This window comes from Neopsephotus bourkii, unplaced genomic scaffold (genome assembly GCF_033783945.1).
Source record: "Neopsephotus bourkii isolate Nb327-2 ecotype Australia unplaced genomic scaffold, CSIRO-AGI_Nbou_v1 NB_309, whole genome shotgun sequence".
NCBI classification, from domain to species: domain Eukaryota; kingdom Metazoa; phylum Chordata; class Aves; order Psittaciformes; family Psittacidae; genus Neopsephotus; species Neopsephotus bourkii.
Genome location: NW_026900817.1, coordinates 628,181 through 897,233, shown reverse-complemented (window position 1 = coordinate 897,233; position 269,053 = coordinate 628,181). Strand labels below are relative to the sequence as shown.

The window sequence follows — 269,053 nt, the reverse complement described above, 5'->3', positions numbered from 1 at the left end:
TGGGGAAGGAAGGAAGGGATGGGGAGGGAAGGAAGGGATGGGAAAGAAAGGAAGGGATGGGGAGGGAAGGGAGGGATGGGGAAGAAAGGAAGGGATGGGGAGGGAAGGGAGGGATGGGAAAGGAAGGGAGGGATGGGGAAGGAAAGGATGGGGAGGAAAGGAAGGGATGGGGAGGGAAGGGAGGGATGGGAAAGGAAGGAAGGGATGGGGAAGGAAGGAAGAGATGGGGAGGGAAGGAAGGGATGGGGAAGGGATGGGGAGGGAAGGGAGGGATGGGGAAGGGATGGGGAGGGAAGGGAGGGATGAGGAAGGAAGGAAGGGATGGGAAAGAAAGGAAGGGATGGGGAGGGAAGGAAGGGATGGGGAGAGAAGGGAGGAATGGGGCGGTTTGCCCTCTCCCATCCCAGTTCTCACTACAAAGCATGGGAGCACCGCATGGACGCTGCCCACCGCATCCCCGCCTGTCTCAAGGGGGAACAAGCAGCTCAGCGCCTGCCCCTTCCCACTTGAGCTTCCCAAGCCCTGGAGCGCTGCGGCCGCAGGCTCCTGGCCCAGCCGCAGCCGTGGCCGGGTCCCTGCGGGCTGCCCCGGCCCCAGGTCCATGCGGAGGCCGGGATAATCCCGCCCATCGCTTCCAGACAGGGGCTGGTCCCTGGGCAGACACCGCAGGGCGCAAGGGGAAGCCGCGGCCGACAGCGAGGGCAGCGCTGAGGGCTCGGCGGCCGGGATGGGGCTGCAGAGCGGGGGGTGATGGGGAGCAGCCTCGCACCCTCCAGCACCCACATCTGGAGCAAAGTGAACTTCAACTTGCGCTAAGGCCGGGGAATGGCTTTAACCTGCGAGGGGGGAGACTGGGATGGAGCTGGGGGAGCGTCAGGGTCCGGTGCAGCAGAAGCCACTCTGCGATTCTGGGATCCAGAGCACATCCATGCCGAGCATCACCCAAAGAGAACCCCGCAGCATCCCCGTGCTGGAGATGCGCTGCTCCCAGAGCCACCCAAAGGGAACCCTCTCCCAAAGGCAGCAGAAGCTGCATTCCCAAAGGCTCCGGCTCCTGCTCCCCGGCCCCGAGCTTCACCCTGCACCGATAACAGGCAGAAACCCACAAGTATTTGCTAACGTGGCTCTGGGGTGAGCCCAGGCTTGCGGCGGGGCTGCAAACCCTGCTCCAAGCCCATGGCCATGGCCATAACCTCGCTGCCCTCCGGCTCCCACCTCCAGTGGCTCCGGGGCCCTTGCTCTGCATCAATCCACACACAGGCTCCCTTTGCCTTTTGCACCTCTCTGACAAGCACCAGCTCCCCCCTCCCAGCCCATCACCGCAACCTCTGGTCCATGGACCTTGTGCTGGGGAAGGGACCCTGGAGGTGATGTCTATGCAGGGTCTGCACCAGAGCTCACATTAACACCAGCACAAGCTCTGCCTTCATCCTCCTCCTCTTCATCCCCATCCCACACTCTCACTTCTGCTTTGGACCACACAGATCCCATCAACAGAGGGCTCAAACTGACCCAGCCTTGCCCGTGGGCTCCCCATTGCCTTCAACAGCAGCCTAGGCAAGGCACAACCCCTCCTTGAGGCTGCAAAAGCCCTGATTCGACCTAAAAATACCAGCAGGACACCTCGGCCCTCATTTACCAGCAGCAAAGTCCACAGGAGGCTATTTTTAGGCTCCTTAGGTTAGGGCTTGCTCATCCGGTGCTGGTTTGATGGAGGGGTCGCTTACACGTTAACTCCTGCAGGCGCATCCCGGAGCCGGTGCAAGCACCACGGCTCCGATGGGTTCCCGGTTTTCCAACCTTTCCAGGTCATTTACCAGAGCAGATCCATGCATTGCCCTTGTTAGCAATGGCTGCACCAAGCAGAGCTCATTGACCTCAATCACCCAAACCAGATATGGGGAGCAATGAGGACCCCCTGAGCCTTCTCATCTGAACCCCCCAGGTCCCTCAGCCCTTCCCCATCACACTTGGGCTCCAGGCTCCTCAATGTCTCTGTTGGAATGAGGGGCCCTGAGCTGGACACAGGACATGGGTGCAAGTGGTCTATTCCATGGTCTTTGTGTCCCTATCTATGGCACATGGCTGCTATTGAAAAGATACAGGGATCAGAAGAGCAGGGATCTGCTCACTCTTTGGGACAATGGGAAATCCAGGCATTTCTGCCCTGCAAACACCTGGAAATTGGGGTTTTCTGGAGGACTCGGTGCTCTGATTGCACCTTAGGACATGGGAACTGTTTGCTCAGCATGGAAGAAAGGAGTCTCCATCTCCCAGACCTCCAGGTCCATCCATCATTCCAGTGACGTGCTGTTTGCAATGGCTCCAAGGTGCTCTGTTGGTTGGAAGCCTCCATGGAGGAACTGTGCCGAACCCATTGCCTTCTAAAGGCTGCTTATCTCAAAACATACCCGAAGAAAACAAATATTTGGAGCCCATTAAAGGGTGTTTGCATTGGGTTAAACCCCACTTTACTCCCCTTGGCTATTGACTCGAGTCGCTGCTGTGCACGGGGATGGATGGACCCGCGGGGCAGGAACAGGAGCCAAACACCAAGCCCAAAGAGGGATGTGGCTGAGTAAAACAGGGGCTGGGATGCAGGCAGGAGCATCCGCAGCCAGGTTGGATAAGGACAGAGGTGGGATGCGGGGATGCTCGCTTGCTGTAACAGGGAGTTAATCAGAAACAGCCCCGGATGCTCTCCCTGAGCCGATGCCCTCCGAGGGCCAGCAAAGGCAACTTGGCTCTGCTCAGAGCAGCTCCGCACCTCACTGAGCACCACAGCAACAGCCTCAACCATTAAACAAGCTCCTCTTAATCATTACCCACCACATCCCCTGCCCTTTGCATCCCCTTTGGGTCCTTGGAGGGCTCCCAAGCGCCCTCCTTCTGCACCGCGCGTTGAATGGGGAGGATAAAGGAGACGAGGGCATGAAGGTGGGGTGTTCCCATGGGATGCGGGCCCCATACTCACACTCTTTCATCATGCCAATGTCCACGCAGCGCTTGAGCCGGCAGGCCTGGCAGTGCCGCCGGTTGTCCTTGGTGATCTTGCAGTCCCCATTGAAGGGGCAGGTGAACATGGCTTTCCTCTTCATGCTTCTCCTGCGGAGAAAGGGAACAGAAACCATCCCGGGTCAAACCAGCACCACTGGGATGGTGCAAGGGGATGCTCTGAGCCCCGGGGGGAGATGCTGAGCACAAAACCAGCTCTCTGGGGAGCAAACCGCTAAGAGGATGCTGGCAGCATCTCTGAGCTGCTCAGCTCAGCTGGGTGCTGGAGGGGCTGGACCTGGCTGGGAGCATCCATGGGTTTGCTCTTAGAGGTCCAGGCATTGCTGGAGAGCAGGGAAAGGAGAACTTCTTCTGGTGTCCTCGGCATAAAAGGGACATGGAGCTGTTGAAACAAGCCCAGAGGAGGCCATGAGGATGCTCAGAGGCTGGAGCACCTCCTGCATGGAGACAGGCTGAGAAAGTTGGGGCTGTTCAGCCTGGAGCTGCGTGGAGACCTCAGAGCAGCTTCCAGTGTCTGAAGGGGGCTATAGGGATGCTGGGGAGGGACTCTTCATTAGGGACTGTAGTGACAGGACAAGGGGTGATGGGTTCAAACTGAAACAGGGGAAGTTTAGATTGGATCTAAGGAAGAAGTTCTTTGCTGTGAGGGTGCTGAGGCACTGGAATGGGTGCCCAGGGAGGTTGTGAATGCTCCATCCCTGGCAGTGTTCAAGGCCAGGTTGGACAGAGCCTTGGGTGCCCTGGTTTAGTGTGAGGTGTCCCTGCCCATGGCAGGGGTTGGAACTGGATGAGCTTCAGCTCCTTTCCAACCCTTAACTACTCTATGATTCTATAAGGCCACAGCCGAGGGGCTCAGCCTCAGTTTAAGCAGCTTTCCAGTTGGGAGCAGTACTTTGAAGGGTTGGAGAGAACCCTGCTCCCCCTCCAGCAGCAATGGGGAAAGCAGCGCTGCCATTAAACATTCACCAGCCTTTAGAGCCGGGCTTTACTGGGAGCAGGGAGGAAATCACAGTGCAGGGCTCAAGAGGGACCATAATAACCCCCTCCGGCAGAGCCGGCCCGTGCCACGTTAACCCTGCTGCCACGGGGGCTGTCAGCGCTCCAAGGACAAAGGGTCAAAGGCAGAGCTTGAGGGAACACTCAAAGTGGCCTCTGTGCAGGGGCATCCTGCCTGGTGGCCGCTAATGACACGTTACGGGCATAGCTGAGCCCTGCAGATGCCTCTGCTCTGGAGAGTGCTCCTCAAGCATCAGCAATAGGAGCTCGCCTCTCGTTTATAGGAGGTCCTAAGGGTGCCACCGGTGGTTTGAAGGTGAACAAGGCCTGGGTGCCTCCAGGCTGTGAGGCCAAGGGGTGAATGCAGCACAGAGGAGATGCGGTTCAGGAAGGACAGAGAGGATGTGGCCACTGGGTCAGTGCTGTTCTATTGAATCCCAGCTGGATTGGGTTGGAAAGGACATTAAAGCTCATCCAGTTCCATGGGCAGGGACCCCATCCACTGGAGCAGGGTGCTCCTGTGTCCATCCTGGCCTTGAGCACTGCCAGGGATGGGGCAGCCACAGCTTCTCCATTCCAGCATCCCACCACCCTCATGGGGGAGAACTTCCCCATATCCCATTTAACCCTTCCCTGGTCCAGCTGGAACCCCAAACTCCTCATCCCACCCCTCCATCCCCTGTCCCAAGCCCCTCTCCAGGTTTCCTGCAGCCCCTTTAGGCACTGGAGCTGCTCTAAGGTCTCCCCTTCAGGCGCCCTCGCAGCATCCCCATGGCCTCGCTCCAGCAGCTCCAGGTCCCCCTGGTGCCGGATGCGGGATGCAGGATGCAGGAGGATGAGGAGCATCCTGTGGAACCAGCACTGAAACCCCTCCGTGGTGCTGAGCCGATGGTGACACCATGGATGTGGCTGCAGGCTGAGGGGGCGATGGCAGAGGGGCCCCTCCAGCACCAAGCCCGTGCTTATGGGGTATAAATAGGTGCTGGGAGGCTGCACACAGCAATTAGGAGCTATTTTAGAAAGGGAGCTGTAAACAGAGGCTTCGCTCTCCCTTTACCTGAATGAGGGCATTCAGTGGAGTCACTATGGGATGGCAGAGCCCCCTGGCACTGCCTTACACTGCAAACCCCTGTTTCTCCCCATTGCTTGCTCTGGTTTGCCTCCTCTCCGGGTTTTCTCCCTCCACCAGCACCTTTGCTCTCGCAGGAACAGGGGCAAACGCTGCTCAGCACCGGGGCACATCAGCACCCCCAAAACCCCCCTTGTTGCTGCGAGCATCGGGGGCAGGCAGGAGGCTCCGTGACCCCCCTGCAGCCCAGGGCAAGGCTGGGAAGGCACAAACAAGCGGGAGAAGGCCCGGGGCAGGGAACGAGGGGCGAGGTGAGGGCAGGGGCAAGGCAGGGCTGTGGGTTTGGTATGAAAATTGCAGCCTGGGAACAGAGCGGGGATGCGCTCCGGTGCCCCAAGGGGCCGCAGGGCCCGGCTGTGCGGGGCCCGGAGCTGCCCCGTTCCCAGCGGAGCAGCTGCCGGGGGCTGGCTCCAGGCTGTAGTTACCAGGCTCCAACCCGGCCATTTGGAGGCTCAGTGCAGGGGTAAAAATAGAGACGTCGCTGCCTGCCCATGGGGGAGAGCAGAGCCGCGGCCAGCACCGGGCTCCATGGAAACAGGGGCAGGCGCTGCTCCCTTCCAGCATCCCAATACCAGCATAAGGAACAACCTCCCCATAGCCCCAGGAAACAGGGACACAGCTCCCGTGGAGGGGCACGGTCCGCTGCGGGCAGGAGGAGCATCCCATGGGTGACAGAGCCCACCTGGGACAAGAGATGGGGACAGTGAGGATGCCAGCGCCTCAAGGCAGGAGCTTGGTCACTGCAGCACCTAAAGGGGCTGCAGGAAACCTGGAGAAGGGCTTGGACAAGGGATGGGACAAAGGGAATGGCTTGAACCTGCCCGAAGGGAGACTGAGCTGAGCTCTTAGGCAGAAGCTCTTCCCTGTGAGGGTGCTGAGGCGCTGGCACAGGGTGCCCAGAGAAGCTGGGGCTGCCCCATCCCTGGCAGTGCTCAAGGCCAGGTTGGACACAGGGGCTTGGAGCAAGCTGCTCCAGTGGAAGGCGTCCCTGAGCACATCCAGGAGCACAAACCCCTTGGGGTGGGATAATCCCATTGCTGCCCTGTGCCAGCCAAGTCAATGCCCCCTTGCCCTGAAACCTCTTTAGAGAGCCCTGGGGAAGCAGGATCTGCTCTAAGTGCTAACACCAAGGGCTGCGGGGGGATGCAGGGGTGGGATGCAGGGGAGGGAGATGCAGGGATGGGGATGGGAATGGTTCAGAACACCCGGAGCAGCTCTGCCGTTAGCCCCCAGCATCACTGCACCCCCTGAGAAACCGGAGCCGCTGTGGATGCTGCAGCCAAGGCACCCAGGTAAATCCCTATGGATTAGCTGCTTTGTCAGAGCTCCGAGCAAAGAGCAGAGCTCCAGGAGCGGCCCCGTTGCCATTGGCACCGTCAGCAAACAGCGCCCTTTGAAGCCAGGGACCAAAGGTTGCTTTGTGCCTGCGTGTGCCGCAGCACCCAGGGGTGCCGATAAACCCCGGGGCTGTTTGGAGAGGCCCTGGATGCTCCCAAGGGACTCACAGTGGGGTTCATGTCCCACAGGAGCCCCCAGGTGAAGTCAGCACCATCAGGACCTGCCCCGGAGCACAGGGTGAGGGGTGAAAGGCAGCGATGCTCTGAGCACAGCCTGGTGCTGAGCCCACGGTGCTGGCAAAGGCAGGGATGGGGAGTTTTGGGGGTCCAGGCTCTTCCGTGGCAGTGCTGCTATTTATTAGTGCAGCAAACACTTAACTACTGGGCAGCAGCAACATTAATGCATGCAGGGATGGAACATGGCATGGAAATGAGCCTGGAAAGCAGGATAGGAGGCAAGAACTAGAGCCTTACATAGGAACTAAAGGCTTTAGAGGGGGCAGGAAGGTGAGAGCTTTCCCCATCACTGAGATGTGTGCTCAGGAACGCTGTCACCCTCTATGGCTGCACAGGGACAACAGGGATGGGGAGACAGCACCGGGGCTCAGAGCATCACTGTGAGAGCCACGTTGCACACAGGAAGGGCTGCTTAAGCCATGCCAAAAGCTGGACCATTGCTCTGCAGCCACAAGGAAGGTCCTGAGGTGCTGCTCCCATTGGGCTCCAAAGCTCCCACTGCTGCCTGTGCCACCATCGCATCCCACTGCTGCCTGTGCCACCATCGCATCCCACTGCTGCCTGTGCCACCATCGCATCCCACTGCTGCCTGTGCCACCATCGCATCCCACTGCTGCCTGTGCCACCGTCCCATTGTTGCCTGTGCCACCATTGCATCCCACTGTTGCCTGTGCCACCATCGCATCCCACTGCTGCCTGTGCCACCGTCCCATTGCTGCCTGTGCCACCATTGCATCCCACTGCTGCCTGTGCCACCATTGCATCCCATTGCTGCCTGTGCCACCATCGCATCCCACTGCTGCCTGTGCCACCATCGCATCCCATTGCTGCCTGTGCCACCATTGCATCCCATTGCTGCCTGTGCCACCATCACATCCCACTGCTGCCTGTGCCACCATCGCATCCCACTGCTGCCTGTGCCACCATTGCATCCCACTGCTGCCTGTGCCACCATCGCATCCCATTGCTGCCTGTGCCACCATCCCATCCCACTGCTGCCTGTGCCACCATCGCATCCCATTGCTGCCTGTGCCACCATCGCATCCCACTGCTGCCTGTGCCACCATTGCATCCCACTGCTGCCTGTGCCACCATTGCATCCCACTGCTGCCTGTGCCACCATTGCATCCCACTGCTGCCTGTGCCACCATTGCATCCCACTGCTGCCTGTGCCACCATCGCATCCCACTGCTGCCTGTGCCACCACTGCATCCCACTGCTGCCTATGCCACCATCCCACCCAATTGCTGCCTGTGCCACCATTGTATCCCATTGTTGCCTATGCCACCATCCCACCCCATTGCTGCCTGTGCCACCATCGCATCCCACTGCTTCCTGTGCCACCATTGCATCCCATTGCTGCCTGTGCCATCATCCCACTGTTGCCTGTGCCACCATCCCATCACTGCCTGTGCCACCGTCCCATTGCTGCCTGTGTCACCATTGCATCCCATTGCTGCCTTTGCCATCATCCCATTGTTGCCTGTGCTACCATCCCACTGCTGCCTCCAAAAGGCTCCATATCCAGCCTTCGGCTACTTCCAACCCCCAGAGCTGTCCCTGGTTTGGGAAGGGCTCGGTACCCGCTCCAACAGGCAGCAGAGGACCACATCCATCTCCATTCACAAGCACCCAGAGCTTCGGAGCAGCCACCAAATGCAGTTTGCTTTAAACAGAACTTTGTGCCCATCAAACCCGTTCCCTCTCCAAGAGCTGCTGGTTTCAGGTGTGTTTTCCCAGGTGCCATCCATAGGGGCTCTTATACTCCTGCCTATGCAGCACCAGCAGGGCTGCGGGCCTCCCAGAGAGATGGGAATCTCTGATAAGGGGGAAAACAAGGCATTTCCCATAGCAGGGGGGCACAGGATGGCACAAGGAGCTTGTGACCTCTCCAGCATCAAGGCTTGGAGGTGCCAGCTCTGCAACGGGGGCACATTGCAGGGATGCAGGGATGCAGGGATGCAGGGAGCAGGGACGCAGGGATGCAGGGATGCAGCGATGCAGGGACACAGGGATGCAGGAACGCAGGGACGCAGGGATGCAGGGATGCAGGGATGCAGGGAGCAGCGATGCAGGGATGCAGGGACGCAGGGACGCAGGGATGCAGGGATGCAGGGATGCAGGGACGCAGGGACGCAGGGATGCAGGGATGCAGGGACGCAGGGATGCAGGGATGCAGGGAGCAGGGACGCAGGGATGCAGGGAGCAGGGATGCAGGGAGCAGGGATGCAGGGATGCAGAGAGCAGGGATGCAGGGATGCAGGGAGCAGGGATGCAGGGAGCAGCGATGCAGGGACGCAGGGATGCAGGGATGCAGGGATACAGGGACGCAGGGACGCAGGGATGCAGGGAGCAGACCCCGCAGGCTCAGGTGATGCTGGGGATGGGGTGAGGCCCCCGCTGCCTGCAGCCCCCCGCTCACCTGAAGAAGCCCTTGCAGCCCTCGCAGGTCATGGCGTTGAAGTGGAACCCGGTGGCTTTGTCCCCGCAGACCCCGCAGATCCGGGGCACGTTCCGGTCGCAGTCGGTGCTGGGGTCGGGCAGGGAGGTGCTGGCGGCCGCGGGCTCCGGCTCTGTGGGACAGAGGCTCCGTTACTGCAAAGGGTCCATCACAGCCCCACCGACAGCAAAGCCCTGCCAGGAAGGGAGGGACCTGTCCTCGGCCTCCACGGGGTTTGGGAAGAGAAACCCCGGTGCTCCCATTGCCTCTGTGCTCCCATTGCCTCTGTGATCCCATTGCCTCTGTGCTCCCATTGCCTCCATGTCCCTGTGTTCTATGTCTCTGTGCTCCCATTGCCTCTGTGCTCCCATTGCCTCTGTGTTCCCATTGCCTCTGTTGTTGTGCTCCCATTGCCTCTGTGATCCCATTGCCTCCTGTTCCCTTGTCTCTGTGTTCCCATTGCGTCTGTGCTCCCATTGCCTCTGTGCTCCCATTGCCTCTGTTGTGTTTTGTTTGTGATCCCATTGCCTCTGTGATCCCATCGCCTCCGTGATCCCTTTGCCTCCGTGATCCCTTTGCCTCTGTGATCCCATTGCCTCTGTGCTCCCATTGCCTCTGTGATCCCATTGCCTCTGTGCTCCCATTGCCTCTGTGATCCCATCGCCTCCGTGATCCCTTTGCCTCCGTGATCCCTTTGCCTCTGTGATCCCATTGCCTCTGTGCTCCCATTGCCTCTGTGCTCCCATTGCCTCTGTGATCCCATCGCCTCCGTGATCCCTTTGCCTCCGTGATCCCTTTGCCTCTGTGATCCCATTGCCTCTGTGCTCCCATTGCCTCTGTGCTCCCATTGCCTCTGTGCTCCCATTGCCTCTGTGCTCCATTGCCTCTGTGATCCCATCGCCTCCGTGATCCCTTTGCCTCCGTGTCCCTTTGTCGTGATCCATTGCCTCTGTGATCCCATTGCCTCTGTGCTCCCATTGCCTCTGTGATCCCATCGCCTCCGTGATCCCTTTGCCTCCGTGATCCCTTTGCCTCTGTGATCCCATTGCCTCTGTGCTCCCATTGCCTCTGTGCTCCCATTGCCTCTGTGCTCCCATTGCCTCTGTGCTCCCATTGCCTCTGTGCTCCCATTGCCTCTGTGCTCCCATTGCCTCTGTGATCCCATCGCCTCCGTGATCCCTTTGCCTCCATGTCCCTGTGTTCTATGTCTCTGTGCTCCCATTGCCTCTGTGCTCCCATTGCCTCCATGTCCCTGTGTTCTATGTCTCTGTGCTCCCTTTGCCTCCATGTCCCTGTGTTCTATGTCTCTGTGCTCCCATTGCCTCTGTGCTCCCATTGCCTCTGTGTTCCCATTGCCTCCATGTCCCTGTGTTCTATGTCTCTGTGCTCCCATTGCCTCTGTGATCCCATTGCCTCCATGTTCCTATGTTCTATGTCTCTGTGTTCCCATTGCGTCTGTGCTCCCATTGCCTCTGTGCTCCCATTGCCTCCATGTCCCTGTGTTCTATGTCTCTGTGATCCCATTGCCTCTGTGATCCCATCGCCTCCGTGATCCCTTTGCCTCCGTGATCCCTTTGCCTCTGTGATCCCATTGCCTCTGTGCTCCCATTGCCTCTGTGATCCCATTGCCTCTGTGCTCCCATTGCCTCTGTGATCCCATCGCCTCCGTGATCCCTTCGCCTCCGTGATCCCTTTGCCTCTGTGATCCCATTGCCTCTGTGATCCCATTGCCTCTGTGCTCCCATTGCCTCTGTGATCCCATCGCCTCCGTGATCCCTTTGCCTCCGTGATCCCTTTGCCTCTGTGATCCCATTGCCTCTGTGCTCCCATTGCCTCTGTGCTCCCATTGCCTCTGTGCTCCCATTGCCTCTGTGCTCCCATTGCCTCTGTGATCCCATCGCCTCCGTGATCCCTTCGCCTCCGTGATCCCTTTGCCTCTGTGATCCCATTGCCTCTGTGATCCCATTGCCTCTGTGCTCCCATTGCCTCTGTGATCCCATCGCCTCCGTGATCCCTTTCTGTCCTCTGTGTCCCATTGCCTCTGTGCTCCCATTGCCTCTGTGCTCCCATTGCCTCTGTGCTCCCATTGCCTCTGTGCTCCCATTGCCTCTGTGATCCCATCGCCTCCGTGATCCCTTTGCCTCCATGTCCCTGTGTTCTATGTCTCTGTGCTCCCATTGCCTCTGTGCTCCCATTGCCTCTGTGATCCCATCGCCTCCGTGATCCCTTTGCCTCCATGTCCCTGTGTTCTATGTCTCTGTGCTCCCATTGCCTCTGTGCTCCCATTGCCTCTGTGATCCCATTGCCTCCATGTCCCTGTGTTCTATGTCTCTGTGCTCCCATTGCCTCTGTGATCCCATTGCCTCTGTGCTCCCATCGCCTCCATGTCCCTGTTCTATGTGTCTGTGCTCCCATTGCCTCTGTGATCCCATTGCCTCCATGTCCCTGTGTTCTATGTCTCTGTGCTCCCATTGCCTCTGTGCTCCCATTGCCTCTGTGATCCCATTGCCTCCATGTCCCTGTGTTCTATGTCTCTGTGCTCCCATTGCCTCTGTGATCCCATTGCCTCTGTGCTCCCATCGCCTCCATGTCCCTGTTCTATGTGTCTGTGCTCCCATTGCCTCTGTGATCCCATTGCCTCCATGTCCCTGTGTTCTATGTCTCTGTGCTCCCATTGCCTCTGTGCTCCCATTGCCTCTGTGATCCCATTGCCTCCATGTCCCTGTGTTCTATGTCTCTGTGCTCCCATTGCCTCTGTGATCCCATTGCCTCTGTGCTCCCATCGCCTCCATGTCCCTGTTCTATGTCTCTGTGCTCCCATTGCCTCTGTGCTCCCATTGCCTCCATGTCCCTGTGTTCTATGTCTCTGTGCACCCGTTGTCTCTGTGCTCCCATTGCCTCCATGTCCCTATGTTCTATGTCTCTGTGCTCCCATTGCCTCTATGTCCCTATGTTCTACGTCTCTGTGCTCCCATTGCCTCTGTGTTCCCATTGCCTCCATGTCCCTATGTTCTATGTCTCTGTGATCCCATTGCCTCTGTGCTCCCATTGCCTCCATGTCCCTATGTTCTATGTCTCTGTGATCCCATTGCCTCTGTGCTCCCATTGCCTCCATGTCCCTGTGTTCTGTCTCTGTGTTCCCTATGTTCTATGTCTCTCTGCTCCTTCTTCACTAACAGAAGGACCCCCATGTCCTAGAGAACGGGCTAGGACCTGCTTTAGGACCCCCGTAAAGCAGATTCTATCTCCGTTTTAGGGTGCATTTGCTTCTCTATGCAGTAAATCCAGGTCTAATCCCCCCTTCCCACACCCCAGCCTTGAACCCCCCCTGAACACGCTCCCAGCCCTTTGCTGTGCTTCAATGGCAGAAGCTGCTCCCCATCAGGGTGGGTTTCAGAAGAGCTCGAAGGGACCAGAACCCCCCGGGAAGGAGCTGAGGTCCCCATGGGATGGAAACAAGGAGGGGAGGAAGCAGCCCTGGTACCACAAATCCCTGCAATGGGACCTGCGATGGAGCTTTGGGCCCTCTGCTCCCTGCCGGGGCCAGCAGCAGTGCAGGGCACACAGAGGCGCTGCAGCCAGGGAGCGATGGCCCCGGAGCACCTGGGAGCTGAGACCCCAAACCAGCTCCTGGAACCTGGAGCTTCCTCTGGGCAGCGCCTGAAACCGCTCCCAGGCAATGAATGGTGCTGGTGCCTTTAGACAGGAGTCATGGAATGGGTTGGGTTGAAGGGATCCTAAAGCTCCTCCAGCTCCAATCCAGCCCCAGGGACCCCTTCCACTGGAGCAGGGTGCTCCAAGCCCCTGTGTCCAACCTGGCCTTGAGCACTGCCAGGGATGGGGCAGCCAAACCTTCTCCATTCCAGCATCCCAGCACCCTCATGGGGCAGAACTTCCCCATATCCCATTGAACTCTTCCCTCTTCCAGCTGCAAGCCCAAACCCCTCATCCCACCCCTCCATCCCTTGTCCCAAGCCCCTCTCCAGGTTTCCTGCACCCCTTTAGGCACTGGAGCTGCTCTCAGGTCTCCCCTTCAGGAGCCTTCTCTTCTCCAGGCTGCCCCGGCCCAGCTCTCTCAGCCTGGCTCCAGAGCAGAGCTGCAGCATCCCCATGCCCAGGTCCTTTACATTGCTTGGAGAAAGCCCCCCAGGAGGAGACAGACCCAACCCCATGGAGAAGGTCCCTGTGCAGAGGGCATCGCTTACCTGGATCTGGAAGATAGGCCATGCTCTGCTGGTGCAGCTCCCACGAGCTCTGCAGCTGGGACATGGAGCCACCTGCATCAGAGACAGAGAGGACCTTATCACACTGAGGAGTCAATGCAGAGCATCCTCCGCTCGCTCCAGCCCCTATGGGATGGGAGCAGTGGGATGGGGTGAGCTCAGGACACGCTGCCCGCTCGGGTACCACTTGTGCGCTTCCCACAGAGCCCTGAGCGCTGCAGGGCTGTTGCTAAGGAGCCGAGGTGGCTGCAGCCACCCCGGGCCAGGGCACAGGAAGGGCAGGAGACAGCGAGAGGTGCGGGGCCGGTGCTTTTCCCCTGCCTCACTCTTTCCTATGGGTTAATCCCCCGTGGGGCTGCAGCAGCGGGGGCAGAGCTGAATGGGGCTGGGGCAGAGCAGCAGCGATGCTCAAAGGCATCACCGCAGCCCCAGGGAGCTTCTGGTGCCCTTTGTCAGGTTGGGTTGGTAGAGCAGGGTCAGGAGGATGCTCAGGGGCTGGAGCAGCTCCCATAGGAGCCAGGCTGGGAACACTGGGGCTGGAGAAGAGAAGCTGCGTGGAGAGCTCAGAGCAGCTTCCAGTGCCTGAAGGGGGTACAAGGATGCAGCAGAGGGACCTGCATCAGGGACTGGAGCGATGGGACAAGGGGTGATGGGTTCAGACTGGAACAGGGGAAGTTCAGGTTGGAGATAAGGAAGTTTTTCCCAGTGAGGGTGTTGGGGCACTGGGATGGGCTCAATGGAGAAGGTTTGGATGCCCCATCCCTGGCAGTGCTCAAGGCCAGGTTGGACACAGGGGCTTGGAGCACCCTCCTCCAATGGAAGGGGTCCCTGCCCATAACAGTGATCGGAGCTGGATGAGCTTTAAGCTCCCTTCATCCCCACCCATCCCATGATACAGACATCCTGATGCACCATTAACACTCCTCCAGGGCTCTGTGCTGCTCCCTGCTCCCCCAAACCTTCCCAGCACCATGCCTGGGGATGCTGATACCCCCAGCATCCCAAGACAGGATGGGGAAAGCGGGCACCGACAGCACCCAGTCAGCCCAGGAAGGGTCCCCCTGCCTCCATCCATCTCCCAACTGACACCCCATGAGGTGGGATGGTCACTGCTGCTCGGGAGCCAGTGCCGGCTGCGATTCCCACTCGGATGACGGGCACCGCTTCCACCTCTGCTTCTTGGAAAGCGTTACTCAGCCCGCAATGGAAGTGACGTTGGTGCACGTGGGAGGTTCCCTCCGCCCCCATGGGCTCGTTCATCAAACCTGACATTTCACCGTCACCCCATGGAAGAGGCAAAATAACCCCTGTTGGAGGCACCACAAAGGGCAAATGGGGCAGAGCTGCCTATAGCAAAGCTGCAGTGACCCAGTTGTCACCCCGGGGTTGGCTCTCTGCTGAACCCAAGGTTTCCATCACCTCATCCATCCCCAGGCATCAAATCCATAGGGAAATGTCAGCCTCCAGATGATGCCCGAGGGGTTTGCATGGAGCAGAGCTCAAACAGCCCCAGGATGCTGTGATTGGGATGAGCAAATGGAGCCCTGCGCTGGGATGCGGGTGGGTGATGGAGCAGCACAGGAGGCACCGGGGTCAGGGTGGCATGGGATGCATGGGATTCCCATGCATTAACACCCATGGGAAGAGCTGAGCTGGAGCAGAGGCTGAGGGGGGAACAGCACACATGAGGAGCTGGGGGCTCTGCAAAGGGCTGCGGGTGGCAGCTTGGCACCAGCCCCAAGCCAGAAGCTGTTACCCAGTCTGTGATAGATGATGGGATGGGTTGGGATGAAGGGACCTTAAAGCCCACCCAGCTCCAACCCCTGCCATGGACTGGGACCCCTTCCACTGGAGCAGCTTGCTCCAAGGCAGGGGTTGGAACTGGAGGAGCTTTAAGGTCCCTTCCAACCCAAACCACCCCATGGCTCTATGGTGCAGTGAGGACAGAGCCACTGGCCAAGAGCAGAGCAGGAAGCTCCAACCCAGCTGTGAGCAGCAGAGCATCACAAAGCGGGGAGCATCCTCTGGGGGGCTTTGCCAGTCCCCAACCATAACCCAGGCTAAAGGAATCTGGGAAGTCCCCCATGGAAACCAGAGCACGGGGAGCTCCTGGGGTGCAGGGGGATGCTCATGCTACAGGGCAAGCAATGAGAGCAGGGAGGCACCTGCATGTGCAGGGCAATGGGCGCAGCCCAAGCAGGAGCCTTTGCTTTCAGTCTCTTTAGCTCTGAGCATCCTCAGTGCCTGGGGCTCGCTCCTGCTCTCCCTTTCCTTTGCCTCTCCCCAGCACCCAGCTCAAGGGGACTTGGCTGGGTGCTTCAGAGGCTCCCATTCCTCCTGCTGAGAGCCTCAGTCCCTGCATGCAGTGCCCCATAGGAGCAGGCTCCCCCCCACCCAGCACTGCAGGGCCAGAATGCTCCTTCCTGGAGCCACGGCAAGAGCCAGAGCTGGGAATAACACAAGCCTTGAACCAGGAGCCACGGCTGGAGCCCGGCAGCCCCACACATTCCTCATGGGCAAAGCCAAACCCACCCTCAAACATGGATGCCCAGCAGAAGAAATAGCTCAGAATAAGGCCCAAGAGCAGGGATTTGCCTGGATTTGGCTCCATGGAGGCTCAGGCTTTGCTCAGAGCTGGAGGAGAAACCCAACGATGCAAGAACATCCCAACAGCCCCAACCAGGAGCCATGCGGCACTGGAGGGGTTCAGAACAGCCCCAGGGCAGGCAAGGAGCCCTCCCAGCACTGAGCAAGCGTTTGTCACATCCTCAGCATCCCCTGCTCCATCCCAGTGCATTTCTTTGGTCAACTTGGCTGCCAAGCAAAACAAAGCAAGGAAACCTTCCCCCACCCAGGCTGGGTTCTGACCCCAGAGCAAGTCCTGCCCCTGGCACTGCTGGGACCTGCAGATGAAGCTCTGCAAAGGCTTGGGGAGTCCCATTCGTTTACATGGGGCTGTTCCTGGCTGGGCTCAGCTCACAGCACTGCTGACACAGAGGAACAAAGCCGTGCCCCATGGAGCCTCCGGCATCGTGCTGGTGCCTATGGGAGCTCGCCCCAGCACAACCCAGACTGTTCCGAGCCCCCTGGAGCAGCCCCTGCCTCCAATGGAGACGCACTTAAAGCAGTTCCCACTGCAGCTCCAGGAGACTCCATAGGGAGCAGGCTGGCAGCCTCATGCTGCACGTGGATGGATGCGTGGATGGGTGTATGGATAGGTGTGCAGATGGATGGATGGATGGATGGATGGATGTGCAGATGAGTGCATGGATGAGTGGGGGGGGATGGATGGATGCACAGATGGACGTGTGGATGGGTGCATGGATGGACAGATGCATGGATCCCTGGATGGATGCGCGGAGGGATGCATGGGCACAGGGACACATGGATGGATGTGCGGATGGATGCATGGGCAGAGGGATGGATGGATGCGTGGACAGAGGGATGCACAGAATGGATGCATGGGCAGAGGAATGCATGGATGGACACGTGGATGGATGCATGTGCGGAGGGATGGATGCGCAGATGGATGCATGGGCAGAGGGATGTGTGGATGGACGGGTGTATGCGCGGAGGGACGCATGGGCAGAGGGACACGTGGATGGATGGATGCATGGGCAGAGGGATGCATGGATGGATGGATGGATGCGCAGATGGATGCATGGGCAGAGGGACACGTGGATGGATGGATGCATGGGCAGATGGATGCGCAGATGGATGTGTGGAGCAGTGCGGATCCTCCTGCACCTCCCTCTCTATTTGCACTCCCTATTTCTAGTCTCCTCGGCACCAGCCCTGTTTCCAGGCTGGAAGAACATCGGTTTTGCAAGCCCCAAGTGGCTACAACCTCCTGGCAGCTGCTCCCAACCCAGTGCAAGTCAGCCCACGCCACCCCTTCCTCCATTGCTGTGATCAGATCCAACCCCTCCTGCAGCCTCTGCCACCGCCCCCGGGCCAAGGCTGGAGGCTCATCCTGCCGGGCAACGCCTCAGCATCATCATCCCTATCCCAAAGATCCCAGACACTCCCTGTCTGCAACCCACAGGTCACCGCAATGAGGGCACCGGAGGAGGTTCCTGCTGTGCGACAGCCAAAGAGATGCAGGTATTCACATATAGAGGGTCAGAGAGACTTGATCCCTGAGGAACAGGGCTAGAAGAGGATGCTAATCGCATCCCTTGGGATGCATCAGGCCCTTATGGGCTCCCTCAATGCTTTGTGCATTGTGAGCAAGCCCAGGGACACACTGAACCCAATTACAGCCCCAGTGCTCCCAGTAATGAAGTTAGGAACAGACGTCAGAGCAGCACCTCCCTGCAGCAAAGCTGAGGAGAAGAATAAGCCTTGAGAGAGCCAGAGCAGGTTGGGGCTGCCCCACATCCCTGCACCTCCAGCATCACAGGCACCTTTGCCATCCCATCCAGAACAAGGGAACGCAGGAGGGATGCACAGCGAGCCCCCAAGCACCCAGGGCTGGGGCTCCAGGGTTATCCATGGGCTGCAGCCCATCGGCCTCCTGCATCCAACGGCACAAGGAGGGGTCCTCAAGCAAACCCTCAGGAAAACAGGCTGGGAGAGATCTGCTCTGGAGCCAGGCTGAGAGAGCTGGGCTGGGGCAGCCTGGAGAAGAGAAGGCTCCTGAAGGGGAGACCTGAGAGCAGCTCCAGTGCCTAAAGGGGCTGCAGGAAACCTGGAGAGGGGCTTGGGGCAGGGGATGTAGGGGTGGGATGAGGGGTTTGGGCTTTGAGCTGGAAGAGGGAAGAGTTCAATGGGATATGGGGCAGTTCTTCCCCATGAGGGTGTTGGGATGCTGGAATGGAGAAGCTGTGGCTGCCCCATCCCTGGCAGTGCTCAAGGGCAGGTTGGACACAGGGGCTTGGAGCACCCTGCTCCAGTGGAAGGGGTCCCTGGAGCTGGATTGGAGCTGGAGGAGCTTTAAGGTCCCTTCAACCCAAACCCCTCTGCGGTTCTGCTCCACCTCCTGTGGCTCTGTTTGCCACCAGCCCGGCTCAGGCTGTGCCCTTGTTCCCAAGCGATGGCCTCACCCCAGCACACATCCTCAGACCAACCTGATGCAAGCGCTGGCAGACGCGGAGCCAGGTCCCGACACCGTTTGCCAACAGGGATGAGCAAACCGGGCTCAACCCCACCCGGAGCTGGGGCCATCGGCCCCGATCAGATCCATACCAGAGAGAGGAGCTGAGCTCCGGCAACGCAGCAGCACCCACAGGCTCCATCCCTGCTCCAAGGGGCCAATGCAGCAGCAGAGGCAAGAGCTGGCCTGAGGTGCAGCCACTTCAGTGGTGGGGAAGGACCTGCAAGCACCACGGCAGAGGAATGGGGAAGGGTGGAGCATCCTCCAGCATTGACTCATGGGCTCCCTAAGCAGGGTTTTCAATGGAGAACCCTGCTCTGGAGCTCTTCCTCCTCATTTGAAACCCCTCCTCTGGACTAAACCAGCTCCTCATGAGCACTGATCACAAGCAAAAGGGTCTTAAATCGCTTCTGAGATCACATAAAAGGAGCATTTTGCATCTGCAGCACAGACTCATGTAGAGATTCAGAGCCCCCAGAACCATTTCTAGAGTAAAACCTCATCAAACCCAGCTCAGAGCTGAGGAGAACGGTTCCAAAGCACTGCTCTTGGATGGGGAAGAAAGCATCGAGCAATAACCCACAACCTGACATTGGGCAAAGCATCACACCTTGTGCAGGGATCATCACCTATCACTGCATCAATGGCAGGGCAGGGGGTGGGAATAAAGCACCAAAACTACTCAATCAGACCAAAAATCCCAACTCATTCCCATGCTTCCTGGGATGGGCTCCAATCACTGCAGCCTTCTCCATAGCCCCAGCATCGCTCACCCAAGGGCGCTGCAGCACCCACAGGGGTGGAGATGGGGGTCCAGCAGCGGTGCCCATCGCACTGCTCTGAGCCTTGGCACCAGCACAGGGCCGGTCCCACCTCCCTGCTGGAAGGGGATGGCTCAGCTCTGGTGTTCCCAGGAAAGCAGAGCCCCAGGAAGGCTCCAGCCCCCTCCAACTTCCCCCTGAGTCATGGGAGCAGCTGCGAGGCTCCAAAGCTCTGCTTGGATTGAAGGGAAGAGCCGGATGCAGGGAGCATCCCAGCTCCTGGTGGGCTCCCAGTGGGCTCCCATCCCTGCGCAGCCACAGCAGGACTGGAGGCTGCTGAGAGCATCATCGCCCCTGTGGATGCCCTGAGCGCCCATCAGAAGGACCAGGTAAAGGAAGAGTCTTGCTAAGGGCTGGGTTTTGCTTTGGGAAGGGGATCCCTGCTCAGCCTGGTCCCAGCTGCAGGGTCCTGAGGTGCTCCAGAGCTGCACAGCGAGGCTGGGGCAGGAGCTGGCAAAGGAAAATGAAAGAGAAACCCAAGGCTGAAGCGACCCAAGGCACCTCCCGATGAGCCCAGGCCACTGTGAGCAGCAGGGCTTTGCCTTGCAGCTGCACAAAGCACCTCCAGCCCCACACCAGGCTCCCGCACTGAGCACACGTGGGCTGCATGAGGATGCTGCAACCCCAGCCCATGCACAGGGCATCAGCACCAGATGGCTCTGCCCGCCGGGCCCCTCCACCCTGCCGTTGGAGCAGCAATCCCCCTTCTCCCGCATTCCCCTTCCTTATCTCGCAGAGCTATTTCGCCAATGGAAAAACCTCCTCCGGCTTAGTCACCGCGATTTCCACACCGACGCCGCGCCATCTGCACCAGGTAACGCAGGGCACAGCAAGGACAAAGGGGATGAACGCTCTGCTGGAAGGAGCGAGGAAGAGCCATTGTTCCCCATAGATGCTTCCCGCTGATGCTCCGAGTCACCTGAACCCTTCCGAGGTGCCAATCGCCCCCTTTGAGCGCCTGTGCCTTTGTTTCCCAATCGCTAATTCCGGGGTAAAAGCAGGCGAGGAATCCGTCCTCTCCCATTGAAAACACCAGGAAAGGCCAAGAGAAAGGAGCTGCCCCTGCATGCGGCGAATACCACGCGCTCCCTAAGAGCGTCTCCCCGATTGCGACACCCATGCAAACAGGTTCTTGCTAAGAGCACCAACGGCTCCATCGCCCTCCAAGAGGGAGGAATCACAGCAGGAACACACAGAACCCCCCCCCAGCAGCTCTAATACTGAAAGCACCATCACAGCAAGGCTGCTCCGGGGGTTTCTGCTGGTGATGGGAGAACTGGAGCTGACTGAGCTGCAAACCAGCACTGAGGTCTGAATGGGACCAGTGACCTGCTGAGGACATGCCTTAGGTAGAGGGGGACTGAACTTAGCTGAAGAGGCGAGCTTAAACCTTCACCCCCTGACCAAGTGCATTGATGGGGACTGAACCCCTCTCAATGCTAAACCCACACAACCAGGGCTGGGACCGCACTGGCCTTGCTGGGAATGGGCACGGGAATACCTGGGGTATGGGAGCAGCTCCTCCTCTGCAGGGCAAGTCCAGAATCCAAGGTCTCCAGGCTCTCCAAGTGTGGAAAACGGGGCCCTTGTGAGCCGCCGGCCGCCCCAGTGGCCTTTGAAGCAATAAAGTCATTTACTGAGATCCTAGGAGATAGAGGCCAAGCACTGCACCGTTCCCAGCAGGAAATGCCCTGTGCCAGAGGTCTCCAGCACCCAGCCCTATGCTCAAACCCACCCTGGGGCATCAAACCCCTCTCCTGGCAGGGGAAGAGCAGCTCTCAAAGCCCCTTGCACCCATCAGCTGGCTCCTAAACAGGGCATTTAACGGGGACGAGCACTGACACGGGGAGCGCTGCAGCTGAGACAAGGACAAGGAGCTGCTCTCTGCATTACTCACCCCACATCAACCCTAGAGACACAAGCCTTGACCAGCCCTCCCTGCAAGCCTCCCCAGCAAGCCCATGTGCAGGAATGTGGCACTGCAGCAGGCAGCGAGTGCCATGAGCTCTTCTTGGGAAGGAGGAAATGAGTTCAGCTCCCAGTACAGAGCACAACAGGGCTGAGTCCCATCAATGCGCTCAGGTGGGAGGTTACAACCACGGGAGCTGCCAGCTTTTGGGGCTCAAAACCCCGTGTATCCCTGGAGCATCAATGGGAGATTCCCATTGCCTGAGTGAGGTCGTCTCCAATATGTGCATGGATGCAGAGGCAAGAGCCCCAGGATGGAGCAGCGCATCGTGCCCAGGCTGTTTGCTGGAGCAAGGTCTTCCCCTTCATTGCTGACACCAAACCTTTGCTTTCTTGCCCGGGCTGAGGTCCAGCCCCTGCACCTCTCCCCAGCTCCAGCATTCCCAGCCTTGGGTTTCCTCAGAGCAGAGCTGTGATTTCTCAGCAGATCCCTATCAGCTGAACAAAGGACAAGCAGAAAACAGCAGCCAGAGGCTGAGAGAGGCCAAAGCACCAGGGGAGGGGGGAACAGAGCAAGGAGAAACCCAGGAGTGAGGTAAACCAAAGAGGACACCCCAGGTCAGCTCTGCCAGCCCAGGGCATCAGGTACCTGCATCCAAGAGCATTGGGTACCTGCAGCCAAGGGCATCGGGTACCTGCAGCCAAGGGCATCGGGTACCTGCAGCCAAGGGCATCGGGTACCTGCATCCAGGAGCATCGGGTACCCGCAGCCAAGGGCACCGGGTACCTGCAGCCAAGGGATGGGGCAGAGAAGAGCTGGCTCCTGGGTCTCTCTCTTGATAGAGGGGAACAGTTTAACCCTGCTCACCAGTTTAACCAGCTCACTGTTTAACCCTGCTCACCAGTTTAACCAGCTCACTGTTTAACCCTGCTCACCAGCTCCCTCCCCAGACCCTGCTCCAGGAAGTGCTGGTGAGCAGGGTTAAACCGTTCCCCTCTATCAAGGGATCTGCTTCCTCCTTCCCAGTGATGAGCCACAGCCATATCCCATTCCCCACTCAGCCTGCCCTGGAGCAGAGGACACTGATGCTGGGAGCAGAAAGCAATGCCACATCCTGTGCTTGACTGCAGTGCCTGCAGAGGAGCCCACCAAGCACCATCCCTGCCTTGGCAGCAGCGCAGCATCGCTCCCATGGGAGCTGAGCACATCACCCATGGATTCAGGCACCGTCCATGCATTGCTCAGATCCCACCTCATCATTTCCCCTGCCAAGTTCTGTGGCAGAGATCCCACACCCAGGGCCAGGGACGTTTTGTCACTTGAAACCCTGTCATCCGTGGCAGGTAAAGCAAACAGGAGGGACCTGTTCCCTGCAGTGCAGGAGGTTGTGTGTGTGCAGTGCTCTGTTACAGACACCGCATCTCCCACCTCCTATGGTGAGCTTGTACTTGGCAGCCCAACCTCTGCCAACAGGGGCTGTGGGAGGCCACACAGAGCATGGGGAAACGGGTTCCTCCTGCGACCAGCACTGACCACACCGCAGCATCACCCCGGGGATGAGCATGAAGCTGGGATGCTCGGGAAACAACGGCCTCGCCATGAGCACCCCAGGAGGAGGCAGCCTGAACCCCAGTGATGGGGCACAGCCGGGTACCAGGACAACAGGGAACAGGGAAGCAATGGGACAGGACTGCTGGGTGGAGAAGGGCTCCAGGATGGATCAGCCTGGATGAGGACTTGGGGTGCTGGGTGCATGAAACTCCCATGACCCAGAACCCCCCCCAGTGCGGGGCTGCCCCTCTGCTGCTGGAAGGGGGGACCTGAGAGCAGCTCCAGAGCCTGAAGGGGCTGCAGGGAACCTGGAGAGGGGCTTGGGACAGGGGATGCAGGGACAGGGCAAGGGGAATGGCTTGAACCTGCCCGAGGGGAGACTGAGCTGAGCTCTGAGGCAGAAGCTCTTCCCTGTGAGGGTGCTGAGGCGCTGGCACAGGGTGCCCAGAGAAGCTGGGGCTGCCCCATCCCTGGCAGTGCTCAAGGGCAGGTTGGACACAGGGGCTTGGAGCACCCTGCTCCAGTGGAAGGGGTCCTTGCAGCTTTCAGGTCTCTTCCACCCAAACCTGGCTGGTTTCAGGGTTAAAGCTCAGGACCAGGAAGGGATCAGCACCACCTCCAGGTTCAGCATAACCCAAGCTATGAAATAAACCCTCTTTTAGAGCAGCACCAAGCTAAAACATGGGCAATATGCAGATTGAAAAGTGCTTCTGAGCCCCATCCCCAGGGCATCTCACCCAACCTCTGCACGTGGCAGCCGGCGCTCCCCATCCCTTTGGGACACAAAGGTGAGCAACCCAGCTCTGACCAAGGCCACTGCGTGCTCTGCAGAGCTAAGCAGGTCTAAATATAAACCTCGCTTGTATCTTATCTGCTTCCTGGTCCCCTTTATGGGGCTCTGAGGGCTTATTTATAAGGAACCCTCCATGTCAGCACTATCCACGTCCCTGCTGCAGGGGGGTGAAGCTCAGGACCCATCACCTCACCCCTGGCTCCAGCCCAGGTTGGAGGCTTCTTGCCCAAGTGGAATGGGAGCACCGATGGAGCAGGAGGTGATGTGCACCACAGCCTGGCGTTGGGCAACTGGAACAGCACCCACACACAGCGGGCACCCAGCCTGCAGCCATCGGGGTGTAAGGGCAAGGAGCAAAGGAGACAGGGGGTTTCATGGGCAAATCCTTAGGGAAAGGTGGGCTCCTCCAAGAGCTGGGCATCAGGAACACCCTTTCCAACCCATCTCTCATCCAGCGCTTCCACCAGATCCCACCTGGGAACTGGGAATAGGGAATAGAAGCCAGGAGTCCTTCACCAGTGTCCCACTGAGCTACCACAGCTCCGAGGTCACACACCTCGGGCAGACGGGTTGGGTGCTCCCCGCAATGAGGAAACTGCTTCTGGATCAGCAGATCAAGGCTCCAGGTATTGGTTTTCAGCCCTCTTGCGCCCTGTTTCCATTTGTCAGCGGCAAAACTCCCCTTCCACGTGTGAGGCTCCCCCTGATACGGCTGCGAACCCGCAGATAAGGATGCTGTGATTCAGCAAACACCGAAGCAGAGGTAGCGAGAGGCATCAGTGCCACGTTGGTCTCGACTGCAGGAGGGGACCCGTTCCCCAGCCAGCTCCTGCTCAGGAGCTCCATTTAGAGCCTTTAAGAGCCTCCTTATCTCCTGGACTTTTGCTCCCCTCATCCCTTGTGCTCCTCACACCCTGCTTTAACAGCCCTTCCCTCTTGGTCCCTATGGGCTGCCAGCATGGGGCTACAGCTCCCAACCGGGTGCCTTCAACTGGAAGCCCCTACAGCCATCAGCTGGTCCAGCCCTGCTCCCCCTGCATCTTCAGCTGCCCTCCTGCCCCATGGGTACAGCTCCAGAGCCAAAGAGCCCCAACCAGAGGGATGCTTTCCCCAGCAGCCCTGCATCAACTCAACAGGAAGCTGTAGCTCTATAGACTTATTTTAAGCAGCAGTTTCATTTGCATCGCCCTCCTTTTGGGGTTATAACCGAACCCCCCCCTCCACAAAGCTGTTCCACACTGACACCACTGCCTCTCCCCCCATGCAGGGCTGTGCACCCCACATTCACCATCACAATGCCAAGGGGAAATTGGGCCTCCTGAACCACTTTCACCCGAGGGGGGGGGAGAGAACCAGCCCCAGAAACCACTTTCACCCTCGGCTGCTCCCGCAGCTCCCTGCCCGGTGACACACAATGAGTGTGAGCCCCGGTTGTGCAAGCCCCACAGCAGAGCTCCCAATCCCTCCCCTGCGCCTCTTACCCAAGAGACGTCCCCAGGAGCTCACCCAAAGGGGGGGGAGCCGCCCCCTTGTAGCTGGGGTTAGGAAAGAGCCGGCAGCGAGCTGGGATCCGGATGGATCCCACGTTCCCAGCACCTCTGGCTGCGAGGATGCGGGCGCTGCTGTACCCAGTGCTGGGGGAGGTCGTTGCTGCAGGCAGGAGAACATCACTCAGCGGCCACCTGCATTTATTCACTTGCCACCTGTGCCATAGTCAAGTACTCCCATCCCTTACATCCAATATTCACATTCAAACACAGGCAAACCCCACTGCCCGCGGGATGCTTCCCCATGAACACCCAGCCATGGACCTCCTTCCACAGGGTCAGGACTGCATCCCTCCCCATGCCATGGGCGCAGGGGGGTCCCTCAGTGCCCAGTGCCCACACAACACCCCCATGCCCGTCCGGGTGCCCTCATCCGTGGCTATAATCAGCCTGAGGAAGTTGATGCCGGAGCCACCAGACCTTACCCTGCCCCCAGATGCTCGTCCCCTTCCTCTTGCAGCTGATGGGGACCTGCACCAGAGGATGCGCTGCTCGTTGGTACCTTCCTCACCCTCCCAGACCCAGCACAGAGACACCACTGCCTCCAAGCAGGATCGACCCCGGGCATTGGATGCTCCACTGTGTGAGCTACAGCAGGTTAAAGATTACTCCCAGCCCGGGACAAGGAGGCAGCCTCCGCCGCAGTTATCCATTACACGGGAGCAGCAGGGAGACGATCCGGTTATTTTGCCATAAATACATCGGGATTTGGGAAGCGAACACCCGTGGATGTCTGACCCCAGGCACATTCCTGCCCGGTGAAGAGCCCGTTTCTGTGCTTTGTGCCTTTGGCATTCCAAGCCCATTGCGAGATCTCACACCCGATCTGCCTGCACACAGGCAGATATCAGGCAGACATCTGCCCGTACCTCCTGCACCTGAGCAACCTTCCTCCTCCTCCTCCGTGTCTATGATGCTGTTCAAGCCATGCAATGCCAGGGGCTCCCAGAGCCGCTCCACCTCAGCCTGGTGCCGGGTTTTATCCCATTGCTCCCAGTTAAACACTTCCACAGAGCCCATCGGCAGCCAGCAGCTTCCAGCCCCATCTCATGGGGTTTGGTTTCAACTGCCTGGTCTGGACACAGCAGAAGGGGTTTTCCTCAGCTCAGCAACCCCAGTCCCTCCCTGCTCCACTCGGGAGCGCTGCTCCGCGGCAGCCTCAGGAGCGAGACCCAGAGGACGGGGCCACCGAGCAGAATAGGACCCAAGCTGGGGGCTGGCACCCTTTAGGAGGGGACACGCGTGGCCCCGAGGTGCCGGGGCTCCTTTAAGCGAGCGCCGGAGGAAGGTGAGTCACTGCCCCGCATGGGAGGAGAGCGCAGAACCCAGAGCTTCTCAGGAAACCCAGCTTCGGAGGAAGCCTCCAGTGCTGAAGCCTCCAGCCCCGGCCCGAACGAGGGGGATAAAGAGGAAGGAGCCGCTCACCCCAGGGAGCGGGCACCTCGGTTCGCCCCGCATCACCCATCCGCAGCCCCCCCCCGGCTCCCTTTGGGTGCTGTGTGCGGTGCAGGGGGGAAAGCAGGACCACGGAGCCCTCCTCATGTAGGAGCTGCAGGAAGAGCCCCGGTACCTTCGTTTCCTTCGCGCTGGGACTCGCAGACACTTCCGACACCGGGATCGCTCCCAAACGGAGGAGAAGCCACTGGGAAGCACAGAGCAGGGCAGTTACTGCCGGCCCCCCCACACTTCCAAAAGTACTCGGTTGGGAGATTAATGATCAGCTTTAAAGTGCCCTTAAGCTTAACCAGGAGCTTCCCTGCACCAGAAACCAGGCTGCGGGCAAGAAACAGGCTGGAAACCCCAACAGCACCCAGGTAACCCCCAGCTTCAGAGCACCCCCCCACAAAGGGTGCGGGGAGATCAGACAGGGACACACAGGGATGGGAGATGGGGCGAAGGGACAGAGGTGATCTCCTGTGATGAGGGATGGAGCTAAAGAGGGGGGCACCCCAAGGTGGGGTATGTGACTGCACCCCCAGCTGCAGGATGAACCCCACTCTGGGCCCAGCAAGGAGGGATCGGACCTGAGACTGGGCAGCATTGGGGGGACCCTGACGTCTCAGAAGAGGGGGCCACCCCACAACTCAGAGGCTGAGGGGGGGGCAGGAATGAACCCAACCCATAGAGAACCCCAGCTTTTAGAGGAGAAACCATTAACAGCCATAAGACTTCCCCCATCTGAGGGGAGACATTGAATGTTACAGGGTCTCACATAGGAACCCCAGCCTGGGGGGACCTACAGAGCATTGGGGTGCCCTTTCTTATAGAGAACCCCCAAACCAGGATGGGGAACACAGAGAGCCCCGTGCCCAGGTGGGACCCAAACCAGGGAGCACTCAGAGCACCGGGGGGGTCCCCAACATCCCCACAGGACCCCCAAACCTCGGCGGAGCTCAGTGGACCCCCACGGAGCCAGGGAGAAGGCACCGGGCACCAGGAGTGACCCAAACCCGGGTCCCCCCGCACGGAGGCACCGAGAGGCTCCCCACGGCTCCAGCCGCCCCCCGACCACCACCGGAGCCGCTGCCTCCATCAGCGGCATCGCCCCCGCGGTTGTCCCAGCCCGGACCCGGTACCTGCGCTCCTGGCCCCGCCGCTCCCCCCGCGCCGCCCGCGGCCGCCTTTTGACGGGAACCGGCCGGCTCCGCGCCCCGCCCCTCCATGGGGCCCCGCCCCCTCCTGACCACGCCTCCTCCCCGCCCCCGCCAATGCCAGCGCGGCACCATCTCGGCTCCCCCCACCAGCACCATATAAGGCTCGCACAGGGCTAAACCCCGCCCATTGCGGGGCGTGGCGGGGGGCTGGCGGGAGAGCCGCACGTGTGTGCCCGCGCCGCGCCGCGGGGCGCTCCCCCGCTGCTCCCCGGCTTCAGGGTCCCCGCATCCCGCCCGGCTCCTGCCCCGCTCCCCCCGCTGCCTCCCGGCCTGGGGTCCGGCCCTTACGGGGCCAGGGCAAACACCACCGGCACAAGGGAGCTCCCCCCTCAGCCCTCTTGGGCCAACTTCTCCCTGCAGCACCGGCCCCCAGCACCTTTGGGTGCCCCCAGCACCTTTGGGTGTCCCCAGCGCGCTGCTCTGGTGCCTCCCCGCAGCCCGGGCACTGCGCAGCTCCATCCCCAGAGCTGTTCGGAGGCTGCTTCCCTTCCACGTTTCCAAGTGATTAAAACCGCCCTGCGGCTCGCCACATCCAGCACCTCGCAGACAAACCCCAGGCTCGTCCCCTTCCTCTCCCATTGTCAGGTGAGCTGCCTCCGCGCACGCCAAAGCCTCCTTCTGATTACAGCCTGGAGACAGCTCCTGTGTTTTCCCAATGCTTAGATCAGATTAAGGGCAGAGGGAGAGCTGATTCATCCATCCCCTGCCTCCAGACTACAGACAGCAGCACCCACCAGGGCCCCAGCGCAGCTCCAAGTGTGCATGACCACGGGTGGGCAGGATCCTGACAGAGTCGTGGCTCTTTGTAGCCAATGGGCTGCTCTGCTTGTCCCCTCAATAGGATGTGCTTCACATCCCAAGCAAGGACTGACCTTGCAGGTCCTTGAACCTGGAACCCACAGGGCTTCTCCCATGGGGTCTGGTGGAATCTAGGACACTGGAACCAGGTCACAGATACCGACCTTGACCACCCAAAGTCCCGTTACCGGTGGTGTGAGTCAACCTTGAGCACAGGGGTTTGGGCTGAGCCGGTTCAGCCGGTGCTGCAACCCCAACCCAAAGCTGCTCCATCCATTGCCTGGGCACGTTACACCCCAATGTGGAAAACTCAGTGTCTTTGGCAGATATTTCCCTTTCCACCCCCAAAACCGCATCTGGGGGGTGGCTGCCAATGGAACAGTGAGGAGTGCTCTGAGCCCCTGTGCGATGCTTTGGGGTTTATCGAGTGCTCCCTAAACCCAATGTCCCCTGAGCAAATGAGCCCCCAACGCAGCCGAGGGCAATCACCGCCCCTGAGCTGCACCCACCGGGTTCAACAGCGCTCATCTGCGTGGGGAAGGTGCTCTGCTAACGGGCTTCAAATTGCCTTAATGAGGCCAATGAGAGAAAACAACGTCTGGGAAGAAATGGGAGCTCATCAAAGGCAATTCCATGGCGCACAAAGCTTTTGGGAGGGTGGGGAGTGGGCTGTGGATGGGGCCGGGGGGGCTTTGAACGGGAGGGGCTGCACAGAACCCATCCCACCACTGCTGATCGTCGCTGCAGCATCAAACACATCCCCAGCCTCACACAGCGGCTGCCCCATTGACCTCACAGTGTCTGGACCGGTGCAATGAGCTCCTGAACCCCATCAAAACTGCTCTGATGCCAAACACACCTTGTGCCATAGCCACAGCTGGGTTTGTGCCCCAAGTATGGGGAAGCACAAGCACCGGATGGAGCAGCCTTAAGGGGAAGGACTTTGGGTGCTGGGTGCAAGAAGCTCCCCACGAGCCGGCTTCAGTGAGTGCTTGAGCCCAGAACCCCCCCCCTGTGTGGGGCTGCAGCCCCAGAGCGTGAGCAGCAGCTCCGGGAGGGGATCCTGCCCCTCTGCTGTGGGAAGGGGAGACCTGAGAGCAGCTCCAGTGCCTAAAGGGGCTGCAGGGAACCTGGAGAGGGGCTGGGACAGGGGATGGAGGGGTGGGATGAGGAGTTTGGGCTTCCAAGTGGAAGAGGGAAGAGTTCAATGGGATATGGGGAAGTTCTTCCCCATGAGGGTGTTGGGATGCTGGAATGGAGAAGCTGTGGCTGCCCCATCCCTGGCAGTGCTCAAGGCCAGGTTGGACACAGGGGCTTGGAGCACCCTGCTCCAGTGGAAGGGGTCCCTGGAGCTGGATTGGAGCTGGAGGAGCTCTAAGGTCTCTTCCAACCCAAACCATCCCACGGTTCTCTGCCAGCTGGGGTGGATGAGGCAGCTCCTGAACTTGAACTCCGTCTGGAAGCATCCCTCCGCATTCCCTGATCCATGCAGGAATGGGACAGCACAAACACAACTGGGCTGGAAGCCCCTTTGCAGCCACCGGCTTCAGCAGCGCAGCTCCCTCATCCGGCTCCCCCCGGGATCAGCCGTTCCCCATCCCGCCCCCCGGGAGCCGCCGTTCCCCATCCCGCACCCCTGGAGCAGCCATTCCCCATCCCGCACCTCGGGATCAGCCATTCCCCATCCCGCTCCCCTGGGAGCAGCCATTCCCCATCCCGCACCCCGGGATCAGCCGTTCCCCATCCCGCACCCCGGGATCAGCCATTCCCCATCCCGCACCCCGGGATCAGCCATTCCCCATCCCGCACCCCGGGAGCAGCCATTCCCCATCCCGCACCCCGGGATCAGCCATTCCCCATCCCGCACCCCGGGATCAGCCATTCCCCATCCCGTTCCCTCGGGATCAGCCGTTCCCCATCCCGCACCCCGGGATCAGCCATTCCCCATCCCGCACCCCGGGATCAGCCGTTCCCCATCCCGCACCTCGGGATCAGCCATTCCCCATCCCGCACCCTGGGATCAGCCATTCCCCATCCCGCACCCCGGTAGCAGCCATTCCCCATCCCGCACCCCTGTAGCACCCATTCCCCATCCCGCACCCCGGGATCAGCCATTCCCCATCCCGCACGCCGGGATCAGCCATTTCCCATCCCGCTCCCCGGGAGCCGCCGTTCCCCATCCCGCACCCCTGTAGCACCCGTTCCCCATCCCGCACCCCGGGAGCCGCCGTTCCCCATCCCGCACCCCCGGCTCGGATCCGGCTCTCCCGGCGCTGACTCAGGCTCTTGCTCCACATCCTCAGGAGCGCAGGGTTCTGGAGAAACGGTTGCAAAACGCGCCCGCGGCTCCGTCCCCCCCCATTCCCACCCCTCCTGCAGCCTGGGGCGGGGAGAACGGGCTTAAAACGGGAAGGAAAGGGGTAGATCCCAGGACACAGCAAAAGGACCCGTTGGGAGGCGGCTGCCGGGGTGGTCTCTGGGGGGCAGTGATTGACGCCGGGTCCTGCACATGGGACACAACAACCCCAGGGAATGCTCCCAGGCTTGGGGAAGAGCGGCTGGAAACTGCCCATGGAAAAGGATCGGGATGGATGGAGCTGAGCAGGAGCAGCTTGTGCCCAGGGAGCCCCCAGCATCCTGGCCTGGCCCAGCACCAGTGCGGTGTTAAAAGGTATCTAAAAGGCGTGTAGATGTGGCAGTTGGGTACATGGGGTGGTGGTGGCCTTGGCAGCGCTGGGAATGGTTGGAATGGATGTTAAAGCTCTTTTCCATTTGGGTTGATTCCATGGCTCCATGGTTCTATGGTTCCCCTGCTTTGGGGATTCTTTGTTGTCTAATATAGGGTTGAGCTCACCCTACAGCCCACCCCTGTGGGCTCAGTGTGGGTTTCCCCCTCCCCATCTCCCCTCAGCATCCATGCAGTGTCCATCCTCATGGCTCAGTCCTGCTCCCAGGCTCTTCAATCCCCATCCCAGGCAGAGCAGGAGGTTCCCAGCCCACAGTGAGATGGGAAAGGTGAGCAGGAAGCCTCCGTTCCTTGGCATTTTGCTGCTGGGAAGGAGGAGAACAAATGATCCACAAGGCAGAAGAAATGATCCATGAAGTTTCCATCGGCACTGCGCTGGAAAGCAGCTCCAGGGAATATCCAGTTTTGCCATAAACTTCATTTTGGTGCTTTGGGTCACTTGGAGGGGCAGGAATTCCGTTTCCCACCAGCTCTGCTTCTTATTGCAAAGGGAAAACACCCCCAGCGATTGTACAGGAGTGAGTTATGGAATTAACATTGTTCCAAGTGGATTGGTTTTGCTTCCTTCAGTCCCAGAGCCGATGGGATGGGGGTGATGGGAGAAAAGGGGTTTGGGAGGATTGGGGCTTTTCCCATCAGTTTTCCACATCTTGGCTGTTTCCAGAGGGAAATGGGAGGGATTTTGCCTTTTCCCACCGTTTTTCCCATCCCTGGCTGTTTCTGGGGTGGAAATTGGAGGGATTTGGGCTTTTCCCATCACTATTTTCCATGCTGGGATGCAGAGCCAGGGGTCGGGTGCTGGGACCCCTCAAGGGACCCCCCCAGCAGCTCCGTGTTTGGGTAGGCTGCAGCAAAGGACAGCTTCACACGTGTGTGCACGGCATCACATACATGTGCATGGCATCACATACATGTGCACGGCATCACATACGTGTGCATTGCATCACATATGTGTGCACAGCATCACATACGTGCAAGGCATCACATACATATGCATGGCATCACATACATGTGCACAGCCTCACATATGTGTGCACGGCATCACATGCATGTGCACAGCATCACATAGGTGTGCATGCCATCATGTGTGCACAGCATCACATACGTGTGCAAGACATCACATACATGTGCACAGCACCACATACGTGTGCATGGCATCACATATGAGTGCACAGCCTCACATATGTGCACACGACATCACATACATGTGCATGGCATCACATATAGCGTATGGCGCTGTCTATAACAGTACCTATACCAGCATCTATAGTGGTGCCTATAGCGGTACCTATAGGCGGTGCCTATACCGGAGCCTATAGAGCTGTCTATACCGGTGCTTAGGCCAGTGGTTATAGAGCTGTCTATACCACTGCCTATAACAGTGCCTATACTGCTGCCTATACTGGTGTCTATACCAGTGCCTATACCACTGTCCATAGCAGTGCATATAATGGTGCCTATAGCGCTGTCTATACAAATGTCTATACTGGTGCATATGGTGCTGTCTATAACGGTACCTATACTGGTGTCTATAGCAGTGCCTGTAGCGGTGCCTATACTGCTGTCTATACCAGTGTCTATACCAGTGCCTATACCACTGTCCATATCAGTGCATATAATGGTGCCTATAGCGCTGTCTATACCAATGTCTATACTGGCGCATATGGTGCTGTCTATAATGGTACCTATACTGGTGTCTATAGCAGTGCCTATAGCAGTACCTATACCGGTGTCAATACTGGTGCCTATAGCGTTACCTATACTGGTGTCTATACTGGTGCCTATAGCAGTACCTATAAGCGGTGCCTATACTGCTGTTTATACCGGTGTCTATCCTGGTGCCTATAGCGCTGTCTATACCGGTGTCTATACTGGTGCCTACAGCGGTACCTATAATCAGTGCCTATAGAGGTATCTATACCAGTGTTTATACTGGTGCCTACAGCGGTACCTATAATCAGTGCCTATAGAGGTATCTATACCGGTGTTTATACTGGTGCCTACAGTGGTACCTATAAGCGCTGCCTATACCGCTGTCTATACCGGTGCCTATAGCGGTACCTATACCGGTATCTATACTGGTGCCTATAGCGGTACCTATAAGCAGTGCCTACACCAGTGCAAATAGCAGTACCTATAGCGCTGTCTATACCGGTGCCTATAGCGGTACCTATACTGGTGTCTATGCTGGTGCCTACAGCGGTACCTATAAGCGGTTCCTATAGAGCTGCCTACACCGCCGCTTTTCTCCCACCGCGCACGCGCACATTTCCCGCGAGCAGCCCCGCGCCGACGCACGCGCGGGAAAGCGCTGCGCGCGCCCTGCAGTACGCATGCGCACGAGGACACGCCCGTCTCCTCCCTCCCACACCCGTCCCCGCCCACAGTCGAGCGGACACCGCCGCGTGGCTGCGACGCATGCGCGATACAAACCACGCCCCCAAAAGGCGTGCGGCGGCCGTTACCTCCCAGCTGTTGTTGTGCGCATGCGCAGTGGGAAACGCGGCACGGCCGTGGCTTTCCCCGCCCACTTCCCCATCCGAGGGTGGGGCAGCCCCGCGGTGACGAAAACTCTGATTGGGAGGGGCGCCAGAGGGGGCGTGGTTTATGTAGACCACGCCTTTCCTTCCGCCCTGCCCTGCGTGCTGCGGCCAATGGGCGTGGCTACGGCTTGGCTCCGCCCACCGCCGCCTGAGGCGTTGTCATAGCGACCACGCCTGCGCCGTTAGACGGAAGTGGTTGCGTTGAGTGAGGGGTCGCGGTGCGCCGGGGGATGGGGGGGGCTTCGGGGGGTCCATGGCGGGTTTCGGGGGGTCCGGGCTGTGAGGGGTGAATTTGGGGGTGTCCGTGTGGGGGTTTTGGGGGGCAGGGCCTTGTGGGGGGATTTTGGGGGCAACATTCCTTTATGGGGGGGGGTGTGTTCAGGCTTTGAGGGGTGGTTTTGGGGGTGTCCGTGTGGGGGTTTTGGGGAAAGGGCCTTGTGGGGAGGGGGTTTGGGGGCAGCATTCCTTCATGGGGGGGGGGGTGTTCCGGCGTTGGGGGTGTCCTAAAGGAGTGTCCCTCATGGGGAGTAGGGGGTCAGGTCCCTGTGGGATGTGTATACCTTCTGTATACCCCCCTTTGGGGGTAGCATTCCTCTTTGAGGGGGGTATGAGGGGGCTCTGTTAGGGGCTGTGTGTGAGGGAGGGGGGTGTTGGGGGCCATGCGTCTCGTTTTGGGGCTGGGGACGTCCAAGAGGGCACGGCTCTGCTCTGAGGGGTGCGAGTCTGTCAGGAGGGGCTTTGAGTCCCCTCAAGGCCTCCCTGTGTGGGGCGCTGTGGAGCTCAGCCCACTGCGGTGGGTGTCTCTATGGGGGTGTTGGGATGGGGGGGGTGTTCTCTATAGGGTTTACTTCTTGGCCTGAAGCAGGCTGAACGCCATTGAATAACCAGGGCTGCTCCTGCTGCCCCTGTCACAGGTTTCCTGCAGCGGCTGCCATGGGCTCTGTGCTTTCCTTCCCTGCTGCCAACACCGCCTTGGGGCAGAGGAGGAAGTCAGAGGAGGAGGAGGAGGAGGAGGACTTGCTCGATAGCTGGGACCGCGAGGAGGACATTGCCAAGTTCGCCTATGTGGAGTTCACGGGTCAGGACAGCATCACCTGCCCCACGTGCCAGGGCACTGGCTGCATCCCCACACGTGAGGGGCTGAAATACAAACAGAGAACATTCCCTATGGATGTGTGTGTGTGCACAGGGAATCGATCACATGTTCCTTTTGCCTTCCAGAGCAGGTAAATGAGCTGGTGGCTCTGATACCCTACAGTGACCAGCGGCTGCGTCCCCAGAGAACGTAAGTGTGCAGTAAAGACTCACGGCATCTTTGCAAGGAGCAGACAGGGCTCTTCTGTGGGTCAGTGCTTCACCTGCTCTGCAGCCTCTCCTTCAGCCAGTGGCTTGTTTTCATCCGAGCCAACAGATGCAGTTTAAAGGGTAACTTGAAATGCTTCCTGTGAAATCCCACTGCGAGGTGGATGTGGAAACAATGATCTTATTCACACGCTCTGTCCTGCGCCTGTTACCGCAGCTTGCAGAAAGAAGCTGCCTCCCCGGCAGCAAAAACAGGAGACTGAAAACGCTGTGGGGGCAAAACTGAATCTTTGGTTACTCATTACCAAAAACCACCCTGCTCTGAGCAATTTCAGGTAGCAAAAACCCCAGAGCAGCGCTTGTGGGGCTCCCCCATAGAAGAGCACGTCTGTGGTGGTTGCTGCTTGGGTTGAGTTTCAGATGCGAAGGCTCCTGTGGTGTTGAGGTGAAGGAGCTGACCCCTTCCCTGCCTCTTCCAGGAAGCTCTATGTCCTGCTGTCCGTGCTGCTCTGCCTCCTCATCTCGGGGCTGGTGGTTTTCTTCCTGTTCCCACACTCCATCCTGGTGGATGACGATGGGATCAAAGTGGTTCAGGTCTGGTTCGACAAGAAGAACTCCATCGTCATTCTCGCCATCACGGTAAGGTGCTGGCGTGTGTTTCTTCCCAAGGGAATAAACTCCCTGCTGAGCTGCCAGGAGGCTCCCTGTGTCCCCTCCTCCCTTCCACCCAGGCCACCTTACGCATCAGGAACTCCAACTTCTACTCAGTGACAGTGACCAGCCTCACTACTCAGGTGCAGTACATGAACACCGTGGTGGGGACCCAGCAGATCAGCAACGTCTCCAGCATCCAGCCACTGAGCGACAAACTGGTATTCACCTTTCCTTGCTTCATTGGGTGATGCTTTTATTGCCTAAAACCTGTAGGTAACATGGTGGTGGTCTGTCTATACCTTAAATCTTTGCCTGGCAAAGTAATCTTATGGTTAGAGTAGCTTTGTGCACCCCAGATAAAGGCAACAGCAAGTAGGAAAGACTCCAGAAAGGGTGGATTTAGGCATGTGAACGTGGTTTTCTTTCCTCTTTTGCAGGTGAATTTCACTGTGAAGGCGGAGCTGCGTGGTCCCTTCTCCTATGTGTAGTAAGGATTTACTACTCATTGTATAGAGCTGGGGAGGAGGGCAGGTTTAGGGTGCTTTCATTAGAATTAACTCTGGAAATGACTTGGTTTGTGCTAATTTCTTGGAAGGTGACTGTTTGCTAGAAATGACTTGGAGGTCTTTGTGGGATGCTGCAGCAGGGTTTGTCTTGGCCCAGGTCTTGAGCTGAGTTGGCACCAAAGGGAGAATCCCAGCAGATACTGAGAAACGCGAGTGTCTCCGCCGCACTGCTTAGCCCACACTGACCTGGTTCTGTGGTTTGCTCTCTTCCAGTTTCTCTTGCACGTTTCCCAAGGCCAAGGTGCACAACGTCCTGATCTTCATGAGGTGCGTGGTGCTCTGCTCAGCTCCTGACTCAAAAGGGAATTGCTGCTGCAGCAGATCTAGGGGACCTCTTGGCAGCCCCCCCAGCCTGGTTCAGTGGCAGCTTTTAGTTCAGGCCACTTGACAAGGTTGGGTGAAATGTGAGATGGAAAGGAGAAGACACCAGCTCAGTTCACACTGAGCCTTCACATGAGGATGTTGTGCTTGCCGGCCTGTCCTCTGCAGCGAGAAACCTTGAGGAACAGAAACTGAGAGGAGCTGTGATGAGTGTTCAGTGTCCAGCTCTGGGGCAGCAGCACCAGAGGGATGTGGAGCTGTTGGAGCAAGGCCATGGGGATGCTGCGAGGGCTGGAGCAGCTCTGCTCTGGAGCCAGGCTGAGAGAGCTGGGCTGGGGCAGCCTGGAGAAGAGAAGGCTCCTGAAGGGGAGATCTTAGAGCAGCTCCAGTGCCTAAAGGGGCTGCAGGGAACCTGGAGAGGACCTTGGGACAAGGGATGGAGGGACAGGGCAAGGGACACCTTCCAGTAGGACAACCTGTTCTAGGGGAAGGTGTCCCTACCTGTGGCAGGGAGTCGGGACTGGATGAGCTCTAAGGTCTCTCCCAACCCATCCCTGTTTGGGGCTCTATGAGTGTGAACCTGCTGGGGCTGTTATTGAGGCAGAGGTGTTGCTCTCTCCCCCCAGGACGTGGGTGAAGCTCTCGTACATCGGGCACGTGTCGCAGAGCACTCTGGAGCGGTACCGCTACGTCGACTGCAGCACCAACTTCACAGCCAGCCAGGACCTGCTTCTGCTCCCCCCCTCTGCCTGAGGCCCGGCTGAGGCAGCCCCGAGTGGATGCTGGTGCAGATGGATTTCTAGAAGGGACCAGGACCTTCCCAATGGAAGCAGAGGGATCACACGTGACTTTGGTGGGAGATGCCCGAAAGCTTTATGTCCCTTTCATGCTCTTCCACATGCACTTCTGGCTGGGCCGTGAAACTCTCTTGGGGTGTTTTCCCAGCCCCAGGGTCCTGCCTTTCTGTTTGGTTATGGAGAACTAGTTTTTGGTAGGAAAACTGGACTTGCAGGCGTTGGGGGCTGAAGTTCCCAAAGATTTAGAGTTGATTTTTTGCAGTTCTCAAAGCTTTGCACTGTGTCACATCCCTCAGGGTGCACAAATCAGTTCTGTGCAGTTAATTTATCCTGCTTTTGTTCAGCAGCAGCGTCTCCCTGTCTTGATCCAAAGCAAACCTTGATAACAAAGGGATAGTTCCCATAAGGAATGTGCAGATAAAGCTTCCACCTCCCTAACTTGTGCTAGGAGGAGGCAAAGGCACCTTTTGAAACGCATTCTTTCTGTTTGCCACCTGCAGCAAACACAGCCCCAAACCACCCAAATAAAGGTGCTGAGTAAATGTGGGGCTGGGGGAGGCTCCGTGTGAATTCCACCTTCCTCCTCCTTTGGACCTTCCTCTCCCCACACTGGGCAGCCGCAGGGTCTCTGGGGTCCCACAGCTCGGTGTCACTTTGTGCTCGTGCCTGACACAGTCAAGTCTGGGTTTAAACCGGTTTCATGGGGGTTTGATGTTTCAAAGGGTTCACTCCAGGGGCTGTTCCCAAGGGATGGCATCAGCTGTGTTCTTAAAGCAGATAAACCCCCAAGCTCAGCCCAACCTGTGCTGTTTGCAGCTTGGAGCCTTTCATCCCTTTGTGGGTCCTCTGGAATTCGATGCCTGCCTGCACCCACCCTGTCCTTGATGGGAGGAGGTGGTGTGAGCCCGGGTGGGGCTGAGGGCAGTGCTCAATGAAGGATGCTTTATTTAGTGGGAATGTGAAATCAAACCACACGGTGCCTGTTCTAGGAAGTGGCATTTCTGCCTCCTGAGGTTTCTAGAAGTGAGTTCACTCATTAAAGCAGAGCTGGATGTTACAAAGAGCTGTTTGTGACTGTGCAGCCTCCTTTGTTAGGGGAAAAACTCTGCCTTTCTCCTGTGCAAACCAAACCTTGTCCTAGAGTCAGTGACTGGAGCCATCGTCTGCCCAGAATGACTGGGGGGAATGAGGGCAAAGGAACTCATCAGGGAGCAATGCAGCCCCTCCATCCCTTCCCATTGCAGCCAGGACCAGTATCCTGGGCTGCACCCCCAGAGCGTGGGCAGCAGCTCAGGGAGGGGATCCTGCCCCTCTGCTATGCTCTGGAGATCCCCCCCTTCCAACCCAAACCAGGCTGGGGTTCCATGACCTCAGGCACTTGCCCTGGTGGTCTCCATCGTGCGCTGCTCACACCACTCCAGGAACCCCCAGTTTGTGATGGGTTGAACTTTCCTGCTCTAAGGAAGAGGAAATCACAGCCTTTGCTTGTTATCCATCCCATTGCTCAGCTTCCTCCTCCTCTGTCCCCTGGTGCTGCTCAGCCTGAGCTGGTGTCTCCTTGTGGGATGAGGCCTCCTCCTGCTCCCCAACATTGCCTTTCCACCCCTGTCATCATCTTTAGCTGCAGCCCCAGCGTTAACCCCCATTGTCCTGTTGCACGGGGTTGCTTTGAGCTGGGTGATGTTTTAGGGTGCTCAGGACCCCGGAACCTGCTGCTTGGCTCCACAGGAGCGTGGCTTTACCCTGGTTCAGCATGCGAGGCTCTGAGCCAGGGCACTGCTCACTGGGGCTGCCCTGGGGTCATGGGCCAAAGCACTTGGCCTTTGAGAGGCTGTTTTGGGTTCGAAAATCCTCCTTAATCCTCCAATCTCCTGTAATGAATTCCTGCTGCCAACGTTCCGAGCTTCCCCCCTCCTGGGCTGCCTCTGGTGCCAACTGAGAGGGTTTCAAACCGGCCCCAAAGTAGAGCTTTGGACAAACCCTTTAACGTGGTCACTCCTCTTAGTGGGAAGCTGCAGCCCCAAAGGGCCAGGGTTTTAACCAAAATCACTGTCCTGGAACCCAAAGTGTGCCATGTGTGATGCTCCGGGGTGTTCCTGGCTCCTGGGGGGGCACTGGGATGCTTTGATTTGAGGCAGCAAACCCCAAGTGAATCCTGAACCCTCTCATTGCCAAGCTGAAGAGCTCGCCCCTGGGACTCTTCCTGACACCATAAAAGTGCTGCTGCTTGCAGAGGTGATGGTTGAGCATCTCCAGCCTTCCCTGCTGCAAATACACCCTGAAACTCTATTTAGATGGGCACAAAATGGGACAAATTCCATAGGGATGAGGGTTAGAGGACACCCCCACCTCTGGCTGTACTGATTTGCATGATTGGTCTCAGCATCCCCCTCCCCACTGGTTTTACTGGTTTTTTCTAACTGGTGCCCCAGTTGCATCACCCTGGTTCTGTTTGGGGGAGCAATGAGACCCCTTAACACAAACCTGTGGCTGCTGCCTTGGCTCCTGGTGCTTCAAGGGTTCTCATTTCATACAGTCCCAGAGGGGTTCGGGCTGAAGGGACCTTAAAGCTCCTCCAGCTCCAATCCAGCTCCAGGGACCCCTTCCACTGGAGCAGGGTGCTCCAAGCCCCTGTGTCCAACCTGGCCTTGAGCACTGCCAGGGATGGGGCAGCCACAGCTTCCCCATTCCAGCATCCCAACACCCTCATGGGGAAGAACTTCCCCATATCCCATTGAACTCTTCCCTCTTCCAGCTGGAAGCCCAAACCCCTCATCCCACCCCTCCATCCCCTGTCCCAAGCCCCTCTCCAGGTTCCCTGCAGCCCCTTTAGGCACTGGAGCTGCTCTAAGGTCTCCCCTTCAGGAGCCTTCTCCTCTCCAGTCTGCCCCAGCCCAGCTCTCTCAGGTTTTCCTCTCCCTTTCAGGGGGACGTTCATTGTTCAGGGATATTTTCCCCTTAATGAAGCGATTTGACCCAAACCTTCCTTTCTCACAGCTGAGAAACAAGGAGAAGGGATTTAAACCCCCAGAGACCAACAAAAAAAAACCCAAACCCACAGATTTATGTTTTCCACCAAAAGTATTTTTTTTTTGTCGTTTTTTTGTCTTTTTTTATATCAACTGATGTTAAAAAATACAGACTTGTTGTACAAGAATAGCACCATGTGATTGCGTTTGTGTCCTCTCATCCATTACACGGGGGCAGAGGGACGGGAGGGGATTCGTGGTACCTGGATTTGGGGACCCCTTTAGCAGGGAAGGGCCCTGGAACGTGCCGGATTCCCACCTCCCCCCGACCTCAACACGAGGTCTTGGGAAGAGAATAAATAAATAAGCCCATGGTTTCTTTCTGCTTCCAGCCTGCCCGGCCGGCGCTGGGAAGAGGCGGTGGTTCCCGACGGGAATGCCGTGAGCCGATGGGGGGGTCATTGCAGCCATTCAGTGCAGAAGTCATCTGGGGAAGAACTCGGGTCCTTGGGGTGAGTTTGGGGTTCGGTCCTTTCTTCTTTAGGTGCACGGGATTGGGCTGGAATTGCAAACGATCCAACCGAACGGACCGCGAAGCTCTCCTTACAAGAAGCACACGGGGCCGATATCCACACCGAACTCCTGCTCCGCTCCACCAATGTCCATAGGGGCAATATCCACAATGGGCAGGCGCGAGGTCTTCTGCGACCGGTACTCGATCACTGTCTTGCCCCATTTGCCAGTGTGTTTCTAAGGAGGGGGGAAACAAGAGTGGGATGAGATGCTCTTGAGCCCCAACTCATCACCTGCATCCTTGCCTCGCATTATCCCTGGCCTTACCGTGCAGCCGTCCTCCAGGACGCTGTAGGTGAACCTGCTGTTGCCCTCGGCTCTGATCTCCACGTCGTTGGAGCCCTGGATGAGGATGGCTTTCTTCAGGTTGCCCGTCTCCTCGTCCATGTAGGCGATGCTGTTCTTGCAGTGGTACGTGACGTTCTGGGAGCCTTCGGTGGACAGGAGGCGCAGGAAGGTCATCTGGATGCTGGCGGTGTTGGGAGCCAGGTCTTCGTCACCGTAGCTAAACTGGAGGGGAGAGGGGAGACATTGAAGCCAATGGGTGTTGCAACAACCCTCATTCCAGCCACCTTTTGAGGGCACTTCCAGGCTTTACATTCCCAAACGGAGCTGAACTGACCCTTTCTTTCAATAGAGTCCCCTAGAAGAGCCAGCCCCTTGTGTAACATCCATCAACACAACTCCAAGGAAGGACATCCCAACCGTCCAACTGGACACTCAACACCTTCCCCTGCTCAACGTCCATTCCCATTCCCATCCATTCCCTTTCCCATTCCCGGTGTGCACCACCACCCCAGTGGAACACTTACATGGAAACCACCATTGATGGTCTCTGCGAACCAGACGTGCTTCTTGTCTTTGGTCTTGCTGGTCCACCAGTTCTTCTTGGGGATGCTCCTGGGGTTGGGGTAGACGCAGGTCTCACCCGTCTCCATGTTGCAGAAGACTTTGATGGCATCCAAGGTGCAGCCTTGGTTCGGGTCGATCCAGTAATCTCCTGCAAGGGAGGGCAAATGATGCATGAACACGAGGTTTTGGACGTCAGAGCAAAGAGCATCATGGACCTCGCTGTCCCCTTGGGTGCAAGAGCTTGGGGCGAGGCGCCGGAGGGGAGGAGGCAGGGATGGAGGCTCCTACCGCTCTTCCACTCGGGATGGCAAAGCTTGATGTCCCGGCAGGTCCTGGCTGGGTTCTTCTTGGAGCCCTCGGGGCTGCGGATGCTCTCGATCTGGTTGTTGAGGGCCTTGAGCGTGGCGTCCACCTCGACGTCGTGCTGCCGCAGGTTGCTGCCCGCCTCGTCCGCCCGCATGTACCGGATGGGGTCGGGGCCCTTCTCCGTCTGCCCCAGCCCCGCGAAGGCTGACATGTCGATGCCGGTGCCCGGGGGGCCGGGAGGACCGGGGGGACCGGGGTTTCCAGGGGGACCCTGCAGGAGGAGGATGGTGCCATGGTGATGCTCTGCTCCGAGCCCCATCCCTGCCGCCAGCATCACTTCCACTCACCGCAGGTCCTGGTTCGCCGCTTCGGCCACGGGGGCCGGGGGGACCGATGGGGCCGGGCATCCCATTGGAGCCGTCCTTGCCAGAGGGACCGACGGGGCCGGGGGGACCCTGCGAGAGAGCCCCAAATGGGGGGTCAAGAGGCAGGGAAGGGTCCATTGGGGAGTGAGGTGACCCAGGAGGGCTCAAGGATGCAGGTGCCTCCTTTCCCTCTCATCTCCCCAACCCATGGGCAGGACTTACCCTGGGGCCGGAGGGACCTGCAGGACCAGCAGCACCTTGGTCTCCAGAAGGACCCTGAAGAGAAGCGAGGGTGGATGTTACAGCACCGAGGGATGCTCAGCCTGATGGAGCCGCATCCAGCTCCATGGTGAGATACGGGGGGTGCTGAGTGCTGGGGTCCCTAAACCATCACTTACGGGTGGTCCAGGAAGACCCTGCAGGCCGGTGAAGCCACGGTGGCCTTTCAGCCCCCTCTCTCCAGCCTCTCCTGTCTCTCCCTTGTCACCGCGAGGCCCTTGGGGACCCTGCAAGGGGAGAAAGGGACTTGGGTGTCAGGCTCGGGGTGCCCAATGCACCCCAGGGTGCTGCGCATCGCTCACAGGGTGCCCCAATGCCATCACTCACCGGCATGCCTCGAGCACCAGCAGGGCCGGAGGGACCCATGGGACCTTGTGCGCCCTGCGGAGAGAAAAGAGGGGTCTCAAGGGGTGCCCTTTGCCTTCGGGGAGGGCTGAACCAGCTCTGCTCCGAGCATCGGGACAGCAGAACCGGCACCTCTCAGCCGAGCATCACCATCGAGTCTTGATCCTTCCATGGGCAGATTATCCTGGTGCAGCATCCCGGGGCTGTGTGCGGCAGAGCCGGGCTCTTGGAGCCCATGAGCAATGGGGAAGATGCTCCAAAGCCTCTACCAGCACTCAGGGTACCACAGAACCAGCTGCTAACAGCCCCGCTCTGGCTCTCCCCATTACTCCAAGCAGGAGCTCATCACAGTGGGGGGGTCACTGCTGCGTGCCCCCATCTCCCCTTGCCAGCACTCACCGTCTCGCCTCTGTCTCCCTGTTTGCCAGTGGGACCCACGGGGCCGGGAGCGCCGGGAGCACCGGGAGCACCGGGAGCACCCACGGGGCCGGTCTCACCGCGGTCACCCTGTGCCAGGACAAGGGCAGGGTCAGGGAATGGGGGGGATGTGAAGGCACAAAGAGGGGGGGGCACGCGGCTGAGCTCACCTTGACACCGGCAGCGCCGTCTCTTCCGGGGGGGCCATCGGAGCCGGGGTTACCCTGGGGGAAGAGGGGGGTTAGGACTGGGATGGAGCCGGACACGAGCAGCATCTTCCAAGCCAAAGGCACCGGTGGAAGGTGCTGCCGGGAGCCCAGTGGTGGTGCTGGGAGCTCTGGCTGCGGGATCAGCCATGCCCGAGCCCATTGGGGTCACATTGGGATGAGCCCGGCCTGGCCTGGCTGCAGTGCCCTGTCCATGGGATGGTGCCCACCTCGCGGCCGGGTTCACCAGCAGGACCGGTCAGACCGGGGGGTCCCACGGGGCCGGGGGGGCCACGGTCACCGGCGGAGCCGGGAGCTCCTTGTTTTCCAGGTTCACCCTAAAGGAAGGGAAACGGGAGAAACACATTGAATGGGAGATCCCAGCATTGAATGGGAGATCCCATCAGATCCCAGCATTGAATGGGAGATCCCAGCACTGAATGGGAGATGCCAGCACTGAATGGGAGAGCCCAGCATTGAATGGGAGATCCCAGCACTGAATGGGAGAGCCCAGCATTGAATGGGAGATCCCATCAGATCCCAGCACTGAATGGGAGAGCCCAGCACTGAATGGGAGAGCCCAGCATTGAATGGGAGATCCCAGCACTGAATGGGAGATGCCAGCATTGAATGGGAGATCCCAGCACTGAATGGGAGAGCCCAGCATCGAATGGGAGATCCCAGCATTGAATGGGAGAGCCCAGCATTGAATGGGAGATCCCAACATCAAATGGGAGATCCCAGCATTGAATGGGAGAGCCCAACATCAAATGGGAGATCCCAGCACTGAATGGGAGATCCCAACATCAAATGGGAGATCCCAACATTGAATGGGAGAGCCCAGCATTGAATGGGAGAGCCCATCAGGTCCCAGCACTGAATGGGAGAGCCCAGCATTGAATGGGAGATCCCATCAGATCCCAGCATTGAATGGGAGATCCCAGCATTGAATGGGAGAGCCCAACATTGAATGGGAGATCCCAGCATTGAATGGGAGAGCCCAACATTGAATGGGAGATCCCAGCACTGAATGGGAGATCCCAGCATCGAATGGGAGATCCCAGCATTGAATAGGAGATCCCAACATTGAATGGGAGATCCAGCACTGAATGGGAGACCCCAGCAGACCCCAGCATTGAATGGGAGACCCCAGCACTGAATTGGAGACCCCAGCATTGAATGGGAGACCCCAGCACTGAATTGGAGACCCCAGCATTGAATGGGAGACCCCAGCACTGAATTGGAGACCCCAGCATTGAATGGGAGACCCCAGCACTGAATTGGAGACCCCAGCATTGAATGGGAGACCCCAGCACTGAATTGGAGACCCCAGCAGACCCAGCGATGACCCAGCCATCACCACCCAGTCCCAGTGCCGCGGGATGGGCTCCCTGCACTCAGAGGGTCCAGGGACCACCCCTTGGGATCCAAGCACCCCCATTCTGGGTGCCCCAATGATGCTCCCCCCCTACTCCCCCATCCTCGCTCACCGAGGGCCCCGGCAGCCCGGGGAAGCCCCTCTCCCCTCTCTGTCCGGGGAGCCCGACGATGCCGCGCTGTCCTGCCAAGCCTTGGGGGCCGGGGGGGCCATCGGGACCCTGTGGAGGCGAACGGGGGCTCAGCACCGGTGCCTGCGGGCCCAGCCCCACGGGAGCCCCAGCCCCAACGCACCGCGGGGCCGTCCTCGCCGGGCTCGCCCTTCTCCCCGGGGGGACCGGCGGGGCCCTGGAGCCCGGGGTCACCGGCGCGGCCGGGGGGCCCCGCGTCACCGCGAGCGCCCTTGGGTCCGTCCTTGCCAGCGGAGCCGGGGGGGCCGGGGGGGCCCGGGTTACCCTGGGGGGGGGAGGGGAGAGAGAGGAGGTGAGCGCGGGGGGGGGCTTTGACAGCACCGGCGAGCGGCAGCGCTGGGGGCTCCGAGAGAGACCCCGGCTGCTCCTGAGTGATCCCAACTGACCCCAGAGTGATCCCAGCTGATCCCAACCAATCCCTGAGTGACCCCAACTGATCCCTGAGTGATCCCAACTGAGTGATCCCAGAGTGATCCCAGCCAATCCCAGAGTGATCCCCAAGTGATCCTTGCTGATCCCAACCAATCCCTGAGCGATCCCAACTGAGTGATCCCAGAGTGATCCCAACCAATCCCAACCAATCCCTGAGTGATCCCAGCTGATCCCAGAGTGATCCCAACCAATCCCGGAGTGATCCCAACTGAACCCTGAGTGATCCCAACTGATCCCTGAGTGATCCCAACTGAACCCTGAGTGATCCCAACTGAACCCTGAGTGATCCCAACTGAACCCAAGTGATCCCAACTGAGCCCTGAGTGATCCCAACTGCTCCCTGAGTGATCCCAACTGCTCCCAACTGCTCCCAATCAATCCCAGCTGCCCCAACTCACGTTCGGGCCGGGAGGTCCCACTCTACCGGCAGCACCAGGGAATCCGGTTGCTCCCTGTGGAAGCAGAGGATGGAGGCGGCTCAGAGGCAGCTCCCGCTGCCCCCAGCACCCCCCTCACAGCCCCCCCATACTCACCGGGGGACCCTGAGCTCCACGCGCTCCTTTGGGACCAGTGACACCCGTTGGGCCCTGGGGAGAGGAGGAAAAGGGGTTGGAACATGTCCTGTGGGACAGCACCAGCATCCCAGGATGGGGCACCCCACAGGGTCCATCCCTGTGTTGGGATGCTCCGGCTGCACCAGCATCCTGGGATTGGGCACCCTGCAGGGTCCATCCCTGTGTTGGGATGCTCCGGCTGCACCAGCATCCCGGGATTGGGCACCCCACAGGGTCCATCCCTGTGTTGGGATGCTCCGGCTGCACCAGCATCCTGGGATTGGGCACCCTGCAGGGTCCATCCCTGTGTTGGGATGCTCCGGCTGCACCAGCATCCCGGGATTGGGTACCCCACAGGGTCCATCCCTGTGTTGGGATGCTCCGGCTGCACCAGCATCCTGGGATTGGGTACCCCGCAGGGTCCATCCCTGTGTTGGGATGCTCCGGCTGCACCAGCATCCCGGGATTGGGTACCCTGCAGGGTCCATCCCTGTGTTGGGATGCTCCGGCTGCACCAGCATCCCGGGATTGGGCACCCCGCAGGGTCCATCCCTGTGTTGGGATGCTCCGGCTGCACCAGCATCCCGGGATGGGGCACCCCATGGGGTCCATCCCTGTGTTGGGATGCTCCAGCTGCACCAGCATCCCAGGATGGGGCATCCTGCAGGGTCCATCCCTGTGTTGGGATGCTCCGGCTGCACCAGCATCCCAGGATTGGGCACCCCATAGGGTCCATCCCTATGTTGGGATGCTCCAGCTGCACCAGCATCCCGGGATTGGGCACCCTGCAGGGTCCATCCCTGTGTTGGGATGCTCTGGCTCCACCAGCATCCTGGGATTGGGCACCCCGCAGGGTCCATCCCTGTGTTGGGATGCTCCGGCTGCACCAGCATCCCGGGATTGGGCACCCCGCAGGGTCCATCCCTGTGTTGGGATGCTCCAGCTGCACCCACCTGCGGGCCCGGGGCACCGGAGGGACCTTGGGGACCGGGAGCTCCAGCGTCTCCCTTCTGGCCGGGCTCTCCCTGCTCCCCTTTGGCTCCGGGTTGTCCATCGGCGCCCTGCGGGAAGCGGCTCCATCAGCGGCAGGAGCCGCAGCTGCGCCCGCACCGGGACACGGGGCCGGATACTCACCGGGGGCCCGGCGAATCCAGCGGGACCGGGGGCACCGGGCTCCCCACGCTCGCCCTGTGGGAAGAGATGGGGGTCAATGGGGGGGCAGGAGCGGTGAGATCAGTGCTGAACCCAAGGGGGGGGGGGTACTTACGGGGGCACCGCGAGCACCGGCAGCACCGGAGGGACCGGGGGGGCCGGATTCTCCCTGGAAAGGGAAGGAAAGGAAAGGATGGGGAGTTGGTGGGGTGTGGATGGGATCACCCCCAGTTGGGAGCAGCCAAGGGGCTGAACAGGACCTCACCTTCTCGCCATTGGGGCCAGCGGGGCCGGGGGGACCGATGGGACCTGTGAGACCCTGGGGAGGAGACACAGGTGAGGGTGAGGCCACCATGAGCATCCCTTGCCAGCCACTGTGCTCCTGCCATGTCCCCATCCTTCTGTGTCCCCATCCATCCATGTCCCCATCCTGCCATGTCCCCATCCTATGTCCCCATCCTTCTGTGTCCCCATCCTGCCATGTCCCCATCCTATGTCCCCATCCTATGTCCCCATCCTGCCATGTCCCCATCCTGCCATGTCCCCATCCTATGTCCCCATCCTATGTCCCCATCCTTCTGTGTCCCCATCCTGCCATGTCCCCATCCATCCATGTCCCCATCCTGCCATGTCCCCATCCTGCCGTGTCCCCATCCTGCTGTGTCCCCATCCTATGTCCCCATCCATTCATGTCCCCATCCATCCATGTCCCCATCCTTCCATGTCCCCATTCTGTCATGTCCCCATCCTATGTCCCCATCCATCCATGTCCCCATCCTTCCGTGTCCCCATCCTGCCATGTCCCCATCCTGCCATGTCCCCATCCTGCCATGTCCCCATCCTTTCATGTCCCCATCCTTCCATGTCCCCATCCTATGTCCCCATCCATCCATGTCCCCATCCTGACGTGTCCCCATCCTATGTCCCTATCCTTCTGTGTTCCCATCCTGCCATGTCCCCATCCATCCATGTCCCCATCCATCCATGTCCCCATCCATCCATGTCCCCATCCTTCCATGTCCCCATCCTGCCATGTCCCATCCCATCACGTCTCCATCACACCATGTCCCATCCTACCATGTCCCATCCTACTGTATCCCATCCCACCACTTCCCCATCCCACCCTGCCCCATCCCGCCCTATCCCATTCCAACCTGTCCCCATCCCACCACGTCCCCATCCCACCACATCCCCATCCCTCCCTGCCCCATCCCGCCCTATTCCATCCCTCCCTGTCCCATCCCACCCTGTCCCATCCCACTTACGCGTGCGCCGTCCTTCCCAGGAGCTCCCTCGGGTCCCTTCTCTCCAACGTCTCCCTGCAGGGCCAAGCCAGCGGTGCCATGAGCCCGGCTCAGCCCTGGCACCGCTCGGGCACCGCTGGCACCCATCACTCACCCGATCTCCCTTGGGACCGGCGATCCCGGCTGCTCCTCGCTCCCCGGGCATCCCCTGCAGCCCCGGGGGACCCTGGGCGCCATTGGGGCCGGCGGGGCCGGTTGCACCCTAAAGCAGAGCAAAGGAGCGGTTATTGGGGTGCCGACACCCCCAGGCACCCTGGGCACGGTCACACCGAGCCCCGTGTCCCCCCCTTGGCACCCACCTTGGGTCCGTCGGTGCCCGGTGTTCCGGGGAGCCCGCGGGGACCCTGCAGCCCTTGTGCACCGGGAGAGCCGCGTTCACCGGGGAAGCCGCGTTCACCCTGGGGGGGGGGGCAGCGTTAGGAGGGGGCCATGGGGCCACGGTGAGGGTCACAGCATCCGTATCCCAAAGGATGGTGGCAGAGCATCCGTCCCGCGCTGTCCCGGTGGGACTGGGATGTACTGGGAGCCATGGGCTGCAGACAAGGCTGAGCCACCAGGGGGAGCCGCTGGCCCTGGATGGGGGTGTCCAGGCCCCCCCCAAGCCCCCCATGGGATGGGGACAAGCGCCACATCCCTGATCCATGGGGACAAGGGACACTTACTCTGGGACCGACGAGACCGGGGGCACCAGCTTCCCCAGGAACACCCTGTGGGGGGGGAAGAGAGTTGGGGTTCAGCCATAGGGGCTGCAGAGGGGTCCTGAACCCCACTTTGCACCCTGGGGGTGCCCAAGAGGAGGGGCCTCACCTGGTCTCCGGGTTTGCCGCTCTCTCCAGGGGGACCTGGTGGCCCGGGCAGACCCTGGGATGGGGAGGAAGCAGCGTGAGCAGCAGCGAGACCCCAGCATCACCCCCAAGCATCACCCCCAAGCATCACCCTTGAACATCACCCTGAGCATCACCCCTGAACATCACCCTTGAACATCACCCCCGAACATCACCCTTGAACATCACCACCGAGCATCACCCTTGAACATCACCCCCAAGCATCACCCTGAGCATCACCCCCGAGCGTCACCCCTGAGCATCACCCTGAGCATCACCCCCAACCATCACCCCCGAGCATCACCCCTGAGCATCACCCCTGAGCATCACCCTGAGCATCACTCCCCAGCATCACCCCAGAGCATCACCCCCAAGCATCACCCTGAGTGTCACCCCTGAACATCACCCCCGAGCATCACCCTGAGCACCACCCCCAAGCATCACCCCTGAGCATCACCCTGAGCATCACCCTGAGCATCACCCCCAAGCATCACCCTTGAACATCACCACCGAGCATCACTCCTGAGCATCACTCCCCAGCATCACCCCAGAGCACCACCCTCCAGCATCACTCCCAAGCATCACCCTGAGCATCACCCTGAGCATCACTCCCCAGCATCACCCCAGAGCATTACCCCCAAGCATCACCCTGAGCATCACCCCCAAGCATCACCCCTGAGCATCACCTGCAAGCATCACCCCCAAGCATCACCCGAGCTCCCCCTGCCATGTGCTCACCTGGAAGCCAGAGGGACCGGGCGCTCCTTGCTCTCCCCTCTCTCCCGCAGGACCCTATGGGAGGACGATGCTGAAGGACCCTGGAGCTTCCCCACCCCAAGGTTTTGGGGTCATGGGGACACCCCAGATCCCCACCACTGCAGGGGCTGCGAGCGAGCGGCTCCATCCCAGCAGAGCCGGGTGGGCTCTTGCCCACAATGGGGGGGTACAACCCCCAGACCCCCATTTCAAGCAGGGTTTGGGTCCGGTGGGGCACTCACAGCAGGTCCTGGGGGGCCGGCAGCTCCGGTCTCACCATCCTTGCCAGGAAGCCCCTATGGAGGAGACAGCCCCTCACTGAGCTCCGGGTACGATGCTGCAGGCGCTGCTGCACCCGTGCCTCAGTTTCCCCACTGGGACACTGCGGGTGCCTCAGGGCAGCGATGCTGGAGCCCCCCCCAAGGTGTGTTTTGGGGTGATGGGGAAGGGAAACCACTCACCCGCAGCCCCGGTGCTCCAGGGAGCCCTTTCTCACCGGCTTTTCCAGGCTCGCCCTAGGGATGCAGGAGGGAGGTGACGGTGATGGGCTCCATGTCCCTGTCACCGCCCCGCTTTGGGGTCAATACTCACATTGGCACCTTTGGGACCAGGGAAACCCATCACACCGGGCTGGCCACGAGCACCCTGCGGGCCTGGGGGACCGGGGCGTCCGTCCTCGCCGGGGGCACCCTGTGGGGATGGGGGCGTCAATGGGGACCACGCTGGACCCCGGTCCCCCTCCCCACACCGACCCCTGCGCAGCAGCACTTACAGTGGGGCCGACTTTGCCTTGAGGACCAGCATCTCCTGGGCGGCCGGTGAGACCCTGAGGTGGGGGGGAGCAATGGGGAGCTGAGGGGGGCAGCCCCAAGGTGGGGATGCCAGCACCAACCCCATGACCTCAAAGAGCATCATAACCCCAAACGAGCACCTTTGCTAAGCCCAAATGCACCCTAACTCACCCCAAAAAGCATCTTAGTTAGCACCAGGAAAGCATCTTAACCCCAGGGCACATCTGAACCCCAAAGAGCATCTTTGGTACCCCCAGACTGCATCTTCACTAACCCCAAATGCATCTTGGGTAACCCCAAAGAACATCTCAATTAGCAAAGAGCATCTTGACTGACCCCAAAAAGCATCTTAAGTAACCCCTAAGAGTTTCTTCATTAGCAATAAAGAGCAACTGAACCAATCCTAAACAGTGTCTTAGTGCCACAGAACATCTGGCCAACCCCAGAAGCACCATAACCAATCCCAAAAGCACCTTATTGACCCCCAAAGCACCTTATGAGCCTCCAAAGCATCTTAACCAATCCCAAAAGCACCTTATGGACCCCAAATGTACCTTAACTGACCCCAAAAACACCTTATGAGACCAAAAGCACCATATGAACCCCAAATGCACCTTAAATGACTCTTAAAGCACCTTACGAACCCCCAAACCACCTTATGAACTTCGAAAGCATTTTTTTGACCCGAAAGCGCTTTTTTGACCCAAAAGCACCTTATGAACCCCAAAGCACCTTATGAGACCCAAAAGCACCTTATTGACCCCCAAAGCACCTCAAGTGACCCTAAAAGTACCTTATGGACCCAAAAGCACCATATGAACTCCCAAAGCACCTCAAATGACCCTAAAAGTACCTTATGGACCCAAAAGCACTATGTGAACTCCCAAAGCACCTCAAATGACCCTAAAAGTACCTTATGGACCCAAAAGCACCATATGAACTCCCAAAGCACCTTATGAACCCCAAAAGCATCTTATCTACTCCAAAAGCACCTATCTACCCCAAAAGCACCTTATCTACCCCAAAAGCACCTATCTACCCCAAAAGCACCTTATCTACCCCAAGAGCACCTTATCTACCCCAAAAGCACCTTATCTACCCCGAGAGCATCTTATCTACCCCAAAAACATCTTATCTACCCCAAAAGCACCTATCTACCTCAAAAGCACCTATCTACCCCAAAAGCACCTTATCTACCCCAAGAGCACCTTATCTACCCCAAAAGCACCTTATCTACCCCAAGAGCACCTATCTACCCCAAAAGCACCTTATCTACCCCAAAAGCACCTTATCTACCCCAAGAGCACCTTATCTACCCCAAGAGCACCTATCTACCCCAAAAGCACCTTATCTACCCCAAGAGCACCTTATCTACCCCAAGAGCACGTATCTACCCCAAGAGCACCTTATGTACCCCAAAAGCACCTTATCTACCCCAAAAGCACCTTATCTACCCCAAAGCATCTCCTGCCTGCCCCCATCAGGTCCCACCACCATCCCCACCCGGCCCTGCCGCTCTCCATGCACGGTGCAGGATGCGGCCCCGGCTCTTACCCTGGCTCCGGGCAGGCCGGGCTCTCCGGGGCGCCCGGGGTCACCGGTGGCTCCTTTGGGCCCTGCGAGGCCGGCGGGGCCGCGCTCGCCCGGAGCTCCCTGTGCAGGGGGGGACATGGATGTGTTGGGGGGCTCAGGGCTGCGGCCCTGGTCCCCCCCGCATCCGTGCCCATAGCGGTACCTTGGGTCCAGCCAGCCCGTCCTGCCCCGGGAAGCCGCGGTTGCCGGGAGCGCCCTATGGAGGAAGAGGAGGAGGAGGAGGAGGGAGATGGGACGGGAGGGTCTGGGGGGGCAGCACCCCGCTGTGGGCTATGGGGGGGGTCACGCACCCTCTCTCCGGGTGGCCCCACGGGGCCGGCAGCGCCCGGTTCACCGCGGGCTCCCCTCTTGCCTTCCTCACCCGCGGGGCCGGGGGCTCCCTGCGGTCCTGCGGGGCCCTGAGGAAGAGGAGAAGGGGTCACAAGGAGCCGGTTTGTACGGGGGGGGGATGCAATTCCCGATGCATCCCAGATGCCGGCGCCACGTGTGCCGTCGGCGCCAGGGCTCGGTGGCCACCCCGGCGGGAGCCGGCCCCGTGTGCATTGAGGCTGGTTAATGAAGCGAGGGGGGAATGTCCCCGCCTGGGGGGGACACGAACACAGCGGCTTTTGTTCCGCACGGGAGGGGGGACGCTGCCCCTCGAGGGGCCTCCGCAGGGAAAGGGATTCGGGAGATGCCGGTGAGATTCCAGAGGGGGGGGGGGGGGATGGATGCGGTGCCCCCATCCCGTGCTCACCGTCTCGCCCTTAGGTCCTTGCTCGCCTTTGAAGCCCGCGATGCCGGGTTCACCCTGCGGAGGCAGAGGTGATGAAGCCGCAGTGTCCCCAAGGCTGTCCCCATCACAAACACAGCCCCAGGCCCCTGTGTCCCTGTTGATGCCTGGCCCCATACCCACCCTGTCCCCAGCTTTGTCCCCAAGCCGGCCTCGTCCTCACCCTCACTCCCATCTGCACCCCTGTCCCCAGCCCATCTCTGTTCCCATCCCCTCTCCTGGTCCAACTTTGTTCCCTTCCCCAATTCCTGCTCCCTTATCCCTGTCCCCTTCCCATCCCTGTCCTCAACCCATCCATGTCCCCATCTCCAGCCCCTTTCTTGTCCCCATCCTCATCCCCATCCCTCCTTGTCCCCATCCCTGGCCCCAAGTCCCCAACCCATCCATGTCCCCATCCCTGTCTCCAGCCCCTTTCTGGTCCCCATCCTCATCCCCATCCGTCCTTGTCCCCATCCCTGGCCCCAAGTCCCCAACCCATCCATGTCCCCATCCCTGTCTCCAGCACCTTTCTTGTCCCCATCCTCATCCCCATCCCTCCTTGTCCCCATCCCTGGCCCCAAGTCTCCAACCCATCCATGTCCCCATCCCTGTCTCCAGCCCCTTTCTGGTCCCCATCCTCATCCCCATCCCTCCTTTTTCCCATCCCTGACCCAGCGTCTCTCCTGTCACCAACTCCTGTCCTCATTCCTGACCCCAGCCTGAACTCTGTCCTTGTCCCCATGCCTGTCCCCGTTGTCATTCTTGTGTCCATCGCTTTCCTCATCCTCATCTCCATACCAGTCCCCCTAGCTGTCCGTGTACCCAACCCTGTAGCCACCTCCTGTCCCCCTCTCCACCCTCATCCCCACCCCATCCCCATCCCTTCTCTGTTACCATCCCTTCTCTGTCCCCATTCCCACCCCATCCCCATTTCCATCCCTGTCCCCATCTCATTTCTCTCCTCACCCCATCCCGTCTCCATCCCAATCCCACCCCCATCCCATCTCCATCTCCATCCCACGCCAATCCCGTCCCATCCCCATCCCCGCTGTCCCCTTTGGGCACCAGGACAAGGTGACCTGGGGGTGACCTGGACCCGGTCGGGAGAGGACCCACAAAGAGGTTGGGATGGGGTCGTGACTTGTGCCAGAGTGGGCGGGGTCAGATGGAAGTGGGCGGGGTTGGTGGTAGTGGGCGGGGCCAGAGCCACGGTCCCCTCTCGGGAGGTCTCGGGGTGTCTCTGTGGGGCTCTGGAGGTGGGAGGGGTCTCAGGGGTCTCTCACCGTCTGTCCCTTGGGTCCCAGCGGGCCGGTGGCTCCTTGGGGTCCGGGTGGGCCGCGGGGGCCGGGGAAGCCTGGAGCACCCGCGATGCCGGGAGCACCCTGAGGGCAGCAGGACACGGTCACCGGGGACACGGAAAGGACCGCGTCTCCCAGCATCACCGCACTCTTCCTCACCCCCGTGTCCCCACACCTCAGCATCCCTCAGCATCCCGCATCCCCCCAACATCCCGCATCCCCCAACATCCCGCATCCCCCAGCATCCCGCATCCCCCAGCATCCCATATCCCTCAGCATCCCGCATCCCCCCAGCATCCCACATCCCCCAGCATCCCGCATCCCCCAGCATCCTGCATCCTCCAACATCCCTCATCCCCAGCATCCCATATCCCGCATCCCCAGCATCCCTCATCCCACAGCATCCCACATCCCACATCCCCAGCATCCCATATCCCGCATCCCCAGCATCCCACATCCTGCATCCCGCATCCCCCAGCATCCCGCATCCTCCAGCATCCCTCATCCCCCAGCATCCCATATCCCTCAGCATCCCGCATCCCCAGCATCCCACATCCCCCAGCATCCCATATCCCCCAGCATCCCGCATTCTCCAGCATTCCGCATTCTCCAGCATCCCATATCCTCCAGCATCCCTCATCCCCCAGCATCCCATTCCCCAGCATCCCATATCCCTCAGCATCCCATATCCCTCAGCATCCCATATCCCTCAGCATCCCGCATCCCCCAGCATCCCGCATTCTCCAGCATCCCCCAGCATCCCGCATCCCCCAGCATCCCACATCCCCCAGCATCCCACATTCCCCAGCATCCAGCATCCTCCAGCATCCCATATCCCTCATCATCCCACATCCCCCAGCATCCTGCATCCCCCAGCATCCCACATCTCCCAACATCCCGCATCCCCCAGCATACTGCATCCCCCAGCATCCCGCATCCCCCAGAATCCCCCAGTATCTCCCAGTATCTCCCAGTATCCCACATCCCCCAGTATCTCCTAGCATCCCCAGTACCACCCACTATCTCCCAGTATCTTCCAGCATCCCATATCCCACAGTATCTCCCAGCATCCCGCATCCCCAAGCATCCCACATTCCCCAGTATCTCCCAATATCCCACATCCCCCAGCATCTCCCAGCATCCCCAGTACCTCCCAGTATCTCCCAGCATCCCACATCCCCCAGCATCACACATCTCCCATTACCTACCTGTATTTCCCAGCATCCCATGTTCCCCAGCATCCACATCCCTCAGTACCTCCCACTATCTCCCAAGCACCCCATATTCCCCATCATCCCATGTCCCCAGTATGTCCCAGTATCTCCCAACATCCCAAATCCCCAGCATCTCCCAGCACCCCCCTCAACGAGCATCCTCCCACCCCCAGCATCCTCCCACATCCCCATGTTCCCTATGACCCCCAGCATCCCCACATCCCAGCTCAGCCCCCCCATCCCTGCCCCATTCCCACTCACCGCAGAGCCCTTGGCGCCGGGAATGCCGTCAGTCCCAGGGTTACCCTATAAGAGAAGACACCCCTGAGGCTCTATCCCCGTGCCTCAGTTTCCCCACTCAGGATCACCCCATCCCCATGGATCCCAGTGCAGGGGGCACACAGGGACACGGGGAAGGGGACACTCACAGGGGCACCGGAGGGGCCGGGAGAGCCGGGGGTACCGGATTCACCACGGGGGCCCTGGGCACCCTCGGGTCCTCGTGCTCCGGTGGGTCCAGCTTCACCCTGCGGGGAGCACAGATGGGGTGAAGGGGATGCGGCAGCCGGCCCCGTGCCTCAGTTTCCCCATTGGGAGCAGCCCCTTTGCCCTTACCTTGGATCCAGGGGCACCGGGGAAGCCGGGAGCTCCAGCCGGACCCACAGGTCCCTGTTGGTGGGGGGGGTGAAGAATGTGAGGCCCTGCACAAGCTTTGGTGGGGAGGGACCCCAGTGCCCCCCATGGGGTAACACAGGGACCGCAGCTCTATGGGAAGGGCTGAAGCACCCCGATACTCACCGGGGGTCCCGCCGGGCCGGGGAGACCGTCATTGCCACGAGCACCCTGTGGGGACACGGTGATGGGTGTCATGGGGGGAGATGGGGTCCCCATCACCGCGTGTCACCGGGCACCGTCACACTCACCGCAGCGCCGGAGGGGCCGGGTCGTCCTCTCTCTCCAGGCAGCCCACGGGGACCCTGGGGGGGGGACACGGGGACCGGTTGGGGCAAGGAAAAGCTTCCCCCCCCCCCGTGCCTCAGTTTCCCCGTTTGCCACCCCAAAGACTCACCATGGGGCCGGGGGAGCCGTTCTCGCCGGGGGAGCCGGATTCACCCTGCGGGGAAGGGTGGAGAGGGTGAGAACCACCAGGCCTGACGCCATGGGGATGGTCACACATCAGCCCCAATGACATGGAGATGGTCACACATCAGTGATGGCACCATGGAGATGGTCCCACATCAGCCCAGATGCCATGGGGATGGTCACACACCAGTACTGACACCATGGGGATGGTCACACATCAGCCCAGATGCCATGGGGATGGTCACACATCAGCCCCAATGACATGGAGATGGTCACACATCAGTGATGGCACCATGGAGATGGTCACACATCAGCCCAGATGCCATGGGGATGATCGCACACCAGTACTGACACCATGGAGATGGTCACACATCAGCCCAGATGCCATGGGGATGGTCACACACCAATACTGACACCATGGGGATGATCACCCAACAGCAGTGACACCATGAGGATGGTCACGCATCAGCCCAGATGCCATGGGGATTGTCACCCCCCAATATTGACACCATGGGGATGGTCACCTACCAAGACTGACACCATGGGGATGGTCACCTACCAATACTGACACCATGGGGATGGTCACCCAACAGCCCAGATGCCATGGGGATGGTCACACACCAGGCCTGACACCATAAGGATGGTTACTCAACAACCCTAATGCCATGGGGATGGTCACCCAACAGCACTGACACCATGAGGATGGCTACCCACCAAAATTGATGTCATGGGCATGGTCACCCACCAGCCCCAGAACCATGGAAATGGTCACCCACCAACCCTGATGCCATGGGGATGGTCACCCACCAGCCCTGATGCAATGGGAATGGTCACACACCAGCTCTAATGCCATGGAGGTGGTCATCCACCAACCCTGATGCCATGGAGATGGTCACCCACCAGCCCTAATGCCATGGAGATGGTCACACACCAGCCCTGATGCAATGGGAATGGTCACACACCAGCTCTAATGCCATGGAGGTGGTCATCCACCAACCCTGATGCCATGGGGATGGTCACCCACCAGCCCTGATGCAATGGGAATGGTCACACACCAGCTCTAATGCCATGGAGGTGGTCATCCACCAGTCCTGATGCCATGAGGATGGTCACCCAGCATCCTTGATACCATGGGGATGATCACCCACCATCCTTGATACCATGCGGATGATCACCCACTAGGCCTGACACCATGGGGATGGTCACCCACCAGGCCTGACACCACAGTAGTGGTCACCCACCAGCCCCGATGCCATGACGATGGTCACCCACTGCTTACCTTGGCTCCAGGAGCTCCTGCCTCTCCTTTGGCACCATCCAAGCCAGGGTATCCCTGTGGAAAGAGAGATGGGGAGGGGGGGTCACCCTCTGTGCCACCAAGTGATGGGGACCCTCGGGGGGGGTACGCACACACTCACCCGGTGTCCTTTCACTCCGGGCAGCCCGGGGGTCCCGGGGAAGCCTCGAGCACCCTGCGGGCGAGCACAGAGAATGGGGGTCAGGGGGGGACACGGGGGGTCTCGGGGGGGGGGGGGTACGGAACCGGGTCCTGCCTTACCTGGGGTCCGGGGGGGCCGCGCTCTCCGGACTTGCCGGGTTTGCCGGTCTCACCCTGTGGGGACACGAGATTGGGGTTGGGGGGGACGAGGGCACCTTTGGGGCCACTGCTGCAAGGAGCTGCCCGTTGAGGGCCCGCGCAGCACTCACATCATCGCCGGGCTTGCCAGGGGGTCCCGGGGGGCCCCGGGGACCCATCGGACCCTAAAGGGAGCAAAGAGGCAGCGGGTGAATGGGAGCCGATGGGGGGCGGCGCGTCCCCAAGCCGGGACAAGGGGAAGGGATCGGGGCACTCACAGCAGCGCCGGGCTCGCCGGGCTCGCCGGGGTTGCCTTGGAAGCCTTGGGGACCCTGGAAGAGACAAGGGGGCATCAATGGGGTGGGGGGATCCCACCAGAGACCACCGATATGGGGAGGGGGGGGTTACTTACAGGAGCACCGGAAGGTCCGGGGGGGCCGCGGGGTCCCATGGGGCCCTATGGGGAGAGAGTCAGAGTCAGCATCACCTGCAGGGGGTGCCCCATAACGGGGGCGGTCCCATGATGAGCTGCATCCCCCTTGGGGGGGTCCCTGCACTGGGTTGGGGGTGAATCGCGTTACCATGGGTCCCTGCATGACGCCCATCTGCGCGCCTCCAGCCTTCTCGTCGAAGCCTCCGGCCATCTGAGCCGCGAAGTTCTACGGGGAAGAGGGGGGGATCTGAGCGCACTGAACCCCCAAAAACCCCTCGTTTCACCCCAAAACCCACTCTGATACTCACCCCGCCGAGGCCGGGAGGGCCGGGAGGGCCGGGGGGACCGGGGGGACCGGGGTTCCCAGGGGTACCAGGTTCTCCATCCCTGCCTCGGGGGCCGGGAGCGCCCTAAAGGAGGGGAAGGAGAGGGGGTGATCCATGGGGTGAGCGCGGCAGGTCCCTGCGGCACCCATCACTGGGGGCGGGTTCGCTCTCACCTTCTCCCCCTTCTCGCCACGGTCCCCTCGCTGTCCCTGCTCCCCTGCAGGGCCCTGTGGGAGAGAGGGGGGTCAGCTCTGCCCTATACCCTCCCCCCCATATCCCACCATTCATATCCTACCTTCCATATTCCCCCCCCATATCCCACCCACCATATCCCACCCTCCATATCCCCCCCCCATATCCCATCCCCATATCCCCCCCCATATCCCACCCTTTATATCCCACCCCTCATATCCCACCCTCCATATCCCCCCTATATCCCCCCCATATCCCACCCACCATATCCCATCCTCCATATCCCACCCCTCATATCCCACCCTCCATATCCCCCCCATATTCCATCCCCATATCCCCCCACATATCCCACCCCTCATATCCCACCCACCATATCCCACCCCATATCCCCCCCATATCCCATCCCCATATCCCACCCCTCATATCCCACCCTCCATATCCCACCTTCCATATCCCACCCCTCATATCCCACCCTCCATATCCCCCCTATATCCCCCCCATATCCCATCCTCCATATCCCACCCCTCATATCCCACCCCTCATATCCCACCCTCTATATCCCCTCTCTATATCCCCCCCCATATCCCCCCCATATCCCCCCCATATCCCATCCTCCATATCCCACCCCTCATATCCCACCCCTCATATCCCACCCTCCATATCCCCCCCATATCCCCCCCATATCCCACCCCTCATATCCCACCCTCCATATCCCACTCTCTATATCCCCCCCCATATCCCCCCCATATCCCACCCCCTTCCCACAAATATTCCAGCAATGCACCAAGTGAAACGTGTTCCCACCTGCGGTCCCGGAGGCCCTCGGGGTCCTACAACCTGTGATGGGGGGGGGCACACAAGGATGGGGTGAGATGGGTGCAGGGGGGACCCCCTCCAACCCACACCCCAACAGCAGGGACCCCGTTTTGGGGGTGCCCCCCTCCCCAGTGCGCACCCAACACTTACATCTTTAATGTCACCGGGTTCACCCTTCTGCCCCTGTAATGCAAAGCATGGGGTGAGCCAAAGAGCCCCCCAAATGTACACCCCCCAAGTGGCACCCCCCAAGAGCCCCATGTTCAGGGCTCCTGCTTTGAACCCCCCACCCCGTTTTGGGGGAAAATCCCAGGATATTGGGACCGGGGTAGGGGATGGACCCAACCTCACCTTGGGGCCAGGATGCCCTGTTGGGAAACAAAGAAATAAAGGGGAATTAGAAGGGGAATGGGCTGGGGGGGGACACACACAAAAGGCACAACCCGGAGGGGGGGGGGGGGTGATGCTCCTGGGGGGCTGTGGGGCAAAACCGGGGGGCACAGGAGCAGAGGGGCTCCCCCGAAGCGGGGTGGTGGGGAAAGGGGGGGGGGGCAAAGCAGGGGTCAGCATGCGGGATTGGGGGGCTGCACGGTTTGGGGGGGGGGGGCTCAACCCTTCAACCCCCCCGGGGGGGGGGGGGCAAGGAAGGGTTCAAAAAGGCAACTTGGGGGGTTTGGGGGGTTGGGGAATGGGGTCCCGGGGCTTTTCCATCGTTCCAGGTGGATTATCCCGATGCGGGGGATGGAAACGTCCCTTTTGGCACGGGATATCCGGGGAGATGAGGTGGGGGGGTCCCCCCATCATCACCCCCTGCGCCCCAAACCCATCTGCTTCCAACGGGTTCAAATCCATTCGGAAGCAGATAAACCCCCCCAAATCCGTTTAAAACACCCCAAATCCATACCGACCACCCCAAATCCTTCCAAACCATTCCGGAACCATCAAACCCCCCCCAAAACCCCTGCAGGCTTTGCCAAGTTGCCTTTCTCATGGATGCTCCCGGTTCCCATCCATAGCCGGTAATTTATTTATCAAGGAAAAGAGGGAATAAATAAATTACAACCGCTGGGCTGCTCAGCGGGACATATGGGGCAGCACTCTCCGAAGGGGATTTCGGGGCTGGGGCAGTCCCGCAGCTCCTCGCAGATGATGTCGTCGCACAGGACGGTCCCCGTGTCGCACACGCAGATACGGCACGGCTCCGGCTTCCACACGTCCTTATCGCTATAGCTCTGCCCGTCCTGCAGGCAGCTGCCTGCTTCGGCTGCGGGGATAAGGGGGATGCGGGGCTACACCGTGCGGGCATCGTCCCCCCTGTGGGGGGGGTCGGGGAGGGTGGCAATGGGACTGCAGGCAACGAGGTGGTGGCGTTGCTATAGGGGGATCCCCCCCTTTCCCCAGCATCCCGTGATATGGGGGGGGGAAGAGGATCCTGGAGCGGCTCAGCGAGGGGGTTCCAGCTTGAAGCAAGGGGGACCCCGTGTCCTGGGGGGCATCGGCGCATCCCCACAGCCCCTGCACCTCCAATGGGACACGGGCAGCAGCTCCATTGGTTCCATGGGGCTGGTGGTCCCAAGCTCCATGGGATGTGGCCCAAGGTCCCCAGGAGCACCCAGATGGCCCCAGGCTGCACCCCAGTGTCCCCAGGAGGTGCCCCACGCTGCACCCCAGTTTCTCCAGAGGTGCCCCAGGGTCCCTGGGATGTGTCCTGGTGTCCCTGGAGTCCTCAGGGACCTTGGGATGCGCTGCAGTGGCCCCCAGAATGTGCCCCAGGATCTCCACGAGGTTCCCGGTGTCCCCAGGGACCGCAGCTCGGTCCCCAGTGTCCCCACACTGGTGCCCAGGATGCATCTCAGCATCCCCAGGCCATGCCCCAGGGCTGGACCTCAGTGTCCTCAGGCTGGACCCCGTGTCCCCAAATGGACCCCATTGTCTCACTCTGGACCTTGCTGTCCCCAAGCTGCACCCCACTGTCCCATCTGGACCCCATGGTCCTAATGCTGGACCCCCAGTGTCCCCCACTGCTCCGTCCCATCCCTGGCTGTCCCTCCCCACTATCCCTAAACTTTCCCCACCCACCCACCCCCCTCTATATCCCCAGTGTCCCCATACTGTCCCCAATGTCCCCACACTGTCCCCAGTGTCCCCACACTGTCCCCAGTGTCCCCACACTGTCCCCAGTGTCCCCATACTGTCCCGCACTCTCCTTGCACTGTCCCTTAGTATCCCACGCTGTCCTTCCCTGCCCCACGTTGTCCCCCAGTCTCTCCCCCCCCCTCCAGTCTGTCCCATTCCAACTACCCTGGAACTCTCCCCATTCATCCCACACTGTTCCCCCTGCCCCACAGTCCCCCCCTATCCCATACTGTTCCCCATTGTCCCCACACTGCCCCCCGCTTTCCTTGCGTGTTCCCTCATCCCAATCCGTCCCCTCCCGCTACCCTGAAGCCTTCCCCATCCATCCCACGCTGTCCCCCCCCCTATTCCTCCCTGTCTCCCTTCTATCCCGCACTGTCTCCTGGTGTCCCCGGGCTATTCACCACTTCCCTTGTGTGTCCCCCCCCATCCCAGTCTTTCCCCTTCCAACTACCCTGAAACTTTCCCCATCCATCCCAAACTGTCCCCCTCTATCCCGCACTGTCCCCCTCTATCCCAAACTGTCCCCTCTATCCCACACTGTCCCCCTCTATCCCAAACTGTCCCCTTCTATCCCAAACTGTCCCCCTCTACCCCACACTGTTCCCATCCATCCCAACACTGTCCCCCTCTATCCCAATCTGTCCCCTCTATCCCGCACTGTCCCCCTCTATCCCACACTGTCCCCCTCTACCCCACACTGTCCCCCTCTATCCAACACTGTTCCCATCCATTCTAAACTGTCCCCCTCTATCCCAAATCGTCCCCCTCTATCCCACACTGTCCCCCTCTATCCCACACTGTCCCCCTCTACCCCACACTGTCCCCCTCTATCCAACACTGTTCCCATCCATTCCAAACTGTCCCCCTCTATCCCAAATTGTCCCCCTCTATCCCACACTGTCCCCCTCTATCCCACACTGTCCCCCTCTATCCCACACTGTCCCCCTCTATCCAACACTGTCCCCATCCATCCCAAACTGTCTCCTCTATCCCGCACTGTCCCCCTCTATCCCGCACTGTCCCCCTCTATCCCACACTGTCCCCATCCATCCCAAACTGTTCCCATCCATCCCACAGTCCCCGTCTACCCCACACTGTCCCCCTCTATCCAACACTGTTCCCATCCATCCCAAACTGTCCCCCTCTATCCCACACTGTCCCCCTCTATCCCACACTGTCCCCCTCTATCCCACACTGTCCCCCTCTATCCAACATTGTTCCCATCTATTCCAAACTCTCCCCCTCTATCCCAAATCGTCTCCCTCTATCCCACACTGTCCCCCTCTATCCCACACTGTCCCCCTCTATCCCACACTGTCCCCCTCTATCCCACACTGTCCCCCTCTATCCCACACTGTCCCCCTCTATCCAACATTGTTCCCATCCATTCCAAACTGTCCCCCTCTATCCCAAATCGTCCCCCTCTATCCCACACTGTCCCCCTCTATCCCACACTGTCCCCCTCTATTCAACACTGTTCCCATCCATCCCAACACTGTCCCCCTCTATCCCAAACCGTCCCCCTCTATCCCAAACCGTTCCCATCCATCCCACACCGTTCCCCGCGTCCGCGCCGCCCCCCAGCTCCCCCATTCCCCATCCCCATCCCTGGGGGGGGGGGAGGCGGGGGGGGGGGATGGATGGATCGGTCTCTACTCACGGAGGTCTCGGTCCTGCGCGGCGACAACGGCGAGGAGGAGGATGGCGAGGGCGGCGGCGAGGCGGAGCGGGCGGCGGCCGGGCATGGCGAGGCGGCGGCGCCCCTCACCGTGCGTCGGGCCGAGCAGTGCCCGCACCGCCCCGCCGCCGCGTATATGTCCCGGCGAGGCCCCCCGGGCCCGTGTAACCCGAGCCGGGCCCGGCCCCCCCGGCCCTCCTCCGGGACGGCACCGGCGGCCAGGGAGGGAGGGAGGGAGGGAGCGGGGAGGGAGGGACGGGGGGGGCACAGACACACGGATGGGTCCCCCCCCAAACGCACAGAGCCCGGCAGGGCCCCGGCCCAGGGAGCTGCGGGGATCGGGGTGCGATGGGGGGGGAGATCCCCCCGTTATAACCTGGGGGCTCCGGGGGTGAGAACCCCCCATTGCATCCCATCCAGTGCTGAGACCCCCCCATTCCATCCCATCCAGTGCTGAGACCCCCCCATTCCATCCCATCCAGTGCTGAGACCCCCCCCATTGCATCCCATCCAGTGCTGAGACCCCCCCCATTCCATCCCATCCAGTGCTGAGACCCCCCCATTCCATCCTATCCAGTGGTGAGACCCCCCCCATTCCATCTTATCCAGTGGTGAGACCCCCCCATTCCATCCCATCCAGTACTGAGACCCCCCCCTTTTTATCCCATCCAGGGATGAGCCCCCCCCCCCCCCCATTCTATCCCATCCAGGGATGAGCCCCCCCCATTCTATCCCATCCAGGGATGAGCCACCCCCCCATTCTGTCCCATCCAGGGGTGAGTCCCCCCCATTCCATCCCATCCAGTGTTGAGACCCCCCCCCATTCTATTCCATCCACGGATGAGCCCCCCCCATTCTATCCCATCCAGGGATGAGCCCCCCCCCACCCATTCTGTCCCACCCAGGGGTGAGATCCCACCATTGCATCCTGAAGGTCCCGGAGGGGTCACCCCCCTGTTACAACCTGAGGGTCCCAGGGGTTGAGAACCCCCCTCCCAATCCTGGGGGTCCCGGGAATACTGAGACCCCCCCCCCCCTTCAATCTTATCCCATCTCTGTAGACACCCCCCCCCTTCCCAGCCAATCCCTGGGGCCTGAGACCCCCAAATCCCACCCCAGGATCGAGGATCCCCTCCCCAAATGCAGTGACCCCCCCCCCGGAACTGGCCCCAGGACCATCACCCCCATCCAAACTGGGGGTACAAAGAGGGGGGGTCAGGACCCAGCCTGACCCCTTTTGATCCCCCCCCACCATAGGGAAGGGGCTCAGGTGGGGGGTGGATCTTTGCGCTGCAAGGCAATGGGGACACACTGGGGGGGGGCTTTGCAATAGGGTTGGGGGGGCACACATTTGAGCTGAGCTCCAAAGAGGGGACCCCCCCCCGCCACATCTGCACCCCAGCTCTGCCCTGTGGGGAAGGGGGGGACACGGCCCTCCCACCCCTGGCCCCCCCCACATGGGAGGGTGCTGGGTGCATCTGCAGGTCCCCCCCGTATCCCCCACCTGGCAGCTGAAAGGGGGTCCCCAACAATGGGGTCCTCCCCCACCATTCACAAACACCCCATGGGAAGAAATGGGGGGGGTGGTTTTGTGGTGGGTTTGATGTTGGGGTTCACTGCTCTGGGGGTCAGTGCTTGGGGGGGGTGATGCTCCTGGTATCCTGGTTGGGAAGGGATGGGATGGGGAAGGATGGAGCTGGGGAAGATTGGACCCGGGGAAGGATGGACCCGGGGAAGGATGGACCCAGGGAGGGATGGACCTGGGGAGGGATGGATGGATGATGGATCGATGATGGATGGATGGATGATGGATGGAGGGATGGAGGGATGGATGGATGGAGGGAGGGAGGGAGGGAGGGAGGAAAGGAGGGATGGATGGAGGGATGGAGAGATGGATGGATGGAGGATGGATGGATGGATGGAGGAAGGGGATGGAGGGATGGAAGGAGGGATGGGATAGATGGAGGGATGGATGGATGGATGATGGATGGATGGATGGATGATGGATGGAGGGATGGATAGTTGGATGGAGAGATGGATGGATGATGCATGATGGATGGAGGGATGGATGATGAAGGGATGGAGGGAGGGAGGGAGGGATGGATGAATAATGAATGGATGGATGATGGATGGGTGGATGGATGGATGGATGGATGGATGGATGGGTGGATGGATGGGTGGATGGATGGATGGGTGGATGGATGGATGGGTGGATGGATGGATGGATGGATGGATGGATGAATAGAGGGATGGATGGAAGATGGATGGATGGATGGGTGGATGTAATGAGGAGGAGGATGGTGGATGGATGGATGGTGGATGTGAGGTGGATGGTGGTGGATGGTGGATGTGGATGGATGGATGTGAGGAGATGATGATGGTGGATGATAGGGGATGGATGGAAGATGGATGGATGGATGGGTGGACAAATGGACGTGGGGAAGGCTGGAGCTGGGGCCAGCAGCGCTGCAGGTGCTCGCACAGCCATTGGTGACAACCCCTCCCTCAGCAGGCACGGAGCATCTCTGCTGCAGGGAGTCCCCCCAGGTCCCCCCATTCCCACCTCCAGAGCCCCCCCAAGCCTCCCCAGAGCCCCCAGAGGCCGCTGTGGACAAAGCCCCTGTGTTACCGGTGCAGGGCACTGGTGAACTGAGCCAGGAACAAGTGCCCGGGCTCATCTCGGGCTGCCCCCCCAGTGCCCCCCCATCTGCTTTGCACCCCAAAACACCCCGCAGGTGATGGGTGACCCCCCTGTTACCTGCAGCTCTGCTCCATGCGTGTCCCTGCCCACGCCTCCGTGTCCCTGAGTGGGAAGTGGAGCAAAGCTGCATCTTGGGGTGGCTATGGGGGGCTATGGGGGGCTATGGGGGGCTATAAGGAGGTTAGGGGGGTCCCACCGCCGAGCAGGTGGAGGAGCCATGCTCGGCCCTTGGCGGATGCTGGCGCTGGCTGGGACCACAGCCGGGAGCGGGGCCAGGACCTGGCTCCGGATGCTGCTTTCCACTGGAAAACGGGGCTGGGAGTAAATAAAACGCATCCATCCATCCCCCCCCCAGTGTCCGGATCCGGGTGAGGGGCGCGGATGGAGGGGAGGGGGGGGGAACATTCCTCGGGGTCACTTTTGCACCCCCAAAAGGTGTCCAAAGGCTCCACGTGGGTGCCACCGGCACCCGGTGCTCCCGGCACGATGGGTGCTGAGGCATCACCCAGGCAGGGCAGTGGGGGGGAGCTCAGACCAGAGGGGGGGGTTAACCCAGACCTCACCAAGACCTCACCATGGGGCTTTGGTGTGGTCCCCCCCCCCCCGTTTGGGTTTTGTCCCCCCTTTTGTGACTCCCGTCCCCCGGCGCTTCCCCGCTCGATCCCATTCCGGGCTCTGGAAAGGCGATCAGGGAATGGCAGGGAAGCATCCAAGTCAGCTCAGGAATTCACCGTGGCGGGATGGAAGGAATGAGAGAGCCCGGCCTTAACTCTGCCCGCCCCGGGGGCCCTGCCACCGTCACCATCGTCACCATCACCACCATTGGCAGCATCAGCACCGGCACCAGCATCACTCCCTGTATGAGCACTGCAACGCTTTGGATGCAGTCAGGTGGGGATGCCCCTGCTCCCAGAAGGGATGGATGGATGGATGGATGTCCCCACCTTTGGGGTTGGGTTTGTCCCCATCCTGATGCCACCCAACAGGGTGAATGTCGTCACCTTGATGCCATCGTCTAAGGGGTGGCTGGTCCGTACCTGTTACAACCACACAGGGATGTATCCATCATGATGCCACCGGCCAGGATGCTGTCCCCATCCGCTTTCCCTATCCAGGACATCCCTATCCCGATGCTACCATAAGGGCAAAATGTCCCCACCTCGATGCTGGGTGCTGGGGGCAGTCACCACCCTGGTGCCACCATCCAGGAGCATCTCCCATTCCCATTCAACTTGGATTCAGGATGAGCTCCCTGTGGGGGCACTTTTACACCAATCCCCCACAAATCACCCCAAAACCTCACAGGGAACCCCCCGAAACAGCTCCTTCCCCCCAACAACTCCATTTCATTGCATCTTTAAACCAGAACATGAGGTTCAACTCCCTCCATCCCTCCCTGGGGAAAGGGAGAGGAAATCCAGAACCTGGGCCCCATTTTGCCCCATTTTGCCCCCATTTTGCCCCATTTCAACCATATTTTACTTAATTTTGCCCCGTTTCAAGACCATTTTGCCCCATTTTGACCCCATTTTGTCCAATTTCAACCCTATTTTGCCTGATTTCAACCCTATTTTGACTCATTTTGCCCTATTCCAAGACCATTTTGCATCATTTCAGCCCCATTTTGCCCCATTTCAACCCTATTTTGCCTCATTTTGCCCTATTCCAAGGCCATTTTGCATCATTTCAGCCCCATTTTGCCCCATTTCAACCCTATTTTGCCCCATTTCAGCCCCATTTTACCTCTTTTCAGCTCCATTTTTACCCCATTTTAGGCCTATTTTGCCCCTTTCCAACCCCATTTCCCCCCATTTCACCCCATTTCTCCCCCGTTTTTCATTCATCTCCCAAAATACCCTCAACCCCATAAAAATAGCCTCGCACCAGCAGGACTTCCTCCCCCCTGGCCCTGGCTCTGTTTGCTTTATGGGGCAGAGATGACCCCCCCCCTCTCACCCCCCGCTATTTTTTGCTTCAAAAAGAGTGGTTTTCAGTAAAACCTGACCAAATCCTCAGCTCAAAACTGTCACTTTTTGGTGCTGGCTCCTCCTGGGAACCCCAAATATTTCCCCTGGCTGGTCGGGAATGGGAGCAGAAAGACGCTTTTGTCCTCCTTTCATTCCATATTGGTACTATGGGAAGGGGGGGGAAACGCCATCAAAGTGGGGGTTGAGCCCATTCGGGGGGACCCCTCCCCCCCGCAATCCAACATCAGCCCTGATTTGGGTGAATTCACCCCAAAAAAGCCGGGTTTGGGGACCCGCAGCACCAGGCAGGTCCCAGTCACCTCCAGGCTCAATCACAGCGCCCCAGTCACCTCCAGGCTCAATGAACCCCCCCATCTCACCCCCTTGGGATCCCCAATTCACCCTCTTCCCCCCTCCATCCCATCCCCAGTTGGGAATCCACCCCCAGCCCCTTTCCCAGCTGATCCGGATTCACTCAAAGCACCAAAACAGGGCTTTTCCCCCCTATTTTGGGGGGGTTTAGCACACACAGCCCCTTTGTCCCACTGCCCCCCCTCCCCATCCCTCACTCCAAGGGGCTCCCAATGGGAATGTTGGGGGGGGGGGGGATGCCGGCATAGTTGTGAGATGATGTCAAGTGATTCGGCCCGGTTCAGGCCCCCCGAAGCCGGCCCCTTCCTCCTCCTCCTCCTCCTCCTCCTCCTCCTCCTCCTGGGGAGGTTGGGATGAAAAGGCGCCTCTTTGGGAAGGTAGAGCCGCACAAAGAGCCCCTTTGAGCTCGGAGCAGGGGGGGGGTGAGGGCGATCGTGGTGATTTTGGGGTTGTTTTTGGGGGGTGGGTGGGATATTCACACTCTTCTGCCCCACATCTGGGGCAGGGATGGGGAGGAAGGGGGAAAAGCGTTAATGTTGGGGGGTTGGGGGAATGAGCCCAAAACCCCCCAAATTGAGGCATTCACCCCCCTTTTTAAGAGCCTTAGCCCCCCCCTCAAAAAAAAAGTGGAGAAGCAAAGAAAAAGGGGTGAAGTGACCACCCCCCCCGGGGCACAACCCTTATACAAGACATCAGAGAATCGCCAGCATAAAACGAGCTTCAGGGCTGGGATAAACCTCAATCTTGGGGTACAAAGAGCCCCCCCCAAACGCTTCCTGGGATGGGGGGAGCGGATTCTTTGCCCCCCCCAAAAAAAAGAGGGGAATAAAGCTGTGGGAAGCAGTGCCAATGATGGGGGGGGCGCGGGCACTGGCACCGCTAATGAGAGCCGTGATTGTCCCACATTAATGAGGCTGGAAAGAGGCCGGTGCCATTTGTGGGGCGGGGGGGGGAGGTCTTGGGGTGTCTCGGGGGGGCAAGGGGGGGTGTGGGATAAAACCATCAGATCAAGCCACTGCGCTCTATTTTGGGGCCAAATCCCATAGGTTTGGGCCAGATGACAGCAAAAAGAGCAATTTTAATGAGTGTCATTCGTGATGCGGCCTCGATGCTTTATTGGGGTGCAAATCAAGGGGGGGGGGTGATTTGGGTGCTGGGGGTGCTCTGTCCCCATCCCTGTCCCCAACACCGGAACCAAGCGCCCTAAACCAGGCAGGATGCCAGCACCCCCCACACTTGGGGGGTTCAGCACCCCCAAAGGCAGAGCCCAGCAGTGGTGGGGGGGTTATGGGGCAGGATCCATCCCTGGTAGGGGGCGGGGGGTGTTTCAGGGGCTATAAATACCTCCTGGGTTAAACAAACGGCAAAGCTCATCCCTGCTGCAGCATCCCCACTGTTCTGCATCCCAGATCCCAAATTATCCATTTTAACCCCAATTTATCCATCTTGAACCCCAATTTATCCATCTTGAACCCAAATTTATCCATCTTGAACCCAAATTTATCCATCCCAACCCCCAAATTACCCATTCTGAACCCAATATTCCCCATCCCAAACCTAACATTATCCATCCCAACCGCTAAACTACCCATCCCAAATCCACCGCTATCCACCCCAAATCCACAAGGAGACCCCCCAAAACCACCCCAAATATCAGGACACAGCCCTCATCTCGGGATCAGGGACCCCAAACCCACTCCAGCTCCGAACCTGGAGGTGCAGGAGGGATAACGTGGGATTGAGCATCCTTTGATGCCGGGTGTGTGTATGTCCCCCCCTCCTCGCTCCAAAGGCATCTATTTGGGGTGGCAGGGAGCCAGCGCCCCGAGCGCTGCCCCGCGGCGCGCCGGGGCCGGGGCACAGAGCGCGGCTTTGTGCGGGGATGAGGATGCTGGAAAAAGCAAGGAGGGAGGGGGGGGAAAAAAGCAGGAATTAAATAAATCAAGGCAAAAACCACCCAAATCCCCCCCCCTGAAAGCGCCGTTTGGGCCGGGGCTGCAGCGAGGGTCCCGTGGCTTGAACGGAGACCGGGCTCGGGGCGGCTTGGGAAGGGAGAGGAACTGAAGCAGCGGGATCGCGAGGGCTAATGAGGGATTAACGGGTGCTGGGGGGACCCTGCCTGGGGGCTGTCGTTAGCACCAATTACAATCAGGAGTGACCTGGACTGTGCAGCCCCCCCCCCCTCCCCGTCTCGGTTGGTTTAGGGACCACAAACGGCTCCGCGGTGGTGCTGGGGGGAAGAGGGATGCAAAGGGATGGGAGGGAGGGGGTTGTGGTCCCCCCTCCCCTCCCCAAGAGGGAAACTGAGTCATGGTGCATCCCAATGCGCAGCAGGGCTGGATCCTGCATCCCGGCTGGCTCCGGTGGATGGGGTTGGGATTCAGGAACCCATGGGAAAGGAGGGGTGGGGTGGGGGATTCCAAGTGATGCCAGCACCCCGAGAAAGCAAAGATGGGGGAAAAAGTGGGATTTGGGCATCACCCCCCTGCCAGGCCCTAAATATCAAGAATTGGACCCAAAGCAGAGCGTGTGTTCCCCCCTCCAAAGCCCCCATAGTGGGGTGGGGGGGACCCCCAAAATGACCCGGAGCTCGGATGGAAACTCCTCCTCAGCCCATTGCAGGGTTCACAGTGGGCATCGACCCCTGGGTTTGGGATCTAGGGATGTCCATGTGTGCCCCCCCCTAAAATCCCCCTGGCACAAGGGGTGCCTGTGTCCGCACACGCTGTAAATCTGGGCCTTGGCTTTATGGGAATGGCGCAGCTCTCCCAGTGGCTGGGCAGCGCTTCCCCAACAATGCGGATGCCAATCCCAACAGGCAGCCACAAAGGGCACTTCTGTCCCAAACGGTGGCGTTTTATCCCCTTCTTTTTCCCTTCCCGGCAGCTGCGATGGATCCGGCACCGAGCAGTGGGAGAGGGATCAATGCTCATCCCTGTGTCCTTGTCTGTGCCCGGGGCATCACGGGATCATAGGATGGGGTGGAAGGGACGTTGAAGATCATTAGGTGCTTTGCCAATGGGATTTGGGGTGATGGGATGTGCTGGGATACCCAGGGGCTCAATGAGGAGGTTCCATGGAGGGGAAGAGCTCCAGGCATGCTCCATGCATCCGGGCTCCCAATGGTGCCTGACCCTGAGCTTTGTTGGTGACGTGGACCATGGCATTGGTGATGCTGAGCTCTGGGATGAGCTCTTAGGCAGAAGCTCTTCCCTGTGAGGGTGCTGAGGCGCTGGCACAGGGTGCCCAGAGAAGCTGTGGCTGCCCCATCCCTGGCAGTGCTCAAGGCCAGGTTGGACACAGGGGCTTGGAGCACCCTGCTCCAATGGAAGGGGTCAGAGCTGGATTGGAGCTTTAAGGTCCCTTCAATCCAAACCTCTGGGTTTCAACCCCAGCCACAACCACTGAGGGTCTCATAAGGACCCCTTGGGCTGGGTCCTGCCCTTTGCTTCAGGAGGGGAGGATGGAGACGGGTCCCTGGGGCAGGAGGGACAACCTCACCTGCAGGAGAACAGCACCAAGCCCCATCCTTCCCCACAATAACCAGTGGAGGCCGTGGCCGGTGCATTGGCTGCATGGCTCCAAACCCCTGCAGCAGCATCCGGAGCAGCACCAGCTCCTGCGCCCTTCGCCTGCTCCAATTCCCCAAGGATTTAATGGGAAGGCCCCCATGAGCCTGTTCCTTGGGAGATGCAAATCCCACCATGAGGGCTCTAACAGCGTATGGAGCGGGGCAGGTAATTCCCGACTTCCAGGCACAGCTTTGGGAGCAGATGAATGGAGCATTGAGGGGTGTTTACAGAAGCCACGTGTGTGTGTGTGAGGAATGTCAGAGCCGCTCACAACCGCTTCTTTGGGAGCAGCGGGCGAAGCCTTGCTCATGTCTAGGAATAAGGCTGCAGGAAGGAGGCAGAAGTCAATATGACCTCAAAATCCCCAGCCCGGGCCCGGTGATTGATGCTATTAATAAGCCAGGAGCAGGGGAGGGATCAATGCTCAATGCAGCTCCGGTGGCCGCAGAGGGAGGGTGGGAGCCTCGCCGGGGTCCCAGGCACAAACTGCCTTTGACGGGGCCGTGCGCTGCTCGGCTGCGCCGGGAGCTGGAGGCCAAGGCAAACAAGGGATGTGTTGATTCTGTCCTGGGACAGTGTAAGGGGCTCTTTCAGGCCCAGAACTGCTCCTGGAGCGAGGCAGCGGGGCTGGAAGCTCCAGCACGGGGGGGGTGAAGCACTAAAGCAGGTTACTGGGACAGGAGCCCCCGTTCCACCTCCCACAAGCAGCCAAATCAGTGGTGATAACACCATACAGGCCTTCTAACTGCATCTTGCAGCAGCTCCGGCTCCCTCCTCCATCCCATTGGGTTGAAACCTGGAGAGGGATGGATGTGAACCAGAAGGTGAATTGGCACCAAGCAGCCTCCTCCATGCAAGCGCTGCTCCCACCCCTTGCGCAGGGATCCAGTTCCTTTCACCCAGGCACCCTCAAAGAGAACAGATCCGGGGCTGCTCTTTTGCTTCAGATCTTTACTTGCAGTCAAAGATAGAAAAAGAACTCGGTATAAAACACACAGAGGGGAGAGGGGAAGGGGCAGAACCCACCCTACAACGAACACAACCTGGCGGGAGCAACGGGGGGTGAGGAAAGGGAGAGGTTTGGTACAAAACTACTGTTACAGGTAGAGAAAAACGTATAAAATATCCTCCCTTTTGGAGACAAAAGTACAAAAGTGGGACGCTGGCTCCATCCTCCCTTCCACAGCGCAGGGAAGCAGCAGGTTCAGCACCGCTCCCTCCCACATGGCACTGGGGGATAAATTAAACCAGCTGAAAGCCTGAGCCCAGCGCCAGGCCTGGAGGAGTGAGGGGCTCTGGGGAGGATGGGCACAAGCAAGGGGGGCAGCCCCCAAAATCCCACTGTTTGGAAGGGCTGAAGCACTTCTGAGTGTTTCACTTTGTGTCCCCCCCCTCCTCTTTCTGGAGATACCTTTGGAAGCGTTTCACAACCGAACCCTGTGGGGCTTTGCCTTCAAATGCAACCTCAGCCTCAAGCCCTGGGCAAAACATGTGCAAAACATCATGGAGAGAAAGAGGAGCCATTGAGCCAGCCCCACCGGCGCCCTCGCACCAGGCCAGAGGTGCTGGAGGCTTCTGCAGCCCCAGCTCCTGCGAGGAGGAGAAGGCAGGGGAGAAGTGAAGCCAAGCAGCCCGACCCCAGCACGCTCAGCCTTGGTTCTGCGGCCCCAGGGACGTTTGGCAACGCACACAAAGCCAAGGGAACGGCTCTGGTTTTGTACCTGAATATCCGTAAACACTTGGAGGCTTCCAGACCTGGGAGATGAAGTCCTCAGGGAGGAAGACACCTCCTGCAAAAGCTGCTTTGACCAAGTTGCTTTCAAAGATCCCCCAAGTCCTGCCCTTAAGGGATGCCCAACCCACCACCAGGTCCCAAGCACCAGAGGTACCAGGTTATCACCTGATGGGTGCTAAGGGGCAGAGTTGGTGATGGGTGAGAAAACCCTGCTTTTGAGGATGGAGGGGAGGTGATACAGGAGTAGAGGACCCACCAACCGCATCCCTCTACAAGCAAACCCCTCCACATCCACCCCCAAACAGGCTTTTGCCCACCCGATTCAGTGCTCCCCCAGTGCACAAAGAGCCCAGAGCCACCTCGAGTGCCTTCCCCTCCCCTGAAATCCAGCCAAAGTCACACCGTGGGCTCAAAGCTGGCAGCCAGAGCTACCAAAGGGAAAGATGAAAAGCTCCTTGGATGGCTGAAGCTGCCCCCACAAGTCTCAGCACCTGAAACTGCTTGTAAAAAACCAGCTCTGGAAATACAAAACCCAAAAGAGCGAAGGGAAAAGCAAGTGTGCTTCTGAACGCTTGGGTTGGTCCGTGATGGTGCCTGCTCATCAGCAGGATGCAGAGTTCACTCAGGGAGGGCTTGGAAGCCCCAAGGGCAGGTCCATGCTCAGGGCACTTGGAGAGAACCTCGCAGGGAAGCGGCGTTGGGCTCTAGGGCATCAGAGGAGCTTGCGGTGGAGGATCTCCCAGGCCATGCGCTTGCGGAAGTACGGCATGTGTTGCTGTGGGGGGAGAAGGGAACGCACATCAGCCCCTCTGACACTGATGCAGCACGAACCAGGCTCTCCTAGAACCATGGCATGGGACTTAAAGCTCCAATCCAGCCCCAGGGACCCCTTCCACTGGAGCAGGGTGCTCCAAGCCCCTGTGTCCTTGAGCACTGCCAGGGATGGGGCAGCCCCAGCTTCTCTGGGCACCCTGTGCCAGCGCCTCAGCACCCTCACAGGGAAGAGCTTCTGCCTAAGAGCTCAGCTCAGTCTCCCCTCGGGCAGGTTCAAGCCATTCCCCTTGGCCTGGCCCTGCAGATCAGTGCCCAAAGCCCCTCTCCTGGGTGCAACTTTGGAAGTGGTGCCTTTTCTTAGGGAAAAATATATGGAAAACAGGACAGTGGATGAGATCTGGGTAATAACAGAACTGATGATGTTCTCTAGTAATCAGAAATAAAATATTCTCTCCATGGAGGCCAACAATGTGAAGTAACACTGAAATTCCCCAAGATTTGGGCTACACACCCCACTTTCCCAGGGAATTTCAGTGTTTATGGCTATGAGTGGTGTTCATTATGGGTCTGAACTTCCCCCAGTGGCATTAGTGACCTGCCCCATGGATTGGAGTACATGGGAGACCCAAGGATGGCTTGAGAGGAACCATGTGCATGATGCAAAGAGCTGCCCCAGTGCCTTGTGTCAGCTCTGCTCCAAAGAGCTCCCCTATGATCCCCACTTGGGCTGGGGGCACTTGAAACCCACAGAGAAGGGAAGAAAGGGCACTGGAACATGAGAACATGGACCATCGCTCCCTGAGGATGAGGGACACATGGGGATGGGCTTTACCTGGGTGAAGTTGATGGGCTTGTCTTTGGTAATGCAGTCGGCGTATTTGCAGGCAAACATCCCACAGTCGCTGCCATTCATCTGCTGCGGGATCTCCTGGAGGCAAAGGACACAAACCCAAATGTCATTCCCAGAGGAGCCGCTTTCCAGCTCCTAAGGATGAAGGGCTCCAAGTGAAGGACCTCTCTCAAATGAGTCCTCATGGGGCCAGTGTGAGCAAGAGGGGATGAAGACAAGAGGGTGGGCAGCAGGAATCGAGGTGGCACCGGAGCACCCGGCTCCCTGCTTCCACATGGGGCTGGGTGGGGATCTGCAGCAAAGCAGCCACTGAAGAGCTGGGATTTGTGAGCGACACCAGGAATGCATCCATTGGGAAAACCAGCCAGGAAAGAGAGCCCAGGAGACCCTCTGCCTGCCTGCACCCACCTGACTCTTCTTGCTCAGCAGCGACCAGCCATTGGTGTCAAACTCCTTCCTTTTCTTGTCAAGGCTTTCCTGTTTCAGGTATTGCCTGTAGGAATAAGGGAACAAAGAGATGCTTACTTAGAGGAGAGGGGAAGGCAGCCAGTGGGCTCGGGGGCAGTTTACCCAGGACACCTCTGCCATGTTTGCAGAATTAATGCAATATGGAAGTCCAATATTTTCGTCTCGGTATTAGCCATTTCAAACAGGGCTCCACAGAGCTGGGCTTTGAGGCAGGCAAAGCAGGACCAAGCAGGACTGCAACCCTCATCCAAAACAAGTACCTGCCAAGCAGAGAGTCAAAACCACAAATAAACCAGCGAGAACAAACCTAATTCATCAGAGGGTGACTCAGGGCAAGGAGAAGCTCAGCAGCCACAGGGATGCCTCAACAGGCGCCTGCAATGGGAGACTCTGAGGGTGCCCTGCGCACTGGTACCTCCTGAGGGTCTTGTGTAGCACAAAAGGGAGACAAGAGCAAACGTGCCACAGCTTTAACAGCATCCAGCAGCTCTGGAGCAGTCACTCCATGGGTAAAGCATCCCAAAACCACCCCGATGCTCCTCTCCAGGCTGGCGGAGGGGTTCAGCTCGCTGCAGATGATCTCCTGGAGCTCTTCTCCCACATTTCCCTTCCACTCCTCATTGAAGACTTCTTGTCACCACAGAGGGCAGACAGCAAGGGCTTGCAAGGAGGAAAAGTAGAGAAGATGACCCTGATTTTCTCAAGTAAGGTCCAAGGCTTGGGGATGGAGGGAGCAGGCCTGGGAAGAGCCACGCCACAGTCCTCTCTGAGATGCTTTTACAGGGATTGAATCAAGCTGGGAGCACACATGGAAGAAGGAGCAGGGTGGGATGTCAAATACATGCACAGGCCTTCAGCAGGGGCCTCAGAGCAAGCCCTATTGCAGCCCCTGGAGCTGGAAGACAAGGTAAGCTCACAGGTACTGCTCCACCTCCTCTGCCCAAGGAGGCTTCCACCAGTTTGGCCTAAATGATTCCATGGAAGAACAGGGAAGTGTGGGGTTTTACCTGCCTCCTTGATAAAAGTTTAGGAACTCCACCAAGACCACGCTCTTCCCTGTGCAGGTACGAACACCCTGAACTATTCCACTCACTGGGAAGTGCAGAAAGGGAAGCTCAGGAAGGACACAAAGGTGGACTAGAAGGAGCCCAAGGCAGTGAGGTGATGGGCCCAAGATGCTGTTCATGGCCCTAAAAGAGTTCCTCTCTGTTGGCTGCTGGTGCTGTTAAGTGACATGCAGCTTCACAGGCACCTTCTGCTCATGCTGGCTACCAGCAGGACCAGGAAGGTCTACAGAAACCATCTCCTTCACGTTTGGCATCTTCTCAGAACAGCCCGAGGAGCTTTCTCACTGTGGCAGCTGCAATCAGAACGCTTTGGAAAGGAAAAAGCAAGGGATTAGATGCTGTTGGCTCGAATGGAGGGGTCAAGAGAGCGTCTGGCATGGAGAGGGAGGCGGGTTTGGCTGCCAGCATGGGGAGATGTGCCATCTTTCAGCAATCTGATCCACAAAGACTTGGCTAAATCACATCTTGCTGTTAGTAAACGCTGCGATGCGATGGGAGAAGGGGTGATGTGACCTGCAGACAAGCCCCAAAGACGCAGGCTCAAACTTGCTGCCTTGGTGCCAGTCAGGGGGTTTTCTCTATCAGAACTCCAAAGAACAACTCAAAGATCTCTTCTGGGCCAAAGACTCCCTGCAACACCCAGAGGCCATTGAACAGAGCCCTCAAAGTGGCAGCAGAACAACCCAGCAGGGCCTGAACATGAAACCAGCCCCGTCCTAGGGACTGTGCCTCTAGAAAACAGCCAGGAATAAACAGGTTTTGCTGGATGTGGAAGTGTCAAGGAGGGGAGTTTCCTCCTGGCAGTCCCCTGAGAGCAGATCAGGTCCAGACAAGCGTTTTCTATCAGCCTTCATTAGCTGGATGCTCCCAGTTCCCCGGCTCAGGGTCTGCAGGCTGCCAGCAACTGCTGTAATTGCTCTTGGGAAGCTTCTGCTTGGCTTTGACTTGGCTGCAGTTTGGACAAGATCAGCAGGGGGTAAATCTCAGCCCACAGCCAACCCCAGACAACCCTTTACTGAGCATGAGAAGTCTCCATATCCCACCTCCACAAATAAAACCTAACGGGTGGGGAAGAACCTTCTTGCACCAGGTTGAGAATAAGGGCGAGCTGAGCCTCGTGCACAGAGGAAAGCAGCAAGTTACCTGCACCACACTACAAACATTAACCTATTAACAGCCTCATTGCAGTAATAATAAAGTCCTGGCAATTGCTGCCTACTCCAGAAGCCACTTGAACCCTCAGCTAAAAAAAGAGCAGCAGTCCCCAGCCCCCTCTGTTCTGCCTGATAAGAGACAGGGAGTGAAGCTGTGCTGATAAATACAAGCATGCATCACACAAGGAGCCTCCAAGCAACGTCTCTACATAGACATATGGAGCAGAGGCGGAGAGGATCCAAGTGTGAGACTCGTCTGGCAGGCAGGGAAGAAGCCAGCGATGCTGAAATGGTGCTGGAGCTTTGGTGGCTTCAGCACATCCACTTTTACCCGCAGCTGCGATGCCGACACGCACAGAGCAAACAGGGAATGTGGAGTAGTTCCTGGGAGAGGAAGGAATAACCAACTGCATGCAGCCCACATTAACTGTGCCCATCACCTGGGCCTTCTGGCTTCCCAAAAGCAGCCCCCAGCAATGTGCAAGGCGACCAGCAAACATCAGATCACAGCACCGGTCCTGACTTGGAAACAGCCTAAACCCCCTTTGAGGAGGCTGAAAGCAAATGCCTTGACTTCAACTCATGAGACAACTTCAGGAGGCACAACTTAACTGATGCACTTTGTCAGGACCTCAAGGGGAAGCAGCCTGACCTGGAATTCTGAAGCAGAATTACATGCCAAATCAAAGCCCGGCATGCCTGAGATGCCCCAGCAATCACTGCAGGCTTTCCTACGCCTGAAATGGATTCTTGCCCTCGCCGGTGCTCACAGACACACACAAAAACCTGAGCAGGTGCCTCAGGGAGTTGCTGAAATCAGCTCCACAGCAGGCTGCCAAATGTCTGAGAGCCTTGAAGCAAAGGGCACCTGAAGGGAAGCACTTCAACCACTGTTGCTAGCAGGAGATAAGGAGATTTCGCAGGCATGAGGCGCTTTGTGTGCTCTGTTCCCTGAGCTCTCCTCCCATCTTCCCACATGAGAATCAAGTTCTTAACTAATCTTAACAGGTTGGTTTATGTCTGCTCCAAAGCACAGCCCCTTCCAGCAGAGCTGAGCCACCGAGCACCGTGCTTTCCACAGAGAAACCCCCTAAAATCCTCTCCAGGTCTTACCCCGAAGCCCAGATGCTGAACCAAAGCAGGGCAGCCATCAAAGCATGGCCATTTGGGGCCCCCTACTCACCCCTCGCCAGGCCAGGGGCACTGGTATTTAATCAGTTGCCTTCCCTGGGCCTCAGTTTCCCTCCTCTGTGAAGTCAGGTCAATGGGACAACACTCACCACCTTTAGGAAGCTCTAAAGATTGAAAGCATGAAAGGGTCACTAACCATGAATAGGACCTCCGTCCCTTCTTCCCGGTGTGATCCTCCCACTGCATTCAACCAATAAAAGCCTCCTAAAAGGAAACAGAGGGAAAACAATTATGTCCAGGGCAACAGTGACCTGAAATCCTGGCTCTCTACCACTCGCCCTGCATGGCTGAAATCTGTATGCTCTGATATCCCCTAACACCACTCTGGGGACCTGCTTCCTTGTCTCAGACCCCTCAACAAAGCATGGGAAGGACTCCCTGATCCTCCTTGCACCTCCCAGGTGCTTCACTTCACCGGGCATCCTCGGATCAGAGAAACTCAGGCTGAAAGGAGCTGATTATTCCCCAGAGCATCCCTGCCCCAGGGTTCTGCATGCACCATTCTAATGGCAGGAACCACACAGTGAAACTAAGACATGCTGCCCCAAGCCATTTCCAAAGCCTTTAGGCTTTTCCTTTCCCTTTAGATCAACATCCTAGAGCAGTGTGGAAAAGGGAAACAGCTGCTTTTACAGTTCTTTACATTAACCCAGCACACGCAGGCTGCAGAGCACCTGAGCAGGATAAGAAAGGTGCTCGATGGACTGGAAACAGCCTTTGCCTGCTCTTTCTCATTATCCACATTCCTCAGCTGAATGAGTGACACCTCTGCTGACAAACTCAGCCTCATGCCAGAAGAGCTGGGATCACATTCCCAAGTCAGCATGAAAGCGAAGTGGAGACGAGAACCAGAAGCGACGGCAGAGCCGGGGTCAGCGCCGGAGCCACGGAGCCGGCGACCGCGGCTCCTAAATCCCTCCTCAGTGTGATGTGTGTCAAGCCTGACGGCCCTACGTGAGCAGGAGCCTTCACAATGAGCCAAGGAGCAGCTCCTTTTTAATCTCACTCCATTCAGGAGCAGCTTCCAAGCATGGGAAACCAGTTCTGGATCTGAAACACCAGCATCTCTTTTGAAGAGCAGGCAGCTCCGCTCCATGCTGGAGCATCGCTCAGGATGGGAAAACCAAGACCTCCTCTGCAGTTTGAAGCCACAAGAACCGCTCTCACCCAGCTCTGCTTTGGGGGCATGGCACAGCGTGTGACACCCTGCTGGAACTCAGTACAGAAGAGACCGTGCACACCTTTATCCACGGCCTGATGCAAGAGACATTCCCACATCCTACATCCACCATCGTGCTCTCCAAAGCCTCCTCAAAACAAAGGGCTCAGCTACTGAGTGGATCTTTGCCAAGGCAGGGAAAGCTCCCACCTGGAGGAAGGAGCCAGGAGGTGCTATTTCTTCAAGAGGCTGCAGGATGAGGGCAGGACCCTGATCCCTCAGGGTGTGAGAAGCTGTTTTCCTTCTAAAGATGATGCTGTAAGACTGACAAAGCCTCATGTGCTTAACCAAAAGGGTCTGAAACCTGCCTATACCCATGAAGGTAACACCAGCCTCACTGAGGGATCTTCTGGGAAGAGATGAAGACAATACATCAGCACAGGACACTCACAGACCACCTCTGTATCTGCAGACCATGGTGAAAACCAGGATGCTCCTCTGAATCTTCCTTTCAGGACCCAGAAAGGGACTGTCCCCACGGAAGGGTTGTGGCTTCCAGAGCAAGAGGCTGTCCCGTTTTTAAACAGGCCCAACTCAAAGTGTTACTCACAACAGGATCCTGCAGGCTTCGCTGTTTATTCCACCCATGGAGTCATAGTAGGTGATGGTTTTCTTCCTGAAGTCTACAACCTACAGAGAGGGAGAGATCTGTTACCAACACAGAGCACAAGGAGCTCCCCATTTGCTGGCACACTCACTCTGCTGATAGAATGAAGTTAAGTTGAGAGCATTTCATAGCAGAGAAGGATTTCAGAGGGTTTCTAACAGCCTTGGTGCTGCCCTCCCCACACCCCCCCTTGCTGCTGTGTTATGAAACCACTTGAACCTCCCGACCAGGCTCTCCTCACATCACCCCGGTAAGACACAAGAGCACTCTGTTACCCTCATTGTTCACTGTTATCCTTATTGTCCAAGCCTCAGATAGGTTTACAGAGCCTTTGCTCCACTTGACGTGTGCACAGTGAAGCAGTTCAAGACACGAGTGTCCCCCCAAAGTGTTCTTTGAGGGCCCCATTTCCACCTCCCACCCATGTGAGCGCTGCCCTTGAGGGAATTCAACAGCCCTCAGAGGAGCTTTGAGCTAAGGAGGCTGAGGCAGGCTTCAAAGCCATGTGGGAGGTGTCACCACACAGGTGCCAGCAGCCAAGAGAAGGGACAGAAGGAGAACAGGGGCAGGAGGGAGGGAAAGGTGCTCAGTGTCTATCACCTACATCTCTGATCCCATGGCAACGTCTCTAAAGGTGAGTTTGTGGGAACTGGAAATGAGATCCTCCTCCAGAGAAAGACTTGGCCTAAGGTGACCTCCCCAGCTGCCTGCTCCTCCTTTAGAGACTGGAAACACACCCAGAAGTTATCTTTTCACTTGCTCTGCACCTCAATTTTGGCCACAAAATGGAACTTCCCCCCCAACCCTGCACCCACTGACAAGAACCAGAAGTTTTAGCCTCAGTCCAACATGAATTTGTAAGACCAGAAATTCCAGCTCTATCCCATTGGGAAGAAGTGAAGCACTCACTGCTAGGCACCAATGCACTCCCAGGTGGATGGGCACCAGGAGGAGATCCACAGAGAAGATATCCACTTTTTTAGTCCACCGCTTCACCGCCTGGTACCCCGCTGTTTTTAACTTGGTGAAGAAGAAAGTATTGAAGGCGTGAACCGCCGGCAGCCCCTTCTCCTTGCTCCTCTCCATCAGCAGGTTCATGTAGAAATTGATTATCTGGGGACGAAAAAGCAGCCAGGACACATCAGAGCATTGACACCGCTGTATAAGGTGCAAAACCAGGTCAGGAATTGGGTTTGCCTCCATCCAGCCCTCTGAAGAGCTGTTCCTTGAAGGAATAACAGCTCAGCAGCCTTCAAACCTCCACAATCCATGAAGACTTAGGGATGCAGCTTTCTATACTGAAGATTTACTTGGATTTTTGGCCCTGCTCATGCTCATGGGCAGTCCCACTCCTCCCAGTATTATTGATCTACACAAGTGTTTCTCCAAGATTATCTACTCCAGAGTGGGAATCACAGCCCTCAGCTGCAATTCCCTCCCAGTTCTTTCAGCCCAGAGAGGGCAGAGCCCTTTGTTCACTTCAACTGAGTCAGAATAAGAACGTCTCAGCAGGTCCTCACCTCGTCGTTGAGCCAGTTCAGGTTGTTGAGGGTCTGGATGTCTTTCCGAGTGATTGTTAACCGAAAAGCTTCACTGAGGACCTCGTCCTGGTTCCCACCTCGGAACACGCTCTTGATTTCCTTTTCCATTTCCTACAAGGAGGACACAGCATCAGAAGGGAGAGCTCCTGCTATTCCCATCACAAAGGCTGGATCCAAACCCAGCTTTAGTTCCTTCTCAAAGGACAAACTCGCTACAGAATGTACATGCAGAAGGGAACAGCCCCCTGTTCCCGTGCAGGGATGGCAGGAAATCATGGTTGGATTTAGGTCTTGGACTTACCTCAGTGATTTCAGGGAACTCCTCTTCCCCATCAGCTGACTTGGCATCCTCCTTCTCTTCTGGGACCACCGTGACAGGGATTTCCTTCTCCAAGGGGACTCGAAGATTCAAATCCACCCGGTCCTGCACGGAGTGCTCCTGTTCCTGCAACCGCTGGAGGAGAGACCTTCAGGTTAAGGTGGTGTCCAAGGAAGTCACATCTCCAGGGCTTTAGAGGGAGCTAAATGGGGTCGATTCCATCAGGAAATACGGAGGGGGAGCATTTATCCTGGCAGTGACACTACCAAGAGCTCCGCCATGGGAAGGGGAAGCAACAAAGACCCACGAAGGAGTGGAATTTTGTCACTGTTCCCTTTCCAATTTGCTTTCTATTCTCTGGTTTGAACCTCCAGCCCCACAAAGCCAGCTCCTGCAGCACCTGCCCCCCGTTACCTGGCTCTGCAGCTGCAAGGCCAAGGCTTTCTGCTCCTCTATTTGCCGCCACCTCTCCCGAGCTCGCGAGTCGTAGACGCTGGTCCTGAAATCACAGTTCACGTGAATACATCAGTGCCTTATCCCTATAGGATATTCCAAGGCAGGAAAAAGGAGCAGAAAACATGTACTTACAGTTCTTTGATCCATAGCTCTGCCTGGAAGAACGGAGGGCTGGAAAGGGGGAGAAAGGAGAGGTGTAAGTGCTGTCCGTGTGGGGAGAAAGGAGTTGTCTGATTTGTATTAGCTGAGGACAGCCCCACTGCTGGACCCAGAGCTGATCACCCCCACTCTGCATTGAGCTACAAAAGCTCCATGTAACCGACCCCTTCCTCCATTCCACAGCCTCTTACCTTGGTGCTGGGGTTCTGGAATCTTTTACTTTGAGCAAAATGACAGAATCTGACCCTAAAAAGAGCAAAATTAAGGGAACATTAGGGACCATCCGCTTCCCCAGTCCAAATACAGACAGGGAAGGAAAAAGCGGGTTTGCCACATACATTTAAGCCCAACTGGCCAATTTTAGGTTTCATTTTGAGGTTATTTTACCTTCAGACTGTGTGCTAGATGCTGGTGGGTTTTCTTGCTGCTGCTGGGCTCTGGAGTTACTGGACTCGAAGATGCTGGAGGAGTAACTGGGGGCAGAGTAGAGCGATGGTTTGTGGGACGCCTGCTCCTGTGCTCTGAGGACGCTGGGTGCTGAAGTGGCTGGTGCAACAGGGTGAGCTTCAAAGAGCTTCGAGTTCTGGCTGGGAGCTTCTTTCACTACAGGTTTGCTGGAATTGGAACACCGGGACCTAGGAACAACAGCAAGTGAGAGCCCAGTGGATGCACGTGGTGCTGCTGGCTGGGGAAGAGCACCAGACACTCACAGATGGAAGGGGAACAGTGAAGAGGGTTTGGACGTGGAAAACTGTTTTCCTGTGACCATCTGAAGCAATTGCCTGTAGATCTCCCGCTCTTCCTCTCGAACAGTCTGCAGGGGAACAAGCAGAGTCTCAGCAACACAGTTCCAACACGGACACTGTGATCACACACATGAACACACCCAGGGGTACTGAAGAGTCTGAGCATCAGCCTTGACCCAAAGGCTGAACACGGGCAGAGCTGAAGGCAGCCACAGGGAGCAAATCCAGCCCAGGAGAAGCAGTTAAAGCCACCTCAGGTGCTTCATGGAACCCCCAAACCCCAGTGCCCAGCTCCTCACCTCCTCGGCCGTGCTGATGAACCTCCGGGGGGTTTTCTTGGGGCTGAGCAGGCTGCGGCGGCACGGGCCGCTCCACGAGGGGCTCTGAGCGGGTTTGATGGGGAAAGCTGAGGCATGGCAGTGGTGGTTTGATTTTCCTCCAAAACTGTTGGCTGTCCCACTGCGAGGAGACGGCAAACACCGGATTTAGTTCATGCCACGAGGCTTTTAGTCCCTAACTTCGTTCTTTTCCAACCCACCCCAACCACACACGCAGGAGTCAGGGGTTTAAGAGCCATCGCCCAGCTCTGCCTCTCCCGCAGCTCGATCCTGCACCATTCCCGAGGCCTGTGCGGCCACACAGATGCCACCAGGTGGCACTGCGAGGCCGAGGAGCCCCAACCTGCAAAGCCCGGCCAGACCTTCCCGCCAGCTCCAGCTCTGGCTCCCGCTTCCATCCCTGCACCACAAAATGGCTGAACCCTGCCTGCAGACACCCAGGAGCACCAGGGCTCCCCTCTCCCTGCCCTGCTTCTGCCCACTCCCAGGATGGGGAAATACACATGGATCATGGAATGATTGAACCTGCCCGAGGGGAGACTGAGCTGAGCTCTGAGGCAGAAGCTCTTCCCTGTGAGGGTGCTGAGGCGCTGGCACAGGGTGCCCAGAGAAGCTGTGGCTGCCCCATCCCTGGCAGTGCTCAAGGCCAGGTTGGACACAGGGGCTTGGAGCACCCTGCTCCAGTGGAAGGTCCCTGGAGCTGGATGAGCTTTAAGGTCCCTTTCAACCCACCCCAAGCTGGAATTCCCCAGGGAGGTTATAAACACCAAAACGCATCAACCAACCTCAACCCCCACTATGAACACACCCAACCTCACTCTGTATCGACACCAGAGCTCTGTGCAGGTAAAATCCCCCCCCAGGGCTCTGTGGGGAGGGTTAAACCCAGAGGGAGCTGCACGTACCTGGGGGTCTTGCGAGCATCAAGGTAAGAGCCTCGGCTCACCCTTGGCTTCTGCAGCACAGAGGAGCCCAGCGCCGGGGCCAGCCCCCTCCATTGCCCATTGGCGCTGGGGCTGAAGCCTCGCAGCTCCCCCGGTGCCCGGTAGCTCTCAGGGCTGGGGACTTCTGCAGGGGAGAACCACAGCGGTCAGGGGAGAGCCCCAAAGCTGCTTTTTGGGGGGCTGAGAGGCAGAAGCTGCTGCTTCAAGGCAGGAACCAGCGCCTTACCTGGGCTGTAATTGAGGGCACAGGAGGCGTTGCCAGCAGGACAGGCGAAACCTCTGATCTTGGGGGGTAAAAACTGCAGAAGATGCAGGGGTTGATTAAAGCAGCCCAGGGCGATCTGAACCCCTGGGGTGACAAGCACGGGGGTAGGAAACAGGGACAGCTCCTCCCCGGTCACGTTGTTATCCATCAGGAATCACTGGTGCTGGGCTACAACGCAGCCAAAGCAGCCCTGGCTCTCCCATTCCCTCCCCACATCCCCTCTCCTGGGCATGAGGAGACTGAGGAGAAACCAGACTTCACCTCATCTGTTACAAGGCAAGGCACAGTCAGCATCACCGGGATGCTGGCCCTCGACTGCACTTGTGAGGCTGTAGGGCTGAGCACACCCAGGTGTGGGTTCCTCATCCATCCAAGCACAGCCAGAGCCCACATGGGGTTGGGGTGTTCCACGCTCACAGGAACAAGGGGCTCTCCCAGCACCAGGGGTTGGGTGTTATTGAGATGGGGCTGTCACAGAGCCATGGAACCAATCAGGGTGGAAAAGAGCTTCAAGATCCAGTCCAACCATTGCCCAGCAGTGCCAAGGCCACCCCTAACCCATGGCACTGAGGCCTCATCTCCATGGGTGCCTGCAGCCCTGCCCTGGGCAGCCTGTTCCAATGCTGAGCACCCTCTGGGGCAGGAATTGTTCCTCAGCTCCATCTAAACCTGCCCTGGTGCAGCTTGAGGCCGGTTCCTCTTGTCCCATCCCTTGGTCCTTGGAGCAGAGCCTGGCCCCATCCTCCTGTCAGGCACTTGTAGGGAGCCATAAAGTCACCAGTGCCCAGTGCAGGGGCACAATCCCTGCCCTGGCCCTGCTGCTGCACTGGTGCTGAGCCAGGTCAGGATGCTGGGAGCTTCCTGGCTGCTTGGGCACAAGCTGTTGATACCCAGCGATCCCAACCAGCACCCCCAGGCTCCGAACCCGAGCTCTGGGGCTGCAGCGCTGATGCCTCTGACCCACGGGGACAGCCAAAGGAGAGGCAAAAGGCACCCAAACGAGAGGCAAAAGGCACCCAAACGAGAGGCAAAAGGCACCCAAACGAGAGGCAAAAGGCACCCAAACGAGAGGCAAAAGGCACCCAAACGAGAGGCAAAAGGCACCCAAACGAGAGCTAAAAGGCACCCAAACGAGAGCTAAAAGGCACCCAAACGAGAGCTAAAAGGCACCCAAACGAGAGGTAAAAGGCACCCAAACGAGAGGCAAAAGGCACCCAAAGGAGAGGCAAAAGGCACCCAAAGGGGAGGCAAAAGGCACCCAAAGGGGAGGCAAAAGGCACCCAAAGGGGAGGCAAAAGGCACCCAAAGGGGAGGCAAAAGGCACCCAAAGGGGAGGCAAAAGGCACCCAAAGGGGAGGCAAAAGGCACCAAGGGGAGGCAAAAGGCACCCAAAGGGGAGGCAAAAGGCACCCAAAGGGGAGGAAAAGGCACCCAAAGGGGAGGCAAAAGGCACCCAAAGGGGAGGCAAAAGGCACCCAAAGGGGAGGCAAAAGGCACCCAAAGGGGAGGCAAAAGGCACCCAAAGGGGAGGTAAAAGGCACCCAAAGGGGAGGTAAAAGGCACCCAAAGGAGAGGTGAAAGGCACCCAAAGGAGAGGTGAAAGGGACCCAAACGAGAGCTAAAAGGCACCCAAAGGAGAGGTAAAAGGCACCCAAAGAAGAGATAAAAGGCACCCAAAGAAGAGGTAAAAGGCACCCAAAGCCGCCTCCCCCCCCAGCCCCTTTAGGGGTCGATCCGCACCTTGCTCTCCGGCCGCGGGGCGGCCCGAGCGCGCAGGGGGAAGGCCTCAAACGCGGAGCCGGGGCCGGCGCGGGCTTCCCGGGCCTCCATCCTCATGGGCTCCGCGGCAGCATCCGAGGGGCCGAGCGGCGGGGCCGGGGCCGGGCGGGAGGCGCTGGGGGTCGCGTCTGAAAGCGGAAGGAACCGAGCAGCGCCTCCGGGCAGCGGCAGGTCCGGGGCTGCCTCAGGGCAGCGGCAGGTCCGGGGCTGCCCCAGGCCCGGCCCCACCGGGACCCGCCCCCCCCCTCCCCACCTCCCGCAGCCGCCGCCAGTCCCCGCCCGGCCCTACCGGAAGCGGAAGTGCCCAACGACCGCGAGCGCGCCCGCGCTTTTCCCGGGCCCGGTGGCGGCTGCCGGCAGCGAGGCGGACGGAAGCGGAAGTTGACAGCGGCCGCGGCGCCGTCGGAAGTGACGCCAGAGAGGGGAGAGAAAGGCGGTTGGGGAGGAAAGGAAGGGGGGGGACGAGGAGCGTGTGCGCTGTGGGTGGGGAGGGCGCCCCCTGGCGGCGCGGAGGTCCAACGGTGGCAGCACGTGGAGGGGGGGAGAGCTTGGGGGGGGCTGCGTCACCCAATGGGGGTGTTACCCTATAGGGTGTCACCCTATGGGGGATGTCACACTATAGGGGGTGTCAGCCTATGGGAGGTGTCACACTATAGGGGTGTGTCATATTGTGGGGGTGTCTCACTATGGGGGTTTTCACCCTATGGCGAAGTGTCACCCAATGGGGGTGTTACCCTATAGGTTGTCACCCTATGGGGGACGTCACACTATAGGGGGTGTCACGCTATAGGGGGTGTCACCCTATGGGAGGTTTCACATTATAGGGGTTGTGTCACCTTATGGGGGTGTTACCCTATAGGGTGCCACTCTACGAAGAGGGGAAAATCCTATGAGGGGTGTCACCCTATGGGATTCACCTATGGGAGGCTGTAGCCGCATGGAGCAGCCGATTCCATTACAGCCAGTTCCATTATAGTTGATCCCTACAGCCGATTCCATTACAGCTGATCCCAATACAGCCAGTCCCATGACAGCTGATCCCACTACAACAGATCCCATTACAGCTGATCCCATGACAACTGATCCCATTATAGCTGGTCCCTACAGTTGATCCCACTACAACAGATCCCATTCCAGCTGATCCCATCCCAGTCGATCCCATTCCAGCCGATCCCATTATAGCTGGTCCCTCCAGCTGATCCCATTCCAGCCGATCCCATTCCAGCCAATACTGTTACAGCCGATCCCATTACAGTCGATCCCATTCCAGCCGATCCCATGACAACTGATCCCATTACAGCCGATCCCATTCCAGTTGATCCCATTATAGCTGGTCCCTACAGCTGATCCCATTCCAGTTGATCCCATTTCAGCCGATTCCATGACAACCGATCCCATTATAGCTGATCCCATTACAGATGATCCTATTACAGCCGATCCCATTACAGCCGATTCCATGACAACCGATCCCATTATAGCTGATCCCATTACAGATGATCCTATTACAGCCGATCCCATTATAGCTGGTCCCTCCAGCTGATCCCATTCCAGCCGATCCCGTTACGGCCGATCCTGTTACAGCCGATCCCGTTACAGCCGCTTCCATCGCAGCCAATCCGGTTGCCGCAGCCGCCGGTGCCGGTGCCGGTGCTGGGCTATGGTGGCCGTCCCCGTCCCCGAGCTGTCCCCCGAGGCCTCCCGGCTCCTGGTCTCGGCGCTCCTGGCCCTCGCCGCCGGCCTCCTCCTCCTCAGCTTCCTCCCGCCCGCCCCGAAGGGGGGGCCCCCGCCAGGTCAGTGCCCGCCGGTACCCCCAGGGGGGGCACTGGGACCAGTAACGCCCACAGACTGGTGCCGGTAACACCCATAGACTGGGACCAGTAACGCCCATAGGCTGGTGCTGATAACACCCATAGACTGGGATCAGTAATGCCCACAGACTGGTGCCGATAACACCCATAGACTGGGACCAGTACCGCCCACAGACTGGTACTGGTAACACCCATAGACTGGGACCAGTAACACCCACAGACTGGTGCCAGTAACACCCATAGCCTGGGATCAGTGATGCCCATAGACTGGTGCCGGTAACGCCCATAGACTGGTGCTGGTAACACCCATAGACTGGGACCAGTAACGCCCACAGACTGGTGCCGATAACACCCATAGACTGGGATGAGTAACACCCACAGACTGATGCCCGTAACACCCATAGACTGGGATGAGTAACACCCATAGACTGGGACCAGTAATGCCCATAGACTGGTGCCAGTATGGAGTACAGTCTGGTACCAGTAAGGAGGGCAGACCAGTAATCACATGGAATACAGACTGGCACCAATAAGGAGCACAAACTGGACCCCAGTAAGGAGGATAGACTGGCCCCAGTAAGGAGTATAGACTGGCACTGGAAAGGGGCACAGACTGGTACCAGTAAGGGGCACAGACTGGAACCAGTAAGGAGCATAGACTGGCCCCAGTAGGGAGCACAGACTACTCCCAGTAGGGAGCACAGACTGGCCCCAGTAAGGAGCACAGACTGGCTCCAGTAAGGAGCATAGACTGGCCCCAGCAAGGAGCACAGGCTGGTCCCAGTAAGGAGCACAGAGTGGCACCAGTAAGGAGCACAGACTGGTATCAATAACAGAACAGACTGGCCCCAGTAGGGAGCACAGACTGGTACCATTAAGGGGACAGACTGGCCCCAGTAAGGAGCACAGAGTGGCACCAGTAAGGAGCACAGACTGGTATCAATAACAGAACAGACTGGCCCAGTAGGGAGCACAGGCTGGTCCCAGTAAGGGGACAGACTGGCCCCAGTAAGGAGCACAGACTGGTACCAATAAGGGGACAGACTGGTACCAATAATGAAACAGACTGGACCCAGTAAGCAGCACAGACTGGTACCACTAACGGAACAGACTGGCACCAGCAAGGAGCACAAATTGGTACCACTAACGGAACAGACTGGCACCAGTAAGGAGCCCAGACTAGTACCAGTAAGGAGCACAGACTGGTACCACTAATGGAACAGACTGGCACCAGCAAGGAGCACAAATTGGTACCAGTAAGGAGCACAGACTGGTACCACTAACGGAACAGACTGGCACCAGTAAGGAGCACAGACTGGCCCCAGTAAGGACTCACCAGTCCCCTCAGGGCCGTCCCCCCCCCGGTGCCGGGGAGGGGACACCCCCCACACCAGCAGGTCCGTCCCTCCCCCTGGGCCCATGTAGGGGCCAGTGCCAGTTGGGGGGAGCAGTCGGTGGGTACCAGCGGTGGGTACCAGCAGTGGGTACCAGCGGTGGGTACCAGCGGTGGGTGCAGTCGATGGGTGCAGCTGGGGGCACCTCGCTCCTCCTGATACGTGGAAAACCCCCTCAGTTTTGCCTGATTCTCCTCTTTTTCCAGCCAAGAAGATGGCTCAGAGCCGGTCGGGACATGGACACGCCGAGAACATGGGCATCGGCAAAGCCATTGCCGTGCTCACGTCCGGGGGGGACGCGCAGGGTAAGGGACACCCCAAAACCCGGGACTGGGCCCCCCGCTTTGGGGAGAAACAGGATGAAATTGGGGTTTGGGTGGCCGGATCCTGAGCTGGGTTTGGTGCTTGGGTGCTTTTCTCTGGGGGGTGGTTTTGGGGGTGACCTTGGGGGGGGGCAAAGCCATGGGGCAGATTCAAGGGGGGAGTTTTGGGGTGCAAGGGGGGTGCATGTGCCTCATGGAGGTTAAAGGGACATTGGCAGCATTCAGGCACCAAACCAGCACTGGGTTTGCCCAAAAGTGCAGGAATTCAGCCCAAAACTCGTCCTCCATCCAAGCGGCCTCAGTGGGGGGGATTCCAGCCCATGGAGGTCTCTCCCTATCTCTCCCCCCCCCCCCACCATGGTGCTGTCACCCGGTGTCATGCGGCACCACTGGTAAATGTCACCGGGGCAAAAATAACCCAGGCAGCTGCGGGGCTGGGAACACGATTTGGGGGGGCTGGGGTGGGTGTACGATGACTTTGGGGGTCCCTTGGGGTGATGGGGGGGTCCCAGAGTGACGCTGTCCCTGTCCCCCCCCCCCAGGCATGAACGCAGCCGTCCGCGCCGTGGTGCGGGTGGGCATCTACACCGGTGCCAAGGTCTACTTTGTGCATGAGGTTGGTGCTGACCCCCCCTCTATTCCCAATGTGCCAAGAGCTGGAAGGGGGGGGGGATTCCTGACACCAGGGTGTTTGTGTCCGTGTGTCCCCCTCCCTCCCAGGGCTACCAGGGGCTGGTGGACGGGGGGGACAACATCAAGGAGGCCACGTGGGAGAGCGTGTCCATGATGCTGCAACTGGTGAGCGCGGTGATGGATGGGGCTCGGTGCCACCCGGTGCCTGGCGCGACCCGCACCAGAGCCGGGTGGGAAGGGACGGGCAGATGGATGCAGGGATGCTGGGGTCCTGCAGGGGGGCACGGTCATCGGCAGCGCCCGCTGCCAGGACTTCCGCACGCGCGATGGACGCCTCAAAGCCGCCCGGAACCTGGTGAAGCGCGGCATCACCAACCTCTGCGTCATCGGTGGTGACGGCAGCCTCACCGGTGCCGACACCTTCCGCGCCGAGTGGAGCAGCCTCCTGGATGAGCTGGTCAAAGGGGGTACGTGTGTGAGCCCCACAAGTGATTCTGTGGGGTGAGGAAGGGGGTTTGGGACCGAAACGTGCGGGTTTCATGCACGAAACATGGGAGTTTTCACATGCAAAATGTGGGGGGTTCTCCCCATTTTGGAGGTTTGGCCCCAGGGGATGTTCTAGGGGGGATGCAGAGGGAAAAGGGGGTGTCCCACCATTGCAACAGGAGGGATCACGGCGGAGGAGGCGAAGAAGTCGAGTTACCTCAACATCGTGGGGCTGGTGGGCTCCATCGACAACGACTTCTGCGGCACTGACATGACCATCGGCACCGACTCAGCGCTGCATCGCATCATGGAGATCGTGGATGCCATCACCACCACGGCGCAGAGGTGATGGGGACCCCCCTGTGTCCCCTGTGCCAGGGTGGGGGGCCCAATGTGGTCCAATCCCCTCCCAAGTCCAATCTATCCCAAGACCTGTGGGATGAAGGATGAAACCCATGTCTCCTGCAGCCACCAGCGGACCTTTGTGCTGGAGGTGATGGGGCGCCACTGCGGGTACGTCCCTGTGCTGCCACCTGGAGCACCCATCAAAAAGTGGGGTAACCCCCCCCCTAAATCACCTCTTTCCCCCCATTGCAGGTACCTGGCACTCATCACTGCCCTGGCCTGTGGTGCCGACTGGGTCTTCATCCCCGAGTCCCCCCCTGAGGACGACTGGGAGGACCACTTGTGCCGGAGGCTGACGGAGGTAGGACGAGCTCCGGTGGGTGCCTTGTCCCCATCCCTGTCCCCGTTGTCACCCCTGGCTCCCCCCTAGACCCGCCTGGGCGGCTCGAGGCTGAACATCATCATCGTGGCCGAAGGCGCCATCGACAAGCACGGCAAAGCCATCACTGCCGATGACATCAAGACGGTGAGCAGGGGCAGGGGGAGAAACTCCTTTTGGTCCGTCCCCATCCCATCCCTTTCCCGGTGCTGCTGTGGGGTCGGATCCAGGCGCATCCCTGTCCTGCAGCTGGTGGTGAAGCGTTTGGGATACGACACCCGGGTCACCATCCTGGGCCATGTGCAGCGTGGTGGGACTCCCTCTGCCTTCGACCGCATCCTGGTAGGCAGCTCCCACCCAGCCCTTGGGGTTGGGGTCCTGGGGGGGTTTGGGGGGGTAACATCCCAGCCCTGTCCCTCCAGGGGAGCCGCATGGGGGTTGAAGCCGTCATGGCACTGCTGGAGGCGACCCCTGAAACCCCCGCCTGCGTCATCAGCCTCTCGGGCAACCAGGCCGTGCGCCTGCCCCTGATGGAGTGTGTGCAGGTGGTGAGTAGGGGCCGGGGCCTCCAGGGGGGTCAAACGCACCATGGAAACCCACCCAATGCCATGTAAAGGCATCCAACGCCATGAAAACCCACACAGTGCCGTGCAATCCCACCCAGTGCTGTGCAAACCCATTCAATGTGGTGCAAACCCATCCAATGCTATTTAAACCCATCCAATGTAATTTAAACCCATCTAATGCAACCCAAAGCCACCCAATGCTGCACAAACCCACCTGAGAGGGTGCAAACACACTCAATCCAACCCAAACCAACCTAAGACAACCGAAACCCAAACAAACCCAACCCAACCCAAACACAAACCCACTCAACCCAAACTCAAACCCAAACCCACCCAACCCAACCCAACCCAAATCAATCCAACCCAACACAAACCCACCCAACACAACCCAAACCAACTCAATCCAACCCAAACCCACCCAACCCAAACCCACTCAACCCAAGCCAAACCCACCCAACACAGTCCAAACCCAACCAAATCAATCCAAACCCATCTAACCCAACCCAAGCCCACCCAAACCAACCCAAATCCACCCAATCCAACCCAAACCCACCCAACCAAACCCAACACAACCCAATCCAACACAAACCCATCCAACCCAACCCAAACCAATCCAAACTCAATCCAACCCAATGCAACCTAAACCCATCCAACCCAATCCAACCCCACCCACCCCAATCCAAACTCAATCCAACCCAACCCCACCCAACCCAACACAACCCAATCCAACCCAACCCAACCTAAACCCATCCAACCCAACCCAACCCAAACCTACCCGACCCAACCCAATCCAACCCAACCCCATCCAACCCAACCCAACCCAAACTCACCCAACCCAACACAACCCAATCCAACCCAACCCAATCCAACCCAACCCAAACCCATCCAACCCAACCCAAACCCACCCAACCCAATCCAACCCAACCCACCCAACCCAAACCCACCCAACCCAAACCCACCCAACCCAAACCCCCTTTGCTCCCTGCAGACCAAAGATGTGACGACGGCGATGAACGAGGGCCGCTTTGAGGACGCCCTGAAGCTGCGGGGCCGGTGAGCACCCACACCCCGACCCCACAGAGCACCCTGAGCCATGGCCACCCCGGGGTCCCTCACCCGCCTCCCCCACTGCAGGAGCTTCCAGAACAACTGGAACGTCTACAAGCTGCTGGCGCACATCCGCCCGCCCTCCACCAAGGTACGGCCACAGGGATGGGGTGACGGGGACCCCCCCCGAACCCCACAGCCCCCCCACACCGGCTCTGTCCCCCCCAGAGTGGTTACACATTGGCTGTGCTCAACGTGGGCGCCCCGGCCGCCGGCATGAACGCGGCTGTCAGGTCAACCGTGCGCATCGGGCTCATCCACGGGCACCGCATGCTGGCCGTGCACGATGGCTTCGAGGGGCTCGCCGAGGGCAAGGTGGGAGCCTGGGGAATGGGAGGGTGCAAAGGGTGAATGGCCCCAAAAACCAGCAGCCATGGCCCCATAGGGAAAGGGGATCCCCAGGGATGGGGAGGCTCAACCCCAGCCCCACCATGGTTCATCCTGATGGTGGTCCTGGTGTGGGGAGCACTGGGTTAGCCCGATAATGCTGTGATATTGACCCCCAAATCCTCCTCCTGTACCCCTCTATCGTGCTGCTTCACCCCCAGATAGAAGAGATCAGCTGGGACCGCGTCGGCAGCTGGATAGGGCTGGGAGGATCCAAACTGGGGACAAAGAGGTAATGGGGGGTCCCCAGGTTGAGCCCCCCTGCCCCAGGCAGCCTCATCCACAGATGCTTTCCCCCTTCCCAGGACCTTGCCCAAGAAATACTTTGAGGAAATCAGCATCAACATCAGCAACTTCGGCATCCATGGACTGATCATCATCGGCGGCTTCGAGGTGAATGGCGTGGTGCCTGCACCAGCACCAGCCCCACCGCACCAGCACCACAGCAGCACCAACACCCTGTGCCCCACAGGGATTCACAGGCAGCCTGGAGCTGATAGAGGGAAGAGCCAAGTTCGAGGAGCTCTGCATCCCCCTCTGCGTCATCCCCGCCACCGTCTCCAACAACGTCCCCGGCTCTGACTTCAGCATCGGCGCCGACACCGCGCTCAACACCATCACCACGGTGCGGCCCCGCGCCCCCCGCGCCGTGTGACAGCAGCATTCACCTAAATCCCTTTATTCCACCCCAATTCCTGCCCCCCCGCAGACCTGTGACCGCATCAAGCAGTCAGCGGCGGGGACCAAGCGCCGCGTCTTCATCATCGAGACCATGGGCGGCTTCTGCGGCTACTTGGCCACCATGGCGGGGCTGGCGGGCGGTGCTGACGCTGCCTACATCTATGAGGAACACTTTAACATCCACGACTTGCAGGTTGGGGACCCCCCCTCATGCTGGGAGCCCCCATTCCAGGCAGTGCTGCAGCCCCAGGGTAATGGGAGCTGCATTAATTCCCACTTTCCAAGCGCTCCCAATGCCTGTTTCCTGCTCTATGCAGGTCAACGTGGAGCATCTAACTGAGAAGATGAAGACGATGGTGAAGAGGGGGCTGGTGCTCAGGTACGTGCCTGTGTTGGGATGGAGGGGAGCTGAGACCGATGCTCGTGTCACCCCCATGAGCCCATCTCCCTTTCCTTGGTGCAGGAATGAGCGGTGCAACGAGAACTACACCACGGACTTCATCTACAACCTCTACTCGGAGGAGGGGAAGGGCATCTTCGACTGCAGGAAGAACGTGCTGGGGCACATGCAGCAGGTAGGGAACCCCCCAGGCAACGGGGACCTGTGCACCAGCGACTGGAGATGCTCAAGGCCAGGTTGGATGGGGCTTGGAGCAAGCTGCTCTAGTGGAAGATGGTTGGAACTGGAGGAGCTTTAAGGTCCCTTCCCACCCAACCCATTCCATGATTCCATGACTTTTCCGGCACAGGGTGGCACCCCGACCCCCTTCGACAGGAACTTCGGCACCAAAATGGGTGCCAAGGCTGTGGCCTGGATCACTGGGAAGATCAAGGAGTGCACCCGGCACGGTGGGTGCTGTGCTTACATCCCCACTGCCATGGGGGGGGTATTGCCAAAAGCACCCCCCAGCTCCTACACCTCAATGCGAAAGCCCCCTGCGGATGTTGGGGTGCTTCCCCATCCTGAGCCTGCTCCCTCCCTCCCTCCAGGCCGGATCTTTGCCAACACGAAGGACTCAGCCTGCCTGTTGGGAATGCGCAAGCGCAGCCTCGTCTTCCAGCCCCTCATCGACCTCAAGGAGGAGACGGACTTCGAGTGGGTGTCCCCATGATCCCCAACCCTGAGGCCGAGCTCCAGCCCCAAGAAGGATGAGCGCAGGCTGGGAACGCTGCCCTCGAGTGATGCTCGTGGTCCCCATGCAGGACCATCACGTTGCTGTCTGTCTCCCATCCAGGCACCGCATCCCGAAGGAGCAGTGGTGGCTGAAGCTTCGCCCCATCCTCAAGATCCTGGCCAAGTACAACATCGAGCTGGACACCTCGGAGAAAGCCCACCTGGAGCACATCACACGCAAAGGGATCGCACTCGAGTCCAACATCTGAGAGCACGGCTCTGCACCCCAAGCAGCTCTGCACCCCAAGGGCACCCGCTGCTGTGGCCACAAAGCTGCTTTTCCCCAATCACAGGGCTTCCTAAGGGTAAATCTGGGGTTGGTTTAGGTATTTTATGGGCTTTTAAAGGAGAAAAGGAGTTCCCCACATGTAGGTGGGATGTCACAATGAGCTGAGAGCAAGAGTCCCAGGGACAGCACTTTAGTCTTAACAATTCACAATGAAGATGCTTCAATAAACCCCTCACTCACTCGTGGTGGCAAATGTGGGTCAGGCTCCAGCCTCCGGTGCTCATCCCATGGGAAGGTGAACACGGCTCCTGCACACACCCCTGGGCCCACTGGCTTCGTCTCCCAGGATAACAGGGAGGAATCCAACGTCTCCAATCTGAGGTCCCCCCCTCCAAGTTTCAAGCAATGATCAAAGTTGAGGCACCTGAGTTCACCTTTCTGAGCACGGGCAGCTCTCCTGGAGGATCCCAGGGTGAGGAATCACACACGGGAGGATGATGCATCTCAAACCCTCCCCAGGCCAAGGGGTGAAGGGTGGATCAGAGGGTTCAGGCTGTGCTCAGAGGTTAAACCCATGCAGAGCTCGGTGGGATGAGGGTTTGCCCAGGCACAACCATGGATGGGGCCTGGGTCAGGTTCCAAACCCAAGCACAGGAACGGGACCATCAGCAGCAGCACCCCCAAACCGCACCCTGAGGCACCCTCCCCGCTTCAGGGAGGACCCCAAAGGAGTGGGGCTGATCCCCAGCCTCGAGTGGGTGATACACATGCACTTTCCAAAGTTTATTTCCATGGATACACGACGGAGCAAAGGGAGAATGGGCACTGCCTGCAGGGGTCCTGCCCGGTGCCCCCTGCCAGCACATCCTCACTCCTCCTCCTGAAGTCCATACACACACACACACACACACAAAATCAACAACAAACAGTGAGTTAATGGTGAAAACCAAAGCTAAGGAAGGGCTTAGGGGGGTTATGGTGTGGCAGATGGGGGGAGACCCTCTCTCTGCTCAGGGGCATGGAGCATCCTGAGCTCCAAGTGGAGCAGGAAGCCAAGTGTTGGCTTTTGGGGTGCTCCCACCGTCTTCCCCTCTACAGCAGTGACACATCCTGGAGATAAGGAGGGAAAAACACATTTCCAGGCATTGAGGGGATGAGGACGCCCAAGCTCTTCCCATCTGCAGGGTGTTGTTGCCATGTGCGGATCCAAGTGCTGAGCGAAGGTGCTGGCTGCACACAGGTTCACTACACACGTTTAAGGTGGCTTAATCCACGTCGCACAGGATTCTCTGGGTCTGAGAACACCTTCTCTTGCATTCCTGCCTCCAAAGGAGGGTCTCCCTGCTCTCCTCATGCCTAGAAAGCTTTCCTTTCCACAAGGCAAACAAAACAGAGGGGAAAACCCAGGTTAATTCATCAGCTGGGGTGTAATCTGCCATGGAAAGGGGTCAGTTCATCTCATGAAGGGAGAGCGTGGCAGGAGCCGCCGAGCAGGCACTGAGGGCACAGAGACACCACAAGCAGCACCGGTGGGTCCCTGCTGGGCAGAGCAGGATGAACACCAGCGAGTGGGGAGGGGAATGCAGCACCCACGAATCCCAAACCATCCTCGTCCTTCATCCCGGCGCCCCGTCCTTGGCTTAGCTGAGCAGCAGCACGTACTCCTTGAGGCAGGTGGGCAGAGGCAGCTGCTTCACGGCCTCCGGCAGGAACCGCACGCCCAGGCTGCGGCGCACGGCGTAACGCGACAGCGTCTGCAGTGTCCCCGGGGCCGAGCAGAGCAGGGTGAGCTTCTGGCAGAGCTGCTGGTCCCTGGTCACCTCCCAGGGCATGCTCCCGTTCTTCCTCAGCTCAAAGTGTCCGATAGCGCGATGGAGAAGATCGAAGCAGGAATCCTCCCGCTCCGTCCCCAAGCCCCGCACCAACAACGCCACCAGACGGGAGATGGGGCTTTGCCCTTTGAGGTTGACCACGCGGACCTCGGCGCCGAAGTCGAGCAGGACGCTGACGCTCTCCAGGTTGCCCTTCATGGCGGCCCAGCTCAGTGGCGTGTCGTTGTTGTAGTCGCGGGCGTTGACCAGGGCGCCGTTCTCCAGCAGCGCCCGCACGCACTCCGCGTTGTTCTTGAAGGCTGCCCAGTGCAGGGGGGTGTCCTTGTTCCCATCCAGGGCGTTGGGGTTGGCGCCGTATTCCAAGAGGATTTCCACGCACGTTTCGTCCTTCTCCGCCGCGTAGTGAAGGGCTGTTCGGTTGTAGCCATCCAGAGCGTTCACCTGCAGGAGGGGAGGGAGGAGAAGGGGTTCAGGGGTCCTGAGGGCAACAGGGGAAGCTCCATGGCATTAAATCCCAAGTCTAGTGGATGGGAAGATGAGGCAGGGAGTGGGGGGGCCTGATCTGAAGAGCAGCCAGAAGGAAGGGCCAAAAATGAGGCACTATAAAGGTTTCATTTCCTTCAGGCTTCCATCTCCCACATGAAAGGGCACCCCAAGACCTCAGGCACAAACACTGCACTCCCTGTTGGGATGAGAAACCTTCACCTGGGCCCATTTTACCTTGCAAGGGGCATGAAACAATAGAACCATGGAATGTGTTGGGTTGGAAGGGACCTTCAAGCTCCTCCAGCTCCAACCCCTGCCACAGGCAGGGACCCCTTCCACTGGAGCAGGGTGCTCCAAGCCCCTGTGTCCAACCTGGCCTTGAGCACTGCCAGGGATGGGGCAGCCACAGCTTCTCTGGGCACCCTGTGCCAGCGCCTCAGCACCCTCACAGGGAAGAGCTTCTGCCTAAGAGCTCAGCTCAGTCTCCCCTCGGGCAGGTTCAAGCCATTCCCCTTGGCCTGGCCCTACAGGCCCTTGTCCCAAGCCCCTCTCCAGGTTTCTTGTAGCCCCTTTAGGCACTGGAGCTGCTCTAAGGTCTCCCAAGCCTGGAGGCTTCACTGAACCCCATGAGGTTTACGCTGACCTCCACCAGCACAAAACCAGCACCACATAAACCCATGGGCTCCAGCCCCAGCCCCCCAACTCCCCAGCCCCCTGTTTCAAAGGGCCCTTTAACTTTTTACAGTGCTTTTATTGTATCAAGGCCTTTACCTCTGCTCCCTTCTGCAGCAGCAACTCAACGCAGTCGGCATCAGCCACCATGCAGGCGCAGTGCAGCGGCTTCAGCGTCCCGTGCATGCAGTTCACATCTGCACCCTGGAGAGCACAGTAAAGCCCAGCTGGGATCAGTAAACCGGCCCAGCCTGGCCCTTCCCACCCAAACAGCGTCTCCAGCCCCCCCATCAGAGGTTTGTTAATGGAGAAGTGTCATTACCGCTCCTGCACAGCCTGGGGGCTTGCTTCAGTGCTTGCACGGAGCTCCCCGAGCGGCAGAAGCTCTCAACAGCCCGTGCATTGCTCCAGGCTTTGGGTTTAGTTCATTCATCATCACTAAATGATGCCTGAAGACACCGAGTGCTGCAGGATAACCAGGCTGCTGATTACCCTCCATGTGCAGACTCTCTGCTCCAGAGGCATCTTAAGGAATGGCTGGTGTGAGGCTGGATGGGCACAGAGGAGGGGTTGGAAAGGGAACTGGGGTCTCTGGCTCACCAGCAGTGGTTCAGAAGCCACCAGTAAGGTTCTGGCATTGCATGGGAGCATCCCTGGTGGGACACAGCCCTGAGCTAAACCCAGGGGCTCAGTGGCTTTCCAAGGGTGTCTCCAAGGAGGTTTATGATGCTTTGCAGAGGCATCACCACCCGAAATAGCTCAGCAGCTGCCCGGAGCCGTCAGGCACAGCCAGGGCTCTTCAGTGCCCACAGGAGTGACCCAGGCTGAGGTGAATCATGGAACAGCTTGGGTTGGGAGGGACCTTAAAGCTCATCTACGCTAATTCCCCCTCAATAAGCTGGGACATCTTCAACTAGATCAGGTAGCCCAGAACATCCAGCCTGGCCTGGAACGTCTCCAGGAATGGGGCATCCATCACCCCTCTGCACAATCTGTGCCAGGGTTTTACCACCCTCATTGCAAAGGATTCCTTCCTCACACTCAGACTGAATCTCCTCTTCTAGTTAAAACCATCACCCCTCGTCCTGTCACAACAGGCCTGGCTGAAAAGTCTCTCTCCATCTTTCTTACAGGGCCCTTTAAGAACTAAAAGGCCACGATAAGATCTCCCCTTAAAGAGCCTTCTCTTCTCCAGGCTGCCCCAGCCCAGCTCTCTCAGCCTGGCTCCAGAGCAGAGCTGCTCCAGCCCTCGCAGCATCCCCATGGGCTCCTCTGGCCTCCCTCCAGCAGCTCCACGTCCCTCTTGTGCTGCTGCCCCAGAGCTGGATCAGGGCTGCAGGGGGGGTCTCCCCAGAGCACAGCAGAGGGGCAGGATCCCCTCCCTGAGCTGCTGCTCACGCTCTGGGGGTGCAGCCCAGCACACGGGGGGTTCTGGGCTCAAGCGCCCACTGAAGCCAGCTCATGGGGAGCCTCTCCTCACCCAACACCTCAAGTCCTTCCCCTCAGGGTTACTCTCAACCCCTCCATCCCCAACCTGTGCTGGTACCATTGGTTGCCCCGACCTAGGCAAAGCTCCAGATCCACCCTCCGAAGGGGCAAGGACGGGCTCCAGGCCCACCAGCCCCTCACCCTCACGGGTGTTCAAACAGCGGGGACCGATACCCGCGGCCTGGCCCTCCAGCGTGGAACCGGCCCGCAGCTCCGGGGCACCGGCCGGGGTGTCCCACGGCGGAGCCCTCCCCTAAGCCCCTGTCCGAGCGCTGCGGGCCTGGCTGGGGTCTCACCCTGCCTATGAGATCCTCCACGTTGTCCCGCGGGAAGGAGCGGATGGCGGCGATGGTGCGGATGAGCCGCTCCGACAGCGAGTACTTGCTCTGGATGCTCTGCATGATGTACCACATAGTGCGGGGCCGACGGCCGCGGCCGCATGCCCCGGGCGGCCCCGACGAGCCCCCGGCCACAGGCCCTCAGCGGCTCCCCCTCCGGTGCGGCGGGCAGGGGCGGCGGCGCTGCCCAGGCCGCAGCGAGCGCGGCGGGAGGAGCGGGGGAGCCCGGGGGGGGTCCCGGTATTAACGGGGGTCCCGTGAGGGGGTGGTCCCGGGTGTTCGCGCAGCCCCAGCGCGGCTACTCCAGGCCCAGAAACAGACGGAAGCCGCGGCCACCCGGAAGTGACGCCTCAGCGCATGCGCAAAAAGATGCCACGCCCCTTCCCCGCCGCCTCTCCACCAATCCGGCTCCCGGCGTCCTTCGAGGCTCCGCCTCTTCCCCGCCTTCAGCGGTGTCGCACCCCCCCTCCTGCTCTTTGCGTTTCTCCAATCGCTTCCCGTTCCCGCCCGCAAGCTCCGCCCCCCTGCTCCCTCTCCACCAATCCGTTGTCTCCCTGTGGACCCGCCGGGTTCCATGGCCTCAACCTGGAGCGATGGCGGGGGGTATCCCGGTCCTGGTGTCACCATGGCAACGAGGCCTAGTGCCCCCAGACCCGCCATGGGGGGGGGTCACCCCCAAATCCGCCCCAGACCCACCATGGTGGGGGGGGCCAAACACCCCAAATCCCCCCCTACACACACACACCATGGAGGGGGGGGGGGGCACAGCCCCGGGGCCCCGCGGCCGCGCCATGCGGCAGCCGAGGGCGGCCATGAGGACAGCCCGCTCCGCCGCGGCCCCGCTCCCCTCCGGGCCGGGCCGGCTGCAGCGGTGAGTGGGGCAGGGACACCCACCCCCCAAAACAAGAGGCAGAACAGGGGACCCCCCACTCCTTTTTCCCCTTTCCCGTGATGATGGCGATGCTCGGGGGGCTTCAGGAGGGGAAGGGGGGTTCGCGATGGGGATGCCTCAAACCGCAACCCATGGGCTTGGTGCCCCCCCGGTATCAGGAGCTGAGGCATGGATGGGATGGGGACCCCCCTCCCGTGTCACCCCATCTCTTTGCCCCCCCTATCCCGGTCAGGATCGTCCCATCTGAGCGTGCTGGGATGGCGGCGATGGATGCGGAGGGGAAGGCGCCCACCCGGGACCCACAGGAGGTGCCAGAGGGGACCCCCACAGGTGAGGATCCCCCCCCCCCCCAAAACAGAGCAGCTCCTGGCTATGGTGAGGGGCTGTGGTGTCCCCTGTGGGGTGCTGAGTCCTTATGGGGGGTCCTCCCCTTCCCATTGTGTGGGGCTGCTCTGATTCCTACTATGGGGGTGCTCCAGGGATGGGGAATGTCCTCTTCCCATGGCATGGGGGCACCCCGATGTCACATCACAGGGGTATTCCAGCTCCATCCCCATGGCACAAGGATACCCCAGAGTATGGGGGTACAATGATCCCATAGCACAGAGGTACCCCAGCCCTGGGGTGCAGGGATGTGCCATTCCCACTGCATGGGATACCCTGTTCCTGGGGTACAGGGGATATTATAAGGGATCCAGGGATGTGCCATTCCCATTGCATGGGATACCCTGTTCCTGGGGTACAGGGGATATTATAAGCGATCCAGGGATGTCCATTCCCATTGCATGGGATACCCTGTTCCTGGGGTACAGGGGATATTATAAGGGATCCAGGGATGTGCCATTCCCATTGCATGGGATACCCTGTTCCTGGGGTACAGGGGATATTATAAGCGATCCAGGGATGTCCATTCCCATTGCATGGGATACCCTGTTCCTGGGGTACAGGGGATATTATAAGGGATCCAGGGATGTGCCATTCCCATTGCATGGGATACCCTGTTCCTGGGGTACAGGGGATATTATAAGGGATCCAGGGATGTCCATTCCCATTGCATGGGATACCCTGTTCCTGGGGTACAGGGGATATTATAAGGGATCCAGGGATGTGCCATTCCCATTGCATGGGATACCCTGTTCCTGGGGTACAGGGGATATTATAAGCGATCCAGGGATGTCCATTCCCATTGCATGGGATACCCTGTTCCTGGGGTACAGGGGATATTATAAGCGATCCAGGGATGTGGCATTCCCATTGCATGGGATACCCAGTTCCTGGGGTACAAGGGATATTATAAGGGATCCAGGGATGTCCATTCCCATTACATGGGATACCCTATTCCTGGGGTACAGGGGATATTATAAGGGATCCAGGGATGTCCATTCCCATTGCATGGGGTATCCTGATCCTGGGATATGGGGGTATTACAAGGGATCCAGGGATGTCCATTCCCATGGCATGGAGTTGTCCTGATTACAAGGTATGGGGGTGCCTCCATCCCTTGGCCTGGGGTTGCCCTGGTTACAGAAGGAGAGGATGCTCCAGTCCTGGGGTGCAGGTACCCAGGTCCTGTGGCATGGGGGTACCCCATGTCCCAGTGCATGGTGAGGGGATGCTCTGATCTGTGGTTAGAGGATGTTCCATGCCTGTGGCACAATCCCAATGCCGGGGTGCAGGGGTTCCCCATTCCTGTGGCATCCACGTACCTCAATCCCACACTGCAGGGATGTCCCAGCCCCACAGCACAGGGATGCTCCAGTCCCAGGGAGCAGGGACGTCCCTGCTGTGTGGCCTGGGGAGGCCTCAGTTTAGGGATGCAGGGATCCCCCATCACTGTGGCATGGGGACACTGATCCCGGGATGCAGGGATGTCTCCGTCCTATGGCGTGGTGATGATCTGATCTTGGGTACCTTGCTCCCACACCATGGGGATGTCCCAGTTCTGGGGTGCAGGGACATCCTGATCCCATGGTGTGGGCATGTTCTGATCCCACTGCATGACAGTGCCCCGATGCTGGGGCACAGGGATGTCCCAGTCCCATGGCATGGGGATGATCTGATCCTGGGGTGCAGGACATGGAGCAGGGGCTGCACTGGGAGCTGAGCCTGTGCTTGGGAGTGGGACAGGAGTGTCACTGCTGTCCCCAAACCAGAGAGGGGATGGGGAAGGTGGGAAGGGGGTAAAGAAGGAGAAGAGGGGATGGAGAAGGGACAGAGGGATAGGGAAGGTGGAAAAGGGGACAGAGAAGGGAAGAAGGGATGAAGAAGGGGAAGAGGGGATTGGAAAGGTGGAAATGGGGATGAAGAGGGGGAAGAGGGAATGGGGAAGAGGGGATAGAGAAAGGGAAGATGGGATGAAGGTAGAAAAGGGATGGAGAAGGGGAAGAGGGGATGGAGGAGGGACAGAGGGATGGAAAAGGGGATGAAGAAGGGAACAAGGGATGGAGAAGGGGAGGAGGGAATGGGAAAGGTGGAAAAGAGGATGAAGAAGGGGAAGAGGGAACAGGGAAGAGGGGATAGAGAAAGGGAAGACGGGTTGTAAGGTGGAAAAGGGATGGAGAAGGTGGAAAAGAGATGGAGAAGGGGAAGAGGGCATGGAGTTAGAAAAGGGATGGAGGAATAGTGATGGAGAAGGGGAAGAGGAGGTGGGGAAGGGGCAGAACAAATGGGGAAGGGGAAGAGGGGATGGAGAAGGAGGAACAGGGATAGAGAAGGTGGAAAAGGGATGGCACAGGGGGGACGCAACCCCTCGGTGCCACCCATACCAGTGCGTCCTGCTGGTGCCCAGCTCTCCTCTCCCCACAGCCCACCCCATCCCGCCGGCATCGGGCAGGGGTTCTCCCATGCACCCAGCGCGTCCGCAACGGAAGGCACCGGCCCATGGAGCAGCCAAAGCACCGGGACAAGCGGGGGGCCTGGGGCTGCTGCGGGAGCTGGGGGGGCTGCGCCCCACCATCTGCAGCGAGTGCGGGAAGGGCTTCAGCCGCAGCTCGGACCTGGCGCGGCACCAGATCACCCACACCGGAGAGAAGCCCTTCAGGTGCGGCGCCTGCGGCAAAGGCTTCAGCCAGAACTCCAACCTGGTGACGCACCGGCGCATCCACACCGGCGAGAAGCCCTACGGCTGCGGCGCCTGCGGGAAGCGCTTCAGCGAGAGCTCGGCGCTCATCCAGCACCAGCGGACCCACACCGGGGAGCGGCCCTACGGCTGCGGGGAGTGCGGGAAGCGCTTCAGCGTCAGCTCCAACCTCATCCGGCACCGGCGCACCCACACCGACGAGCGGCCCCACGTCTGCGCCGAGTGCGGGGATGGCTTCCGGCACAAGTCCCAGCTCCGTCGGCACCTGAAGCTTCACGCCGTGTGATGGGGACGTTGGGATGGGGATGAAGGGATGGGGACATTGGGATGGGGACACTGGGATGGGGATGGAGGCATCAGGATGGGGATGGCGAGTCCATGATGGGGACACTGGGATGGGGATGGAGGCATCAGGATGGGGATGGCGAGTCCATGATGGGGACACTGGGATGGGGATGGGGGCATCAGGATGGGGATGGAGAGTCCAAGATGGGGAAACTGGGATGGGGACACTGGGATGGAGACACCAGGATGGGGACACTGGGATAGGGATGAAGGGATGGAGACAACAGGATGGGGACATTGGGATAGGGACATCAGGATAGGGACATCAGGATGGGGATGGAGAGTCCAGGAAGAGGACATTGTGATGGGGACACCAGGATGGGGACACTGGGATGGGGGCATCAGGATGGGAATGGCGGGTCCAAGATGGGGACACTGGGATGGGGATGGAGGCAACAGAATGGGGACATTGGGATGGGGATGAAGGGATGGAGACACCAGGATGGGGACATTGGGATAGGGACATCAGGATGGGGATGGAGAGTCCAGGAAGAGGACATTGTGATGGGGACACCAGGATGGGGACATCAGGATGCGGATGAAGAGTTCAAGATGGGTACACTGGGATGGGGACACTGGAATGGGGATGGGGGCATCAGGATGGGGATGCCAGGATGATGATGAAGATGCCAGGATAGGGACACCAGGGTGGGGATGCTGGGATGGGGATGGGGACACTAGGATGGGGATGCTGGGATGGGGATGAGGACACTGGGATGGGGATGCTGGGATGGGGATGAGGACACTGGGATGGGGATGCTGGGATGGGGATGGGGACACTGGGATGGGGATGCTGGGATGGGGATGAGGACACTGGGATGGGGATGCTGGGATGGGGATGGGGACACTGGGATGGGGATGCAGGGGACACCGGGATGAGTGCCGCAGGAAGGAGATGCCTTTGGGGCGCATCCCCACCAGTGGGCACCGGCATCGCGGGGCCGGGGTCCACGTCGGGTGGGAGCGGGGCCGATCTCCCGCAGGGGGGCCGGGGCTCAGCACCCCCAAACCGAGGAGCTCAATAAACGGTTCCCGAGCAGCGGCGCTCCCGGGGCATCACCGCAGGGATCGGGATCCGGATCCGCCGGGGGCCGGGGCGGCGGCCGCGGCAATGGCGCGGTCCCGGCTCCGCCATGGGCAGCGTTTTCCCGTCCTCCCGCTCTGCCGCGGCTGGAGCCGATCCCGGTGCCCTCGGGGCCGGATCCCGCAGCGCAAGGACGGGACGGCGGGGGGGGGTCCCCCTTTGCACCCCCCCATTGCACCCCCGGGGAGGGGGGGGGCCCTCGGCGCTGGGGCCGATCCCGTGCTCCGGCCTCGTTGCACAATTCCCAACCCTTTTCCTTCGCCGGGGGGGCGGAAAACGCGGGGCTGGAGCCGGAACCGTTACACAAAGCGATGGGGGGGGGGATATAGGGGGGATCCGTTCGCTCATTTCCCTCCGTTCCCCCCCCCCCAAAACCCATCCGCGTTCCACCCCTACTCCGGAACGTTTTCCAAGCGGAGCGGTTATAAAAGCACCCCTTATCCCGGCTTGAATCCCGGGTTGAGTCCCGGATTTCCCGTCACCAGGAGCATCTGCCCCCCTCCTCCCCCCCATATCTCTGTCGGGTTTGGGGGTGTCGTGGGTTAGGCCCCCCCCCCCTCCTTTATCCGAGGCTCCCCCCTCGCGTTGTCCCCGCTCCGAGGGGGAAAAGCGCATCCGGCGCCAGCGGGGCCGGGGAATGGGATGAGGCTGGGACCTTCCTGTTCCCAGCCTCCCCCTGCAGCAGCCTCGAGCTCCGCGCATCGCCTGTGTCCGTGTCCCCCCCCCCATCCCGGACCCTTCACCGGGACCCCCCCATCCCCGAGCCCTGCGCCCCTTCCCAGCGCTGCAGCCCCGCAGAGGTGAGTTGGGGGCCGTTGGGTTTGGATGGGGGGGGCACACACACATGGATGGGCCTCTGCCCTTGGGGTTGATGGGGGGGGATGCAGGAGGATGGGGACCCCCCCCACGCTGTAAACTGGGTACCCCCATTTCGGGCCGGGGGTGCGGAGCCGCTGTGGAGCGGTGCTGGAGCGGGGGGGGGGGTTCCCGGTTCCTTTGTGCCCCAGCGCTGCGGCCCCCCCCGGACATCAACGGGGGGTAAAGGGGGGGGAAACTGAGGCAGGGGGAGGGGGAGGGGTGGGGGGAAAGGGAGGGTTTGGGGGGGCAAAAGCCCTGCAGTGCCCGTGCCCCCCCTCTGCGCGATGCTCCGAGACCCCTTGTCCCCCCCATTGATGTGTTGGGGGCTCAGCTCGGCCCCAGCCCCCCAATAAAGGGAGCTGCTCCATGACCCCCCCATTGGGGGGGCCTCCCATTTAGGGTCAATGGACACGCGGGGGGGATCAATGCCTCAGTTTCCCCCCGCGGGTGCAGCGCTGGGCTGGGGATGGGGCTGCTTTAGGCCCCCCAATAGCCACAGACCCCCCCCAAAACAGCCCGGAGATGGGGGGCATCGAGATGGGGGGGCGCCTGTGAGGGGACCTGCCCCCCCCCCCCCAACCTGCAATGAGCAGCTCTGAGGGGCACTGGAAGACCTGGGGGTGCTCTGGGGAGCTTTGGGGTGCACTGGGTGCATTGAACAGCTTGGGGGGGGGCACCTTACTGGGCACCCTTGGATGCAGTGGGCACCGCAAGGGGGGACTGTGGGCACCTTTGGGGTGCATTGAGCATCTTTGGGGTGGTACCGGCACTGCTGGGGGCCCACGGGTGCGGGGGTGCAGGCACCTTTGGGGTGCATCAGGCACCATGGGGAAGGGATACAGGCACCTTTAGGGTGCAGTGGGCATCCTGGGAGGGATGTAGCACCTTTGGGGTGCAGTGAGCATCTTTGGGGTGGTACAGGCACTGCTGGGCACCACGGATTGGGGGGCGCAGGTGCCTTTGCTGTGCATCAGTCACCAAGGAAAAGGGGTACAGGCACCTTTGGGGTGCAATGGGCATCATGGGGGCGATGCAGGCACTATTGGGGTGCATGAGGCACCCCAGGGGACCAGGACAGGCACCTTTGGGATGCACTGGGAATCCTGTGGGGGTGAAGGTGCTTTTGGGGTGCACCGGGCAACCTGGGAGGAGGGTACAAGCACCTTGGGGTGCACTGGGAATCCTCGGGGGGGGAAATGCAGACACTGTTGGGGTGCTCCTGAGGTACAAGCACCTATTGGGGTGCATCAGGCATCCTGGGGGGGTGTTAAAGCCCTTTTGGGGTGCTGCAAGCACCATGGAGAGGGGTACAGGTACCTTTGAGGGAGCACCAGGCACCCCAGGAGGGGGGTACAAACATTCTGGGGGGGCAGTGGGCACCCTTGTGGGTACCAAGGTTCTTTTGGGGTGCTGCAGACGCTATGGATGGGGATGCAGGCACTTTGGGGATGCACAGAGCATTACAGAAGAGAGGTACAGGCACCTATTGGGGTGCACCAGGCACCCTGGGGGGGTGTTAAGGCCCTTTTGGGGTGCCCCAGGCACCATGGAGAGGGGTACAGGAAGCATCAGGCACCCCAGGAGGGGGGTACAAGCATTTTGGGGTGCAGTGGGCACCCGTGTGGGTACCAAGGCCCTTTCGGGGTGCTGCAGGCGCCATGGATGGGGATGCAGGCACTTTGGGGTGCACAGAGCATCCCAATGGGCGCTGCAGGCACCTCGGGGCGCTCCGGCCGTGCTGCGGACGCAGCCCCGCGCCCGGGGGCGGTACCGGGGGTGGTACCGGGGGTGGTACCGGGGGTACCCCCCCCCCCTCCAGCCCCCCCCGAGGAGCCGGGCCCGCGGAGCCACCGCCCCCTCGGGCCGGGCAAGCGGCGGAAGCGGCGGAGCCGCCGCAACGGGGCCGGTGCGCGGGGAGGGGGGGGGGGCGGCACGGGGGGAACCGGGACCAGAAGCGGGGATGCTCGGGGGGGTCCCGGAACCGCCCCCCCCCCCTCAGCACCGGGACCCCTAAGGACGGATCCACCCCCCCCCAGTGCTGCAGGACCCGAGCGGGGGGGTACGGGGGGGGGTTACAGCCTCCCTGTGGGGGGTGAATGGGGGGGGCAGGTCCATGGGGTGGGGAACAAGTGACCCCCCCCCGGGTTGTGACCTCCTGTGTCTGTGCCCCCCCCCCCGCCAGGTTTTGGGGTCCAGCGCTAGGGCAGAGCCGTGGGGAGCAGCAGCAGGAGTCCCCCCGAGACCCCCCCTGGGCACAGGTAATGGGGGGTGATGGGGGGGGCACACAGGGTTTTGGGGTGCATGAAGGGATGGGGGGGGCACAAAGGGATGAGGGAATCCCACAGAGGGGTTGGGGGGGGTGAAGGGATGTGATGGAGGACAAAGGGATTTGGGGTGCATGAGGGGATTGGGGGGGGCACAGAGGGACCTTCCCCCCCCCACTCCTCCCATTGGTTCTGGCCAGGCCCCGGCTCACCCTGAGCCAAAGGGGATGCGGGAGGAGCAGGGGATGGGGTTCGGGAGCCTGGGGGTGGGGGTGTCCCCTGTGTGAGCTGGGGGGTGCTGAGGGCTCCCCCTTTCCCTGCAGGCCCCCCCCCGGCGGCCGCCCCCATGGAGCAGGAGGAGCCCTGCGTGGTGGAGCTGCACGACTCGGACGAGGGGGACGTGGTCCGGAGGGTTTACATCGGTGAGGAGGGGGCTGGGGGGGGGGGTCCTGTCCCCATGGACCGATGGGGAGCTCCCCATGAGCCGGCTTCAGGGAGAGCCGGAGCCCAGAACCCCCCCTCAGTGCGGGGCTGCACCCCCAGAGTGGGAGCAGCAGCTCCGGGAGGGGATCCTGCCCCTCTGCTGTGGGAAGGGGGGACCTGAGAGCAGCTCCAGAGCCTGGAGGGGCTGCAGGGAACCTGGAGAGGGGCTTGGGACAGGGGATGGAGGGGTGGGATGAGGAGTTTGGGCTTCCAAGTGGAAGAGGGAAGAGTTCAATGGGATATGGGGAAGTTCTTCCCCATGAGGGTGTTGGGATGCTGGAATGGAGAAGCTGTGGCTGCCCCATCCCTGGCAGCGCTCAAGGGCAGGATGGACACAGGGGCTTGGAGCACCCTGCTCCAGTGGAAGGGGTCCCTGGAGCCGGAGGAGCTTTAAGGCCCCTTCAACCCAATCCAGGCTGGGGTTGTGTGGTTCTATGGGGGGGTGTCAGCCCCATCCCCAGCCTCCCTCTCCGCTCCCCGCAGCCGATGACGGCATCGTGAGTGACTGCGATGAGGTCCTACCCCACGAGATCATCCAGACCGTGATCCCGCACAGCCCCCTGCCCCCCAAAGCCAAGAAACGGGGGGCACAACCCAGCTCCGGCGCCGCCACATCAACGGGGGGCTATGGCGAGGAGGAGGAGGAAGCGGGGGGTACACGGCACCGGGGCGGGCGCCAGCGCCCCTTCATCTGCAACGAGTGCGGGAAGAGCTTCAGCCACTGGTCCAAGCTGCTGCGGCACCAACGGACTCACACCGGGGAGCGGCCCAGCACGTGCGGGGAGTGCGGGAAGAGCTTCAGCCAGAACTCGCACCTGGTGCAGCACCGCCGGACCCACACCGGGGAGAAGCCGTATCGGTGCGGGGACTGCGGCAAGAGCTTCAGCTGGAGCTCCAACCTCATCCAGCACCAGCGCATCCACACCGGCGAGAAGCCCTACAGCTGCGGGCAGTGCGGGAAGAGCTTCACGCAGAGCAAGAACCTCATCAAGCACCAGCGCACGCACTCGGGCGCGCGGCCCCACCGGTGCGCGCAGTGCGGCCGCGGCTTCGCCCAGAGCACCAACCTGCTCAAGCACCAGCGCGTCCACGCCGCCCGCGGCCAGGCCCCCGCCGCCTGCCCCGAGTGCGGGCAGAGCTGCCGCGATGGCACCGAGCTGGAGCGGCACCGGGCGCAGGCGCACGGGCACGAGCCCTTCATCTGCGTGGAGTGCGGGGAGAGCTTCGCCCGCAGCGCCACGCTCAACCGCCACAAGCGTGTCCACAAGCCCCTGTTCGTGCCCTGAGGGTGGCACCGGGGAGCAGGGACTGGGCCGGGGGCAAGGGGAATGAGGTGATGCGGAGCTGGGGACACAGGGAGTGAGCTGTGGGCAGGGGATGAGGTGACACCATAACGGGGGACACAGGGAGTGAGCTATGGGCAGGGGAATGAGGTGATGCGGAGCTGGGGACACAGGGAGTGAGCTGTGGGCAGGGGATGAGGTGACACCGAAACAGGGGACACAGGGAGTGAGCTATGGGATGGGCAAGGGGATGAGGTGACACCGTAATCGGGGACACAGGGAGTGAGCTGTGGGCAGGGGGATGAGGTGACACCGAAACAGGGGACACAGGGAGTGAGCTATGGGCAGGGGGATGAGGTGACATGGAGCTGGAGGACACTGACTTAGCTGTGGGTAGGAGGACAAAGTGAAACCTCAACAGGACATAGGGACTGCCACAGGCAGGGGGATGTGGTGACATGGAGCTGGGGGAAACATGAACTGAGCTATGGGCAGGGGGACGAGGCTGTCACCTCAACAGGGATACATGGACTGAGCTATGGGTAGGGGGATGAGGCTGTCACCTCAACAGGGACACATGGACTGAGGTATGGGTAGGGGGACGAGGTCCCCTCAACAGGGACACATGGACTGAGCTATGGGCAGGGGGACAAGGTCCCCTCAACAGGGACACATGGACTGAGCTATGGGCAGGGGGACGAGGCTGTCACCTCAACAGGGACACATGGACTGAGCTATGGGCAGGGGGATGAGGCTGTCACCTCAACAGGGACACAAGGACTGAGCTATGGGCAGGGGAGGAGGCTGTCACCTCAACAGGGACACATGGACTGAGGTATGGGCAGGGGGACGAGGTTGTCACCTCAACAGGGACACATGGACTGAGCTATGGGAAGGGGGACGAGGCTGTCACCTCAACAGGAACACATGGACTGAGCTATGGGCAGGGGAGGAGGCTGTCACCTCAACAGGGACACATGGACTGAGCTATGGGCAGGGGAGGAGGCTGTCACCTCAACAGGGACACATGGACTGAGGTATGGGCAGGGGGACGAGGTTGTCACCTCAACAGGGACACATGGACTGAACTATGGGAAGGGGGACGAGGCTGTCACCTCAACAGGAACACATGGACTGAGCTATGGGCAGGGGGATGAGGCTGTCACCTCAACAGGGACACATGGACTGAGCTATGGGCAGGGGGATGAGGCTGTCACCTCAACAGGGACACATGGACTGAGCTATGGGCAGGGGGATGAGGCTGTCACCTCAACAGGGACACATGGACTGAGCTATGGGCAGGGGAGGAGGCTGTCACCTCAACAGGGACACATGACTGAGGTATGGGCAGGGGGACGAGGTTGTCACCTCAACAGGGACACATGGACTGAACTATGGGCAGGGGGACGAGGCTGTCACCTCAACAGGAACACATGGACTGAGGTATGGGCAGGGGGACGAGGTTGTCACCTCAACAGGGACACATGGACTGAACTATGGGAAGGGGGACGAGGCTGTCACCTCAACAGGGACACATGGACTGAGCTATGGGCAGGGGGACAAGGCTGTCACCTCAACAGGGACACATGGACTGAGCTACGGGCAGGGGATGAGGCTGTCACCTCAACAGGGACACATGGACTGAGCTATGGGCAGGGGATGAGGCTGTCACCTCAACAGGGACACATGGACTGAGGTATGGGCAGGGGGATGAGGCTGTCACCTCAACAGGGACATAAGGACTGAGCTATGGGCAGGGGATGAGGCTGTCACCTCAACAGGAACACATGGACTGAGCTATGGGCAGGGGATGAGGCTGTCACCTCAACAGGAACACATGGACTGCCATAAGCATGGAATGAGGTGCCTCAAGCCCCACCAGACCCCACTGCCCTGCATGTGAGCCCCAGTGGCCCTGGACTGGACCTCAGTGCCCCCCCCGCAATGGGGTGGCCCCATGGATGTAGATACCGGGGGGAGGGACAGGGGTGGGAGCCGCGGGGGGGTCCCTGTGCCAGTGGAGCGGGGCTGGACGGGGCCTCTGCTGGGAATAAAGCTCTGTCTGGGGACACTGGAGTGTGTTTAGGGGAAAGGGGCATTGCTGGGATGAGGCTGCTCCAAGAGGTGCGGCCACAGAGCCCCCCTGTTGAGAAGTCCCATTTATTCCATGCTGCTTACAAAAACAGGGCTCCGGTGCTGCTGGGCAGAGCCAGCAGGGAATGGGGACGAGGAGAGGTAGGGAAAGGGGGGCAGTGCCCCACAGGTCCCCCCCCCACTGGCCTCTGCTGCATCCCAGGGTGAGGGTGGAGGCTACGCCTTGGTGGTGGCTCCTTGTGCTGCGCCCAGGGCCGTGAGCTGCTGGATCTTCTGGCTCATCACTTCCACTACAGCTGTGGGGAGAGCAGGGGGTCAGGAAGGGGGTGCTGCACCCCACAGGGGCAGGGATAGAGGGGGGGAGCAGGGCTCTCACCCTGCTTCATGGCGTGTTTCTCCTGCAGCGCCGGCTGGATCTTCTCCATCTGCTTTGTCAGGAAGTCGATTTTCCGCTTGAAGAAGTCCCGGGCATCATCGGCTGACTGGGATGGGGGGGGAATGGGGAAAATGGGGGGGAAAGGGGGGGAAAGAGAAGGAAAAAAGGGGGTGAAGGGAAAGGTTTCTCCCCTTTCCCTTCCCTCAAACAGGGAAGGCATCATGGGGGAAAAAAGGAAGGAGGAGAAAAGGGCAGGGAGAAGTTTCCCCTTCCCCCCCCCCGTCCCCTTTTTCCTCCTTTTCCCTCACCCTCTTTTCCATCCCCTCCACTCCCATCTCCCTCTTTTTCCTGGGTGAGGAAAAGGGGGAAAAGGGGGTGATGGGGAGCTCTGAGGCCCAAACCCAAGAGCATCTCCCCACCCCATCCCCTCACCTTCTCCACATAGTACCCGGTGCCGATGTCAATGAGGACTCGCTCCACGTCCGAGAGCTTCCCGGGGACGTACATCTGGGAAGGGGGTCAGGGAAAGCAGGGAATGGGAGCTGGAGGGGACCATGGCTCCGGTGGGAAAGCCGGGATGGATGCCACAGAGAGCCCGGAGGGGTGGGAATTGGGAGCAGGAAAAGGATACGGAGCTGGTGAGCGGCACCAGCAGGTCCTTCCCTATGGAAAGGCAAGAGGAGAGTGAGGGGAGCCCATGGGGGCCCAGAACAACATCAGGGCCCCCCCAGCTTCCCTGCCAGCACCAAGAGGGGGGAGATGGGGCTCAGGGCAGGAAGAAGCAGCTTTGGGGTGCAAAGGCAGGGAGGAGGGGGGGGACACCCCACTTGCCTTCGTTGCTCTTGGTGAGCACATTGAGGCAGTCCTTGGCCTCCACGTACTTGGTCTGCACCACCTTGAGCTGGGCGATGGAGGACGAGAGGAACTCCACCTCCTGCAGACAAGAAGGGGGGATCAGGGGGGTCCCCAGGACTGTGTCATGCATGGGGACATGGGGATGAGGCAGTCCCCCCATTCCCACCCCAGTATCCCCTGGGGCCCAGTGCCAACAGCCCAGCCAGGCCCCACACATCAACCCCACCATAGCCCCCCCATCCCCACACATCCCCTCTAAACCCCACAGCCCAGTTTAACCCAGTATAGCCCAGTACAGACCCCCTCCCTGCCCAGCCAGGCCCCACACATCAGCCCCAGCCCCACACATCCGCTCCAACACCCATAGCCCAGTATAGCTCCCACATAACCCCATCACCACGCATCAACCCCAGCCCCCATAGCCCAGTTGAACCCAGTTGAGCCCAGTTCAACCCCGTACAGTCCCGCCCCCGCCCAGTCAGACCCCATGTATCAACCCCATCCCTATACAGCCCCTTTAACCCCCACAGCCCAGTTTAACCCAGTATAGCCCAGTACAGCCCCTCCCACCCAGTCAAGCCCCATACATGAACCCATCCCCACACATCCCCTCAAACCCCCTCCAACCCCCATAGCCCAGTATAGCCCCCACATAACCTCCCCCATCACACATCAACCCCAGCCCCCACAGCCCAGTTCAACCCCGTACAGTGTCGTCCCCCCGCCCAGCCAGGCCCCATACATCAACCCCAGCCCCATACATTAATGCCAGCATAGCCCCCCCATCCCCATCTGAATCCCCACACATCCCCTCTAAACCCCAGAGACCAGTTTAACGCAGTATAGCCCAGTACAGCCCCTCCCACCCAGTCAGGCCCCACACATCAACCCAAGACCCATCCCCACACATCCCCTCCAACCCCTACAGCCCAGTTCAGCCCAATATAGCATCCCCTGTCCAGTCAGGCCCCACACATCATCCCCAGCCCCACACACCCTTTCCAACCCCCATAGCCCTGTATAGCTCCCACATAACCCCAGCCCCCCATCACCACACATCAACCCCAAACCCCATAGCCCAGTTTAACCCAGTTCAGCCCAATACAGCCCCCCCCCGCCCAGTCAGGCCCCACACATCAGCCCCAGGCCCACAGCCCACTCTAGACCCACACATCCCCCCTTCCGTACCAAGCCCCCCACCAACCCCACTGAACCCCCCCGCCGGTCCCCCCCCCGCCCACAGAGCCCACCCCAACGCCCCCCGGACCTGGTCCAGCTGCCCCTTGAGCAGCTCCAGCTGCGGCAGCGGCAGCTCCCCCGCCGGTACCGGCTGCGCCATCTTGGGCCGCCGCGACGCTCCCGCACCACCCGCGCCTCTCGCTGCTCCGCCCCACAGCGCCCCCTGGCGGCTGGAGGAGGTGGGGAAGGAGGCAGGACCCGCACATTCCAGCATCCCAAGAACCGCGTCCATCCCATAGCAGGGACATCCAAGGTGCCCCCACAACCAGAAGCAAAGGCTAAACCCAGCAGTGCCAAAGACAGGGTCCCTGAGCAGATCCCCCAAAGCCAACAAGGGATGGGGGGCAAGAGTAGGGGCTCTGGGTCCCATCCAGCAGCAGGAGGGGGGACAGGAGCCTCAGTGACCTTCCCTGGGGGGGGACCAGCCCTAGGGACTGAGGCCAAATGGGAAAGGGGAACACACACATGGAGGGCACACAGGTGAAAGAGCAGCAGCTTTATTGGTACAGAACAAACGCCTAAAAGCACTTCTGTTAAAATAAATAAGACAGAAAACATCTCCCCCCCTCCCAAAGGGCCTCAGTGTCCCCCCCGAACCCCCAGCCCTCACTGCAGGCAGACAGGCAGCCCATAGGCAACAGGGGCTGCCCCAATGAGGTACTTGAGTTTGGGGGCTTGGCGTGCCTGGGCCATGTAGTCAAGGAGAGGGGCCCCCGAGCCCCCCCTGAGCCAGCCCTCCAGCAGTGCCTGTGCATAGCGGTCCATGTCCCGGTCTGTCACATCCCACAGGTTCCCCAGGACGAAGGGGCTGCAAGGGAAAAGGGGCTTAGATCCCACCCTGAGCATGGAAACCCCTCCGCAGCCCTACAGAGAGACCCCCCCATCACTCACCAGCCAGCCATGATGTACTTGAGGATGATGCCGGAGCCCTCCAGGCTGCCTCTGACAACCAGCAGGGCGCTGCTGCAGCCGAAGAGCAGGGTGACAGCACGGCATTCCAGCCGGGAGATGGTCTGCCCGTCCAGGAAGCGGGCGCCTGCTCCATGCCCGGCATAGCTACAGAGGGAAAGGACCCCTGGGTGAGCCCTGGTGTCACCTCCTACCCCGCAGGGTGGCCCCAAGCAGCCCCGGTGATGCTCACATGTAGAGGTCGTGCTCCAGGAGGGCCGCCTGCATCTGCTCTGGGCTTGGGACAGCTCCTGTCACCCCCTTCCAACCGGGCTCGCTGTGGGAATGCTGGTCAAAATGGGCTTGGGGGGGGCACAGAGCACCCCTAACCCCTGCAGCCCCCCTGGAGCTGTTCACCCACCTCTCAAACCAGCCCCGGAACCGCTCCTCGGTGTCCTTGAGGTTGCTGTGTGGGTTGAGGACGTAGAAGGTGCTGCTGGGGTTCACGCCGCGGCTCAGCACAGACCCTGCCTGCTGCAGGAAGGGGCACACAGGGGGTCAAGGGCAAGGTTTGGGGGATCCCTCCCCACCCCAGGGCTGGGCTACGTGGGGTCCCCCCCCCATTCCTCTCACCTTCTGTGCCAGGGAGTAGCTGAGCAGGAAGCGCAGGGAAGGGAGCCTGGTGACGGGCACAGCCTTGAGGCACCCCATGCTCTCCCAGGGCAGCTTCTGTAGGTGCTGGGAGAGGAGGAGGAGGAAGGTTGGAGCAGGAGGGAGGCAGCAGAGCCAGGAGGAGGTGATGCAGGGCAGGGCTCTCACCTTATCCAGAACCAGAACAAGGGAGCTGCTGCTTTGCTTGGCGCAGGCTTTCCGCTTCTCCACTGCCTCCTGCAAGAGGAGCTGAGCCTGACGGGGCTGCGCTGAGCAGAGGCTGAAGGCCACAGCTTGAACATCACAGGGGGAGAGGAGGGGAGCAGCGTTCAGCAGTGCCTGCAGGGAGGAACAAGAGGGTGAGAGCAGAGGCCAGGTAAGGGCTCAGCTCCCCAGACTCCTCCCCGAGCCCAGCACCTTGAGCAGGGTGGGATCCGTGTTCCTCCAGCCACACTGGAGGAGCTGGGGGTGCAACCGGGCGGCGTTCTCTGCCAGAGTGGGCTCGGGGCTGGTGGGGAGCAGGACCCCCCTCCAGCAGCCCAGAACCTGCAGCTCCAGGGTCTCGATGAGGCTCTGCAAGAGGTCAGAGTCATTGAGGGGGGGCCTGGACCCCAAACCCTGTCCAAAATCCACCCCACAAGGTGGTTCCCCCCCCCACCTTCATCCTGCGGTCCAGCTCGAAGCGGCGCAGCCACCAGTCCTGCTTGTCCGTGCAGGCGTTGGCTTCCTTCTGCTCCTTCTGGATGGTGTCAAAGTCCCTCAGCACTGAGCGCAGCGGGGCCTGGAGGAGGAAGGGAGCAGTGACCTGAGCCCCTGGCATGGCAGGGATGCCCCTGTCCCATCCCTACCCTCACCTTGGTGAGCGCTGTGGGGATGCGGATGTTCACGGGGGTGCTGCCCTTCTCCAGCCGTGTCAGCAGCAGCGTGTCCCCTATGGAGCCAGGCTGGGTGCTGGCGAGGGTCAACATGCACACGGTCACCCCTGAAAGTCACGCCCAGGGCATAAGGACAGCACCCAAGTGTCACCCAGCACCCTCCTAGGCAATGGGCTGCCTGCGTCACTGGAATCACACTGGATCTTACCACTGGGGATCTGTTGCAGCTGCATCCCAAACCTGTCCCGTTCCTCAGGCCCCAGCCCCGTGGAGCTGAACATGAAGAGCCTCTCGAGCTCAGCAAGGTGCTGGCTGCGCTGGGCAGTGCTCCCCTCCTGCAGGCAGAGCCCCTTGAGCTGCTCAGCCACGTCCCCCACTGACTTCTTCCCTTTGCTGCAGAGGAAAAGGCACTCAGGAGGGGAACAAGCACCCCAAAAGGGCGAACCCCTTCTCTGTGATGCTCTGGGAGCGAAGGGGGGGGAACACTGAGGGACGCACTGGATCTTCCTGTGGATGACATCAAGCAGCTGGTGGCGGGTGGTGATGGAGAGGGACTCGGAGAGCAGGTACGCGGTGGAGAGGGGGTCCTGGCTGCCGGTGGCCAGAGCCAGGAGCTGGCAGAGCTGGCTGTGCAGGGTGCTGGGAGGGCAGTGGCTGATGCAGTTAAAAGCATCCTTCAGGAGCTTGAGGACTGTGTCCAGGGAGGAGATGTCTGGAAGGGACAAAGCAGGAAGAGCCCAGGGCAGGGTCAGTGAGGGAGCCCTGAGCAACGCATGCCAAGTGGTGGTGAGGGGAGCAGAGGGGACAGAGATGGTGACCCCAGCACAGCCACCAGCTCCCGGTTGAAGACCAGCATCCCACGTGCAGGAAGCTCACAGGGCAGCCCCATGCTCGGTGAGCAGCCTGATGCCCACCCAGGCACTCACCCACTTCCCTTCCTCAGGAAATGGTGAGGAACTGGGATGAGGACCCCACTGTGGGTCAAGGTGAAGACACGAAAGGGGAGCAGCCCCTCTCACGCCTCCTCCTCAGCTCTTTCACCCTCTGCCTGCAGTTTTTACCCATTTTAAGTATGGTTTTGCAGAGCTGCCACCAACTTCCACAGGCTCAGCTTCAGCTTTTGCCCCCAGCACCCAAACCTCCCCATCACACTGTGCTGGGTGCTCACCACCAGCTGTGGGCAGGGTCCCCTCCGGGTGCAGTGCATCCTTGCTGCACAGGGACTGTGCTGCCAGGACATCCTCACCAGCCTCCTGCTGCTTGTGCTTCCTGCCTGCACCTTCCTGCCTGCGCTGAGGCTGCTGCCTCCTGCCTGTGGGGAGGGACAGAGATCTCTGGTCCCTGGGACTGATGGGGACAACCCCCTGCAAGTGTATAGGGGGACATGAAAGCAACACCTCCCCAAATCCTGAGGCAGCCCAGCTCACCTGGGGCTTTGGCTTCTTCCTCCGAGTCCTGCAACAGCTCAAAGCTGACCTGAAGCTCTTCCTCCATCTTCTCCTCTGCCTCCGTGGCCCTGGGAAGCTCACACTCCTCCTCCTCTGCTCTCTTGCTGGCAGCTTTACGGGGCGCCCGCTCCCTCTTTTCCTCCACAGCCCCAGGCCTGTGGGTGCCCGGCCGCCCTCTGCGGGGCTGAGCACAGCTCCTGCGGGTGCTGAGCCCCTTCGAGCTCCCCTTGGACCGCGTGGGCCGGGGGGACCGAGCTCCCTGGGGGCAGGAGGGCTTGCGGGAGGCTGTGGGGGTCCCCCCTGCTGCAGGAGCCTCCAGGTCGCTGTCATCGCTGAACGTCACCTAGGGCAGAGGGACAGGGGGTGGTGGGGACAGTGCTGGGCACATGGGGCTGCCCCTCACCTCCCTCCAAACTCACCTGCAGGCGAGTCTTGACCCTCCCCAGCGCTCTGGGTGCTCGCAGGAGCTGGGCCTTGCTGCTTGGGGGGGAGGACTCGCTGAAGATGGTGAAGGGGGTCCTGGGCCCCGGGGCTGCTCGGGCCTTAGAGGGGAGACGTGCTCTCTGGTGTGGGGTGCGGGACACTGTCACCGGCCGGATGACGATGGGGGGCACCTCCGTGTCCAGGTCACTCAGAGCAAACACGTCCTCGGTGCTTGGCACAGCCAAGGGCTTTGTTCTTTGGCCCTTCTTTGCTCTGGGCTTGGGCACGGCCGCAGCCAAGGTTGGCTTCTTGCTCCTTTGGGGTTGAGCCTTGGCTGTCTTGAGGGCCTGAGGCACAGGCACCACTTCAGGCTCTGCTGGAGTGGGTGTGGGCAGCTGCTGGCTCCAAGAGCTGGCAAAGACGGCATCCCCGGAGTCACCGTGGCAAAAGGTGGCCGTGGCTTTGGCGAGCAGCAGCGTGGCCCTGGAGACCTCCAGGCTGGGCACGTGGGGCCTGCAGGACGCCAAGAACTTCAGCCCTGGCTCCAGCTCCTCTGCCAGCTGGGGGCTGGCCAGGCTCTGCAGGGCCAGTGTGGCGTAGCAAGAGGCCACCAGCTCGTGCAGCAGCTCCAGTGCCGGGGGCTCCTGGCTGGTGGAGGTGTCCCTCAGCTTGTCCTGCAGCACGGCAGTGAAGCGGGTGGCCACGGCGGTGCAGCGCGGCACCACGGCCCGGAGCAGAGCCAGCCCCTTGGTGGTGCTGCCTGCTGCCAGCTCAGCCTGGGCACAGGAGAGGAGCCAGCGCAGGCAGAGAGCAGAGAGGCAGAGGTCGGAGCAGAGGCAGCAGGGGCAGGCTGGGGGGTGGCTGAGGAAGGCTGGCCTCTTCCTCCTCGCAGGCTTCAGCTCCGGGGAGGCAGTGAGGGCATCCTCCTTCCCTGGCTCACTCACAGTGGCCACAAATGCCAGCGTGGGGCCCTTCAGGAAACCCTCCTCTTCCCCAGTGGGCTCAGAGATGGAGTCCTGCTTCTTCCTGCCCTCCAGTTTGCCCTTCCTGGGCAGGATCTTCACATGGCCTTGCTGCTCTTTGCTGGTTTTCAACTCTGCAGGTGGAGAGGATGGCTCTTTGGGTCCTCCCTGCTCAGCCCGGACTCCCACAGCCCGAGGAGGGGTGCAGAAGCCGGAGCCAAAGATGCTGCTTTCCCCAGCTACACCTTTAGCGGCTGGAGGAGCCAAAACATGGCTCAGAGTCACCTCCCACCTCTGCACCCATGCGATGGGGAGCACCTGCACAAGGCAGATCTTTCTGGAGCTGCTCAGGCTTGGGGCTCACCCCTCCATTGCCCTCCTCCAGCCCAGAGCAGGGACTCACCACTGTCAGGCTCCAGGATGAAGAGAGCCTGCTGCAGGTCCAAGTGGCTCCGCTCCAGCTCGCTCTGCTGCAGCTCCAGCTGGGCCTTCAGCACCAAGAAGGAAGTAGACCTAGAGGGGAAAAAACAGCCCTCAAGGGCCCATCCCCACAAACAGCTCTCACTCCATCCCTAGGGCAGTGTGGGAGGGAAGCTGATGGGCAGTGAGGAATGAGCCCACATCTGACCTGACAAGGTGAATTCATGGAATAATGTTCCCCAAAGCAGATGCTTGCTCCAGACCAAGCTGAAAATGCCAAACCCTCCCACCAGGGCCAGTCCCCCACTAACGGGACAGAGACACCAACATCCCCTGTGGGCACAAGGGCAGCTCATCCCTAACCAAACCTAGGGCCTAGGTTTTCCCCTCCATGGTGAACTCACCACCGTGTGGCCTGCAGCTTCATGGCCAGCTTGACGGCCTCCAAGCAGAAGGCTTTGGCTTTACACACCACCTCCAACCTGCTGAGGAGAGCCACGAGGTGCTCCGAGCAGGCCAGCATGTCAGCCAGCACTTGCCACTTCAGCAGCAGGTTGTCCCCTGCAAGGCAGGACAGGAAGGTGACCATTGCTGCTCCTCAGAGGCAGGGAAGGAGCCCAACTCTCTGTGGAGGAGCAGAGGGGCTGTGGCCCACAGGAGTGACCAGCTCACCATAATCCACAAACTGGCCATCAGATGCTGTTGACTGACATCCCAGCACGCTGCTGCCCATCAGCAGGAGGGTGATGCTGCGGAAGAGCTTCTGGACTTCAACAAGAGCTGTCTCGGGGGTCTTCCACCCTGTGTGAGGGCAGCTCTGGGTATCAGCACCAAGACCCTCCCCAGCCCCAGCAAATCCCCTCTCCTCACCCCAAACAGGCTGGTCTGGAGAAGCCCACAGGTAAAACATGTGCATGGAGCTTTGCCCATGGTCCCTGTCAGCCTGGTGCTCAGCAGGAGGCTTTTAACATCCCCCAGCAGCTCACCTTGCTCAAAGATCTGCTGCCGGAGCTCCAGTGAGAGGCGGGCAAGGGGGAGGCTCAGGTAGGTGGCCACCAGCTGCAGGACCTGGGCTCGCAGCAGGTACCAGACCTTGGTGACCTTTTGCAGAGCCATGTTCTGGAGCACCTTCAGCAACAGGGAGAGACCCTCTTCAATCTGCAGGGAGAGAAAGAGTCACCATTTGCAGGCCAGGGTGTCTCCATTCCCAAAGTCCCTACCCACAGGTATTGAAATAGAGCTCAAAGAAACAGAACAGTTTGGGTTGGAAGTGACTTTAAGATCATCCAGTTTCGACCCCCTGCCACGGGCAGGGACCCCTTCCACTGGAGCAGCTTGCTCCAAGCCCCTGTGTCCAACCTGGCCTTGAGTACTGCCAGGGATGGGGCAGCCACAGCTTCTCTGGGCACCCTGTGCCAGCGCCTCAGCACCCTCACAGGGAAGAGCTTCTCCCTTATCTCCATCCTGAACTTCTCCTGTTCCAGCCTGAACCCATCACCCCTTGTCCTGACACAGTCCCTGATGCAGGTCCCTCTCCAGCATCCTTGTACCCCCTTCAGGCACTGGAAGCTGCTCTGAGCTCTCCACGCAGCTTCTCTGCTCCAGCCCCAATGTTCTCAGCCTGGCTCCTATGGGAGCTGCTCCAGCCCCTGATCACCCCTGTGGCTTCCTCTGGACTTGCTCCACCAGCTCCATATCCTTCTGTTGAGGACACAGCAGCTGCTGCAGCTTCCTCTTGGCCTCCAACACTGCCCCTGATGCAGAGGAGGCCTTGCAGGAGCTCACCTGCTGGGTGACACAGCACAGATGGCTGCGCAGCAGGAGGCAGGTCTGCTGCAGCACCACGTAGGAATTGTCGCTGCTGTCGGCTTTCTGCAGGCAGGATTCTGTCTCCTCCAGGAAAAGCTGGGAAACACCACAGCAACGTGAGGGCTGCAGCCACAGGTAAGGCTGGGCTCAACCCACGGCCCCTTCCCTCCCTGCCAGCCTTACCTGGGCATAGCTGGGGCATTCCAGCTGGAAGAGCAGCCTGGTGACCTGGCACAGGGCACTGGCTGTGCCCAGGGTGTCTCCAAGTGCGCTGCACAGGGCTTTGACCAGGAGGTAGCTCTCCAGGGCTTGCAAGGGCTGCGGGCAGAGAACACCCCCAGTTACACTCAGAGACCACCTCAGAGGGGCTCTGTGAGCCCAGGGAGGCTGCTGCCCCACCCCAGCAGCATTACCTTGGCCATCAGCTTGTAGAGAGCTGCCAGAAGGCGCAGGGAGGCTACAGTCTGCTCCGGGCTGCGCACAGCTGGGATGCCTGGTGCTGCCAGGAGCTGCTTCCACAAGGCAAAGGCATCATCCAGGTTTTTGGACAGAGCTGAGGGCACACCACAGGTCTGAGACACCCTGATCTCAAGCCTGGTGCTTCCACACAAAGCCTCTTCACAAAGGGCCCAAACCCGCCAGTGTCCTCACCAGTCTCTGCCTCCAGGTTGAAGGAGATGCTGTCATACAGAAACTCTTCCTCCAGCAGCCTGCCCTCGTGGTTGAGATCATTGGGCTCAAAGTCTTCCGTGTGCCTCAGCCCCTGAGCTTTGGCTCTTTGCTCCCTCTCTATGTTCTGCAGAGGGAGAGAAGGCAGCAGGTTAGGAGACCCCAACAGGCTTTCCAGCAGGGTCTGGGTGGCTTTTGGTGGCCCTGGTGCAGAGCTAAGCATTGCCAGCAAGGCTGAGGAGAGGGCCTCACACATGCATGGGCATTTTCAGATCTGGATCCCTTTTGGTATCCCACAGCCCCCACCCACCTTCTCCAGCTTGGACTCCAGGGTGCAGATGTAGAGCCAGAGCAGAGCCTGCGCCCGGTCATCGAGGAGCTGGTCCTGGTTCTGGGTGCTCCTGGGCACCAGCTCCAGCAGCCTCAAGGCTTCCTGGACAGAGTCCAGGGAGGAGCTGCCAGAGAGGGGTTAGAAACTGCCTTCAGCCCACAGAACCCCTGGAGCATTGGAGGGCAGGGACCCCAAACAGTGCAGAGTCAGAGCAGTACAGGGAGGAGCTGCCAGAGAGAGGGGTTAGAAACGGCCTTCAGCCCACAGAGCCCCTGGAGCATTGGAGGGCAGGGACCCCAAACAGTGCAGAGTCAGAGCACTACAGGGAGGAGCTGCCAGAGAGAGGGGTTAGAAACTGCCTTCAGCCCACAGAGCCCCTGGAGCATTGGAGGGCAGGGACCCCAAACAGTGCAGAGTCAGAGCAGTACAGGGAGGAGCTGCCAGAGAGAGGGGTTAGAAACTGCCTTCAGCCCACAGAACCCCTGGAGCTTTGGAGGGCAGGGACCCCAAACAGTGCAGAGTCAGAGCAGTACAGGAGGAGCTGCCAGAGAGAGGGGTTAGAAACTGCCTTCAGCCCACAGAGCCCCTGGAGCATTGGAGGGCAGGGACCCCAAACAGTCCAGAGTCAGAGCAGTACCACTGCTCTGACCACCCTAACCCTAACCCTAACCCTCAAATGCTCCTTGGGGGCTCCCAGGGACGCTGGGAGACCATCCCAGTATTCCACTGTGTACCCACCAGTCTGTCTGCTGGGAGTAGCTGTGGTAGCACAACACCTGGGCCAGCTCTGTGAGGCCAACAGCTCGCTCATGCAGGCGGCCGCTCTCCTCCGAGCACAGCTCCAGCAGGTCACACAGGACGTTGTAGCGCTCCTGCCCCGTGTCAGCTCGCAAGGTCTTGTAGGCCTTCAGCTCCACAAAGAGAAGGGACACCAAGGTCTCCGTGGCCAGGTTGTGCCCCTTCAAGCCATCCTTCAGGGTCCTAAGGGAAATGGGAGCTGCAGGTGGGTGTGGGGATGAGGCCCGAGGCGTTGGGAGATGTGCTGAAGGGAGCAATGAGCGCAGGACCCTGCTGTGGGTGGCCTCAGCAGGGTGGAAGAGGGAGTGATGCTGATGTCTCATGGCCCTGTTGTCCCCCTGGGTGCCAGGGATGCAGCCAGGACTCTCATTGTCTCTCATTTACACACCAAATACAGCAGGATGAGAAAGCAGCTGCCCAACCTGTGACCACAGCCAGCAATTTGACTCCAGCCTCACCTCCACTTCTCAAAGTATAAATTGGGCATTTGAGCTTCCTGATGAGGATATGACCCCACTGAGGCCAGGGGCTTGACCCTCTCTCCTCCCCAGAGCAGGGACACCTCTTGGGTGAGATTTGTGCTTCAGCTATGTGGGATGGCACCCAATGAAACTAACTCCAATGCATCACCACGTGTTCAATTACTTGTTGGCTAGTTTGAATTTTAGCTCTAATGCAGTTAGTGTATCTATCAATGGCAATTCCAAATCCGTATTCCTGTTGCTTCCACAAACAGGACCGTGCATCCATAATCATGATGGGATTTAGAGTGTTGAACTGGTTACAATGAGACATGAAGCCCTCAATGCCTCGGATCCCTGGGGCTGGCTGGGGCTCTGCACACTGCAGTGGTCTCACAGGGAGAAGCACCAGCACGGTCCCAGCATGGGGACACCCAGCCCAGCTCTTACCTTAAGCGCAGCTCCTCCTGCCCCTGTTTCCCAGCCTCGGATTTGACTCGGACCCAGAGGGAGATGGGCTCTGCCAGCAGGTCCCCAGCACGGCCCCGCAGTGCCAGCAGCCACTGCTCCACAGAGGACAGGGCCCTCCCCAGCCAGCCCAGCTTGCGGTGGCTCTCGACCTGCAGCCTGAAGCACTTGTGCAGCTGCAGGGAGAGCAGAGGGAACAGGATTCAGCCTCCTGCAGGAGCAAACTCACTGTGTTCCATGTCCCATCCTCCAGTTCTCTTCTAGGCAAAGGGAAGAGCTCAGAGGCAGAGGAGGGAAGTGGAATTGTTCCACGAGCTGGTGCCAACCCCTCCTCTGCTCCCCTGGCATCGGGACCAGAGTGCCCAGTTCAGCCCTGTTATTGCTGGAAACATCAGACAAGCACTTACCCTCTCTGCGGGTATCTCTGGACATGCATAGGCATCCAGTGCCTGCAGCCCCTTGCAGAGGGGCTCACAGATGGAGCTGGCCTCCTCGTGAAGGTTCTGGCTGTAGAAGATGTACGCCAGCTTGAAGGTGCACGACACTGCACAAGGCACAAGGGAAAGCCAGCCATTAAAGATGTGCTGGAGAGAGAAGGACCCTCTCCTTGTCCAGCCAGGGACTGTCACCCCCTGCCCAACCCCACCAGCCACATCCTGTGCGTGGCAGAGAGCCCCTTGTCACTCCCTGGGGACACAGACACAGAGTTCTGTGACTGTGGCTGACCCAAACCATGGCCAAGGAGCCAGGTCTGGTGCCACCCCTCATAGCACTGACCAGTGACATCCAGGTACTTGGCTTGCTCGCCCTCAGGGAGCCCCTCCAGTGCTTCCAGCATCCACTCCACGTTCCTCCTGCAGCCTGCTGGGAGCTGCTCCAGGCCTGGCCAGCCCTGCAATGGCTGTGGGGGGAAAGGGACTGGCAAGAGGCTACCAAGGACCCACAGCCCACAAAGAAGCCCTTACAACCACACCAAGGTTGCCTCTGAAGGGAGAAGCCCCCCAGTACCACAAAGGCCTCACCCATCCCCAGTGCCAGAGACTGCTCCCTCCACCCCCAGTACCTGGGAGCACTGGAGAACATCGTAGGCCACGTTGGCAAAGAGCTGGAGGCTGCGGTACAGGAGCTGCTTCACCATCAGCTTCTGTTTGATGCCCTCAGGAGGAACCTGTGGCAGGCAGGGAATCAAGAGACTGGCTTGGGTTGGAAAGGATCTTAAGCTCATCCAGTTCCAATCCCCTGCCCTGGGCAGGGGCACCTTCCACTAGATCGTATCACCCAAGGTTCTGTCCAGCCTGGCCTTGAGCACTGCCAGGGATGGGGCAGCCACAGCTTCTTTGGGCACCCTGTGCCAGCGCCTCAGCACCCTCACAGGGAAGAGCTTCTCCCTTATCTCCAACCTGAGCTTCCCCTGTTCCAGTCTGAACCCATCACCCCTTGTCCTATCACTCCAGGCCCTGATGAAGGCCCCTCTCCAGCATCTTTCTAGTCCCCTTCAGACACTGGAAGGAGAAAAGCAGCACCCACGGAGCCTGGACAGCACCAGGCACTGTTGTTCAGAATGGAAGGGCTGGAGACACCCCACTGATAGATTAAGGGGAGCATCAAGCCTGGAGCAGGCGCTCACAGAGCCTCTGATGGACCATACTGTGTGCTCACCCCACCGCACCCCACCCCAGCCTTACCCTCTCCAGCAGCCTGTGCAGGACACGGCAGCTCCCCTCGGTGACGGCACAGAGGTCGAGCACATCTCCCCAGCCGAAGGGCTGCTGCTTGCTGCTCTTCATGCACTCGCTGAGGGTGGAGCTGACGAACTGGCAGCTCTCAGCCAGCACCAGGAGGAACCGCTCTGAGACCGCTGCCACGTCCCTGAGAGCTGCTGCAGCCTGGGAGAAGAGCGGCTCTGCTGGACAAGCATCATCAGCCAGAGCCTGGCTCAGCTGCACCCCAGTCTCCAGCAGGGCCAGGGGGGCACTGAAGGACTTCAAGGAGCTGCTGCTGGCCCCCAGGAAGCTCCTTGCTTCCTTCACTGCCTTCTTGGCCTCCTTGTGCTGGCTGCCTCTACAGAGGTGCCGGCACTGCTCCTGGGTGAGCTCGAAGAAGCAGAGGGATTGCTGGAGGCTTGGTGGCTCCATCGCCTCCTTCCTCAGCACTGCGAGCAAGCAGTCCCCGAGCTGCTGGGCAAGGAAAGCTGAGGACGGCTCCTGCTGGGCCTCATACAAGGCAGCAGCAGCAGCAGCCTGCTGGGCTGTCTGGGAGGTGAAGAAGGGAGGCTGCAGCGGGGACAACGTCTCCCCATCCTCCTCCAGCAGCAGGAGGAAGCGCAGGGCTCGCAGGCGGACCAAGAGGACAGCTTGAGGCTCCTCCTGCGCCCAGTGGGGCTCGGCCAGGGAGGAGCCCCCTCTCCAGAGCAAACCGAAGCTGCTGTAGGCGATGGCCTTGAAGTCCTTGGAAGGAGCCTGGCCCGGGCGGGAGGCCAGGAGCCGGGCTCGGAGGAGCTCCGCTGCCCTCCAGCAGCCCCCGCCGGCCTGGGTGGCTGCATTGCGCAGGAGGTGGTACAGGATCTTCTCCAGGTAGAGGGGTGCTGGCTGCGGCACGGCGCTCACATAGCCCCGGCACGCGGCCTCGGCCACGCTCAGCAGCCTGCCCCTGCTGCCCGGGCTGCCCCCGGCCTTGCCCATCTGCTCCACGCAAGTCCGCAGCACCCGGTCGCAGGCCTGGTTTCGCCGCAGCCACGAGGCCTGGCTGGCACCGGAGGCATCACCCAGGGCTGGTGCGAGGCATTCCTAGGGATGAGGATGGTGTCAGACCCCAGCACAGGGCACCCCCGGGGGGGTTTCTCCCCTCCACTGCTCCAGCAGCAGAGCCACCCCCCCGCTTTGCCCCCCTGCTCACCCAGAGCTGGGCCAGCAGCTCCTCAATGCCCTCCCAGTCGTCCCTCGGGCCAGCAGGATCAGCTCCTTTGAGGTGCTTCATTCCTGACACCAGGCCGGCGGCTCCGGGGGGCTGGAGCGGGACAGGAAGGGAAAGGAGTGGGACCCCCATGACACTCAGACCCCACCCCCCCCAGGCAAACCCAGACCCACTACCCGGTGCTCACAGGCTCCATTCCCCATTCTCTGGCCCCCAAGGAGCAACCAGCCCCATTCTCAGCCCCTTGGGGGCGGCTTGGCTCCCTCCCAGCCCCTCTCAAACCCCCTTGGGGGACCTCAGCTCCCCATAAACCCAGTTACAGCCCCTTCGGGGGGGGCTCAGCTCCCTCCAGCCCCTCTCACAGCCCCTTGGGGGTGCTCAGCTCCCCCCCAGCCCCTCTCAACCCCCCTTGGGGAACATCAGCTCCCCCCAGCCCCATTCACAGCCTCTTGGGGGTATTCAGCTCCCCCCCAGCCCCTCTCAAACCCCTTTGGGGAACCTCAGCTCCCTCCAGCCCCATTCACAGCCCCTTAGGGGTGCTCAGCTCCACCCCCAGTCCCTCTCAAACCGCCTTGGGGGCCCCCAGCCCCACTCACAGCCCTTTGTGGGCGGGGGGGGAGCTCAGATCCCTCCATCCCCTCTCAAACCCCCTTGAAGGCTCTCAGCTCCCCCCAGCTCCATTCACAGACTCTTTGGGGGGCTCAGCTCCATCCCCTCTCACAGCCCCTTTGGGGGGGGTCAGCTCCCCCCCGGCCCCTCTCAAACCCCCTTAGGGGCCCTCATCTCCCTCCATCCCTTCTCACAGCCCCTTGGGGAGGGCTCAGCTCCCCCCGACCCCTCTCAAACCCCCTTAGGGGCCCTCATCTCTCTCCATCCCTTCTCACAGCCCCTTGGGGAGGGCTCAGCTCCCCCCGACCCCTCTCAAACCCCCTTAGGGGCCCTCATCTCTCTGCATCCCCTCTCACAGCCCCTTGGGGGGGGCTCAGCTCCCTCCCAGCCCCTCAGGGGTCACCGCAGCTCCCCCCAGAGCCCCATCCCGGGCCCTCACCCGCTCCCGGTCCGCCGCCACCGGGTGTAGGCCGCGCCGCGCGCCCTGTTCAAACCACGGCCGCAGCCAATCAGCGCGCAGCTCCCCCCCTACGCGCGGGGCACGCCGGGAGTTGTAGTCCGGGCTCGGGCTCACGCGCATGGCGCCGCCGGTCACGTGGAGGGGGGCGAGGGACAGAAGGACCCCGGGGTGACCCCAGGGTGCTGGGGGCGGTGGGGGGGGTCAGGATGGGGAGGGTGAAGTCCTCATGTCAGGAAGTGGGGCTGGGGGGGCATTTGGGGATATTTGGTGTGTTTTTAGGGTTATGGAATGGTTTAGGTTGGAAACGACTTTTAAGATCAGTCCTTAAGAGATTTAAGGCTCCTGGAAGACCTTAGAGCAGCTCCAGAGCCTAAAGGGGCTACAGGAAACCTGAAGAGGGGCTTTGGACAAGGGCCTGTAGGGACAGGCCAAGGGGAATGGCTTGAACCTGCCAGAGGGGAGACTGAGCTGAGCTCTGAGGCAGAAGCTCTTCCCTGTGAGGGTGCTGAGGCGCTGGCACAGGGTGCCCAGAGAAGCTGTGGCTGCCCCATCCCTGGCAGCGCTCAAGGCCAGGTTGGACACAGGGGCTTGGAGCACCCTGCTCCAGTGGAAGGGGTCCCTGGCCATGGCAGGGGTTGTAACTGGGTGACCTTTGAGGTCCCTTCAGCCCAAACCATCCTATGATCTCCCAAACCCTGAACCCCTATTCTGGGCCGCAGCGTCCCCATGGCAACTCTGGGCAAAGGTGACTCCTGTCCCTGGTGTGATGAGACCGGGTTTTTACATCAAATCACTCAGAATCTGTCTTTTCACTCAAAAGGGCCTGGGAGGACTGGAGCTGGGGCACTTATTGCCCCGCCATTGCCCCATTATTGCCTTGTTACTGCTCTGCTATTGCCCCCTTACTGCCCCACCATTGTCCTGCCATTGCCCCGCTATTGCCCCATTATTGCTTCACCATTGCCCTGTTATTGCTCCGCTGTTGCCCCATTGTTGCCCTGCCACTGCCCCATTACTGCTCCACCATTCCTCTGCTATTGCCCCTCTGTTGCCCCATTATTGCCCTGCCATTGCCTCATTATTGCTCCACCGTTACCCTACTATTGCCCCACTGTTGCCCCCTTATTGTCCCACAACTGCCCCATTTTTGCTCTGCCATTGTCCCTTCATTGTCCCATTATTGCCCCACCATTGCCCTGTCTTTGTCCCCCGTTGCCCTTCCATTGCCCTCCTATTGCCCTGCCATTGGCCCTTCATTGCCACTTCATTGTCCTGCTATTGCCTCTTCATTGCCACCCCATTGTCCTGCTATTGCCCCTCCTTTGCCCCACTATTGCCCCTTTATTGCCCCTCCATCGCCCTGCTATTCCTCTTCATTGCGCCACCGCAGATCGGCGCATGCGCCATTGCCCCTCCCGGAACCTTCCTTCCCCGGAACGTTTCTTCTCGCTTCCGGTGCTCGCCCGGGCCGCGCCCGAGAGCAGTTTAAAGATGGCGGCGCCCATGGGCGAGGGCTCTCCAGGTCCGGAGCCCGGCGCTGCTCCCTACGGCAACTTCCCCAACTACTCCCGGTTCCACCCGCCCGAGGGCCGTGTCCGCCTCCTGCCCCGCGGCCTCCTGCGGAGCCTCTTCCCCGCGACCGCTCGCCCGCTGCTGGGGCTCGATGTGGGCTGCAACTCGGGGGTAAGGGACCGGCGGCGGGCGGGTGGGCCGCGGCTGTGGGGAGAGCGGGAGGGGAGCAGCGGCTGCCGTGTTGGGGGGCACTGGGGTAGGATGTGCCCCTGCTTGGGGTATTGGGGTAGGATGTGCCCCTGCTTGGGGTATCGGGGTAGGATGTGCCCCTGCTTGGGGTATCGGGGTAGGATGTGCCCCTGTTTGGGGTATCGGGGTAGGATGTGCCCCTGCTTGGGGTATCGGGGTAGGATGTGCCCCTGTTTGGGGTATCGGGTAGGATGTGCCCCTGCTTGGGGTATCGGGGTAGGATGTGTCCCTGCTTGGGGTATCGGGGTAGGATGTGCCCCTGCTTGGGGTATCGGGGTAGGATGTGTCCCTGCTTGGGGTATCGGGGTAGGATGTGTCCCTGCTTGGGGTATTGGGGTAGGATGTGTCCCTGCTTGGGGACTGTAGCACTAGGACAAGGGGTGATGGGTTCAGACTGGAACAGGGGAAGTTCAGGTTGGATACAAGGCAGAAGCTCTTCCCTGTGAGGGTGCTGAGGCACTGGCACAGGGTGCCCAGAGAAGCTGTGGCTGCCCCATCCCTGGCAGTGCTCAAGGCCAGGTTGGACACAGGGGCTTGGAGCACCCTGCTCCAGTGGAAGGGGTCCCTGCCTGTGGCAGAGGCTGGAACTGGATGATCTCAAGGTCCCTTCAACCCAAACCGTTCCCTGATCCATGTGTGGGAAGCCCCCTTGCAGGTCTTTGAGCGTCGGCTGAAGGCTGGGATGAGATGGAGCCGGTTGGTTTCTGCGTTGCTTTAGGAGCTTTGTTGTGGGTCTGGCCTCTTTGCACTGAGGCCCTGCAGTGCTCTGTGCTGCTGCGTGTCCCAGGCACTGGAGAGCTGCAGCCCTAAGAGCAGCCCTGAGGCTGCAGAGCATCCCTGTGTGTTCTGTGGGGTCACATCACTGGTCCATGAGCCACAAGTGGAAGCTGAAGCCCTGGTTCTGTAGCCCAGCTGGTAAATCTCCTCCAATCTCCCATCTGAAAGCTCATTTTCTTTACCTACTTCTGCTTTTTGGCCTGGTGGCTTGCCCTCAGGGTGCACTTCTTTGTGTGGTGGTTCAGAGGTGCCTGTGCAGCTCTGGTGTGTGGTGGTTCAGAGGTGCAGCTCTGGTGTGTGATGGTTCAGAGGTGCAGCTCTGCTGTGTGGTGGTTCAGAGGTGCAGCTCTGCTGTGTGGTGGTTCAGAGGTGCAGCTCTGCTGTGTGCTGGTGCAATGTTGGACTGGGTCTAAAGATGCTTTTCCCCCTTATTAGGGGGAATTAATTTCCTTAATTAATTTCCTTAAAGGAAACTTTATCCATGTGTGAATTTAGTGCCTAAGAAATCCAGATTCATGCAGAATGCTGTTGCAGTCTGGCTGGGGACAGGAGCTCTGCTGTTTCCATGGCTTCCCTCCCTCCCTGAGGCATCAGCTAAAGAACAAGTGAAGCTCCTATTGCAGGTGAACTTGTGGAACAGGCCAGGGATAAGTGCTCCCAGCCCAGTTCTTTTGGGATGCGGAGACTTTGCCGGTAGGGGATGCTCTCTGCCTGCTCCTATGGGCCGTGCACTCATGCCTGGTGCCATCCAGGACCTTCCTCAGATCTCCTTTAGCAAAAGATGGAGCCAATTCTGCTCAGTGGGGCTCTCTGTGGAAGAGAATCCAAAGGGAAGCTCTCGTGTGAGTTCTCTCATGCTACATCTAATGGTCAGGGGATGGCTTTTACTTTAGCAGCAGTGAATGACACCTATTACTCTAAATTAGGCATTATACAGAGCTCTGAGTGTTACCAGGGAGCCCTGAGGCTCTCCTAGGGAAGCCATATAAATCCCCACACTGAATGGGTTTATCCATCAAGATTCCTGTTTCTAAACCCCTGGTTTTTGAAGCAGAACCCCAGGTTTGAGGTGGTGCAGGTTTAGTGCCCATCTCTGGTTGACTTCCTGATGCTCTTGGCTGCAGAAAGGGAGCTTATTGGTGAGTCTGTTGGGAACTTTGAGGGCAAGCTCCTGCCTTGGTGCTGAGAGAGGGATCCTGCGTGCTGGGAGCGTGGTAAGGAAGCAGCGTGGGCCCCGTGAACCACTGTTGTTTTCCTTCCTGCAGGAGCTAAGTGTGGCTCTGTACAGGCATCTCCTTGGCCTTCAGGAGAGCAAAGGCAGCCTGGAGGAGTCTGCAGCTGGGAAGGATCTGAACCTGCTGTGCTGTGACATTGACCCTGTGCTGATCGAGAGGGCTCAGCAGTGCAGCCCCTTTCCTGCCTCCATATCCTTTGCCAAGCTGGACATCATGGACACCAGTGCCAGGGACTCATTCCTGAGCTCCTACCTGGCCCGGTTTGGCCGCTCCACCTTTGACATTGGTTTTTGCATGTCCGTGACCATGTGGATCCACCTGAATCACGGCGACAGGGGCCTGGTGGAGTTCCTGGCCTTCCTCTCCTCCGTGTGCACCTACCTGCTGATGGAGCCCCAGCCCTGGAAGTGCTACAGGGCGGCCGCCCGGCGCCTGCGCAGGCTGGGCCGCAGCGACTTCGACCACTTCCGAGCCCTTGCCATCAATGGGGACATGGTGGAGAGGATCACCCAGATCCTGACCGAGGACTGCGCCATGGAGCTGGTCTGTTGCTTCGGGAGCACCTCCTGGGACAGAAGCCTCTTGCTTTTTAAATCGAGTGCCTCAGATCCTGAGGGCACAAGTCCTGTTCTGAAGAAGGAGGCTCCGGAGCAGGAGCAGTGACTGTAAATGGCCTCTCACATGGATGAATTCATAGGCAAGGAGGTGCTTGCTGTTCACAGAGACAGGTCTAGGACTTAAATCCCTACTGGAACAGGAGCTTGACCTCTCTGGGGAGAAGAGAGAACATGCCTGGAGCTTCTCAGGGAAAGGGAGCGTTTCTGTTGCGCTGTTTGTTCTGCTTCTTGCCATGTTTCCTATATAAAATACTCTTGGAAAGCACATAACCTGGGTCACCAGCTGGGAACAAGGGAGTTGAATCACTTGGGAGGGTCAACAGGATGCCCAGAGTGGTGGTGGTGGATGTCCCATCCCTGGAAACATTCTAGGCCAGGTTGGACGGGGCTTGGAGCAAGCTGCTCTAGTGGAAGGTGTCCCTGCCCATGGCAGGAGATTGGAACTGGGAACATTAAGGTCCCTCCCAACCCAAACCTGTGGTACTGGTCCGACTGTGCTCAATGCACCAAAGCAGATTGGGCTTCCCTGGTTGACACAGTGTGATCTCTCTGTGGAGAGAGGGATTTCTATGCAGGGCCTGTACTCGTGTGTGTAACACAGTGAGTGCTTTGTGTGTAATAACCTTGAAATAAAAGAACTCGATGTTACTGTAAATCCTGTGTTGGGTTTTTGAGCTTTCCTTTTGTTTGCTGGTTTCAGTGCCTGAACTGTCCCAGGTAACCAGGTTTTATCATTGGGCTGAACTTCCAGGCTCAGATAAAGGCTTTGCTAAGCTCGAGGTTATGTTTGGTGAAGGTTAAAGTTTTACAGCTTCCACTGGGTTGTGGGTTTGTCTGTTTGCTGTTTCCTTCAGTAGAATCCAGGAAGAAGGAGAACAGGAGCAAAAATGTCCTATTTTAACTTTATTCCCCTTGGGTTCATATCCCTATGGGCTTTATTCATACCCTGGGTTTGTTAGCTCTGCTGGCAAGTGGGAGTCCCACTTCTCCCGTGTTGTCTAAAGAGATTAAAAGCCTCCTTTTCATCTCTTTAGCTGTGATGTAGACTCCTGTGTGTAGACTGTGACCCAGGTAACAACTGCTGACTCCTAGGGACATCGAGGTTCTGCTGCTTCCTGCTGGGAGGTGAGAGGGAAGCCCAGGAATGTGCTGGATGGAAGTGCTGTGTCACCAGAGCTGGGTGCTGGAGAAGGGCAGGAGGGGAGGGATCTCCTCCAGGAGGAGCTCTTGCCCAGGAGTTTCTCTATGCAGGGGTTGAGACTTTGATTGCGTTTTACCTTGGCCTTAATGGGACTTCCCTGTTATTTACTCATGATAGTGGAGGAGGGGAGAGCTTTGCTTAAGCACAATGAGCTCAGGTAAGAGGATGTGTGCTCTGCCTGGCCAGATGACCGCTACTGGCAGCCACAGGTGGATGTGTGATGGATTGGGCATTTAAAGGGTCATAGAAAGGCTTTTAAGGCTCTTCATGTGAATGCAGCTTCCCCAGGGGTATCCTATAGGAAGTATTGAGGATTCCCACCAGAGCTCCTCTGCTTCTCAGCCACACACAGATGTCTTCCCTGGTGGTGAAGCTTCCTCTTCCAAGCCTGGTGTGACTTCATTATCCCTGTGGGAGTGAGGGGAGAACCATTTGGGCATGGATTTCCCTCTGGATTCCCTTTGGGAGTTAAGCACCTCGTCTGACACTGGTTGTAACCCTTGGGTGAGCTCCAGTCACTTGGGGTGTTGCTCCCAGCAGCTCCCCATTCCTCACTGCTCTTCCCTGTGCTGTGCAGTTGGTGGCACTGGAGCATCGTGCAACCTCCAGCCTCACCCTTGGGCTGCTGCTCTTGGCTCACGGTAGTTGCTGTTTGCTTTGAACTTTGCCATATTCATAAACCAGAGCTGGACTTTGCTGCTCAATGCTGGGGTTTAAAGGCCTCTGTGGGAGTTCTTTCAGTTTCCTCTGGGGATTTCCATGCTTGCTTTAGGAGGAGTTGCTGGGAAGGTAACAACACACAGGAGGTGGCCCCTGTGCCCATCTGGAGTGGCCTTCCCCTTCAGAGAGACCCTGTTCTATGTTCCTCTCACACTGCAGGATGAAGCAGGGTTCTGCTGCTTGTTGAAAGATTGTGGGTTGGGTTTTAGTTCTTTTTCCAGCCCTTACACACTGGCCATGTACAGACCTGCAGTGTGTGTGTAGCAGCACGATGGCTCCTTATCTGCCCCTCCTGTCTGTGCTGTTGAGTTGCTCTATCTCTGTGTCCCACTGCCTCAGAAATGGCCCAGCTCCAAAACCAGCTCAGTTTGGCTCTTTCACAGCAGGGGGTTTTATTTCTTGTCCTTTGGATATTGCCCCAAACACAGCTCAAAATAACCCCAGCACAAATCTCCCTGCAGCTCTTGGGTCACTGTGGGGCTCAGATGGAGTCAGGCCCTTTGCAGGCAGGAGAAACCACAGTAAACCCCTCTTTCCTTTCCTTTCCTTTCCAGCTCGCTGCTGCTGCCCTCCAGGAGGCTGTTGGGAGATGAGCTTAGGTGGGAGCCCAGCTCCATTCCCAGTGATGGAGCAGAGCCCGTGGATCTCGGCTGCAGTGCTATGTAAGGCTCTCATCCTTTACTCTCTCTACGTTTTGCAATGTGGCTAAAATGTGCTCCCAGTCCTCTTGAAGGTAGGGCAGAATGAAAGTAAAGCTGAGGGTTAAACCCAGCACTTCTTATTGCTGAGAGCCCTTTGCAGGTGGTTGGTAACTGCTCATCATGTGGCTGGGGAAATGGAGATGCTTTGCTGGCTTAGTGCTCTGGTGGTCACCATTGCAGAGCTTGGAGCATCTTGATTAAGGGAAGGCTTCTGTACTGACAGTGCTGCTTGCTCATCTCCTGCATGACCCAAGGATGGGGCTGACTTGGGGTGGTTGCTGCTGGTAATGCAAGGGAGACACAACTTCCCTGTGTATGCAGAGAGAGGGTTGTGCTCCCACTGCTCCCCTGGAGCCCATGGCATCAGGCTGTGCTCACGTGTACATCCTGGCTCACACATTATGTGCCGTGCCATTCATGTTGTGTGCTTCCCTAAGCAGTGGAGGGTTAGTTCAGAGATCCTGCTTGTTCTTTCCTACCCTTAAAGCTCCAGAGCTATGCTTGCTCACAGGAGCCTGCTAGATTCAATGCCTGCACAGAGCACGTGTAGCTGAGCAGTTCCAAATGGAGCCAGAGTGTTGCAGGGCACTGGTGTCAAGCTGGTGGCCTGTCCCATCCAGCAAGCAAGGATGTCTGTGTGAGTAGAGTTCCCATGCTCTGTGGGTTGGGATTGCTGCTGGGCTCCTCGGTTCTTCCAGCCATGAAATGAGCTTGATAACCACCCACACTGGGGAGGTTTCTGCTGGGGACTATTAGCTGTGTGTTTGCACAGCACTTTTGAGAGTGAAATCCAGAGCTGAGCTGTATCATCAGCTGTGAGCTGTGCCTCTGCTCATATAATCACTGCAGCACTTCAGGTAGTAATTAGGTCCCATACCTTCAAAGTGTTCTGACTAACCAAGCCTCACGCCACTGCTGTGTAGCAACTCACAGCTCACTCTGCCCCTTCCCTGCATGGAAAAAGGTGAAGCATCAAGTTGTGTGTAAGCCAGCATCAAAGCTTGGGGGTGAGAACTTGGAGATTCCACTTTCCAGATGGTTCTGCAGTTGCTTCTAGCTCCTGTGGGAAGTGAGATTTAGGTAGAGTCAATGAGAGCTCCTGGTTTTACTATTCTTTTAAGTTCTTAACTTGAGCTTTTGCTTATGCTTAGAGCCTGTTGCTGCTTCCTGCATTCTTGTGCTGGATGAGTACAAGGGATGCACTCAGTGGGGAAGAGTTTAGTGTGTAAATGTAGTGCAAGAGCAGCAATTTTACCACGTTAACATTGACAGCTGCCTGAGCAATGGCTGCTGTGAGCAGCTCTCCCTGCTGGGTGCTTCCCTCTCACACACACAAGCACCGAGAGCCTCACAGACGCTGCTCATCAGCATTTCTAAAGGGTGACCTGGTCTAAAAATGCTTTACTTCAGCTTTCCCCAGAACGTGTGAGCAGCCCAAGAGTGGAGGAATCGAGCTGAGGAACAGAGAGCTGGCAGCAACGTGTCTGCACCCATAAGCAGCTTCCTCTAGCTGGAACCCAGCAACTTGTCCCTACAGGCTTCTATGGCAGAGGCTGCAGATCTTCGGATTTCCTTTGCTCAGCTGAGGGCAAGTTCCTTCTTGTTCTTCCTGGCACTTTGCTGCCTGTGAATTAAAGGAGACAAGTGAGAGGTGTCCACCCATGGAAACATGGGCAGCTGCTGCTGGCAGTGTGGAAACCTGGGAAAGGAACAGCCACAAACCAAACACCCGAGGTCTGTTTGATCCCAGGGCTCAGCCAGTTCCCTTGCAAAGTCTGGATGCATTCAGTGGGGTGCTGGTGGGAGGAAAGAGCTGTGGGGGCTCGGTGGGAAAGGTGACCACAAAACCAAGGTGTGAGTCTGAGTTTCACTGTGGACAAGGGCTGGAGGCTGGGCCTGTTTGGCTTTGGAAGTGAGGAGTCAGGGGAGGTCAGAGGGGATCAAAAGGATGAGCTGTTCCCTTCCTTACGTTGGTTATGGAAGTGGAGGCAGCTCAGCCGTGTACACTGAGGTTTGATGGCTGTTGGGGGGAATGGTCTCTTCAGGTCTCTCTGGACCTAGTGGGGAAGCTGAGACAGATAAGCAGCGTGTGGGAAGTCTGTCCTGCCATTGCATTCCCTCTTTGGTCTTCAGGGGTTTGTTGCAGGCACCTCAGTTTTCCTATCAGACCCACTTGTGTTACCGTGGTGGTTTCCCACGGGCCCTGGCATAGGAATCCCTTGGAGCACTATGGGCAGAAGCTTTGCCACTGATTCTCTTATCGATCAAGCTGAGTTTCTTGCATTTCATTATGTGGGAGTGTCCTTTAGGGCTGGGTCACCCATTAGGTTTGGACTCCAAAGGGGTTTCCAGTTGGATGAGGAAGGCTTGGGGTCATTCCCTGGGGCTGGGATATGCTCAGAACGCTCTGACAGAACTGGGGGTGCTCATGGCTGAAAGACCTTTGCTGGAGGTTAGAAGAGTGGGTTCCTATCTCAGGCTGCAGACCCTGGCCAAGCTGCTCCTTTCCTTGGGCTTCTCATCTTGCTCTATGGGAAGCACAACCTGACGTGGGGTGATAAGCGCTGGAGTTATCACAACCCTGAACCCAGAATGCTGTGCAGACCTGCTCTGTTGGGCCCAGACACACAGAGCTCAGTCAGTTGTAGGTCTGCCTTATGCAATGCTTATCAGCTGCCTGGGTTTTTAGTCCCAACCTTAAACACAACTGATCCTTGGATCCTCAGCAGAGTGGCTTGACTCTGAGCTCTGCCTTTCTTTTGAGTGAGAGCGTTTTAAGAGGTGGTGAAGCTTTCTGGCCTCATTCATTGTAGTGTGGGGCCCTTGCAGTGAAGCAGGGGAGGCAAGGAGGGATCTCACCCATAGCAGAACGCACTTTAGATAAGAGTCTTTGTAACTGATTAAACCCCCCTTCATCTAAGGCCAAAGATTACACAGGCACTGCAGATGCTCTGCTCTGTTTCCTGGTATGGGGTGCTTCATGATTCCATACTGGTTACTTCTGGTTTATTGCTGCATTAGCAATCTATGAGTCTTCCACGTGAGTGACAAGGATTTAGTTAGAGCTTAGTGGGAGGGTGGTGTCCCTCCTTGGCCTCCTCACTTCCCCTCCACCACTGGGGTCAACCCAGCGGCTCCCAAGCCCATGGAACACACAGAAGCTGCTGAAGTGCAGGTTTGTTGCCCCAGCAGCTCCAAGCCAGGAGCAGTCGTGCTGCAACAGGCCCCCTGCGAGAGAACAAGCTGCAAGGCTGACACATCAAAAGAGAAGGGCAGCTCCGTGGGGTTCTCTGCCAGATCAAAAGGCAGCAGTAAGCAGGGCGGCTCCTCTCCTGCCTGGCCCTTGAGACTGCTCATCTCTTGCTCTTTACGTGTCCCTTTAATCTCAGCTCCCTCCTAGATCACTGCTTCAAGCATGTGAGCTGGTGGTGGGAAAAGCTCATCTCTGAAGTGGCTTCCATGCGGGAAGAGCTCCTCGGGTGCATGTGGTGAAGGAAGCACATGGGAGAGAGTGAAGGTTTTAGGACAAACCCCCCTAACACAGCAGCACCTTCGTGTCCCATCAGAGCTGGTGACACAGCAGGAGCAGAGATGGGTGCAGGGGATGGGAGCTGCCCTGTGTGGGTCTGGTGTCAATCTCTACCTAGAGACCATCAATCCCCTTCTGCAGCTGGAGTGCCTTGGTGATACCAGGGCAGGAGGGCTCCTCTGTGGGGCTCCATTGGGATCAGGCCTCGCTGCTGCAGTGCATGGAGGCAGTGAGTGAGCAGGGCAGCATTTACAGGCTGTGAGGAATGTTGGTGGCTGTTATCCAGGCTCTTGGCTTCCCTGGGACTGCTTAGCTGCTGTAACCACTGCATTCTCCATCTGGACATTCCCAGCCTGGCCAGTGCTGACTCCTGTTGTCCAGGGTGGCTAAGCAGGGCAGATGCTGCATTATTCATTGTCCTGCAGTGCATTCCTTACTGACTCAGGTTAAGCTTTAACTCCCCATCTTAACCATTCCTTACAGAGGCGGTGTTTGGCCTCCCTCAGAACAGCCACAGTTGATGCCTGAGAACTGGGTTGGGTTTGCCCTGATCCCTTCCAAGCCCCCTGCACATCACCTCTGTGGGCAACTCTGTCCTTGGATCAGGGCAGCCACAATGACCTGGGAAAGCAGCTTTCCCACCTTGCCTCAGCCAACCTGAGGGACTTTCCTCCTTCCCTCCCATCACTCCCATCACAGTGCTCAGGGCAAGCACTGACTGCATGGAGAAGCCATAAAGGAGCAGAGGTGTTGAACCTGAGAGCATGGGAATGTGGAGTCGAGCATTTGGCCTTGAGTGGAAAAGATGCTGTCTGGAAGGCTCTGGCTTGGTGAGAGGGGAAAGGGACCTCACAGGAGCCTTGTAGCTGCTTTGGATAGGAGGAGGAAGGAAAGGGGAGTAACTGTGGATGGGACTTGGGAATCAAATCAGATATTCCTGGGATACCTTTGTATTTATGAGCTCTTCCCCCTGAGGATTGTACCATTGATGCTGGAAGTAGGAATCTCATCTGACCTCGAAGAGCATCACTGCAGAGCTGATTCTGGGGGGGTTCCCAAGGCATTTACTTGAGCTGGAGACTAAAGCAGAACAACCTGGCCTGTGCTGGGCCTTTCTGTGCCTGGTGCAGGTTTCCCAGGTGAGCAGTGAGTGTCCCAAACACCGCTCCTTGCCCTGGGGGGAGGCGGAGGGCAGGAGCTGCTCTGCTGCTCCCTGTTCTCTCTTGATCTGCGTTTCTGGCTGCTGCTGTCACCAGCCCATTGGCTCTGCTCTCTGCCAAGGCTGCAGGTCGGGGCTGGTCGCTGTTCCTGCTCCGTGTGTAAGTGTCTGCCTGCATGGCAGGGACCAGCTCCAGCTGGTCTGGGTGAAGTGCTGACTTCAGGCACTGCCAAGCATGACTCAGAAGGGGGAGAGGGCTGGCGAGAAGGAGGAAAGGCTTTTTAAGGAGTTGTAAGCTATAAACTACAGCAAACAACGCTGGTCGAGGTGGCCTGGTTCTCTTCCAGGTTCTAAAGGAAGAGTATTAAGGATTTATAAAGAGCTGGCACAACTGCAAGGCAAAGGACTGCGTTATTGAGTGTGTAGAGGCTCATAAAGCCATAGTAAACCTGATAATGTTGTGTATGTAGAGACAAGGTGGAGAGCAGTCACATAGCAAGGAGGTACGTGGAGGTTTCCAGAGGGCCTCATGCTCCCTGTGCATTGACCATGGTCACAGTTGTCATCAGTGGAGCAAGTGGTTGGTGCAGAACCTGCTTCCTTTCAACTCCCTGCTTGGCACATGGGTCCATCAGTCGCTATTGCAGCACCTTGAGCCATGTTGTCTAAGGGTTGTCTTGAAGGCTTAGCACTTCTCTGCTCCATAAGAGTCAAAGGGGCCACTGGATCTCATAGAGGAGGTCTGGGTGAGCAGCTCACCCTGGTTCCTCTCTCTGGGATGTGCCTGTGTGTATCCTGTAACAGGAATACAGATTTGCCCCTGTGGTAGGACAATGGCCCATACCCCCCATCAGAGGAACTGCTCTGCATGAGACCCTGCTGTGGGCCACAGGCACACATCTGACCTCCAATAGCATCACTGCAGATCTGATTTTGGGGGGTGTTCCCATGCCATGTACCTGAGCTGTACAATAAAGCAGGACATGGCGCTGTGGTGGCACGATGGCAAACAGGAACCAGGGGGACAGTGAGGGGGGCAAAGAGCAGCTTGGTCTGGAATGAGGGGCTGGGGGAGAGGAAAAGGCAAGAGATGAGCTGTTTGTGACTGTAATGGGCACCTCCACATGTGAGAATGCCCCAACACTCCCATTACACTGGCAGGAGGGCCCCTGCCCTTCCATGGGGTGTGATTGGGCTCTAATGCAGTGATGGATCATTGTGTCTCTTCATCAGGGACTGGAGCGATGGGACAAGGGGTGATGGATTCACATTGAAACAGGGGAAGCTCAGGTTGGAGATAAGGGAGAAGCTCTTCCCTGTGAGGGTGCTGAGGCGCTGGCACAGGGTGCCCAGAGAAGCTGTGGCTGCCCCATCCCTGGCAGTGCTCAAGGCCAGGTTGGACACAGGGGCTTGGAGCACCCTGCTCCAGTGGAAGGGGTCCCTGCCCGTGGCAGGGGGCTGGAACTGGATGATCATAAAGTCCCTTCAAACCCAACCATTCTATGATGTGGATTCAGGGACGCTCCCACCAGGGCCTGGGAATGGAATGGGAGCACTGGTTGTGTCGGGCTCCTGCAGGCATCTTCCCCAGGGTTGTCCCACTGCTTATGGCCCTGCAGGAGAGCTCTGGAGGTGAAGAGCTGCTGAGTTTTGCTGGTTTCTGGATTCAAATGGAGAGGCTGGGATGTGCTTTAGAGGAATAAAGGCCACTTGTGAGATTCCCTTCTGAAGCTGGGTTTGGATCTTGCTGCAGACTAAACACATGTGCCTGCGAAGCTGCTTAATGCTGAGCGCTGAGATGCAGCTGTGTGCATCTGCATTAGTGTCTGCTCTGCTCTGCGAGAGGCAGCTGCTGGTGAAGATGTAGGAAGAACTGGAATGGTTCTCCGCTGTGGGAGGATTTAACTGAGGAATGTTGTCAGCCTTGGTGCCAGCCTCACCTGCAGCACGCCCAGCCAGGCAATGGGGCTCAGAGATGCTTCCACACACACCATCAGTGGGGTTCAGAGATGCTCCCACACACATGCACAGTGGGGCTCAGAGATGCTCCCACACACACGCCATCAGTGGGGCTCAGAGATGCTCCCACACACATGCACAGTGGGGCTCAGAGATGCTCCCACACACACGCACAGTGGGGCTCAGAGATGCTCCCACACACACCATCAGTGGGGCTCAGAGATGCTTCCACACACACCATCAGTGGGGCTCAGAGATGCTCCCACACACACCATCAGTGGGGCTCAGAGATGCTTCCACACACGCCATCAGTGGGGCTCAGAGATGCTTCCACACACACCATCAGTGGGGCTCAGAGATGCTTCCACACACACCATCAGTGGGGCTCAGAGATGCTCACACACACACGCACAGTGAGGCTCAGAGATGCTCCCATGTGCACACACACACACCATCAGTGGGGTTCCACACACAGCTCTCAGGCCTGGGCACAACCTGTGTGTATTCATTGTGATCTGGGCAGTGTTTGCTCCCTCTGTGAGCTCTATAGAACTGAAGAGAGAAGACCCCTTTAAGTCCTCCCTCCCTTCCAGCCAGCACTGGGAAGGCTGCTTTTGCTTTGGTTTAACCCTTTAGCCTGCAGCAGCTGCCCATACCTTCCCTGAGCAGCACTACGTGTGCATTGACACCGCTCTGTGCAGCGGATGCTCCCTGCAGTGTGTTTTAATGCTGTCTGCATTGCTCTCTGCTTGCTGTGATTGAGAAATCAGAGCACATAGAGAGCATTAAAAGGTGAGCACGGAGGGAGCTGGGTGGGATCTGTAAGTCATCCAAGAGTCCATGTCAAAACATCCCCACCCCATTCCTTGCGTGGCTGGGATGCTTTGTGAAAAGCCCAGACTTCTCAGTAAATCCCAGAGGAACTGGCACAAAAGTAACCCTGAGAGGGGCCCAGTGCAGCTCCATGGAACGCACTGGAGTCTGATCCCACTGCTGCTTGTAGCCAGTGCTCACTGAAGGCTTGCTTATTCCACTTAGGTTTAAGCTGGCAGAGAAGGGGCAGATGCCTGTGTGTGTTCGTAGCTTAAATCAGGAGCGAGGTGATGGTGTGGCATTGGAACAGGCAGGTGAATTTAAGTCTCCGTATCCCAGCTGTGGACAGGAGCATCCTCAATACAGTCCCAAGCTGGTCCCAACAGCTCCATCCTCTCAGTGCTGGCAAGTACCTGATCCAGGTACCAACCTAAGGTTAATCTTGGGGCTGTGAGGAAGGCAGGGGCTGGGGAGGCTCAGGAGCAGCAGAAGTCTTGCTATGCTGATGCTGCCTCTTGTGAGGACCTGGATGGACAAGCATGACCAAGCTGCTGCTGGTGGTTTCCTTTGCTTGGGTGAAGAACTGGGCTCTTTCCTGGGGTGGGAAGAGGACTGGGGTGGCTCAGCCCACCTTAGGAAGGAGACACTGGAATGCTGACCCTTCCCAGAGCCAAGCAGTGGATGGGAGCTGCAGCCAAGAGGCATTTCCCAGTTGTGAGCCAGGTTTCTAACCAGTGCAGAGGGCTGGAGCATTGCTGCATGGTCGGGAGGTGCCCATGGGTTGCTTTGTCCTCTACTTAAGGCCTCATCATGGGCTGAGAACCTTTGAGCAAGGGGGAAGTTCATGGCTCTTTGTTGCAGGAAGGTATTTTGTGTTGAACTTCAGTCCTGCCAACCCTGGATCCTGTGCTTGGTGCACCTGGGATGCCCACTTGCAAGGTCAGGGGCTCTGCTCTGGATGCTCTGTGGCTGTGCCCTACATAACGTGTGTTGTATAATGTGCACGCTGCAGATACCTACGTGGGCGACTCCTCCAGGGAGAACAGAATCCAGTGCTCAGGTCTCAACACGTCCCATAGGTGTTTGTTGCCATGAGTATGAGCTGGCTGGGAAGCTGCCAGCAGAGCATGGATGGACGGATGGATGGATGGATGGATGGATGGAGCCCTTCTCTTTCATCCACACTCCACACCACCCTGGTGCACTCAGAACCGGGTTGGAGAAGGCATTGACATGAGGACGGAGCAGCATCCATGTGTCTGATGCTGCCTGGGGTCTGGCTCTTAAGAGCTGCTGAGTTTCAGGTTTCCTCATGGCAAATCCAAGGCTAAAATGAACCCCAGGATCTTTTAGTGCCTTTGTGGGCTGCTGCTATAGCAGGAAAAGACCTTTGGAGTTGTGTCCCCTTGTGTAGTTTTAAGTGTTGTGGGCTCCCAGTGTTCTGAGGGTTTCCTGTTGTTGGTAGGCTTGAACCAGAAGAGTTCTTCCATGTTGCCCTGACATCAAGACTTAAACCAGTGTCACCCACTGGGAGAGCTGGTGCTCTGGGGATAAACTGGTGCAGCATCAGTGACTTAGTGAAGTTACCCGAGCTTCTATGCAGTGAAGTGCTGGGGCAATGCTGGATTTACACCTCATTGAGCACAGTGGGACAGGCAGGTGTAAACCTGGAGTGGATCTGTGCCTGTAGATCTGAATCGGTGATGTCTTACTCCTTGTCTTGTATTTCTAACCCCTGCAAGCTATAACGAAGGCTCCAGATGAGGGTTCCTCTGTTGGTAGCGGTGTCTTTCAGCCCTGCTGTTCTTACCCTGCACAAAGATCGCTTTGGCTGCATGAAAAGGCTCTGGAAGAGCTGGAAACTGAGCCCCAGATGTTTTCTCTTCCCTTTTTTAAGTGTAAACCTCTTTCCTGTGTGTGTTGGGGCAGCTCAAAGGGGTGAACGTTTATGGGGTGGTCAGGGATTGCTGGCCAGGGGTTGGTGTTGCACTGGGCTATCGCTCCTGGAGCTGATTCAGAGCCATAGAGGTGGGTTAAGCTGGGCACATTAGGGACTGGGGAAGGGCTCATTTCCATGGGCAGAAGCTGGGCTCTGATGGCACCATGGGGACGCTGGCTCTGTGCTTTGTACAGAGGGGCTGCAGGCTGCCCTCCCCTGACCCTCTTCCCATCATTCCCAGCCCCGCTCCCTGCGTCAGAGCCCTGCTGTGACTCAGGGCTGGGATTCCTCAGCTCTGAAGTGGTTCCTTCTCCCCCCCCTCCTTCATCCCCAGGTGCTTCGTTTCCAAAGCCCTGAATTGCAGGGTGTGCCCGGGAGCTCTCGCAAACAGCGCAGGCCCCGGCAGGAGCGGGTGAGCGGCGTTCCCAGTGTGTGATGAATCCCTGGCTCCGGGCCACCGGGCTCCTGCCAGCCCCAGCAGCCAATCTGGAGCACCCAGACCTGCTGAGCTCGGGGCTTTTGCTGCTCTTGCTAAGTCATTGCTCTGCAGGGACGGAGAGTTTTAATCTCCTCTCAGCAATAGCCGTGTTTTGGTACCGGCTTGGCTGCCTGTGGCATCCCGGTTCCCACGGGGAGCAGCTTCCCAAGGGTGGAGAGTGGAGCAGGCTGCTCCGGCGCTGGGCTGCCCATCCTGCTGTGACTCATCCCGTCCAACCTGCAACCTCAACCCCTTTCTGTGCCATGCCCTGCGTGCTGGGCACTGCCCCAGCTCCTCCGGGCCCCTCTGTGCCTTCCAGGGGCTGTGTAAGGGTTGGGGGCTGCCCCGTGGGGCTGTGCATGGGAGAGAACTGGGTGGTCTGGGCATGGAGCATCTCCATTTCCCAAGGGAGGACGTGTGCCACCTCCTCACATGCACCACGAGTGCTTGGGTGTTCTGGTGAGGATGCTGGGGGATGCCTGTTGTTGAAGCAGCAAAGAGGGTGAGGAGCTGAGGCTTCAGCATCACCTCTTGAGCAGACAACGAACCGAACCCCAGTTACCAGCTCTGGTTATGAGTACCTGCAGAAGCCCAAGAGCAGGCTGTCAGCAGTGCCTGCCAGCAAGGCTCAGCATCAGGGATGCTCTGCAGCCCAGGCCAGCCTTTGGGAGCTGTCTCAGACTCAGCATCTATGCAGAGTGGAGATGATGGTGTGAGACTGTAAATGGTCCCTGGGCCACACTGAGCTTGGAGCATATGAAACCTATAGACAAGCCCTGATCGGAGCTGCACTGATCACTGCTGTATCTAACCTGTCCTGTCTGCTTTCCTGTGCTCACTCAGCACCATGGGCACCAGCTCGCCACATCTGGCCTTGGCATCATGTCTGCACTCGGGCCAGCCTGGCCTTCCCAAGCCTTCATGCTGCAAAGAGGAACATCCCCATCTCTGCTGTGACCTGATGGAGGTTAGCATGGGCCTCAATCCGTACACCAACACATCCTGTCCCTGTCTGTGGGCAGAGCTGCTGCCCCTCTGCCCCCTGTCCTTGTTCCCCTGTTGCTCTGTGTGTGTGTGGAGGGGAGAGCAGGGCAGGAGGTGCTGGCAAAGCCTGGTTTGCCTCCCGCACACGCTGCTCCCACCCTTCTTGCCCCAACACCGGGCTCTGTCCTGCTGCAGGGATTAAAGGGGGGCACACATCAAATGGCCACCCCATTGCCACCCAGTTCAGGTGAGGCTGTGGATGGGCAGGAGCTGGGGCTGGGTGGGGAGGGTGGTGAAGCAGCAGCCCTGGCAGGGCTGGAGGCAGAGGTGTGGGACCTGCCGGTGCTCCCACCCTGCGGCCCCGGGGCAAGGAGCTGACACAACAGCGCTGGAGCCCGGCTCCTGGCACCACAACAAGGGAACGCTGCAATCCCCGGCCTCCTTTGGTCAGGGCACGGAGCCACCGCGGAGACAGCTCCGAGGGGCTGTGGGCACCTCAGTGCCTCTCCTGTCCCTCCTGCCTGGGGTCTGCTTTGGCTCTGTGATGGGCCAAGCGTGTCCTTCACCTTGGGCTGCGGCAGCGGGATGTGGCACTGGGGGATGTTGGGCTATGGGGCTGCCAGCCCCATCACACCCTGGGTTTGTGCTGCTGGGAGTCCCCAGGCATCCCAAGCAGGTCCCCCCCTTGATCCAGCTCCCCTGAAGCGAAGCCTTGAGCGCATCCCCAGAGCCCCTTTGGGATGCTGTGCCCATGATGGCTCAGTGCAGGGCCGGGGAGCCCCTTTGGGATGCTGTGCCCATGATGGCTCGGTGCAGGACCGGGGAGCCCCGTTGGGATGCTGTGCCCATGATGGCTGCAGGACCGGGGAGCCCCTTTGGGATGCTGTGCCCATGATGGCTGGGATACAGACCGGGGAGCCCCTTTACCCACCCAACACCCCTTTGGGATGCGTGCCCAATGCAACAGCAACGGGCAGCCCCCTTGGCATGCTGTGCCATGAGGCCTGCAGGACCAGGGAACCCCTTTGGGATGCTGTGCCCGTGATGGCTGGGATACAGGACTGGGGAGCCCCTTTGGGATGCTGTGCCCATGGTGGCTGGGCTGCAGGAAGGACCAGGGAACCCCTTTGGGATGCTGTGCCCGTGATGGCTGGGCTGCAGGACCGGGCAGCCCCTTTGGGATGCTGTGCCCGTGATGGCTGGGATACAGTACCGGGGAGCCCCTTTGGGATGCTGTGCCTGTGATGGCTCAGTGCAGGACCGGGGAGCCCCTTTGGGATGCTGTGCCCGTGATGGCTGGGATACAGGACCGGGAAGCCCCTTTGGGATGCTGTGCCTGTGATGGCTCGGTGCAGGACCAGGGAGCCCCTTTGGGATGCTGTGCCCGTGATGGCTCGGTGCAGGACTGGGGAGCCCCTTTGGGATGCTGTGCCCGTGATGGCTGGGATACAGGACCGGGGAGCCCCTTTGGGATGCTGTGCCCATGATGGCTCGGTGCAGGACTGGGGAGCCCCTTTGGGATGCTGTGCCCAGGATGGCTGGGATACAGGACCGGGGAACCCCTTTGGAATGCTGTGCCCGTGATGGCTCAGTGCAGGACCGGGGAGCCCCTTTGGGATGCTGTGCCTGTGATAGCTCGGTGCAGGACCGGGTGTGAGGTGCTCCGTGTGCTGGGCAGGGCTCAGGTGTGCACATTCCTCCCCACATTGCTCATGGAGCCCCAAACCTGGCCTTATATGGTGAGAAAAGCCGGCACCGGCTGCTCCTGCTCCTCCCTGCCGATGGGGTCGGGCATGTTTGCCTCCACCCGGCCCTGCCCTGCCCTGCCCTGCCTGCAGGTGAGGCCCTGGGGACAGCACAGCCCTGGCTCTGCAGCGTGTGGGTGCTCAATGGGGCTGGGGTTGTGTCCCCCACGAGCTGGGTGGGCTCAGGGTGCCCCTTGATCTGGAGGGTAGGGGCAGCACAAAATCACTGCCTCCTTCCTGCGTGCTCTGGGCTGGGGTGGGGGTTTTGGGGTAGGAAAACTGCATTTTACCCCCTTCAGCTTCATCGCATCTTAACTGCAGGTGGAAGCAAACAGGGGAAACTGAGGCACGGTCTTGTTCCAGAGCATGCAGGGAAGGGAAATGGAGCTCTTGGCTCCTTGTCCCTACATCTGATTTCTTGGGATAAGTCCCTGGAAGCGGCTGTGCCCAGGAGTCAGCTCTGGGAGATCCCTGCAGGATTCATCCTTCTCCTCCTCATTGTCCCCTGCCTCTCGGAGCTGCTCTGGACACAGGGACTGTGTGGGACTGGTGCATTAAACCGGGCTGGAAACTAGAGTGGGCTCAAGGGGTGTTCTTTGCCCTCAGTGGGTCCTGGTGCAGTGGGAAGGCTCTGGAGCTCTGGGCCATGCTTGCTCCATGCCAGGAGCACGTTTCCATCCCGCTTCCCACACATTTAACATGTGGAGCTCATATGGTGAGCTCAGCATGTGCCAGGTTTCCCCCGTCTCCATTGGCTTGTCTCTGTGAGCCTGGCTGCTCAGGGCCCTGCTACAGACCAGTCTGTGACTGGTTTTAATGGGAGCCTATTGGGTGCTCTCTGCTTCTGTCCAGGGGAGCATCCCTCCATCTAGAGGAAAAGGAGAGGTGGGAGAAGAACCAGCAATGCTCCCACATGGATGGCTCTTTGATGGGGAGCAAATGGGCTGGAAGCTGTTTCCAAAGGGAAACCATGGCTTATCCCTTCATAAGGTTGTTTTTGGTGTTCTCTTGCAGGATTTAGCCCTTAGAGCACAACACAAGTGGGGTCTCTGTAGGGTCCCTGTCTTGTGTCAGTGTGGGGCTGGCAGCATCCCCCCTCCACCAAAGCCAGCCCCAAGGAGGGAATGTCCCGGCTCCATTCCCTGTGCTGGTGGGATCTGAGGTGTTGAGGGAGGGATTGCTCACCCCCAGCAGCTCTGCTGAGAATGGATTTGCTTTCCCCAAGCAGATCCCCAGCCCGATTGGAAGCGGAGGGATGGGATCTCAGTGTGTGTGTGGTGAATGAACCCAGGCCAGACAGGCTGGAGTTCTACCAGGACATGAGGGGATGGGGATGGGGATGGGGATGAGGATGGGGATGGGGATGGGGATGAGGATGGGGATGTGGATGGGGATGAGGATGGGGATGTGGATGGGGATGGGGATGGGGATGTGGATGGGGATGAGGATGGGGATGGGGATGAGGATGGGGATGAGGATGGGGATGAGGATGGGGATGGGGATGAGGATGAGGATGGGGATGGGGATGAGGATGGGGATGTGGATGGGGATGGGGATGGGGATGGGGATGGGGATGAGGATGGGGATGGGGATGGGGATGTTGGCTCCAGAGCTTGCGTTGCCTCCCGTGCAGTGGAGCCACCTGCCCGGCAGAGGGAGCCTGGAGCTCACACTTGGCTCCGCACCCTCAGGCAGCGGCTCAGGTATGCGGAGCCTCAGCCGCGGTGCGGGGCTCGGCCTGCCCCGGCCCGCCTGCAGACGGGAGCGTGTCCCTGGGGAGCCTCCCGGCCCCACAGCATCAGCCCCTGCTCTCAGCACCCGGCTTTGGCTGTCCCTGAGCTGTGGCTCGCAATGGGCCGCGTCCTGGCCGTCTGATGGCTCCTTTCGCCACGCTTGGGCTGAGGCTTCAATCCTTGGCTCCAGACAGAGGTTGAGATCACGTTTGGGAAGCCTCTTGCAGTTGAAACTGATAGGGCTTTGCCTGGAGATGGCTGTGCTTCGGCTGCGTAGATGCAGCCCACCAGATAACAGGAGCTGCCTTTAGTCCGCCAGCCCCGGTAGCAGCAGCTGGGTCTATTGGATGCTGTGCTGGCTCAGCATCCTTGCAGGACTGTCCCCAGCAGCCCGGAGGGGGTCCTGAGATCCTGTTGCTGGTCCTGCCTGGGCTTTCTCAATGGGACAAGGGGTGTGGTGCTGCTCAGCAGATGAAGCCAATGCAGAGCTTCCTATGGGAATTCCTCAGCCTTAGGGCTGGCTGTGGCCCTGCTGTAAGAAATTGGTCCTGGTCATTCAGGGCTTATGGGGTAGTGTGATGGAGTGGGAGGGATGGGTGCATGGGCACGTTCAGGGGTCCTGGAGCAATGGGACTGCCTCAGGCATAGCTCAGGCCCCATCAATGGAATGCAGGAATTGCTCTGCATTGCTCTGGTAGGATGTGGCTTGATTCTCACTTTCCAGTTGCCAGTGGGGAAACTGAGGCACGGAGCAGAGAAGTGACTGAGACAGTGAAATAGTGACTTGGGTCTTTCTCTCCTGGGCCCTACAACAGTGAACAGACCCCAGGGGTCCAGCTCTCAGTGCCCTGCTCCGGCCCCAGGGCTCTCTCCCATTGCTTTGAGTGGTGACAGCTCAGAAGCAGCAACGAGAGGGATAATACCCACAAGCCTGTGGCAGGGAAGGAAACCAGGTAAAACCTCTCTTCTTGCAGGCCCAGGCTGGTGCTGAGCCCCTGCCCTGGCTGCAGACCCTCTCTGACCACCCTTGTTCACTCAATGGAGCATTGAGAGCTCCCAAAGCCCCCCCTTCCGCTCCGGTTTCGTTCTGGACAGCCCCCGTGCTGTGCTCCTGCTCTTCCCCTCTGCTGCAGCTCCGGGGCTGTGCAGAGCAGAGCAGAGCTGGGCCTCACGCACCCCGCGGGTGTCCCGCAGCCAAGCACAGCCCCGCCGGTGGCCCCGCGGCCGGATGCGGAACGGGCTGCGCAGGGCACTGCCTGCAGGGGCAGCTCTGCTCTAAGCGCTGTGCGCTGGGCTGGGCGGGCGGGTGAGACCGGAGTGCAGTCACTGCTCCGTCAATCACTGCTCAATCACTGCTCCGTCAATCACTGCTCCGTCAATCACTGCTCAATCACTGCTCCGTCAATCACTGCTCCGTCAATCACTGCTCCATCACTGCTTCATCACTGCTTTTGTCACTGCTCACTCACTGCTCAATCACTGCTCCATCACTGTTCCCTCACTGCTTCATCACTGCTCAATCACTGCTCCATCACTGCTCCATCACTGCTCCATCACTGCTCCATCACTGCTCCAGTGATCACTGCTCCATCACCGCTCAATCAGTCACTGCTCAATCACTGCTCAGTCACTGCTCAATCAGTCACTGCTTCATCACTGCTCCACCACTGCTTCATCACTGCTCAATCACTGCTCAATCACTGCTCCATCACTGCTCAATCACTGCTCAATCACTGCTCAAATCACTGCTCCATCACTGCTCAATCACTGCTCAAATCACTGCTCCATCACAGCTCAATCACTGCTCAAATCACTGCTCCATCACTGCTCCATCACGGCTTCATCAGTGCTCAGTCACTGCTCCATCACTGCTTCATCACTGCTCAATCAGTTGCTGTTCCATCACTGCTCCATCACTGTTCAATCAATCACTGCTCAATCACTGCTCAATCAATCACTGCTCAATCAATCACTGCTCAATCACTGCCCCCTTGCCAGCGAGAAATAGGGTTTAACATGTGGGCAGCAAACAGAGCAGAGAAGGATGCTCCCCATCCTGGGTCATCGAGCACCTCTGAGGGCTTTGACTGTTTTGGATCTCCCATAAGTCATAGAATCATGGAGTGGTTTGTGCTAGAAGGGACCTTAAAGCTCCTCCAGCTCCAGCCCCCTGCTATGGGCAGGGACCCCTTCCACTGGAGCAGGGTGCTCCAAGCCCCTGTGTCCAAGCTGGCCTTGAGCACTGCCAGGGATGGGGCAGCCACAGCTTCTCTGGGCACCCTGTGCCAGCGCCTCAGCACCCTCACAGGGAAGAGCTTCTGCCTAAGAGCTCAGCTCAGTCTCCCCTCGGGCAGGTTCAAGCCATTCCCCTTGGCCTGTCCCTACAGGCCCTTGCCCAAAGCCCTTCTCCAGGTTTCTTGTAGCCCCTTGGAACTGGGTGAGCTGTAAGCTCCTTTCCCACCCCAAACCAGTCTGTGATTCAATGGTTGTGATGCAGAGTTTAGCCAGAGCCCTCAGCTGAGACTGGGGAAGGAGCTGCTGTTTCACGTGGGATGTAGGAAGAAATTAGGAGGACACCAACAGTGCAATGGGTTGTGTGTGACACTCAGTGTTTATTGTACCAGCCGTGGCCCCGTGCTGTGGGTACAGGGGTGCTGCAGAGGCATCGGTCCTGCAGCAACGTGCAATCACTGCGATGCGCTCAATGGAGATGTGCCAAGAGGCTGTTGGCAAGTGCCTGGGTACTCAAAGCTGGGGACTGGAGTGGTGCTGCTGGCAGTGGCTGGGGCCAGAGCCTGGCCTCCCAAAGCAGGACGGTGCATCCCGAAGCAGGATGGGGCAGGGCACGGTGTGGATGTGCAAGGGGGTGATGGGGATGTGTCTGATACCGGAGCATCCCCCCTGCTGTGCTCCCAGGGGACGTGGCACCCACAGAGCTGGCTCTGGTAGCTGTGGTGTGATGTGACTGGTGTCAGGCAGGTAAGGGACGAGCTCCTGTGTAAGTTCAGTAACTACAAAGACAAGTCCTGCTTGTTGTAGTTAAATGGGAGCCGATGCCCTTGTTTCTAGGACCTACCCACACTGTGTGTGGACTCGGAGTGCCTTGCTGTGAGACAGGGGGAGATGCTGTTAGAGAGAGGTGGCTTATGGAACTAAAAGGTTCAAGGAGCTTTAGCTTTGGTGGCATGGGGAGGAGCGAGAGGCCACCCCAAATGCAGTATAATCACTGAAATGCTGCGGCCAAGCATCCCTCAGTACCACCAGCGTGTTTGTCACCACATCTGCAAATCCAGGTATCACATACCCGTGGCTCAGGCTGTTCGCCTGCATCTCCCCATCAGCTGATGGGGAAAGCTCAAAGCTGCCTTCCTCTGAAAGCCACCTCCCCGGCCCCCTCAGACACGCACAGGGCAGGGCTGGAGCAGGCAGAAGGGTTTAGGAATGCTGGTAGAGTGGCTGGGCTGCTGGAGGCTGGGTTAAAAGCTGGTGTGAGGATACTTTCCCCTCCTGCCAAGTGTCCGATAGGCACATCCCAAAGGCTGTGGGTGCAGATCCTCTGGGATGACACCTGGAGAGGAGGGTGTTGGTGGAAGTGTCTCAATGGGGGAGTCTTTCAAATCCTGGCTTGGCTTCTGTGTGTAGGTAACAGAGATGTGAACTGGGGTGTTGGGAAGGCAATGGAGGCAGCCTGGGGTGGATTCCCATCCTCTGCCCCTTGGCTGTTGGCTTGAGTTCAGGAGAAAGTGCTTTGGCCTCATGGGGCTCCAGGTGCCAGTGGGTGCTGTGGTCGTGCTCTGGTTCTCCTAGGAGCACTCCTCGGTGGGCAGGGAGCTGAGCTTTGGCTGGGCACCACTGGAGACAGCTTCTGCTTCTGGTGTCACTGGGCCATCAGTGGGGCTTCTGGGGGGCAGCGCCTTTGGGCTGCCTCCGTTTGCCTTCATCTCTCCATGGGTGCTGCCTGGTTTTCTTGCAAAGAGCTTGGAGTTTCTCAGGGTGCTGGCAGAAACTGCAGGGAAGGGGTGGGGGGGGGAAGGAAGGCAGGGGTCAGAAACCTTTCATCCCCCTCGGCTTTCCCAAGCTGTGGGGATGAAACCACTTACGGTGCTTTGGTCTGGAGTGGACGCTGCTGATGACTGTGGGTATTGGTTGCTCCATGCTGTGAATGCAAGGGCAGAGTGTGAGGACACATTGACAGGGACACAGAGATAAAGAGGACGGGAGTGTGGCCCCTGTGAGCCATAGGTAGAGCCAAGTGCATGGCTGGTTCATGAAGGGTCACTCAGCAGCATCTGGGCAAAGCACAAGTAAAGAGGTGCTGGGACCCTCCAGTGTGTGTGTGTGTGGGAGGGGTCTAAGGAAAACTTCAGGGCCAGGAATAGAGCTGAACTCTATGGGGACTGCTGGGATTTGTTCTTTCTTTGGTCAAACCTTTAATACCAGCCTCAAAGCTTGGGATGGCTGCTTTCTCCCTGCGTGTTTGGGTGCATCCCTTCCTCTCTTCAGGCACAAGGAAGCCCAGCTTACCTGCTCTCCTCCCCTTCCATCAGCTTCCTGTAAGTTAGGATCTCCACATCCAGTGCTAGCTTGATGTTCATCAGCTCCTGATACTCCTTCACCAGATGAGCCATGTCCTCCTTGCTCTTCTGTAGGGCTTCTTCTAGCTTGACCAGTTTGGCTTTGGCATCCTTGAGGGCCATCTCGCCGTGCTCTCCTGCTTCTTTGATGTGCTCCTCTAAGTAAAGGCACTGGTTTTGTGAAGGAAAGGGGTGGGAGGTGTTAGGTGTGTTGGAGTTTGAGCTGTGCCTCGGTTCTGTCACCCAGCCCAGGCCATACCTGGCTCTTTTGGGACACGATGCAGGACCTCAGCTTCTGGATCTGGATGTTCAGGTCTGCGATCTCCCGGCGGCTGTCCAGGAGGTGACCCCCGTAGGTGCCTGACTGGATGCTGCCTTCATTCAGCTGCAGGTGATGTGGAATGGGGGGGTTATCTCCTGTGCTCTAGCAAAGGGACCTGCAAGGTTCCCACTGCTCATAGGGAGAAGCACCCAACAGGGGTTTGGGGAGGATGTGGGGCTGTTCTCTCCTGTTCTGTCTGCAGCTGGGCCAGGTCACACACACTGTCTCTTATGAGGGGTAATCACATTCCTGCTCTGTTTGGAGGAGGCATCAGTGGAATGTCATTTGCATCTTAGGTGGGACAAGCTGCCACTGGGAGAGGTCCCTGCCTTTTCCCACTGGCAGCATGGGCAGCCCAGAGCAATGAAACTGCCAATTTACACACCTGAGTGAGGAGGAGTTGGTCTGGATGAGCACCGGGTCCCTCCTCCATCCCAGGTTTGCTCTTGCTGATCCCTGTAGTTTCGAGGCTGCTCTCCCTCCCTCTTCTCTCCTCTCCTCACCTCTCCCCAGTACCCATCAGATAAGGAGCCAGATACCTTTCTCCTGGTGAGTGCTTCAGCCTCCTCCCAGCTCCGAAGAGCCAGAGCCTCGTACTGGGCCCTCACTTCCTCCACGATCCTGCTCAGGTCCAGCTTGCACGCGTTGTCAATTCCCAGCACAACAGAGATGTCCTTGATTTCTGTCAGCAGCTCCTCCAGTTCCTGGATAGCAAAGAGAGAATAGGGCTGAGATGAAGTGGCCAACGGAGCAATTAGGAGAGAGCTGGATCCTGACTGAGCTGCTCTGTGTAGCCTGGAAAAGCATCCTCCATGTGCAGTGTGGAGGGGGGGAGATTCCCAGCTTTTGGAAGCTGCTGTTGCTTCATCCAGGGAACTTGGGTTTGGGACCTTTGGATACAACCTGTTAAAAGAGTCTGACAAAACTCATCAGTACTGGATGCAGGGCAGGGTAATTGAACTGATGGCATCATGGAATGGTTTGGGTTGGAAGGGAAGTTAAGATCATCCAGCTGCAATCCCTGCCATGGGCAGGGACCGCTTCCACTGGAGCAGCTTGCTCCAAGCCCCTGTGTCCAACCTGGTCTTGAACACTGCCAGGGATGGGGCAGCCACAGCTTCTCCATTCAATCCATCCCAGTGTCCCAGCACCCTCACAGGGAAGAGTTTCTTCCTTATCTTCAACCTGAACTTCCCTTGTTCCAGTCTGAACCCATCACCCCTTGTCCCATTGCTCTGGTCCCTGATGCAGGTCCCTCTCCAGCATCCTTGTACCCCCTTCAGACACTGGAAGCTGCTCTGAGGTCTCCACACAGCTTCTCTTCTCCAGTCCCAGTGTTCTCAGCCTTGCTCCATATGGAGCTGCTCCAGCCCCTGAGCATCCTCCTGGCCTCCTCTTAGGAGGAGGATATTGGTTTGCATCCCCCTTGTTGCTCCGACAGCTCCATGTCCTTATGTTGAGGACACCAGAACTGCACCCAGTGCTGCAAGTGGGGGCTCAGCAGAGCAGGGGGGTGATCGTGCTGCAGTATCTGCCAGTGCTCAGGTGGTGGGCACTGTGTCTTGGGCAAGTACTAGGGCAGTGTGGATCACTGCAGGCTGGTGCTGCTGGAAAGATGCCTTTGCTGAGTTCTGCTTGAGTACCTTATATTATAATAGTATAATAATGTATATGTATATAATAATATATAATATATATGTATCTGTTATATATTTGGGGGGCATGGTTTAGTGCGAGGTGTCCCTGCCCGTGGCAGGGGTTTGGAACTGGATGATCTTAAGGTCCTTTCCAACCCTAACTATTCTATGGTTCTATGATTCTATCTGCGAGACTGTGCCTATCACTTGTGTTGTTAGAGTCTGCTTTGTGTCTTGTTAGAGCAGGGGGAATGAGGGCCCTGCTCTGAGCACATCCATCACTAGCAAACCTATTCCAGTGCCCGGAGCTGCTCTCATGTGCTGGGGAAGCTCGACCCAGCACGGGGGAGGCAGGAATGTGCACGCACAAGCTGCAGCATCACTGACAGGGGTATTTGCTCTTGATAGCTGGAGCCAAACAATGCTGAATGCAGACTGCCCTCAGTGAACCTGGGAAGGATCCTTAATCCCTGCCTGCAAACGGCACTCCTGGGTGGTTCGTATCCAGGCGAGACATGACTGGATGGTGAGCAGAGCGTGGACACAGTCACCCGGCAGCTCCCCGCAGGGATGGCCCTGTTATCTCTGCAGTGCTTCTGATGTGCACGGGGTTGAAAGGGAGCGGCCCGGCTCCCTGCTCAGCTCTTCCCTTTCATCTTAATGGGTTTGTTCTTCCCTTTTGTGCTGAGGGCTCTGATCTTCAACAGAGGTATTTGTATGCCTTGCTTACCTCGCCTTCCCCTGGCTGGGGAAACAAAGGGCACCCTGACACGGTGATTCATGGGTAACAGGGAAATACCCCTTCACTCTTCCCAGGAACGGGATCAGGGGAGTTTTTCCCACTGGTGTTCAATCCTTGAGCCTCTTTGTTAATCCTGGAGCACATCAGTCGTGTATGAGAAGATGCACGTTTATTGCAAGAATTGAGCATCCTCTGCCAGGGGAAAAAGAAGGGGACCTGGTGGGTTCTTAATGGGGTTCCTACCAACACGCTGTGGGCAAAGCTGCTGAGCAGAGCTTCCCTTATTTGCCCTTCCAGTGTGTGCCTGTGCATTGATGTCAGTCACATCAACAGGCACAGGGGAGCAAACGACCTGAAAACAAAACTATGGAGAGGAGAGGGCAGAGGGATTTCCCTTGCAGGAAGCAGGGGGGCAGGTCCTGGGGCCTCTCCGTGCCTCAGTTTCCACACAAGGAATGTGAATATTCCTCTGCCAAGCGTTTGAATTGTTTGGATTGGTAGAACTCGGACAAATTATGAGTGTTCCCAGCACTGCTGAGCCTGCTTGGCCACATTCTATAGGCTCTGAGTAAGTGGCTGTAATAGCTTCTCCCTGTTTGAGGAGATAGAGGCACGCTGCAGCCTCTGCCTTGGGCTGAAAGGCTGTATCCTTCCCCCTGGTGAAACCATACCTCTCCTCTGAGGGGACCTGGAGTGTGTTGGGTTGTGGCTGTTAGAGGGGAGAGGTATTGGAGCTGTGGGGCCGGAGGACATCCTGACCCCCTTTGAAGTGGAGCTGGTTAGCTAAGGGAAGGGGATTCGCTCATGGGACCCTGCCTTAAGCATCTAATGGTTGTCTGCAGCACCACACATCCTGTGTGCTCCCCGGCCACTCTCCCAGGTGCAGCTTTACCTGCTCGTAGATGGTCTTCTTCAATTCCATCAGCTCTTGGAGCCCGTTGAGTTTAACCTCCAGCTCCGTTCTGTGCAAGGTGCTCACATCCAAATCCTACAGGATGAGGAAAGGGCATTAATGGACAGCTTGAGCTTGGAGCAAGGAGCCTTTCCCACCTCTCCCCCTGTGTGTTTGCTGTGAAACCCCCCTCCTGCTCTGCAAGCAGGCTCCTTTGTGGACCTTTCCCTCTGCAGTGTCTCTGAGTGGGTGCTTGGTGGAAGCCTCAGTGGGGCAGGGTGGAGAAGGAAGCCGGCAGGGCTGGTCCTCAGCCGCTCAGCCTTGGGTCACCACAAAGAGCCCAGGTTACTGAGAGCCCTGATGCTGTCCGGAGTCACCAGAGCTGCTCTGCCTGGCCTGGAGTGTGCCAGGGACAACCTGCAATTAGCCACGATGCTCATCTATGGGGAACGTTTCCTCTGCTGCTGCCACACCACATTCCTGCCCCTGGGATCTGAGCTCTCATGGGAAGGCTGCGGACAAAGCCTCCCCTTCCAGCTGATGCCACTGCAGCTACTGCTGGGGCTGGATGTTTCTGCAGGGTGCGGCCACGCAGCAGGGAACAAAAGCAAACACATCCATCACTTCCCAGCCTTTCCCACCCCGTGATGTCACCCGGAGGGAAAACAGGCCAGCGAGGGGAGCTGGTGCCTTGGCAGGTCCTGGGGTGCAGACCCCGCCATGGCCAGGGCTCAGTGCAGTGGTTGGGTATGGTCTGACCCCCAAGTGCTTCCATGCAGAGCTGTGGGGCTCTTGTGGAGCCGCAGTGGCCCAGGCTCACTTGTTCCTTTCCTGTTGAGATGCTGTCTTCACCATCTGCTGCCCTCCTAACCCCACCAAACACCTGGAGTCCTTAGCTGTGTTTGGACCACGTTGCTTCCCCAAGCTCTTCAGTGACTACACAGAGCTGGTGTCAAGCCTGGCTGGGTGGGAAGCTCCTCCTGCCACTGACCTTTTTGAGCTCCATGAAGGTGTATTCCATGCCGCTGCAGAGGCGGATTTCATCCTCGTACCTAAGGAGAGTGGGAAAAGCAGTAAGGAATTGCACAGGGTGAAAGCCCTGGGATGCTTCAGGTTGTTCCGCTGCCCCTAAAAGCATTATCAAAGCTCTCTGTGATGTCCCACCTCCTTGTGCTCCTTGTCCTCATGTGGACATCTTGGATAAGAGAGAGGGGAAGGACCACGAGCACTTTAAGGCTGAGGAGCCCCAGAGTGGAGAGGAGGCAGCTTTAATTCCAATGTACTTTGAGGGCACAGCAGCCTCAGGTTGCCTCACGTTTGCCACAGAGAGAGAAGGCAGAGGATGGGTTGTGGTGAGGCTGCAACCCGGACTAAAGGCTCGCAACCTTTCACCCTAAGCTGCTGCCTCCCATTCCTATTGGGCATCCTCAGCATCTCATTTCCCAGCTCCAGGAATCTTCTCAAGGGAGAAAAGCGCCTTGTGGGAATTGCAGGAATATCGGGCTGGTGCCGTGACTGACCCCAAATGGAACGGGAATTGTGAAGAACGCAGGACCTGGCAAAGCAGTTCATGGAAAACAGTGCCCATGGAGAGGAGGGAACAAACCAGGGTGGGCCATGGCAAAACATCCCTCAGAGGAACCAACCCGCAGGTGGTTCAAACAGGTTTGATAAGGTAGGATCAGGGGAGCAAAGACCTCAGCCAGGGGCATTTCCTGGTGGCCAGCAGCAGGGACGAGGGGAGCTTAGGGAATACCCAACCCTTGTGGCATTGGGATGAGTGTGTGGCCAGTGCTGGTGCTGCCCAAGAAGCCACGGGGTCTCTTTGGGGCCTGGTGGTGACCAGGTTGGTTCCTTTGCCATCCAGGAGCACGTGTGATGGGGTTTGGTGCCTCCCATGGATACGTTTGGGAAGCGCTGGCTCTTTGGCCAAGGCCAGGGCAGGTTCCAGCTCTTCCATGGGACCTCAGGCTCCTTTTAGCCTAACACACACGTGGTGTTTCCATGCTGTGAGTGAAAGCTCTCAGTGTCACCAGATGGATCTGGGGAAAGCTGAGTCCTTTGGGAACGGGGTAAAATGGCAGCTCCTAACAGAGGGATGGTGAGAAAATGGGGAATGACTATGGGATGACAGCCATGGTCCGTTCTTTGGTTCAGTCCAGTTCCTCCCAAACTGCCCTATGAACCTTTAGGAGAAAGAAGAGCAGAAAGAGGAGGTGCTGGGAATGCAGCACAGGGAACATCAGCAAAGGACAAGGGGAAAGTCATGCTCAGGAGCTGACCTGAAACAGGAAAACCAGCTCCCTGGAGCTGTTGCATCCTTGACAGGGGGGATGTGGCAGTCATAGGCTCTACACTTAGGCTCTTTTAAGGTTCTTCTTGAGCACGTATCCCCTTGGTGTTAAGCTCAGCCTCTCTCTTGCCTGCTTTGCTAAGCCAACAAGATTTACCTGTCTGGTTTCCCTGCTCCGAGCCGGAATGTGAGCAGCTCCGTACCCAGCTTAATTACAGCCTGCCACTCGCCCTTCATCCTCACTGCACCTCAGCCCGATCCCGGTGCGTCCCAGCCTGCCGGAGCAGCCTCCTGCATTGCTGGGCACTGACATCATCCTGGGCTTGGACAAACACGGCTCCTGCCTGAAAGGGAGCAAGCCCAGCCAGCCAAACACGCTCCCTGCATGGCTCCGGAGGGACCTGGCGGCCGGGCCGTGACTCACATGGGGATGGAGTGCACACACCACACACACATCACAGCGCTTGGCTCCTTAGGGGTAATCCTCAAGCAGTCATGCATTCAGGGCTCAATCCATCCCATCTCCATTGGTGCACTTGAGACGGGCGTCTGGGCGCCTTGGGGGCTGTCTGTAGGGCAGGGAAGCAAAAGCAGAAGGGAAGCAGCTCTCAGGCGGGCTGTGCTCCTCTCTGCGTGTGCCTTCAAGACGACTTCAGGGTGCAGCTTCAGTGGTGGGGTGGATCTGAGCCTTGTGGTGTGAAATGAAGGCAGTTTTCCCCTTGTGGGATGAGGAAATGGGGCAGGAAGCAGCTGGAAAGCAGCTGCAGAGGTTGAGTTTAGAGGGGTTCTGTCTGGTCTTCATGTGGCAAGGTCTGGCCAGCACAACTGCTGCGTCGGAGACATGGACAACACTCTAAGTGTGCCCCAGTGTCACACCAGAGGCACCAGTTCCCTGCTTCTCGTTCAGGTGGGTCTTGGCATGTGCAAATCACACGTGTTGAGCTCACACATGTGTGCAGCTGTGCACTTCTGGGCAGTCATCCCTATGCAGGTCCATTCAGGATCTGAGTTTTGGCTTGACTCCCTAAAGAAGCAGGGGTTTTGATCACGTGCAGCCTCCAACCCACTTTCCTGTCCCCTCTCCTTCTTCTCTGCATTTGGAATTGCTCCCAGTGGCAACCTGCTTTGGGAAGGAGCTGCACCCATCCCAGCTCGCTCCATCTCCTGGGTGGGCTTTGGAAAGCAGCCCCTTGGGAGAGAAGATGAATGAGGGCCTGCAGAGGGGCACCGAGAGGCACATCTCACATCGGGAGGGATCTGCTGGGCAGGAGCCTGCTGGGGTGGTCGTGGTGCGTTCCTTCGGGAGCTCCGCAGCTTGGGTGAGAACATCCCCAGTTACTTTTCCCACTGGAGTCACTGCGTTTTTCCTCCCCACCAACAACTTTCCCTTGGGAAAAGAAACCCTCGGAGGAGCTGGAAGCCTCCAAAATTTGCATGGTTTAAGCAGACCATTTGCTCCAGAAAAACAACTGGGCTGAGGCTTCGGGAGCAGGACTCAACAGAGCCAGGCTGGGCTGGGCTGGGGCTGGACGCCTGCCTGGAGGAGCTCAGCACCAGCAGTGCTCGCCTCTGGATCACTGCCTGCTGGGAGCAGGTATCACGGTCACAGGTACCCACTGCGTTGGGTGCCCCAGCACCCAGGGATAAGGTGGGATTTGCCTCTTTGCTGCTTAAGTCCCCCCTGGCAGCTCATGCATGGGAGGGAGCAAAAGGGAAGGCTCCACAAATGAAGTGTTTTGAGGAGCAGGGTCATTCCCAAACACTCTTTTCCCATGTCCCACAAAGTGGGAATGTTTCTCCAGACCGATAGCTGGGCCAGTTATAAGCCACTGTGGATTCTCTGCTGTCTAATACAGCCCATGATGTGTCGTTATCTGCTGGGTTCTGTTCCCTGAGTCAGCCTCTTTTATTAACTTGGAGGGATGGAGCATCCCTATCGTGTCTTATCCCATTGTCCAACTGAGTGGTAGCTGCAAGGAAATCAAAGGGAAGGGGCAGACCCACCGCCTGTTTGTGTAAGCACCTTTATCCTTAAAGGATAGTGACTGATCCATCATTTCTCCACCAGCTCAACCATTTTCCTGTCTGGCTTTTCCAGTGAATAAACCAACTGCAGGGCCACAGAGCAGTTACTTCCTTAGGGAAGTGCAAGGAAGACCAAGTCTAAGCCTTTTTAGGGCAGGGAGTAAATGGCACAATCCATATCGTGGCTTGGATCCAAGCTCAGGGTTGGGACCAGTCAGCAAAGCAAACAGCAGCGAACCCAAGTCTTGCAGCAAAACCAACATCCAAACAAAGAGCAGACAGACAGACAGACAGACAGACAGGCAGCCACCATGAGGGATTTAGGTATTGGCACCTGGGTGTGAGCGCATCGCTTCTTGAAGGATGCTGAGCATAAGGATTTCAGCATAAGGTTAAAGGAACAGTTCCAATTCCTGCTCCACCAGCAGTGGATCTGTGAACTCGAAGCCAGTTAAGTGCTGTGTCTCCATCAATACATCTGTAAAGTGGACATATTGGTCCTTCCCCTCACTTGCAGCACACTGAGTTTAATCAAAGTCTGCAGAGAACTTTAAATCCTTGGCCTAAACTCTCTGGGGAGGGCACCATGAGTATTTCTGCATCACTTCGTACAGCAGGAATGGGTTTGGGTTATTCCTACAGCGATTCCTGTGCCTCCCTCACTGTCCAAACCATCCTGGTTTGACATTGCCCATCCATAGCTCTGCCCCACATGAATGGGGAAGACTCCAGAGCTCCTGTGTAGGCAGATGGGTGGAACTGGAGGGGAAAGTCTCTCATTGTGAATTCATCTGTGGTATGCAAATGGCAGCGATAATAAGAAAAGCATTGTGCTTGTGAATGAGGCAGGGCACATCTCAAGTGCTCTTATCTGAGCATCTCCAGGCTCTTGGCAGAGCAGTGATAAGCACATGGCTGCCGATGCTCCACTCAACCTCAGTGTGTCAAGAGGTTTTCTGGGCTGAAGTCTGACTGTTTGGTCAAAGCAGGGTTTTGCTTTCAGTGTGATGGGGTGAAGGGGGAAGGATGGGATGTTTGTGAGCACTAAATAGCTTAGATCCATAAAACCATTTGGGGGAAAAGTCTTGCTTTGTGCTAATAGTGGGGAAGGAACCATTTCTGTGTTTCAGAGGCTGTTGTTCCTGATAACACTGCTCCCAGAGCTGCTCTCTGGCCCAAGGCATTCCTGATGCCTTGCACTCTTTGGTACTGTGCTTTTTAGGGGCTTCCCTTCATCTCTAGTTAACCGGGAAGAGGTTGGGATGCTGGCTTGGATACACACTGCTGTGCACACCAAGCTAGGGATTGCTTCCAGGGAATGAGAGGCTGGGTTAAGTTAATCCCACACTCTATGCCCACCAGAGCCTTTAAAGCACATTCCCCCCTGTAACACCCAGCTGGGAGACACCTACTTGCTCCGGAAGTTATCCATGGTGCTCAGGACCTTTGTCAGCTCCGACTCCAGGTTTTCCTGCTCATAGGTGAGCGCCTTCATCTCTTGGTTCATCTTGCTCATGTACTGGTCGTAGATGGCCTTGATGTCTGACTCTGAGTGGGAATTGTCTTGATCCTTCAGGAAGTTCCACCTTGTCGTCAGGACCTTGTTCTGTTGCTCCAAGCACTGGACCTACAGGAGAGGGTTCAGAGGTATTAGTGACACCAATAGCCAAAATCAAAGCTCCTGGCAGGGCAGGAGACATCGATCTGGAGACCTTCAGAGTAGTGAATCAGCAGAGAATCTGGGTGAGAATGAGAAAATGAGGGCTGAGGATGAGGTTCTGGGGACTTTTAGGGGTTTTGCGCATCACCTCCTCATGAATTTCTCGATAGAACACGTTCACATCAACATGAACGAGCACCTTCTATTAAATCACTGGAAAATAAGTGTTTTTTTTCAGTGCCAGTCTCCTTTGCTTTCAACATGCTGAAAATCCACTCCAGGTCATGCACTGGTCTCCAGGGCCAATGAAAGTCACATTTCCTACCTCGGAGTGGCCCAAACCAAGAGAACTCCTCTCAAATGTGCAGGATCACACCACGGTGAAGCTTGAGCCGTGAATCAGAGCCCAGGTTTGTATTGCAAAGCACCAGAGACAAGGCCTATGGGAACTGCAGGGAATAAGCAACCTAATTACAGACTCCACGTGAGGTCTGCGTGTGCCTGTCTGAGAGAGGATCCACCGAGCCCTCATCCAGCCGCCTCGCAACGCTCACCATGAGCAGGGATGCTCAGGGTTTAACAGTTTTCATCTTCAAAGCTCCTGACTAACTTCAATTCATTATCTAATTGCTACCTCTCTCTCGTAATGCTCTCAATAGAGCTCAGCTCCTTCACTCACGTTCTGGCTGCTGACTGGGACTTGCCTCCAACAGCTTCCTCCACTGTCACAGAGGTGATTCAATGAGGATGTTGTGTCTGTGTAGTGAGCAATGGGATGCAGATGCTATCAGGCCTGGACCTTCTACTTTCCCTTTAACCTGTGGCACAAAGTGCATTGAAGAGGCAGCGTTCCCAGCTGCTGACACTGCACAGATGCACAGGGTGGGAGGCAGCATCTCTCCCAAAATCATACAATGGTTCTGGCTGGAAGGACCTTAGGATCTTCTGGTTGAACAGAGAGGGAAGCAGGAGCAGAGAGCAGCCAAACAGAGCACAAACTCTCTGATGCTCAGTCAGTTTTCAGCTGGAAGGGATGTGAGTGTTGGGATCTTCCAGGTCTTGCTGTTTCCTGATGATGAGATCTCACCCTTTCTTCCTGATATCCTGAGGTATCCCACCAGCAGTCCAGTCTGCTGGCTGCCTGCTTTGTCCTGGCACGCTCTGTGTACATGCCTGAGACTGGGAACCAGGGAAGGATCCTGCAGGGAAGCCAGGAAGGGGCATCACAAGTCGCACAAGAAAGTGGTCTCCAGGTCTACCAGGAGCCAATTGGGCAATTTCTTCTCTCCATCTGCAACATCTTGTGGGGCTGGGGTCAACCTGGGGGATTGGCTGTAGGGAGCAGCTTCCCTGTTGGGGTGGTAAGTGAATACTTTGGCTGTTGTTCCAAGTCCATCTTTGACCCTCAAATCAAGTCTGAGGTCCTGACCTTGCTCCTAATCCTTGGCCGCTCTTTTTCTCCCTCCCCAGACTCTTCAGTCTCTTTCCTGTCCCCACACCCTGCCCATCCACTGGGCTGTTACATCTTGGCTTCTTACACAGCATCCCTCTTATCCTTGCAGAGTCTTCTGATAGGAGCTTTGCAGGAGCAGAATCACCCAGACCTGGCCTCGTTGCCTGGAAAGTGATGCTTGAGCACAGAAATAGTGACCAGAGCGTGGTCCTCAGAGCCTCTGTGCTGCTCAGGTCTTCAAACAGAGGTTCTGTGCCTTGGCTTTTCCTTGTCTTCTACCTGCACGTATCCAGATGGGAAATAAACACCAAGAGGTCTGGAGCATCCTGCTGGAAACCATCAGCAGCAAACTCCCAAAGTCAGTGTGAGGTCAGTGAGCTGAGGACCATCTAATTCCAAAGACACATTCATTGTCCTTAAGGAGGAAGCGCTATTCCTTTCCTCTGGAATGAGGGCCTGAGGCAGAAGGCTGAAGTTTACTTCTTGATATACCCCTTGAAGCTACAGCCTTCCAAGCTGACTGCAGGAGCTGCCAGCACTAAAGTCAAAGCCACCCAGCTGAGGTGGGGTGTTTGTATCTTCTGTCCATCAGGCTCTGTGATGCATGCCTACTGCAGGCCACCGAGTGGGTTTATCAGGGAAGCTGGAGGCTCTCTCCCTCCTTCCATCCCTATTTCCATGGGACAGGCTCGTGCCTGTGGTCCTGCTCATGTACAGGTTGTGCCATGTCCCTACCCCTGTCCTTTCTGCTGAGGGCTGGTTTCTGAGCAGGGTTAACATCCACACGAGCCCTGCTCTGGAGAGCCAAAGGACCAGCCCTGCAGCTCATTCAACACATACAACACAACCAGGGGGCTGCCGTGCCCCTCCATACAGAGGCAGCCCCCTGGTACCCGCTATGCGGACACGGAGCTGTGGCTGGCTCACTGTGGAGAGATGCTGGTGGAGATGCTCCCCCCCTCCCAGTGTGAATTCAGGTCCTCTGAGAGGTAAACCCAAGCCATATAAAAGGGAAGGCAAGCCGTGGCAGCTTGGCACCGAGGGCCTGCGTTGTGGGGCGCAGTGAAGCAATCCTGCCGGGAGATTACCATCTGTTTACAGAGCACCAGGGCTCTGCACGAACCTGCCTCAGCTCGATGAGCTGTTCTCCTCGGAGAAACCCTTCTGCCTCCTCATGCATCTGCAGAGATGAAAGTGGCACTTTCCTGGCTGAGAAGCTGCAGAGCAGGGAGCTGATGGGGGGGTCTCCCTTGCGCAGCCGCCTTGCTTTGGGGGTGAGGTTTCACCTCTCTTGAGCCCTTCATCAGCATCACTGCCCGTGGCTGTTTGGCCACTCTGGGAGCCAAGGCCTGCTCCGTGGCCCTGCTGTTGGCGCTCAGGCAGGGCTGGACCCTGAGGGCACAGCTCCCTCAGGGCAATGGGTGCAGCAAAGGGGATGCTGCTGATGCCCCTTCACCAAGGGATGCTGCTGGCCCTTGCTAAAGCAGATAGCACTGAAGGAATAGCTAATTAGTCCATTAGGGTGATATTCAGAGCCTGGCAATCCTTAGCTAAAGGCCTGGATAACTCTCATGAGAGACTGGTTAGTGTCTACTTCCCCACCACCACCCTGGTCCCCGAGTTGCACCATGGTCCCCAGTAGCTCACCTTACCTTCTCAATGAGGGTCACAAACTGGTTGTTGAGCGACTTGATGTCCTCTTTCTCCTGCTGCCTCATGGCTTGGAAGTCCGTGTCGATGTCGAGGTGCACGGGGGACAGAAGTCTCCCATCGATGGAGAAGGAGGAGTAAGAGGAGCATCTGTATCCACCGTCCCTGTAGCCATTGCTGGCCAAGCCAATGGGGCTGCAGCGGCCCAGGCGATCCGGGGATGTGCCTCCTGCTTTCCCTGACAGCTCCCAGGAGGAGAGGGAGCCACTGCTGAAGGCTGTGCAGGGGTTGGTCATGGCTCAGCTCGAGGGAAGGGGAAGGGAGGGATGAAGAGGAGATGAAGCTTTGCTGCTGCCGCCGCACAGGGAAGCAGAGCAGTGGCACGCCGAGGAGTTTGGCCGGCGTAATTCCCGTCTCCTCGGCTCGTGGGTTGGCTAATGAATTCCAGGCACCTGTTCTCCTATGTTCATTAAGCGGAGGAGGGTGTAACCGTTGATGTAATCCAGATCAACCTGTTGGCTTCTTTTCTTCCCTTCCCCTCCTCTGTCTGTACCCTCCTTCCTTCGGGAGCTTGTTTGTGTGGTGAGGGCACAGCCAGCGCCGACAAATCACTCGCCCGTAATTCGCTGAGCCCCGAGCGCCGGCTTCCCGCAGCCTTACATGGTGAGGAGAGCACCCCAAGGCGTGCGGGCAGGACGGCTCCTTGGCACCTGGAGCCTGAGCTCAGCCCCTGGCTGCTGGCCAGCCACGATGTGCAGTGAGGAGCAGTGATTGCGGCGGTTGTTACCGGTGCTTTTGGCAGGGATGCGTTTGGAATCGCAGCGTCTGCGCTGGCTGAGGGGTGGGAGCGTGGAAATGGCATCCCCAGCTCGTCGGGAGCTGCGGTGGTCGTGGTCTGCCTCTGACCACATGGGCACATCGCAGGCAGTTCTGGTGCCCTGGGTGGTTTAGGGGTGATGGAGCTACTTTGGAGACCCCCGGGTGTGGGGGGCAAGAGTCCTGAGGCTCCTCAGTCCTTTAGTCTGGCAACAGCAGAGACCTTCAGAGCATCCAGACACCATCCTGGACTTCAGGAGTGTCCAAGTCCATCTTTGTTCCATTCCCACTCCTCGAGAGCCCTTTAAAAGCTGGCACTGGAGACACCAAACCCCACTATCTTCTAATGAAGATAACCCAGGTAACACACCCTTAAATACCTGTTTGGACCTCAGTGGAAATCAGTGCTGGACGTGGCTCTTGCAGGCATTTGCCTGCTTGAGCTTGGTCTCTTATGTCAAAAGTCAGAAGAACTCCCATTTCTGCCTCCTTTTGGCATCATGGTGCTCTCAGGGAAGGAGATGGTTGTCCCTGTCTGGAATCTGGAATTCCAGCTGTGTGAGAAAGCTGCTGTTTGATGGTGTGGTTCTGCCCCAGACCAACTGGGAATTTCCCTTTTCAAGTGCAGTGGCACAGACCTGCTTCGACAAGAAACGTGTCAAGATAGGGCAGTAGGCTTTGTCTTCGGAAGGCCTTCAGAAGGAAGATGACCTGTTCCAGCAGGGTTAGCCTTCTCTTGAAGCCTAGTTTTAATACAGTGTGCTTCAATGGCACGTCCATCTTCCCAAAACACCTTTCCAGGGAAGCCGTCTCCCAATGACCCATTTGAATACCACATCATTGAATACCCTCAATGCCTGTGTCAGGAGTTTCCAGCTTATTTTCAGGATGAACCCAAAACCTATGGCTGGGATCTGGTGAAACCCATGGCTCCTGCAGGCGGAGGTGAGAGCATCCAGCTGTGGCTTTGCGGCTGCAGGCACATCAGTGTTCCTGATTAGCATCAGGTCATGGGGTCACCTGGCAGGTTCTGTGCTTCAGCTGGTACTGAGGGCACTTGGATGGCTCCCCAGGAAGGATCCCTATGAGGGAAGGAGGTAGAGGTGGAATTGCACTGGTTCAGTTTGCTGGTGGCTGGAGCAGGGCCCCGCACTGAGTGGGGTGGGATGGTGCAGGATAAGATGTTGGAAGGTGCCAGGAAGCTCTGATGCAGGCAGGGAAAGCACTGGTGGTCACTGCATCTGCAGCCACATCTGCCTCAGCATCATTCCTGCTCCTTTCTCTTGTAGGTACCAATTCTGCCTCTTCTCCTTTCCCTCCCCAACCCTTGAAATGGAATCTCTAACACAGGACCCAGCCTCTGAGGATGCCTGGTTTGGCTGAAATAGCATCTCCCAGTGCAGAATGGCACAAAACTTCTCCAGATGTAATTGTAACACTTCTCTTGATGCCTGCTGAGTCCCGGTTCCTGCACAGCATTGTGTACTACACCCCACATCCTGTCTGTTATCCTGTCTGGTGTCCTCAGCATAAGGAGGATATGGAGCTGCTGGGTGCAAGTCCAGAGGAGACCATGATCAGGGGCTGAGAACATTGGGGCTGTTCAGGCTGGAGCAGAGAAGCTGCGTGGAGAGCTCAGAGCAGCTTCCAGTGTCTGAAGGGGGTACAAGGATTCTGGAGAGGGACCTGCATCAGGGACTGGAGCAATGGGACAAGGGGTGATGGGTTCAGACTGGAACAGGGGGAGTTCAGGTTGGAGATAAGGCAGAAGCTCTTCCCTGTGAGGGTGCTGAGGCGCTGGCACAGGGTGCCCAGAGAAGCTGTGGCTGCCCCATCCCTGGCAGTGCTCAAGGCCAGGTTGGACACAGGGGCTTGGAGCACCCTGCTCCAGTGGAAGGGGTCCCTGCCCATGGCAGGGGTTGGAGCTGGAAAAGCTTTAAGGTCCCTTCCAACACAAACCATTCCATGATTCTATGATCAGATGCTGCAGGTTCTGCCCTAGAAAGACGCAGAAGGAGGATGGTTTAGGGTTAAAGCTTCCTTTAATGCTTGGGAATGGAGGGTGAAAAGCCGTTTCTCAGTGGAAGCACTGGTGCCACTCTACTGGGAGAAGAGCAAGGCAGTATGGGTATGGTTTGCAGTACCTCTAAGGAAGGTGTTTGAAGTGGTCATCTCTGCTGGCAGATGTAAGGATGTGTGGGAAGAGCTTGCAGAGAGCATTAACCTGCTTCAACCTTTCTAGGTGCCAAGGGTGAAGCTCCTCTTGTCCCACAGAGGGAGGGATGGGATCCAGGGGGATTCCAGGGGCACCCTAATTCCAGTCTAGCCAGGGCATTGCTTCATGGCTATGGCCAACAGCCTGATGCTGACATGATACAGCTGCAGAAACCCATCAGCCCATGCTGTCTTCTCAAGGATGGAGAAGGGAAGGCTGCTGGACATGGTGGCCTTGGTGTGTGTTTCTCTCCCTTGCTGTCTTCCCTGCCCTATGGGAGAGGCAGTGCTGAGTCAGGATGTTTCTTCCCTTCCTGCTGATGTTCTCGTGCTCCTCCTTGACCAGGTATCTGGTTGTGTGGAATGGGCTGCTCCCCAAAATCAGGCTTTGCCATTCGGCGCCGGCCTTCTTGGCCACGCAGCAAAAACAAGCTCAGAAAGGATGGGGACAAGAGGAGGGTGGCAGCAAGGTGGAGAAGGCTCTGGAAGGTGTGATGGAGGCTCCAGTCACCTCCACCTGCACTGCTGTGTCCTCCTGCTCCCATAGAGTCGTTGCCTGTGTCCTTGCAGCCTGGTCCAGCTTCTCTCCTGATCCATTCGGGTGAAGTCCTCACCATCCAAAGGCACTGAATGGTCCCAGCATCTCCCATTCTGGACATGTCTGGACCAAAGCAATGCGTGGCGTTGAGTCTGCAGTGTGGTTGCTTTGTAGGTTGAGGTTTGAGGATGGGCACAGGGTGACTTAAACCATCACAGGGTGCATTTTGGGAGGCAAACCTAGAGAGTGTTGTCACCCTTCCCTTGGTACATGGAGATTTATTCCTGCCATCTGGAAAATCACCTTATAGGGCTATTGCCTCAGTGTATGTGTGCAGAGTAATAGATTTATCAAGCTCCCATAAGTAATTGCTGTTTATTAAGTCTGGGCAATGCACGAAGCATAAACAAGGAATCAGCATTTGCCCCAAGGAATCAGAATGATTCCGGTTAAGCAAGAGCCAGGCTGCGGGATGCAGAGAGCTGTGGGGCAGTGGCTCAGCAGGATTTGATGCTCAGCAGGCACGCGAGGAGCGGCTGGAGAGGCATCCCTGTGTTGTTCCAGGTGACACACTGCAGGGGAATGGCTGATGCTGTGTCCACAGGTAGGACAAGGCAGGGGAGCTGCAATTCCTGGCTCCAAAGAGCCAGGTTCAGTCCCGCGAGTTCACTTCAAGGCTTACAATAGAGTAAGAAGAGGCTTTGTTAAATGCTTTGGGTTTCATTTGGCTGCTGGCCCTCCTCTGTGACAGGAGAGGCATTGACCTGCTCATGCCATAGGCTGGGGATGGGTTGCTTCTATGGGGTCCCAGAGCTGGGTTTGCAGTGGGGGGCTCTGGTTGCAGAAACGTTTCAGGTCAGCTCTTTCTCTGCAGTGCCTGGAGGAGAAGGGAAGGTGCTGGGCTAGGCTGGAGGCAAGCCCAGGCCAGTGCTGTGGTAGGGCCACGCCAGTGACCACAGGCCTGCATGGTAATTATGGTACTCATGCGGCTTCCCATTGCTCTCCCTGTGTGACCCTCCCCAGCCCTGGGGACAGCGGATGGGCACCGAGGGGACCGCTGTAGCTGGGATCAGGGCATGGTGGCAGGGGCATCCCAGAGTGTGGGTCTGCCTGGACCCTGCTTTGGGGGATGGATGGGGAGAGCTCTGCAGCCTTCCCCAGCTCCACTCAACCCCGGCTCTTTCCTTCTCTCACGTGCTCCTTTCCATGCTCACTCATCCTTCTAGTGTCAAATCTCTGTTTTCACCTCCTCCTTTCAATCCTTTATTGGATTGAAGCCTGCTCATCCCCATTCCCATCCCCATACTCCTCCCCTTCCCCATCCCCACCCCATCCTCATCCTCATCCCCACCCCATCCTCATTCTCATCCCCAGCCCCATCACCACCCTCATCCTCATCCCCATCCCCCTCCTCATCCCCATCCCATCCCCGTCCCATCCCCATCTCCTCCCCATCCCATCCCCATCCCTTCCCCATTCCCATCCCCATCCTCATCCCCACCCTCTCCCCATCCCCACCCCATCCCCACCCCATCTTCATCCCCATCCCCATCCTCATCCCCATCCCCATCCTTATCCCCATCCTTATCCCCATCCTTATCCCCATCCCCATCCCATCCTCATCCCATCCCCATCCCCATCCCCATCCCTATCCCCATCCCCATCCTCATCTCCATCCCCATCCTTATCCCCATCCCCATCCCCATCCTCATCCCTGCTTCATCCCCATCCTCATCCCCATCCTCGTTCTCCATCCTCCATCCCCATCCTCATCCCCATCCCTATCCCCATTCCCACCTCATCCCCACCCCCATCCCCATTCCCACCCCATCCTCATCCCACCCCCATCCCCATCCCCTTCCTCCTGCCAGCCCCATTCCCTCCTTCCTCCTTTTGGATGCCTGGGTGCAGCAGTGGGCAGCTAAACCCTTCTGCCTAAATCACTTCCCAAAGCAGACGTCACTCGCAAAGAATTTACAGGAGGGTTTGGGAGGCAGGACGGGACGTGCCCACACCGGCTTCGTGCTCAGGGAGGTTCCAGCCCATCCTCTGCACTCCTGCTCTCGTCGTTTCCAGGAAATTCAGGTGTTAGGAGAAAGGCCCTGCTAGGACTGATGGAGCGGTGGTGACAGCATCTGTTCCTGCTGCAGGCGCCTTCCCTAGGCACTGTACCAAGAGCCTGCGTGATACCGGCCAGCCCTGCTGGGGAAGCAGCTCTGGGAGTGAGATCCTCCCTTGTCTATGGCCAGGCTGGATCCATGGCTGTGCCAATGGGGTGAGGTTCAAGGAGGCAAAGTCCTGCACTGGGGCCACAACCCCCTGCAACGCTGCAGGCTTGGGGAAGAGCGGCTGGAAACTGCTCGTGGGAAAGGAGCTGGATGGATGGAGCTGAGCAGGAGCAGCTTGTGCCCAGGGAGCCCCCAGCATCCTGGCCTGGCTCAGCACCAGTGCAGCAGCAGGGCCAGGGCAGGGATTGTGCCCCTGCACTGGGCACTGGTGACTTTATGGCTCCTTACAAGTGACAGGAGGATGGGGCCAGGCTCTGCTCCCAAGGACCAAGGGATGGGACAAGAGGAACCGGCCTCAAGCTGCACCAGGGCAGGTTTAGATGGAGCTGAGGAACAATTCCTTCCCCAGAGGAACCTGTCCTGTTACTTTGGCAAATGACTTCTCCTTTCTCAATGTCCCAGCTTATAAAAACCAGCGTAACTGAGCCATGCAACGTGAGGAGTTACTGTGGGTGTGTTTCTCAATCCACACCTGAGCCAATGACTTCATTCCTTTCCGACAGCACCCAGTATCCACCACTGATTCCAATCTGGCTCTGTCACTTTTAATTAGGCAGTTTGTTTCTGCATTGTCTGTCATTCTCACATGCTCTGCAGCACTAATAATGATGTATTGTGTGTCAGTGGGTACCAAGAGCCTTCAGCTCGTAATGAGCTGCGTGGATATTTATGAGGGCACCAACCTGTTTTGCAACACGAGGTTCTCAGGCTAAAATCCACTGGGATCTTGAAGACCCAAGGCATCAAAGTCATAGAAGGTGGACGTTTGCGTTGGGAACTGCAGACCATTTGGCCCCAAGGTGGGCACTGGAGGCTGATCAGAGCGATGCCACTGCAGTGGCTTCTCTCCTCAAATGAGCGTATGGGATGAGCCAGACATAGCAGGGATGGCACCGGAGGTGGGATCTCTTTGGGTGTTTCTTTTTCCCAGTGAGAACAGGGATTTGGGCTCCTGCTGCATCTGGCATCAGGTGGGAGCCATGAGCTGGGAGCAGGGGCATGGAGAGGGTGGGAATGGGAGCCTGGGGATGGTGCCACTGCTTGGTGCAGCTGCTGTGTAACTGAGGGGTAATTTGCATTGGAAAGCACATTAAGATCACCCAGTCCCAACCCCCTGCCATGGGCACGACTGAACTGGAGCTCAGTCTCCCGCTCCTTGCCTTGTGCCACCAGCACCTGTAGAATGAATTCATAGCAGGCTCTCAGCCATGCCTGTGCCTCCTTCAGCCTTCCCAGGGTGGTTTGTTGCTTCCTACATGATGCAACCCAAGCCCTGCACACCGGTGGGGAGCAGCAGGGCTCTGCTCAGAGGGGCAGTTGCAGTGGGTGGGTTTGGTGCTGGGGAGCTCCTGCTCTCAGCACTGCAGCATCCGGAGCCGCATCCATCCTGATGTGGCTGCGAGGGGATGGCTGGTACCAAACGCTGTGCCCTATAGCATAGCCCAGCAGGTCTGGAACAAGCAGGAGGCACAGGCATGGGGCCAAGCACAGGGAAGGCATCACCCACTTGCTTTGCTCCAGCTTGGCTCTAAGGGGACAGTGTGATGCAGCACAGCCGCTGCGTGTGCCCATGAGACACCCCATGTGTGTGAGTGTGTGCCAGGGCCATGCCAGTGCTGAGCCCAGGAGCGAGGCTTAATCCCTCTTAAATCTGGGACCAGAACTGATTCACCCTGGTTTTTATCTCCTGGGGTGAAATCCTGCACCACTGATTCATGCTGGGTGCACGTAGGGAACTGGGAGCTCAGTCCTGGCTTCAAGGGCCCTTGTGCCTCTTTGTAGACCCTGCACTGAGGAGCTCTGCAGCCTGTGGTGTGCGGGAAGGAAGCAGCATCCTCAGCACTGCATGGAGCTGGTCTCACTCCTGGCACTGTTCTCCTCTTCCTTCCCCTGTTCTCTTCTCCTTTCCCTGCCAAGTCTCTCTCATCCCGCACTGTCCTCATTGAATCATAGAATCACAGAATGGTTTGGGCTGGAAAGGATCTTAAGATCATCCAGCTCCAACCCCTGCCATGGGCAGGGACCCCTTCCACTGGAGCAGGGTGCTCCAAGCCCCTGTGTCCAACCTGGCCTTGAACACTGCCAGGGATGGAGCATCCAAACCTTCTCCATTGAACCCATCCCAGTGTCCCAGCACCCTCACAGGGAAGAGCTTCTCCCTTATCTCCAACCTGAACTTCCCCTGTTCCAGTCTGAACCCATCACCCCTTGTCCCATTGCTCCAGTCCCTGATGCAGGTCCCTCTGCAGCATCCTTGTTCCCCCTTCAGACACTGGAAGCTGCTCTGAGCTCTCCATGCAGCTTCTCTGCTCCAGCCCCAGTGTTCTCAGCCTGGTTCCTATGGGAGCTGCTCCAGCCCCTGAGCATCCTCCTGGCTTCCTCTGGCCTTGCTCCAACAGCTCCATGTCCTGTTGCTGGAGGTGTGGATGGGTGCTGGGGCTGGAGGAGGATTCTCCAAGCAGCAGCATGGCCGGGGGTAGCCCCAGGTCCATGCGATGCTGGACCTGATCTTCCCTCTCCTCCCACAGGCCCTGTTCCTGTCACAGGGGATGTGGGAAGGTGCCAGATAATGATGCTGATTATTGTCATCGCTGAATGTATTGATTGTGCTGGTGCCTGACAGCCCCACCACACCCTCTGCTGCCATCAGCACCCAGGGCTGGGCTCCCTGACAGGTCCAAGGCTGCAATCCTGCCCTTTGCTCGTACTTGTAAAACCTGATACCAAGTCCCAAGCTGGGAGAAGACCAAAGGAAAGGGGGCTTGTGCCTTCCTTTTGCCTCCCATTTGGAAGCTTCCAGCTCTGCTGTTTGGGTTAAAGGCTGGGTTCTGGAGGTGAGATAGGAATGCTGAGATAAGGCTGGTGTGAGAGCAGGCTGGTAGGAAGGAGTGAAGCGCAGAGCTTGGCAGCCTGATCCTCTTGTGCCTGTGTTTCCTGTGTTTGCAATGGTAGGAAAACCCCTGGATGGGCTGGATCCCACCCTCTGCAAGCAGAGAGCCTGGTGTTACAGCCCCAATCAAATCCCTGGGGCAAATTAATGGTGTGCATTTGATTTGCCCTTTCCTGCATGGAAAACATCCCTGTTGTGACATCCCCAGTGCTTGTCCTGGCTCTGACTGATGCAAAGCGCCCTCGGCCTCAGGAGGACCCTTTCCACTGAATGTGATGGAGTTTCTGCAACCCAATGGCCTGAAGACTCAAAGGAATACTCCCAGCCTGTGTTTGGCAACGTGTCACTCTGTGCAGGGAGCGGAGGGAGGCGAGACGGGTTTTACTCCTGCCTCTCCCACGTACTTCCTGCCTGCAGGACACTTGATCTCGAAATCACTACCTGCAGCTCCGTGTTTGCCTTGGTTGTTTTGCTTCCTTAGGAGCGCTTTGGGGGTGACAAATGTGTTTGGACAGCTTTGATTTTCCAAAAGCTCTTGGAATTTGTGAGTGGGGCCAGGGCTTTGTTCCCGTGGAGCAGCTCTGTTCCCGTGGAGGCACCAGGGTGAAGGTGGTTGTGTCGGGGCTGCTATTAAGAATCGTTGTGCACTGTTGCGTTGTGCCAGGGGCTGTACAAAGGCAGTGAGCTGGGATGGGTGCCATGGTGGATGCTTGGGGGAAGTAAGACCTTAATCCTCCCTGGGCTTGGAGGATCACTTGATGCAAGGTGGCGGCGTGCCATTGACTCTGCCCAAGCTGTGTCAGACAAAACAGAGGTTTGATAAGAGCATTTTTCATTGATGACTGTGCTGGGTCATCCCTCTCCTGCCTTGCTCCGTTCACCTGGCAGCATTATCCTTTAACCCAGACATGAATCAGGCCCACAGACTCCTGCAATAGCGCTGAGCGTCACTGCACTGCTTTGATTTCAGCTCCCGTGAACTGGTGTTCCCTTGAGGTGACCTCACGGCTGCCATCTGCTCCGAATGGGACACATCCGTTTGCAATGGGGTTAATTAAAAGAGGAACAGGGGAAGATCTCCTCACACCATGTGCAATCTCATGGCCGCGGGCTGGAGTGAGCAGGGCTGAGTTAACCAAGGAGTGGAGCAGTAATGGGGAGAGAGGAGCATCAGCAGCGGTTAAATGTGCTGGTCAAGATGCAACCTCCACCTTGGGAAGGGTTAAACAGCTGGTGGCTGGAGGCTGAAGAAGTATGGCCACAGCATGGAGATATACTTGCCCTGTATTTTGGGGCTGGCCAGCATGTATTATTGAGATAGCTGGACTCTGATGTGAGCTGACCTTGCCTGCTCTATTGTGTGAGTACCCAAGGAGTTAGATCAGCTCAGCTGGTAGGAACTTGAACAGAGCAACCGATCCAATGGGCAGGACTCAGAAGTCAGAGAATCATAGGATTGGGTTGGAAAAGACCTTTAGGACCACCCCAGCACTGCCAAAGCCACCACTAACCCATGTCACAAAGGGCTTCATCTACACAGTGCATGAGCACTTGGGGACGGTGACTCCAGCCCTGCCCTGGGCAGCCTGTTCCCATCCCTGACCACCCAGTCCTGGGGGATTTTTGTGGGGATGGAACGTGGGTTTTCCCTTCTTTCCTGATACGTGCGATTCCAGAAGACCTGAGCCCAGCATTGCCAGGGCTGCAATTCCACCCTGACTCTGGGAATTGTGGTGTTTTGAGGTGTTTGTTTGGTTGTTTTTCCTTCAGGCTTCAGCTGTGGGAGTGACTTTCAACTTTCATGTAAAAATTATCCATGTAATTATGATTATACATAATTAGAACGATATTTATAGTTATTCCTTCATGTTTTCTTGTAATCATAAGATCTGGTAATTTGGGGGAGAGGGGAAACAACCCAGCTGTAGGTGAATGTAAAATAGGCTGGAGGGGGGGAAAGGCCATGGCTGGGATGCTTCCCCTGAGTGTCAGGCACAGAGAGGATCTGCTGTCCCCAGGAGGGATCCCACAGCCCTGCATGGACTGGCTTTGCTGCTTTGTCCATGCTTATGGCAACGTGCAGAGGTTCCCATTGCTGCAGCCACAGCACTTTACCCCAGCAGTGCCAAGGCCACCACTAACCCATGTGTGTGAGCACTTGCAGGGACGGTGCCTGCAGCCCTGCCCTGGGCAGCCTGTTCCAATGCCTGAGCACCCTCTGGGGCAGGAATTGTTCCTCAGCTCCATCTAAACCTGCCCTGGTGCAGCTTGAGGCCGGTTCCTCTTGTCCCATCCCTTGCTCCTTGGGAGCGGAGACCGACCCCACTCACTACAACCTCACTGTAACACATGTGCTGTTATCTAAGGCTTAGAGTGATGCTTTATGGGGGCTTCAGGAACAGAACAAGCGTGGCCAGTTCTGGCTTAAAGAGGTGTTTCTTGGTGCTGGAATACGTGGCAAGGAGCTGAGAGCCTCCAAGCCTCAACAGAGCAGAGGTGACCCAGAGCTCCTGCAGGGACAGGAGCTTGCCATCAGCCTTATGAGCATGGAGGTGGCTCTGCCACCCCAGGCAAGCTGTGTCCAGCTCTTCCTGCTGGTCCCTGTGATGCCTCCCTTTATACCAAAGCTGTTCTTTGGTGCAGGAAGGAGACACGGTGGAGCTTAGGTGGGAGCCGGTGAATTGAGACATCCTGAGCTTGAGGCCTGAGGCTCTGGGAGCTGCAGGGCTGGAGGAGTGAGGGTAAAATGCAGTTTCCACGTGTAGAACTGCATGAAGGCGCCGCACGAACAATACTGATGCTCGTGCCAAGGGCACTGGAGCGGAGAGAGGCCACGGGGTGGCTTCAAGTGCTCAGGAAAGCCGCTTGGTCATGAAATAGGTGAAGATTCAGAATCACAGAATAGGTTGGGTTGGAAAGGACCTGAAGATCACCCCGGTTCCAGCCCTCACCCGAGGCTCTGTCCAACCTGGCCTTGAGCACTGCCAGGGATGGGGCAGCCACAGCTTCTCCATTGAACCCATCCCAGTGTCCCAGCACCCTCACAGGGGAGATCTCCCTTATCTCCAACCTGAACTTCCCCTGTTCCAGTCTGAACCCATCACCCCTTGTCCCATTGCTCCAGTCCCTGATGCAGGTCCCTCTCCAGCATCCTTGTAGCCCCCTTCAGACCCTGAAGCTGCTCTGAGCTCTCCACGCAGCTTCTCTTCTCCAGCCCCAATATTCTCAGCCTGGCTCCTATGGGAGCTGCTCCAACCCCTGAGCATCCTCCTGGCCTCCTCTGGCCTTGCTCCAACAGCTCCATGTTCTTATACTGAGGACACCAGAGCTGCACCCAGTGCTGCCAGTGGGGTGTCAGCAGAGCAGAACAGAGGGGCAGGATCCCCTCCTTCAACCCATTCAGTTTATCCAGTGAAAGGGGGTGACTTCACATTAACAGGGGAATCACAGCAGGTTCTAAAGAGCCAGTGAAGTGTTTTGGGAATGGGCAGTGGCAGAGCACTGAAAGACACCAATGGGTGAACCTAGGAGATGTAAGGCCCTGTGTTATAGCTGGAGGGTTCCTGTTGCCAGGCAATAACTATGGTGAGGTACCAACCTTTGGAACAAAGGCCCAGGCTGCTGGTGCCTTCCTGAAGAGCCTTCCGAAGAGCTGCGTCATTATATGGAGCTTTACAGCCCCAGTGACACAGGCAGCAGGACTACATAAAGCAATAAAACCCCCTGGGAGATAAGCACCTCCTCGAGCAGGGCTCATCAGGCTGTCAGCACATGGGGCCTGCGGTTGGGAAGTTCCCTCTGGAGTCACAGGAATTAGGGATGAGCTGGGAATGTTTGGTATTGAGGCTATGGAGATCCGGGAAGGGGTTGCTGTGGGTACAGCACAGGGGGGTTGTAGGGCTGCAGGTGGTGGTGGAAGTGCTGCTTTTGGGTGCTGTTAGCAAGAACAGCTTGAGAGTGTCCTGACAGCCCTATCGTGACACCCCCATCAGTGCTATCGTGATACCCCCCTCGTGAGCCCACCGCAGCCCTGCTCAGTGCTGGGACGCTCAGGAATTGATGACTCAGCTCCGAAGCACTTGGGAGCAGCAATCGCAACCCTGGGGCTGCGCTGTGCAAACACCAGAGCCAGGGGCACTCCCTGCTCCAGGAGGGTTTCAGTCCAAACACTGTTCTCTAAAGACACAGCAAGAGGTAGCCCTGGGGTAGGGGCAGAAGATGGGGAAGCAGCGGGTTGTCGCTGCTGAGCGTGTTCTTAACACACAGATTTGCTCGCCTGCAAAGACTCCTTCCTCTTCCCTTAGGACAGGACCACATTTGGTTCCCTGCCTACATCCCCCTGCGCTTTCTGGGCTGGAATTGAGACCTTGATTTGTTTTCCCAAGGGTTTAGGGAGGGAGTTGGCATCTGTGACCCTTTCAGTGGCTTTGTGAGCATCGGTGCGCAGTGATGGGCTGTTCGGGGTGTGCAGGGCTGGCTTGTTGGGCCACCAAACACAACAGTTCCAACACCAACAACGTCAAAGCATTCACTTCCCCAGGAGGGTGTCTCAGCAGCCACCAAACCTGAATCCCTGGAGGTCACTTCAATGGGCTTGGAAGTATTTACCAGCCTGTTGGGTTGTGAAACTCCGGAGTGTCACCATGGCACCCAGCAACACAAGCAAAACTGCTCGTGACAGCTCGCCACTGCCGGATCCTGCTCTCACTTAACCTGCCTTCAAACCGGATTTCAATGGGGAATGTTCCCTTTGCAGGATGGGTGCAGGGGATCTGGGTTAGCTGTGATACTGGGAGTGGGGAGTGAAGCAGCAAGGTGAATGAGGCCCTCCTGAGGCTCTCCTTCAGCTTTGAATGGGAAACGGGCTCATCCTTACCTAAAATCAGTGGTGCTGCGCGTGGTGGTTGAGATCAGGAGATGGATTTCCATTGACAGTGCAAAGCAGAGGGAAGCTCAGTTCTGCTTTGAATGGGAGACGGGCTCATCCTCACCTAAAGTCAGTGGTGCTGCACGTGGTGGTTGAGATCAGGAGATGGATTTCCATTGACAGTGCAAAGCAGAGGGAAGCTCAGTTCAGCTCTGAATGGGAGATGGGCTCATCCTTACCTAAAGTCAGTGGTGCTGTGCGTGGTGGTTGAGATCAGGGGATGGATTTCCATTGACAGTGCAAAGCACTGAGCTGCTGTTCCTGCTGCGGCTGCTGAGAGCAGCTTTGCCTTTCTGGTAGCGTATCTCCATCATGCTCAGTTCAACCCCTGTGCCTTGAGACAAGGCAGGGAGCAGCAAGGGAGCTCTGTGAGCTCAAAGCACCTGCACCTCTGTAAAGGGAACCCCATCAGCCATTAGTAAACCTGGGTGTGTGTAACTTGGGAGTGTGCTTTGCCTGCACTGGGTTGTATCTGTTCTGCAGTGGAAGCCGAGCCAGCCTGCAGGGCAGGGGGGATCCTGCCTTGGATGTCTCTGGCTCAACCTCCCCCTTTGCCTTCTTCAGAATGAGAATTCCCCTTAGCAAGCAGGCTCTCCAGCCAGCTCCCATCTCCCACAAGGAAGGAAGTGCATGCTTGTAATAGGCTGTGGCCAGAACGTGTAACCAGCGCTATCTGGCTGTCCTGATGAGGGGGAGAGATGAAGGGTGACACATTCAGGCCAGACTCTGAAATGTCATGGAGGATTTACAACCCGATAGTCCCTTCCAGGCTTCTGCATTCGCCCATGCAGCTCATTCTTGTCTCTGCCTCTCCTGCACAGGAATATAAGCAGAAACCTGTCTCCTTTGGAGCCTGAACCAGTGTTGGCTGCTTCCATGAGCACGGTGCTGCCCGCCCAAACCACCTTGATGTTAACTGGAACAGGAGAGAGAAAGCAAACCCAGGGCCAGCAGTGGCATCTCTGGTCTGCCCTGCTGCTGGCAGAGCATGGGGTGAGTGAGCAAGGCTGAGGCTGGCTTTGCTGTGTGTTAAATGAAGCTGGACCAGGCACTAAGCTGAGGCCTCTTCCCTCTTTCCTGCTGTATTAGTGCAGGAGAGTTACAAATCAGTGCATATCCCTCTCTTCACTAAGCTGAGGCCTCTTCCCTCTTTCCTGCTGTGTTAGTGCAAGAGAGTTACAAATCAGTCCATATCCCTCTCTTCACTGAGCTGAGGCCTCTTCCCTCTTTCCTGCTGTGTTACTGGAAGAGTGTTACAAATCAGTCCATATTCCTTCTCATTTCAACCTCCATTTAGGCAAGTGCAGAGGAATGGAGGAGCCTTGAGGACAGGGGGATTGGAGCTGTCCCGTTACAACCCTTACCATGGGCTCCAGGGTGGCATCCCCTGCGGCGGAGATGAAGGGAAGCACCAGGTGTGTCCTGTCCCTTGCCCATCCCTTACCTGTTCATTGCCCATCCATTCCCTGTCCCTTGCCCGTCCCTTCCCTGTCCCTTGCCCATCCCTTACCTGTTCATTGCCCATCCATTCCCTGTCCCTTGCCCATCTCTTCCCTGTCCCTTGCCTGTCCCTTACCTGTCCCTTGCCCATCTGTTCCCTGTCCCTTCCCCATCCCTTCCCCATCCCTTCCTTGTCCCTTGCCCATCCCTTACCTGTTTGTTGCCCATCCGTTCCCTGTCCCTTGCCCATCTCTTCCCTGTCCCTTCCCTGTCCCTTCCCTGTCCCTTGCCCATCTGTTCCCTGTCCTTTCCCTGTCCCTTCCCTGTCCCTTCCCTGTCCCTTACCCATACCTTCCCTGTCCCTTGCCCGTCCCTTCCCTGTCCCTTCCCTATCCCTTCCCTGTCCCATGCCCATCCCTTCCCTGTCCCTTGCCAATCCCTTCTCTGTCCCTTGTCCATCCCTTACCTGTTCATTGCCTATCCGTTCCCTGTCCCTTGCCCATCCCTTCCCTGTCCCTTGCCTGTCCCTTCCCTGTCCCTTGCCCGTCCCTTCCCTGTCCCTTGCCTGTTCATTGCCCGTCCCTTCCCTCCGCTCGCTCCGCAGGCAGGGGGTGGGCGCTGCCGGGCACTCCCAGCTCCCCGCCGTAAACCGATTCCTCTCCTGCCCTCGGGCCAAGCCCCGCTCTCCTAACGGATAAAAGGGGAGGCGGCGGCCGCTCCGCTCACTCCCTGCGCTCCAGCGCCGCTGCCCTGAGCCCCGAGGCGTTGGGTACCGCGGAGCAGCCATGTCCCGCTCTGTGAGCTTCAGCTCCCGCTCTGCCGCCGGCCCTGGCATCAGCCACGTGCGGGTCAGCACCGTCTCCTCCACCCGCGGGCTCGGAGGCGGCTCCGGCTTGAGCCGGGCTGGGGGCTTCGGCAGCTCCAGCCTCTACAGCCTGGGCTCCGGCAGCAAGCGGGTGTCCCTGGGCGGGGGCAGCGCCTACAGCGTTCGCTCGGGGTACGGCTATGGGGGCATGGGGCTCGCTGGGGCGCCCGGCTCCGGCAGCATCCAGGAGGTCACCATCAACCAGAACCTCCTGACGCCCCTGAACCTGGAGATCGACCCCAACATCCAGCGGGTGCGCAAGGAGGAGAAGGAGCAGATCAAGACCCTCAACAACAGATTCGCCTCCTTCATCGACAAGGTGAGCTGCTGGGGAAATCCCGGTGGGCAAATCTGGGCTGAAGCTCGCTTAATCCAATGGGGGCTTCATGGATGGGCTCAGGATCGGGTCCGCAGGAGCCCGGTGTGATTTGCCTGCTGCAATACAATAACTCCTATTAAAGCCCTCTGTAGTTACCCATGGCCTTCTGTAAAGGGTTTTGCCCTGCTTAGGCCTGCTTTGTACCCCTTTCATTTAGCTATTACCTGTAATGGGGATGGGAAATAGCTTTTCTTTAGTGTGTGTCCCCTATTATTTAGCTGTTCTTGCCCATAATGTGGGTGACCAGTAGCCTCTTCAGTTTATTTAGCTGTTGCCCATAATGTAGATGCAGGCTTTAAGATCCAGTCTGCACCCAAGCACACCAAATGCAGGGAGGAGGGGGCCTCCTGGAGAGGAATCCTCCCAGTAGAAACAGGTCTTGATGTAAGTCAGACCTTGCTGTGTTTGCACTGCCCTGCACCCTGTGGCTTTGCTCTCTTGCACTAATTGATCCTATGGCCTGTGTAAACTTCAGCTCTGGCATCTTTGACATGCAAGGAATCCAGACCTGGAGTTTGGGTGATTGCCTGGGCTTTGTGGATGGCTTCTGTCAATCTGCTTATCTTGAGTTCCTCCAAAGCCTTGAAGTCATAACTGCTCCCTCCTGGTCTTTATCCCCCTCACAGTGCTCCCTGTGGGCAATCTAAATCCTTCAGCTCCCATCCCCTGCCTTTCCTTCCCCCGGGATCAGCTCTGAGGCAGCTCCCCCTTCCTCCTGCTTTCACAAATGACCCCGCATCGTCTTCCAGGTCCGCTTCCTGGAGCAGCAAAACAAGATGCTGGAGACCAAATGGAGCCTCCTCCAGGACCAGAAAACCACCCGCAGTAACATTGCTCCCATGTTTGAGACGTACATCAGCAACCTGCGGCGGCAGCTCGACGGGCTCTTGAACGACAAAGGGCGGTTGGAGGGCGAGCTCAAGAACATGCAGGATCTTGTTGAGGATTTCAAGACCAAGTAACGTATCATCTCCCCGTCTAACGGTGTAGTTGGGTCGGTGTAACGGTGTAGTTGAGTTGGTGTCATGGTGGAGTTGGTGTAATGGTGTAGTTGGGGTGGTGTAATGGTGTAGTTGGTGTAGTGGTGTAGTTGGGGTGGTGTAATGGTGTAGCTGGTGTAATGGTGCAGTTGGGTTGGTGTAATGGTGTAATTGGGTTGGTGTAATGGTGTAGTTGGTGTAATGGTGCAGTTGGGTTGGTGTAATGGTGTAGTTGGTGTAATGGTGTAGTTGGGGTGGTGTAATGGTGTAGTTGGTGTAATGGTGCAGTTGGGGTGGTGTAATGGTGTAGATGGTGTAATGGTGTAGATGGTGTAATGGTGTAATTGGGTTGGTGTAATGATGTAGTTGGGTTGGTGTCACAGTTGTAGCTGTAGTTAGAATCTTGCCGAGATGTCTCCAGCTTTTTTGCTTGGGGGAGATGTTTCTACCCATAGTAAGGTGTCTGAGTGCAGGGAAGCTGCCTGGCTTCCTGCCTGCATTGCTCCTACATGGTTCCAGTGGCTCCATCCCCTTAAGCTTTGCTTTGGGGTCTCCTCAGGGATGGCTTTGTCCTGTGGCTCTGTAGGAAGCCCATGGAGCTCAGCAGGTTGGCAGCAGTGGCTGAGCTGCTGCTGGCTTTGTGGGCAGGTAAATGGAGCAGGGGACCTGCCATTTTGAAGCTGCTTTTCAGTGCAAACCGTGTCGCCTGGGAGGAGGCCCCTGAAGAAAGCAGCCTTTGTCCCAGTGCGGCCCAACCCAGCGAATGCCTTGAATAGAAAAGGGAAGAAAGCAAAGAGGGAGCTGGCAAACTGGATCCAGCAGGAACTGAAAGCAAACAGCGCTGGTAATCTCCGGGGTGTGCTTAGGGAAGGTCATTCCCAGCCATTCCCAAGGAGGTGCATGGCAATGGTGTTTCCTGCTCTGCTCAGCCCCAGAGCAAGGCAGCAGCAAGGAGCTGGTTTGCACCCAGAGGAATTACAGCCCTCTATTTACTTGCAGGGCACAGGAATGCGAGGTGCAGAGGAGCATTCTTAGTCCTGTAATTCCTTATTACAGGTCCATGGGCAACCAAACCCTGGTTGTGCTATGAGAAGGAAAGCAGATATTTTCCTTCATCGGGGCTGGAGTAATAGGAAAAGAGGTTAAAACTGAAACATGGTTTCAGGGTTTAGGTTACATCTTAGGCAGAAGCTCTTCCCTATTAGAGGGTGGTAGGACATTGGCATAGGGTGCCCAGAGAAGCTGTGGCTGCCCCATCCCTGGCACTGTTCAAGGCCAGGTTGGACACAGGGGTTGGAGCACCCTGCTCCAGTGGAAACAGAGGGGTGGCAGGAGGTTGGGACTGGGTGAGCTTTAAGGTCCCTTCCAACCCAAACCACTCTTGTGATTCTATGGATCAGGAGCCTAAGATGCTCGTGCAGCAGAGGGATGTAGTAACTGGAGTTCAGAACCTGCCTCTCGCCATTTCTATGAAGGAAATGTCATGTTCCAAGTCCAATACCCAAGCCAGGACTGCACTTTCTGTGTCTGTTGCCTCTTTTTCCTATGGCTGGTTTACACAGTGATGCTCAGTTCACATCCGGGGTAAGGGAGGAGGAGATTTACCTGCACCAGGCTCCAGGGGATGAGATTCAGTCCCTTACCCAGTAATTGCATTGCCTAAGGGTGTGGTTCAGAGCAAGCAAGGGTAGGAGCAGGCTGGATCCACTCTGCCCACGTGGCTTGGTGCAGGGCATGCCAGGGTGTGAGAGTGCCCCAGGCTTCCGGATCACCTTGGGAGTTCCTGGCATGAGTTGTCCCTTGGTTGGGCAGCTTAGTCAGGGTTCCCCTGGGAAATGAGGAATTCCACAAACCCTTCCAGAACAATTCCATCCTGTTCCCTCTCCCTGCTTGTCCATTCTGCCCTGCAGGCTGTGCCTGTGCAGCACGGGCACATCATTACCCTGCTATAGCAATGGATGCAGCTCATTTGCCTTGGATAACATCCATGTGTGTGCCAGTAGGATGGGCAAGCTTCCAGTATGGAGCAGAAGGGGAGGCACATGAAGGCTGTTGAAAGTGAAGTAGCTCAAGTGAAGGCAAATGCCAGTGCTAGCCTTGCAGGGACTGTGTAAATAGAGAGCAGTGCTCTGGTTTTGGCAACAGGAATCCCCAGACAGCCAGAGAAGGTGGCTCCTGCTCTGCTCCTTGGATGACTTTGAGGATTCCTACAGCAGGATGCTGCTGTTTGGTTCAGCAGTGGCTGTACATGAGCTGGAGTAAGGCAGACCAGGAACAAAGCAGTGATGCTGTAAAGCCAACGGAGCATGGTTTTTATCTGCTGAGCATCTAGCTCATTACCTCTAAAGGTGACCACCTGAAGAAGGCTTATAGCCAGCTCTAGAAGCTGGAGCAGCTTTGAAGCAGAGTCACTCTGTGCAGAATGAGGGCCATTGCACTCAGCTTGTACCAGGGCTGTGTTGTGATGGACACCTGCAAAGTGTTCTCCAATGCCTGGAATAAGGAAGTGCCCAGTGAAAGCAGCAGCAGCAGCTGCTTAGACCAGCAGAGAGGGATTGGTTGAACCTGCTGGCATCCCTTCCTGCTTTTGTATTTGCTCTCTCAAGGGGTAAGTTGGGAGCCTCAGGACCCACACTGCCATCCTGCAGCCATCCACGAGTGAGGATAAGGAGCAGAAACCTTCTTAAACACAGTGAATGTTAAGGAATATGGGAAAGCAGGGGTGAGAAAGGCTTTCCATGTTAGTGGCCGTGGTGTTGGGGACCAGAATAGCTTTCAGGCTTCAATTCATCCAAACAGTACCCTGGAAATGGGGCATACATTTCTCTTGTGCAGAAGGCACACAGGAAGCCTCTGCCTGACTTGGGGAGGTCACAGGCTTTGATGAGCTTGCTCACAAAGACAGAAGTGGAGGGAGATTAAAACCACTCGGGGTAACTCTTGATGTGATGCTTCCCCTTTCCCCAGGCTCTAACATCTCACCAATGCCTTCCTTCCTGGCAGGTATGAAGATGAGATCAACAAGCGCACGGCAGCAGAGAATGAATTTGTGGTGCTCAAGAAGGTGCGTGCAGGGCTGGCCCCTGGGGCTCACCATGAGGGCTCGCAGCCCTTCTCCCCCTTTTGTCCCTACGTTTGCTTTGCTGGCCCTTCATCTTTTAGCTGTGCCTAGAGACTGCAGGGGAGGAATTTGAGCTCTCCTTTCTGGCTAAAGGCTGCCTCAGGAGGCACTGGAGGCTTTCTAGGAAGCAGTGCAGATCCCAGGGATGTCCTGGAGTATGGCTGTATCCTTGGGACGTTTCCCAAGGCTTCCCTTGGCTGTCCAGACTGGCACTGGGCTTGCAAAGATGGTTCCAGGGATCTACAGAACAGAAGGGATCCTGCACATCAGCAGCACTGAGTGCACTGGTAGATGGCTTTTAGGACATGGTGGATCACTGGGCAGAGGGACATAGGGAGCCTGGGGATCGTGGTGGGCTCGTGACTGCTTTTGGAGGCTGGGTGGACTTAGTGGTGAAAGCTGCAGTGATCTCAGTGGATTCTGACTCTTGCAGGACGTGGATGCTGCCTACATGAACAAAGTGGAGCTGGAGGCCAAGGTGGATGCGCTCACGGATGAGATCAACTTCCTGAGGTCTCTCTATGATGCGGTAAGTTCCTTTGTGCTTCGGGTGGCTGCTCCAGTGTGGCACCACCAGGGAGGGAAGAACAGTGTCTGGTGGTTGAGAGAATGAATGTGCTGCTTCCAGAGATGCGAGAGGTGATGGAGACACGGAGTGTGCCCTTAGATGAGCAAAACCAGACCTGCGAGTGGAGTGCTCTGTGAACTGTCACAGTGATTCTCCCTAACTGGGATGTGAAATGGATTTATTGATGCTGTTAGCATGAAACATGGGAAACCCCTGTGCTACAGCCAGGGCTGTAATGCTGGTGTGTGCTGGTGTTTTGTGTGTTGGGAGAGGGACAGAAAGGAAAGCTCCTTGTCCCAGACTCCTTTATCTTACCCATTATTTGCAAGGTAAGAGACTGAACTGGACACGTTGCATCCTTGGGTGGGGTGGTGGAATTTGGCCCTTGCATTGCTGTGAAGCTGATGCTCATGTTTCTTGGATTAAGCATTCCATGCTGGGCGTTTATCTCAGGAATGGGATAACCCAACCTCACTGTCAGAATGTGGCTGATAAGTATCTTCATTCCTGCTGCCGGTTACTTTGTGCTTTGCAAGGTTGATGTGATTCAGTTGTTTCCTTCTAATTAATGACTGTTTTCATTGACTTCTTCTTAGCTGCCTCCCTCACCCTTTTCTTCTTGGATTCTCTCTTTAATTGCCTTCCAAAAGAGAGGCCCATAGAAGCCAATGATTAATGGTACTCTTTTTAATGCAACTGCCAGGAGCTTCAAGAGCTGCAAGCCAAGATCTCTGACACCTCAGTGGTGCTGTCTATGGATAACAGCCGAAACCTGGACCTGGACAGCATCATTGCAGAGGTCAAAGCACAGTATGAGGAGATTGCCAACAGGAGCCGGGCGGAGGCTGAGTCCTGGTACCAGAGCAAGGTGAGTGTGGGATGCAGAAAGGCTTTGGTTAGTCCATGCATCCGCTTGGCATGGCTGGGAGGGGTTTTAGCCCCGGGAGTGCCAGCCTGACCCCTTTCTCTGTTCCCCATGGCAGTACGAGGCCCTGCAGGTCACCGCAGGGAAGCACGGGGATGACCTGCGCAACACCAAGAACGAGATCGTGGAGATCAACCGCGTGATCCAGAGGCTGCAGGGGGAGATCGAAAACGCAAAGGCGCAGGTGAGGGTGTGATGTGAGCAGTAGGTGAGAGTCTAAATGTATATATAGCTAAACGATAGGTGAGAGTCTGTATGTATATATAGCTAATCTGTAGGTGAGAGTCTGTATGTATATATAGCTAAACTATAGGTGAGAGTCTAAATGTATCTATAGCTAAACTGTAGGTGAGAGTCTATGTATATATAGCTAAACTGTAGGGGAGAGTCTCTGTATATTTAGCTGAACTATAGGTGGGAGTCTGTATGTATATGTAGCTAAACTATAGGTGAGAGTCTGTATGTATATATAGTTAAACTATACGTGAGAGTCTGTATGTATATATAGCGGAACTATAGGTGAGAGTCTATGTATCTATAGCTAAACTGTAGGTGGGATTCTATATGTATATATAGCTAAACTAGGTGAGAGTCTGTATGTATCTATAGCTCAACTGTAGGTGGGAGTCTAAATGTATCTATGGCTAAACTATGGGTGAGAGTCTATATGTATCTATGGCTAAACTATAGGTGAGAGTCTGTGTATCTATAGCTGGACTATAGGTGAGAGTCTGTATGTATCTATGGCTAAACTATAGGTGAGAGCCTACGTGTATCTATAGCTGGACTATAGGTGAGAGTCTCTATATAGCTGGACTATAGGTGAGAGTCTCTATATAGCTGAACTATAGGTGAGAGTCTGTCTATATAGCTGGACTATAGGTGAGAATCTATGTGTATCTATAGCTGGACTATAGGTGAGTCTCTCAATATAGCTGAACTATAGGTGGGAGTCTATATGTATCTATAGCTGGACTGTAGGTGAGAGTCTCTATATAGCTGAACTACAGGTGTGAGTCTCTATAACTGGACTACAGGTAGATCTCTATATAGCTGAACTATGGGTGAGAGTCTCTATGTATCTGGACTATAGGTGAGAGTCTGTCTTTATATAGAACTATAGGTGAGAGTCTCTATGTAGCTGAACTGTAGGTGAGAGTCTCTCTGTCTGTAGTTAAACTATAGGTGAGAGTCTGTATGTTTATAGCTGAACTCTAGGTGAGCCCACAAGCGACCCAGTAGCACCAAGGGGAGTGATGCAGAGCTGTCTCCAAAGGGCACTGCTGTGTGTGGCCTCCCTCTTGGCCCCACACATTCCTTGGGCCTTCTGGCTTCTGGGATCCTTGTCCATGTTTGGGCACAGGAGGGAATTTTACAGCTGTATGGGAGTTCTGTTTGCTTGTGGCAGGGCCCTTATCGCTTTATCAAACGGCTGGTTCAAGCCAGCCCAGTGAATGGCTGAGGACTGGATGCTGGTGGTGAATAACCAGGGTGCACAAAGCTGGAGATAAGCCATTGTGATTCATCCATTCGCCTGTTTGTTTGGTTTCAGGGCAGGGAGGCTTCAATGCACACTTATACAAGCCAAGAGCTGACCCAGTGCAGCTCCCTTGAATAATGGATGAGAGCATAAAGTACATGTGTTCATTGTGAGGCCTCCCTGGCAAGCACAGGGCCTTTGTGGAGGTGCAGGGGCACAGTTGAGGCTGCATTAGGGCTGCCAGCTTGATGTGGCCCCACAGGGATGCTTTTGGTCTGCATTGGTTGTTAACTGCAGGTCTGCTCTTGCCTCACATCAAAGCCTGGTGGAGACCAACTGGCACCAAACAAGCTCTTGGGGCATAATAAATAGGAGAGAAACCCTGAGCTTGCATTAACCCCAAGTGTTGTGCTGTTGTGTGTGGTGTGGGTGGGCTGAGGATCCCCTGAAGAAAGTCTTCCACAGTTGTAGCCAGTGGAGAGAGTAGGGTCTGCCTATGAGAAGAACACAACTTGGCCGGAGATGAGCTTCCTTTGCAGCTGATCTCCATCCAGCATCCAAACCAGTGTGTAGGCATGAATTCTAAGGGATCTCAGTTGAGCAGAAGGCTCCAGGGCTGAGCAGATACATAGAGATGCTTACAAGTCCATGGGCACCAAGGAGGTGAGATGCCCGCTGATGCCCACTGATGTACCCTGCTCTGTCCCTGCAGCGCGCCAAGCTTGAGGCAGCCATCGCTGAGGCTGAGGAACGTGGGGAGCTGGCCCTCAAGGATGCCAGGGCCAAGCTGGAGGAGCTGGAGGCAGCCCTGCAGAAGGCCAAGCAGGACATGGCTCGGCAGCTCCGCGAGTACCAGGAGCTCATGAACGTCAAACTGGCCCTGGACATCGAGATCGCGACCTACAGGAAGCTGCTGGAGGGAGAGGAGAGCAGGTGAGGGCAAGCTGTGGGTTTTACATGGGGCAGGTCCAACCCTTTGTTCCCTTTGCTTGGGACGTTCTGAGGGCCCAATCCCAATTCCAGAAGAGAGGACTGTGCGCTTTCAACTGGGTTTTGGTCCTCAAAGTGCTTTGGCTGAAGAGCCAAACTGGGGCAAGTCCTGGGGAGAATGTGATGCTCTTGGAGAGAACATACAAAGAAGGAAAAAGTTGTTTCCATCCTTTGTTCAGTGCTGTGGCAGGAAATTCCCAAGTGGCTCAAATCCCCATGGGATTAGGACAGAGCTGCTGCGCTCTTTCAGCCCCCCTTCTCCCCAGGTGATAACAGAGCTGTAACTGTAGGGCCAAAGCAAAGCGCTGCATGGCACATGTATCTTGTTTGAATTATTTACAACAGCAATAACCCATTGCCATTGTCTTCACCCTCAGCACTGGGGCCCTGGGGGAGCACTGAGTAATGCAGAGTCTAACCTGGCCTCTTCCTTTCTGCCTTTGTGTTTTGTCTTCTCCAACAGGTTGGCTGGGGATGGAGTTGGCAGCGTCAACATCTGTGAGTTGGTTTTGTGCTTTATGGTAGTTACACAGAGCAAATGCAGGTGGGGACCAGCTGGGGCTGCGTGCAGGAGCCTCAGTGCCCTGCCTTAGCTTCTGCAGCCCAGTTAACCCCTTCTTAAATGGGAGCCCCCCAAGACAGACCTTGGTAGTGCTGTTGGCTCCATGGCAGACTTCAGCCCCAGCTCCTGTGTATGAAATTGAACTTGGGGCAATATTGGTCTTCCTTTCCTCCTGTATTTATATGTGCTAATGAGGAAATGAATTGCCTGGGTTGGAAGTTAGTGCCAAGGTGACATTAGAGGGTGTCTTTCCAGCTTGGGAAGCACTGGGTGTTCACCTTGCCTTGTCGTTGGAGAGATGCTGGTGTGTTGGAGGTGCTGTCTACAGCTCTAAACCAGTGGTTCTACTTCCCATCCACTTACTTCCTGTTGGGAGCTGGTGAACCACATGCCCACAGCCTCTGTGGTGCACCAAGAGATGAGCTGAACGTGTTTGATATGGGCTTCTCCATGCTGCACAGGGTCCTGAGCCAGGTTGAGTGCTGGTGATGGAGCCTGCTCAGCCCTTGGGTGCATCTGGCTTAGCACAGAGAATACGCTCCAGGCAAAAATGCAGCAGGAGATGAGGGTTTTGTAGGGATCAGAGAGAGTTTTCCTCTCGTTGCTGCCCTTTCTGGGGGTGCCAAACTGGGACTGAAGCTCCCTGATGCTCACGTTTGGTTTCCTTCTCTCCGTGCCGCAGCCGTGGTCAGCTCCAGCAGTGGAGGTGGCTTTGCCAGTTCCAGTGGATTGCTGGGAGGAGGACTCGGAGGAGGCCTTAGCCTGGGCTCAGGAATGGGCAGCGGAGCGCTCGGCTTCTCCTCCGGGGGTGCCACCAAGTCCTACACTGTCACCACGACCTCGTCCAGCAGGAGAAGCTTCAGGAAGTAACGCCGGGAGTGGAGAGCAGCGGTACCCGTTACATGGGAGGGGGGAAACCATAGAGAGCAAAGTCTTTGTTGCCTTCCTAGGACAAACTGGCTGCAGAATTCCAGCAGTGAAGGAACTGGAGTGAGAAACACCAGTGCCTGCCCCGGCCACATCACCCCAGGCTTGATCCTGCACTCCTGAACTTGGTGGGAGCTGTTCCACGGAGAGCAGGTTCAAGCCTGTAGGGTGAAGTTCATCCGGTGAAGCAGGCGGGATAACGCTTTTGTTACTTGTGTGCTTGGTACCCCCTGCTCAGGGCTGGCTTTCACCCTTTGAATGGGAAAGGAATCATTTGAGTGGCAAGGAATTCCTCACTTGGGCTGTGGGTTTGGGAAAGACACCAGGAGATTGTCTGCCTTGTAATAGGATTGGGAACATTTCATTCCCTTGGGCTCCCCAGAACAGCTCAGCCCTTGCTGAGGTTGCAGCCTGGGTTGGTTTTGTTAACGTTCCCCAAGAAGAAAAGAGTGAAACTGCTTTGGGGTTCTCTTTTCTTTGGAAATGGCTCAGAAATGGAGCTCTGGGATTCTCCTCTGGCTGAAGCTGGTTTCTCACCGAAGGCAATGCAGGCAGATCTACTTTCAGGCTCTTTCTAGCCAAGCAACTCATAAACAAGCTCCCCACCCCATTCCCTCTCCTTAAAAGAAGCCCAAAGCTTAAGGGATATGAAGTTACTTAAACATTCCCCATCTCCAAGTGTCTCTTTTACCACCCTGGCCTTCAAAGCGTATCTGGTGTCTCTACTAAAGGTAGGGAAGAGCGTGCTTTGTTAATGCATCACTACAATGACTACTTGTTCCTGCCCAAGTGTGTCTTCAGCTGAACCGTGCCAGGGCAATAGGTTCTTCCTGCAGTAGGAATGATTCTGGGATAAAAAGCTCACAGAAGCTGCACAGAATTGTGGTGTTTCATGCTCAGCCGTGTCCTAGCAGTGCTGTTTTATGCCTTTGTGGTCTGGGAGTTTGTCATGAGGCTGTTAATAAAGTTTCCCTGTTGCATGCTGCTTCCGTGCCAGCCACTTTCCTTGTCTGTGCTGCCCTGGATGCTCTGGGAAAGCCCAGTGTTATCCCTTCCTCCTGCCTCCGGAGCCTGCTGCCCTGGAGCAGTGCCATGCTGTGGTTGTGATTTAGGGGTTGCTGCCTGCACAGTCTTCCATTTCTGGGTGAATTTTACCTGCTTGATCCCACTCTGAGCAGTGGGACGATGGCATTGGTTTGTTCAAGCACTTGGCTGCAGCCCAGCCCCTGGTCAGGACTGAAACTGAGACCAATCCATTCCCAAGCATCATCTTCCTCTGCTGTGCGCTAGAGGAGGCCCCCTTGCCAACAGCCAGAGCTTGGAGAGGAGAGTCTGGGCCTTGCTGCATGAGGACAGCTCCTTCCTGCTCCTTTTGGGGCACTGTGGGGTGAGGAGGACTCACCCATGGGGGTTTGTGCTTGCTCCCACCCTTCTCATAGAACCATGGTGGGGCCAGCCCTGGTTGGAGCTGCTGATGCTCAAAGCATCACCCCAGTGGGGCCAGGGCCAGGCAGAGGGTTCGGAGTCACTGATGCCTCCAGGCTGGTTTGTGCATCCTCCAAGGATGCTTTACCTGCCTCTGCAGTACCCAGATCCCTTTCCTCTGGTGCCCAGCACCACCCAGCCCCTTGTGCTGAGCCTGTGTGTGGTTTTACTGCACACATGGCACTAAGGTCAAGGCAGGGAGGCGTTAGGGTGCCCAGCAGAGCTCTGCTATCAGCACCCAGCACCCAGCTCACAGCTTTTGTGTTGTAACCAAGAAATCAAACTGAAATGAATGCCTTGAAATGAAGAGCTCAAAGGCAGCACTGCCCAGGGGGGTTTGGCAGTGGGTGCCACTGGTTGCTGCTGTTTGCTATAGTGAGGAGGTGTAGGACAGCAAGTGATGAGGGCTCCATCGCTTGAATCCTTGGGGAGCAGCAGGCGTGCATGGAAGGGGCATGTGCAGGCTGGGGGGCTGCAGCTTTTCCATGTTCCCAGGACAACGTATGCCGGGGAAGAGGAGATTTGCACAATGTGGGAACACCAGGAAGTGTCTTTGTGAGTCCATGGAGGTTTGAACCCATCACCCCTTGTCCCATCGCTCCAGTCCCTGATGCAGGTCCCTCTCCAGCATCCTTGGAGCCCCCTTCAGGCACTGAGGTCTCCACGCAGCTTCTCTTCTCCAGCCCCAATGTTCTCAGCCTGGTTCCTATGGGAGCTGCTCCAGCCCCTGAGCATCCTCGTGGCCTCCTCTGGACTTGCTCCAACAGCTCCATGTCCTTACATTGAGGACACCAGAGCTGCACCCAGTGCTGCCAGTGGGGTCTCACCAAGCAGAGCAGAGGGGCAGGATCCCCTCCCTGAGCTGCCGCTCATGCACACGAGGGGGGGTCCTGAGCTCAAGCACACACTGAAGCTGGGTCATGTTGTGAAGCCAAAGTGCCCTGACTGGGTGTAAATCGGGTGCATCCCCAGTGTTCTGCTCCCTGCACTTCCTGCAGGTTGGATGCAGGAGAAATGATCCAGCTTCAGAAGCAGCTTTGCAATGGGGATGAGTTTTGCACTGGTAGAGACAGGAGACGGATGTGACCCAGAGGAACCCAGCACCCATCCCCTGCAGAGCCCTCTCTGCACAGCATCACTGCTGGGCACAGCATCACCACTCACTGTCACTTGGGCTGGGTACTGGGTGCCAGACTCTGCCTCCCATCAGCAGCTTCCCTTGCTGGTGGCAGGATGCCACTGATGGAGAGGCAAAAAGGGATGCTGAGGTATTAAACGGTAGGAAAAGCCATTAAACAACTCAGTGCAATAGTACTGGGTTGTTTAACATGGTACAAAACAGCATTTATTGGCCTCCCTCTTTTGCAGTGACTCAGAAGAAAAGCAAACATCTGAAATGGGCATAAAGTCACACACCAAGGATGTTCGTGGTGGTGCAGGGCTGGGAATGCGCCTGGTCAGGCCAGGGTGACCCAGGGAGCTGCTGTGCTCCATGGGGTTGCTGTGGATTTGGGCTCAGGGAATTCAGGGGAAGCTGGAGGTTGTGTTGAGGGGAAAGTGGAGCCAGGAGGCAAGAAAAGGCAATTGCAGAGGGCAGCTCCTCCTCGAAGGGGCAAGTCCTTGGTCTGCTGGTGCCATCTCTGGGATGCGTCTGTGTTCATGCTTTGGGGAAAGGCCAATGCATCCCAGCCCCGTTTTTCCTCCTGTTATGGTTATTATGGTTATTATGGTACTTATTTAACTGTACTTGATCAGTTTTTATCTGCTTTAAGTCAGACTTCTCTGTTTGTGCCACCAGTGCTTGCCCCTGGCCTCTGCATTTCTCTGCTCCTAGGAGCTGCCCTGGTTTCCTCTCTCCAGTGTCCCAGCTGGATGCTGTGTTCCAGCTGGACCATCCCTGCTGTTTCCTACTGGGCTGCTTGGCAGGATGCAGTAACTGCTCCATCCACTGACCCCTATGGCTCTGCTGTACCACCACCAAGGGAGGCAAGGTTGGATGTGTGCTATGGTAATGACAGGACTGAGCTCACTGGCAGTGCTGTTGTGGCCACCGGTGTCAGAGGGCTCTACAAAGGAGGTGAGTTCTGCTCTTCCTCAAGGGGAAACTGAGGCAGGGGAAGGTGAGGACTTGGATGCAACCGGGCCTGGGAAGAAGGCTGCAGATGCTGGGGAGCTTTCTTGGGTTCCCCAGTGTTTAAGCTGCATTTACTTCAGTTTCCATCAGTTTTCCTAAGGCTAAAACCCTGCTCTGAGGTTGATGGAGCTTTTCATCTGATGTTTAAAGGGAATTAAATGGCATTGAACCAGTATGGGCCCAGCTCCACTGTGCAGGGAGGAGCATGGTGTGGGGGGGAAACAACTTTTATCCTGGGATGGCTTCCACCTGGGAAGCCTCATTGGAAGCCTGATTGCCTTGATGAGGTTATAAAGGGCAACACCCCATGCACTGGAGATGGGAAGAGGCTTTTCTGCTCCTTATGGGTGATGGTGGGATTTTGTGCTCTTGTACTGAAGCAGCTGCGGTATGGGTATGGGTATGGGTATGAGGGATAAAGCATGGGCTGGTGTTGGGTCTGTTCTGCTGTGGGGCTGGTCCAGTGCCAGGGTGAGAGGAAGGACAAGGGGCTGCAGAGCCATCCAGCAGCTCCTGGTACCTGGCTCTGAGGTGTTCCCAGGCAGCTTGAGGCACTCAGGGGATGGTTTTCAGAGGATTTAGCAATCGGTGATAGTAATAAAGAGTTTCAATTAGCTTTATGCAAATCCACGGAGCATCTTTGCTTAGTCAGTGCCCTCAAATGCTTGTGTTTGTTTGGTTTTCCTGGGGGAAAGTCGTTGGGATCTCCACCCTGTCCTAATGAAGATGTTTAACCAGGGAAGCACCCGTTTCTGAGCCTCACTGGCACGAGGGTGTCAGGGAACCTGCTCCCTGTGTGCTGGGTATGAGGAAGAGGAGAGCTGTGCCTTCGCCTCGGTGCTGCTCTGGAGAGAGGGTCCGACCCTCTCCTTGCAAAGCTGCTTGTGTGCATGGAGAGCAAACGTTGGGAGCTATGGACAGCCACTGAGGTGCGGTGTCTGGGTTGGGAAGGAAGAGCTCCCAGTGGATGCAGGGCTCAGCCTGTCTGGTTTAGACCCCTCTGAGCTTTGGCATTTGGGATCCTGGAGCAGAGACAAGACTTAACCCCCCTTTCCCCAACTGCAGGTGTTGAATGAAGGGACCTGAGTTGCTGTGTCAGTTTATTAGAGATGCAAGACTAAAGCCAGAATAAAAGCCACTGACAAAAGACGTAGTCATTAGAAATAAATCACTGCTTCCCCTTTTCCTTCCAGTAGGGTTCATGTCCTTCTCTAGCAGTTCAATGGGTTAGGTACTGCATGACTAGGGAAGAAGTTGATGCTGGTTCTGTGTGTTTAAGGATGGGTTTGGATCCCTTGTACAAGGTCAGAGAGGAGCTTTGTTTCCTAGGGACACACATTGATGCTCAGCCCTTTTTTTACCTGACAGCAGAGTTTAGCCCCCAGACCCTTTGGTTATGATGGAATTTATGGCAACAGATGAGACAAAACATTGAGAACTCAGAAGAAAAAGGAAAGCTGAAGGTGAGTTTCAAAGCAGGTAGTGCAGGTACATAAGCAAACTGCCTTCAAGCAGCAACAGCCCTTGAAATCTATCCTTTGGGGCAAGTAATCAATGAATCCAATGCAGTGTGTAGAGAAGCTGCAGGCCAGGCTGTTTTAGGTGAGTTCTGCTCATGCCTGGGTTGTGTGCAATGTAAAAGCCTGACTGGTGAAGCTGTTGGTCAACTGATGTTGATCCAAGCTGGGATCTGTGGAAACAACTGGGATGGATAAAGCTGTAATGAAAATGCTCTTAGGTAGAAGGTGTCTGCTCTCCCACTTCATTTTAATCCTGGAATGTAGGAGTGGAAAGACCAGGAAACTGCACTAAAGGCACCTTGGTTTAACTGCATAATGGGGGCGATGAGGGGGATTTTAGCCCTTCTTGCTCCTGAATTCCTTAGCAGAAATAGCAAAACTCTCAAGCACCCAAAAGTGGCCTTTAGTATCCCCATGGAGTGGAACATGGGCAGTCCTGGGGAGCTGTGTGTCCCCTGGCTGTTGCTGTGTGTTGGCAGAAAGGGATGTGTGCTGCTTTGTTTCCACATCTGCAGCTCTTTACATGTTGGTCATGGGCATCCCCTTCATGTGGGGGCTCCTCGTGCTCTTGCTGCTCCCATCGTCGCTGCAGCTCACTGCTGGGAAAGGCAGAGCAAAGCTGGGCTTCACCTTAGGGAATTCCCTGGAGAAGAGGCAGAAGATGCCCAAGTTTGGTAGAAGGTGAACATTCCAACTTACAGCTGTTGATGGGGAAGCCACCTTCTGCACAGAGCCTGGATAGAACGGGAAAGGGTGGTACATTATCCACCTATCTTCAAATGCAAAGCCCTTTAGCCTCATACAGCTCATTGCAGCCTTCCAGTGTGTGAAGGGGGCTACAAGGATGTTGGAGAGGGACCCACATCAGGGACTGGAGCGATGGGGCAAGGAGTGATGGGTTCAGACTGAAACAGGGGAAGTGCAGGTTGGAGATAAGGCAGAAGCTCTTCCCTGTGAGGGTGCTGGGACACTGGGATGGGTTGAATGGAGAAGGTTTGGCTGCCCCATCCATGGCAGTGTTCAAGGCCAGGTTGGACACAGGGGCTTGGAGCAAGCTGCTCCAGTGTAAGGTATCCCTGCCCGTGACAGGGGTTGGAGCTGGAGGAGTTTTGAGGTCCCTTCAAGCTAAACCATTCCATGATTCTATGATCCCACCACTCACCTGCTCTCCTCTCCCTCCAGCAGCTTCCTGTAGGTGACAATCTCAACATCCAGGGCCAGCTTGACGTTCATGAGCTCCTGGTACTGGCGGAGCTGCTGGCTCAGGTCTGCCTTGGTCTGCTGCAGAGCATCCTCCAGCTCGGACAGCTTCTGCTTCGCATTCTTGATGGATGTCTCCCCACGTTGCTCAGTGTTGGCCACTGCGGCTTCCAGCTTGGTGCACTGCAAGGAGCAGGACAGGGTGAGTCTTGGCTGTCTCTTGCTACCTTCAAATGTGATTCATGCATTGTCAGGAGATGGGGCTCAAGTCTGGTTGTGGATTCAGCCCAGCAGTCCCTTCTGTTGGGGTTCAAGGGAGCTGGACTTGTAGTTTCTTTGCTCCCTTATGTTGCTTGCAGGGGAACATCTGTAACTGCATCTGCCTTCAGGTACTGCATGAGCTGGGCTTTAATGCAGCTCTAGTTGGAGCAGCAGGGTCCCAGCTCATGGGACGTGCTACAGCACCATTTAATTTAGATGTGGGAGCACAACAGCAATTCACTCTCTGCCCTGCTGAGACAACCAGACCTGGCTCTTGGTCTCACCAGGTCTTGGTGCTCACCTGGTCCTTGGCACTCTTGACTTCTCCATTCAGCCTCTGGACCTTCCGTGTCAGCTCAGCTGCCTTGGCTTTTGTCTCTCGCAGGCTGTCGGTGTTTCTGCCTGCAGTAACTCGCAGCTCCTTGAACTAGAACAACCCAAAGGATGTCCCGGAACACGCTTTGGGTTAAATCAGAGTAAATCTGGAGGGGGGATGGTGTTTCTCTGGGTTTGAAGTTGGTCTGAAGAGAGGAGCTGCACCCAAACCCTCCCTCTCCAGGCTTTCTCACCTTACTTTCATACCAGGCTTGTGCTTCTGCCCGGCTCTTGCGGGCAATGTCCTCGTACCGAGCCCTTGCATCCGCAGTGATGCCACCCAGGTCTGGATCTTGGCTTTTGTTCATCTTGATGACCACTGAAGTAGCAGAGATCTGGGTCTGCAGCTGGTGGGTTTCCTGGTGGTGAGATGGGCTTGAGCTGGTCAGAGATGCTGGTCCCGCTGTGCTTCCAGCCCGGCCCCAAGCCGTGTCACCCACCCTGTGCAACTCGGTCCCACTTCGTGATGACCACACAGAGATGAGTTGCTGTTCACCCAAGGGATGACCACTGCCCTGTGCTACCCCTCTTCCCTTTTCCTTTGGGATCAGTAGCTTCAAAATACAGCTGGGAAATGCAAAGGATGCTGGAGTGATCGAGCGCTGCCTTACCTCTTTGTAGATCTTTCTCAGGAATTCAGCCTCTTCTTTCAGGCTTCCCACCTTGGCTTCCAGCTCTGCTTTGTGTAAGAAAACATCGTCCACATCCTGGAGATACATTGGGGGTAGAATTATAGGATAGTTAGGGTTGGAAAGGACCTTAAGATCATTCAGTTCCAGCCCCCTGCCATGGACAGGGACACCTCACGCTAAACCAGGGCACCCAAGGCTCTGTCCAACCTGGCCTTGAACACTGCCAGGGATGGAGCATTCACAACCTCCCTGGGCACCCATTCCAGTGCCTCACCACCCTCACAGGAAAGAATTTCCTCCTTAGATCCAACCTAAACTTCCCCTGTTTCAGTTTGAACCCATTACCCCTTGTCCTGTCACTGCAGTCCCTAATGATGAGCCCCTTCCCAGCACCCCTATACCCCCCCTTCAGATACTGGAAGCTGCTCTGAGGTCTCCACGCAGCTTCTCTTCTCCAGGCTGAACAACCCCAACTTTCTCAGCCTAAAAGAAGAAAGAAGTTTGTCAGTGAGCAGACCCAGGGATACCCTTGGGCTGAGGGACTTTGGGTGCTGGTACCACGACCGTGTGCCAAGTCCCAATTACACCGCTGCTGCTGATTTGAGTTCAAGCGAAGCCAAGCTCCAGCTCCTGCTTGTACTTGTTCTGTGTGCTGCTGTTGGGAAATAAATCACCCCAAAGACCTGAGCCTGGAGAGGAGAGTTCAAACAGCCCCTTGCTCACCTTCTTCAGGGCAATAAACTTGTTCTCGGTGCAGGGCCGCTGGCTGCATTCGTCCTTGTACCTGCGTGGGAAAACGGGAGATCTCGCTTGCATCCAATGCAATTACACCTTTGTTTGGGTTTCTGCAGGGCTCCTCTGAAGAAGTGAAACTCCTCGTTATTTTCCTTCTTCCCTAACAGTGTTTTGGGATCTCGTTCCATTGCCCATGGGGAAGCGAACTCGTTTCAGAGAGGTTTCTGTGTCTCTATAAAGTTGCAGCGGAGCTGTTTTCGTTTGACCTCTGCAACAGCAAATAACTGTTGAACGCTTCTAAATGTTAATGTCTTGGCTTAGGAGGGAGACAAAGAAAACCTGGAAGAGGTTTGGGTTGGAAAGGACCTGAAGATCATCCAGTTCCAACCCCCTGCCATGGGTAGGGACGCCTCACCTTAGACTGTGTCACCCTAGGCTCTGCCTCCTCTTCCTCCATCTCTGTAAACTGGAGCCTTGTTTTATGTACCAAGATCATTTGTAGATCTCTCCATCTATCTACTAGTCCTCTGGGAACCATTTACTGCTATAAAATGTTCAATCTCTGCCTGCTGACAAATCCTGCACAACATTTTGAGCTCTGCACTCGCATTTCTCTGGTTTTTACTTACATGTTCTTGTTGGTATCCAAAAGCTGCTGGGTTGCTTTCCGGTCCATTTCTAACTGGGCTCTGTTGCTCCCCAGTGCTTCCAGCTGCTTCTTCAAGTTCCCAATGTAAGCCTCTAACATGGGCTTGATGGTGTTCTTGCTGTGATTTTGACCCTGCAGAAAGCTCCACTTGGTCTCCAGCATCTTGTTCTGCTGTTCCAGGAATCGGACCTGAATCCCAGTGAGCAAAATAGGAAATGAGATGAGGACTGAGGGCTTCTGGGAGCCGCTGTCCATGCAACGGCAGTGAGATGTGTTCTTGGTGCTCTTGAATGCAGCATTTCCTAATTGAGTGGCTTCTGTTCTGGGCCACCCTTGTGGAAAGGCACAAAACCCCAGAGTACTTCTAGAGATGAGAGGTTTGCATTAAATTGGGATGTGTGGAGAGGAATTGGGGAGGAACTGGAACACTGATGAAACTGGGTTTAGCTTGTTCTGTAGTCAGGCCTAGAAATCAGAGCAATCCTTCCTGTGCACTGAAGCTTCCCCAATGTCTCAAACCCACCCTGGTGCTCAACTGTCACCCTAAAGCAAGTTGCCTTCAGCGTCCAGAATGATGGATTCCATGCCCTTTCCATGCCAGACACCTCACCTATTGCAGACTTCAGCTGGGGAGGGGTTCTCAGCTCACCTTGTCAATGAAGGAAGCAAATTGGTTGTTGAGGGTCTTCATCTGCTCCTTCTCTTGGTTCTTCACCATTTGCACATTGGGATCCAGTTCCAATCGGAGCGGTTGGAGCAGTTGCTTGTTGATGGTGATGGGTATGATGGTGCACGGTCTGGAGACTCCACCAACCCCATAGCCAAAGCCTCTGTAGCCAAACCCGATGCCAGATCCACCAAAGCCACATCCACGTCTTAGAGGAGGACACCTTCCAACAGCCATTCTGGGCCTGGAGCATGCCACACCATTAAGACCTCTGCTGCTGAAGTAACCCAAGCTGCAGTAGCCCATGCCACCACCCCAGTGACACCAGGCAGTGCTGAAACTACATCGGTTCCTGGGAAGAGCTACAGAGGAAGAACCCAAGTTCCTGCCAGCACGGCCAGAGCTGACGCTGCAGGAGCAACAGAACATGGTCAGTGGTGGGAGAGAGATGGGTGCAGTGATGCACTGGAAGCAGGTTCCCTCTGACCACAGTGCAGCACCTTCTCCCTTTTATTTGGTGGAAACCGGGGTGAGGCTGCATGAAACTTCCACAAAATGTTTGTGATGCAAAGAATGTGAACTGCTCAGCATGCAGTGCGCCTGCCAGCGGGACAGCAGCAGCAGCTTTGCTCCATGAAGGCTTGAAGAATGCTGGTAGGTCAGAGGGGGCATGTTTAGAGGGGTCACGCTGGTGAATTGTGGTCATAAAAAGGGGAGCATACAACTTTTACTGGGTTGGATGAAGTGGAACTGAGACTTGACAAAGGTAAAATGCTGTTCTATCAAGGGAAATCTTGATGTCTTGCTGGCACCTCAGCTTACAATGGAGGGAATGTGACTCAACCTGCTCTTTAATAAAAACTAACAGTGATAAATGTGAATGTACTGGGAATTAATGAACAGAGTAGGGCAGGCAGGTTAGGATTCAATGTTTTGTTGGTTCTGCCTGTAAAAAGGCAATGTGTTTGAATGCCAAGTCAACATCTGCTCCTCAGGATGATTGTTCTGCAGGTTGATGGTGTTTTCCAACGCCATCATTTGTTGTTGGGGGAATTGCTGATTCGTTGCCATTGAAACCAATGCTTGGAACACTTCTGCAGAGGCGTCTATTGGCCAAATCCTCTGCAAAGTGGCGTCTCCTCCTCCCCTCATTCCTCAGCTTGAAGACTGGGTTCCCACCTTGTTTGGGGCAGGGCCAGGCTTGGTCCTTCACCTCCTACATTGCCCTCATTGCGGTGTCAGGGCTCGGATACGCGCGTGTGTGCGTCCAGGTCTTTGGAAGAGCAGGGATGGGGCTGGCGCCGTGGTGTGGGAGGGTGGCGTGGTTTCTGTTCTCAAGGGGCAGGGTGGAAGCTTCAACCCAGTGATTTAGTTTTGTTTACTGCATTTCTTTCCCCTTCCCTACGCAGTGGTTGCAAGCCACACGAACCATCTTTATTCATGTGTGATCTTCCAGCTGGGGGAAGACCCAAGGGCCTGAGTGCATTAAAAGCTTTTGAGCCCTGCACTAGTGTTCCTCTGTGCTTTACTTACATTTTCTTGTTGTTTGTAAGGAATTTGGGTCCATAAATGCTAGAAAGTGCTTTAGGAAGTGTCACTCCCTGGGACGTGGGATCTTGGTGGGGTTTACTGCAACCACAGAGGTCATCAGGCAGACTGGGAAGGGTGGTTTGGGGTTAATGCATCGCTATTTCTTCCTTGCGAGCACCCTGCAGGGTTGTACCAGCACTCACCTGCACTCCTTTCCACCCAGCAGCTTCCTGCAGGTTGTGATCTTGATGTCCAGGAGCATCTTGATGGTCACAAGCTCCTGGTTCTCACCCAATGTCCTGCTTTGCCTTCTGCAGGGGTACCTCCAGCTTGTAGAGTTTGCATTTTACATCCATGACAACCACTTCCTCATGCTCCTCAGCTTCATCAGTGGCTCCTTCCAGCTTGATCTCTGGAGGTAGGAGATTTTCATCACCACCAGTTAGAAGAGTTGGGAGATCTTGACCCTGCCTCTGTATTCATCCCCTGCTCTTTGTTCTGTTCTCAGACTCTATAGGGAAACCTCTAACTCCAGGATGATTCTCTCTGCCAAAGCCTCTTTGCTTTGGTGTATGTGTTCATGTGTTCTCACTGCAGGTCTCTACTGATAGTAGTTCAGTCCTAAGTAGTAATAGACCTTTTTACTCTGTGCTCTGGATACAGGCACATCTTGGAGTGGAGCAGCTGACATGTATTCCATCAGAACTGGCTTTATTGTTCCTTGCTGTAGTGGAGGGGTTTTGGAAAGCCACAAGCTGGGAATTGCAACTGACACATTCTTGCTCCTGAGTCATCCCTACCTGGGCTTTGGTGTTTCCATGCTCTCCAGTGTCTGAATCACCAGCTCCATCATCTCATCCTTTGTGCTCTGCAAGCTGTCGTGTTTGCCAGTGGTTCCTCTCAGTTCCTCATACCAAGGAGAGAGAAAACGCCATGAAAACAAATACCAGAGGGAGGAGATGAGTCAATAATTAAACCTACTCCATGATTCTGGAGCCACAGTCCCGGATCTTGAGCTCGAAGGACAAATCTTTGTGACTGGGGGACACGAATGACTCATTTACACAGTAGCAGCTCTGTGTGTGAAGACATTAACAGAGGATGTGTCACACGAAGGGAACACGCATCAAGGAGCTCAGGAAGCAAACCCTTACAAAGCCTATTCAACCCAAATTTGGGAATCTGAGGAAGCAGAGCCCTTAGAAGGAGGAATAACTGTGTTTGTGAGTGCCCATCGTGACTCACCTTGTGGTACTCTGCATCCGCCTGGCTTCTGGCAATGGTGTCCTATTGAGCTTTGACATCATCAATGATGCCATCCATGTCCAGGCTTCAGCTCTTGTCCATTTGCACACTAATAGAGGCGTCCTCAATGGATGCTTGGGGCTGAGGGATTCCCTGGGGGCAGCAGCAGGAATATCACTTGTCTGCACTGGAGGTGTTTTCCCTGTGGATCACCGTGGTGTAGAGATAAGGAGATGTGGTGTGCTCCCAGTGGGGTAAATCAGAGGTGATTCTACTGAAGTTAGGGTTCAAATGATATAAAAATGGGGCATTAGAGAATCAGGTTCTCTGCATGTAACAGCAAAGCTTGATTGCCATTTGCAAGAATGCTCCTGGAGCATGAAAATACCTTCTTGCCCCATTGAAGGCTCCTTTTTAGTCTAACAGTGGTGCAAAATGTCTTCATAAAGCTCAAATGGGTCCTGTCTGCAAATTTTAGCTGCTGCTACTGCTGAGCAGTTTGGCAAACGCATTCCCTGTCTCAGGTGTGCTGTGCAGCAGCTTGCTATGGCTCTGCACTGGGCATCTCTTATCAATGAAAGATGCACATTTGTTATTGAGGGTCTTGATCTGTGCCTTTTCCTGGTGCTTCCCAGAATAAAGGCTTGGGTTCATCTCCAGCTGGAGAAGCTGGAGCTCCTTGACGGTGACCTTGGCAATGGGTCCAGACCCCAGGGCTCCACTGATCCTGCAGCCGAAGCCAGATTCACTGTAGGCCAACACCATGCTTGAGGGGCTGTAGTTGTACCATGGCTTGGTACACTAGCTGTAGTACATCTACACTGGATTGGGCTTACAGCCTGCAGTGACACCAAGGCTTCAGCATCCCAGCCTGGGGTACCCCACACCCCACCTCCCACACTGTCTTTCTTGGGGTCACAGCAGAGCCAGGGCTGAAACTCCACGTGCTCCCAGCTCTGGAGTAGATGGGGTTGGATTATCAGGATGTGGAGATCAGCTTGAAGGGGAATGGAGGCAGAGGGAAAAGCTGAAATGATCTGGATGATCTTAAGCTCCTTCCAAACCCAAACCATCCTCTGAAAGCAGGAGGCAACACATGCATTAATGTGACCAGAAACCCTCTGCAGGGAGAGCTTTCACCTCTTTCTGTCCCAGGAAAAGAGGCTTTGGCTGCACAACCAGCCCCAAAGACTGTTTTCTAAGGATGTTTATGAGCGTAGGTTGGTTGGTAATACCCTGCTCGCCACTGAGCAGTGATCTGAGCTGCTCTTAAACACACACCTATTGAGTTATGGGCTGCATATGGGAGGGAATCCCTGGCCCCATAAAAGCTGCATTTGCAAGCCTCCCTTTTTTATAGGAAGCATGAAAGAGAGAAGCAGAATCAATCTTTTGATGTTTGTGGGGCACTGGGAGTGGGGGAAGGAGCGTTGCTTTGTTTTACATGTGGGAAAAGAAGAATCCGAGTTCAACTCTTGGGAGTATTCTAGGGATCCAAACACTGGGGCTGGTTTGGGTTGACATGAGTTTGGCCTTTTGTTAGCAGAATAATTCACCCTTTTCTTTCTTTCTTTGACCTCTGTGATTTTGGTTGCCTCAAACCCAATCTTTTCTCTCCCGCAGGACTAGAGGTGGACCTGCACAAGCAGATTTCTTGGTGCTAGAGCTCTGTTGGCTTGTAACAGGTACACAAAGGGGGCATGGGAGCAGGGAAGGATTTTCCAGCTCAGACCTTTGCATTAGCCAGGATAAAACCAAATGCAGAGGTGGAATAGATGGAGGTCCTCAAACTACCTTTGTGCTTCTGTCCTCCACTGAATGCCCTGAAGAGGGAGTCTGTTGTTTTCCCAAGTTTCTGGGGGGAGTCATGGCATGGGATCTGCCTCCAGTCAGATCCATGGACACCCCTCATCTTGCTGCTTACAGAAGTGTCCTCCATAGGGAATATCTTACAGGAGAACTGGGCTTGGTCATTCCCTCCTGGTGAAATCACTTGGGAATGTAAGTTTGGATTATATCAGAATTCATCTTTCAGCAAAGGAGAGGGGTTCAGAGAGACCAGGAAAGGCAGATAAATCTTTCCTAGAAAACAAACCAGGTGAAAATAGAAGTGAAGGGGCTGTTGGTGGGAGCCTTCTCAATGCTCTTCCCTCTAGGGGGATAACACCCAGGGCTTAGCCCTGGAAATCTCAGCCTTTTCTAAAGGTGCATTTGCTTTAATGTGATTTTTCTCACCATTCACCATGGCCTGAGAACACGTTCTGCTCCATGAAGAGCATCAGGGAGAAGCTCCTATGTGCAAGCCTGAAAGCTGGCCTGCCTCTTCCAGCCACACAACGGTTTCGGGTAAAGCTGTGTGGGAGTTGTATGTGCTGAAGCACTTTTTGGGACTGAGCCTAAAAGGCTTTCAGAGGGCTCAGCATCTTCCATGGTTGGGCCCTGGATGCTGGAGAGCAGCTGCTCCATGTGAGAGCCGGCATCTCCTGTGGAATGGAAGAAGTCATGTTGGCTTCTCTTCTCACTTTATCTCTTGGGGTTTTAGTTACAGACCTGAATGGAGCTCAGCTTGTCTGAGCCAGCCTGGCTTTGACCTGCTGACCCAACAGAAACCTCAGCTCTGGAGCATCTCACTGCCCTGGGATCGCATCCCTGTTGAGCACTTGGCCTGATGGCTCTGTTGGCTGCTCCAGGGAGGGGATGGAGAGAAATCCCTCCTGTTTGCCCTGCACAAGCTGCAGGTCTGTAACGAGCCTTTCCCGAAGTTTAGCTCTGATGTGGGGGATCCACCTCTCCTGACTTTAAAACACCTTTTGGAGCGCTCCTGCAATGCAGATGATTCCAGCCAACTGCCTAGAGCGCTTTCAGTCCCACAGAGGGAGGTGCTACTGGGAAACCAATCATCTGACCCAAAATAGTCTGGTTCTGTCCTTTGACTGGCTCAGATGTAGGCGTTTATGGCCAGGTGAAACCAGCCCCACCTTCTGGTCTTGCCCTGTTGGCTGTGCAGAAAGAGTTTGGGTGTTGCTGCTCTGTGATCCCTGTCTCCAGTATTCCCCCTCCTCTCCGTGGCTCAAATGGAGGAAGAGATGGGAAGCTCTCAGTGACAGTGAGTGCCTATGGCAAATCTAAACCTTGCTCTAAAATTACACTTTGAGGTGTATTTGGCACAGAAAGCCCACGCTGCTTGTAGTAAATTTGACTGCAGTTTATTGAAGAAAACATCATAAAACTCATCCAGTTCAATGGGAGCAGAAGATGAGAGGTGATGAGCTGATTACATTTTTGGCACGTATTGTCCAACCCTCCTCCTGCCATAAAAAGAAAGGAAAAAATGAAAAAGCCAAGAACAAAGGTGTTAAACCAGAGGTGTTTTTCCAGGTTATGTAAAATTTATGCTGTTCCTCCTTTTTGTTTCCCCTGTATTTTTAACCCCATCTGTACTTTAAGCTCAGTCTGGCAGGTGGAACATAGAATGGTTTGATGCTGAGACAAGGTCTAACAACCTGCAGGTTACACGGTCTTTTGGCTTAGATGCTATGTACTGAGTGGGTGAGGAATTGGACGCTACAGAGAGCCAAGCCCTTGTATGGAAATGAAGGCTGCATTTTTGCATGTAGGTAGAGCTGGAGAGCCCTGGAGTGAAACAACCAATGCAGGAGGAATTGGGAAGCAGAGCAACTTGCTCTATGTTGAAAGATGCTCCATTTTCATTCTTTGAACCTTTGGGGTGAGCAAGCCCAGCAGTGGGGAGCAGGGTTGGTTAGGTGATGGGATGCATTCTGCTTCAGGTACGATGGTGTAAATGGAAGTCCTGCATCTCCTCTGGATTTGCATCAGGGCACTGGAGCCTGGGAAGCTGCCAGTGGAGCTCTAACCATGGCACCCTTTAATGGGAGGGTTGATCACTCATTGACAAGCAGCTTCTGGTCAGCTGCGTGAGGCTTTATGCAGAGGAATTAGTTGGGCTTGGAGGGACCCCTCTCCTGAGCTAATAAACAGAGCTGGGAACAGGTTTTCCCCTCATGGGAAGGTGATAAGCATGGCTCTGTGGATGGAGTTAACAGCTTTGTGCTGGTGGCAGGAGGTGGTGCTCAACCCCATCTGCTCAGGGTGAGCTTGGTGCTGCTGTGATTTAGCTCCAATGGCTCTTCCTGGTGTGCTTGTGGATACAAACCTTGTGCTTGAGCTGCTTCCTGCAGCTGGATCCCTGGGCCAGGCAGCTCCCACCGTTGGAGCCAGCACTACTTTCCCCCACGCTGAGCCTGCTGATGAAGCCTGTTCCCACCCCCGTAGCTGCTTCCAGATGAGACCGTGACTGTGATGGGAAACAGTGAGGGTTAGCTGGTTTGGAATAGTACAAAGGAATTTCAACCTCCAGTTCCACACATTCCTGTGTTTTCTTGTACAGGCTACCACTGCTTGTAATCTGTGGCTTTTCTTCCTATCCTGCAGCAGTCCTGGTCTTGGACATGAGTCTCCCAAGAACAATCTCAATGTACAAAACCTGTCAAGTTCAGAGCTGGGCAGAGAAAAGATGCTTTTCGGCCTCCCCAGGTTGCTGCAAACCCCTAATACTCCAGTTTTTGCTGTTAATTCCTAGGTGCATAGCTCATTTTCATTGTTGTATCCTCAGTTCCGTGCTTGTAAGCATGGTTAAAGCCCTTCCCAAATCTTCACTCGCTAAGCCAAGCCATCAATCAATCCTCAGTTCCAGGTACATTTAAGGAATAACTCAAAGAATACCCCATCAATGGCTTACAAGCTGGTTACTTACAAATATTCACTGCCCTAGCTCCTTCAGCCAGCGTGGAAGAGAAGACAGAGAGGTAAGTGCTTGTTATTTAGGACAATTTCAAGCAGCAGTTTTGTACCAGGGACATAGGATAACTGAATGGTCCTTTCCAACCCAAAACCATTCTATCTGTGTAGGAAAGGGGGGTGTTCTCACTGCAGGTTTGTGTGGCTCTTCCCTCTCCTGTTGCAAGGCAAATGTGAAAACATCAATGGCTTTGAGCATTGTTTGGTTTGCAGAGGGGGAGCCGCTCACCTGCTCTCTTCTTCCTTCAGGAGCTTCCTGTAGGTCATGATCTCGATGTCTAGGGCCAGCCTGACGTTCATGAGCTCCTGGTACTCCCGGAGCAGAGCATCTTCCAGTTTGGCCAGTTCGTTGCTTTGGCATCCTTGGTGGCCAGTTTGTCGCTTTGCTCAGCATCTGTGATGGCCATCTGCAAACTGGTGTGCTGCAAGAAGTGGAAATAGGTCTGGTGGCTGCTCAGTGGGTTTGGACCCCGATTTCCAGCCATGGAAGTCGTGGAGATGGAGGTGCCCCCATGTCTGGAGGGGTCCTGTGCACCATGACCATACCTGTTTCTTTACACTGTCAATTTCTGGGTAGAGATGCTGGATTATCTGGTTCATGTCTGACATCTTCCTCTTGGTGTTATGGAGCTCATCCCTGTGATGGCCAGCCGTGAGCTGCACCTCCTCATACTGAGATGGGAATGGAGGTAAGACACCAGGGCACAGTCAGACCTGGGCAGGAGCTTGCACACACTGGTAGAGATTGACCCTGCTATGTTTCTCTCTGCACTGGGTCTTCTGTCTCTTTCTGTACGCAATCCAAGCTCTTCCTCATGAGCTGTAGCACATTTCCTTCCTGCCTCTGTCTCTTGATGCTCCTCCATCTCTCATTGTCAAATTGGCATTCAAGAAGCTAAATAAAATCCCATCCAAATTAACTTATTTTTACAACCTCCTCCCCTGTTATCTCTGCTCGCACTCCCCAGTATAAAATAGCCTTTGGGAAATGCTGAACAAAACTTTTCCACTCACCTGACTGATTTCCATCATCACCTTGCTTTGGTACCAGGACTCAGCCTCTGCCCTGCTCCGGATGGCGATGTCCTTCTACTGCGCTTTGACCTCTGTGATGATGCTGTTTGGGTCCAGGTTTTGGTTTTTGTCCATGGACAGGACCATGGAGGTGTCAGAGATCTGCAGCTGAGACAGCTCCTGTAAGTCAAACAAATTCATACTTGATCCCCAATGCTGTTTGTGGTTGTCCTGGAGATGATGTGTGGTGGAAAGATGGGAATGGGGAGGAACTGCAGCTCCAGGCAGCTCTCTCAGACTGGTTCTCTCCTGTTGGTACCAGGGAAATGGGGAGACAGAACTGGGAAATCTGGGATGTTCTTACTGCTTCCTAGAGGGCTTGCAGGAATTTGATCTCATCTGTCAGTGCAGCCACCTTGGTCCCCAGCTCCACCTTGTTCACTTAAGCAGCATCTGCCTCCTGGAATCACATCACCAGAGGTAGTGAACCAAACCTTGCCTATCTGCATGAACCTTTGGAGACAGACAGAACTGAAGACTTTATTGACCTCAGTGCCTTTGAACAGAGCCAACAGTGAACTGGTTTCTTCCCTTCACCTTTTCTGCGGGAGGGATGATGTCTGTGGGTCTAAGCAGTTTTTGGCAAGTCAGAAGCCACTGGAATTCCTGATTTTCTTGCCAGTGCACAGAAAGATGATGTGGACAATGCTTGAAATCGTGGAAGTTCCTTATTGCATCTCCTGCAGGTAGGATCAGGGGGTCTGTGGAGGGTGGGATTGTATACAGCAAGGCTGCAGAAGGGGCAGAGCATCTAGTATGGATGACACAGCTCTAATCTGGAACCTGGGGGATGAGGGAACCTGAATTTGGATGAGGGTCCTGAAACAAGAAGGAAATATTGCCAAGGACTGACACCAGCACAACTGGGTGTTTCTGCTTCGAGGAGGGATGACTACACCTTTGCTAAGTGCTTTGCCCAGCTTGGCACTGCTGGATAAAAAGGGTTATTTGCATTCAAATGTATTTTGCCTTTAAAAAGTGTGTCTCTTCTTTGTTGTTGCCTCACCTTCTTGATCAAAACAAAGTCATTCTCTGCAGTCGTGTGCTTGTTGATCTCCTCTTGGCACCTGTTGGGAAGGGGAGATGAGCATCCCTGTACAGCTTCAATGCTGCAACTCACCTGGTCCACCATGTGCATGTGGGAATCCCTCCTCCATGCATTCATTTTGGGTTGCTTTTGGGGATACTGAAGAGTTTGTTTCCAGGGGCATTTACTACCAATGCATAGATCTTTGGAGGAAACAACAAAAGTAGCTACTTAATGATGCTGTGTCCTTGCCATGTCAGTGCATATGTTCTACGTAGCGTTATTAGATATGTGTATCTCACTGACTGTGATAGAAAGACAGCACCCTTGGGCTAGGTGGTGAGAGGAGGCCATCTAAGGAAGCTGCATTAAAGGCCTTCATTAAAGGCACGTTTTACGCTCCCAGAAGCTCTTGCTGCGAATGGGAGCTTTGTCCTCTCCCAGTTTTCCCAGGCCAGGAGGGCTGGGTGGAGCCATGCTGAGCTCATCCCCACCACACCTCTGTTAGTCAGAAGAGCCCGGATCTCTGACGCCAGCTCCCAAAAGCGGTGGCTTCGGGAGGGCTGGGGATGGCCAGTGAGGAGGGTGGTGTGGGCAAGGAGAGCCAAGGTCTGGGTCATCAGCAGTGCGCAGTCCTGCTCTTGGGGGAGGATAAAACCCAACAATAGCCACTCAGATGAAAGGGGTAAATGGGGGAGATGAAAGGCAGGAGTTCAAAGGAAGGAGTCCATGCAGCTAATAAAACGTTGACCCTTCATGACCGTTTCATGGGGAAAGATTTCTTCACTTCAGGAATAACCAACCCTTAAAATCATTCCCATTAAGCAAAGTCCTAGCCTGTATTTAGATCTCTAATCTCTTAGGCGCATAAAAGAGGAAAACTAATTTGGCATATATCTAATTTCTAATTACCATATGGAACAGTATTTGACTCAGAAGAGCAAAGCATTAGCAAGAATACTTTGGGAACCATAAAATTTAAAGTAAATAAAGGTGAGAAAAACAAATTCCAAGGAAACAGGGACAGAAGCAGTGACATCCTTTTGGTTGGTGAAGGCACTGTTGCCACAACGTGAGTTGATGGTTCCTTCCCAGTGATGTGTGTGATGTAACTGAGCTTTTAGCTAAAGATTCCGTGATCAGGAGCCAGAACTTTGACACATGGAGGCCGGGTATTAAAGTCTGAACCTCTTCTATGATGTGGCCTTTGGTTGTCAAAGGATTTCTTGTCTGAAGTCAAGGTGCACCCAAGGGTTTCTTCTCAGCTGCTTTGCTGGTCCAGACTGTGCTAATGTTAGAAATAGCTTTTTGATGTGATGAGAAGGGCACTCTCTGACCCAGGTAACTGGTAGCAGTGTTGTGCTTACAGCTGGGATTCATCTCAAGTCAGCTACCTGGAACTTGACTATTTTGGCTAAGCTGTCTTCTTTGGGGTTTCTTTTGTAGCTGATGGAGAAAGACATTAATCTCTGGGATGTCATTAGAATGAATTGAGGAAGTCCAGATGGCTGACTTGTAGAATCCCAGAATGGTTTTGGTTGGAAGGGACCTTAAAGCTCCTCCAGCTCCAACCCCTGCCACAGGCAGGGACCCCTTCCACTGGAGCAGCTTGCTCCAAGCCCCTGTGTCCAACCTGGCCTTGAGCACTGCCAGGGATGGGGCAGCCACAGGTTCTCTGGGCACCCTGTGCCAGCGCCTCAGCACCCTCACAGGGAAGAGCTTCTGCCTTATCTCCAACCTGCACTCCCCCTGTTCCAGTCTGAACCCATCACCCCTTGTCCTGTCACTCCAGTCCCTGATGAACAGTCTCTCTCCAGCATCCTTGTAGTCCCCTTCACACCCCTGTAGCAGACTCCAAAGTCTTACCTGGTCAAACTGTCACAGGACAAAATCTGTGTCCTTTTCCCTATTAAACATTTCTGAAGGCACAGAGAGCTGTCAGACGTCTCAAAGCAGATTGTGGATGGTGATTTCACTTCCCCAGGGCAGTTGTTCCTGTTCCAATGCTACTTTGGGGCTAGAGGCACTGCTGTAAAGGCAGAAAGTGTCACTCATGATCTCCCAAGAAAGGGAGAGCAGAGGGATTTTGGCAGAATGCGCGTGTCCTTGTTTTGAATTGCAGCCTGTGCTGAGCTCTCCTCTCTGGTTTTTCTGGTTCCAGACTGACAATTTAAGCTCTTTACTTATTCACAGCCACTGAGCAGCGCATCCCTCGTGGGCATGGTAGCAGACAGGAACACTTGAGAGATGTTTTTGCAGAGTGCAAAGAGTGGATGAGAGAGGGGAAACCTCCTCCCAACAGCCTTGAGGGTTCAGGAGCTGAGCTGAAACCCAAGATTTCAGTGGCTTTCAGTGGGGTGGAAGCAACTCCTGACTTTCAGAAGTGCTAAAACTCTCATGTAATACATTGATATTAAGGGATATTATAATAATTAAATTAAAACAAATAAAAACCCAAGCAAAAGCACTCAGTTATAATTGATCTTTCTTTTTGGACAATTCTCTCCTTGAAAGGAACTCACACCAGTAAGAAATGGGTCTATTCAGAGTGCTCAATAGTATCGAGATTCAGGTTTCATCCTTGTCTATATGGAGATAACTACACAGGAGCTGTAACCAGTGAAGAAGAAATGAAAGTTTCTTCCTCTCTGTGTTGCTTACCTGCTCTTGAGGTCTTCAACAGCACCCTGCATAGTCTTCAGCTCTGAGCTGAGCTGCAGTCTATCCCCTCCCAGAGCCTCGAGCAATCTCCTCATGTTGCTGATGTACACATCAAACATGGGTTCAAGGTTGTTTTTCACAACTTTTTGGTCTTTCAAGAGGCTCCATTTGGTCTCCAGAGCTTTATTTTGTTGCTCCAGGAACCGCACCTGAAACTCAAAAACAATTTAGGTCATTTGGGATCATTGACTCCAAACCTGCCTCAATTTCATGAGATGGGGGCTTAAATGGAGGGGGGAGTGTGTTGTTTTTATTTTGTGTAATTTAAAGTGGGCTTAAATGGGATCATCAGCAAAAGATCATTGGAAGGAGGGTGTGAAAACCAGGAGCAGTAGTCACTGCAAAGAAACCTGGAAGACTAATTTGTACCATATCCAGCCTGCCCAGAGGGCTCTGACACCAAGAGTTGTGTAGACAGTGTGGATATGGAGGTAACAAGCTGTGCATCAATGGTTTGGGATTAAATTGAGAGTAATCCTGATCCCACTCTACAGGCAATGACAGGTCAGCCAGGCTGGGTGAAGTGGAAGGAGTCTTACCTTGTCAATGAAGGAGGCAAACTTCTTGTTGAGGGATTTGATTTGGTTCTCCTCCTCCTGCTGCACTCTCTGCATGTTGGGGTCGGTCTCCACATGAAGAGGTACCAAGAGGTGTTGGTTGACCGTGACCCCTTGAATACCTCCAAGGCCACATCCTCCTCTGAACGCAAACCCAGCTTCACCAACTCCATGTGCCAGCCCGCCCTGACCTGACCCATAACTGTGTCCTGACCTAACAATGCTCTCCACTCATGGAAATCCTCTTGCTTGCCCCTAGATTACGAAGGCTCCTCCTGCTGATCCATCCCATGCCTCCACCACTGCTGCAAGACATGGAGCTGAAGCTACTTCAGTCAACAGGCACAGCAGCAGAAGCAGCACTGAAACCCCAATGAGTCCTCCTGACCTCATGACAACCGACTTCTGTGCCATTGCTTGGTGGCAAGAGCAGAGAACAATGAGGTGAGATGGCAGGTGAGTAGAAGGCTTTGGGAGTTTGGATCAGGAGTTCCCTCTGCCTTTTATCCTTTTGGAGAGCTGGGCTTGCTCACGGAGGACCGCAGCTCTGTTGGATGAGCTCATTGGTTTGCTATGCTGGCATGTGGCCACCTTCCCCAACCCGTTAATCACCAAGTCACTAATGCAATGGGCTGGCAACCTGCAGGCTCATAAAAGTAACCAGATTTTCTAACCCGTATTTTTCAAAGCAGGAATTATTGTTGGGGGGAAAGAATATTTACATCTGGAAGTTCCCTTCGGGCTTGTTTTTAACTTGGTTAATGGTGTCAGTGCCCATTGAATTTAAAGTTGATGTTGCCACAAGAGGGAATCTAGAGATGTTGGAAGTGCCAGTTTGATGGTCTTTTCTATAGAAAACACTGGCTTTGCTCCCTGGTTACCAGCTGCCGTGGGGTAGGAGCAATCTGTTCTGATGCAGGCAAGAACTCAGATGTCTTGGTCTGCACTCCTCATCTTTGCAGGCAACTCTTCATCTGCACTGAAGTGCTTCTGGTAGAGGTGATAATTTGGGGTGTATCTCTGCCTTTCTGTTGGCTGCAAAAGGAGCCTGAATGCTTTGCTTAGCTGAAACGCTGGATGATGAGATAGCTACATGGTCCTTCAGAGAGAAAACAGTGTGACTCGTCAAAGTCCAGGCCATCAGGTGGCTGTTTGATGCTGTTATGTTTAAATAACAACCAAATATCAGTTCTGCTGCTGCCACTGGGAATAGGGTCCAGAGGTGCCAGGGAAAGATGGGCAGGTATTGAAAAGAACCACCTTCTCTTTAGGTTAGGAGTCAGCATGCCCCTAATGAGTGCCATGTTTACCTGTAGTGCTTTAGTCCCTCGGCAGGGTTGTGGCAGAGACAATCTGCTGGAGTGATCTCACCACCTTCAGTTTTATGGGTTTCTTAAGCTTTGGTTTGTGTCAGAGATCAGAGAAGGGAACTAAACCTTCCTTCCCTCATGGTCTTTAACTATCTCACAGCCTAGGTCTGTGGTCGTTATTCTTCCCAAAGAGGGTGAGTTTGGTGGTTTAATGGGTCTTTTTCATTTCCAATTACGGCAATGGTAGTGAGGGCATTTTATTAGCCCCTGCAGCTGGTGTATGTACAGAACAACATGAGCTTCCTTGGGGAAACCTGGATTTCTATCCCTACGTGACTCATCACATAAAACCTTGAACAATTGCAGGGGTTTGGGCATGATCAAGGTGGTATGAAAAAGCTGAGATGCATTAATGTGGAAATGAAGATAGAGGGATGTTGTCTCTAGTACCTGCTAGGAGGAGTGGATATTTCCCCATCCTGTGGAAGATACTGGTGCTAAACCACTTTGCTCATACAGATGGGTATGGAATATCTACCTGCTCTATTCCTTTTGGATATAAGAGGTCTCCATGGAGTTGCAGTGGAAGGAAAGGTCTCAACTCTTGTATGGTTTCTTTTTACCTTCTGTCAACCACACTTTTCCCCAAGGTTCTACGAAGTAATTGGAATGAAAAGGCATATACGACAGATTTAATTCCATCTGCCTTTTATTAGACAAACACTGGGAAATGAGGATTTTGGAGGGTCAAAGAGCAAACAGGAGTATGACGTGTTTTATAAATAAGAACAGCTTTCACTTCCAAATCTTTTCAGGTAACAGGGAAAGGATTGCACTCAAAATGAGAGGACACCTGGCACACACCGGCTAACAGTGCTCATCTCTGGCTCTAGTAGCATCTCTTGGTTGAAGAGGTGGTGGAGACGTACTTCATGCTGGAACTGCTTCCACCCACCCGGCATGACCCCGCTGCGCCTTGTCCACTTCCAGAGCTGAAGCCCATTCCTCCAGCACAGATCCCACCTCCAACACCACCACTGCTGCTTCCGAAGGTGAGACAGTTTCCACTTCCATATCCTGTTCCTACAGTGGTTCTGGTCACAGCTGTAAGAGGAAAACACTCTCTTTAGATGTATCCACAAGCAATGGGTTCTGAGTGGCAGGGAGGTGAATGTAAAAGTTACCAAACTATCTTTAGAAGTTACTTACAGATATTCACCGTGCCAGCACCTTCTCCAGAGAGCCTGTTGGAGAAAAATGAGCCAGTGAGAATTCAAGTGGAACCCATGAACAGGAGCTGGTTGAAAAAGGCAGGATTTCCATGGAATACTTGGTGGAAGATGCAAAGTTAGCATCTTCCCAAACAGCTCATCTTCATGGGCAATGGCTTGCCTTTAAAGAGGTTTCAGGTCTTGTGAATGTGGGAAGTCTAAACGGGACAAGGGCCTGCAACTCCACTGCACCTCTGGAAACTGGGATATCAAATTGTCCCTACCTGCACTCCTCTCCTTCCAGCAGCTTCCTGTAGGTCGCGATCTCGATGTCCAGGGCCAGTTTGACGTTCATGAGCTCCTGGTACTCGCGGAGCTGCCGGGCCAGGTCTGTCTTGGCCTTCTGCAGGGCTGCCTCCAGCTCCTCCAGCTTGGCCCTGGCATCCTTGAGGGCCAGCTCCCCGCGCTGCTCAGCATCTGCAATGGCTGTCTGCAGACTGGCGCACTGTGGAGGAGAAATGGTGGTGGTGTTCCTTACCTGGAGCTTAGACCAGTTCCTCGTACCCTGGGATCATGATACTTGATCTACATGCAGAAGCCTTTGGGTAAACATCTATAGGTGTGATCTTAACAATCACTGAATTGATTCTTGTTCTGAGACAGGCCACAACCTGGACTTAAGCTAACCACACACCTCTTAACATCTCCTTTACTAGTGTTGCATTAAGTTACTCTTAGTGATGTTACTGCACTGAGATATTCATTCCTGATCTAGCAGAAGTCACTGAGACTCATTTAGTTTTATTCCCTGGTGTTGGCTGGGCAACCAAGAGGTTAGACCACAGCAGCAGGTAAGCCTTAGCTGGTCACACTGCCTTTTACCTGCTTCTTCACACTGTCGATTTCAGACCGCAGCCGCTGGACGTGGCGATTGAGCTCAGAGATCTCCTGCTTGGTGTTACGGAGGTCATCCCCGTGCCTGCCTGCTGTAGCCTGCAGCTCTTCATACTGTCACCAAGAGAGAGCAGTCAGTCAAGGTAAAATACATTGGTTTTAGAGCGGGTGGGTGTTTGCATTCGGAAACATGCTTGCGTTCTCAACCCCAAACTGGCACTTCCAAACTTTATAAGATTATTAAATTGGAAGGCATCCTGTGTTATAGAAATCAAGGAGGGACCCATATCCCCATGGGGATTTGGAGGAGGGAGCATGGTTTTCCCATCGCTGAAGCCTTCCTAGGCACTCACCCTGGACTGGTACCAGGACTCAGCCTCTGCCCTGCTCCGGTTGGCGATGTCCTCGTACTGCGCTTTGACCTCTGCAATGATGCTGTCCATGTCCAGGCTGCGGTTGTTGTCCATGGTCAGGATAACGGAGGTGTCAGAGATCTGAGACTGCATCTGGGACAGCTCCTGCAAAGCAGTGGGTATTTCAGTGAGGCGTGAGATGTGAGGTTCCTCAGAGGGAGGAGACCCCCATAGTCAGAGGGTAGACTGGGTGGACATAGGGATTTTTCCAAGGCAGTTTTAGGCAGGGCTAAGACAGAAGGTGAAATGGGAAAAGCATTGAATTATTTAGTGCAACAGAATGGAAAATAATCAGTCCTGAACTTCTAAAGGGGGAAAGGAAGGCCAGGGCATTGAAAACTGGGAGAAGGACGTAAATGCTGCTGCTTACGGCTTCATAGAGGGCTCTGAGGAAATCTATCTCCTCCATAAGGGACTCCAGCCTGGCTTGCAGCTCTGTCTTGTTCATGTAGGCAGCATCCACTTCCTAGAAGAGGGAAAACATCACAGGAATGACGTGGGTTTTAAAGAAGCAGAGGAAAAGCTGGAGAATGTGTATCTTGCTATACTGGTGCAGGGCTGGGAGGCACAATGTGCCTGCACCCACCTTCTTCAGGATCACAAATTCATTCTCTACAGCCGTGTGCTTGTTGACCTCCTCTTCATACCTGCAGGATGGAAAGGGAGGGTTGGTCTGGGCTTGTACAGTTTTGTTCCTTGGTCTCCTAGCCCCAAAATCTTCTGCCTGTGACTCAGCCAGGAGAAATGAGGCTGAATATGTCTGATACTAAACTTAACCTGGGCCTTACTCAGAAGATCGTATCAGCACAAAGGCCTTCATCCCTTGTTTGGTTGCACACATGCAACAGTGAGCTGTTTTCTGTCACAGCCCACCCTGCTCCCTAGGCAGACCATGAATGGACTTACTTGTTCTTGAAGTCCTCAGCAAGGCTTTGCACCTTGCTCAGCTCCCCTCCCAGGTTCTCCTTGTCGGTCAGCAACCGGTTCAGCTGGCTCCTGAGGTTGTTGATGTAGGTCTCAAAGAGGGGCTCAATGTTGTTTCTGACTGTTTTGTTCCCTTGTTCTTGCAGAAGGGCCCATTTGGTCTCCAGGACCTTGTTCTGTTGCTCAAGGAATCGGACCTGGATAGGGAACGGAGATGTTTCACAGTGATTTTAGGGTGGTTCTCCTTAGAGAGGAAAGGTAGAGTCCTGCTTGCTGAAAGGTGGGGGCTCTCAGGGCTCGGGGAACAGCTGATAATTTAGACAAGCAAGGAAACATTGCACATCTGATATTAACATTCCTGCTCTCTTTGCAAACTCTGCTTCCTTACACCCTGTGTCACCATTTTCCCAGTGTTGGCTGGTCTCATCTCAGCATTAATGCAAGGGTTGAGTGGTCTCAAAGCTGAAACCTTTTATTCCCAAGCTGCTCATGTTAGAAGTGTCAGAACAGGAGCAGCAGAATTGCTGATAAAGATACAACTTGCCCTTGTTCTTGCTTCCCCACTGAAGAATCTACAGAGCTTAACCAAGAAATCTTATGTCTCACCTTGTCGATGAAGGAGACAAATTTGTTGTTGAGGGTTTGAATCTGATCCTTCTCATCCCTGCGGATATTCTGGATGTTGGGGTCAATCTCCAAGTTGAGAGGTTTCAGAAGGCTCTGGTTAACTGAGACTTCATGGATGCCCCCAGCTGGGACAGCAGGGAATCCAGGGCCACCCATGCCACCACCAAACCCGAAGGCACCACCAACTGCACCACCAAAACCACACGGGATCCCAGTGCCTGCACCAAAGCCTGCAGGTCCATAGAAGCCACCATCTCTTCCAGCTACGGAGATCCTCTTGCATCCACCAAGGCTGTAGAGGCTCCTGCTTCCAAAACCTCCAGCAAATCTTCCATAGCCAGCGGCGGAACTGCAGCTTCCACCTTGGGATGCAGAACGCAAGCAGAGGCTGGAGCTGCTGGCATTTGGGATGAAGGCAGACGCAGCACTGAAGCCGGTTTTGATCTGGTTCCTTGCAGCACACTGACGAGACATGGCAGCTGATGTGAGCAGGGTGAGAGCGGTAGAAAGAATTAAGCAGCGAGGAAGTGGATGAAGGCAGGAAGGTGAAGTTGTGCTCCCCCAGGCTGGGACTGGCCCTTTTATACCCTTTACTAGCTGGGGATGGGGATGGGTCTGGCGTGGTGCTCATCTCACTGATTAACCGGGCTCGGCACACCCAGCCCGATGCAGCCAGTGAGTTCACCATGAGCACAGGCACGGAGGAAGCACTCCCAAAGTGCAGGGGTTGCATTTTTTCATGACAGTCATGATGGGGCTGTCGAAATATCTGAGAAAACACTAAATAGTTCCTGCTCAACCCCTGTTCACAGCCCTCCCTTCCCCACTCCCTCCTTTCACCTCTGCAGCAGATGGTTCCCAATGTTGGGCAAGCACTCGCTCATCTCTGTTTCAGGGGTGAATCAATCTCTCTGTTGCATAAACCCATGGTATTTCACGGTGCAGTGGTCCAAGGGCTGAGGAATCTGTTACTTTGGGTCAATGTTTTCCTGCTGCTGTGGTTTTGAGTAAACCCCAGCGGGGCATCAGCACCTCAGGCCTTGACTTGTTGGAAATGCTGAACTCTGGTTCTCATGCCCAAACAAGAGATTTAAACCAGAACTGATACGGATGAGAGAAAGCAGTGATGGGGGGAAGTTATGGGGCATTGGTGCAAGTCTTGCACCATCAACTATCAAAAACCAGCTGGGGAGTGGGGAGCACATGGAATGTGATTCTATGAATGGTATTTTCAAGCTTTCCTGTGAAAAGTGCCTGTGTTTCATCCTGATTCAGACTGACAACCAATGATGAAATACCAGAGCATGAGCTGGGAGGGAGTTACTGTCTGTGACGACACAAAACCTGAGTTAACAATTTCTCAGGGCTTCACCTTCACAGATCTTTTGGCTGTTTCCTGACTCATGGCATGACCTTGTCTCTACATGGTGTGAAGCCTATTGCCAGGCTTCCTGCCCCATTTGTGTTGTCTTCTCCCTCTGATATCTCTTACTCACAAGGAAATTCACTGCTTGGGATCATGGCTTATGACCTTGTTCCCAGCCAACTCCCTTTGCTCTTATTCCACGTAGCACCCAGGAAAAGTCAAACAGTGCATTTCTCTAGAGACACATGGAGACATTTGAGGCCAAGCTGGATGTGGTTCTGAGTGACCTGATCCGATTGAATGTGTCCCTGCTCATTGCAGAGGGGTTGGACTAGATGAGCTTTGAAAGTCCCTTCCAGCTCAATCTATTACATGATTTATGGTGTTTTGACTTGCCATGTGCATGTTGTATGGTAGCACTGTTGTCATGGTTAAGCCCCAGCCAACAACTGAGCACCACACAGCCCCTTGATGGGATGGGGAAGAGAATCTTTAGTGTAAAAGTGAGAAAACTCATGAATTGAGATAAAGACAATTTAATAGGTAAAGCAAAGAAGTTGCAGATGCAAGGAAAGCAAAGCAAGGGATTCATCCACCACTTCCCATGATCAGGTGGGTGTTCAGCCATCCCCAGGCTCCATCACTCATAATGGGAAGACAAATTCCATCCCTCTGCACATCTTCCCCTTTCCTTCCTCTTCCCCAGCTTCACATGCTGATTGTGGCACCATATGGTCTGGAATAGCCCTTGGGTCAGTTGAGATCAGCTGTCCTGGCTGTGTTCTCTCCCAGCTTCTTGTGCACCTCCAGCCGATTGGTTGGTGGGTTGTGGTGGGGGGCAGAAAAGGCCTTGACTCAGTGTAAGCACTGCTCAGCAATAGCTAAACAGCCCTGTGTTTTCAGCACAAATCCAACACCTTGCTCCATACCAGCTACTGTGAAGAAAATTAATGCTATCCCAGCCGAAATGAGCACAACTCCACGCACAGGCACTCATCCGAGAGCAGGTAAGGTGCTGGAAATCCACTCCCAGGGTCTTGTCTGGATGTTCAGGGATGGATACGCTTCTCTTGGACCCTGCAGCCCATTAGGTTTGCCAAGGTACATCTCTTGTGGCTGTCCATGGTGGTTATCTACTCACCAAAGGAGGTAGCAGCAGCCTGTAGAGTTACTGGGGAGTCACAGCTTTCCCCAGCTATTAGAAAGACCCTTGCAGGCACTGGGTACGGGGCATATAGTTTCAGATGCATCTTCTCCTACCTTTCTGCCTTATTTTCTTCTCTATTCTTCTAATATTTCTCATTACACACCCTGGAATGAAGCTAAAATAACTGTTCTGGGAGTGTTTCAGCTACTGTGTGTTACAACAAGCATCAATTTTTAAGAGGGGAGCTCCTGTGACTAAGCTACTGAAGACTCCTAAAGAGCTCTGTAAAAGTGTTATGGGTAGCAATTAGGAATCAGTTCCTTCCATGCATTGCAAATTCAAGCCCCTGAGTGCAAACACCATTCATTTCATCATGACTAAGGGTTTAATCTGGGCTGTGCTAGAATTAACAAGGGCTGTCCTCTCACACTGAAATACAAGCCCCAGGTCATTGCTACATCTGTTTAACTTGTCCAGCAGGATGGATGCATTGTGCATCGTGAGCAGAGCCCTGCTCTGGAGCAGGGACAGTTGTACACTGGTTGCGTATCCAGAGATGGGAACATTTGCCAGGGTGTCTTTTTGTATCTTGCTTAAGCAGGGATGCCCTGGGAGAACAAATATTCTGGCCTCAGCCTCTCCCATGCTCGATGAAGAGCTTTGTAATCTCTATGTTACAATGCAGGTGCTGATGCAATGGGTGGCATCCATCTGATGTGCCTGTTGGCTACGTGCATTACATCCTCTTTGGTTACAGAGTGTGTTTGGGCAGCAAGGAGGAAGACCATTATTTAACACTGCCCGAGCTGTTGTTCAGAGTGAGGATATTGGCTCCTTACCAGGAAGCTGCTGTGAACATTCAGCAGGGAGAGGTGGTGGAGCAGGAGTGAGAGTCTCAGCAGACCCATAGCCAAGCCTGCAAGTTGTTGGGAAGGAGATTGCCTGAGGGATACAGAGAGGAACATCAGAGCATCCCAGAACATTGTGGAAACTGATGGTCTTGAAGGAAAACCCAAACACTCTCAATCATCCATTTGTCGGAGCAATCCCAGGCACAGCTACAGGTTGGGCAAAGAAGAGATTCACAGCAGCCCAAGGAGAAGGACTTGGGGGTGCTGGTTGATGAGAAAATGAACATGAGCTGGCTTCAGTGTGCTCTTGCAGCCCAGAGAGCCAACCGTATCCTGGGCTGCATCAAAAGGAGTGTGACCAGCAGGGCGAAGGAGGTGATCCTGCCCCTCTACTCTGCTCTCATGAGACCTCACCTGGAGCATTGTGTGCAGTTCTGGTGTCCTCAACATAAAAAGGACATGGAACTGTTGGAACAAGTCCAGAGGAGGCCACGAGGATGAGCAGGGACTGGAGCACCTCCTGTATGGAGACAGGCTGAGAAAGTTGGGGCTGTTCAGCCTGGAGCTGCATGGAGACCGCACAGCAGCCTTCCAGCATCTGAAGGGGGGCTATAGGGATGCTGGGGATGGACTCTTCATTAGGGACTGCAGTGACAGGAAAAGGGGTAACGGGTTCAGACTTAAACAGGGAAAGTTTAGATTGGATCTAAGGAAGAAATTCTTTCCTGTGAGGGTGCTGAGGCACTGGAATGGGTTGCTCAGGGAGGTTGTGAATGCTCCATTCCTGGCAGTGTTCAAGGCCAGGTTGGACGAGGCCTTGGGTGGCCTGGTTCAGTGTGAGGTGTCCCTGTCCGTGGCAGGGATGTTGGAACTGGATGATCTTAAGGTCCTTTCCAACCCTAACTATTCTATGATTCTATGATTCAGGCTCTGCCAATTCCCCTCTACTTGCCCATCTCTCTGAGTATTTTCCTACTACTTGAACTTCCTGAATAACATGGGGTGAGAGATGGGACCGTTTTTCTGCTTGTCCAACTGCTCTTCAGCAGTGAGGTCTGTCACTGTAGCTTTCAGCCTGATGATGCTCTGCTTTTGCTTCTCAATTCATTTCTCTCTATTATCAGAGCCACATCTAAAATTGCTACACCTCCTCTGTTTTTTCTTCACTTTCTCAGAGCAAGACCTTGTCTCCAATGTATTCTAGGAGTGCGAAGAAACACTGGATATTGAAGACTTGCACTTTCCAGCAGGTATCCCATTCTTGGATATTTTTTACAGCTATTGGATGAGCAACATGTAACTCAGTGTAGCGCCTGAATGCACATGGGCCAGATCCTCCACCTGCTTATAGTCAAAGGAGAAGGAACATCAGCACCAAGATCCAAGATGAGCACCTAAACCATCGTGGCCAGCGCTCTGAACAGAAAGGGTGTGCTTTCAACCCGCAGATGTTTGCACTCAACTCACAGTAAAAGGGGTTTTGAGATGCGCTGATACACCCAAACAAGTCGGGTGGTTGCTCTGACTCCCTATGTAATTAGCTCCCTATTGTTAGAAGTTTATGCAGGTACATCACACGCTTGGCACTGCCCTTCGTACCCCCTGGGAGCCAGGCTGTTGGATGTTGCATTGCCTGGGACCTGCATAGTAAATGAATCTTAGACCTTTTCCCCTGTGCCTGGCTCTTGCCTTGGCGTGCCCTGTGTTTAGCTTCCAGCAGGGAGAACACTGAAATCACCAGCAAACCTCCCTTTGGTGCTAAGCTGTGCCAGTGTGTTTTGGCTGCTAATGGAGATGTGAATGAGGAGCAAAAATCTGAGCTTTTCACTGGGCAAAGCCCTAGGAAAAGTGCTTGTTACCTGCATTTGCATTTGCTGTTCCATGTCTTTAATTAAAAGGCCCACAAAATAGAATAAATTACATATGCATTTTTATTAGACAAACACCAGAAAGTGAAAAGAGACAAACAGTCACGGGACACGTTTTATATACAAAATCCTGCCAAAAAGTGCTGAGCTGTAAAAAGCAAGCTGCCAATTTAAAACACTTGGACTCATGTTCAATAGCAGAGCCCTACACGACGCGTGCGAGACAACACAGCTGAAAGAGAGTTCCTAAGGTGAGGCTCCTGTGCGACAAGACATAGGGTTTAGGTGGCCCTCATTCTGTTGACCCCAACTATGGCCAATGTTAAGGTGTTTTCTGGTGAATGAAGGCATCTGAAAGGAGGTTTTTAGCTTCTGTAACTTCTTCTGGTGGAGGAAGTTGAGACAAACTTCATGCTGGAGCTGCTGCCTCCCCCGAGGGTGGTGGTGGTAACCCCGGGACCGCTTCCACAGCTGAAGCTGTTCCCCATGTTGCAGATTCCCCCTCCCATGCTGAGGTTGCTTCCTCCTCCGTACCCTGTCCCCACAGTGGTTCTGGTCACGGCTGCAAGAAGAAGGAGAAGCTCTCAGTTTCTTTGGGCACAGGCACATTAATGCTTAATAAAGGTAGTTTGCATGTATTTTAGAGACTTACAGATATTCACTGGGACGCCATCGCCAGCCAGCCTGTTAGGGGACAGAAAACAGCAAGGTAAGAGGATAAGAAGTCTGTTGATGGTGTGTGTGAGGGAAACGGGGTGTATTTCCTAGAGATCTTGGGGAGAAAAAGAAAATCTTGCTCTAATTCGGGGATGCTTCTTGCTATGTGATTTCCATTAGCGAGGACAATCTTCTCCTTCTCTGCCCCGCACTGCCCTGTTTAGCTTTCCAGACGTGCTGAGCATCTCCCGTGCTCTCATTGCTTTGCCTCTCCATCATCAGGACTAGAAGGATTGTGTTTCCTACCCACCTGCACTCTTCTCCCTCCAACAGCTTCCTGTAGGTCGCAATCTCAATGTCCAGGGCCAGCTTGACGTTCATGAGCTCCTGGTACTCGCGGAGCTGCCGGGCCAGGTCTGCTTTGGCCTGTTGCAGAGCATCCTCCAGCTCAGCCAGTTTGGCTTTGGCATCTTTGAGGGCCAGCTCCCCACGTTCCTCAGCATCTGCGATGGCCGCTTTCAGGTTGGCACACTGCAGAAAAGAAACCCCCAGTCAAATTCCCCATATCAGACCTAGAGCTGACCCTTATCTACCCTGAAATCACAAGGTTTTATACCAATCCCAGCAGGTTAACTGTTTGTTAGTGACACTCCTCTTTTTTGCAAGAAAAAGCATTAAACTGAGCAGAACTTGCCCAGGCTGCTCTGACATTTTCCCTCCTCTCCCTTGCAAAAGGAACTGGTTTAAAGTGTGGGCTTTGCTGCCTTTCACCTGCTTCTTCACGCTGTCGATTTCAGACCGCAGCCGCTGGACGTGGCGGTTGAGCTCGGAGATCTCCTGCTTGGTGGTGCGGAGGTCATCCCCATGCCTGCCTGCTGTAGCCTGCAGCTCTTCGTACTGTCACCAAGAGAGAGGAACAATTACCCAAGGGAAAAGCCATCCTTTATGGAGTCATCCAGGTGCCTGAAAGCACAGGTCCCTCCTCGAGCTTAGACTAGCAACTGTGCAAGATGCAATATCTGAGACAGTTTTCTTGGAAGAGTTGTTCTTTATCTGTTCAAGACAAAACATGAAGATAACAGCACGGAAACCCCCAGGTTCTTCACCTTGGTTTGGTACCAGGACTCTGCTTCAGCCCTGCTCCGGTTGGCGATGTCCTCATACTGCGCTTTGACCTCTGAGATGATGCTGTCCAGGTCCAGGTTTCGGTTGTTGTCCATGGTGAGAACGACAGAGGTGTCGGAGATCTGCGTCTGCATCTGTGACAGCTCCTGCAAAGTGCATAGGGGATTAGGTGAGCTCATTCCATTGGGAGATGCCTTCATCCTTTCAGATGAGCGTGCAGACCTGGCAGAGGCTACAGATTGTTATCTAGCCAGCTAAGACGGTTGATGTAACTCTAAAGAGATAAAGGAGTTAGCATCTCCTGGGGGAAGAAATTACAGGGTTTCAGGGGGAAGCTCTTAACTGAGGGTTGCAATGGCTTGGGAGGGGGTTGTACTCACTGCTTCATAGAGGGCTCTCAGGAAATTAATTTCTTCAGTCAGCGCATCTACCTTGGCTTGTAGTTCCACTTTGTTCATATAGGCAGCATCTACATCCTGGAGGATGAGAGATTTATGTTATGTGTCTTAAACTCCTATTAAGTCAGGAACAAGCACGTCCCTGTAATAACAACACAGGGAAAAGCTTTTGAAATCTGCATGGATGGATTTGTGACTGAGCAGGCGATCAGAGCTCTATCAATATTCATCAGATGGTGGTCTGCCGTTTTCTCTCACCTTCTTGAGCGTCACAAACTCATTCTCTGCAACCGTGCGCCTGTTGATTTCATCTTCATACCTGATGGAAGGAGGCAGAGGGAGCATTTGTTTAGGCAAGTAACAGACGGAGGTGATTTTAGTTTGCTGGAATGAATTTCCTTAAGAGAATTTTGCATACAATGGTCTTTTCTCCTATAGAACACCTGAATAAGAGACCATGAGCACGTTCCTAGGCTAAACTAGTTAAAACAAGTACATCAAATAAATTTGAAAGAATCTATTCTTTTCTCCTATTTCTGGCCGTTAGTCAGACTCCTCCTGCCTCTCAGGCAAATTCAGCTGTCCTGGAACTCTCAGACCTAGCATGTAATTTCTCTCTTCTTTTTCTCAGTAGGTAATTTAGTTAATGACTCTTTGATCATATTCGAAACAATTCCCTAAGTGTTTGTGTATTCGGATCTGTGACTCCATTACCATTTATCTCAAGAAAATGTCACAACCCTCACTGTTGGGAATTCCTGTGTCCCGGACTCTCCTGGATCTCCCAGTTGGCTTAAGGATGTTGAATGGAGAAAGGCTGCACCTACACAGGTAAGTAGCCCGCTAGCTCGGTAAACTTACTTCTTCTTGAAATCCTCAACCAGGTACTGTGTGTTGACGAGCTCTCCCTCCAGCCTTCCCTTGTCGCTCAGCAAACTGTTCAGTTGCATCCTGAGGTTGTTGATGTACGTCTCAAAAAGCGGCTCCAAGTTGTTCTTCACTGTTTTCATCCCCTGCTCCTGGAGCAGGCTCCACTTGGTTTCCAGCACTTTGTTTTGTTGCTCAAGGAATCGGACCTGCAAGCAGAAATATCCTGAAGATGCTTTGAAAGAGCAGAGATTACGGAGAGCTTTCCTTGCAAATGGGGGATCTCAGGATTAGCTGAGGTGCTGGAACACTCCTTACAGCTGATTTTCATAGTCAGATTCTCCTCTGCTAGAAGAAGGAATTTGCTGTTTGGCTGCAGGGACCCTACTCAGTGTTGCAAACAAGCTATGGAACGAATGACTGCTGATTTTCTATCACTGTGCTTGATGAATCAAGGTAAGGTGCATGCATTTTGTGTAAAGACTGCACGCAAAGCGAGATAAGGAGCAAGACATGGTTTGCACTCTTGCTAAAAACCCAATAGTAAAGTGCCATTTCTCCCTGCTTTCAGTATAGCTTCCCCACCCTACAAAAGCTCCACAATGATGCAGTGTTTTCCTTGAAACCAAAGAGGAGCTGCTCAACCGGAGCAGAAGTCAAGCAGTTGCTCTTGTGCATCTAATACAGTTAACAAGGAAATGAAGTGGACAGACAGTGTCAGATCAGATTTTTCTACTTTGAAACATGCTGCCCAAGCATGTTTCATAACAGTTCAAACAAGCTGGTACTGTTGCAGTGATACCTTTAAATGCCTTTCAGGTAATTTAAGCAATGAGCTTACTTTTCCTAATGCCAATTCGTGCCATTCCTTTCTTGGTCATTTTAGATGGGTTGCTTGCATCTCAGTTTAACCATCTAAAACCTGTTGTCTAGGCTCCTATAGTGCTCAGTGGGTAGGATTGTCTTCTAGAGCTTTCTTTTTCCACTGCCTATGAGATGTCAAGCAGCAAATAAGGAGGACCTCTAATACTGGATGATTAATTCATAGCAACCACTGTGTAGCAGGTACCATTCCCTGGAGTTTCCAGGGACTAGGCATCTTCCAGTCTCATTCCTCACTTCTATTCCTTCTTGATCACAAAGCAGCTAAGAAGAGAGTCCCCATCAAAAAAATCAGGACAAGATATGTAGGGAAGCTCATGTCTCACCTTGTCAATGAAGGAGGCAAATTTATTGTTGAGGGTTTTGATTTGTTCCTTCTCCTCCTTTCGGATCCTTTGGATGTTGGGATCAATCTCCAAGTTGAGAGGTTTCAGAAGGCTCTGGTTGACGGAGACTTCGTGGATGCCCCCAGGGCCACCCATGCCACCACCAAATGCACCATATCCATAGCCTGGCATGCCAAAGCCACCACCGTACACACTACCACCACCAAAACCTGCAGATCCATAGAAGCTACCACCCCTTCCAGCCACAGAGATCCTCTTGCATCCTCCAACATTGTAGAGGCTTTTGCTTCCAAAGCCACCACCAACCCTAGAAAACCCGCTGCCAGCATTGCAGCTTCCGAGCCGGGTGACAGAGCACGAACTGAAGCTGGTGCGGGTAGTGTTTGGGATGACGGCTGAAGCAGCGCTGAAGCCACTTCTTCCCCTCTGAATCCTCACGGTGGACTGGCGAGACATTGCTGGCTTTTGGATTGGGATGGATGCTACAGCAAGAATAAAGGAGCAAAGGTGCTGGCCTGGAGCAAGGAGTAGGAGGGAAAGGAGAAAGATGAACCTGTGCTCTCCACGGGCTCGGGAGAGCCCTTTTATGCATGTATGAGACTGGGATGGGTTTGATGAGGTGGATCATCTTTCTGATTAATTAGGCTTGGCATGTCCAACAGCATTCTGGAGAATGAACTCACTCCGCACACACGCCCTTCTGAAATAATATAGCCAGGTTCTGAGCAACAGTGGTATTGTTTGGGAATAACTGTCGCCTTCTGCTGCCTTTGTAGACAGACAGGCTCTTCGCCATATCAAAGCATTGGAAAGTTGCAATGAGTCACGTTGGGCGCAGGGAGGAAAACACCGTTCAAAATGCCTGTCACTCAACACCTCTCTCATTTGAAAACTTCATCCCTCAGGATTGCTTTTGCCCCTTCTCTGTTCCCAAGCAGGGCTGTGAGAAGCTGCAGTCCCTTGGGGTTTAGGAAAGGGATCTCTGTTGGGCAGAGCAGTGTTTTACAGCAAGCCCTGTGTTAAATTGGTCTGTGTTGGGGTTTGGAATGTGTGCTGCATGGTCCCCTCCATCCACCACAGTGTACCTGCAGAAATAGCTTTGCTTCTGTCCCTATAAAGGCTCAGCTCCCTGAGCTGATCTCTCCTGAAAATCCTGTCCCTGCAGACTTATTCTTCTGAATAGAAATACACTAAAAAGAAATACAGGAGTGAAATGAAAGGTTTTGATGAGGTCTTTTGTTCATGTATGGACTTTGACAGCTGCCATCGAGCTCTATCCATCACAGATAGTTGTGTCAATACCTCAGTTTTGAAGATTTGGACCTTGGTATTTTAGCAGGATACAAACAACCAAACTAAAGAAAAAGCAGGAGGATAGATTGTGGGAATGGGAACTGCTTTGAATCCACTGGCTCTGTGGAAATAAGAGTGCTCCAGGGCTGTTCCCAAGTCCCAGTTTATAAACACAATGTAGTTTCCCAGGCATTCAGTCAGCTCTCTCAGCACATCTGAAAGGGTGAGCCTGCCTGCTGGAATCCACTAGGAAAGTGCTCCACAGGATTCCCTCTGCCTGGATCTGCAGTGCTTGGGACACAGTGAGACATCCTGGATCTTTCCTTTCTCAACGCAGCTCTTTGCGTTTCACATGGCGAGCACTTGGAGTAATGAGTAGAAAAATGTGAGAAATAATGCATTTTGAGGGCCAGCAAGTGCTTCTGGCCCTCTTTGTGCTTCAGGTTGTTCAGGAAAAGATGATTCATCATTTATTTTATACGAGAAGGTGAATGCGTCTCCCCCCAACAGCTTCTTCTCACGCTGTCTGCTGGCTGCCGCACAGGAATAATGTGGCATTGAGGAATCGCCACGGTGGAGGGGTGCTGGGCTTTGATCTGCCCCTATCTTGCAAAGTAGCAGGGTAAAAGAAACTCCCAGAAATTGGAATTTCATCACTTTGCTCCCCCGCTGTTTCTCCAGCTGCTTTCTTTCAGATGGATTGCATTTGCAATGCAGTTTTAAATGAAGGAGGAATAAATAGCAATTGTCAGTTTATTTTCATGTCTATTACAAGACTGAGCTTTTATTGTAAGGAAGGGCTTAATCCTGCAATTTTTTGCCCAGCGGGGCTGTCTCATTGAGTCTGGCTGCCTGCACGTTTGCACCCATGGGAACTGGGAGTAAACGGATTGCAACCAACAGGTCCGCATCCAAAAATGCAGTGGATTATTGCTGAGCCTTAGGGTTTTGCCCACCAATTGGCAGATTCCATGACTCAAATGCTGAGATTGATTCAAGTGTGCTTGGTTCATATCAATGCAAGTCTGCAAGAGCAAGATATTCAAAGGCAGATGCAAGTTGCCAGCCTTCTCAAGTGCATGTGGCTCCTTTGGGAGTTGCATTCTCAGGTGCTCCCCATCTCACTTAACTCTTCTGACTGGAAGCTCTTCCATATTCTTGTGCAGTCCATGGAGGTCACCACCAAACCGCAGATTGTCCCATTCCAAAGCAGAGGATGGAGAGGCCCCTGAAAATGGTTTTCCACTTTCACCAGCATTACGTGGGTAGACCAGATAGCTGAGTCAGGGTGTGCAGAGCTGGCCAGGCTGAAACCCACCCTCGGTTACTAACAGCGTGATGCGTCAGTACTTTCCTTTTTCCCCTCAGGCTCCTTTTACATATGAAACTTGTCTTTTTTGGCTAAAGAATACACCAACTGCTTTGGAGTCCATTGTTAATAATAGTAATAAGACAGGTCCTCCAACCAAGTAAAAAGAAATTAATTTCTTTCCATTTCACATTTGCACTAGGGTGGAGGTGATGCGGTTGTCACTCATCTGGAAGGAATTCGAGAGGTAATTACAAAAGGCAGAACTGTGAGCACAAGGAGCTGTAGCTACAGGTTTGGGGTATGGGGTGATGGCAAAGGGGGGCCCCCACCCTGCTCTGTTGATGAAACACAGGGTTTCCAGGTAGCTCCTGGGGGAGTGTCTCCCATGCACCCTACAGCTCTAGGCATGTAATGAATTTGCTGCTCTGATGCAGATAGCTTGCTCTGATACAGACTTTCTCCTCCATCAAAGGATAATGCTTGTGCTCACTCAAGCTGCTCTGTAGTTCTTAAGCAAACAAAGGGAGCTGTGTTTGGGCAGGTGTGAGAACCCCCCTGACGTAGCAGGGGACCTCTGAAAGGTTGAGCAGGCTCCGGGTCCTTTTCCTTCCCTTCTCCTCCTCATTTCTTCCTCCCAGGCTCAGCAAAGAGGGCACGCAGCAGCAGGTGCAAGCCCCACACCAAGAGGTAGGAGGTCTTTTTCCACCATGCCATAAACCTGGGAGTCAGTTTTGGCTGAGTTTGGTCCTGGCGTCATGCTGATACCAAGGTAATACCTCTCCTTTGAGATTAAGAAAGTGAGTTCTGACTCTGTGAGGGCAATAAAGGCAGCTCCAGCCCCCTGAGTGAAAATCTGAACCATTTTCTGCATTCAGATACTTCCAACAGCTCTTCCTCACCTCCTCTCCATCCCTCTGCACTGCTACTCCTCTCCAGGATCCACCTTCACCTGATGATGATGATGCCCTTTCTCAGACGAGGCTGGAGGTTTTGGAAGTGCCTCTGTGTGTTTTGTTTTCAAAAACACATCCATTTGTAAAAGAAGAGCGTGTCTTACTAACCTGCATTGGTTCACCTGTGCTACCTAATCTCAGCTTAATTATCAGTAAAGCCAAGGCTGTAATTTAGGTTAATTGCTTAAATTAAAGCCTTTGGGTTAAACTTGGGCTGCTAACCTAAATTCAAACCCTACTCATTTTGACCATAATTTACTATTTCATCCAAAGTTAATGAAGCCTTGCTGGTCACCTGAGCTTTTTCCATGGGGGACCACAGGACTCCATGTGCTCCCCACATGGATGTGCTGTGTGGATGGGTGCCTCTGGGAGACCTCCTGAGCAGGAGCTGAGTGTCCCTGAATCTCATTTCCTGAAGGGATGAATTAGGATGAACTCCTCAGAAGCTTTCCCATAGGTGTTGGCCCGCGACGGGTGTTGCAGTCCTTTGAGCCTGTTCCCAGCAGTATCTGGAGGCCAGTCAGCTATAAGTACCGATGACTTTGAAGTGTAGGTGTGACCTGCTTTCTCCAGATAATTGTTTTCTGGGCTAGCATGGAGACACTGATGCAGCCCAGGGATTTGGAATAGCTTTGCCTTCATTACTGCTGTTGTTGCCAGATGCTTTATACAGAGCAGGGAGGTCTCCTTTCCCCTCATGGCTTGTTGCATCTCAAAAGAGCCGCTTACCATAGGTGGGTATGAGCTGATACCTCTTTTATCCTATCCTGCTGGCAACACTGGTGCTTATTTGGTGGTACCCAAAGACAGCCAAATATCCCAAATGTCAGTGCAATGCTTTCTGAGCCTATCTTTATCACCTTTAATCCCTATGCTTTAACTCCTTGAAGTCCTGAATGGGGCTGCTGGGGCTGTGATCTCCACTGAGATTCACATGGAAAGCAAGATCTTTCATCAGTGAAGGTTGTTGCAGCAGAGCATCTGTAGCATCATTAATGATTTATGTGTAGCAGCATTAATGGTTAGGCTTGATGATCTTAAAGGTCTTTTCCAACCTATTTGATTCTATGATTCTATCTCCTGCTTTCTCCCGGCCCCAGGGTACATCTTTTCTCCCGGTAAGGAAAACCAAGTCCTGGAAGTGGTGCTGCTGGGAAGTCCCATTTCTTCTTGACTAAATCTGTGCCTGCACATGGCTTCATCCTGCACCAAGTGCTGCTCCTGGTTTGAGTTTCCTTGTGAAGAGCCATAGCACCTGTGTGAAGTATAACATCTCCCTGTTAAACAAAATGAATCCGCCCAATGCTATTCTCAGAGTCGGTAAGATAAACAAGGATTATTCATGTGTCCCGGGAGGTGTATCCAGTCATAGAACCATGGAATAGCTTGGGGTTGAAGGGACCTTAAAGCTCATCCCGTTCTAATCCAGCTCCAGGGACCCCTGCCACTGGAGCAGGGTGCTCCAAGCCCCTGTGTCCAACCTGGCCTTGAGCACTGCCAGGGATGGGGCAGCCACAGCTTCTCTGGGCACCCTGTGCCAGCGCCTCAGCACCCTCACAGGGAAGAGCTTCTGCCTAAGAGCTCAGCTCAGTCTCCCCTCGGGCAGGTTCAAGCCCTTGTCCCAAGCCCCTCTCCAGGTTTCTTGTAAGCCCCCAACTTTACAAAGCCATAATTTCCTTGCCACTTCCCATGTGCTGGAGGCGACGATCATGGGGTGAACCCCACTCCAGCCCCACCATAGGACCATCAGGGCTTCAAGCCCTTGCAGGGCAGCTCCGTGCCTTTCTCTTGCTCTGGGCCCCCACCTGCTGGAGACACCATGGTGGATTGTCCGGTGCTTGCACACCTCTGGGGATGGGTCCCGTTGACTCAGGAGCTCAGGTATTTCCATGTAGGAAGAGTTCCAGCATGCCGAGCGTGAGGTGCTTTTGCCTTGGAGATATGGCTGATGTCCTCCTCTCCTCTCTCTCCTTTGGGGTCCTACCTGGGTGCATATGGAGTTTGCAGGGAATTAGGGGTTGGTTGGTGGATATCAACCAGTCTCCTTTTAGGATCAGCATCCCCAGTGGGCTGCAGGCTCTTTCACATCTGCTTCCCTCCTACCCTGGCCCCTTTCCTCACCTTTGGCTCACGTTCCAGTTCCTGCCTCCATTGAGTTCCCATCTCCCACTGTGCTTCCCGGTCACTGCTGCCAGGGCTCTAGAGCCTCACAGGGAGCAGGAGCAGGGGGATGCCCATGGAGCCACAGGAGGGAGCCCAGGAACATCACGGGAGCCTGGCTGGAGCCCCCCATCCAGGGAGGTCTGGATGGGGATTGGGAACCCAAGTGCTGGGGGCATCTTGGAAGGCTTCATACAAAGTGAAGCTCAGGCCCCAGAACATACCCTATAGAAAAGCAGCCAGGATACCTAGTGAGACACGGGCACAGGGTGCCCAGAGAAGCTGTGGCTGCCCCATCCCTCGCAGTGTTCAAGGCCAGGTTGAACAGGGCTTGGAGCAAGCTGCTCTAGTGGAAGGTGTCCCTGCCTGTGGCAGGGGTTGGGACTGAATGAGCTTTAAGGCCCCTTTGAACCCAAACCATTCCATGATTCTATGCCCTGCATGTGCCAGCTCAGGAATCCCAGCTGAACCTTTGGTGATCACATTCCTTTCCCCACTCCCCTGCTCTCTCTCCCTCCTGCAGAAAAGGCAGCTTTGCAGTTAACCACCACAGTGGGATTCATCCAGCTTTTGGCTCGGCCCTCAGGCAGCTTTTCCTCCCTGTCCCTCAGTCCTCCATCTATCCACCCTCCTTTCCACCCTCCCCAGGCTGTCCCGCAGCCCGAGTCCCAAAACTGAGTTTTGTTTCCTCAAGACAAGGCTCCTTTCTCATGAACTGCCCACAGAGTCCCCACTGTGCCTGGGGCACACGGCAATACCCAGCGCAGAAGAAAAGCCAAAAAGCATCACGTTTTAAAAATGACAAATGCTCTTTATTGGACCATACAGCATGGTAGGCGTGGAAGTGAAGAGGCGGTAGCCATGAGGACAAGGGGTTAGGAACTGTTAGGAATCATTCATACACACAGATAGCAATAACCTTTCCCATAGGTGCCTGAGAAAAGAGAAGGGGCTGGAAAAACTATCTTTAGTTGCAGACAAAACATTTGGAGGTTGTAATGTGGCATCTGAGAGCTGTTTGCATTGCTGGGGACCCAGGACTGAGGATTCACAAGGCTGTCACCCTTGTTTTAGGATGAGTGAAACAAAGGTGCGTAGCCAAACACGGTTGTCCCCATTCAGCAAAGCGCTTCCACTTTGCTTTAAATGTGACTCCAGAGGGAGAACAGGGAAGAACAAGGACTATGCTGAAAGAGGGCCACCATGGCTCCCCAAAGCCCTGTCGGTGACCAGTTACAACCTATGCCTTAGCCAAAGATGCTCCAGATTCTCATGGTTGGGATTCTGGTCTCCCCCCACTGCCCTGAAGGTGGAGGGATGAGGACGGAGGAAGGAGAGGGTCTAGCGTAGCTATTTACACCATCGATCCATAGGGCAGCACTTGCTTTCCGAAGGCAGGAAACGTGTCGTTGTCGTCCACGGAGGGGTTTCTTGTGCTCAGCATCCTTATCTGATGGTCTTTTTGCTAGTGGTGGTCTTGGAAACGATCCTCACGCTGCCTCCCGTGCTGGAGCTGACGCCTCGGCTGCTCCCGGAGCTGAAGGTGCTTCCCCCTCCATAGGTGAGCCCCCCAGTGAAGCCTCCGCTCCCTCCGAAGCCGCTGCTCATGCTGTAGCCTCCACCGCCGCCTCCCATACCGAGACCTCCTCCCATGCCCAGGCAGCTGCCGCCACCGTAGCCCATCCCGCTGGAGCTGCTGACCACGGCTGCAGGGAGACACGAAGTCAGGGTCCGGCCATCCCACCAGGAACGGTGCAGGGACCCCTTCCTTGGTGGCAGGGGTGAGGGATGGTGCAGGGACCCCTTCCTTGGTGGCAGGGGTGATGAATGGTGCAGGGACCCCACCATGGTGACAGGGGATGATGGATGGTGCAGGGACCCTCACCATGGTGGCAGGGGGTGATGGATGGTGCAGGACCCCCACCGTGGTGGCAGGGGATGATGGATGGTGCAGGGACCCCTTCCCTGGTGGGGGGGGGTGATGGATGGTGCAGGACCCCCACCATGGTGGCAGCAGGTGATGGATGGCACAGGACCACCCATCCAAGGTGGGGGATCCTGCACTATCCATCACCCCTATGGCAGGGGTTGAGTGAGCAGGGGTGGAAGGAGAGGGGATACTTACAGACACTCACGGCTCCAACGCCCTCTCCGGCAAGCCTGTTGGGAAAGGGGAAAGTAAGCAATAAAGGCAAAACACAGGCAAGGTAGAACATTAGCCACTAGGACCATGTAGTCAGACTGTTGTGGCCTTCAGTGGAGACTGGTGGGGTATGTCTATGTCATGGGTGAAAGGTGGCAATGCTCATTTTTGTTACAGCATCAGGTGCCAACAGCTGGAGGAACACTTCTAAGCTCAGAGTTAGGCCACCCTTCTCTCTGCCCTTGTTTTACACCTCCTGGTGCTCCAGCCCCCTGGGGAGAGTTCTCTCTTTGAACCCAAGGAGATGTGCCCTGATCTGAAGAGCAGCAAGCAACAGGTCCATGTGTTTGTCCTCACCTGCTCTCCTCTCCCTCCAGCAGCTTCCTGTAGGTCGCGATCTCGATGTCCAGGGCCAGTTTGACGTTCATGAGCTCCTGGTACTCGCGGAGCTGCCGGGCCAGGTCTGCCTTGGCCTTCTGCAGAGCATCCTCCAGCTCGGACAGTTTGGCCTTAGCATCCTTGAGGGCCATCTCCCCACGCTCCTCTGCCTCAGCAATGGCTGCTTGGAGGTTGGCACACTGAAAGCAAGGAAAACAGGCAATTGTTCAACTTGGGCTGTCCCAAAGCGCTCTCCTGAGTGTAACTGTGGTCTTGTTGGTTCTGGATGGTGGCTCCCCAGATTGCAGTGAGAGCTCCTGGTAGCCCATTAGAAAGGTGTCACAGAGTGGGTGACTGGGTGACTGCAGCCATCATCGTGTCCCCCAAGAAAAAGAGAGGCATCTACACCTCTTTGCTTTGCTGTGGTAGCTTAGTAGATCACAGTTTGCTTCCCCAGCAAGAAAGTGGCTATTGCAGCACATCCTTGCACAGACGGACCTCCTCTGGTGGGCAGACACAGAGTTTGCCATGTCCTCTTTAATGCAGAGGGAAAGCCTGGCCTTCCAGCCCTGCTGCAGTACCAGGGGCTGGCTCTTTCCACGGTTCCTGGCCACCACCATCTCCTCCCGCCTGCCCTGCATCACGCAGCAGCTGCTCTGCAGGAGCATCCCCCTCTCACCTGCTTCTTCACGCTCTCAATCTCATTCCGCAGCCTCTGGACCACTCGGTTGATCTCTGAGATTTCCATCTTGGTGTTGCGCAGGTCGTCGCCGTGTCGCCCAGCGGAGACCTGGAGCTCCTCATACTGGGGTGTGGAAAGGAGAGTGCTGGTTAGGCATCTTGGGGCTCGGGAGGGTGAGGGGGCTTCAAAGTGCAGCACTGGGTGAAGGTTAAGGGGCAGGGGACACGTTCCTTTGAGCAACCTGCCTATGGAATAACAGCATTTGCCCTTAACTGTTACTATATATTAAGGCAGCTGTTGCATTGCATAGAGCACTTATGGGTTGCTACTATTCAGAACCTGGAAGGGAAAGAGGAGTGCTCTGTGTCTAAGTCCAGGTCTACCAATGACTCTTTGTGAACCCAAGGTCAAGGCATTTAAGCATCTTGTCCCTTGGTTTCACCACAAACATGTAAGAGTGGTCAAGGGTAGCAGCCCGCAAGCACTCAGTGGGGATCTGCACGCAGGAGTCCATTGCAACATGCACAGAAAGATTAATTCATTCCTCCATCAGTCCTGCCTTCCATCAGTTAGTGTGGTGCCCCTTAAATCCCAGAAACCAGTCTGTCATTCATGCTCCCCACCTTGTTTTGGTACCAAGCCTCAGCCTCTGCCCGGCTCCGGTTGGCGATGTCCTCATATTGCGCTTTGACCTCTGCGATGATGCTGTTGAGGTCCAAGTTACGGTTGTTGTCCATGGACAGGACCACGGAGGTGTCAGACACTTGCTGCTGCATTTGGGACAGTTCCTACAGAAGATGCAAATAATGAGGTTAACAGTCTGGTGTCTGGGGTGGAAACCATGCAGATGATGGGAGCCCTCTCTGCCGAGCCATTTTCTTGCATTCCTCCTTGCTCTGCTCTCACCAAGTGCCCTTTTCTACCTTATACTTGCATTATAATTTCAAAGAGGCAGTGACCACCTTCTCTTTTACTACTGTACAGCACTGGGCATGGTGGCTGGAACACTGGGGCATGGAGAGCTGTACAGCAGGGCGCTGTGGAGGATGTTCCCGTGGGGAGGGCTGGCTGCTTACCGCTTCATAGAGAGCTCTCAGGAAGTTGATTTCATCTGCCAGCTGATCTGCTTTGGCCTGCAGCTCAACCTTGTTCATATAAGCACCATCCACATCCTAAAGAAAAGGAAACCAAAGATTTCTGATGAAACCAGAACCTAAAGGGGCTTCAGGACACCAGTGGGACCATCTCTCTGCTTCCAGGTCTGTTATTCTTTGGGCTTGTTTTTATGTTGCTGTGATGAAGGTTTGGTTTGGGGATTATTTTTACTGTAATGTTGGACATTTACTGTGAGCCAGAACAAGGTTCTTGGGCAGAAGGCAAAGCTCTGACTCATGGGGATGTGACCAGAGACCAAGCTGAATTGAGCCACAAGAGGCCGGGTGGTTTGCAACAGTGCAGCTCCATTGGCATAGAGAAGGTCATGCCCATCCTTGGCCATAGGAGGACACAGCCCATCCTTCTAGACATGCCACCATCATATCCTGGCCCAGCTGTGAGGTTGTAGAACCCCAGCTCCCACCAGCTTTGCATGAACTCTATACATGCGCAGGGAATGTCACTGTCCGTCCCATAGCTCCCAGTTCACTCACCTTCTTGAGGACGACGAACTCGTTCTCTGCACCGGTGCGTCGGTTTATCTCATCTTCATATCTGTTAGGATAGAAGAGTGAGAGGGTTTGGGTGGGAATGAAGAGCAAAGCCAGCATTGGAAGCAGCAATGGGGACCACTCCAGTCCCAAAGCATTAGCTGTAGCTCATAGACATATTCCTTACTCCCACCTCTTTGTAGTCCAAGGCAGATGCAAATGATTACTGACTCTGAACCTGCAAGACTCCATCATATGAATAGTCTCAGCTAAAATTAATAGATTCTAATCACTGTCCTTACAGTCAAGTTCATACATAAATGTGGGCAGATTCAGAGCCCATTTCGGTAGGAAGCAGGAACAGGATTCTTGGTGACCTTTGCCGAAAGCAAAGTTGTGCAAAAGGCTTTCAACAAAGCTGCTTTGCAATGCCTACAAATATGTAATAATGTAATGATTTGATATTTGATATTATAATAATGCTAATGGCTCTGAATAACCCGCTGCAGCATTTAATTAAAGAGAAAAGCCTCTGATTCTGTAGCCGTGGTTGTGCAAGAGCAGATCCTCAAGCCCCAGACTGTTTCTGTGGAACTTTTTATGGCTCTGAGCAACATCCTCTCATCAGATAATCAGGGCAGGGCAGCTAGAACGTAGACAAAACATGTAGGCTCTTGAGGCAAAGACCTGGATTTTAAAGGCAGGTTCATGCCAGTTCTAGCATTGGCAGAGATATCCCTGCAGATGGATCTCCAAGCGGACATGGGAAGAAGAGGAAATTAGCCAGAGAACTGGGAACAAACTCTGGGTCTGAAATCAAATGTGCTCTCTTTTCCAGGCAGTAGCTCCAATATTGAGACAACTTAGTTTGTCATTTTTGGCCTGATCAATATTTCTAAAAGCCTATAACACATCTGAAAACCTGAGGAGCACTGAAGTGCAACGTATTAGAATCTATGTCAGTCCATCCTGTCAGCTCTAAATGTCATCTCCTTGTGTTCCCCCCCCCCCCAAAATCTATCTCTTTATATGCCTAACTATCTAATACAAGCACATTCCAGGTCTCCAGGGTGTTTTTCTCTATTTGCACTTGGCCAGGTCTGGTTGAATAAGGGGGAGATTGTTCTCACCAGACTACAGCCAACTGAAGACGAACGGCCTCACCTAAAAAACCACCTAAATGTCCCTTGTAGTCAGCAGATGCCAGCTGGCACATTCTTAAAATGACTCATGCCACCTCTGCTGGGGTGATCATCCCTTATCTCAGGATGGGATTAATTTCTCTCCAGGGAAAATCATTTTCTCTGACAGTAGTCAGAGAAAAGAGCTGAGCATCTTTCACGTGATGAGCACTGAGCACACACAGGTTGGCTGGTGCCCTCTGGAAAGGCTGGAATTTCCTTTGGAAAAAGAGAAGTGGGGGGATTTTGGAGCTGGCAGTTTATGGCTCTGGTTCCTTCCCTTTTTGCACGTCCATCATACTCATGAGGTATGCATTTTTCTGTCTCCAGGTCTGTTATTTTGGGAGATTTCTGTTACACTGGAGCAGCTTCCCACGGGCGCAAGAGTTCTGTGCTAAACACTGCTCCTGCACCTAAGAAACCTGGCATAAGCAGAGGTAATTCTGAGACTAAGTTTTGCTTTGATATGTTCATTTTGCAAGCTGGAAGAGGATCCCAGCACAAACCCAAAGGGCACCAGTGGGCATGAGCCGCCTGCCCTGATTTTCCTGTCTGTTAATCATTTATGCTACAGAGCATAATTTCTTACTTGTTCTTGAAGTCTTCCACCATGTCCTGCATGTTCCTCAGTTCAGTGTCCAACCGTCCCCTCTCTCCCATAAGACTGTCCAGCTGCCGTCTGAGGTTGTTGATGTAGGCTTCAAAAAGGGGTTCGAGGGACTTCCTGGTGACTGTGTGACCTTGCTCTTGGAGCAGACTCCACTTGGTCTCCAGCACTTTGTTCTGCTGCTCCAAGAAGCGCACCTGGGGAGAAACAGAAAACAGGCACATGTGTTTTTGCCTGGAATGCAACCATGGGAATGGTTCACGAAAGAGCCCCGCTGTCAGGATGAGGTGGGATCATTCAGCATGGAAAGAAAAGGTCAAGAGATGCTGGGACAGTCAGGGGGAAGGTTTTAGGATCTTCCTACTTTAGGGCACTGGAGTCTTGAAAGTATCAAAAGATGTTTAGCAATGTTTCTCAAGAGTTATTAAGCAGTCCAGACACTTGGAACTTCAGGTGTTTTTACCCTCACTAGATGCTCAGCCCACCTTACTGATTTAAACTGGTGTTATCCCATTGAGTTGTGTAGAGCTTTGCCATTTTGCAACCAGTAGAACATCCATCCATCCATCCATCCATCCAACCATCCAACCCCCGGGATGTGCTTTACAGGGAGGAGGGGGTTTACTTTTTTCAACAAAATAAGGTGATGAAGAACTCATCCTTGCAAAGAGGAAACCTGAGACAGTTCTCAGTTTTCAGCCAAACCCACGCTGTTTGTTGGCTGGGATTAGTTCAGACAAGCCCCTAAATCCAAAGGAAGTTTCTTCCTGTTGCTTTTCCCCAAGGCAACTGATAACATGATGATGTTTAAGACCAAACTCTCACCTTGTCGATGAAGGAGGCAAATTTGTTGTTGAGGGTCTTGATCTGCTCCCGCTCCTGCGTTCGCACCTTCTGGATTTCTGGGTCAATATCCAGCTTGAGGGGTGCGAGGAGGCTCTGGTTGACAGTCACTTCATGGATGCCACCAGGTGGGCAAACAGGGAACCCGGGGCCACCTCGACCACCAAATCCAGGACCTCCCATCCCAAATCCACTGCCCAGCCCATAGCCGCCACCACCACCTCCTAAGCCAAAACCAGCTCCTGCTCCACCACCATAGCCAAGACCAAAGCTAGATCCTCCACCAAAGGAGTATCCACCACTGGCTCCACTCCGTAGACCTCCGACTGAGCTGTAGGAAATTCTCTTGCTTCCACCTAGGTTATAGAGACTTCTGCTGCCGAAGCCACCACCAGCTCCGAAGCCTCCTCCACCTCCGGCTCTTCCTCCTCCAACTCTGGAGACAGAGACGGAGCTAAAACTGCTTCTGGTACCACTGCCACCTCCTACGATAGCAGAGCCTGAGCTAAAGCCCCTCATGCCCCCTCCAGTAGATGATCTGAAAGAGATCCGACTCATGGTGTCTTGTTCAATTGGAAATGCAAAGAACAGGAGAAGGAGGAAAAAAAAAAGAGCTGGAAAATAAAAGCTGCGCAGCAGGAAGAGATCAGAGGGCGATGGAGACAGAAACCCCTGTGATGGGAGAGCTTGGGAGCCTCCTCTTTTATCTGCTTGGAAAACTTGGCACGGGAATTCAGAACTTGACGTGCCTTGCAGCGACTTGCCTTGTCAAACACACCTTGGCTATGGGGAGGCGCTGAAAAATGCATTGTTTGCAGGCAAGAAAGTAACGGAGTGAGGGAGCTCCCCCCTCTACTAAAGCCTGCCGCTCTGAGTCATGGAATTAGAATTGAATGGGACGACTTGGTCTGTGCTCAGAGGCAGGATCCAACACGATTCTCCCAAGACCCTGGGAGCCAGTTTTCCTTAGGTGAGCCAAGCGCTCACTCGCTTGAGTAAATTTCCTTGCACTGAAGCTTTTTCAAGGAGAAGTTTGGGGTTTAAAGCATTGCACAGCAAACAGGGCAACAGAAACAGGGTCTTTTCCAAGGCTGCCAGCTCTGGGACTGGACATGAGTGTCCTGTTGTTGGCTTGGGAAAGCTGGGGCTGAAGGTGGCTTTACTTAACAGCGCAGCTCTCATGGTTTCTTTTGGGAAAGGGATCTAAATGATCATGGGCTGGAAGTGAAGGGCTCAGTGGAAGTTTTTTATGGCATGATTTTCTGGGATCTTTCTCTCCTCATTGAAGGAAAACTGAGAAATCTGTTACCAGGACTTTCAGGGACAGGAAGTAAATCCCTGTCCAAAAATAACTTCAAATTAGATTAAATAGTACGATGAGACTTATAAAATAGTTATTAAAAAGATGTTTGAAATGATTGCTCTCCCTTTGAAACTCCTTGTCAGGCTCAAGGTTCAAAAGCTTCCTGTGAAGTGGTTTTTTTATCACTTTCCCCCCACCCTGTATTAAGCAGCAGTTTCCACGTCATTGCTGGCTCTCCAAGATGTTCTGTAAAGGGGAATTCGCCCTCTTTTCTTCCAGCTCCCTCCCACTCCCTTCTTCCCTCTGCTAAGATCATTTTTCCTGAAATAGCCTTTGCCTCTTGATGTTGGGCTCTTGGGTTGAACCCTCAGCCAGGAACCTCAATCCCCATGATGAGGCTGGGTCGTGCTTTAGGATGGTGTAAGGCAGGAGAGCTGGGAATCTCCTCTCTTGTGCCCATGAAGAGCTGGACACAGGTTACAAGAGAAGATATCCGCTCCTTCCCACCTGAAGTAACCTCTGCAAACTGGATTCTCCCCAGCTGCATCCTTGTGCTGCTGGGACGGACCACCTTGGTCAAGCTCAGGGTCAGGTACAGCAATAGTGCAGGGCAGAGACATGGAACCCCAAGCAGCTGAATCAAAAAGGTTCTTGAAACTGTCTACGTGAGCAGTAAGTAGAGGAGCCTGATCCAAAACGAGCGGCTTAAGGGTATCTGCTGCAGCTCATAGCTTGTTTCTGTTGACGTGTTTCCAACCGCCGTTTTCTCTGTCTGAGAACTTGAAAGAACCCGAGCAGAAGGGGGTTTTTGTTTTGTGTTGTGTTGTGTGTGTTTCCCTCCTCACTGCAATCAGGAGAGCTCACAGTGCTCATCTCCTACAAGCCCTCCTATCGCTGAACGTGAGTCACCGGCACCCGCAGGGCTTGGGGGCGAGATATCGGGAAGCCGATCCTTGGAGCGGGTGTTGCAAGGCAGCTTCCCACTGAAAGGGAGGTGGCTGGGCGGTAGCAAGGGGGTGCTCTCACCTCGGGAGTGGAGATGCGGGAGCCTCCATGGTGCTGGAAAGGCAGTTTCACTGGGAGAATTGCACCCACACATCCAGAAGCAAGGAGCCCCCTTCTCACAAGTGATGCACAGCGGCAGGTAACCCCAATAATAACACCGCTGGGGTTACGCTGGTATTGATAACAAACAAACTGTTTATTTGGCAGATGTGTGGAGATTTGCTTCCCTAATCCTGCAGATGTGAATTGGCACATGTGTGCTGGATCTTGTGGACGGGGGCCAGGCAGAGAGCCTGTCTTTGACTTCCAAAGAGCTATGCAAAGTCACACCTGGGAACCAGTGCACAGGCTGCAAGGGTTTTAATTAAAGCAAAGAGAAAGGCTTGGTGTTGAAGGCAGTCATTACCTCCCCAGCTCTTCTAGGAAAGCCTGTTGCTGCAGACAATGGTAATTAAGTGGAATATTACAAAGAAGTTGGAAGAGTAAAGCAAATGATGGTTTAGGCACGAAAACAAGGAAAATGCTTGCAGAATCTCTCAGTCCCACACAGTTTCTTTGCTGGGCTTGTGTCTCTTGTGCACTGTCCTGGTGTAGCTGCTCAGGGCTGCAGGTGGGCTGTGTTTGCTCCCTCAGACAGGAAGGTTTCCTGCAGGATGGCATAGACTCCCAGACTGGTTTGTTTTGGAAGGGACCTTAAAGCTCATCCAGCTCCAACCCCTGCCATAGGCAGGGACACCTTGCACTGGAGTAGCTTGCTCCAAGCCCCTCCAAAGTGGCCTTGAGCACTACCAGGGATGGGGCATCCACAGCTTCTCTGGGCACCCTGTGCCAGCGCCTCAGCACCCTCACAGGGAAGAGCTTCTTCCTTATATCCATCCTAAACCTCCCCTCTTTAAGTTTAAACCAATCACCCCTTGTCCTGATGATGTCCATTGCTACAGCCCCTGATGAAGGGTCCCTGTGTCAATCACAAAGCCAGGATTTGCTGCATAGGGGTTGCCTGGAGGGAGAGGGCACTGCTGGGGTGGAAGGTGGGCTGGGGATGTGGAGCATGGGGAGGGGGAACAGGGCCAGCTGAGATGTTTGCAGCAGCTCTGCTGCCTGTGAGCACCACTGTTGGGCTCTGCTATATGGGCTTTTTGCAGCTCAGGCTGGAATAAAGACATTCAAAACTGTTAAGGTTAGTTAAGGTTAAGTTGTCATTAGCTGTGTTCATTCCTTATACCTGTGCTGTGTCATTCAGTGCTTGCACTGAAATTGAGGTGACTCAAAGTTTGTTTTTAGCCTTCACTGGTTTTCATCCTGTCTGCAGCATCCTCTGCAACAGCGGGGACTGAGGAGCTGGGTTTTGTCCCCAGACCTGGGTCTTTCTTACTGTGGCTCCTTTGATTCCCTGGGATAAGGGAGCTTGGATGCTCCCGTGTTTTGGTGCATCTGGGTTTCAGTGAGGTTTTGCTGCAGCCGTTGTGAGCGTCTCCTCTGAACCTGCTGGGGCTTGCTTGCTCTTCCCCATTTGTTGTGCTGAGTTATGTACAGCCAGGATATGAAGAGGTCAGGGAAGAGCAAAGCCTCTGACTCTTTGAAATGCAATAAGGTGTGAGTGGTTGTCTGAGCTGGGTTTCTTCCCCCCTTTTCTCTTCTTTATTCTCCTTTTGCAATGATGGGCTGACTGAAATACCAGTATTGTTTGGTCACTTGCTCTGCTCCAGCTCAGCAAACCCCATCCTCAATCTAGATCATCCCGATAAATGAGAATTTATCATTTAAGTGCTTGGGTTTGCTACATCATTGTAAGATGTAGCAGATATTAAATACTTGGGGTTTGCCCATGCTGGCAGAGGACGTGTTTGTCTTGGCAGAGAAGGACCCTCCCTTCCATTGAAGAAAAGCTCTTGGACTAACCCCAATCCTATGTTAAGAAATTAACAGTGCTTCATTTTTTTTGGTCACTTAATGGATAAACCCAACACCCCACCCCCTTTTCTCCGATTCTTCAATTTAATTTCAAGATTTTAATTATTATTTTATCAAAATTTTGAAACTTTTCCTCCAAAGTGAAGCGAAAACCCCCTTCGGCTGAAGGTTGGGAGCGTTCCATGCTACCGGTTCTGGTTCAGACTAACAGAGATGTAGGAACACATAAATTACAATCCAGTTTTATTGGACACATTCCAGAAAGACAGAGGAAGGAAAACACAGCGTTGTATCACTATCATTGGAATATAAAAAGCTGCAATTTTCTTTTTAATGGTACTTCCACACAAATAAAAAGAGGTGCTGAAAGGCGAGAGGGGTAAACGCCATCAGAAAGGGGAAATGCTATGAGTTTGAGGCACTGGTGTGCTCCTGCTCTCAGTTGCCTTATTTCCCATGTGATGGGCTGAAACCTGGCTGCACTTTTCAGTTTACCAAATGTTTTCCTTGTAGCAGAGAACCCCACACTTGGTGGAGGTGCTGAAATGCCCCTTGGAGCAGTGTGGGCATGGGCCTTCAAGGCTTTCACCTTAACTGGTGTTACCAGGACAGTGGGGAGCTCAGTGAGACTTGGGCTGTTGGATGATTCTGGCATTTTTTAAGCCTTTCCAACAATATCCTCAGGACAGCAACTCAATTTAGCTGCAAACACAGATCTGGCTTTTGGAGAACTCCCTGCCTCAGTTATTACTTAGAATGAAAGAATCCTATCATTTAGAGAACAAGCCCTTTTCCATACATTGTGGATCAGTCAATGGTGGCTCCTCTGACCGAGATTATGTGTAAGGTGCCACTAAGGGCAAACTTTCACTTAAGAGAAAGGACAGGAATGGGAGAGTAGCTGGGGCTTCCTTTTGTACAAGCTCATTGCAAGTTAAATCCACATTCCTGTGGGTGGTACTTCTTAGATGGAGGTATCTCAGTTTGCTTTCCTAATGTTGTTCTCTGAACCACTGGCTGGGCTCGTGTGCCTGACTTCACAGAGCTGCAACGCTCAGCACATCTGGAAGACACATGTTTTTCAAAGCTCATCTGGGGATGGGGAAAAGAGGGATTTTCCATCGCACTCGGCTGACTCAGAAGTGGCTCCTAAGGGGCTCTGTGCTCCCACAATAAGGGATGTTTTAAGATGGGCCCCATGCTTGCAAGCCACTGCCTGGGATCTTTCAGTAACCTCCTGGGGTATTTCTACATAGCAGAAAAATAACCCACGTCTCTGATGAAGACGAGTTGCTTAACTTGAAGGACTGAGTTTGGTTCATCCCAGCAGTGAAGGCAAAGCAGGCTGAACTGAAGCCAAGTTCCCAGCCCATCCCTGGGCTTCTGTGGGCCAGAACTGAGCTAAAACCCCAACTTACTGCATCTTCGCTGCTATTTGATCTGTCTTAGCTGATGGCTGTCAGCTAGCCACAATGACAAACAAGCTGCTCAGCCTCATTAAAAGAAAACAAGCAAAAAAGAACCCCAATTCCCCATTCAGAAGATCACTTAGGCCCGTGGTTTCTTTTAATCTTGTTTCAGGTGCTTTAAGACATCTGGTTCATGTGTGTGGTGCTGCTTTTCCTCAATTGTGATCCAAATGCAGAGGAACTACGGTGTAAGGAGCCAGGACAGGGTTGTGTGGAGGGGTGGTGGTGGTCAGGAGTGATACAGGAGTAATGCAGGAGTGATGTGGGAGTTGTGCTTTTGGGGAGGGGCTGGAGCTGGTTTTATTCGGGCTCTGTAGCATTCTTCAGGCTTTGACTTTTTATGCTCTTTTTGCTGGAGGAGGTTTTAGAGACGATTTTCACTCCTGGGTTGGAGCCTTTTGCACTTCCAGAACTGAAATTCCCTCCGCTGGTGCTCAGAGCGATGCCGCCACCTCCTCCATAGCCAAGACCACTTGCAATGCTGAGACCACTGCCTCCTCCTAATCCGCCTCCGAGGCCACCACCACCCCCAAGTCCAAGTCCTCCTCCACTTCCGAAGCCGTAGCCTCCACCGCCACCTCCTCCGAGACCAAAACCGCTTCCACCGCCTCCTCCAAGACCAAAACCGCTTCCGCCGCCTCCTCCAAGACCAAAACCGCTTCCACCGCCTCCTCCACTTAGGCTCAGTCCACCAAATCCTCCTCCTAACCCAGCTCCACCAGCCATGCCAGAGCTGGAGCTGATGACGGCTGCAAGAAAAAGCAATGAGAGGGTTGGACATGTGTTTGGCAGACACCCAGTTCCTGAAAACACCATCCTCAGGACTTCAACCCACAGGACTTGAACCCAACTTATCTTTTCTCTGCAAGACACTAATGCTGGCGGGAGGGCTCTGGATGTGTTATATGGGGCAAAACCTCCCTATCCCCAAGGTTGCTCACAGTCTCTGCTCCCAGCTGGCCCAAAGCAAGATAAGCACTGCGATACTTACAGTAGCTGATGGGGTTGAGTCCTTCTCCACTCAGCCTGTTGGGAGCAGATAAAGGGGAGGTAAGAGTAAAGTAAAGGAGAGAGGCAAAGCAACCATCACTATTAGTCCTGCAGGAAACTTGTTCTTACCTGCTCTCCTCTCCCTCCAGCAGCTTCCTGTAGGTCGCAATCTCAATGTCCAGGGCCAGCTTGATGTTCATGAGCTCCTGGTACTCACGGAGCTGCCGGGCCATGTCAGCTTTAGCTTTCTGCAGAGCATCTTCCAGGTCAATCATCTTTGCCTTGGCATCTTTGAGGGCCAGCTCCCCACGCTCCTCAGAGTCTCCAATGGCTGTCTGCAGGGTGGCACACTGCAAGAGAAGGGATTGGGACTCCTAAACGCTGCTTTGCTTTTTGGGTAAGGAAAAAAAGCTGCTCTGGATGGGTGTTAGCGAGAAAAGTGGTGACTGGGGTCATTAACCCATAGCTAACATTACTGGAGTTGAAATGCCAGCCTGGCAAGAAAGATTGAATAGATGTCATAGCATGGTACCCTTTCCAGGAGAGAATTCAACATGTTTAATGAGATACGTCATACTCTGTGGCTGCTAAAGTTCCTGATCAGCAAAGCAGAGCTGTGGTGCTAAGGGACCAGAGGATGGGGCTCCCCAAGCTCCATTTGCCATTCCTACCTGGTTCCTCGTGTTCTCTATCTCTGACCGGATCCTCTGGATCAGCCGGTTGAGCTCAGAGATTTCCCCCTTTGTGTTGCGCAGGTCATCCCCGTGCTTCCCAGCTGTGGCCTGCAGCTCCTCGAACTGGGGTGCAGAGGGAAGAGTAAACCACTTGGACAAGATACGGCCCAAAGAGCCAAGGGACAGCAGTGATGTTCCCCAGAAATGCATCCGTGGCATCTGTGGGTCTGTTCACCTTGGTTTGGTACCAAGCCTCTGCCTCGGCACGGCTCCGGTTAGCAATGTCTTCATACTGAGCTTTGACTTCAGCTATGATGCTGCTGAGGTCCAGGTCCCGGTTGTTGTCCATTGACAGGATGACGGCGGTGTCGGACACTTGTGCACTGAGCTGAGCCAGCTCCTGCAAGGAAGCACAGGGGATCCCGGCCAGCTGCACTTACCTTTGCCATTGCCGTGAATGGTGGCAGTCCCTGTCCAAAGGTGACAACAGGACAGAAATCAGGGGGGGAGGGTATCTGTACCGCATCATAGAGGGCTCGGAGGAAACTGAGTTCATCGTTCAGAGCATCCACCTTGGCCTCCAGCTCCACCTTATTCATATAAGCAGCATCTACATCCTAGAAAAGAGTAGCCATGGGAACATCTGCAGAACCTGGTGCCTCTTCTGTAGCTCAGCCAAAAATTGGCCAAGCTAGGACATGAGGCCTGGTCTTCTACTGGTGCTGCCAGCCAAGCTCTACCTGGCACAACCCCCTGGCAAAGCACCCAGAGAACACCTCTTGGCCAAAAGAAGCTCTGTGTGTAACGTTGTGAATGGATCAGGCAGGGGATGCAGCCCTTTGGTTTCGGTACCCACACTAGTGACCATCTTTGTTTTATGTGATCTGTTTTGCCCAGGCAACCATGTGTGTATGTTGTGGGACAGGAGTGGGACAAGAATTTACTTCCATCCTCCAAGCCCCTCCACTCCTTTCTCCCAAAACCCCAATCCAAATGACAGCTTCTAAAGGATGAGGATGCAGCTCCATGAGATCTCCCATCCTAAAGGACGTTCCCAGCCTGTGCAACAGTTAAGGTTAGATCAGCATCCCTAACACCTCCTGTCTCACCCACCTTCTTCAGCACCACAAATTCATTCTCCGCTGCTGTGCGTCGGTTGATTTCCTCTTCATACCTGCAGGGATAAAGGGAAAGACATGATGGATCATACCTTGGTAAGCAGAAAAGCTGCACAGGTCGGATGGAGGGTTATCTATTCTGGGAATGATGCTTCCAAATCAACCTCCTGGAAACTGCCCCGCTCAAATCCAATTTCCCCAAGGGTTGAAAAGGCATTTTGACATAATGCAGATGGAACAAGGAGGGTAAAGCTGGTTTAGATGATTTTCCTTTACAAGTGTCATCACGTGTTGTTGTGTTCTGGCTGAGATTCCAATTGGAAAAACGATGATGGACAGATAACCTTTCTGTTGCTAAGGAAGACGACAGGGGTTCTGCAGAGAGAGACCTCACAGGAGTGGTATTCAGAGGAGGGTTAGATACTGTGTTAGGGGATAGAGCACAGAATGGAGATCCTTTTTACCCCCTTTCCTGTAGAAAGTTTGATGACTCTCTCAGGCTGATGTTTGACCTTCAGAAAGTGAAATTTAAGTGAATTAATCCTACTGCCTAATGCTCAGCTGAACCGTTTGCATCCCATTTCACCCCAGCGTGCCTGGATGTGCTGCTAACAGGCACTCACTTGTTCTTGAAATCCTCCACGAGGTCTTGCATGTTCTTCAGCTCCCCGTCCATGCGGCCTCTCTCGTTGAGCAGGGTGGCCAGCTGCCGTTTCAGGTTGTTGATGTAAGCCTCGAAGAGTGGGTCCAGGCTGCTTTTGCCTGAGCTGTTTTTTTGACCCTGGTCCTGCAGGAGGGTCCACTTGGTCTCAAGCACCTTGTTCTGCTGCTCCAGGAAGCGAACCTGAGCATTGGGAAGCAGAAGAGGCTTAGCAGAGGATACCTGTGAGCATGCTGATGGCCAGGAATCAGTAACTGGGACTGATGCATGGCAACACCCAAGGAAATCCCACACTAAGAGTGTTAAATCCAGCTATGAATATCCTCTGGATTATCTGGGGCTGTGTTACCCCATCCAGTAGTTAAGCAAATCTTAGGGTTAGGATTAGGACTAGGGTTAAAAGTTATGGTTACAGTTATGGTTAGGGTTGGGATTCAGACTCAGTGGCCAATTCTCTTTAGAGACAGTGTAATTTGGCAAGCCAATGAGCAGTCATTAGAAAATGTGGGTTCAGCTCTTTCAGCACTTGCTTTCTTCAACTTCCTTTGTTTTTTTCTGTCTTTGTAAGAGATATTCATCTTCCTTCATTAAAGCTAAGATCTGAGTACTACAGGTTAAAAGACAAGTACGTAATTGCCTTTCCTTTTGCTCATATATAGTACATATTTACAGGAGTCAAAGCCAAGGAGGGACTTAAGTTGAGTCAATTTGAAAAGGACTTTAGCTTGCAGGCAATAAAGCAATGAGGACTAACACATCTGCTGCGATTCTCCACAGAGGGAGCTGGGTTAAGCAGCTAGATCGGGACCTGAAACTGGCTTGTTCCATTTGGCCAAATATATCCTATTTCTCAGGTAAAAACCCTGGATCTCATCCTCTTCTTACTGGTTTCTGGTCTAGTTTTCTGCCTTGTAACTGTTCAGAAGAACGTTCTTTTTGAGTGCTTTAATGAAGACCTGCAGGATAGGAAACATGCAGCAGACTGTAGATCTATGAAGTTGTACTTTGGTAGCTACAAGGCTGTCTCGCTCCCTCTCTATCACCATTCCACAGCATTTGATGAAGGCTCACCTTGTCGATGAAAGAAGCGAACTTGTTGTTGAGGGTCTTGATTTGCTCCCTCTCATCTTTTCGCACCTGGTGGATGTTTGGGTCTATCTCCAGGTTCAGTGGCGCCAGGAGGTTCTGGTTGACAGTCACTTCTTGGATTGTACCAATTCCAGGTGGGCCACCACCAAATCCCATTGGGTTCCTGCCACCACCCAGCCCTCCACTGAACCCTCCCAGACCCCCTACTCCACTAAAGCCAAACCCTCCACCACCTCCGGGTCCACCACCAAAGCTAAACCCACCAGCACCTCCACCAAAGCCATATCCACCACCTCCACCACCAAGCCCAAGCCCAAGACTACCACCAGCTCCCAGGCCAGAGCCACCACCAGCTCCACTCCCGAAGGCAGCTCGGTAGCTGCTTCCAACACCAATGGATATTCTCTTGCTACCACCAAGGTTGTAGAGGCTTCTGCTGCCAAACCCACCACCACCACCGCCACCTCCTCCAATGAGCCTTCCAAAACCACCTCCACCTCCTCCAGATCGTGCCACAGACATGGAGCTAAAGCCAGCCCTGTTGCTGCTTGGAATAATAGCTGAGGCAGTGCTGTAAGATCTGCCTCCACCTCCAGCTCTCATGCTGTAAGTTTGCCGATTCATGGCGGCAGGAGATAACACTGGCAGTGCTGAGAAGCAGCAGAGAATGCAGCTCTCTGACGGGAGGGCGTGCAGGATGCCCTTTTTATCCCTGTGGGGATCTGGGCTTGGTTGCATGGAAGTCCAGTAATCAATTTGTTGCCTTCATGGTTTTGACGTGCCAGGCAGCCAGCTGTCTCCATGAGACTCGTTAAACCCTGACTGCACTCAAACACACCTCTTGGAACTGCTGTGAATCTGCTCAGCTAGAAGAGTTAGATAACTCCCTGAGTTCTGGCAGCGAGAGCTCCTGCTCCCTTAGTGCAAAGCCTCTGTACGCTTGCAGAGGTGGATTATTTCATCTCCTAACTGCAAAACAAAATAGGGAAAATAAAGAAAGGGTGAAAAGAGAAAAATAGCTACATGGGATACCTCTGTGCTGCCTATAAGGTGCACTAGATCAGTAGAGAGCTCAGTGGAGAGTCCTCTAAATTAACTCGAGTGAAAGGCAGTGGCAATAAAATGGCCAAACCTGAACGAAAATATTTCACAGTGCCTTCACAGAGCTCAGGAGTGATGCTCATGAAGCCTGACATCTCTTTCAGGGCTCTAATTTATCCAGTTTGCCCATTCACACCATCATGCAGAGGCCTTCGTTTTGAGCTGGCTAGTACAAAGAGATCCTGATGCATGATTTTCTGCTGAGACACTATGTTTAAGTGTCACCTCAAATTTTGTCCATTTAGGGTTTAGTCTATGGCAGCTTTCCTAGGCTTCCTTTCTGAGATGTTGGCATCTCTAAAGGACAGCTCCATCCCACCCAGAGGCTGCCATTGCAATGCCTCCAGCCATCTGATGATGTGGTCGATGTGTCTTCATCTTGATCTAAAAAGCATTTCCATCAAGGAGACAGATTTTCTGAGAAACACTCTGCCCAGCTTTGTGGCACACTATCATTTGCATGTCAACCCGAAGATGCAATCAGTCTCGAGTTTCTAGCTATGATTTCTTTTAAAGACCTTTGAACATTTCTGTTCAAAATGTTGCCAAAAGCAAAGATTTAACCAGCATGAAAAACACTCCCACAAATTCTCCTTGTTTTACTTCCTGGAATCCTTGGGAAAAAAGAACAAATTCAGTGGGGGGTGATGACATTTTCTACCATCTCAGACTTGGTGGAAATGCAATGTTTTGAGTATTTGATTGGTTGTATGTAAGAGCACAGTTTTCAACATGTTGCTGTCCTGGTGGCATTGCCCATGCTGTCTGCATGACTGAAGCTTAAGTCTATTTACAGGATAGGACTCTACATGCCCTTCAAAATACATTCATGTGCTTCAGTGCTACAAAACCATTAAGTATGAGCTCAAATCCCACTGGCATCTCTGAAAGAAAGATTAAGCGGGTGCTTCATGTTCTACCTAATGCCGAACACCAAATATCTGATTATCCTTGGAGAAATGCTGCCAGGCAGGCTTGAACTGGGAGAGCTGGGTCACTCAGATAAAATACCCCATTACAGTGTGAAATTCCCAGCTGGTACAGGTTGGCTTGGTTCTCTTTGGAAAGCGCTGGTCTGAATCTGCCTGGGACGTCACTTGAAATTCATGAGCACCTCTTGCCTTGATTATTTGCATGAAATTCAAAGCCCGGGTGCGATGGGAAAATGAAATTGTCTTCATGCTTTCTTGACCCCAGTAAAGGCAGATTGTCCTGAAGCTGACAAACGGGTTCGGATCAGATGTCAGAGCTGGATGAATGTAATGGGATTAAAGGTGGGGCTGCCAACAAGAAAGAGGGAATTGTCATTTTAGGCTCCCACACTCTTCTTCCTTCAGCCCACTGTCCACCAGGTATGTGAGCAATGCAAAGGCTGGGTGGAAAATGCATTGCTCCTTTCCCAGGCTGGTTTATCATGTGGAGGAGCTGAGGTTTGTGGGCTCCATATTGCAGAGATAAATGTGGCTTCTTGCATCTGTTAGTTGGGATCAGCTCTACCAGATTCTGTTGATCTATGAAGGGTCATGTCCAGAGCAACTCTGAGCGGGATCTGGCCTCCAAACTGCCCCAAAATACAAGCTCCTGACCTTTTTTTTCTCCAAAAAGGCCTGATGTACCTGAGCATCCTCAAGCAGGCAGCAGAAAACATGGGTTGAGAAGGGCAGGCATGATTAAAGGTTTTCTCCCAGAAATGCAAGAGCTGCTGGGCTGCTTTGGTACCCTGGGGAGCTGGCTGGTTTTGGTGTGCAGGTCTGTTCTGCAGGGATGTGATCAACATAAATTAAGAGCTGTTGGGGCACTGGAAGCTTCTTGTTTGGGTGTTTCTGCTTGATATTTACATACAAATGAGATGACGTCCGAGTCACATTGAGACAGAAAAGATGAAGATAACCATTTTGAGCACCATTCGCTTGAGGTGGGTGGGTTTTGTCTTCTGAGCTGATTCATTTGGCTTTCACCACCACCCCCAGCCCAGACAGTGTGGCCAAGGAATGTCATTTATTAAAAAATAATTAGTGATCTACTACCTGCTCTTCACCATCCTCTTGCTTTCCATTAGAAGAGCACTGCAGACATGGGGAGCCTGAATCCACCCTGCTCAGCGCAGCCACTGTGCTGGGAGAGAAGCAGAGGCAGATGCCCAGCCGGTGGTGGGCTCATCACCATCCTGTTGGCATGGACAGACCAAGCCTGTCTGCATGGTTCAAGTCATCCTCCAGCCATGGAGATGTTGGGGCAGGCAAGGCCATGAGTCAGCAGTGAAGCCCAGGAAGCGGAGTGAGATGTTGGGGAATAAATTACAACACCAGGTCCTCGGTGTAGCTTTCATGGGTTGAATTAACCTGCCCACACCCTGCGCTGGTTCCAGACTGGGTGAGGAGAGACGGATTTCTCCAAAGGGCATTTCAGAGCAAGGCTGTCTTCTGGCTGCGCCCAGGCAAACCATGGGAAGAAGGGAGCCAGCAGGGCTGGCTGGTTTTCATGGCATCCAGCTGTGCATGCAGATGCGATGGGTGCCACCATGGCAAACCCTTCCAGCCATGTTATAGAGACTTTCAGGAAAGATCTGGGCACCCTCACAGAGAAAGGGGAGAGGGCAACCTGATCTCACCCAAATCCCAGTCTCCTAAAGTGAGTTTTCCCCTCCCTGCAAGAAATGATGGAAGGGACATCCAAGCATGTCCTGCAGACTCTGCTCTTTGTCTAAGCCCTTGTGTTGTAGGGAAGATGGGGCATTTTGGACACTACACTTTTCCCTTGCTCTTGTTTAGGTGTTTCAGGGTTGGGGCGTGGGATTCTTTTCTCTTTGTTACTAGCAGGGCTGGTTCTTACTGATTACTTTTAACAAGGTCCTGTCTGCTTTTCTGTTCTGCCTCCAGAGATCCCAGACAAATGTGAGAGATCCCAAGTGAGCTGCGCATCCCACAAGTGGTTAAACATCCCGGTTTACACTGCATTTCCAGACTTCCTTCTGGCCACACTGGTCTCTGGATGGAAGAAAGGTATGCAAAAGTGCAGGAGGAAGGAGGGCAGACAAAGTCTCAAAAAGTGACTTGTTAAACTCCACTTCTTGTGGGCTACCAACCCCACCCGCATGGAGAATCATGTTTGAGAACATATCCATGCTTTTGTAGTGTCAGGGAGGGAAAGAAAACCCATGAAGCAAAGCATGAATTATGCATGTAGTTTATTGAAGGTACAGCTGAAAGTCTGGAGTAAGCGAAGGGTAATCAACTCTGTTCACTTACACATGAAAAGCGTTAAATGGGTCTATCTGGTACACACACAGGAAAAACAACGCATGCATTTTACTACAGAAACATAAGGTGCTCGTCGGTGTGTAATTAAAATCCACTCTACCAAACCTGGTGTAGCAACTTGGACCAATTTACATAAGCATTACCAACCCTCTCGTAAACAGGAAAAATTGGATTTTCTGGTGTCATTAAAGTTAAATAATAGCTGCAGCTCCATTGCAGACAATTAAAATGTGGCTTCTCTTTCTGAAGTTGGGATGAGCAAAGTTGTCATCCTTTTGCAAGAGCTGCATTGCGGAAGGGGGGGTGGGAATCCTTACTGGAAAGCAGTCAAGCAGGGAAGACTGATTTAGGGTGATGTGTGAAGACAGGCAGGGACTGTCTGAAATGAAAACCTCACCTGGCTGAGACCATGGGGATGAGTTTTCCCCCGAGAAGGAGATGCAAGAGGTTGGTTTTGATCATGCAAAGGGTTTGTGGCAGAGTGCTTATCCTAAAGGTGTGTGCACGGGCAGCGCATGGTTGTGTGATCCCTACAGCTGTCAGGAGGAAGGGGAATACTGTTTTATCGCAGAAATGCTGACTAAGTTAAAACACGATGTGTAGTTACCCTCCTGCCTCTACCGGGTTGTTCTGACCACACGCATGGCTGTGCTGTACCTGTTCCCGGCGCCGCAAACCCCTGCCCCCGGAATGATGACGGCTCCCGGGCTGCACTGCTCCACGCTGGTGCACACCACGTTCCCCAGGTTGCCCATGCCGGTGGCACACTGCACCGGGTCCGCGCCAGGGATCACCTCTCGCCCCACGCAGCTCACCACGCTCCTGGCCCCAAAGCCAGCCCCTACCCTGGGCAGACAATCCACACTCCGGGTGCTAAAGCCAGCACCGGTGACGCCGAACGAGGAGACCACCCCTAACCCCGGCCCGGCCCCTCCTGTCTTCACAGTGCATTTGCCTCCAATTCCAGACAGGGATCGACACTCGCCAACGGTGCCACCACCACTGACCACGGCTGCGGGAGAGAAACAGGCTTGGTCAATCCCTGAGCAGCTAAAACCCAGCTTATAGGGAAATTCACAAGCTTAAAAGACTTGTAAGGGAATGAAGGGAGTGTTTCCTTAGCTTACCTACGCTCACAGGGTTGCCGGTGCATATCCTGTTGAGAAAAGATATGTCTCAAAGATGTGTTTGGGGAAATATTCCTCAAATACACAAGCAAATAGAGGTGCTGCCCAGCCATTGATTCCTTAGAAACCCTGCAGGTACTTCAGGCTGGATGTGGCTCTGGACAGCCTGGTCTAGGTGAAGATGTCCTTGCTCATCACAGGGGGGTTAGACTAGAATAGCTTTGAAGGTCCCTTCCAACCCAAACCATTCTATGGTTCTATGATTCAGCTTTTCTGTGCACCCAGGTGTGAGGTGCTGGTCCAATTGCCCACCAAATCACTGAAGGGTTGGATCCCCAAATCCCATAGAGATCTTAATATCCCATCCCCTTTTTGTGCCACAAGCAAGGCATCTGACTGCAGCGTGCTTGGTGAACTGTGATAGAGCTGCCCTTGGAGCATGAAGAGGAAACAGGGGCAATGTGTCACTCTACACCTATGGGGAGAAAAAGGGATGATGCTCCCCTCTGTGCACTCATGGGGAGCTGCCTCTACCCCGCATTTCTCATTGCCCCCCTCTCCTCCTATTGGGTTTTGCCAGCTATCGATACCGGGTGCAGCCAGAGATGCTCCTACCTGCTCTCCTCTCCTTCCAGCAGTGTCCTGTAAGTGGCAATCTCAATGTCCAGGGCCAGCTTGACGTTCAGCAGCTCCTGGTAGTCTCTCAGCAAGCATGCCATCTTGTCCTTGGCTTGCTGCAGTGCAGTCTGCAGGTCAATCAGCTTCTGACGGGCATCTTTGAGGGCGCAGTCACCCCGCTGCTCAGCATCACAGATGGCTGTCTGCAGAGCTGCAATCTGTGGGCAGTAACAGGCAAGAGGGTGGCCAGTGGGGATATTAAGAGATATTTCCACAGGGTTGCTCATGTATCCCTTTGTTTCTCAGCTGGGGACTGACAGAGAGCCTAGGTTTAGGTTGGGCACATGTTATGAACAAGCTATTTAGCAGTAGCAAAGGCAGTGTTCAAGGCCAGGTTGGACACTGCTTGGAGCAGCTTGGTTAGTGTGAGGTGTCCCTGCCCATGGAACTAGATGAGCTGAAGTTCCTTTCCAACCCAAACCATTCTATGATTCCATGAAGGGGAGGGGATCTGTTGGCTGCACCCTGGTAGGAGGCATACAGCAATCACTGTTTCTGTTAGATCCAAACCAACTGGATTCTGCCTGTTTACTAATGGGAAAGAGATCTACTTCTTTGTGTATCAACAGCAGAAGAGATAACCTACAACCTGCAAATACAGGCTTAAGCTGGAAGGGGGGAGTTCTTTGCAGCTCAGCAAGGTGGGAGCTGGTGAGGCTGAAGCCCTTTGCACAGCCTGCTGCTCATGCAGTGCTTTGTCCTACCTGTTTCTTCACATTGTCCGACTCGCACTGCAGCTTCTGGATCATCCGGTTCAGCTCAGCTATCTCACTCTGGTTGTTCCTCAGGTCGTCACAGAACTTGCCCCTGCTGCTGTGTAGCTCCTCCAGCTATTGCATGGGAAGAGGATGACGTTAGTGTGCCCACATCTCCCCTTCCAGGGAAGGTGGTGAAGCTCCGGAGCTGCGCTGATGTTGATGCCCCTGGGAAGCACCCAGACATGACCTCAGCCCAGACAAGGCTGCAGTTCCAGGTTGGTCCTGGGCATTTACCCTTGGGGAAGGGGATGTGCACATGCTGATGGGTGTACACCCCCCTGAAGCAGCACAGGGACCTGCTGTGGTCTGGTTTTACAGGGAAGCCTCAATCCACAGCTTTAAGACTGGTGGGTTTTTTGGCTTGACCTTCTTTAGCCAGCTGTGGTGCATAAACACCGACGGGTGGGTTTAAGTTGTGTCATGGAGGACAGAAATGGTTGGTCCTCAGAGTTTTCTTGGCCAAGAGATTTCATTGCCATCAGTGCTGGTGGTGTGAATACTCACTCTGGTTTGGTAGAAAGCCTCCACTTCAGCCTTGCTCTTCTGGGCGATCTCCTCATAGCAGCACTCAACACTCTTGATGATGCCTTCCATGTCCAGGTCCCGGCTGTTGTCCATTTGCACAATGACAGAGGTGTCACACAGTTGGCAATCCAGCTGAGCTCTCTCCTGCAAGACCCACTGCATGTCAGTCCCCTTCCCTCAACCAGCCCAAGCCAGGAATGCAGGGACCCTTGGCAAAGGGGGGATCTGCTGAGAAGGTAGAAAGCTGGGGAAGTTCTCCCATTAACACCCAACTGGGGTGCTGGGTTCTCTGAGTGGGTAACTGGTTTCTAGCAAGAGCTGGGACCTGTCTTGGTGGCAGAATATGGGATTGCTGCATGCAATTCCCTAAGGAAGGGTGGGGAATCCTGGTGGGGCAACTCGCTTCATTACAATTTGTCATTTCTGGCTGTGTCAGCAGCTTTCTGGGGTGTGAAGCCCTCAGGGGTGGGTGGTTTGGGACCCTTTGCTGCTAGGAGGTGTTTGCCTGGGAAAGGGGCAAATGCAAAGTGTCCCCTGTGTGTTTTGTTATAAATTTCCTACATTTTAGACAAAAGTGTTACTTTCACCTAAATTATTTTGACTAATGTAGCTTCAAAAGTGAAGATTTGGGTTTTGAAGAGTGAGATGGTTCTGTGGTTCCCAGGGGTTATTTTGACTAGAATTTGAGGGGCTTTTTCATGCAAAAGATCACTCCAGTTGCAGCCATCAATACAGGAGATAACCAAGGATGCCCTTTGCCTTCCAAAAGTGTGCTCAATGGTGTTGTTATCAAACATATAAAGAGATAGAGATTTGGGGGATGCAATTCCAGGATTTGCAGAAAAGGCCCCCTTCCCTGCTTTAGTTCTAGTATGGGAGCTCAGGGGGCAGCAGATGATGCCTCGTCCCCAGGGCAGCACACAGGGAGCCAGGAGCTCTTACCTCAGCATAGATGCACTTCAGGAACTCCAGTTGCTGCCGCAGGAGGCCCACTCTCACCTCCAGCTCCTCCTTGGTCAAGTAGAGACAGTCCACATCCTAGAGAAACACCGTGTGTGCAGTGAACAGAGGTGAAGAAACAAGGGGGTTTTGTCAGGTTTGGAGGAAATCTCACTATTCCCAGCCCTTAAACCATCTGTTTTTTGTTGCATGTGCTCACAACCTGACCAGGGTTCTCCAGGTTCACTGGGTTGCCTCTGTTGTGGAGCTACCTGATAAGGACTCAGTGTCATGGTCAAGGTGTCCCCATTTCTCTCCCTGGCCCCACACTCAGGTTTTGCCCATGCTTCTGTTGCTCTCTGATGGCTCCACTGGGGCTGTCCCTTGTGTCACTCACCTTCTTGAGGACCACAAACTCATTCTCCGCAGCTGTGCGCTTGTTGATCTCATCTTCATACCTGCAGGAGGAGGAGAGGAGAAGGGTGGGATGAAGAGCCCCATCCCCATCACCCAAGCAGCCAATGCAGAACATGGGAAGCTTGGTTAAAACCAGAGCCTCTCCCTGTTGCTTTGTACCTCCCTTTTGATTTTTGCTTTGTTGCTGTTTCTTGCCCACTGGGCTTTGTTCAGCAGTTTTAACCAGCCCATGCCAGCAGTGCTGGTGGCTGGAGTGAGAGGGCAGTAAATCAGGCCAAACCACTACAAATGCAAAGCTCTGCACCTCAGCTGAAGGCTGGGATTGCTTCTTCTGGCCCTGCTGCTTTGTGTGATGTTTTTCTGATGCAGGCAGGGCTCTGCTCTGAGTGTTCATGGGGAGAGTGGCCAAAATGCCCCAGGGGAGGTCAGGAGCTTGAGCAACCTTTGAAACTCCCAGGTGCAATGGGGAGGAAAGTCCGTGTATAATAACCAGGTTAATTGGGACCTAGAAGAACTTTCACAACATGATTCTGGGAGTCTGACCTCCTGGGTGGTGGCTCAGAGAGAAAACACACCTGAGATGCATGACTGAAAGATCTCTGGACAAAGCACTCCCCTTTCATCCTGTGCTGTGGTAGCACCAACCACCAAGTGTCCTGGCTTGGGGCTTAGCAGAGCACTCAGGGAGCTATTAAGGAGTATCTGCAGCTTAGATTAAAAAGCCAATTCCCACATTCCCTCTGGGAAGAGAGAATGAATCCCAATGGAGACGATGTGGATAAAGCGTGGGGTGGAGACAAATAGGCTGAGGGTTTTGTGGGAACCGGGACATGAGATCTGGGGGAGCCACAGGCACTGATGGTGAGGGAGGTTTGATATGGCAAACCACAGCGGTGTGCAGGAGCATTAGGGAGAGGAAAAGCGGTTCCCTGTCCCTCTCCCTTAGGAAATACTGTGGTTGAAGAGCTCTCCCATCAGCAGCATCCCAGCTGCAGCCAGGGGACCCCAGCACTGGAAACCAGCTAGTACTGGTGTGCTCAGTCCTGCTTCCCCTTGCTGTGCCTGAGTTCTTGCACCCATACAGTGCAATTGCATTGGCTCAGGAGCAGCAGCAAACACCCGGGTCTGCAGCTTCTCCCTGTGTACTTACTTGCACTTGAACTCTTGAACCAGGTCCCTGAGGCAGCGCTCCTCATTTTCCAGCCTCTCCCGCTCCCCCAGCACACACTCCAGCTGCTTCCTCAGGTTGCTGATGAAGTTCTCGAACACGGGCTCCAGGTTCCTCCTGGAAGCTGGGAGGACATACTGCTGCAGCAGCTCCCACTTGGTGGTCAGCACCTTGTTCTGCTGCTCCAGGAGCCGGACCTGCGGAAGCAAGGGATGCAAGAGTCATGCAAGAGCCTCATGTTTCAGGCAAAGTTGCTTTGGGAGTCTCCGCTTCCTAAAGGAACAAGGAGAACTAAAATCAGCAATGCAAATGGTTAAGTGCTGGTTTCTCAGCAGCCTGAGACCAGCATCTCTTGGTCCCACCCAGGACTCGTATCACAGGCTGAGCAACGCTGATCCATTTGCTCTGTGTTGAGCCCAATCATCTATTGATCAAAGCTCAGCTCAGCCGAACACCACCCTGTGACAAATAGCTGGTGGAGGATCCACTGCCTCCCCTGATGGGCTGAGTACGATAATGATCCTTGAGCAGCGCTAAAAGCTCCATCCGGGGTCTCATTTGAATGTATCTGATTTAAACTCTAATCATGGGTATTTATCATGCCTTTCACTTCTAGATTAAAGAGCTCTCTAGTACCTGAGAACCTTTATGGATCATGAATAAGTCATTTTTCAAATGGGAGGAACAGGAGTTGCTCCTCTTACATGGGCTGGGGTTTTCCAGCTGCAGAACAGCTCTCAAGGAAGATCAAGATCAAGACAGAGCAAAGGTTTCTCTGCCATTTGAAAAACCATTTCCTGTAACACACCTCCAAACAGCAACGAAACCCCTTGGGCTTAGCTAAGAAAATGACAATAGATTTTAGGAAATCACCAAATCATTTCATTCACAGAGTGGAGAGACAAAGAAGTTAAAATCATTCTCATTTTAGCTAGAAATCTTTTCATTTTCGCTAGACATCTATCCTTGTCTTCTCATTTTAGCTAAAATCTATCCTTTTCTTCTCATTTTGGCTAGACATCCCTCCTTCTACATCCCCTTGATGAAGCACAAACTACTTAAAAATACAAAAGTCCTTTGGAGTTTATAGAGGTGGGATAACAATGTCAGATTACACATTTGGAATGCAACTTCCTATTTTGCCTTATTACTTTTGCATGCCTCCATCCGTTCTCTCACAGGTTTTGATTTACGGTATTCCTGGAGCTGCTCCTGATTTAGCAATTTAGCAGATTGGTGACCACCAGAAGGTAAAACACCGCTGTGGTTGCCTTGGTGCAAAGCTTAAATCCAAACCATCTCCATGCCAGGACCACCACGGTCTATCAGGAATGTTTACAGTGCCAGGAGAAGTATCTCCCACCGTTGTCTCTCTAGAGACAATCCATCCATCTAGAGGCAAAGAGCCTGCGTGGAGGGAAGTGGGGTCTCACCTTGTCGATGAAGCAGGCGAACTGGTTGTTGAGGTTCTTGATCTGCTCTTTCTCATGGGTCCGCACTTGGCACTCCTCGGGGTCGACCCCCACGCACAGGGGCTTGAGGAGCTCCGGGTGGATGCTGACGCCCCGAATCCCTTCCGATCTCCCTCCGCCGAGGCCGATGCCGATGCCGCTGCCGTAGCCTCCCACGGCCACGCCGTCCCCGAGACCTCTGTAGCTGCCCAGGCCCCCGTAGCTTCCGCAGTTACCAAACCCCACGACCGTGCCCATGCCAAAGCGGCCTCCGCCGTAAGCGACGTTGCAACGTCCGACGCCGGCGCCGCCGTAGACCCCGCT

At 55.9% G+C, this 269,053-nt stretch overlaps 18 protein-coding genes and 2 long non-coding RNA genes across 26 annotated transcripts in view; 7 read left to right on the top strand and 13 right to left on the bottom strand.

The window, feature by feature from the left end:
* VDR (vitamin D receptor) overlaps positions 1 to 27,763 on the bottom strand; it is a 32,990-nt gene extending 5,227 nt beyond the window's left edge. The window contains exons 1-4 of the mRNA XM_061347235.1: positions 27,670 to 27,763; positions 13,360 to 13,431; positions 9,137 to 9,287; positions 2,975 to 3,105 (exon numbers count right to left, since the gene is read on the bottom strand). Coding sequence (XP_061203219.1) covers positions 2,975 to 3,105; positions 9,137 to 9,287; positions 13,360 to 13,423 — 346 coding nt within the window. The 5' untranslated portion in view covers positions 13,424 to 13,431; positions 27,670 to 27,763. The remainder of the gene's footprint in view (positions 1 to 2,974; positions 3,106 to 9,136; positions 9,288 to 13,359; positions 13,432 to 27,669) is intronic.
* Positions 27,764 to 34,681: 6,918 nt separating this feature from the next.
* On the top strand, positions 34,682 to 37,574 carry TMEM106C (transmembrane protein 106C). The gene is made up of 7 exons (XM_061347150.1): positions 34,682 to 34,966; positions 35,056 to 35,119; positions 35,616 to 35,775; positions 35,868 to 36,008; positions 36,228 to 36,277; positions 36,570 to 36,623; positions 37,304 to 37,574. The coding sequence occupies exons 1-7, from the start codon at positions 34,768 to 34,770 to the stop codon at positions 37,428 to 37,430; spliced, it is 795 nt and encodes a 264-aa protein (XP_061203134.1). The 5' UTR covers positions 34,682 to 34,767; the 3' UTR covers positions 37,431 to 37,574.
* A 3,106-nt stretch (positions 37,575 to 40,680) lies between these two features.
* Positions 40,681 to 64,381, bottom strand: COL2A1 (collagen type II alpha 1 chain). Its single transcript, XM_061347257.1, has 53 exons — positions 64,249 to 64,381; positions 61,510 to 61,713; positions 60,600 to 60,817; positions 60,438 to 60,470; positions 59,615 to 59,668; positions 59,424 to 59,525; positions 59,264 to 59,341; positions 59,095 to 59,139; positions 58,961 to 59,014; positions 58,814 to 58,867; positions 58,665 to 58,718; positions 58,525 to 58,578; positions 58,386 to 58,439; positions 57,093 to 57,137; positions 56,947 to 57,000; positions 56,822 to 56,866; positions 56,639 to 56,692; positions 56,452 to 56,550; positions 56,285 to 56,329; positions 54,795 to 54,893; positions 53,497 to 53,550; positions 53,051 to 53,158; positions 52,903 to 52,956; positions 52,722 to 52,820; positions 51,149 to 51,202; positions 50,968 to 51,066; positions 50,838 to 50,891; positions 50,619 to 50,672; positions 50,359 to 50,412; positions 49,604 to 49,657; positions 49,459 to 49,503; positions 49,096 to 49,194; positions 48,891 to 48,998; positions 48,758 to 48,811; positions 47,758 to 47,811; positions 47,608 to 47,661; positions 47,475 to 47,528; positions 47,294 to 47,401; positions 46,320 to 46,373; positions 46,185 to 46,238; positions 45,458 to 45,619; positions 45,277 to 45,384; positions 44,017 to 44,124; positions 43,751 to 43,804; positions 43,563 to 43,670; positions 43,146 to 43,199; positions 42,938 to 43,045; positions 42,762 to 42,815; positions 42,522 to 42,629; positions 42,157 to 42,445; positions 41,829 to 42,016; positions 41,284 to 41,526; positions 40,681 to 41,193 (listed from the first exon to the last, which is right to left on the bottom strand). The coding sequence occupies exons 1-53, from the start codon at positions 64,331 to 64,333 to the stop codon at positions 41,047 to 41,049; spliced, it is 4,629 nt and encodes a 1,542-aa protein (XP_061203241.1). The 5' UTR covers positions 64,334 to 64,381; the 3' UTR covers positions 40,681 to 41,046.
* A 10,641-nt stretch (positions 64,382 to 75,022) lies between these two features.
* Positions 75,023 to 88,639, bottom strand: SENP1 (SUMO specific peptidase 1). 4 transcript variants are annotated; one of them, XM_061347231.1, is made up of 16 exons: positions 88,452 to 88,635; positions 86,673 to 86,745; positions 86,408 to 86,570; positions 85,464 to 85,623; positions 85,129 to 85,232; positions 84,806 to 85,053; positions 84,610 to 84,664; positions 84,392 to 84,430; positions 84,218 to 84,302; positions 83,786 to 83,938; positions 83,464 to 83,595; positions 82,853 to 83,056; positions 81,887 to 81,966; positions 76,646 to 76,730; positions 76,220 to 76,315; positions 75,023 to 75,388 (listed from the first exon to the last, which is right to left on the bottom strand). In XM_061347231.1, exons 1-16 carry the CDS (start codon positions 88,545 to 88,547, stop codon positions 75,326 to 75,328), a joined length of 1,836 nt encoding a protein of 611 aa, XP_061203215.1. In that variant the 5' UTR covers positions 88,548 to 88,635; the 3' UTR covers positions 75,023 to 75,325. The 4 variants fall into 4 exon arrangements, 3 of the variants coding, with proteins under 3 accessions (XP_061203215.1, XP_061203216.1, XP_061203217.1); XR_009724534.1 differs by lacking the exon at positions 75,023 to 75,388 and adding an exon at positions 80,254 to 80,321 and having other exon boundaries at positions 76,252 to 76,315; positions 88,452 to 88,638; XM_061347233.1 differs by lacking the exons at positions 75,023 to 75,388; positions 76,220 to 76,315; positions 76,646 to 76,730 and adding exons at positions 76,828 to 76,965; positions 80,254 to 80,321 and having other exon boundaries at positions 88,452 to 88,639.
* A 1,476-nt stretch (positions 88,640 to 90,115) lies between these two features.
* Positions 90,116 to 97,984, top strand: PFKM (phosphofructokinase, muscle). Of its 2 annotated transcripts, XM_061347230.1 has the most exons (23): positions 90,120 to 90,280; positions 91,899 to 91,997; positions 92,558 to 92,631; positions 92,736 to 92,813; positions 92,926 to 93,115; positions 93,314 to 93,479; positions 93,603 to 93,647; positions 93,732 to 93,840; positions 93,910 to 94,005; positions 94,108 to 94,200; positions 94,281 to 94,406; positions 95,413 to 95,477; positions 95,559 to 95,622; positions 95,700 to 95,846; positions 96,080 to 96,150; positions 96,224 to 96,311; positions 96,391 to 96,543; positions 96,628 to 96,792; positions 96,917 to 96,978; positions 97,063 to 97,174; positions 97,349 to 97,448; positions 97,590 to 97,695; positions 97,835 to 97,984. In XM_061347230.1, exons 1-23 carry the CDS (start codon positions 90,148 to 90,150, stop codon positions 97,980 to 97,982), a joined length of 2,490 nt encoding a protein of 829 aa, XP_061203214.1. In that variant the 5' UTR covers positions 90,120 to 90,147; the 3' UTR covers positions 97,983 to 97,984. The 2 variants fall into 2 exon arrangements, with proteins under 2 accessions (XP_061203213.1, XP_061203214.1); XM_061347229.1 differs by having other exon boundaries at positions 90,116 to 90,280; positions 96,917 to 97,174.
* Positions 97,985 to 98,772: 788 nt separating this feature from the next.
* Positions 98,773 to 103,009, bottom strand: ASB8 (ankyrin repeat and SOCS box containing 8). The gene is made up of 3 exons (XM_061347228.1): positions 102,777 to 103,009; positions 101,092 to 101,196; positions 98,773 to 100,275 (listed from the first exon to the last, which is right to left on the bottom strand). Exons 1-3 carry the CDS (start codon positions 102,891 to 102,893, stop codon positions 99,643 to 99,645), a joined length of 855 nt encoding a protein of 284 aa, XP_061203212.1. The 5' UTR covers positions 102,894 to 103,009; the 3' UTR covers positions 98,773 to 99,642.
* Positions 103,010 to 103,947: 938 nt separating this feature from the next.
* LOC133208953 (zinc finger protein 501-like) lies at positions 103,948 to 113,142 on the top strand. Of its 2 annotated transcripts, XM_061347227.1 has the most exons (4): positions 103,948 to 104,040; positions 106,516 to 107,069; positions 111,735 to 111,740; positions 112,504 to 113,142. In XM_061347227.1, the coding sequence occupies exons 1-4, from the start codon at positions 103,968 to 103,970 to the stop codon at positions 113,107 to 113,109; spliced, it is 1,239 nt and encodes a 412-aa protein (XP_061203211.1). In that variant the 5' UTR covers positions 103,948 to 103,967; the 3' UTR covers positions 113,110 to 113,142. The 2 variants fall into 2 exon arrangements, with proteins under 2 accessions (XP_061203211.1, XP_061203210.1); XM_061347226.1 differs by lacking the exons at positions 103,948 to 104,040; positions 106,516 to 107,069 and having other exon boundaries at positions 111,662 to 111,762; positions 112,307 to 113,142.
* A 2,110-nt stretch (positions 113,143 to 115,252) lies between these two features.
* Positions 115,253 to 117,853, bottom strand: PFDN5 (prefoldin subunit 5). The gene is made up of 6 exons (XM_061347148.1): positions 117,699 to 117,853; positions 116,408 to 116,510; positions 116,208 to 116,239; positions 116,009 to 116,083; positions 115,577 to 115,682; positions 115,253 to 115,496 (listed from the first exon to the last, which is right to left on the bottom strand). The coding sequence occupies exons 1-6, from the start codon at positions 117,768 to 117,770 to the stop codon at positions 115,417 to 115,419; spliced, it is 468 nt and encodes a 155-aa protein (XP_061203132.1). The 5' UTR covers positions 117,771 to 117,853; the 3' UTR covers positions 115,253 to 115,416.
* Positions 117,854 to 118,153: 300 nt separating this feature from the next.
* Positions 118,154 to 131,882, bottom strand: ESPL1 (extra spindle pole bodies like 1, separase). Of its 2 annotated transcripts, none has more exons than XM_061347210.1 (31): positions 131,835 to 131,882; positions 130,769 to 130,879; positions 129,559 to 130,659; positions 128,937 to 129,041; positions 128,651 to 128,774; positions 128,281 to 128,417; positions 127,856 to 128,049; positions 126,885 to 127,127; positions 126,126 to 126,270; positions 125,798 to 125,942; positions 125,560 to 125,699; positions 125,330 to 125,464; positions 125,123 to 125,242; positions 124,324 to 124,495; positions 124,010 to 124,138; positions 123,742 to 123,898; positions 123,321 to 123,430; positions 121,952 to 123,051; positions 121,512 to 121,875; positions 121,253 to 121,396; positions 120,583 to 120,796; positions 120,293 to 120,477; positions 120,064 to 120,191; positions 119,868 to 119,990; positions 119,627 to 119,782; positions 119,378 to 119,548; positions 119,192 to 119,296; positions 118,980 to 119,092; positions 118,812 to 118,895; positions 118,562 to 118,726; positions 118,154 to 118,478 (listed from the first exon to the last, which is right to left on the bottom strand). In XM_061347210.1, exons 2-31 carry the CDS (start codon positions 130,847 to 130,849, stop codon positions 118,277 to 118,279), a joined length of 6,492 nt encoding a protein of 2,163 aa, XP_061203194.1. In that variant the 5' UTR covers positions 130,850 to 130,879; positions 131,835 to 131,882; the 3' UTR covers positions 118,154 to 118,276. The 2 variants fall into 2 exon arrangements, with proteins under 2 accessions (XP_061203194.1, XP_061203195.1); XM_061347211.1 differs by having other exon boundaries at positions 118,980 to 119,089.
* A 1,449-nt stretch (positions 131,883 to 133,331) lies between these two features.
* BCDIN3D (BCDIN3 domain containing RNA methyltransferase) lies at positions 133,332 to 136,687 on the top strand. Its single transcript, XM_061347221.1, has 2 exons — positions 133,332 to 133,538; positions 135,659 to 136,687. Exons 1-2 carry the CDS (start codon positions 133,347 to 133,349, stop codon positions 136,289 to 136,291), a joined length of 825 nt encoding a protein of 274 aa, XP_061203205.1. The 5' UTR covers positions 133,332 to 133,346; the 3' UTR covers positions 136,292 to 136,687.
* Positions 136,688 to 137,942: 1,255 nt separating this feature from the next.
* On the top strand, positions 137,943 to 138,937 carry LOC133208952 (uncharacterized). The gene is made up of 2 exons (XR_009724533.1): positions 137,943 to 138,235; positions 138,721 to 138,937. It is a non-coding gene; the product is annotated as an uncharacterized LOC133208952 (long non-coding RNA).
* A 17,152-nt stretch (positions 138,938 to 156,089) lies between these two features.
* Positions 156,090 to 171,130, bottom strand: KRT80 (keratin 80). The gene is made up of 9 exons (XM_061347217.1): positions 170,457 to 171,130; positions 167,104 to 167,318; positions 162,365 to 162,425; positions 161,374 to 161,469; positions 158,642 to 158,806; positions 158,040 to 158,165; positions 157,731 to 157,951; positions 157,307 to 157,362; positions 156,090 to 157,212 (listed from the first exon to the last, which is right to left on the bottom strand). The coding sequence occupies exons 1-9, from the start codon at positions 170,748 to 170,750 to the stop codon at positions 157,010 to 157,012; spliced, it is 1,437 nt and encodes a 478-aa protein (XP_061203201.1). The 5' UTR covers positions 170,751 to 171,130; the 3' UTR covers positions 156,090 to 157,009.
* A 15,041-nt stretch (positions 171,131 to 186,171) lies between these two features.
* On the top strand, positions 186,172 to 197,275 carry LOC133208942 (keratin, type II cytoskeletal cochleal). The gene is made up of 9 exons (XM_061347216.1): positions 186,172 to 186,751; positions 187,561 to 187,769; positions 190,795 to 190,855; positions 191,346 to 191,441; positions 192,184 to 192,348; positions 192,464 to 192,589; positions 194,598 to 194,818; positions 195,339 to 195,373; positions 196,120 to 197,275. The coding sequence occupies exons 1-9, from the start codon at positions 186,353 to 186,355 to the stop codon at positions 196,305 to 196,307; spliced, it is 1,500 nt and encodes a 499-aa protein (XP_061203200.1). The 5' UTR covers positions 186,172 to 186,352; the 3' UTR covers positions 196,308 to 197,275.
* A 4,769-nt stretch (positions 197,276 to 202,044) lies between these two features.
* LOC133208968 (keratin, type II cytoskeletal cochleal-like) lies at positions 202,045 to 213,915 on the bottom strand. The gene is made up of 11 exons (XM_061347256.1): positions 213,845 to 213,915; positions 209,286 to 209,524; positions 207,844 to 207,964; positions 206,005 to 206,230; positions 205,336 to 205,544; positions 204,695 to 204,755; positions 203,951 to 204,046; positions 203,534 to 203,698; positions 203,266 to 203,391; positions 202,666 to 202,886; positions 202,045 to 202,237 (listed from the first exon to the last, which is right to left on the bottom strand). Exons 1-11 carry the CDS (start codon positions 213,913 to 213,915, stop codon positions 202,135 to 202,137), a joined length of 1,638 nt encoding a protein of 545 aa, XP_061203240.1. The 3' UTR covers positions 202,045 to 202,134.
* A 6,865-nt stretch (positions 213,916 to 220,780) lies between these two features.
* Positions 220,781 to 224,967, bottom strand: LOC133208936 (keratin, type II cytoskeletal 5-like). The gene is made up of 9 exons (XM_061347209.1): positions 224,353 to 224,967; positions 223,729 to 223,943; positions 223,409 to 223,469; positions 223,193 to 223,288; positions 222,763 to 222,927; positions 222,398 to 222,523; positions 221,800 to 222,020; positions 221,514 to 221,548; positions 220,781 to 221,408 (listed from the first exon to the last, which is right to left on the bottom strand). Exons 1-9 carry the CDS (start codon positions 224,845 to 224,847, stop codon positions 221,194 to 221,196), a joined length of 1,629 nt encoding a protein of 542 aa, XP_061203193.1. The 5' UTR covers positions 224,848 to 224,967; the 3' UTR covers positions 220,781 to 221,193.
* A 3,804-nt stretch (positions 224,968 to 228,771) lies between these two features.
* LOC133208951 (uncharacterized) lies at positions 228,772 to 233,427 on the top strand. The gene is made up of 3 exons (XR_009724532.1): positions 228,772 to 229,187; positions 230,260 to 230,314; positions 231,060 to 233,427. It is a non-coding gene; the product is annotated as an uncharacterized LOC133208951 (long non-coding RNA).
* Positions 229,762 to 234,337, bottom strand: LOC133208950 (keratin, type II cytoskeletal 75-like). Its single transcript, XM_061347225.1, has 9 exons — positions 233,861 to 234,337; positions 232,647 to 232,861; positions 232,044 to 232,104; positions 231,768 to 231,863; positions 231,369 to 231,533; positions 231,034 to 231,159; positions 230,573 to 230,793; positions 230,258 to 230,289; positions 229,762 to 230,167 (listed from the first exon to the last, which is right to left on the bottom strand). The coding sequence occupies exons 1-9, from the start codon at positions 234,335 to 234,337 to the stop codon at positions 229,971 to 229,973; spliced, it is 1,590 nt and encodes a 529-aa protein (XP_061203209.1). The 3' UTR covers positions 229,762 to 229,970.
* A 6,711-nt stretch (positions 234,338 to 241,048) lies between these two features.
* LOC133208933 (keratin, type II cytoskeletal 6A-like) lies at positions 241,049 to 247,640 on the bottom strand. Its single transcript, XM_061347205.1, has 9 exons — positions 247,065 to 247,640; positions 246,222 to 246,436; positions 244,455 to 244,515; positions 243,882 to 243,977; positions 243,429 to 243,593; positions 242,803 to 242,928; positions 242,103 to 242,323; positions 241,728 to 241,762; positions 241,049 to 241,308 (listed from the first exon to the last, which is right to left on the bottom strand). The coding sequence occupies exons 1-9, from the start codon at positions 247,638 to 247,640 to the stop codon at positions 241,049 to 241,051; spliced, it is 1,755 nt and encodes a 584-aa protein (XP_061203189.1).
* Positions 247,641 to 252,874: 5,234 nt separating this feature from the next.
* On the bottom strand, positions 252,875 to 258,185 carry LOC133208935 (keratin, type II cytoskeletal 5-like). The gene is made up of 9 exons (XM_061347208.1): positions 257,288 to 258,185; positions 256,179 to 256,399; positions 255,551 to 255,611; positions 254,959 to 255,054; positions 254,673 to 254,837; positions 254,435 to 254,560; positions 253,893 to 254,113; positions 253,765 to 253,799; positions 252,875 to 253,522 (listed from the first exon to the last, which is right to left on the bottom strand). The coding sequence occupies exons 1-9, from the start codon at positions 258,041 to 258,043 to the stop codon at positions 253,074 to 253,076; spliced, it is 2,130 nt and encodes a 709-aa protein (XP_061203192.1). The 5' UTR covers positions 258,044 to 258,185; the 3' UTR covers positions 252,875 to 253,073.
* Positions 258,186 to 261,680: 3,495 nt separating this feature from the next.
* LOC133208934 (keratin, type II cytoskeletal 4-like) overlaps positions 261,681 to 269,053 on the bottom strand; it is a 7,715-nt gene continuing 342 nt past the window's right edge. Inside the window, exons 1-9 of the mRNA XM_061347206.1 lie at positions 268,712 to 269,053; positions 267,261 to 267,475; positions 266,091 to 266,151; positions 265,697 to 265,792; positions 264,734 to 264,898; positions 264,176 to 264,301; positions 263,409 to 263,629; positions 262,794 to 262,822; positions 261,681 to 262,678 (exon numbers count right to left, since the gene is read on the bottom strand). The exon at positions 268,712 to 269,053 is cut by the window's right edge and continues 342 nt beyond it. Coding sequence (XP_061203190.1) covers positions 262,284 to 262,678; positions 262,794 to 262,822; positions 263,409 to 263,629; positions 264,176 to 264,301; positions 264,734 to 264,898; positions 265,697 to 265,792; positions 266,091 to 266,151; positions 267,261 to 267,475; positions 268,712 to 269,053 — 1,650 coding nt within the window. The 3' untranslated portion in view covers positions 261,681 to 262,283. The remainder of the gene's footprint in view (positions 262,679 to 262,793; positions 262,823 to 263,408; positions 263,630 to 264,175; positions 264,302 to 264,733; positions 264,899 to 265,696; positions 265,793 to 266,090; positions 266,152 to 267,260; positions 267,476 to 268,711) is intronic.

What these genes read in the sequence shown, in the direction of transcription:
- TMEM106C (XM_061347150.1), top strand. Translation starts at nt 34,768, where the DNA reads ATGGGCTCTGTGCTTTCCTTCCCTGCTGCCAACACCGCCTTGGGGCAG. An exon ending in AGCCACTGAGCGACAAACTG is followed by an intron (nt 36,009 to 36,227) that starts GTATTCACCTTT and finishes CCTCTTTTGCAG; the next exon opens with GTGAATTTCACTGTGAAGGC. An exon ending in GGTCCCTTCTCCTATGTGTA is followed by an intron (nt 36,278 to 36,569) that starts GTAAGGATTTAC and finishes GCTCTCTTCCAG; the next exon opens with TTTCTCTTGCACGTTTCCCA.
- COL2A1 (XM_061347257.1), bottom strand. Translation starts at nt 64,333, where the DNA reads ATGCCCGGCCGCCGCCCGCTCCGCCTCGCCGCCGCCCTCGCCATCCTC. An exon ending in ACGGGCTGGCTGGACCCAAG is followed by an intron (nt 52,821 to 52,902) that starts GTACCGCTATGG and finishes CCCCCTGCACAG; the next exon opens with GGAGCTCCGGGCGAGCGCGG. An exon ending in CGGGCACCGACGGACCCAAG is followed by an intron (nt 48,999 to 49,095) that starts GTGGGTGCCAAG and finishes GCTCTGCTTTAG; the next exon opens with GGTGCAACCGGCCCCGCCGG.
- SENP1 (XM_061347231.1), bottom strand. Translation starts at nt 88,547, where the DNA reads ATGAGGATGGAGGCCCGGGAAGCCCGCGCCGGCCCCGGCTCCGCGTTT. An exon ending in ATCTAGCACACAGTCTGAAG is followed by an intron (nt 84,665 to 84,805) that starts GTAAAATAACCT and finishes TGCTCTTTTTAG; the next exon opens with GGTCAGATTCTGTCATTTTG. An exon ending in GAGCTATGGATCAAAGAACT is followed by an intron (nt 84,303 to 84,391) that starts GTAAGTACATGT and finishes CTGTGATTTCAG; the next exon opens with GACCAGCGTCTACGACTCGC.
- PFKM (XM_061347229.1), top strand. Translation starts at nt 90,148, where the DNA reads ATGGTGGCCGTCCCCGTCCCCGAGCTGTCCCCCGAGGCCTCCCGGCTC. An exon ending in GGATGAGCTGGTCAAAGGGG is followed by an intron (nt 93,116 to 93,313) that starts GTACGTGTGTGA and finishes CCATTGCAACAG; the next exon opens with GAGGGATCACGGCGGAGGAG. An exon ending in ATCACCACCACGGCGCAGAG is followed by an intron (nt 93,480 to 93,602) that starts GTGATGGGGACC and finishes TGTCTCCTGCAG; the next exon opens with CCACCAGCGGACCTTTGTGC.
- ASB8 (XM_061347228.1), bottom strand. Translation starts at nt 102,893, where the DNA reads ATGTGGTACATCATGCAGAGCATCCAGAGCAAGTACTCGCTGTCGGAG. An exon ending in TGGAGGATCTCATAGGCAGG is followed by an intron (nt 101,197 to 102,776) that starts GTGAGACCCCAG and finishes TGTGCTCTCCAG; the next exon opens with GGTGCAGATGTGAACTGCAT. An exon ending in TGCTGCAGAAGGGAGCAGAG is followed by an intron (nt 100,276 to 101,091) that starts GTAAAGGCCTTG and finishes CCCCTCCTGCAG; the next exon opens with GTGAACGCTCTGGATGGCTA.
- LOC133208953 (XM_061347227.1), top strand. Translation starts at nt 103,968, where the DNA reads ATGGCGGCGATGGATGCGGAGGGGAAGGCGCCCACCCGGGACCCACAG. An exon ending in GCCAGAGGGGACCCCCACAG is followed by an intron (nt 104,041 to 106,515) that starts GTGAGGATCCCC and finishes CTCTCCCCACAG; the next exon opens with CCCACCCCATCCCGCCGGCA.
- PFDN5 (XM_061347148.1), bottom strand. Translation starts at nt 117,770, where the DNA reads ATGGCGCAGCCGGTACCGGCGGGGGAGCTGCCGCTGCCGCAGCTGGAG. An exon ending in TCAAGGGGCAGCTGGACCAG is followed by an intron (nt 116,511 to 117,698) that starts GTCCGGGGGGCG and finishes TCTTGTCTGCAG; the next exon opens with GAGGTGGAGTTCCTCTCGTC. An exon ending in GCTCACCAAGAGCAACGAAG is followed by an intron (nt 116,240 to 116,407) that starts GCAAGTGGGGTG and finishes GCCTTTCCATAG; the next exon opens with GGAAGGACCTGCTGGTGCCG.
- ESPL1 (XM_061347210.1), bottom strand. Translation starts at nt 130,849, where the DNA reads ATGAAGCACCTCAAAGGAGCTGATCCTGCTGGCCCGAGGGACGACTGG. An exon ending in AGCTGCTGGCCCAGCTCTGG is followed by an intron (nt 130,660 to 130,768) that starts GTGAGCAGGGGG and finishes CCTCATCCCTAG; the next exon opens with GAATGCCTCGCACCAGCCCT. An exon ending in GCAGCAGATCTTTGAGCAAG is followed by an intron (nt 124,139 to 124,323) that starts GTGAGCTGCTGG and finishes GCCCTCACACAG; the next exon opens with GGTGGAAGACCCCCGAGACA.
- BCDIN3D (XM_061347221.1), top strand. Translation starts at nt 133,347, where the DNA reads ATGGCGGCGCCCATGGGCGAGGGCTCTCCAGGTCCGGAGCCCGGCGCT. An exon ending in ATGTGGGCTGCAACTCGGGG is followed by an intron (nt 133,539 to 135,658) that starts GTAAGGGACCGG and finishes TCCTTCCTGCAG; the next exon opens with GAGCTAAGTGTGGCTCTGTA.
- KRT80 (XM_061347217.1), bottom strand. Translation starts at nt 170,750, where the DNA reads ATGACCAACCCCTGCACAGCCTTCAGCAGTGGCTCCCTCTCCTCCTGG. An exon ending in ATGGAAGGGGAGGAGAGCAG is followed by an intron (nt 157,363 to 157,730) that starts GTAAGCTGGGCT and finishes TTGCATTCACAG; the next exon opens with CATGGAGCAACCAATACCCA. An exon ending in CCACTCCAGACCAAAGCACC is followed by an intron (nt 157,213 to 157,306) that starts GTAAGTGGTTTC and finishes CCTTCCCTGCAG; the next exon opens with TTTCTGCCAGCACCCTGAGA.
- LOC133208942 (XM_061347216.1), top strand. Translation starts at nt 186,353, where the DNA reads ATGTCCCGCTCTGTGAGCTTCAGCTCCCGCTCTGCCGCCGGCCCTGGC. An exon ending in GTTGAGGATTTCAAGACCAA is followed by an intron (nt 187,770 to 190,794) that starts GTAACGTATCAT and finishes CCTTCCTGGCAG; the next exon opens with GTATGAAGATGAGATCAACA. An exon ending in AATTTGTGGTGCTCAAGAAG is followed by an intron (nt 190,856 to 191,345) that starts GTGCGTGCAGGG and finishes TGACTCTTGCAG; the next exon opens with GACGTGGATGCTGCCTACAT.
- LOC133208968 (XM_061347256.1), bottom strand. Translation starts at nt 213,915, where the DNA reads ATGAACGTCAGGCTGGCCCTAGACATCGAGATCATGACCTACAGGAAG. An exon ending in AAGGCAAAGCAGGACATTGG is followed by an intron (nt 206,231 to 207,843) that starts GTGAGAACCAGG and finishes TCCTCCTCTAAG; the next exon opens with ACGTGGATGTGGCTTTGGTG. An exon ending in AAGCCTGGTATGAAAGTAAG is followed by an intron (nt 203,392 to 203,533) that starts GTGAGAAAGCCT and finishes GGGTTGTTCTAG; the next exon opens with TTCAAGGAGCTGCGAGTTAC.
- LOC133208936 (XM_061347209.1), bottom strand. Translation starts at nt 224,847, where the DNA reads ATGTCTCGTCAGTGTGCTGCAAGGAACCAGATCAAAACCGGCTTCAGT. An exon ending in GCTGAGGACTTCAAGAACAA is followed by an intron (nt 223,470 to 223,728) that starts GTAAGTCCATTC and finishes TCCATCCTGCAG; the next exon opens with GTATGAAGAGGAGGTCAACA. An exon ending in AATTTGTGATCCTGAAGAAG is followed by an intron (nt 223,289 to 223,408) that starts GTGGGTGCAGGC and finishes TCCCTCTTCTAG; the next exon opens with GAAGTGGATGCTGCCTACAT.
- LOC133208950 (XM_061347225.1), bottom strand. Translation starts at nt 234,337, where the DNA reads ATGTCTCGCCAGTCCACCGTGAGGATTCAGAGGGGAAGAAGTGGCTTC. An exon ending in GTTGAGGATTTCAAGAAGAA is followed by an intron (nt 232,105 to 232,646) that starts GTAAGTTTACCG and finishes TCCTTCCATCAG; the next exon opens with GTATGAAGATGAAATCAACA. An exon ending in TGAGAGCCCTCTATGAAGCA is followed by an intron (nt 231,534 to 231,767) that starts GTGAGTACAACC and finishes TGCACTTTGCAG; the next exon opens with GAGCTGTCACAGATGCAGAC.
- LOC133208933 (XM_061347205.1), bottom strand. Translation starts at nt 247,640, where the DNA reads ATGAGTCGGATCTCTTTCAGATCATCTACTGGAGGGGGCATGAGGGGC. An exon ending in TTGAGAGCGTGAAGAAGCAG is followed by an intron (nt 242,324 to 242,802) that starts GTGAGAGGGGGA and finishes CCTTGCTTTCAG; the next exon opens with TGTGCCAACCTCCAAGCAGC. An exon ending in CTGGAGGGAGAGGAGAGCAG is followed by an intron (nt 241,763 to 242,102) that starts GTGAGGACAAAC and finishes CTTTCCCAACAG; the next exon opens with GCTTGCCGGAGAGGGCGTTG.
- LOC133208935 (XM_061347208.1), bottom strand. Translation starts at nt 258,043, where the DNA reads ATGCAACCAAGCCCAGATCCCCACAGGGATAAAAAGGGCATCCTGCAC. An exon ending in TCGCTTCTTTCATCGACAAG is followed by an intron (nt 256,400 to 257,287) that starts GTGAGCCTTCAT and finishes CCCAATGCTCAG; the next exon opens with GTTCGCTTCCTGGAGCAGCA. An exon ending in AGGCTTGGTACCAAACCAAG is followed by an intron (nt 254,561 to 254,672) that starts GTGAACAGACCC and finishes TCTGCACCCCAG; the next exon opens with TTCGAGGAGCTGCAGGCCAC.